The sequence below is a fragment of the Diceros bicornis genome, chromosome 38, assembly GCF_020826845.1.
Source record: "Diceros bicornis minor isolate mBicDic1 chromosome 38, mDicBic1.mat.cur, whole genome shotgun sequence".
In the NCBI taxonomy this organism is placed as follows: Eukaryota; Metazoa; Chordata; class Mammalia; order Perissodactyla; family Rhinocerotidae; genus Diceros; species Diceros bicornis.
Window position 1 is genome coordinate 25521630 of NC_080777.1, and position 239294 is coordinate 25760923.

General features: G+C 36.8%; 3 protein-coding genes and 1 pseudogene across 4 annotated transcripts; 3 read left to right on the forward strand and 1 right to left on the reverse strand.

Annotated features, from left to right (window-relative positions):
* The first annotated feature begins 569 nt into the window (after nucleotides 1-569).
* On the forward strand, nucleotides 570-86527 carry CFH (complement factor H). Of its 2 annotated transcripts, XM_058533728.1 has the most exons (22): nucleotides 570-669; nucleotides 17519-17704; nucleotides 18046-18151; nucleotides 21784-21860; nucleotides 23424-23615; nucleotides 25596-25766; nucleotides 31508-31681; nucleotides 43200-43394; nucleotides 43835-44011; nucleotides 54546-54728; nucleotides 56349-56525; nucleotides 61814-61990; nucleotides 62790-62972; nucleotides 63080-63259; nucleotides 65699-65869; nucleotides 78538-78714; nucleotides 79191-79400; nucleotides 80124-80297; nucleotides 80986-81162; nucleotides 82195-82368; nucleotides 85476-85658; nucleotides 86114-86527. In XM_058533728.1, exons 1-22 carry the CDS (start codon nucleotides 612-614, stop codon nucleotides 86308-86310), a joined length of 3699 nt encoding a protein of 1232 aa, XP_058389711.1. In that variant the 5' UTR covers nucleotides 570-611; the 3' UTR covers nucleotides 86311-86527. The 2 variants fall into 2 exon arrangements, with proteins under 2 accessions (XP_058389711.1, XP_058389712.1); XM_058533729.1 differs by lacking the exon at nucleotides 56349-56525.
* An 18416-nt stretch (nucleotides 86528-104943) lies between these two features.
* On the forward strand, nucleotides 104944-184930 carry LOC131399559 (complement factor H-like). The gene is made up of 20 exons (XM_058533899.1): nucleotides 104944-105091; nucleotides 131165-131220; nucleotides 131855-132047; nucleotides 140214-140314; nucleotides 140904-141096; nucleotides 144413-144607; nucleotides 145087-145263; nucleotides 157621-157818; nucleotides 159273-159449; nucleotides 164359-164535; nucleotides 165330-165512; nucleotides 165620-165799; nucleotides 168236-168406; nucleotides 177129-177305; nucleotides 177780-177989; nucleotides 178701-178874; nucleotides 179579-179755; nucleotides 180793-180966; nucleotides 184076-184258; nucleotides 184715-184930. The coding sequence occupies exons 1-20, from the start codon at nucleotides 104944-104946 to the stop codon at nucleotides 184909-184911; spliced, it is 3441 nt and encodes a 1146-aa protein (XP_058389882.1). The 3' UTR covers nucleotides 184912-184930.
* Nucleotides 184931-204246: 19316 nt separating this feature from the next.
* Nucleotides 204247-237471, forward strand: F13B (coagulation factor XIII B chain). Its single transcript, XM_058533730.1, has 12 exons — nucleotides 204247-204310; nucleotides 213100-213300; nucleotides 215218-215403; nucleotides 216135-216311; nucleotides 216668-216844; nucleotides 219703-219882; nucleotides 219971-220156; nucleotides 221208-221390; nucleotides 224676-224876; nucleotides 225621-225803; nucleotides 236041-236254; nucleotides 237438-237471. The coding sequence occupies exons 1-12, from the start codon at nucleotides 204247-204249 to the stop codon at nucleotides 237469-237471; spliced, it is 1986 nt and encodes a 661-aa protein (XP_058389713.1).
* On the reverse strand, nucleotides 209198-211099 carry LOC131399527 (ataxin-1-like; annotated as a pseudogene).
* Nucleotides 237472-239294: the final 1823 nt, after the last annotated feature.

The following is a 239294-nucleotide window of genomic DNA, read 5'->3' on the forward strand; positions in this document are numbered from 1 at the left end:
TTGCTTTACAGACGTATCTAACAAGTCCTTAGAAGATGAATTTCATGAATTGTGGGAAAAGCAGGCCCCCAAAATCAGCCAGTACTGCGTTCTTGGCAAAGTTTACTCACGTTGTCTGGGTCATGATTGTGAAAGCATTGCCTAAGCTCGAGTTCTGTTAATGATTTTTAAAAGAGTCCTATTACTTTTCTTCTGAGGTTGACACACAAGACCTGAAAGGAGTTTCAAGAACTGGAGGATTTATGAAATCCAGAGGATATCACCAGCTACTGCTTCGCACATTCCAAGAATCTGAACATGTCCCAACGGAGAACATGCCTGGGTTTATAAAAACAAATCCAGAGTGGGTCCAGCATTAACATTCCGTAGGAATGCAGTGAGAATCCGGTTCAAACTCTGACACTGCTGGGGCTTGCGGTTGATTTTTTTCTTTTACTTTGAAAAGTTTCTGATGGGCGGAGCATCTAGTAATCCTTTTAATTCTCAAGCTGCATTTCAACTTCCTTTTGGAGCAAGTAATTTCCTGCCCTAATCGCAGTTCTTAGCAGAGGAGAACCTGACATAGTGTGAGCAGTGTCAGCTGTTAAATGTACCCCTAAAAGACCCCAAAAATGAGATTTCCGGCAAACATTGTGTGGCTTATGTTATGGACTATTTGTGTAGCACAAGGTAAGAGTAAAAGGGGAAGACTTTGTCCTATAGCTATATTATCAAACATTTGCTAATATGCTTTTTACAGTGGTAATAAAAATTTGATCTAGAAAATGTGAATTACTGTTCTGTAGTTTAGTCTATGCACGGCTTTTGACTGTGTTAAGTTTAAAAAATATAAATAGCTTACTTGGATGACATATCTGATTATTCATCATAATTTTATTTAGTGAAAATTTTTAGAAAATGTTTGAATAAATATTTTTGAAAACTATAATGTCATAATCATTTCCTTTGTAATTTTCATAAAATATAATTTTTTTGCTTAGAATTTTCACCAAAATGCTTTATGTGAAAGTATTAAGAAGTATGTGAACATACATAGAACCAGAACATAAATTAGACATTAAAAGCCTTTAAATCATATGATTGGATTTATTTCAGATATAGCTGTTAACTCTTTCTAAATTTCATTTATCGTCTATGACTGATATTGCCATGGCCTTAAAAGTCTGGTAGACAAGCATTACTTGTATCGTTCGAATGATGATATTATATAAATTTGAAAAAAATTAAATATGCAATCTTTGTCACATCTAAGTTGTTCAGTAGGGTTTTTTCCTGCAGTTGTATATAAGATATATTCTAGAAGACTAGCCTTTAGGAGTAGTTAATATGAGTGTAGGAGTTTTCTTCTGATATCAGTAAGAAAATTTCTGAATTCATAATTAAATTTAATTCTAGCACTGTTTCTCCATTTATTAAAAAGTTTCTTCTTGGAGGAAATTTTCTTTCCTAGTTCATGATGGGTAACTAACTATGTGATAGATATTTGATTGATATTTTCAAACCAAGTGAATTAGATATCATTCATAAATTCCCAGAACTTTTCACTAAGTCAACAACTTTTGATTGAACACTTACATCATGTCAGCTTCTAAGCATTGAGAAATATTACCAAATAACACAAAACCTCTGTGCTTGCGGGTGTTTCAACCTAGAAAATAAAGGCAGATATCTTTTTTTAGTTATATCCTTTAGTAATTTTTTTAAGTTTATTCAAATGTGTTTAATATTTTTGGAAAGATAGAGTCTTTTTGCAATTATACATTCTAATATGCTATTGCTTGATTTTTAGCTTGTAAGCTTTATATCCAGCCGCTTTTTAAAACTAGGTATACAATCATTTCCCTGTACATATAAATATTACAATTAGTATTTAAAAGTAAAATATTGTTGTATTGGCAAAGACTTCTGGAACAATGTTAATGTTACCAATCTTAGCAAACATATTTTTCTTTACATAAGTATTTCTGTCTTTTCTTTTAGTAGGAATACTTCTAGCGTTTCACTGTTTACATATTGTTTGCTGAGGTTTTATGTAGAAATTTGTCATGCAAGGAAGATTTGTTTTATTTCTAGCTCATGTTTAAAACTTAGTAAGTATTGATGCCAAGTTTAATTAAACTGTTGAAGTGATTAAAAAGTGTAATTTGAAACATTATTAAAATTGGGTGCTACAAAGTATAAATGATAAAAATTAAACAATAGTGATTTAAACCCCTCGCTTATGTAATTGATTCCTGCTGACTTATTTCACTTGTATTTTATATTTCAACAATGTATGTTTAAATGAGATATCAGTTTCTATTAGTGAGCTGAGCATTAGCACTGTACATATTATAGTGAAAATGACTATAAATCTGGATGTTTCCTAACAGATAAAGTACAACTTTAGTATTTAAAGCAACACTTAGGTTAGCCTCATGATTTTCACAAAAACACATCTAATTCATAAGCTAGTAGAGAAAAATTACATGAATTTTCAGTGGATATAGAACTGCTATTTTATTCCTTGTTTGCCAAATAGTTCTGAAACGAAATTAGTTTGAAATGTCAATCAACTGCATCAGTTACCATACCTAACGGATATTTTACTCAACAGAGCAGCCTTGATCGTTAAAAATGTCCACATATACTTCAACATTTGCCTCTGTTTCTATTTCATATGTAGAAATAAATATGGAATACTAAATTGAGATATTGAGAGATACCAAACTGAATACTGAATGCTAAATGGAGAAATTGAAAAAAGACAGTTTTGAACACTATCACAATCTGCCTTCTTCAACTAGACAAAACATTTTAGCATTTTCGTAAATAGCCTCTGCCCTGTTAAGAGCGAACATTCCACCAAAAATATTATTCACTACTAAAGAGGAATAATTGCCAACAGGAAGAATTTGAAAATCCAACTTTCTATTTTTTTTTTCCTTTTTTTATATATTGAAGACCAAGTACTACCTTTTTCATGCAATAGGTTGTCTGCACTCACGTTCCTAGTGGTACAGGAACATTGGTTGCTTTCTTGTGGTAAAAAATCATGGCTGGGGGAGTCGCAACAGACTATTAAGAATCTGGTCAGGTTCACAGGACAAAGTTTAGAATAACAGTTCCTCAATCATACCACATAGTTTCTGCTTTCTGGAATATATGACAACCAAACTTTTCAAGTAGACCTTTTAGATTTAGCGTCTAAAAAGTGTATACTCTTTGCAATTAGCCATAGCCCAGAAATACTAGGCTGATTAAAGTGAGTAAATTAAAACTCTAATGAAACATGTCCAAGTACACACTGGCTGTGGTGTTTGGAGAGAGATGTTTTTTAATTCTGGAGGTTTAAAGGGAAAAAAAGTTCTTTCAGGACATGAAATACATTACAGATCAAAGAGAGAGAGATTCTATTCCATCAGAAGAGGAGAACTTATTTTTTTTATATATTATATTGTTTCAAGTACAAGATGGCTTCAAATTTAAATTAATCCTAATATGGAAAAACAGAATTGATATTATGAATATCATAAGAATTAATTATAAATTAATAAAAATTACTCTTTTATAAGGATATATGTGAATATTATGTATAGCTATAATCCATAAAACTTGTGATAGTGGTTTATAATCCTAAATTCTATGTTTCAATTCCAGTATGATAAATAAGAATCCCCCCTCCCCCCTCAAACCCCCACATTTTCAGAAATATTAGTGTGGGTATTTACCTATAGGGTTTAATTAAAATTGTGCAATGGCCCAATGGTTTTCAATATCTTCTCTCCTTCTAACATGTCCTACACATTGATATTACCTTAAGTTCAACCAATCCAAAGTTTATGTGGAATGAAAAATACTCTGAATAAATACTTTGGGATAATTAAATTTAGTATGATTCACCACAATTTACTGTGAATTATTGTAAGTTGCTCACCTTTCTGCAACAATTTTGGTGGGGAAAGGTAGAATTGGATGATGAGGAGGGTAAGAACAGGACCCAGCAATTCTGGGTGAGGAATTATTCCCAGGTAGGTTAGATCTGATGGATGAAATGCTACGGCAAGCGCTGTGGGAAGGGGTAGAGAAAATGCGCATAGGAATGTTAAGAGAGGGAGAGGTGTGCCAAAGCCAGCCTTGCTTATTCTAAGTGTAGGCATAGCCTGGGAATGCGTATTCTACTCTTTTGCCTGCATATAATGTTAAACTAGAATGGAATTATTTAAATATTCCTAAAATTATTCTTAGCTAGGAGTAAGATCCCAAATATAAGTTAAAGCACAAGTTAGCAAAGATTCTTCATTTTTGGCCTTTGATTTTGAGGGCTTGAGCCAAAGTCTAAGTTGCCCCATTTTTATTTGCTCAATTCCTGATTATTCTACAGCCTTTGCCACTTTTTCTTCTTTCCAGCTATGCCTCGTCCTCCTTACCCCACACAACATCCCCCACCTGCCCGGCCTGTGAGATTCTGCCAACCAATCTGTCCTGTGCTCGCTTAACTAATAAGCACTTTACCCATTTCTTAACAACTTTAACCAGCCCCAGAACACAGTGCATAAAAAGGACATGATGTAACTGAAAAAGAAAGTGTTACATTTTAGTTTAACACTATAACGAAACATTATAAAAATGGCTCAGAGAAAGCAAAGTAATGGGACAGGAAAAAAATCACAAAAATAATAAAAGGAAAGGGGGAAAAAAGATTTGACAGAACACTTTTGTTTGTTTTGACATTTTAACTGAAAGAGCCAAGTTTCTCATAAACCTTGTTAACCAGAAATGTAATAAATAGAAAAGTATTATAGAAATGTTCCTTCAAAGGTTCCCAAAAGTTTTTCTGAGCTAAATTAAAAGGATTTCTGACTTCAAAAAGTATAACATAGATTCAAACTTAGGACGTGTGGACAGACGTGTGGACAAGATGTGCAATGGAATTACAGATGTTAGAGTTTCTTGGGTTCATGCAGCAGAGCTTTAAGTGCACTAAACATTTGTTCCCTTGTTTTCTCTTATCCTTTACATTTGCTACCATCTACTGTGCCCTTTCCACATGTTGCCCATGATCTACAGATGTAACGGAAAAGCTTTGAAATAGTTTCATATTCATTCATTCATTCTTTCATTCATTCACTTGTTCATTCACTTATCATGTTTTGAGTGACTGCTAAGTACCAGGCACTATACTAGCACTTCCCAAAAGGAGGTCACTTAGTGGGGAAAATGAAAAGAATGATTATTGTGTTTTATTAACACATATTTTATGACATAATGTATTGTGATGGAGATTAACAAAAGAGACTATAGGATCATTTAGGGAAGGCAGGAAACCCACATTGGAATGAGAAGATGGAGTGGGATAGGGTTGAGGAGCTAGTTTTTAAGAGCTGCAATGAAGAGAGAGAAATATGTCAGGATTGCGATGGCATCTTGAGTGGGTTTTGATGGTTGAATAGGAGTTCACCAGATGATGATGACAAGGAGGACACTCAAGACTGAGGAGACAACGCGTGTGTATACAAAGGACTAACAACAATAATTTTGCAAAACTGGAGGACTGAAATCATCTTTCGTATTTCTAATTCTTCCATCAACTGAACTACCACAAGTACAAGTAGAATTGGGTATAGTGTGTGTTTTTTCTTCCCTTTCTCTTTTAAAACTTATCCCCAAGATTGGCATGATAAGTATTCAGATGCTAAATTGTTCCGGCAACAGGATTTTCAGGGTCCTCATTTTAGTGGCACCCTGTGACTGAGCTCCTTTCTACAGTCACCAGTTAGGCCTTATGACAACTTATTCTCTATATACTAACAATTTATTTTAAGAAACTAACATTTTGAGTTGACCAATAAATGGCATTAGCTGTTAGCTATTCAAATACTACACAGTTCAAGAAACTTGATTTCAGTGGCATTTTCAACCTGTATCCTGACAGTGACTTGTTTCGTCCTAATTGTGATGTGCTTGTTACTCTCCTGGTTTCTTACTGCTACCACCCATTTTCCCGTTTGCTTTTCATGATCCTGGAGTTATCTTTATGCTCTTTTTTTACTGTTAAAATTTTAAAAATAAATTGTATAACCATCTTTTTAAATTTTAAAGATATAATTTTATTTCTTCAAATGATTATGAAATGAAACATAATCTCTATCTGCTTTTTCTAGAGTTTATTTAAAAAAAAAAACTTCATTACAACTGATATTTTCTTTACACAGGTATTTATATACTACTTACTAAATTGCCTTTAAGTATTCTTATGTTATTTGTAAAATAATCTGAATATGTCTTATTTTTAAAAGCTAATTGGACCATATCATATATATACAAGTATAAATAATATGAATATATACCAATGAGAAGATGGGAAATAAATTTAACATAAAATAGTTATTTTTGCTATTTCCCTTTTGTCCCTTTGCTTTATTTTTTTTCTAAATTGACTTTTAGTTTTGCTTTATAATATATTCTCATATCTACTAAGTTTAGAATTAGGCAATTTAAAAAGTAATGTCTTCTGTTCCTTTTTTCCCAAAATAATTTTAGAAAGCTAGAGTAATTGAACAGAGATGAACTTTAGTCTACCAAAGCAATACAGTACAAAGTTGATTATGGTTTTCTCAAATATTTAATTTTATCATGATTTATTTCATGTGATTAAGAAGATTTTTCAAAGACCAGTTTGTAAATATACTGACATTGAAAGCAGGTAATTAGCTCTGAGTCTGTAATTCAATACAACTACCTTAAATTTTAAAAGTGAAAAAATTAGGTAAATGATGATTATTAAAATGTCAGGTATATTTGTTTCTAACTTTGACCAAAATTTTATAACTATGCCCCTCAAATTAAAGCAAAATGAATCCTATTCCTGTCCAATAGCCAAATCCATTCATAGTCCTTATTTATGGACTGAATAATTTTAAATTGACAAATCAGACCAAGTAAGTAGTGTTTTACAAAAAAAAAAATTAATTGGCGTTTAAATAACTATGCAAACACATAAGATAAAATATTCATTATTTAAATCCAAATAAATACTTAGACATAAGAAAGTTTAGTTGACTCATTAACTTAGAACTTGAGAAATGAAATGGCTATTCAAAAAAAAGTTTTAAGATACATTGTACCTTAAGAAATGTTTCTGTGCTTTTGAAAATATTTTTGTGCTACCTGTTTAATAAACCCCCTGCTCTATTTCTTCAAGAACTGCCAATCTAATTATAGCAAAAGTGGTTCTTGTACATACACGTCAATTTTTTGATTACTTAGGCTAAAATAATTCTTTTCTTCTAATTAGAAATCTTTGAAGATGTGGCTTAACTTAGCTTGAACAGTTAGTTATCTGTCAGTTTAGGCAAATAGAAGTCATGTTGTGAGATACGCTTAATTATTGTTGCAAGACAATAGAGTGAATCATTTCTTTATTTTGTTATGACATGAGTTGATAATACTCAATACAATGAAGTTTAGAACAAAAGTAGACAAGAGGTATATTTGAAGTTAGAGGATCTGGATATTAATGAAAATCTCTCTGTTAGAGAAAAGAGGACACAGATGGTCCTTATTTTCAGGGAGCTTATATTTTGATGGGAGGATAGATGAAATCCTAGTAAACATACAAATAATTACAAATTGCGAACTGCGTTGCGGAGGTGGTAAAGTAGAGGTTGAGGAAAAATAACCGAGATGGGGTAGTGAGGTTTGGAGACTTGAGCTGGGCTGGGCTTGGAGACTAGAGGTAAGTGGATCACTTTGAGGAAATAATATTTGAATAGAGCCTGAAAGATGAGACAAAGCCAACCATCAAAATTCTGTGTGAAGGGCCAGCCCTGTGGTGTAGTGGTTAAGTTTGTGCAGGCGGCCCCACAAAGAAGCCTATGTTTGTGGGTTCAGATCCCAGGTGCAGACCTACACACTGCTCATCAAGCCATGCTGTGATGGCAACCCACATACAAAAAACAGAGAAAGACTGGCACAGATGTTAGCTCAGCGACAATCTTCCTCAAGCACAAAGAGAAAGACTGGCAAACAGTTAGCTCAGGGCCAATCTTCCTCACCAAGAAAAAAAGTCTGTGGGAAGCGTGCTTGAGGAAGGGAAAACAACATGTGCAAAAGACCGTGTGCAAAAGACCTAAGAAAACAAAATACATTTGAGATGCTCCACAAAATATAAACAAACCAGCCACGGTGGCTTTGGCACAGTGAGTAAATGGTAAAGGTGGCAAGATGAGCTCAGAGAATGGCAAGAACCAGACAAGGGGTCCACGGCTGAGGTAAGGGGTTTTGAATGTCTTACAAGTGAAAGGAAAAGTCATAGAAGGCTTTTAATCACAGGAGTGACATGACCAGCTTTGCAAAAATCACTTGTAGCTCCGTGGAGAATGGAAGAGTAGAGACTTGGAGACTAGTCAGCAGGTTGTTTCAAGGTCAAGGTGACAGATGATGATAATCAGAACTAAAGTTTTGGAGATGGCAGTGTAAAGACGGAAAAATGGAGTAGGAGTGATATCTTTTTATTACAGAGTCAAAAGATGCCATTTAAAGTTCATGGGAAGAGCACAGAGTTCTAAGTATTATATGCAGTGAAAAGGGTGATCAGTATGAGAACTGGATATATAGTAAACAGATATACGCAGAGTAAATATTGTGAGAAGCTGATAGAAAGATTATGTGAAAAGAGACATACCCTTGTCTGGTTGGTAAAAGCAATTACCTAAATTTGAAAAATCAAGAATTAGAAGTATAAACGTATTATCTGGAAATATAACAATAACCAAAAGGAAAAATCATTTGCCTCTGGCTAGCCAACGGTCTGAATTTTTTTGTGGATGGATTACTTTGAATGTGTTCTGGATGGATTATTCTTTTGGTAGGTTAATTACTTTAATAACAAGAATTTGAATCGATTAAACTAATTCATAAGAAAAATTTTATTTCTCTTTCCTTGCACTAGCGTGATGACAGGATAGGAACTAAGTTTATCAAAATGTTAATATATTAGTGGAAAATAGTTCTCTACTCACAATGTTGCATCTACATTTGAAATTTAACCCATTTATTTTTCCAATAACCTGAACGCCATGAGGAGGATCTGAAATTCGAAAGTGAAAAACACACATATTACTCCGTAATTAAAGAGAAAAACCTGTAAAAGCACGAACATTAAATTAAAACAAAACAAAACAAAACAAAACAAAACAAAAAACAAAACACAGGCTTTTTTCAGAGGGCGGGGTAAGAGTGGGACAAGCGGTATGTGTTGCTTTTTGATAGGGCATGCGCACCCTCTAGTGGCCTAAAAGTATGTTTACTTAAATTATAAAAATCAAGACTGTAGTGTGGAATCATTTATTACAAAGTTCCTTGACATAAATGTGCTAAAAATTTGCAAAAACTCCGAAAGGAAACTAGAGCATATGAAAGCCCACGCAAGTATTATTTCTTACGCAGAAATATTGTTTCACGTGGAGCTTCCTGGTCCATGAAATGTTGTAAAACGTTTTCATAATGGCTGTGTTCTCTCATGGGATTCGGCTCAGCTGATTATTTTTTTCCCCTTGCCTTTTGAAAAGAAATTCTAGAACAGAATGTTAAACAATCATTATAAAACCAACTAAGAAAAGAGTTTAGCAATGAAAATAATATCAGTAAATATGTATGGTGCTAATTACCTGAATTTGCTTTTTTAAAAGTAGTGTACTGGGGGTTTACTAATGTAATCATTCTAACATCAAGAGTAGTTATATTAAACAGCAGGCAATATTAAAAATATTAGCAATTATAATCAGAGGCATGATTTTTTGTTATTAATTTCCTGTGTTCTCCTCTTCATATGTCATGTAGTCAATTTTTTGAAAAATAAAAATCATACTGTATATGTAGATTATATTACTTTAATATCTTTATTGTGAGATATGAGCGAGTAAATATGAATGTACTCAATTACGAATCATTATAATCACCCAGGTCAAGAAGCAGAACGTTCCCAGCCTCCCAGAAAATTCCCCCGGTTTCTTCTAGATTAATACTCCTATCTTTCTTCTAGAAGAAAACGTCACCTTACTATTTATAGTAATTACATTTTTACTCTAATAGTAATTACTACTATTTATAGTAATTACATTTTTAGTCACAGCCTATGTACACATCCCTAATATATATGTCTGTTCTTGAATTTTATATAGATGAAATAATACTGTAATATTATATTACATAAATTATATACTATATTATATATTGATATAGGTAGATATAAATAGATATATTTATATAGAATTCATATAGATGAAATATCCTGTAATGGACCTTTGTGCCTTTTTATTCATGTGATCAGTATTTTTTCTTTTCATGTCATTTTGTGGCATTGGTGTATTATTGCATTGCATGGATATACCATGCATTTTTATCTATTCAACTGTTGATGAACATTACAGATATTTCCATTTTTGACTATTACAAAATCATATAGCTATCAATATTCCCATACATGAAATTCTCCAGGATATATTCCTAGGAAGAAACTTGCTGAGTGCTGAACAATACATGTCTTCAACTTCACTATGAGTTGCTAGACTCTTCTCTGTTGTGGTGGTTTCAGCTTTCCTTCCCGCCAACAGTTCCCGATGCGTCACATTCTTTCCAAGTTGTGGGATTTTTAGGCTTTTTTTATTTTTGCCAATGTTGTGTTATTTTATTCATGGTATATTATGGTTTTAATTTACATTTTCAGTTTGAGTAATTTTTCATAAGTTTATTGATCACTTAGATTTTCTCTTTGGTGAAATACCTGTTCAAGTCCTCTATCCATTATCTTTTTTTTTTTTTTAAACAGCCTTGTCAAGTTTTAAGAACAAAGTTATTTCTCCTTGTATGTTTTGTAAAAGTAGCTGGTGAAGCCAACTTATTCTACAAAGTGAGGCTGGAGTTTTCTTTGTTTATTTTGGTAATAGGACTCTTGAGGTTTAAAAAAATCTCGAGTTGGTTTTGTTGTCGTGTTTTTTTCCTAGGAATTTGTCAGTTTTATCAATATTTTCAAATGTATTGGCAAATCGCTTTTTAAAGTATTTGGTTAAAATCTTTTTGTTGTTTGCAAGATTTCTAGTGGTATCCCTTCTTCATTCCTGATCATGGTTATTTGTGCCTTCTCTCTTACAGCTTCATCAGTTTTGCCAGAATTTTATTATCCTGTCAAAAAACCATTGACTTTGAACTGGAGCATTTAATCCATTTCTGTGTAATAAAATTACTGATATGTTTAAGTTAAAATCTAACACTCAACTCGATCCCCTTTTTTGTCTTTCTTCCTCTCTCTGATCTTGCCATCTTTTGGTTTGGTTGATTTTTATTATTTACTCTTTTCCTGTCACGTAGGCTGGAAATTTTTATCTCAATTCTACTTCTATAATTTTGGCAGTTAACCTAGAAATTAAAACATGCTTTCTTCACTTATCAAAGTTCAATGCTAGTTTACCAGTAAGGGTTCAACCAGAGAAATATTATCAGTAGAAGTTTATCTATCTACCTACCTACCTACCTACCTACCTATCTAAAGAGAGATCTGTTATGAGACAAGAAATTGCCTAATGCAATTGTGGGCACTGGATAAAAGTTCCAACTCCATAGAGCCGGAAGTCAGAAAAGGAAGAACATAGGCTGGAACTCACAGGCAATGTAGCTGCTGTCCGCAGAGGAGCAGCGCCAGCCCTGCTTTTAAAACCATTCAAGAGATTTAATCAGTCTCACACAGATTATCCAGAATAATCACATTAATTAATTGATTAGGATTATATCTGGCACCATACCTTCCCAAGAATACCTAGATTAATGTTTGATTAAATAATGGGACGGTTGCCTAGACAAGTTGATTCATCATAAAAGCCCTCACAGGGGCCAGCCTGGTGGGGTAGTGGTTAACTTGGGCAGTGTCTGCTTCAGCAGCCCGGGTTCACAGGTTTAGATCCCAGGAACAGACCTATGTAGCTCATCAGCCATGCTGTGGCAGCGTCCCACATACAAAAATAGAGGAAGATTGGCACAGACGTTAGCTCAGGGCCAGTCTTCCTCAAGAAAAAAAAAAATGCCAGCACAGCTAGTTAATTCCTTTCTATTCTTCTAGACATTGTGAGTCTTAAAGTTATAAAACTTGAGTTTTATTTTTCCTGCTCTCACTTAACACACTGTTGTCATTTGCTTCATGTGTATGTATATGTGTGTGTATATGTATGTATTTAAAACTACATAAGACTATATTTTTACTGTTTTGTAGTCAGCCATCATTTAGATTTATTTGTATAGGTACTGTTTTCTTTGATCTTCATTTCTTTCATCGCAAACCTTGTATCTAGGATCATTTTCCTTTTTTTGAAGTGCGTCTTTTATTTTCCCTTAATGTGAATCTGTAATGGCAAATTCTCTCAAATTTTGTTAATGAAAATTTTCATTCTTGAAGAATTATTTTTTTGTATAGAATTCCAGGTAGATAGTTATTGCCTTATACAAATTGAAGTGATTGACTAACATCTTCTGGTTTCTGTTATTGCTACTGAAAGTCAGCTGTAAACCTAATCCTTCTGATCCCTGATCTAACATAACTTCATTAGAAACAGAAAGTCTGTGCTACCTTCCCCCCTTACTCTTATGTTATTAATATTTACCTACATTATTAAATATTCCACAAAACACAATTTTTAAAAGCCAGATAATATTTCCTCAGGTGACTGTATCACAATTTAACAATATCCATATTTTTTTAGCATTCTAATTGTTTCTTATTTTATCTACTACACAAAATGTTGGAATAAGTGTCCTATACCTAAATATCTCACCAAATCTTTGATTATTGCTTTAGGATACTTCTTTTAGATTGAAATTATTTGTTAATTTATATGAGCACTTTTAAGATCTTTATCTATATCACCAAATTGTTTTCTATTAATATTATAGTCATTTGTAATTCTAATTTTATTTAATAATAATATTTATATCACTTCTTTTCCTACTAAATTGACTGTCGTTTCCTTTACATTTTTGTCATTGAAATTCACCAAAAAAGTCATTTATATTTAATTTTCATGTCTTTGATTTTTAATAATGGCTATGTTATTGGCCATTCTTAAGAAAATGATCTGTCATACTCTGATATTTTTCCTTTGGTAGTGTTAGTGCTTTTGTTATTGCAAGAAGTGCTTTTGTGTTGAAAATAATTTTGCAGTTAATTTTCCTTTAAATTTTGCATGGATTATATTTTCATAAATAGAATTTTTAATGTTAAAATATTTTAATGTGTGTATACTCTTTTTACAATTTACTTTACTCACTAAACTTTATGTTTTTGTTATTTGCTCATAGTTTTCTGAAAAGATTAATAAATATGATTTTAGATAGATGGCACAAAACAATAATGGAGGGTTACAAAAATGACATAGCATCTGATATAGCAGGCGATTAAAGAAATTATGAGAGAAAGAAGTAGATACGTGTGTTTTTTTCAATTTTATAAGCCTAACTCTGTAATTTACCTGGAATTTGTGTGCACGTGTCTGTGTGTGTTTGGAAATAAAGTAAGGATTCAACTTTATTCCGTTTCATCCCCAGTGGTTTATAATTGCAAGACTGCCAGAGTGGATTTCAAGTTGAGATTGTCCATCCAATTCACATAATACAGTTGACCTAGCCAGTGCCAAGGTTACTTAGCTTCAAGAAGTGATACAGAAGAGGGAGTACATCAGAAAGTACAAGAACTTGATGACGATTTCAGACCCTCAGACACTGCTTCTGATGTCTCAACCACCCCATGAGAAAGGATGAGAATTGATGCAAATACAGGTCATACTCATACAGAGCAACTGCAAGCTTAGGGATCTTCAGCTTAAATACTTTAATTGTCACTTAGAATCGAGAGAGTGATGTGTGGTCTCATCATTAACCATTTGCTGCTTTCTACTCTCCTTAGGTTTAATTTAATTTTTTTTGAGCTTCTTGAGTTAGAAGCTTGGATAACTGATTCTCAACTGTTCTTTCTTTCTTTCTTTTTTTCTTTTAAGGAAGATTGGCCCTGAGCGAACACCTGTTGCCAGTCTTCCTCTTTTTCTTTTTTCTCCCCAAAGCCCCAGTACATAGTTTATATCCTAGTTGTAGGTCCTTCTAGTTCTTCTATGTGGGACACCATCTCAGCATGGCTTGATGAGTGGTGAGTAGATCATGCTCAGGATCCAAACTGGCAAAACCCAGGCCACCAAAGCGGAACTCGCAAACTTAACTGCTACGCCACTGGGCCGGCCCCTGTTCTTTATTTCTAATGCAATAAAGCTATAATTGTCCTTCTAATCACCGCTTCAGTATCATCCCACAAATTTTGATGTGTATCATATTTCCATTAGTGGCAGTTCAAATTATTTTCTAATTTGTACTATGATTTCTTCTTTAACACATGAGTTATTTGGAAGTGTTGCTAAACTTAAAAACTTTTGAGAATTTCCCGGTTATTTTCTGTTAGCAATGTCTAGTGGTCAGGGAGTATACTTAGAGTGATTTCAATCTTTTGAAATGTGTTGAGACTTCCTTATGGTCTGTTGTGAATATTCCATGTGTACTCAGAATGAATATGTATCTTGTAGTTGTTGAAGTTTGTGTTCTATAAATACAAAGAAGCCAATTTGGTTAATATTGTTGTTTACATCTTCTATAACCTTATTTTTCTATTTGCTTGCCTATTGGATGTTGGGAAAAGTGTGTTTAAATCTCAACCTATCATGGTGGATTTGTTTACTTCTCCTTTTACTTCTGTTATATCTTGAAGGTATATTAATAAGTTTATGCATAGTGGCATGCTGGCAAATGTGTAACAACAAACTATTCATAAAAAAAAAAAAGGAAAGAAAAAAGCCTTGATTTGTAGAGTTTGCTGATATCCATGGTGTAAATAGGCACAATATGGTCCATTTCAAGTTACCAGCATGACATCGCTGAATAACTGTACTGGGAAGAGACATGTATAATGAGCTCCTGTGGGTCAGTAAGAGCCAGCACCACCAATCACTGTTCATACACATTTAGGATTATTACATCTTTCTGTTAAAGTAGCCCTTTTCTTTGTATGAAATGACCCTCTTTTATCTATTAATACTGTCTACCTTCAGTTATTATTTGCCTGATGTTAATGTATTAACACCATCTTTTTTTGGTTAATATTTTCATGGTGTATCAGTTTTCATCATTCACTTTCAACTTATCTGTCCCATTTTATTAAAAGTAATCAGCATATACTTGAGCTTTATTTTCTGTTTTTCTTCCCTCCAACAATCTTTGTATTTTAATTGGAGTGGTGAATCCACTTACATTTAATGTAATTACTGATACAGTTAAGTTCAAGTCTAACATATTGCTATTTATTTTTTGTGTCCTCTCTTTCTTTTGTCTTCCATTCCTCCTTTCCTGCCTTTTTTTGTATTAATCAAATATTCTTTACTATCTCTCTATATCATTTCTGTTAGTTATTTTATAGATCTCTTAATATCATTGTTTTAGTGATTACCCTACCAATTACAGCAAGCATACTTAAGTTATTATGGTCCACCCTAAATCAATACTTTCACAACATTCTAAACTATGCAAAAACATTAAAACAGTTTCATTTCATTTGCCATCTCTTGATATTTTTGTGATTATTGATTTGTATTTTACTCCTGAATTTGTTAGAAGGACTGCAAAGCATTGTTATTGATTTAAACAGTCAATAGTCTTTTTTTATTTTGGTAAAATATACATAGCATATTATTTATCATTTTTCAAGAATCTTTTTATTAACCCATCTAGTTATTTTCTTCAGTTCTGCTCATTCATTCTTAGACTTTTGCTTACATATCGGGAATCATTTTCCTTCAGCCAAGTGAATTTTAGTGTTTTTTTTTTTTTTTTTTTTTTTTGTGGTGTGAGTCTGCTATTGTTGAATTCTCTCTGCTTTGTTTGTTCAAGAATGTGTATTTATTCTTCATTTTAAAGTATGTTTTAACTAGGCATAGAGTTCTCTGCTGCCATTTATTTTCAGCACTTTAGAAATGTCAAGACTCTATTTTCAGGCTTCGGTAGTTACTGTTACAGACATAACTGTTATTTTTACTGTTCTCCTGAAAGAAATGTGTTTTCTTTTGTCTGTCTGCTTTTAAGATTTTGCTTTTATCTTTAGTTTTCAGCAAATCCTCAGTATAGTTTTTCTTTGTATCTACCCTTTTGGGGGTTTGCTGAACTTTCAAATCTTAGAGTTGACATCTTTCACCAATTTTGGAAACCATTGAGCTGTTATTTCTTCAAATATTTCTTCTGTCCATTCTCTCCTCTACTTTTGGAACTCCAATTAGATATCTGCTACATCACTTGACTCTGCTCCACACATTTCTTATTCTCTGTTTTGTTTGTTGTTGTTGTTGTCTACACTTTTGTCTTTCTATACTTCAGTTTGGGTACTTCTACATCAATCTTCTTCAAGTTTACTAAGATTGTATTCTGCTGTATCTATTTGACTCTTCAGACTATCCGATGCATCCTTTTTTCTGATATTTATTTTGTAATTTTATTTTGTAATTTTAGTATAATGTATGATTTTTTACAACATCAATTTTCTTTTGAATATCTTTTTACTCATTTTATCTATCGTTTTCCTATAGTTCCTTTAACATATTTAAAATAGCTATTTTAAAGGCCTTGATGCTAATTCCAACATCTGGATCTGAGCATTTGCTTCTACTAGCCATTTACTTTTGCTACATTTTTGGTTATATGTTTTTCTGCTGCTTTGTGTCTCTTTTAATTTTTATCCAAAGCCATACATTTTATATGAAATAAATGTAATGATAAAGTTTATATTATTTACCCCCACTGACAAGAGTGCTGCTCTCTCTTGATTCAGTCAGGCACTGCACTCAGATGGGCTTGAGATACACTTTTACTTTGAGTCACTCCAGTTCTGTATTCAAAAGTCTCAAGGTAGAGACCTTCTTGAGTTTTTATCAAAAACTTGATTGGTCTCTTCTTCCTCCATCCCAAAAGACTATGACAGATCGATCTTGCTTCCCTGATGTTTTGACCTCTGCTCTTCAATCTCACCCTGAGTGACTTCTACATATGGCAAATGTCTTGATGAGGACACCAGTTGTGTATCTGAAGCAGGCCCCTTTTATTGTTGGGACTTTTTCCACGAGACTATAGGAAATTTCAGTCCATTCTATGTCTCTTTTATACATTGGCTTTTTCTTCAGAACTTAGAATAGTGCTCAATAAACATTTTCCAAATTAAATGAATAAATAGTAGAATTCAGTATAGGAGTTAAGAATAATCCAGTAAAGTATAACTATTTCTCTGGAAAATTATTCTTACAAATTTATGTAGATTCAATTTATGTAAGTTAAAATGCATATTTTATTTATGTTAAGACATACATTTGGTTGGACTTGTAACCACATAAGTATTTTTTAAAGCAAAAATAACCTAAACATAGGATATATTTAAATAGTTACTTTAAGCACTTATTTTTATTGTTTGTAGATTGTAACGAACCTCCTCCAAGAAAACAAACAGAAATTCTATCAGGTTCCTGGACTGAACTAACATATACGGAGGGCACGCAAGCTATATATAAATGCCGCCCTGGATATAGAACTCTTGGAACTATTATAATGGAATGCAGGAAGGGAGAATGGGTGGCTCTTTATCCATTAAGGATATGTCGGAGTAAGTAATTCATACATTTGTGAAATTTACGAAAACTTTAGTTGTGAAAATACTGAATGTTTGATATTGTAGCAATACTGACTGAATTATATCATTATTGTCATTTAAATACAAAACAATACACCATCATTATTCTTAAAAAGGGGTTTTAATCTTCCAAAATTCAAAAAACAAGCATACAGGTAAGTTCAATTATAAAATAACTTTGCCATTTTTCACTTGTCCATATCTTCAATTCTGTCCTCTAATATAATATCAAATATCTTTGTCCCTGAGCTCCTACATAAGATGTGTTTCTCTTTGTTACATACTGCTATTACACCCTTTTTTTTTAATTTTAGAAAAGCCCTGTGGACATCCTGGGGATACTCCATTTGGTTCTTTCCATCTTGCGGTAGGAGATGAGTTTGCATATGGAGCAAAGGTTGTTTATACATGTGATGAGGGGTAAGTCCTCAATATAAAAAGAGGTTTATAATTGAGATCATTTGTAATTGATATAGTAAATAGGAACTGTATTAATTTATATTTTTTAAGCTTAGTATATTTTTCTATGAGCATTTTTATAAGTAGCACACAATTAACCTGAAAAATTAAACTTTAATGGAAATGATTATATTCGGATACCATATTATCTCCTCAACACTGAAAAATTAAAATGATTTATAATTACTTTGGTAGAGTGTATTTATAGAATGATGGGAAAATAGTATGCAGGTAAATAAGTGTTCGCTCTAACAAGTCCTCACTACACTCTGTTATGTGCATAGTATTATGGGAATTCAATGTGTCAGGGACGGTGGGAATGATAACAAAATTAGATTACATGGTGCCTATTTTGATAAAATCTTATAAAATTTTGGAGAAAAAAGACTTTTACACTGAAATAATAACTACCATTCTTTAAGGTTCCACGGTCTGCAAATTATTCTTATCATATGGACCAAAAATGCTACTATGTTCATAATTGATGACTCTGTGTTTTCTAACCACTCACTGGGTTTTCATGTTACTCCCCCAGTGTTCTTTCTTCCCTGTTATTCCCAGCCAGGTCAAAAAATTATTTTGAAGAAAGTTTCATACGTGGGAAAGCCAGTATCATTACAATTTTATATTACATAATTATAAACGGGATCGAGAAATTACAAACGGAATCTTATTATTCTCTCCTCATTTATTTATTGATTTGAGGCAATAAACTATAATATTTTAAAGTTTAGGCTTTGTAGTAAGCCTGTGTTCCAAAATTCCACCACTCAATAACTGTATGTATTTTTAAAAATATCTCTTCACTCCTACTTCCTCACTTGTAAAAGCAGAAACATATTGAGGCCAGCCTAGTGATGTAGCAGTTGAGTTTGCATGCTCTGCCTCGGTGACCCGGGGTTCGCAGGTTCAAATCCCAGGCACGGACATGCTCACCGCTGGTTGAGCCACGCTGTGGCAGACATGCCACATATAAGGTAGAGGAAGATGGGCATGGAGGTTAGCCCAGGGCCAATCTTCCTCAGCAAGGAGAGGAGGATTGGCAACAGATGTTAGCTCAGGGCTGATCTTCCTCACAAAAAAAAATAAAAAAAGAAGCAGTAGAAACATATCGGGTCCATCATAGAATCGGCAGGAGAAATAAATAAGACACACACTTGAAACCCTTAGAAGAGTTCTTGGGATATTGTAGACACTCAATAAGTATTAGTTCTTATGATTTAGTCTCCCTTTGGTCACGACTTGAGGGAGATTTTTCAGACATTTTTAGCCCAATCGTCAGTCATTACTGCTGACCTATTACACGTGACCAAATAGATTAAGACCATCTGGGTGTGAATTTGCCAATTTGCTCCACTCTTGACCTCTGAAATATCTCTTTCAATCCAGGCTAGTCTGGACTTTTTATATTTCACCCTTGACCTAGCAAAAGGGATCAAATTCATAGACTTCTTCCACTAGATTCCCTAAATCTCAGTTATAAGTAATATTTATAATTTGGTGAAGAAATTAGGGACATACTTGCCTCTGACTCTGACTCGGCTTAACTCATCTTTGCCTCCTGCATCTTTTATAAATTATGGGTAAACTCTGTTATAGACTCGCTATATTGGAGTAACTGTCTCCACCACTCAGCTTGGGCCTCCAACGGGTCTAGACATTTGTCAGCGAAATGAAAGTCCTTGGCCCATGCTAGGTCAGGAAGCAGAAGTATTTTACACTATTTTAAAATTTTATTGAGGGAGTGTGTTACCTATCAGAGGGGATGTGAATCTTTTGACTCAGTTGTGGAATCTAATGGTAAAGTGGGTTTACTAAACCCATGTTTTTCTGCCAATCAACCCATCTTCTTTGATCCTTTGTCCCCATCCATCCTCTTTCTGCTGAATACCTACTTAGCTGAATACTAGCTACTTATCAGGATATCCAATATGGGTAGCCAATTTTATTATCCTACAGGTAGGTAGTTTTAAGGAGGCACTCTGCAAAAAGTTTTTCTGGTATTTTGCGTGGCTAGGGTTGCAGAAACCTGAGCCATTACTTTTCCGCAGCCACCAACATTTGGACAATCTCTCTCTCTTACCTCTTCCCCTCAGGTATATGGGCCGTAGGAGGTTTTGTGTAGAATTTTGCAGAACTGCTGAAAGAGCTTTGGGGGAATGGATGGGTCTCTGGTGTAGATGGAAAATGTTAGCCAGGAAATCTGCTTTCTCTGTTGGAAGGGGGTACCAGTAGAGGACCCAGATAACCTTTAATAACAAATTATTTTGTTCCTTTATATGATAGAAGTGTAGAGTAAATGTTTGACTTTAAGTTCTGTGGCTCTGATTTAATCTATTGAAAAGTTTTCTTCCCTTAGAGAATTAGGAGCAAATCAATAACCATCAAAGACTGGCAAAGTAGGGGCCGGCCCGGTGGTGCAAGCAGTTAAGTGCGTGTGCTCCACTTTGGAGGCCCGGGGTTCGCCGGTTCGGATCCCAGGTGCACACAGACGCACCGCTTGTCAAGCCATGCTGTGGCGGTGTCCCATATAAAGTGGGGGAAGAAGAGCATGGATGTTAGCTCAGGGCCAATCTTCCTCAGCAAAAAAAGAGGAGGATTGGGATCGGATGTTAGCTCAGGGCTGACCTTCCTCACAAAAAAAAAGAGAAAGAAAGACAAGGTATTTTTTGAAGGAGAAAAGTTGTGTTTTGTTTGTATAATGGATAGAACAGTCCTTGTTTGCAGATGAAGGAAACATTTGTCCATGTAGAATTATTTAAATGTTTGTGAGAGATGCTTTTTCAAAATTATGTCTCTTTATAATTATCAAATTATAGGTTATCAAAATGGCTTCCCATTATTTATTTTTTTGAGAACAAGCTTTTTGCCTCCAGCTGTCCACTGTAATATCGAGAAGGGTGCTTTGCCTTAATCTAAAGCCTCTGACAATGACTGCACGTTTTGCACCTGCCCCACGAAACTTTCATTAAAGTGGAACATTTTAGATTTTAAGGACAAGCTTGATGAGTTACTATAATTAGATAAATTCCACACAGAATGGGTTGTATAAGCAGACTTGACTCCATGACCACACTCTGGAAAGAATCTCTAGGATGGAAGTGGGGAGATCGAAGTGCTGAAAATGAACCACGCCTAAGGAAATTTTGCTAGCCCTATCCTTGATTATGTAGAAACCCCAAAGTGTCCACAAAATGTCACAATTGTGGAGGGTGGGAGTACAGAATAAGACTGGAGGAGGGGTAACGTAAGATTAGCTGTTGGTTACTATCATACTTTTGGCTTTTGTTTTTGGTAGTAGCTCATGGAACTTATTACATTGTTAAGTGTAACTAGTTAACTGACTCAATGAAAAAATATAAATGTACTGTCATGAAACAATTATGGGTTTGTGTCATGAACCAAGAATGATGATTATTCCAAGTCCATGCACCTGAGAGCCTGCGGGTCTTTCTTAAGAAAGAAAGAAAAGGAAGAAAATGCCTATGTTGTTAATTTTTCTGAAATGGAGTTTCTGGACATTCAGAATGGTATCGAACTTAAAACCGCATATAGACACATTAGCTCACCATTCTGTTATTTTTGGTTTTCAGGTATCAGCTTCTAGGTACGATTAATTACCGTGAATGTGATGCAGATGGATGGACCAATGATATTCCTTTATGTGAAGGTAGATGTAAAATTGATTGATGAGAATAATATACTTAAAATATCTAAGATTTTAAAAATGTCTTAGATTAAAATATCCTTGAAGTCTATCATTAAATATTTCATACTCAAATTATTTTTGTGTCTTCTGATATAGTACAGAGTGGATATCTGATCTTTCTATTGCTATGTTATTTTGTGTGTGAATAATCAAATATAAATATACCTCATCTGAGGTAATATTCAAAGTATTAGAGATTAGGGAATCTAAAATTCATTTTTCTTTCTTTTTGGACTCTAGCCACTAGAAATGACACAAGTATCACTATATAAATGAAGATCTGAATTTCAGCTTTATTAATGAAGAGGCCCTCACCTAATAACCACCCAAATGTAGGGTTCTCTGGTAACAGCTGAAGTGGAGAATATGATTTAGACACTTCTCCTCTTTTGCCTGACAAGAGAGGTTTCCTGTTGTCTTGGTCTTACTGAAAAGCTGCAGGAAATAAGAGAGAGCTCTGCCTTTTCCTGTTGACCAATATAGCAAACCGTTAGAAGGAGGAAATGTAGATCCTGTTTCCAAATTTTGGGTTAGTAATCTCAATCTCTAGTCATCATGGAAATACAAGAGATCAATCAGAATAGTCTTTCCCCATTCCATGGTGAAAGGAGTAAGCAGAGAGGGAGAGATTGAGGTGTCGGGAGGAAGAGAGAGAGGCAGAAAGGAAAGCAAGGAAAGAGGGAGGGAGGGAGAGAGAGAAAGAAAGAAACAAGGAAGAGGAAGAGGTGGAGAGGTAGAGGAGAAATGTGATCACTCAAAAATCCTGTTGCCTAAACAAGAGAATGGAAGATCTGTTGTCTATGGAAATGAGAGGAAGGAGATCAATGTTCTAGGGGACATCTACATTGGAATTACCTGGATCATTTGTTAAAAACTGAAATTTTGGTTATTAAAGACTTACTGAATCAGTATCTGCAGTGATAGGGCAGGGAGATAGCCATAGAATTTCCATTTTAACAAGCTTCTTCGGTCATCCTACTATAAAATAAAGTTTGAATACCATAACGTAAGGGATGTTGGATAATATTAAGTAGAATCAAAAGAAGTACTCAGATTACTTTGAACACTGATGTAGAAGAGGAAAGAAAATTAAAGACTATTTCTCTGTTGAAGTAAATATAATCAGAAAGTTTGCTTTTACACCTTGTAGGAATACAGTGTTATATTACAGTGGGACTTAAATGGAAATTTTGTATTTAATGATCCCAAGCTTTATATTTCTCAATTATTCAAGAAACAGTTGTTTGTTACTACAAAAATATAAACTGTCATTCAAAGTCATAATTTTCTTTGTCCACTTTCATAGAAAAGAATCAGAGTTAAACTTACTATTGTTTTTTACTTAGCAGAATTTATCTCTGGCAAACAGGTATATCAAATGCTTCTTTAAAACAAAACATGTAAGTAATTTCCTCCAATCTTATTTTGCTGATGACTTTATAGATAAAATATATGTATATATGCATATTTTTCATGATAAAGTTTTCAAGTTCTATTAGAAAAAGTTATATTTATTTTTTTCAGTTGTTAAGTGTTTACCAGTGACAGAACCAGAGAATGGGCGAGTTATCAGTAGTGCGTTGGAACTGGACCAGGAATATACTTTTGGACAAGTGGTACAGTTTGAGTGTAATTCAGGCTTCATGCTTGACGGACCTAAAGAAATACATTGCTCAACAAATGGTATTTGGAGTGGAGAAAAACCGAGATGTGTGGGTAAGAAACATTCACTGTTCATTTGATTATTTGAATGATTTAGTTTTTCTCATGAAAATATGCATTTCAAAACATTGTGTGTCCTAAAGAATCTGAATAATACTAATAATCACTACCATTTATTGAGTACTTACTATTGCCTGGTCATTGATCTAAGTTCTTCACATGTATCATCTCATTTTACCTTCAAAATGACTGTATGATTTCTGCACTGTTTTCACCTCTATTTTATAACTGAGGAAACTGGTGCAAACAAGTAAAATCACATGTCCAATATTATCACGGCATGTATAGTTGAGTTAAGATTTAAACCTAGATTATCTGACACGAAAGTCTATGCTTATAACCATAATTAATTGCCCTGGGCTTTTATGGCTAAAATAAGATGCGAAGAATTTTTGCTACAAATTTTAATATTGGCCTCCAGAATAAGCTTTTTTTTTTAATTTGAAAAGCCAAATATTCATTATTTATTTCCACTGATGCATCACAATGACATTCTTTTTTTAAATAATATCTCTAGGAAGTGCCTCTGTTTTGTATTTGCACAGTGGGTTTAGTATAAATATTGCTGTGAATCCACTAAACAATCATTGGCTTTTAAAAAGTTCGATAGTAAAGTGTAAGTCAAGATTTCTTTCATTGTAATACTGCTGACTTGTGCATCATGACCAATCTGACGATTTGGGGTTTTGTAAAGAAATGTTATGGACAATACATTTAAAACAACATACTTTGTTTTACCAACGGTTGTTTTGCAGAAATTTCTGCCATATTTGTTAACATTTTCTAAAACCTCCAAAATTTTTATATTTTCTTAGTGTAATCTATCCTATGAAGAGATGCAGAGAAAAGCATTCTTCTTAAGAACTGTTTCTGACAAAACTAGTTCTTCGAGTCAATCATGATAAACATGTTTATATTCAGTGTAGTAAATACTGTATACTCTAGAAATTCAAGGATGGGGTTTACTTCTTACAACTAAATTTCTGTGGTTAGTGAATCCTTGCTGGAATGACTATTGCGTAATATAAGTCTTAAAGGAAGAATGAGAATTTTTGGATGAAGTTGAGGAGGGGAAAAGCACACCAGTAACAGGAAGCTAATGGAGAGGAAGGTGCAAATGCTGTGAGACTTCATTGAGCATCTAGTTGCCCTGTTCTCATTGTTTTCAGTGGGGCCCTGGTGTAGGACACAGGCGGGGGATCAGACAGTGATGGATGAAGATAGGCTGCTACAAGGTTCTGAGGTGCTCCATACACCGTGTGAAGAATTTGGCTTGTATTCAAACTGAATTGGGAATCAATGAAGGATTTTAAGTGGATCAATGAAGTATCAAGAAAAAAAGTCATTAAGTTACAAACAGGAAAACAGATTGGAAAGGTGGGAGAATAGGATCTGAGAAATACGTTATTGCTGCTTGAATCCCAGGAAAACTGTTTGAGATATGATGGTGTCAAAGATAATGGCCAATTTTCTTTGACAGAAAACTTGGATGGATGGTGAAAGCACAAAGCAGAAGGCCAGTTACTTTTTGGAGGTGTAATAACAATGAGTTAAAATAATCTCTTTAACAAAATGTTTTGTCTATAATTACTTTTTGATCAATAACTAGAAAATGTGTAATTTTTGCAGGTCACTCAGTGAAAATACTTATCACAAACCGCCCATATCTATATTCAATTTTATATAGACAGTTGATGAGTGTTACTGGCCACTATTTATTTCAAGAGGAGTAATTTATCCTCAAATCAAATAAGATTAGCAACATAAGTTTAATAAGCGTTTTAACTTCCTTCAAAAATGAATGTTAAGAACAACAGATAAATTATTTATTAAGCATTCAAATCAAAATAGAACTTTTGTTTGGTTGCTTAATTTACCTAATGAAAATAAAATTTTGATCTTTATATAACTATGTCTTGGACACAGTCCTTTAATATATACCAAACATTTTGGAATTTAATCCCTTCTATTTAGAAATTTCCTGCAAAGTACCATCAGTTTTAAATGGATATTCTATATCTCAGAAGACAATTTATAAACAAAATGAACGATTTCAATATAAATGCAATACGGGTTTTGAATACAGTGAAAGAGGAGATGCTGCGTGCACTAAATTTGGGTGGAGTCCGGTTCCTTCATGTAAAGGTAATGTTATATTTCTTTTCTATATCTTTTCTTGTATATTTTATCAGTTATTTACTCCTTATAGTTAAGAAGTTTATTGTTTTCTCATAATGGACTATCAGTGTTTATAGGCATCAACTACTGTAAAGACAATACATCTTGAAAATTTTTTTAGTGCTAGGGCCATTTTGAGATTAATTGGTATGAAACTCTCACTCTGGAGATAGGCATAAACAGGAGCTGAAAATTTCAAAGCTCATTAAGTAGTTAGTCTATGGTCGAAAAACAAGTCTAGATCAGAGCCAGGACGGTAACAGCCTTCCTAATTCCCAGGTATATACACTTCTGAAACAACTAGATTGGTTTTCTAAAGCCCAGCATTTAGCTTTAAGAAGTAAACTATATTAATATCATATGAGAGAAACCTGAATTGACAATGGAATTAAGTGGAAGAAAATGGAGATATCATTAACCACAGGCCTAATATGAATCAACAGTGATGATGGTGCTGAAAGAAACCATTAACTCTTCTGGGCTTCACAATGAAGGATGTTCCTCAGAGCCAAAGAGTTCATCTCAACTATGTTTTTTACCCACCAAAAATTATGTCTATAATATTGTGTTCTGCTTAATATACCTCATTTTAAAGGGATGGTGTCACACTATCATGCCCTAGAAGAGAGAATGTAGATAGTTGAGGAGTATAAGAAATCATATCATAAGAAGAATTGCAAGAAGATACAGCTATAGCGTGGTAAGAACTGTGTTGAGATATTTGCAAACACTTATGAAAACAAGTGAGTTTGCTTTTGATGAGGGCTGCTGCAGTGAGTGAAACAAGTGACCGTGTATCATACGAACGAGGTCACAGGACCTTCCTAAAGGGTGACTTTACAAATTCTGCTATACCCTGGGGGGAAGAAGAGCTGACCTCTTGAGAGACCTCTGAACTTTAAATCATGGTATTCCTAATTCCATGTATAAACCTTGTTTTAGTGATCCTCTTTTACAAAAACTAGAATTACTTTTGAGTTGATTCTATTCTTTTATTAAAAAATTTGATTGAGCCCACAAGCAGCTCCTAGGAAAATATATCCTCCTACACAATTGAGTGACCTCCACTTTCAGGCATTGTTAAGAAAATATTTTAGAAAGAGGTTAATAAACATAAGACAGTGGTAACCCACATTAGGTCTGTGTTAGGCTGATGGTGTGTGGAGGCCGGCTGTTTGTCTTCATGGCATCCGTGGTTCCTAAGCCAAGAATGTGGGTGCCCGAGTCCTCTGGCATTAACCTCTGCCTTGTGTTTTACTTCCAGAGCATCTCCTAAATAATTAGTTAATTTATCCATCCAATCATCAAAACTTATAAACCACTTATTTTATGTCAGGCTGCTTGTCCTGTATTGAGAATAAACGATAGAATAAACCATCCTTCCAGGGTCAATGAATTCAAAGCAAGAGTTTGAGGATTCAGTTTTACTTGGACATAGGACTCGTGACAGCATGATTGCTTCATAGAGGTCGTCTAATTATTTATTTTCTTGGTCACTTAGCCACCTACTTAAAACTCTTGCTTAGCACATATTTGTTTTAACAATGCGAAATCTCTGTTTTTCATATATGTGTTACTGCAATTCCTAGGCTTACTTCTCGAAATGTGACTCATTTACACACACACACGTACCCAGGCGCGCACACACACACACACACACACACACACACACCTCCCAAAGATCCCACATTTATAAAATATTTTCCTTTTAGAATTTCTTTTTCATTTTCTTTGTCAGAAGTCATGACTTAAAGATTTAAGACCGTATGCTTCAGGGTCCTGCTTTCTTTAGGGACACAGATGCCAGAATTGGGATGCACTGGGATTGGGCACTTTCTTTCACAAGAGAGTTTACCAAAGATCAATGTAAACAAAGAGAGGTTCGCCCCAAATTAGAGAAGCATGCACTCTCTCTTACAACATGCTTCATACTATTGAAATGCATTTTACTTTGACTAGATGTAGGGGAGTCTCTTATTAAAAGGAACTCCACTCTCTGTACCTCCGCTAATGTATCACAAATTCTTATTTTCCTGGTACAATGGAAGGATCTACCTGCTGATATATGATGCATTCCAAATCTCTGTATCTTGTTTTCTCCAAATCTATCAGAAATTTAGAATTAAAGAATAAAAGGAAATTTACAGAAAATAATCCTGGATAAAAAACTTAAATTTTCTTTCATTTGGTCTATGATTTGTATGTGTCAGGGGTTTTATTTGAGGGTGATTTGTCAAAACTTTGGTCTCTGTATCCCATAAGGGACAGTGTCTGACAATGTCATTTACAGGAATAATTAAAAGTACCTAGACCTGCTAATTAAAAGCCACATTTGATCCAAATGCATCTGTTCCCTGTGCAGACTGAATTTTCTACTGATTCACACCATAGAGTGCTAACCTTGAATTATTATTCTTATTTCAAATGCTTTATGGTTGTTTCTAACAGTAGAAAAAATGTAGCCCCACATATTTGGACAGTCTCCAAGATTGTTATTTTGAATAGAGGCACCTGTCCTGGCAATATTTTAATATCATCATTTATTTTAATGGAGATTATGACAGTAGAGAATTAAAACTTATCATTGGATTAAGGTCCACTGCCTGAAAATAATCACCATAAGTTCTTCTACTCTTAATTAATTTAACAAAATTCTCCCAATCTTATTTTGCTGGTCTGTTAGCAAAACTCACATGTTTATGTCTTTTAGCATTTGACTTTAAACATTGGTAGTAAGCTCAGTTATAATACGAAGTCAAAACTCAGATATGTAAACTGCAGGGGGTATATGACAATATGATATATATAGCAGAATGAAGTGAGAGAGAAAATATAAAATGAAATAAATGAACACATTTAAGGTTCATCTGAGGTTTGTGTCAATAAACAGTAAGCACTGAAGACATCTTATTACAACTTGGGTTTAGGCGGTCACGTATTATTTTTATTATTTCTATTAATTCATTGCTAATATAAGTGTATTATCGTGTTACCAATACAGATCTATTAAATCTGGGTCTGGCGGAATGGAAAATAAATTTAAGATCAATTAAGAGACTATTGCAATACCTCTAGGAGCTAAACATACACAGTGGAAGTATAGTATGAAGAGGTGGAGACATATAAACAATAATTACAACTTTTTAGAATTTGATGTTTGATTGAATATTAGAGAGATGAGGAGGAAGGAGCGTGGAGTAGATTTCCAGGCTTCTGTTGTGAGGTTCTTGTGTCAGAAATTAAAATGTTGAACCCAGGAGGAAAAGCATCTATGGAGAGAAGGATGATGATTTAGTTTGACATATAAAAAGTTGGATACACCTCTGAATTATATGCCTGGACCCACACTGTGAAGCTGCAGTTAGATAGATGGATTTCGATGTCACTAAAGAGGTGATTAGCATGACGGTGGTAGCTTTTTATCATGGAAATGTCTTGAATCACACAAAAAATGGGAAGAGGAAAACAGTAGAATCCAGGGAAAAACTCATGTGGAACCAAATATAAAGGCCAGCTATCCACTCATACAATACCTGCTGGGTCTCCAGGGAAGAAGTTTCCGAGGTGGTGATAAGAATCAATAGGAAGATCCAGAGTAGAATCATTCAGAAATAAAGAATAGGTAGTGCAGAGGATAGGAATGAGCTTGGTCTGTGTGAAGACAGGACAGAAGGCTATAGTGTTGGTAGTACAGAGAGTGAGCAGGAAAGTGGTAGGAGATGAGACCTGAAAAGCTGGCAGGGCCTAAAACTTAAGTAGAGTAGAGGAAGAGGAGCAGTTAGAAGTGAAATCAGTAAAATAAAATACTGCTGTTCAGACAAAGATAAGGAGAATATGAGTGTGAGGCATTGGAGAACTTCAAGAAGTCAGTGATCAACAGTGTCAAATATCACAGAAGGTTTCCGTGTCTTCAGTTCAACAAACAATTAAGGAGCCCATGATACATACCAGCCACTGTGACATGGGGACTACAGAGAGTTCTGGATTTGGAAATTGGAGGACATTGGTGACATTTGTCAGAGCAGTGCCGGCACAATTCAGATGTCAGAGGCCAGATAGCAGTGGGTTGAGGAATAAATGGGAGGTGGGAAAGGAGACAACAAGTGTAAGATGGTATTTTAAGGATGTGGGCTGTGAAAGGGGGGGGGAAATGTAGTAGGTTAGCTGAACCTGGACCCAGGGTTGAGAGAAGGAGTTGAACATTGGAGGAGCTTGCATATCAGCTTAAGAGAGAGTGGTTGACACAGTGAGAGAGGGAAGGAGTCAACAATGGTTCATGATTCACGGCAAGTGACAGGCTAGAGAAGCTAGAATGAATATGACAAAAAAAAAAAAAAAAAGTACCTTATCATCAAGGGTTAAGGGAGAAGCTTAAGTCCAGATCAAATACAGCTCGAGTTGAAGGAATTCTGGAGAGAAATCTAGGGCGTGTTTACTCTCAACTGTTTTCTGTGAATGTGGGGACTTATTACCTGTTGATGAAGAAGCAGCTGTGTTAGGTGGCTTAAGGAAAATGAGGAGACTAGGGGTCACTTTCTTTGGGAAGTGGAATTGGAAGTAAATTAGGGACATATAAATGGATTTCAGGCAATGCTGAACGTCCATCACAGGTTTTTAGTCTAAAATACAACATGGCACCACTATAAATGGTTATGTTACATGTCTACAATAGTTAAAAGAAATGGTATTTTATTAGAAAAGAAATGTTGCTAATTGATCCATGGCTGAGATAGAGCAAAGTTGATGGAAAGGACTGAGAAGGAGCTTTATACATTAGGATAGACTAGGTCAAGGGATAGCACACTAGAGCCCAGAGGTCAAAAGCAGCCTGTTCTTTTTTTTGGTTGTTTTTTTTGTAAACAATGTTTTATTGGAACACAGCCACACCCATTTGTTTATGCATTGCTTATGACTACTTTTGTGCTCCAACTGCAGAGTTGAATAGTTGTGACGGAGACCTTTTATCTGGTCCTTTACGTAAAAGCTTTTCCACACCCTGGACTAGGTTATCTTATTACAGTAAGAAAAATGTATTCCAAAATCTCAGTATGAATAGGAAATAAACTTTAGTTTATTGTTCATGCTCCCTTCCAAAGTAGGTGTGAATGGACTCTGCTCATTATATCCATTGTAAGAATCAGGGGAGAGAGTCATCATCTTTCCATGCCCTTCCTTAATCACTGCAGCTGTGGGGAAGAGAACATAAAATTTCACACAATGGCTTTTAAAACTTCCTCCCTAAAGGGAAACATATTACCTCCACATTAATTTCCTTGTCCTGTGCAAGTCATATGGCCATGTCTACTTCAAAGGGGCACGGATCTGTAATCCTACCAAGTTTCTGGAAGAAGAGACTCAGAATATTTGTAAGCAGTCCTTATGAAAACTACAGAAGCCAAGGAAGTTGAAGGAAGTGAAAAGAATAGTCGAAGTGATCTATTATGGATTCATTGCCACATACGGAACATCATGAAGTATGTGATGGCTTTGGAGAAACAGGATTCAAGAGTCCAGGAGGCAGAAATACATCAGATGAGAGATACAACAAGGGAAATGAGTGATAGAGGGGAAGGATACGAGGCTGTGCTCATTTCAATGCCATTCTGTGCTGTGGTAAAGACAAAAAAAATAACTACTTTCTTTATTTTCATGTACTTTATTTTAATGTGTAGTGATTTCTACATTATTCACATATCCTTTTTTTTCAGAGGTAACATGTGATCCTCCTTATATTCCAAATGGTGTCTACACACCTGAAAGGATTAAACACAGAACTGAAGATGAAATCAGATACGAGTGTAAAAATGGCTTTTATCCTGCCACCCGAGGAAATACGGCCAAATGCACCAGTTCAGGCTGGGTACCTTCTCCAAGGTGTAGCTGTAAGTTCCATGCATATCTTGACTTACCTTTTAACTCTGAACTTGCTTTCTCTTAAACACAAAAACATAGGAACACAATAAATCCAAACATTTGCCTTACTGTGTATGGAAAATAGAGGCTTTAGAAACATTCTTTGCATTTCAAATTAGCCAGTTCTAAGTAGGATCACAAATACATCTTTGTATATAAAAAAATCTTTTTTTTTTGTTATTCAACATTAAATATATGTGTGCGTGTGTTTGTATGAATATATATATTTCTCCAACTAATGTAATTTTAAAATCTGAACTAAAATATTGGGTAAGACTAGTGTTTTTGAACACCTCGTTTATTACTTGTTTCTGTGTGAAAAATTTTCCCCAAAACATACTGGCTTAAAGCAACAAAACTGTATTTTCTCAGAGTTTCTATGGGTCAGGAATTTGGGAGTGGCTTAGCTGGGCAGTTCTGAGTCAGACTCCTGTGCTGCAGTCAGGATGCTGGTGTAGGCTGCAGTTCCTGGGTGTCTAGGCTGGGCTGGAGAACCTGCTTCCAGGACAGCTCACTCACATGGCTTTTCGCAGAAACCTCAGTTCTGTACCACATGGGTCTCTCCACACGTTGCTTGAATGGCAGCTAAATTTCTCCAGAGCTGGGGATTAGAAAGAGAGTAGAGGAAACCTCCATCCAGTAATTTATGACTTAATTACACACTGTCACTTCAGCCATGCCTATTCTGTAAAAGTGAGTCACTAAGCCCAGCACACTCAAGGGGAGAGGAATTAGCCTTCACTTTTTGGAGGGAGTTGTGTTGAAGACATTGTGGAATTTTCTAAAGCCATCACAGGAACAAAGTGCTGCTCAATTCGACAGAGTATTTTATTTCTGGGGGTGTTTCCTTTGCCCTTTTCCCAGTGTTTTCTTTCTCTACAATCATATTCCCTGTCTTTATATATCACAATCCCTTGTAAAAATGAACCCACTTAAATTGGATACTCCATGAATGAAAAATGTAGTGATACAAATAATAGGTCAAGGGCCTCAATGTTAATTCTAGGCATAAGTCCAAAATGAACTTTCAAAGCATGAGACCCTTGAAGAGGACTCTATTATCAGTATGAAACAGACTTCAGTGTTCCTTGGATCTAAGGAAAATATTTATTTATTTACTTAGATATAGTTGACATATAATAGTACATAAGTTTCAGATATAAAGCGTAATGATTTGATACTTGGATATATTGCTAAATGGTCACAACAAGTCTAGTTAATATCTATCACCACACATAATTACAAATTTTTTTCCCCTTGTGATGAGAACTTTTAAGATCTACTCACTTAGCAACTTTCACATATATGATATAGTAATGAAACTGTAATCACTATGTCATACATTACATGACATTGGCTTAATTATTTTATAACTGGAAGTCTGTACCTCTTGACCACCTTCACCATGTTGTCCACTCCACCCACACCCCGCCTCCTGCAACCACCAATCACTCTCTGTATCTATGAGTTTTTTTTTTTTTTTAGATTCCACGGGTAAGCAGAGATCATGCGGTACTTGTCTTTCTCTGTCTGCCTTATTTCACTTAGGATAATGCCCTTGGTCCATCTGTGCTGTCACAAATGGCAAGATTTCCTCATTTTTTATGGCTGAGTAATATTCCGTTGTATATATACAGCACGTTTTCTTCATTAATTCATCCGTCGATGGACGCTTAGGTTGCTTCCATGGTTGCTTCCGTGTCTGGCATATTGTAAACAATGTTGCAATGATCATAAGGTTACAGACATCTTTTGGAGATAGTGATTTCATTTACTTCAGATAAATACCCAGAAGTTAAATTCCTGGGTCATATGCTAGGTCTCTTTTTAAGTTTTCAAGGAACTTCCACACTGTTTTCTATAGTAGCTACACCAATTTACATTTCCACCAACAGTTCACAAGGATTCTCTCTTCCCACAGTCTCCTCAGTATTTGTTATCTCTTGTTTGATGATAGCATTCTAACAGGTGTGAGGTGACATCTCATTGTGGTTTTGATTTGCATTTCCCTGATGATTAGTGATCTTGAGCATCTTTTCATGTACGTGTCGGCCATCGGGATGGCTTCTTAGGAGAAATGTCTGTTCAGATCCTCTGGCTATTTTTTAAATAGATGGGTTGTTTTTTTGCTATTGAGTTATGAGTACTTTACATATTTCGGATATTAATCCCTAATTAGGTATATGATTTGCAGACGTTTTCCCCCATTTGGCAGGGAGAACCTCGTTTGTTGATGGTTTCCTTTGATGCGCAGGAGCTTATTAGTTTAACGTAGTCCCACTTGTTTATTTTCATTTTTGTTGCCTTTGCTTTTGATGTCAAATGAAAAATCATCTCGACGACTGACGTGAAGGACCATACCCTCTGTTTTCTTCTTGGAGTTTTATGGTTTCAGGTCTTAGTTCGAATCTTTAATCCATTTTGAGTTAGTTTTGCTTTGTCCAGATTCGTTCTTTTGCATGTGGCTGTCCAGTTTTCCCAGAGTTGTTCATTGAAGAGGCTGTCCTTTCCCTGCTATATATTCTTGGCTCCTTTCTCATGAATTACTTGGCCATATACGTGTGAGTTTATTTCTGGGCTCTATGTGTCTGTTTTCATGCCAATATCATACTGTTTTGATTACTATAGCTTTGAAATATAGTTTGAAATCAGGAAGCAGGAATTCTCCAGCTTTGTTCTTCTTTCTTAGGATTGCCTTGACTTTTTGGACTCTTGTGGTTCTAAACAATTTCGAGATTGTTTGCTGTATTTCTGTGCAAAATGCCATTGGAATTTTGAAAGGTTTTGCTATGAATCTGTACATTGCTTGGGTAGTATGGACATTTGAACAATATCAATTCTTCCAATCCATGACCATGGAATATCTTTCTGTTTGTGTTTTCTTCAATTTCTTTTATCATTTTCTTATAGTTTTCAGTATATAGGTCTTTCATGTCTTTGGATGGAGGTATTTTATTCTTTTGATGCAATTGTAAATGAGATTGTTTTCTTAATTTCTCTTTCTGATAATTCATTATTAGCCTATAGAAACGCAACAGATTTTTATATACTGATTTTGTATCATGTAACTTTACCAAATTTGTTTTTTAGTTCAAACAGATTTTTGGTGAATTCTTTAGTGTTTTCTGTAATATAACACCATGTCATCTGCAAACAATGATGGTTTTACTTCCTTTCCAATCTGGATGCTTTTGTTTCTTTTTCTTGCCTAATTGCTCTAGCTTGCTCTAGCTAGGACTTCCTATACTATGTTGAATAAAACTGGCAAGAGTGACCATTCTTGTCTGATTCCTGATCTTAGAGGAAAAGTTTTCAGCTTTTCACCATTGTGTGCGATGTTGGCACTTGCCTTATCATATATGGCCTTTATTATGTTGAGGTACTTTCCCTCTATACCCACTGTGTTGAGAGTAAAGTAAATCCGAATTTTGTTAAATTCATTTTCTGTATCTATTGAGGTGCTCATATAATTTTAATCTTCATTTGGTTAATGTAATGTATTACATTGATTACTTTGGGTATGTTGAACCATCCTTGTATCCCTGCAATAAATCCCACTTGATCATGGTGTATGATCCTTTTGATGTATTGTTAAATTTGGTTTGCTAATATTTTGTTGAGGATTTTTGTGTCCATGTTCATCAGGGATTGTGGCTGGTAATTTTCTTCTCTTGTGGTGTGCATGCTTGGTTTTGGAATCAGGGTAATGTTGGCCTTGTTTGAGACCATGAGTGTGGAAGTGTTTCCTCGTCTTCTATTTTTTTGAAGAGCTGGCATTAATTCTTCTTTAAATACTTGGTAGAATTCACCAGTGAAGTCATCTTGTCCTGGACTCTTGTTTTGGGGAGGTTTTTGGTTACTAATTCATTCTCCTGACTACTAATCACTCTGTACAGATTTTCTACTTCTTGAGTCAGTCCTGGTCGGTTGTATGTTTCTGGAAATTTATCCATTTCTTGTAGGTTGTCCAATTTCATAGTATAATTGTGCAAGTTGTCTCTTATTATCCTTTGTATTTCTGTGGTATTTGTGAGAATGTCTTCTCTTTCATTTCTGATTTTATTTATTTCAGTCCTCTCTCTTTTTATCTTGGTGAGTCCATTAAAGGTTTGTCAATTTTGTTTATCTTTTCAAAACACCAGCTCTCAGTTTTCTTGATCTCTTCTATTGCCTTTTTGTCTCTATTTCCACTCAGATTTTTATGTCCTTCCTTATACTAACTTTGGGCTTTGTTTGTTCTTCTTTTTCTAGTTCCTAGAAGTATAAAGTTGGTTTGTTTATTTCATATTTTTTGTTTCTCAATGTAGGCATTTATCGCCATGAATTTCCCTCATAGAACTCCTTTTGCTGCATGTCATAACTTTGGTATGTTGTATGTCTATTTTCATCTGTCTCAAGGTATTTTTTGATTTCTCTTTCGATTTTTTTCTTTGACCCATTGGTTATTCAGTAGCATGCTGTTTAATCTCTACATAATTGTGGTTTTACTTTCCAGTTTTCTTCTTGTTGTTCATTTCAAGTTTCATACCATTTGGTGGGAAAAGATGCTTGATATAATTTCAGTTTTCTTAAATGTATTAAGACTTGTTTTGTGCTTAACTTGTTTTGTGGTTTATCCTGGAGACAGTTGCATGTGCATTTGAGAAGAATGTGTATTCTGTCACTTTGGGATGCAATTTTCTGCGTATGTCTGTTAAGTCCAACTGGTCTAATGTGGCATTTAATATTGATGTTTTCTCATTGATTTTCTGTCTGCAGTATCTATCCATTGATGTAAGTGCTGTATTAAAGTGCCCTACTATTATTGTATCACTGTATGTTACTCCCTGTATATCTGTTAGTAGTCACTTTATATATTTAAATGCTCCTATTTTGGGGGCACAGATATTTACAAATACTATATCCTTTTGTTATTTTGACCCTTTTATCATTATGTAATGACCTTCTTTGTCTCTCATTACAGTCTTTGTTTTAAAGTCTATTTTGTCTGATATAAGTATAGCTACTCCACCTTTCTTTTGGTTTCCATTTGGAGGGAACATCTTTTTCTATCCTTTCACTTTCAGTCTGTGTGTGTCCTTATGTCTAAATTGAGTTTCTTGTAAGCTGCATGTAAATGGGTCTTGTTTTTCAATCCATTTAGACACTTTATGTCTTTTGATTGAAGAATTTAGTCCATTTACATCTAAAGTAGTTATTGATAAGTATGTATTTATTGCAATTTGCCAGCTTGTTAACTGTTGTGCTGTTGTTTTGTAATTCCCTGTTCTTTTATCCTTCTCTTGCTCTCTTCCTTTGTGATTGGATGACTTTCTGTTGTAGTATGCTTAGATTCCTTTCTTTTTCATTTTTGTTTATCTAATACAGCTTTTGCTTTGTGGTTACCTTGTGGTTTACATAAAATAATTTATATTTCTAAGAGTCTATTTTAACTTTATAACAAGTTAAGTTTGATTGCATTATAAAGCTCTAAATTTTTACCCATTTTTGATGTCACAATTTGAATCTTATCTTGTGTATCTCTTAACAAATTATTGTAGTTATATTTTTACTACTGTTATCTCTTAGTCTTTGTACTAACTTTATAAGTGATTAACCCACCACCTTTAGACCAGTAGATTATTCTGAATTTGCTCTATATTTACCTTTACCAGTGAAATTTATTCTTTCATATGTTTTCCTGTTACTAATTAGCACTGTTTCACGTCAGCTTAACAAAGTCCCTTTAACATTTTTTGGAAATCCCATCTAGTGTTGCTGAACTCCTTTAACATTTGCTTGTCTGGAAAATTCTTTATTTCTCCTTCAAGTCTGAAAGACAGCTTTGCTAACTAGAGTATTATTGGTTGGCAGCTTTTTTGTTTCAATGGTTTGAAGACACTGTGCTATTCCTTTCTGACCTGCAAAGTTTGTGCTGAAAAATCTGCTTATAGTCTAATGGAGGTTCTCTTGTACATTACAAGTTCTTTTTCTCTTGTTACTTTTAAGGTTCTCTCCTTGTCTTTAACTTTTGACATTTTAACTATAATGTGTGTTGGTGTGGTTCTCTTTGAGTTCAACTTATTTGGAACTCCCTGTGTTTCTTGAATCTGAATACTGTTTCCTTCCCCAGGGTAGGGAAGTTTTTGACCATTATTTCTTCCAATAAGTTTTCTGCCCCTTTCTCTTTCTCTTCTCCTTCTGGGACTCCTATAATGTGAATGAGGTCTGGTTTATGTTGTCCCATAAGTCCCATCAGCTATTTTCACTCATTCTCATTCTTTTTTTCCTGCTGTAATCGGGTGAATTCCACTACCCTGTCTTTGACTTCCCTGATTCTTTCTTCTGATATGAAACCCTTCTATTGTATTTTTCAGTTTAGTTATTGTATTTCTCAGCTCTGTGACTTCTATTTGCTACTTTCTTATCTTTACTATCTCTTTGTGGAAATTCTTAGTGTGCTCATTCTTTCTTCTCTTGAACTCAGTGAGCTTCTTTATGACCATTGTTTTGAAGTCCTTTTCAGGTAAACCACTGATATTCATTTCATTAAGATCTTTTTCTGAAGTTTGATCTTGCTCTTTCATTTGGAATATATTCCTTTGGTTCTTCTATTTTTCCTTTACTCTCTCTCTTGATTTCTATGCATTAGATAAAACAGCCAGCTCTCGCAGTCTTGAAAGAGTGACTTCTCATAGGAGATGAACCTTATTGTTCAACTGTGTCTTAGCTCTTGATTGTCTCACCAGTCTTTGTGATTTACTTTTAGTGGCTCTCAGTGGTTGAGGGTGTGCCAAGACCTGTCATTGTCACAAAGGGAGGATCTCAGTCAGCACCTTGACTCAGGCTGACTGGAAGTCAAGCCCACAGGCAGCAGCTTTTTTTTTATATATTTTTTGGTGAGGAAGCTTCACCCTGAGGTAACATCTGTGCCAATCTTCCTCTATCTTGTGTGTAGCTTGCTGCCTCAGCATGGCTGATGAGTGGTGTAGGTTCACGCCGGGGATCCAAACCTGCAAACCTGGGCTGCCAAAGAGGAGCTCACCAACAGAACCACTATGCCACAGGCCCCACCTTGTTAGGCAGCATCTTTTAAAGTGTGCAAATATACCTGTTTCTGGGTAAGACTGGGATATGAGCACTTCTGCCTGCTCCGTCTGAGCTGAGCTGTGGGTATTGCCCTGTGAAGACCTGTTTCTTTCTTTGCTTCTGTTTTGTTGAACTCGTGAACACAAACCCCACTGGCCAGAGGGGCCAGGCAATCAAGTGGTGATCCCTGGGCAGTAGCCACAAAAACTGGGGCACCAGATGTAAAAGCCAGGACACCAGCATCCTTCCAGGAGCTCCTAGCACTCTTGAGCTTGCTAAATGGAGAGCATGAAGACAGCACCTGCACTTCATGGTCTCTAGAGAGAGGAATACAGTCAGCCTTTAGTTGTGTGTTTAATTAGAAGTCTTCCCCTCAGTCCTCAGCTATGAAGATAGGCTCATACTCTTTCACAGTAAGACTGGACTCCTCAGTCTTTTGCCTCTACTGTGCCCTGGGTTTGGCAGACAGTTAAAAATGCCTTTTCCATCTGTTACAGTCCTGTGGGACTGTGAGCATAAGCCCCATGGGCCACCAGAGCCCAGTGATCCAGAGGTATCCCCTGGGCTGCGGCCATAGAAATCGTGGTACCAGATGAGGGGACTGATACTGGTGAGCTGAAGCAAGGCAGAAGGGCAGCACACAGTGGTGTCCCCTGACCTCAGTCCCTGGAGAGCATGTAGTAGGCCCCTAGATATGTCCCCAACCAGAAGCCTGCCCCTCAGGCCAAAGCTCCAGGACAAGCTAATAAGCCTCTTTCACAGACGGACGAGGTTGCACTTCAAACTGCATCTGCACTGTGCCATGTGGGTGGTAGCAGGCCATAAATTGTCTGTCCATTTGCTATAGTCCTGTGAGACCCATGGCCACAAGCCCCCCTGGCCACTAAAGCTAGGTGATCAAGTAAAATCTCCTGGGTGGCAGCCACTAAATCTCGTGCACCAGACATAAAAACTGGGAACCAGACACTTGTAGCAGCTTCCATCTGGGAGTTAAGGGTGCTCTGGAGCATGGCAGAGGGAGAGTGTGAAGATAGCACCGCCTTCCAAGGTGTCTGGTGAAGATTAAGACAGTCCTTAGATGTGCCTTTAATTAGAAATCTGACCATCAGTCCATAGCAATGAAGGTGAATCTAATCGGCCTCCTCCACAGAAAGAACCTGTTAAAAACTCTTTCTCCATTTGTTACAGTCCTTTGGAACCTGCAAGTGTAAGCCTTCCTGGCCAGCAGAGCCAAGCAATCTAGAAGCATCCCCTGGGTGCCAGCCACAAAAATCAGAGCGTCAAAGAAGGGTACAAGCTCCTTTCTGGGAGATGCTGGTGATCTGGCATGAGGCAGAGGAAGAGCACAAAGATGGCCTCCACTGGCCTCCATCTTTGGAGAGTATTTAAGTAGGCTCCTAGATGTGAGTTAATTTAAATTCCTGCTCCTCAGGCCCATGCTTTATGATAGGCAAATAAGCCTCTTCCACAGAAGGTCTGAGCCCTTTTCAGTTGGCTCCCTCTGCACTGAGAACCGCAGTGGGTGAGTCCACTCATGTGGGCCTTTTAAAATCATTTCTCAGTTCACGTTTCTCAGTTCATTGTTCTGTGGGCCTTCAGGACACAAGCCGAGCAGGCTTTCAAAGCTAGATATTTGGGGGCTCATATCTCGGGTGCAGGGCTGAATGTTGATGTGCTAGATGTGGAGTTCAAACCCTTCACTCCTCAGGGAAAATCTTTGTGTTTTGAGTTGCCTCCTCATTGTGTGTCGCCATGCTAAGGTTGAGGTTTATGGCGAGATGTCTCCTGTCTCACCTACCGACTTTGATGTGTGTTTTTCTGCTTTTCTCTGATGTGTGGGAGTCACTCAGCTAGCTTTTGGTTTTTTTTCAGAAGAAATTTGTGCTGTATGTAGCTGTGAATTTGATATGTCTGTGGGTGGAGGTGAGTTCCGGGTCCTCCTATATTGCCATCTTTAATCAGTTACCTAAGGAAAATATTTAACCACGTTGGTTTTTCAAACCATTTCAACCATTTTAACCATTTCAAATGGCTGCTTTTTGAAAATGATAGATCAGTCCAACTGTATCTGGATCTCAGCAAGCTTATTCTACAAGGGACCTTCTGAAGTTCTTGTGGACAAGATAGGGAAATAGATGGGTTAGATGGTTTATCAGATAGTTTATTTCATTAAATAAGCTTATGTGATTCTCAGATGCAGGACTTTGTTCTTAGGCCTGCTCCATTACTCACTTGTGTCATCAAACAGTTTCAAGATCTAGAGGAAATGCAGTACAAATTCACAGCGGGACTGACAGAGGGCATAATGTACTGAATCTCATTAGCACAGATTCATTATTCAAAAGGAATCCTCTATGCTAGATTGAATCTAATAACATGACATTTAGTGGTGATAACTATAAGATCCTGGGCTTGAGTCAAAGGAATTAGCTGCAGAAATATAGGCACTTTGAAATATTTTTAAAAATTAGTGTTATTTCAGTCAATTTTGAGATCAGTTTGAGTCAAAACTGTGAGGCAAGCACCATAACTGCTAATGAGACCACAACCCTCACCGGTAGAAGTGCAAGCGTTAGAATGAGGCTGTTCTAAGTCTTGCCGACGTCAATGCTGATCAGACCATATGTGAAATATTATATTGGCTTCAGAAATGATCTTGTTGGATGGTAAAGACAGATTTAAGTGTTCCCAAATCAAAGGGAAAAATAGCAAGGGGCTCAGTCCTGTGACGATAATAACATCTACTTTTTATTATGCCCCTTTTGTGTACCTTTTGACGAGTAATATCACTAGACTATTTTATTTATTTCAGATTCTTTGAAGCACCATAATGAGGTGGATAACCATGTTTATTCTGAAATCAGACAACCAGAGTTCAATTTTATCCTCTATAATTTAATGAAAAAATTAATTAAATTCCTTAAGACTTTCTTGAAAATCCAAAGAGTCAAGCTTGCTCGAGGTATTATTGTTAAATGACACACATCTAGACATATCATGATGAAATTCATCCAAGGGTGAAGACAAAATACTCTCAAGCCCCCAAAACTGGTGCGTGAAAAACTAGAATGTTGCTTAAAAAGAATGAGCCTAAATGAGCATTTTAATCTCAATATTGGAAGCTTCAAAAAAGTGGTGAAAACATTTATCAGTGATAAGAGTTATGGACTTAAGCCAAGAATCTATGCCTATAGAAGGTATCATTCACAAATCTTTGTTAAAGAAAGACATTAGTATCTGCAAGTATTCAAAGTTCATAATCCACTTAATGAGTCTGTAGAAACAACTGGAAAAATGTCTCTAATCAAAGAAAAAAGAAAATTCAGCAGTGATCTTAAGGAAGATGAAGATGATAATGAATACTTGGTGCATGTATATCTGTGTAAGTGTGTGTGTGTTGGAACTTTTTTTAACATGATGCATAAAGTTTATTGTAATAGAATCCCATTTCATGGAAAAAACTTGTACTACTCTGGTATTAAAAGTGTTAGATTATCGCTAAATCTTCCAATGAAAAGGGCAAATTTTTCTGAAATGTGTTATATATAAACGTGTGATAAACAACATAGCACTTAAACATATATGTTAAAATTATTTAATATATTAGATTAACTCAACAAATTGCTAGTATATTATACCTCATTTAAAAATATTTATAAAACGTATTTAAATACATCTCATTCTCCAGGTAAAATTAGAAATAAACAATCCGTTGTTAACCATAATCTTAACTATTTGAATATTAAGAAATATTGCTACTTCATTTCTCTAGAGAGATAAAGAAAGGAAAACTTGGCTCTGTGACTAATTTGAGGCATGAATAAGAATTTGTTTTTCTGTGTGATGTGATCAATGGAAAATTTTTGTTCTTCACTCTATTTCTCACATTGTTTGCAGTAAATAGAAAACAAACTAACGAATGTTAATCCACAAAACAAAAACAAAAACAAAAAACTCGTTGTCTTCCTACATTGAGTTGGTGTGAGAAGAAAAGACAGGACTCTGATTTCTGATGAGAATAGAAAAGAAAGGAAAAGAAGACAGATGAGCTGAGTGATAAGATCAGTACTTTCATCTCTCAATCAAGATGCTCATTTAATCAACCAGGGCTGGATGACATGTACTCAAGGAGACTTTATTAAATAGATCTGTGCAGTTTTTTTTCTGGAGAGTTTTCATACAAGTTTCGATATCATATGATCCACAAGACATAATTTTGTCTTCATTACCAAGGACTTCCTCACATACCTTAGTCGTCCGAATTTTATAACTTTTCTTCTCCAAGAAACTCTAATGCAATGAGTATCATTATGAAGAGAAGAGAATGTAATTCATCAATGAAACATTCATGTCTAATTTGATTTTTATTGAGGTAAAACATTATTTATACCGGTTTTGTTATGTTTTTTTTATTGCTAGTGAAGCCTTGTGATTTTCCAGAAATAAAACATGGACGTCTACATTATGAAGATTATTATAAACCATACTTTCCAGTACCTATAGGACAACATTATTACTATTACTGTGATCAAAATTTTGTGACTCCTTCAAGAAGTAGAGGGGGTTATCTTCATTGCAGACAAGAAGGATGGTCGCCAGCAGTACCCTGCCAAAGTAAGTAAACCTCTTTATAATTGTATATATACAAATATTTCAAAGAGTGGAGAGAGTTAAACACTTAAGTGAATACAATTGAGTCTTATATGAAAAAATTAAGGCCAAAAGATGAGTTCTATGAGCAAAATGACCAATATACATCTTTCTTTTCACGAGGACCTCTTCATGAAAATCACATGAGAGATAAAAAGAGAGGCTTTATAAGAATATCTATATTATGTATATATATTTTAATTTAAAAATAAAGGTAAATAATATTCAGTATTAATTTTTTATTTTTAAAAAATGGTAGTAACTTTGGTTTTCTTAAGTTATATCTTATTTTTGGAAGGTTATTTATTCCAATTTAAATATTGTAAGGATAGTTGTTAGTTTACTATTTTTGCCAAATTTATGGGTTTTTAAAATTTTTCATTTATCATTTTTATGATCCTTAGGACAATGTGTTTTCAATTACTTGGAACACGGAAATTATCCATATTGGGGAAAAAATTATTTACAGGGTCAATCTGTAAAAGTTGAATGCCATTCTGGCTACAGTCTTCCAGATGAGCAGACATTAATGACATGTACGGAGAATGGCTGGTCCCCACCTCCCAGATGCATCCGTGTCCGTAAGTGTACTGGTCTATGATCCCAACATATTTATGATTTGCTAAGACTCATCTATATTACCTGTGACAAAATGTTTATATCAACTGCTTGTTTTGCCAATGGACCTGTTTGATTTTAATTTTTTCCAAGTGTGTATGAATGGATATAAAAATTTCTTGATACATATAGCAAAATAAAGCAGCCTACTGATAGACATTATTCAAGAAAATGGTAAAAGTGCCACAAAGAAGAAACATGTAATAACATAGTGATATCAGCGAGATGACAGAAAAGAAGTTTCCATTTTCTTCCCCACAAACAACACTGACTTTGACAATGACCCATGGACAAGAGCACCTTTTTTGGAGTTGAGGAATCCAGCAGAGACATTTCAGCTCACCATTGGAGCAAAAATATCCCAGATTGGATGTATTGAAGAGGGTGAGAGGTACAGTTTCACTTACCTGTGTCATCCCTCCCCTACATTGGCACAGCTCAGTGCCAAGAGAGATCCACTCGGCCCAAGATTTTCTCACTGGGGGAAAGAAAGAGACTGTTAGTGAGTGTTTGACTTCCTCAGCTGTGGGCATCACTGACAAAAGGGCCCATTTCTACCCCAACACATCCAGAATACTGGGGCGATCTGCATGATTGGCTGGTTTGGGAAGAGCTTGGAGCACAACATACAGGCTCAGAATGTCTCAAGGGACACAAATCCTACTAAGCACTTTGCAGACTTCATCAGGAACCCTGCCCACTAGCCACTGAAGATGCTTTGCCTGCAGGTCCTGCTCACCCACATGCACCCCAACACATCTCACCCACACACTCCCCATCCCATGATCAGCTTCCTGTGTATACTCCCAAAAGTAGCAAATACTAGCCTTTGAACATAGCTAGTGTGCAAACTCAGAAAGCCAATCTCACTCCACAGGAATGGGGGAAGCATAAACTTAATCCTTCAGCATTTCTTCAGGGAAAGCAAACAGGAAGCTGTTAGCACCCAGACTGGCTTTGCAGGGCTGAGGGAAGACGTACACTGTAAGAATTCCCTCCCAGGAGTTTCCAATAAGTGTAGAGCCAGTATATCCACAGAAAAGGTCTGAAAAAGCATCAGAATCCCTAGCAGGGGTGACGGAAGTTATTTCTTTACCAAATTCAGTCAGTAAACACTAGAAGAATTGACTGCTTCTTTAAATGCAAAGACAGCAATGCAACACTTCAAGAACCATGAAAAATCAAGGAAACGTGATACCACAAAATGCACACAATATTTTTCCAGCAACTGAACCCAAATGATGAAGATCTATGATTAGCCTATTAAATAATTCAAAATTCTTGTTTTAAGGAAGCTCAGTGAGCTACAAGAAAACACAAAAAGACAGTTCAAACAAATCAGGAAAACAATGAGAAACAAATCATAAAAAGAAATAAAGAGAAATTCTGGAACTCAAGAACTCAAGGAATGAAATGAAAAATACAATGAGAGCATCAACTACAGACTTTACCAAACAGAAGAAAGAATATGTGAAGTAGAAGACAGGATATTTGAAAGTTTCTAGTCAGAGGAAAACAAAGGAAAAATAATTATAGAATGAAGAGAGCCTACGTGAATTGTGGTAGTTTATGAAGTGAAACATTGTAGGCATTAAGAGAGTCCCAGAATGAGATGAGTTAGAGACAGGGGCTGACAGTTTATTTAAAGAAATAATTTCTAAGACCTTACCAAATCTGGGAAGAGATATGGACTATCAAAATGAAGAAGCTCACGAGACCCCAAACATATTCAAGACATAAAATCTTTTACAATACACATTATAATAAAAATGACTGAAACCAAAGACAGAGAGAACTTTGAAAGAAGCAAGAGCAAAAAATACCTCACATTCACGGGAACCCCCAAAGGATATCAGGAGATTTATCAATAGAAACCTTGATGGAGGGGAGAGTGGGATGATGTATTCAAAGTGATGAAATAAAGAAAAAACTTTCAAACAAGAATACTTTACTCAGCAAAGCCACCTTACAGAAATGAAGGAGCAGTAAAGACTTTACCAGACAAATCAAGGCTGAGGGAATTCCTGAACACTAGACCTACCTTACAAGAAATGCTAAAAGCAATTCTTCAAGTTGAAATGTAAGGATATTAATTTCTAACATGAGAACATATAAATGTACACAACATACTGGAAAGGTAAATATATTGTTAAATTTAGAATACTCGAATTCTTTAATATGTTGGTGTAAAAGTCACTTAATTCCTATATAAAGATCAAAGGACAGAAGTTTTAAAAATAGTTATAGATACAATAATTTGTTAATGGATACTCCATAGAAACATATGTAAATTGTGACACAGTACCATAAAATGTGTGGAGGGGAGTCAGAGGGTATAGTTCGTGTGTGCAAACAAAGTGAATTTGTTATCAGCTTAAACTAGATTGTTATATCTATGATATTGTATGTAAGTTGCATGGTAACCATAAAGCAAAACCTATAGTAGGTTCAGAAAAGAGAAAGAGAAAGAAATCAAGGTATAGCACTATGGAAAATCATCAATTCTCAAACGAAGGCAGCAAGAGGAGGAGAAAGGAACAATGGAACTATGAAGCACTTAGAAAACAATTAATTAAATTGCATTGCTAAGTCCTTACCTATCAATGATTACTCTGAATGTAAATGAATTGAATTATCCAATCAAAAGACACAGAAGGCTGACTGGATAGAAAAATAAAAGACTCAACTATGCAAGACTCGCTGTAGCTTTTAGGACACACATAGGCTGAAAGTAAAGGGATGGAATAAGATACTCTATGGAAATGGAAACTGAAAGAACCCAGGTGTAGCTAAACTTTTATTGGACAAATAAACTTTAAGTCAAACAGTAACAAGAGACAAAGAAGTCATTATACAGTGATGGAGGGGCCAAATCATCAAGAGGCCATAACAGTTGTAAATATATGTGCATTCGACATTGGAGCACCTAAATGTATTGAACAAGTACTAACATATCTGAAAGGAGAAAGAGATATATGATAGATATAGAAATAGAATATGATAGAAATAGAAATATGATAATAGTAGGAGACGTCAATACAGCACTTTTAACAATGGATGGATCATCCACCGAGAAATTCAATAAGGAAATGTTGAACTTGAAATGTACTTTTGACCAAATGGACCTAACAAACATATATAGAACTTACCATCCAACAGCAGCAGAATATATATTTTCTGAAGTGCACACGGTACATTCTCCAGGATAGATAATATAGTAGGTCACAAAAGAATTCTTAAAATTTTTAAGAAGTTTAAAATCATACCGAATATCTTCTCTGACTACAGTGGTATGAAAGCAAATATCAACAACAGAAGGAAAACTGGTAAATTCACAAATAAGTGGAAATTAAACAACTCACTCCTGATAAAAGAATGAGTCAAAGAAGACAGAATATATCTTAAAAGATATAACAAGAAACCACAACATACCAAAGACCTGTGAAAGTAGTTCTGTGAGAGGTGTTTATAGTGATAAATACCTACATTAAGAGAAAAGAATGATCTCAAAAAAAAAAAATCCAACTTTATACCTCAAAAACAAGTAAAAGAACTAAGTAAGCCTAAAGTCAACAGAAGGAAGAAAATAAGCAATATCAGAGTAGAAATACATGAAATAGAGACCAGAAAATAATGTATATAAAAAATCAACAAAACTAAGACTTACTTTTTTTAAAAAAGATAATCAAAATTGATGAACCTAAGGTTGATTAGAGGAAAAAAGAGACATTCAAATAAATAAAATCAGAAATAAAATTAAAGACATTACAACTGGTGCGACAGAAATACAAAAGATTATAGACACAATTCTACAATTATACACGAACAAATTGGATAACCTGGAAGAAATGGATAAGTTCAGAGAAACATAGAACTTACCAAGACTGAATCATAAAGAAATAGAAAACCTGAACGGAACAATGATAAGGAATATGAGATTTAACAGTGATCAAAAACATTCCTCCAGAGAAAAGCCCAGGACCAGAGGTTTTCAGTGGTGAATTCTACCAAACATTTAAAGAAGAATTAATGCCAATCTTTCTCAAACCATTCTAAATAATTGAGGATAGGAGAGAACACTTCCAAAATCATTTTATGAGGTCAGCATTACCTTAATACCAAAGCCAGACATGAACACTACTAGAAAAGAAAATTATAAGCCAATATCACTGATCAACATAGATGCAAAATTGCTCAACAAAATATTGTCAAACTGAATTCAACAGCACATTAAGAGAACACACCATGATGAAGTTGGTTTTATCCATGGGATTCAAGCATGGTTCAGCAGAAGCAAATCAGTAAAATTGACACACCACATTAACAATATGAAGGGTAAAAATCATATGATAATCTCAACGGATGCCAAAAATGCATTTGACAAAAATCAACATCCGTTATGATTAAAAATAAATACCATTGGGGCTGGTCCCATGGAGTAGTGGTTAATTTTGGCAGGTTCTGCTTCAGCCTATGGGTTCATGGGGATGGATCCCAGGCTCAGACCTAACCACTTGTCAGCCATGCTATGGCAGCGACCCAATACAAAATAGAGGAAGATTGGCACATATGTTACCTCATGGCTAATCTTCCTCAAGCAGAAAACAAGGAAGATTGGCACAAATGTTAGTTCAGGGTGAATATTCCTCGGCAAAAAAAAAAAAAAAAAATTACTCTCAACAAATTATTCACTGCAGGAACTTACCTCAACATAATAAATATCAGGCATGAGAAGCCCACAACTAACATCATACTCAACAATGAAATGGTGAAAGCTTTTTCTCAAGGATCAGGAAAAAACTAGGGTGTCCACTCTCACCATTTCTCTTCAGTATAGTACAGGACGTCCCAGCCAAAACAATTAGGCAACGAAAGGACATAAAATGCATCCAATCAGGAAAGAAAGAGGTAAAATGTTCTCTGTTTGCAGGTGACATGATGTTATACATAGAAAACCCTAAAGACTCCACCAAAAAACTCTTAGACTTAATAAAAGAATTCATTAAAGCCACAGGACACAAAATCAACATATGAAAATCATTTTCATTTATACATGAACAATGACCTATCAGAAAGAGAAATTAAAAAAACAACGATTGACAATAGCATCAAAAATGAGAAAATATCTAGGAATCAATTTAACCAAGGAGGTGAAACACTTGTAACCTGAAAACTATACCACATAGTTGAAATAAATTGAAGAAGACATGAATAAATGGAAAGATATCCCATGTTCATGGACTGAAAGCATTAATATTGTTAATTACATACTACTGTTAATTACATACTGTCCATACTACCCAAAGTGACCTACAGATATAAAGCAATCCATAAAATCCCACTGACATTTTTCACAGAAAGATAAAAAATAATCCTAAAATTCTTGTGGAACCACAAAGGAACCCCGAATAGCCAAAGCAATCCTGAGAGAGAAGAATAAAGCTAGAGACACCACACTTCCTGATTTCATACTATATTACAAAGTGATAATATTGAAAACTATATGGTACAGACACACAGATCAATAGAACGGAATCAGGAGCCCATAAATAAACCCATGCATATAGAGTTAACTAATATTTGAGAAGGGAGCTAAGAATAAACAATGGGGAAAGGAATGTCTTCAGTAAACGGTGTTTGAAAGACTGGATATCCACAACCAAAGGAATGAAATGAGACCCCTGTATTAAATCACTGAGGAAAATTACTCTAAATGGATTAAAGACTTAAATCTAAGACTTGAAACCATAAAATTCCTAGAAGAAAACATAACAAAATATCCTCTTGACATTAGTCTAGGCAACGATTTTTTTTTTCATATGACACCAAAAGCACAGGCAATAAAAGCTAAAATAAATAAATAGGACTACATCAAACTAAAATGCTTCTGCTCAGCAAATCAACAAAATGAAAAAGCAACCTGTGGAATTGGAGCAAATATTTGCGAACCATATATCAGATAAGGGGTTAATAAAAAAATATTATAGGGAACTTATACAACTCCATAGCAAAATAAACAACCAATCCAATTAAAAAATGGGCAAAGGATCTGAACAGATGTTTTTCTGAAGAATGCATGTAAATAGCAAACCAGTACATGAAAAATTACTCAAAATCACTCATCATCATGTATATGCAAATCAAAATCTCAAGAAGCTAGCTCTGTATATTTGTTAGAATGGCTTTTATCCAAAAGACAAGGGATAACACGTGCTGGTGAAGATGTGGAGGAAAGGGAATACTTGTACATTTTTGGTGGGAAGGTAATTTGTTACAGCTATGTGGAAAACAGCATGGAATTTCCTCAGAAAGTTAACTGTCATATGATCCCTCTTTGGGCTATGTTTCTGAAGGAAATGAAATCAGTATCTGGAAGAGATATCTTCACCCCCATATTCACTGCAGCATTATTCACAATAGCCAAACTATTGAAATATCCAAGTGTCCATGGATGGATGAATGGATAAGGAAGATGTGGTATGTATATGTACAATGGAATATTACCCAACCATCAGAAAGAAGGAAATCCTGCCATTTACAACAACATGGATAAACATAGAGGATGTTATATTAAGTGTAATAAGCCAGAGAAAGACAAATAATGCTTGATAAATCTGATATGCAGAACCAAAAAAGAAGCAAGAAGAAGAAAAAGTCAGGTTCATAGACACAGAGAGTAGAATGGTAGTTACCAGAGGCTGGGGAGTGGGGAAAATTGGGAGACGCTGATCCAAGGGTGTAAGACTTCAGTTATTAGATGAATAATTCTGGAGATCTAATGCACAGCTTGATGACTATAATTAGTTATAATGTATTATATACTTGAATTTTGGTAACACTATAGATCTTAAGCATTCCAACAACAACAAAATGATACCTATATGAGGCGATATATGTGTTAATTAACTTGATTTTTAGAATCATTTCACAACGTATATGTGTACCAAATCATCTCATTGTACACTTTACATATATACAATTTTGTCAATTATTTTTCCAAAAAGCTAGGGAGGCAAACTGTAATAGACATACAAAAGATAAGGAGAAAAGTGTCAAAGCAAATAACTACAAAACATAATCAAATAACAAAGGAGGACATCAAAAGGGGAAGAGATTGAAAAAACTATTGCAAAACAGAAAACAAGTATCAAAATGTCAAAAGTAAATCTTCACCTATCAATAATTACTTTGAATGTAAATAGATTAAGCTCAAGTATTAAAAGGAATAGAGTACCTGAATGATTAAAAAAACAGAAAACAAATGATATATTATCTATAAAAGACTCACTTTAGACTTAAAGAGACAAGTAGAATAAAAGTGAAGGTATGGAAAATAATATTTCACGTAAATTGCAACTAAAAGAATGCAGGGGTGGCTATCGTTATATCAAAAATTTTAACTTTATGTCCCAAACTGTCTCTAGAGACAAAAGTCATTATATGATAATAAAAAAGTCAATTCAACAGGAAGGTGTAACAATTTTAAACATATGTGCACCTCACATTTGAACACCTAATCATATAAAGCAAAGATTGACAGGTTTGAAGAGGAGAAATTGACAGCAATACAGTAATTTTGAGTTGATTTTTGTATATGGTATAAGATAAGGGCCCAATTTTATTCTTCTGTATCTGGGTATCCAGTTTTCTTAACACTATTTGTTGAAGGAACCATCCTTTCCCCAGGGTGTGTTCTTGGCACGCTTGATGAAGATCAGTTGACCATATATGTGTGGATTTATTTCTGGATTCTCTGTCCTTTTCCATTGGTCTATTTGTCTGTTTTTATGCGAGTAACATACTGTTTTGACTAGTGTAGCTTTGTAATATATTTTGAAATCAGGAAGTGTGATATCCTCAGCTTTGTTCTTGCTCAAGATTGCTTTGGCCATTCGGGATCTTTTGTAGTTACCTATTAATTTTAGGATTGTTTTTCCCATTTCCGTAAAGAACGCCATGGGGATTTTGAGTAGGATTGCGTTGAATCTGTAGGTCACTTAGGGTAGTATGGACATTTAACAATGTTGAAGACTCCAATCCATGAACACTGAATGTCTTTCTGTTTATCTGTCTTCTCTAATTTCCTTCATTCATGTATTATAATTTTCAGCCTACAAGTTGTTCACTTATTTGGTTAAGTTTATTCCTAAGCATTACATTCTTTCTGTTGTTAATGTAAATGTGATTGTTTTGTTAATTTCCTTTTCAGATAGTTTGTTGTTAGTGTGTAGAAATGTTTCTAATTTTTCTATGCTGATTTTTTGTCCTGTAACTTGTTGAAGTTGTTTACTAGTTCTAACAGCTTTATTCAATCTGTAGCATTTTCTATGTATAAGATCATGTCATCTACATAGAGAGATAATTTTATTTCTTCCTTCCTAATTCGGATGGCTTTTATTTCTTTTTAAAATTTTTAATTTTGTTAATGTTTAAATTTCTTATTGAGGTAAGATTGGTTTATTACATGGTATACATTTCAGAGGTATATTATTATATTTTAACTTCTGTATAGACTACCTCGTGTTCACCATCAAAAGTCTAGTTGCCATTTGTCACTGTAGATTTGTGTCCATTTACCCCTTTCACCTCTATTTGTTGGCTAATTGCTCTGGCTAGGACCTCCAGTACATATTGAACAAAAATGGTGCTAGTGGGCACACTTGTCTTCCTCCTGATTGTAGAAGAATCTATCATCATTGGCCCAGACAGAGATTCTGGGTGCTTCTCAAAACTCTTTGCTCATCCAACCTGTCGTCTTTGTGTTTAGCATTCCCCAGGAGTCTAGAGTAAGCCAAGTCTCATCAGTGTCCTGAGATAGGCAAGATAGAAGCCAGGCCCTCAAGGAGCAGCCAGAAAATTTGAGGTTCTAGATGTGTGGTCCAGTTCATTCTCTACTCAGGGTGAGGCTGGGAGCTGGAGTTTCTCATTCCACTCACTCTGCACTGAGGTGGGGAGAGGAGTTGTGGCAATGCATGCACACTCCTTCAAACCGCATGCTCTGTCAAGCCATTATTTTGGCCTCTGGAGCCCCTAGGCATCTAGCCAATTGTGGTCTTCGTCAGCTCTCAGAGACAGGTTAATTAGAAGACAGTTCTTCAGGCAGCAGCTGGAAAAGACGAGGGTCTAGATGTGTGATCTAACTCCTTCCATGGAGAACTGGGAGCTGGGCTTTATGATCTGCTCACTCTGCTCTTGGCCGGGGCCTGAACTGTGAGAAGTGCTCGCACACCCACTCATAACTGACACTTGGTCCTCTGTAGTCCCCAGGAGACTAGCATATGCTGGGCCCTTTACCTTCCAGTCAGGTGACTTAGAAGCCAGATCCTGGAGTAGCAGTTGGAAACTTGGGACACAAGATGTAGGGTTCCAACCATTTGTTCCTCAAGGAGAAGCTGTGAGTTGGGCATTCCTTCCCAGCTGGATGGTGCTGTGCCAGGGGTGGGATTTATGATGAGACTGTATTGCAGTTTCTCCCACCACTTACCATTTTCTCACTTGCCTTGTCTGCAGGAATCTGTCAACCAGATTTGTATTTCTAATAAAGGGAATTGATACACCTGTAGCTGTTAATTCGGTTTGTGTGTGGGGAGAAGGAGAGGTCGAGGCATCCTATTCTACCATCTTACTAACTTTTCCATATTTTTTTCAAATTTATACTTATATTGGGTTTTGTTTGCTTTTCTTTTGTAATTTCTTAAGGTGGAAACAATTCTTGATTTTCAGTCTTAATTCTTTTCTAATATAGCTATTTAATGGTAAAATTTCCCTCTCAGGACTACCCTTAGGGTCAATTCAAAAAATTTTATTTAACATCTTTTTATTATCATTCAGTTAAAAGTACTTAATGTTTTCTCTTTTGCTGTCTTCTTTATCCATGGGTTATTGAATAAATGAAGCTGAGTCCTGTGCAGAGACGTAGTAAAGGACAAAAGTCTACTTTTACTCTTTCAAGTGAACTAGTACATAACTTGAGGAATCATCATTTTGGCCTAAGAAGATCAATAAATGTGTTGATCTTTGTCATCTTCATTGAACTCCTTGCATCCATATAGTTTTAAGCACCCAATTATGATGATCAACATTTCAAAATCTCAGGGCCAAAGGCTGTGGTTGCTGTGGTGGAAGATTCTCTGAGATCATCATCTGATCTGAGATACCCCAACTGGTTAACGGAGTTCTGGGGTTCCTTAAGACATCCAAATTAGGCAATATTGAACACAAGTCCCAGGAAAGGACCCATTACTAGAAGAGCTCTGGTATACTGTAGGCTCTAGATTCATTAGACCAACAGATTTCTAATAATTTTTCAGAAGAGATTCTGAGTATTTTAAATCTTGTTTTGTTCCCCCCAAATATGAATAAATTATCTTGATTTAATATCTTTGGAAACTCATAGTCTATTTTCTTTGCACAAGAAGTTGGATGATTAGGATTTTTTCAGGTTATCATTTACAAATGACATATACTTGTCTTTTCCTTATGCTTTCTCCCTTTTAGAAACATGTTCAAAATCAGATATAGAAATTGAGAATGGATTTATTTCTGAATCTGACTTTACATATCCCTTAAATAAACGAGCACGATACAAGTGTAAACCAGGATATGTAACAGCAGATGGTAGAGCATCAGGATCAATTACATGTCTGAAAAAAGGATGGTCAGCTCAGCCCGCATGCATTAGTAAGTAATGGACTGTTATTATTCTTCATCCTGATGATCGTTGTACAAAAGTTTACTTTAATTCTTTTTTGGGGGTCTGAGATGGTTCCACTTGAAAAGACAAATAAAAAACCTTTGAGGAGAATATATGTTATTTTGCCTTTTAAGATTAATTAGTGGTGGGGTATAATATGAGTGCATCTTTCAGTTCAAGTGTTCCCTCTTTAAGACCTCCTGTGATTTCAAAACTACTTAGGAAGCCTTATGTGTAATCTGGTGTAAACTCATTTATTATTAGGTGAGACCTTTGTACCTGTTGTACCTGCTTTAAGGTGATCAGACTTTCATGTCTCAGTCCTTGCTGCTGGACAGGAGAGTTATTTTTTTAAGCGAAGACATAGGTTCATAATGTATAATCTTAGACTATTTATAATTTATTTGTTTTATACTGTAGGATAGGACCACTTCTGAAAAATCCTCTCCCTTAGAAAATCTTCCTAAACATCTAATTATTGGAGACTGAGAAACACTTCTAGAAGGTACCAAATTTTTCTGTGTTGAAAGATTTCCCTGTCCCATTACCTAGATGTTTATGAAGATTTTCTAAGAACAATTTGCTCAGTTTATCTTATTATCCTAAATCCACACAATAACATTTTTTGAAATGATATAACATATTTACTTTAAGTGAAAAGGATATTTAAAATATCCATTTTTGCTGTTTTCATTTCATCTTTATTAAATCTCTTTGCTTACTATGGGCACTAGGCAAAGAGAAAATGAAAAGTTGCCTCCATATCAAACTCAATTTATAGTAAATTGTGATAAGCTATCCATTATAACACTCTTATTATGGAAGAGAAAATGTCTCTATTAAATAAATTTTTACTAGTATGTTTTTAGTTTTGCTCTTTTTTTAAATCTTAAGCTAGCTGGTTTCATAACACATTATAAAATTTGAGATAAATTATTTAAACCTTTATTAACAGCACTCTAGTATAATGTTAGTGATAACTGAGACTATTTTTTAACAATTTACTTTCTTATAACTTATTATAAGCAATAGAACTGTCTCTACATTCAATCTTGATAAGTATAAAAGAACACAAAGCATTTAGGAAAATATTTGGGAAAGCAATATCAGCACGTGTGCTTTAAAAATTAGAATGTTTTAAGGCAGAGTTTTATAGAAATTTAAAAAATTTACTTGCATTGTTGAAAATTAATCTTTTATTTCAACTAATCCATTTTCTCTGGCACATATGTCATGACTGCTAATAAGTTGGGCATCTTAATTCACAAAATGCTATTCTGCTTTTCTAAAAAAATGTACTGGCCTTTTTTCTTACTAATATGGGATAAAAACATGAGTATAATTGAATTGAGAAAAATATTCTTAAAATAAATTTTTCAGAGAGTATAAGTGATGAGAAAAATGCTACGTATAAACTCTTTTTAGAGTAAGAATTTCAGGACAAAGATTTATCACTGGCATTCTCGGATTATTTCCATATGATATTTAATTTATCAGCACATACTAATTGATAGAGTCTTTTATTTCCCATTGGTATGGGACATACCCATTCAGATTGTTCATTTAATAATATTAGAAATCAAATCTTCCATTCTGTTACGCATTAGAATCTTGTGATATGCCACTATTTGAGAAGGCCAAAGCCAAAAGTGATAGAACATGGTTTAAGCTCAATGACAGATTGGACTACGTGTGCCATGATGGTTATGAGAGCAGAGATGGACACACCACAGCTTCCATAGTTTGTGGTAACGATGGCTGGTCTGATACACCCACATGTTATGGTAAGAATTGTTTTTTCAGGTATGCTTTTGTTCAAGACGAACAAAATTAACATTAATTTGTGAAAATTTTGAATTATCAAGATTCGTTTTGAAGGAATAATAATTAAATTCAAGGTGTCACCTTCTGATTTATTAAAAACTTGGAGCAGAGGTTATTTTGAAGCCCAGAGATAATAATCTACCTTTAACACCGTGCATTAAAGTACTGTTTCCCATGGGCCATATGTATCATAGATTTGTGATTAAAGTATAATTGTTTTTGTTATTCCAAATGCAAACTTTCATATTATTTAAAACACGGCACTCATTACCAAAATTACAGTTACATAGAAGTTACTCAGGTATTTTGCTTCTGGTTCAGTCTTACCCATCCCACCTTGAGTGTTAATTTCTGCAGGTGCTGAAAAGAACTTTTATTTTCTGACTTTGAAAAGTCCCGTGAACTGTTACAAGAATCTCTTTTATGTTTGCCAATCAGCTGTCTGTTTTCCGGGGATGGAAATAGGGTTTGAATCTGTAGTAAACCGAGTGGAAGTAGAGTGTTCCAAGCCAAAGGAACAGTATGTGCAAAGCATTGAAAACAAAACAATATTTGGAAAATATCAGGGTGAGTTGACTCTACTCAAGATGTGGGAGAATTTTATGAGCTGAGGCTGGAGAAGAGACAAAGGAAAGATTGTCCAGGTTATTTCAGGGCATGTTAGCATCTGTATTAATTTTATGATTGATGAAAAGCCATGAAGGAGTTTTAAGGAAAGGAACAATATAAATTTCTTTGGACTTTTGAAGGTTTTCTTTTTCTTTATGCTGTGCTTGTGATGAACAAGAGAAGATTCAGGAGTCCATGTGGGTGAGAAAGGGTGGGGATTGGGATAGGGTGATGGCTGAGAGATGCCGAGCAGAGGAAAGATTTGGGATATGTTTTGGTGGTAGAAACATAGGTAATGTGTTGAAATGTTGGGTATGAAAAAGATTAAGAGGTCAAGGAACTCACATGTTTATTTGACTTTATGTTTTTGAGCAGGCAGGTAAATGGCAACGTCTTTTGGTGAAGTGCTTCTGGAAGGAGAGAGAGCACTTTGGAAGGAACATCCCAACTTTTGCCTTGGACACATTATGGTTGAGCTGCCCATGGACAATCAAAATCAGATATGTAAACCACAGAGTTAGATGTGTAGGTCTAGGCAAGAGATATAAATGTGGGATTATCACCATGCAAATGATGATATCACATTGGAAAAGAATAAAGAATGAAAGGAAAAGAGAGCTCAGGACTCAGTCCTGCAGCTTCCCAACATTTAGGTGTCACAGGGAAGAGGAAGAGAAGGCAAAGTAGATAGAAAAAAGGAGGACCCAGAGACTCAGAAGAAAACCTGTACTAGTGAACGCTGTCACAGACATGAGGAGAAGAAATGACTGAAGGCAGAGGAAACAGATGGAGTGGTTAGTAGTGAAGCGGGTGGAGTCAGGCTGGCCGGGTTCTACTTCCCGCTCCACCACTCGCTAAGCATGTATCTTAGGTCAGCAACCACGCCTATTTGAACATCTCTTCGCTCTTCCTTATCTGAAAAGTGTTTTAATATTTACAATTGTCATAATATTTCAAAGGATTGTTTTGATTAATAGACTAAATTATCCTTATAAAGCTCTTGCCACAGTATCTGTCAAAAAATAAACCTAATGAATTATAATCTACTTACATTATTATGATAAATTGAGTGGTGAATATTTCTAATTGAGTAGATATGTCCAGTTAGGAGACTGTAAAAATGTGTTGTATTTGGCTACATCAAGGCCAATAATAAGTGTAGCAAAAACAATTTTGGATTGAGTACATGTGGCAGAACCTAAATAGAATTTACTGAATAAAAATGATTAGTAAGAAATTTCATAAAGCATGTGAGCATAATTCTTTCAAGAAGGTTGACTGTGCCACAGAATAGGAAATTCAGAATATTGCTAGAGGAAATTATACACTCAAGGGAGTATTGTTGTTTCTTCTCTTTTTGATGAGGAAGATTGACCTTGAGCTAACATTCGTGCCAATTTTCCTCTACTTTGTATGTGGGACACCACCACAGCATGGTTTGATGAGCGGTGTGTAGGTCTGCGACCGGGTTCCGAACCTGTGAATCCTGGGCTGCTGAAGCAGAGTGCACAAACTTAACCACTACCCCTCTGGGCCAGCCCAAGGGGGTATTTTGTTTTAAAGATGGGAGACATGAGAGTGGACTGAATGCTGATGAGGATGCAGGAGAGAGGGAAGCAGGGAGACACGGAATACATGAAGCAGATAGTTCCCTGTGAAGGTGGGAGAGAAAGGGAACCAGAGCTCCTGTGGAAGTAATAGGGTTAGGCAGTGATGGGGCTACTTCCAACTTTTCACAGGAGGAAGGAAGGAAAATAGATGTGTAAATGTAACGCTGGGGAGAAGCAGGAGCTGATGGTTTCTATTTTCCTTTGAACTACGAGACAAAGTCATCTGAGATTGAGTGGTGCATGGGGAAAGGAGGAGAGGGCACACTAGGTAGAGTAGCAAAGGTTTCAAATAGAGACTTGTGAGAGACACACAGTGAGCTCATTATAGAGCTGAGGTAGACTTGCTTAGCAGTGTCTTGATCCCAGTGAATTGGATTCACGCTGATAGCAAACACCTATCATGGGCTAGAAATAGGCTAGGAGAAAATGGTGAAAAACGCAAACATGGGTCTGCCTTTTGAGACCTTTCATTCCAGCATGAAAAAACCAATGAATTAAGGCAAATAATGAACAAATGATAAAAATGTTTTAAATATATTTGATATATGACTATGTTCAAAGAAACAAAAGAATGCAAGAACTTTGAAAATAGGAGAGGATGGATGGATCTACTTTATATAGGAAGGCATCTAAGCAAAGAAAGGGTGACAACCATTCAGGATAGAGATAGGGGTCTGTCCACAGCTGAGGCAGCAAAGAACTTGAGCTATTTAAACAATTCAAAGATCGTAAAGCCTGGAGTCTGGATTGAGAGGGGGAGAGAGATATAAGATGCCATTGGAAGTGCAGGCAAGGGATGGATTGTAAAGAGTTTGGATTTTATTCTAAGTGAAGTGGAAAGCTTTCAAGATGATCATGAATTTCTTTTCTGGGATTAGAGGCAGATCCAGGTTTTATGAAGCCAGAAGCTTTTACATTTTGAGGGGCCTTCTTTAAAAAAGAATGCAAAATCATGACTATATAATTCCCATGGTCTTTGCAACGTCACCACATGACAGGAAACATGAAGGAGAAGAAGTTGGAGTCACAGAGACAGCAGTGGAAACTGATGTGGCCAACATGGCTTTCTATTGCAAATTTTATAAAAACGTATGACCTTGTGAACACATTGCTCGGAATTTGCCAGCACAGTGTAGGCCTCCAAATATCAAATGAACAAATCACAGTTTACTAGTCTTTTCAAATCACTTCCCTCAAACATGTAGCAGAAAAGTGCACACAGATTGGCTGATATCTGAGTTTATTTCCAATATCCTGGGTGTTCTCTCCTTTGTGGAGGGATTTCCAAATAATTGTTGCTGTCATAAGCCACTTAAGCCCAACAATGTTTACAGCAATCTTAAATAAATGTACACTTCAGAGCAAAAAATTCATGCTCACGTTTGCAAGCATCAGTGCTAGAATTTAGGATTTTGAATTTCGATAAAGACAAATATCTCTAATTCAGAGTATGCCCATTCAAAGTCTTTAAATCACATTTCTTACGTCATTTTCTTTATATAAATATAACAGTTATAAAATAGTCAACAGCCAAACTCTGTTGTTGTTGTTGTTGTTAAGGCAGCGCTTTTCATAATGTGATGAGATGGATAATTTATGTCAAAGGAGCAGAAAATATACAAACAAAGACACATACAAATAAAAGAATTGCTATGTAGAAGATTGGAATAGAATTTTAGGAGAGGAATCCAAGTGGTTTTTGTTGTGTTACCTTCTGAACTCAACTTGAAGACTCAACATTAAAACAAAAACAAAAGCAAATTTATTGAGTTCTTTTTGTGGCATTAGTTTTAAAAATGTTAACACGTCTAATTTTATAAGTTTTAGTTAGTAAAAAATTTCTTTTTAGTATGACTCTAATTTTTAAGTTAATTTTTAATTTTATTAATTAATTTGCAAGATGGAAAATTTCTAAATAAGAAAAATGCATTTTTCGTAATAGCAATGTCACAAATTTCACAAGTTTTAAGGGATATTTTACACATTTCTTATTTGAATCAGAATAATTAACATTGTATTAGTAGCTAGTATAAATAATAGGTTTAATAAGAATAGATATTTGTATATTATAGAAATATTCATAATACATAGACTACACCTAGCTATATGGCCTCGAACGTGTTTTTTCATTTTGTTTCAAGTTTCAATTTGATTTCTGAATATTAATTAAGATATTAATTAGGAATATTAATTAAGCAGTTTTTAATGTTCCTATAATTAAAATGCATTAGCAATGCCTCTTTTGTGTGTTCTGGTTCTCAAATTACTTTAAACAAAATTACCAGTTGCTTTTAGGTGTGCGATTTAAGAATTGTAGCATTAGTTTTTTTTTTTTTAATGTTTTTCTCTCTTTATCTCCAATATAAACTTTTTTTTTTTTTCCCCCGAGGAAGATCAGCCCTGAGCTAACATCCATGCCAATCCTCCTTTTTTAGCTGCGGAAAACTGGCTCTGAGCTAACATCTATTGCCAGTCCTCCTCCTCTTTTTTTTTTTCCCCCAAAGCCCCAGTAGATAGTTGTATGTCATAGCTGCATATCCTTCCAGCCGCTGCATGTGGGACTAGGCCTCAGCATGGCCGGAGAAGCGGTGTGTCGGTGCTGGCCCGGGATCCGAACCTGGGCCGCCAGCAGCGGAGCACGCACATTTAACCGCTAATCCACTGGGCTGGACCAGTGATAGTTTTTTTAATGTGGGAGAGTACTTTTATGTTTTGAGAGTACAGAAAATGTAACATTAAATTTTATAAATGTCAGTGATAAAATCAGATCTAGTATAAGCAAGTTGACTTTACAAATAAATTTTCTGGGTACAAATATTGCTGTTCAATACCTTAATATTGCTCAAAGAGTCTTATATGGATTTAGAGGGTGTATAAAACCTAACATGTAGCATTTCTCAAGGAAGAGGATTTTGTCTGCTGCCCCTCTGTATATGCAGTTCCTAGCTCCTCATTTTCACATGACATACATAAAATTTACTTTGGCAAAGATTATATATTCTGATTAAATTATTTGACCTTCTTTATAGAAAGAGAATGCAGTATTCCCCAAATAGACGGCTTATTAAATGTTGACCCCAGGAAAAGCACTTACAAAGTTGGAGATGTACTGAAATTCTCCTGCAGACCAAGACGTACAAGAGTTGGAGCAGATTCAATTCAGTGCTACCACTTCGGATGGTCCCCTGATTTTCCAATATGTAAAGGTGAATATGTATCTCGCAATTGCTGAAACAAGAATTGGAATTTTGGATATCAACTTTTTCTCCTCTCTTAATTTTCTGTTTGTTTCCAGTGTGTCTATAATCTCATGCATTAAGCCAGGTTATACCTGTGAAGGACATGTGTTCCATAGAAGATACTTCAGATTTCCTTCTTTGGGAAATTAATCTCCAGTTGTTTCTTGTGATATGTAGTGGAAGTCTCCATAGATACATACATGGTGTCTGACACTGGAGGGATTTCTTTTGTTACTTCTCCTTTTGCCTACAATTCCACCATTAATATTGGACATTTTAGATAGCATGACCCTGACAACAAGTTTCATTGACTATGTCCAAAGAATATTCAAGGAGCTTCTAGTCAATTCAATCTCATGTGTGGCTTAATCAAAACTGAAATATGTTGATCAAATGCTTGCCCCCAATGGTGGTATTTTTTCAGAAAGTTTTCGTAAAATGTTTCTGTGGAATATGGATATTGTTATAATTTACACAACCATATTTATTAACTGGTTTGCATACACTTTTACAACATCTAGACTATTGAACCTATTTTCTGGTTTTAAATATACTTCCAATATGCTAGTTCAATAGTATAAGTAATAGACCTGGGAAACAAGAATCTGGTGTAAACTCCATTGTTTGGTCATTGTTTAAGGATGCTTTAATAAATTATATAAGAAATAATAAATAAATTAGGGAAAAACATCTTTCCGTTTTACTGGAATTTTAAGTTGAAAAAATAGACAATTTAAGCATTAATTACACAGTATTTCTACTCTAGAGCATGTACGGGTGTGTGGTCCACCCCCTCCACTCCCCAATGGAGAAGTTAAAGAAACACAGAAAGAGGAATATGGACACAGCGAAGAGGTGGAATATGTTTGCAATCCTAGATTTCTGTTGAAGGGTTCTAACAAAATTCAGTGTGTTGATGGAAAATGGACAACCTTGCCTGTGTGTATTGGTAATGTATAAAAAATATTAATGTTTAAACTTAAATCAACTTTTTGTTTTCATATACACACATAAATTATATCTTCAAGATAAACACATTTTTGTGAAAATTCACAGAGGAGGACAGTACCTGTGGAGATGTACCTGAGCTTGATCACGGCGATGTCCAGCCTTCTGCCCCTCCCTATCACCATGGAGATTCAGTAGAGTTCAACTGCAGAGAAGCATTTACAATGATTGGACACAGATCGGTTATGTGTCTTCGTGGAACCTGGACCCAACTTCCTCAGTGCATTGGTGAGAATACACTTCTCAATTGACATTTAATAGAGGTTAATATTTTTGTTGTAAAAACAGTATTCACAACCATGTTTTTGAAATTGAGAGATATTCTTGAAAATGTCAGGTCTTAAATTACAATGAATCCAAATGTTTGTTGTTGATAATTCATTGTGCGTACAGAGGACAAATATAAATTAGCAATAGAATTTCATGAATCTTTTTGTCTCTGATATTAACATTGTGTATCTTTATTAGTGTGAAGCTACATTTTGCTTAAAGATATTTATATGATTAAAATACAAGTACTAATTACCAGGAAAATATAACTATACTTGCACAAATACCATTTTTGTTTTTCTGTGGCACTTTCTTTTAGACCCTGGAAAACAAGGAAAAAGAGTTGAGAAAATACCCACTTGCTATACTCCTATAGGAATCTTGCCTATCCCAGAGCTTCTAACAATGATAATTTCTCATTCTGTTTCAAAAGCAGCAAAAAGAGGTTAATGTGCTGGAGGGTGGGTGGGCCACAAGCCCTCTAAGTCGTAGGAGGCAGTAGGAGTTGGGCCAGGAAACAAATCTGATTGATGCCCTGCACTCTGTAAGTGAATCATCCCGACCTTTGGATGACCAAGGCTTTCATAACTGGGAGAATCCCGCTGTCCTCTTTCATTTTTCCTTTGGAATGAGTTCTTTCCTGGAGTTTTCTTGGGTCCGACATTCAAAGGGATCCCTGGATGTCCAGTCTTACTTATTCATCAGATTTCTAGTCACTGATTATTCCAAGTAGAAGGTAGAGCTGAACCTCTGCTCCATTAGAGCAGGAATTCATAGCTATTTTGATCACTGACGTATTCTCAACACCCAAAAGACTGGCTGACATATAGGAGATATTCATTAGGATTTTGTTAAAAGAATCAATAAATTTGGTCACTTCTGAATCCTTACATCTTTCTAAACACATTCCTGTCACAGGTATTGCCAGTCCTTCAAGACCAAACCTCATCTCTGTCCTCTTCTATCTCCACAAATGATCTCACCTTATTTCCCGTGGGGAAAAAGCCATGGTAATGTTAGGCATGAAAACTCTCAACTTTCCACTCTAACGTACTCCAAACATCTGCTCCAATTAACATTCTCTTCTAATCTCAGAGTTTTCCTTTCTAAGGTGAATTCTTTACCTATATGCGCCTTCACATAATCCCCTTCAAGCTGTCATAGTCTTTACTGCAATTTTCTCCTTTCAGTGTCTATTTTGCACCTCCCTCTAGTCTAGCCGTTCAGTCCACTCAATTGTTTATTTTCTCTTAATAAACAAAGTAATCCTTTCAGAAACCAAGCAATCACAGGACATAGTGACAACCACCACCACCACTCTTTTGGCCACAGATCTTCCTTCAGTTTCCATCTCTGGAAGAATATCTAGTGTTGTCTTCCTCAACAATCTGGACCAGTCCTAAAAATAGAACTATTCCTCAAGACTCTGGTGTGTCTTGAATTAGTCTCCTTTACTTAACTGTTTTTTCAAGGTTGCAGTACAAAATCATAACTTTTCATTGGCCAGTTACTTGGGTTTTCTTTATTCTGTTCATCCTTACCTGACTCTGATCATTAATAAACCGTTAACAAATACTACCAAAATCCTACACTGATATTTTATCAGAATTCAAAAGGACTCTCGCCTGTATTGAATTTTTGAAATATGTAACTATATAAAACTTTTCTATAGTCAGTATTTAACTCATAGTCAAACCAGCAAAAATGTACTATCATGGCATTATATTATTGAAATATAGGGTGTTCTGGTGTATAAGCTAGCTTCTTAAAAATTCTAAGAATATATATAGAAAATAGGCTGTGACTTGAAGCACCCAATTTCTTATTCCAATTATCTTTCTCTTTTTAAATATCTGCTTAAATACTCACATTTTATACAATACATCTGAAATGTAGTTTTCTTATGATATTACATTACCTTTCTTGAAAAAATATATTTAAACTAATAACTTCATATATTCTAGTTCCACAGATAATTGTTGTTATTTTAATGTTTTAAGATTGTGGAATAAAAATGATGTAGAGATGCTTGAGATTAAGAAACGAATGAATGTGAGCATTTGCACAGATTTCAACTATGGGACAAAATTCAGTCATGGTGTGACTGTTGGCTGTATAGATCATCCAAAAAGTGATCCTCTTATGCTCTTCCCATCCCCAAAGTGCACAATGTCTGAATAATGGATATTTTCTCTGAAATTTCAAAGACTGTGCACAGGACTTATGGTCACACAAAATAGCCCATCTTATGCAATATGATGGGGAATAACTTTGTTGGTGGAATTTGTAGGTGTGCATTCTAATTTCATTATACCATTGACTCTATGGCTATCTTCTTGCACTATTTGCTTTGATTCTTATAATTGGTCTTTTCAAGGAAACATTTTCACTTTATAGCAACAGATGAACTTGAGAATTGTAAGTTACCAAAGATATTGCTGCGTGAGATAAACCCATCAGATAAAAATGAATTTAATCATGGCGACAACATAACTTACAAATGCAAAGGAAAATCCAAGCACTCAGTCTGTATAAATGGAAAATGGGATCCTGAAGCAAACTGCGCAGGTAAACTCTTATTTATAATATCTTCAAAATTTTATTCTATTTCTTCTTAACTTGTGAAAGTAGTATCTTTCTGTCTTTTAAAAATTTTACCTAATTATTGTTACAAGTAAGTTTCAAGCTGGAAGGTAATTTAGATATTAACCAAAACACTTTCTATGTAGTGATTTGTATCATGTGCACTAGTCAGCTATGTAACAAACCACGGAGAAACTTGGTGGTTTTAGACTAACATCTGGTGCTCATTACTATTAGAACACCATTGCTTCTAATTCCTTATATTACACCTACATCTGCCTATGCCTGTCTATGACTGTTATGTATCAATCAACCATCTATCTGTCTATCTGTCTGTCTGTCTGTCTATCTGTCTATCTTGGTATGTATCTGTCTATCTAGTCATCTATTTATCATTTGTTTATCTATATTAATCTTGAAAACTTTTGAGTCATGGTGACACCACTAATTTTGATTGAATAGAATAGAGTTCATTCCAGTTTTCCACTTTTCATATCTGTATTTCTGTTCTCTAAGTGTAGGGCACCTTGACTCACTCACCTCAATATTTTTACCAATTTCCTCAAGCCTAGAATGTACAGAAAGTAGTTTCATACCAATATAAAAACAAATCTACTATCTTCAGTTTAACATATTTTTAGTTCTTTAAAAAAAAGAAGTGATATTTATAGGCAGTACAGTACACATGTTCTACATTTTCTTCTAGAAGCTGTACAGTTTTAGCATTTATATATGGGTATATTATCAATCGTACATTAATTTTTGAAGATGGTGTAAAATAGGGGTTGGTGTTCTTTATTATATATGGATAACTAGTTGTTCTAGCAATACATATGGAAAAAATGTTGAAATGAAAATCAATTGGGCCGGCCCCGTGGCTTAGTGGTTAAGAGCGCGCACTCCGCTGCTGGCAGCCCGGGTTCGGATCCCGGGAGCGCACCGACACACCGCTTCTCCGGCCATGCTGAGGCCGCGTCCCACATACAGCAACTAGAAGGATGTGCAACTATGACATACAACTATCTACTGGGGCTCTGGTGGGAAATAAATAAAATCTTTAAAAAAAAAAAAAAAGAAAATCAATTGACTATGGAAATGTTTATTTATTTCTGGACTTTCTTCTCAGACCATTTTTCCATCTATCTCTTCTTAGCCCTGCCATATTGACTTGATATCTACAGCTTTAAAATAAGTCTTGAATTCTGATATATATATATTCTCCAATTATTGTTTTCCTTTTCAAGATTGTTTTAGTTATTCTGGTCTTTTCATTACTATAGAAATTTCAGGGAATACTAATCAAGTTGTATAAAATATCTGGTTGTATAATGAAAGAGATGGCTTGTATAATGAAAGATAAATTAGGGAGAACTGACATCTTAACCATATTGAGTGTTCAATCTGTAAATATAATGTATCTATACAATTATTTATTTCTGCTGCTATTTTCACCAGTAACGTTTTGTGTTCTAAAAAATTCTAAAAAAAGTTCTAAAAAATTTATTTCTATTTTGCATGTTTAATATTACAAATGCAATTTTTCAAACTTACATTTTCCATTTTTTTTGCTGTAAGTGTAAAGAAATGCACTTGATTTTTGTATATTTACTTTATCCTCTGAAACCATACTAAGTTGCCTTATTCATTGTAGATATTATTTTGTAAGCAACTGTATCATAGAAAATGCAAGATTTTATTTCTACTGGTCCATTTTAATTTTGATTTTTTGTTTATTTTCTTATCCTCTTGCACTGAGTAAGATCTCCAGTAAACTGTTGACGGGAAGAGATGAGAACCAACATCTTTGTCTTATTTCTGACCACTGGGAGACGATAGTCAATATTTTACCACAATTATAATGTCACTTTAGAATTTTTGTAGTTGCCCTTTATCAGATTCAGGGAATTTCCTTCTATTCCTACTTAGCTGAGTGAGAAGTTGTACCATCAACTAATGTTGAACGCTTTTAAATGCTTTTTATGCATATGATGATATGACTTTCTGAATTCTGTTAATATGGGAAATTAGAGATGTAAATTTTTGAATGTTGAACAAGTCTCTCATTCCTAGAGTCAACTCTACTTGGTGGTGATATATTATTCTCTCTATATTTTTGTTTACTTGATTTGCTGGTATATTTTTAAGGGTTCTTGCCTCTATGTTCACGGGGGATACGAATCTATCGTTACTTTTTCTTGTAATGTCTCTGCCAGGTTGCTCTTAGGGATGTTGTGACATCATAAAACAGATTGAGAAGTGTTCTCTGCTCCGCTGGTTTCTGAAAGTGCTGGTGTAAGATTATTATTGTATTATTTTTTCCCTTAAACGATTGATAGAATTCACCTGGGACGTCATCTGATGCCTAGTTTGCTTTTATGGAAGACTTGCTTGATGAAGAATTCAATTTCTTTACTAGGTAGTTGGCTATTCAGATTTTCTATGTTATCTCTGTCAAAATGTAAGGAGGTTGTATTTTTTAAGAATCATCTTGATTTTATCTAGTTTATCAAATTGATGGGTATAGTTACCATCAATAGAAATAGTTGCAGTTGTTTCTAATAGTTACTTAATATTCTATTTTCCTTTCACTTCTTTCAAATCTGTGGTGATGTCACTTCTTTCATTCTTGATATTGACATTTGTTCCTCTCTTTCATCTTGATCATCCTTCCTAGGGTTTTCTTTTTTTTGTTTGTTTTAAATTTTTGTTTATTGCAGTAACATTGGTTTATAACATTGTATAAATTTCAGGTGTACATCATTATACTTCTATTTCTGCATAGATTACATCATGTTTACCACCCAAAAACTAATTACATCATGCATCTCAACAACAAAAAAACTACCAACCCAATTAAAAAATGGGCAAAAGACCTGAACAGACATTTCTCCAAAGAAGATACACAGATGGCCAACAGACACATGAAAAAATGTTCAAAATCGTTAACTATCAGGGAAATGCAAATCAAAACTGCAATGAGATATCACCTCACGCCCGTCAGAATAGCTATAATTAACAAGACAGGAAACAACATATGTTGGAGAGGATGTGGAGAGAAGGGAACTCTCATACACTGTTGGTGGGAGTGCAAACTGGTGCTGCCACTATGGAAAACAGTATGGAGATTCTTCAAAAAATCAAGGATAGCGTTTTCTAATTAATGTTTTCAAATAACTAATTTTAACACTCTTAATTTTCCCTCTTTTTTATTTTTTAGCTTTATTAATGTTCACTGTTTTTCGCTTTGTTAATTTTCTCTTTTCTATTTGTCTTTCTCAATTTTCTCTATTTTCTGTCTTCCATGGAATTATTGTTTCCTTCCTTCTTTTGTTTATGTTTTTTTTGGTTTATTGTGGTAACATTGGTTTATAACTGTATAAATTTCAGGTGTACATCATTATACTTCTATTTCTGCATGGATTACATCACGTTCTCATGTTCACCACCCAAATACTAATTACAATCCATCACCACATACATGTGCCTAATTATACCTTTCACCCTCCTCCCTCTCCCCTTCCCCTCTGGCAACCACCAATCCAATCTCTGTCTCTATATGTCTGTTGTTATTATCTACTACTTAATGAGTGAGATCATATGGTATTTGACCTTCTCCTTCTGACTTATTTCATTTGAATAATACCCTCAATGTCCATCCATGTTGTCACAAATGGCTGGATTTCATCATTTCTTATGGTGAGTAGTATTCTGTTGTGTATAAATACCACATCTTCTTTATCCATTCTTCCTTTGACGGGCACTTAGGTTGCTTCCAGGTCTTGGATATTGTGAACAACTCTGCAATGAACAGAGGGGTGTATGTATCTTTAAGCATTGGTGTTTTCACGTTCCTTGGAATAAATATCCAGCAGTGGAATAGCTGGATCATATGGTAGTTCTATCCTTAATTTTTTGAGGAATCTCCATACTGGTTTCCATAGTGGCTGCACCAGTTTACACTCCCACCAGCAGTGTATGAAACTTCCCTTCTCTCCACATCCTCTCCAACACTTGTTGTTTCCTGTCTTGTCAATTATAGCTGTTCTGATGGGTGTGAGATGATAGTTTGGATTTGCACTTCCCTGATAATTAATTATGCTGAACATCTTTTCATGCGCCTGTTGGCCATCTGTATATCTTCTCTGGAGAAATGTCTGTTCAGGTCTTTTGTCCATTTTTTAATTGAGATGTTAGTTTTTTTCTTGTTGAGATGCATGCGTTCTTTATATATTTTTGAGATTAACCCCTTATCAGATGTATGGTTTGCAAATATCTTCTCCCAATTGTTAGGCTGTCTTTTTGTTTTGTTGATGGTTTCCTTTGCTGTGCAGAAACTTTTTAGTTTGATGTAGTCCCATTTGTTTATTTTTTCTATCGTTTCTCTTGCCCGGTCAGACATGGTGCTTGAAAATATGTTGCTAAGACCTATGTCGAAGAGCATACTGCCTACGTTTTCTTCTAGAAGTTTCACAGTTTCAGGTCTTACCTTCAAGTCTTTAATCCATTTTGAGTTAATTTTTGTGTGTGGTGTAAGGTAAGGGTCTATTTTCATTTTTTTGCGTGTAGCTGTCCAGTTTTCCCAACATCATTTGTGGAAGAGACTTTCATTTCTCCATTGTACGTTCTTGGCTCCTTTGTCGAAGATTAGCTGTCCATAGATGTGTGGGTTTATTTCTGGGCTTTCGATTCTATTCCATTGATCTGTGTGTCTGTTTTTGTGCCAGTACCATGCTGTTTTGGTCACTATAGCTTTGTATATTTTGAAATCAGGGAGTGTGATACCTCCAGCTTTGTTCTTTTTTTCTCAGGATTCCTTTAGCTATTCAGGGTCTTTTCTTGTTCCATATAAATTTTAGGATTCTTTGTTCTATTTCTTTGAAAAATGTTGGAACTTTGATAAGGATTGCATTGAATCTATAGATTCAATGGACATTTAGGAAGTATGGACATCTTAACTATGTTAATTCTTCCAATCCAATAGCACAGAATGTCTTTCCATTTCTTTGTGTCTTCTTCAGTTTCTTTTAGCAATGTTTTATAGTTTTCAGTCTACAGATCTTTCACCTCTTTGGTTAGGATTATTCCTAGGAATTTTATTCTTTTTGTTACAATTGTAAATGAGATTATATTCTTAATTTCTCTTTCTGCTACTTTGTTGTTAGTTTATAGAAATGCAAATGATTTTTGTATGTTGATTTTGCATCCTGTAACTTTACTGTATTCATTTATTAATTCTAAAAGTTTTTTGGTGGATTCTTTAGGGTTTTCTATATATAAAATCATGTCATCTCCAAATAGTGACAATTTCACTTCTTCCTTTCCAATTTGGATCCCTTTTATTTCTTTTTCTTGCCTGATTGCTCTGGCTAGGACTTCCAATAATATGTTAAATAGGAATGGTGAGAGTGGGCATCCTCGTCTGGTTCCTGTTAGAGGGATAGCTTTCAGTTTTTCACCATTGAGGATGATATTAGCTGTGAGTTTGTCATACATGGCCTTTATTATGTTGAGGTACTTTCTTTCTATACCCATTTTATTCAGAGTTTCTATCATAAATGGGTGCTGTATCTTGTCAAATGCTTTCTCTGCATCTATTGAGATGATCATGTGATTTTTATTCTTCATTTTATTAATGTGGTGTATCACGTTCATTGATTTGCAAATGTGGAACCATCCCTGCATCCCTGGAATAAATCCCACCTGACCATGGTGCATAGTCTTTTTAATATATTGTTGTATGCGATTTGCTTGTATTTTGTTGAGGATTTTTGCATTGATGTTCATCAGTGATATTGGCCTGTAATTTTCTTTTTTGTGTGTTGTCCTTGTCTGGTTTTGGTATCAGGGTAATATCAGCTTCGTAGAATGAGTTAGGAAGCTTCCCCCCTCCTCAATTTTTTGGAAGAGTTTGAGAAGCATAGGTATTAAGTCTTCTTTGAATGTTTGGTAGAATTCACCAGGGAGGCCGTCTGGTCCTGGACTTTTATTTTTGGGGAGGTATTTGATTACTGTTTCGATCTCCTTACTGGTGATTGGTCTACTCAAATTCTCTATTTCTTCTTGATCCAGTTTTGGCAGGTTGTATGATTCTAAGAATTTATGTATTTCTTCCAGATTGTCAAGTTGTTTGGCATATAGCTTTTCATAATATTCTCTTCTAATCTTTTGTATTTCTGAGGTGTCCGTTGTAATTTCTCCTCCTTCATTTCTGATTTACTTATTTGAGCCTTCTCGCTTTTTTTCTTGGTGAGTCTAGCTAAAAGTTTATCAATTTTGTTTATCTTTTCAAACAAACAGCTCTTGGTTTTATTAATTTTTTAATTGTTTTTTAGTCTCTATTTCATTTATTTCTGCTCTGATTTTTATTATTTCCCTTCTTCTACTGATTTTGGGCTTTCTTTGTTCTTCTTTTTGCGGTTCCTTTAGGAGCATTGTTAGATTGTTTATTTGAGATTTTTCTTGTTTGTTGAGATAGGCCTGTATTGCTATAAACTTCCCTCTTAGAACCACTTTTGCTGTATCCCATGAATTCTGGCATGTCCTATTTTCATTTGTCTCCAGGTATTTTTTGATTTCTGCTTTGATTTCTTCATTGATCCAATCATTGCTCAGTAGCATTTTTTGTTTAATCTCCATGTATTTGTGGCTTTTATGATATTCTTCCTATACTTGATTTCTAGTTTCATACTGTTGTGGTCAGAAAAGATGCTTGGTATTATTTCAATCTTCTTAAATTTATGGACACTTGTTTTGTGGCCTAATATGTGATCAATCCTGGAGAATGTTCCATGTGAATTTGAAAAGAACGTGTATTCTTCAGTTTTTGGATGGAATGTTCTGTATATGTCTACTAGGTCCATCTGTTCTAGTGTGTCATTTAAGGCCAATGTTTCCTTATCGATCTTCTGTTTGGATGATCTATCCGTTGGTGTAAGTGGAGTGTTAAAGTCCCCTACTATTATTGTGTTACTGTCTATTTCTGTTTTTATGTTTGTTAATAATTGCTTTATATATTTAAGTGCTCCTGTGTTTGGTGCATAGATATTTACAAGTCCTATGTCCTCTTGTTGGATTGTTCCCTTGATCATTCTGTAGTGCCCTTCATTGTGTCTTTTTACACTTTTTATTTTAAAGACTATTTTGTCCGATATGAGTATTGCTACCCCAGCTTTCTTTTTATTGCCATTTGCATAGAGTATCTTTTTCCATCCCTTCACTTTCAGTTTGTGAGTGTCTTTAGGTCTGAAGTGTGTCTCTTGTATGCAGAATATATATGGGTCTTGTTTTTTTATCCACTCAGCCACCTTATGCCTTTTAATTGGAGGATTTAGTCCATTAACATTTAAAGTAGCTATTGGTAAGTATGTACTTACTGCCATTATTTAACTTTTTTTTCTTGGTGTTTTAGTAGTTCTTCTCTGTTCCTTTCTTCTTCTTTTGCTCTCTTCCCTTGTGGTTTGATGGCTTTCTTTAGTATTATGTTTGGGTTCCTTTCTCTTAGTTTTCTGTGTCTTTATTATAGGTTTCTGGAAATGCTACGTCCCTTTAGCATTTCTTGCTGTACTGGTTTCTTGATGACAAACGTTTTTAATTTTTGCTTGTCTGGGAAACTTTTTATCTCTCCTTCCATTTTGAATGATACCCTTGCTGGGTAGAGTATTCTTGGCTGTAGGTTTTTTCCTTTTAGCACTTTAAACATATCATGCCACTTTCTTCTAGCCTGTAAGGTTTCTGCTGAGAAGTCAGCTGATAGCCTTATGGGGTTACCTTTGTATGTAACTTGCCTTTCTCTTGCGGCTTTTAGGATTCTCTCCGTCTTTAATTCTGGACATTTTAATTATGATGTGTCTTGGTGTTGGCCTCTTTGGGTTTATCTTGTTTGGTACTTTCTGTGCTTCCTGTACCTGGATGTCTGTTCCCTTCCTTAGGTTAGGGAAGTTTTCAGCTATTATTTCTTCAAATCGATTCTCTGCCCCTTTGTCTTGCTCTTCTCCTTCTGGGACACCTATAACATGGATATTAGTGTGCTTGATGTTGTCCCAGAGGTCCCTTAGACTGTCTTCACTCTTTTTAATTCTTTTTTCTTTTATCCGTTTAGCTTGGGTGATTTCTTCTAGTCTTTCGTCCAGCTTGCTGATCCGTTCTTCTGTATCCTCTACTCTGCTTTTGAGTCCTTCTAGTGAATTTTTCATTTACAGTATTGTAGTCTTCATTTTTGATTGTTTTTTGTTTTTTTTACATCTTTCATTTGTTGACTTTATCACTGAGTTCATCCATTTTTCTCCCAAGATCAGTGAGCATCCTTAACACTCTTTGTTTGAACTCTCTTTCGGGTAAGTTGCTCATTTCTGTTTCACTTTGTTCCTTTTCTGGGGTTGTATCCTGTTCTCTTACTTGGAACATATTCCTTTGCCTCCTCATTTTGCCTCTTTCCCTGTGCTTGTGTCTATATATTAGGTAGGTCGGCTACATCTCCTGCTCTCGGAGAGGTGACCTTATATAAGTGAAGCCTTAGGAGGCCTGGCAGTGTGCTTCCCTCTCCTCTCCAGTTGCAAATGTTCCAGAAGTGACCCCTGTGTGGACTACGTGTGTCCTTCTGTTGTGGTGGGGTTGTTCTTCCCGTAGGTGCCCAAGGAGGCTGAGCTATCCCCCTTGCCCACTGTTGTAATGCTCAGCTGCTTGTAGTTGTTGTGGGCCCTTCAGTCTCTTTATCAGGTCTAGAGTGTCCCAGCACAGTTGGCTGCAAGGTCTAATAGCACACCCCATTGCCGTATTTCTATTAAGTGAGCAGTCCGCCAGTGTAGCAGGTTGTTAGGCTCAGGGGCTTACAATATAAACCTCTAGTCTTTAGGTCCCTTGTCAACTCTCTGAGGATTGTAGCCAGGTGTGGCTGGCCTCAGGCATGGGAGCACCCAATTGTTTCAGGCTTCGGAAGGTGGGGCAAACTCCCTCTGTCACTCTTTGAGAAGCACAAGTCCTCTGCAACTGACAAGCCTCACTGCCCACAGGTCCACACACACAGTCAACACAGTCCTGCCCTGTGCATGGGCCCCGACCTCCTAAGTGGACCCAGTCTCTCCAAGGTGGGAGCCCCACACACTCCACCACCGCCCCACACTCTCCACCCGCTCCTTGCACACAGCCTGCCCTACAGAGGTGGACCCAGTCACAAGGTTGTGGAGAATCCAGGCAGCTCTCCTAGCAGCCCCACAAGTTCCCGGAGGGCTTGTTGTTGGGTGGGGCCAGTCCCTAGGGTGGGCTGCCTGCCCTGGCTGACCTGGATTAAATCCGTGCTCTAGTGGGTGGAGCAGACCCTGGACTAGCAGGCCCCAGGGAGAACTCCAATGGCGTCTGTGTCAGCACGCCCACACCAGGCCACAACAATGGCCACCGCCAATGTCCCAGTCCCTGGAGAGGTCTCACCTATCACTGCAATGCACTCAGGGCATATCAGGTGGGTCTCTTTTCCCCAAAGGGCTGTGCACGTTTCTTTCTGGTGATTTTAGGTTGATGTGTGAAATGGATGAGTTTGCGTGTGGGCCCTTTAAGAGCCAGTTTTAATTTCTTTGTGAACCAGCTTTTCTGGGGGTGCTCCCCAATGTTTTAGTAGCAGGCAAAGTCAGATATTATGCAACTCGTCTCGATTGTGCTGGGTCCACAAAGTGCCCACAGCAGGGGCGCTCCCAGCTCAGGGCCCCGCGCCTCCAGGGATGGCTGTGGACCTCTGGGCTGCTCCTCGTCGCCGTGGAGCTGGCGGCTTGTGAAGGCAGCGTTCTTCCTCTCCAGAAGGGAGTCTCTGCCTCTTCCACCTCAGTTAGGATTGTCCTTTGTTGCAGGAGTTCCTCTTATCCAGTTTTCAGTTCTCTCTCGGGGGTAATTTTTCCAAGAGTAGTTGTAAATTGGCTGTGTCCACGGGAGGAGGTGAGTTCAGAGTCTGCGTACACCGCCATCTTGAGTTCTGTCCTATTTCCTTCCTTCTTATTAGCTTGGTTTTAATTTTACTCTTTTTCGCATTTCTTAAGTAGAAAATGAAAGTATAAATTTAAACCATCCTACTTTTTAAATATAAACCTTTAAAACTACATTTTTGTTTCTAAATACTGCTTTAGCTATGTCTCAAAAAAAATTTACATTCATTGTATTTTCGTTTAATTCTATGTGAAACATTTTCTACAATTCTTTTTTATTTCTTCTCTGAACTGTCAGTTATTTAAAAGTTTGTCATTTAATATCCAAATATTTATGCTTTTCTGAATACCAGCTTTGTAGTGGTATGATTGTTGTGTAAAGAACTGCACATATTTGATGTGTACAATTTAGTGAGTATCATGGATGTTTGCATAGATAATTTATTCTTATTGATTACTAATTTAATTTTGTTGTCACAGAATATGCTGTGTAAAATTTTGATATTTTGATATTTATTCATGCTTTTTTTTATTGCACAGTTCATGTTCTACCTTTGTGATGGTTTTATTTTCTTATAAAAGCATAGGCATACTCTAGTTGTTGGATCAGGTTAAAGTAGTTCATGGTGTTCTTCAAATTTGTCATGTCTGCTTAAAATTTTTTGTCTCCTTATTCTATCAGTCAGAGTAAGTACAGTATCAGTATTGCTGCACAATCAGGATTGTGAATTTGTCTATTTCTTCCTTTGGTTTTGTCCATCTTTGCTTCCTGTATTTAGTGCGTTTTTAGATACATACACATTTATCATAAATTTGTCCTTGTGAATTATCATTTTTATAATGATAAAATATTTCTTGATTATATGTGTAGTACTCGTGTCTTGAAGTATATATTGGCCTAATTTAATGTAGTCAATTAATTTAAAACAATTGATCATTTCCATGTGATAAAGGAATTCCCAATAGATTTCAAGTAATCAGTGTCCTCAAACCATTCTTTCTAAATTAAAAGCAAAAATAAAATAATAAGAGAAATAGCTACACACCTTATTCACCCATCTCACAAATCTGGGGGAAAAAAAGCTTATTGTGATTAACTAACAGAGAATACTTTAAATGAAATGACAATGGTAGCAGTACACGTTGAAATATATGGGATACAGCAAAGGTAAAGATATTTATAGCTTTAAAACATGCATTATAAAACAAAGAGTTAAATAAAGTAATAAGTATTACAATCCTGAATCTAGGAAAGAACATACACCCAAAGAACATAGAAGGAAAGAATAATTAAAGCATCAATTACTATTATAAAAAGCTGATTTTCAGAATAATAATTCAGCTTTTAGGGAAATTTAGTATATAAACCAACCTCTGGCAAGACTTACCAAGAGGAAGTTCAGATTAAGATTCTTAGGACAAAGGTGGTTAAAGATCAGACACAGAAGAAAACAAATTTGAGAATACATAGAAAAATAATGCCAAGATATTTAAAACAGAAACATGAAAAAATATTTTTGATGGAATATAAAATACTCCTATTGATTTAGATAGAAACAGAAAATCTGGACAATATTAATAAGCATAAATGAAGTGTATTCAGTGAAATATTTCCCTGAATGGAATAGAAAATGTTGGACAATTGAAAAGATTTACAAGACTTCCCAGTGTATATTCACATAATGAAAAAAGATGCAGTATGAAATTTTGTTTTTATTTCATCAGTATTTCACTCTTCAATTTTTTCACCATGTTCAAACTGATTCTCTTTAATGAACTAAAGGCACAGTATAACAAGAGAAAGTAAAAGCAAGCAATCACAGAAAGGCTCTAAAGCTTCCAGGGATGGTCTTCCAGAGTCTCCCCTCAGTGGAACAGGACATGCTTTGTCTGCAGATTATGAACTGACAAGATATATCTGAAGTATCTCAGTTTTGTGGGGGCTCAGACACAACTTTACAGAGGGATCTTTTATACACTGCTGGTTATGTAACTAAGGCGAGGCTGTCTAATCTGTTCATCGGGGAGCATTTCATCCATCTATATCCCTTAACAGTGTAGGCAAGCTGGTAAACAGAGCCTCCAGGGGAGTTTTGAACTTTTAATAACACACTATAAACTGCTAGTGAACATATCTGATTCTTACTTTGGCCAAGAAGCTTTATAAAATTAATTGATCGTTAATTAAATATAATTCTTCGTCTGACTAATCAACTTCCATTTGAATATCTTGTGAGGGTTTTAATCCAATCTCAATACATTTGATCATGGATATCTGTAGAAAAGTTCTCGGTGATGTAGTCTACACAGAAATTGAAATACTATGATGTACGCCTGAAATTTATATAATGTTATAAACCAATGTTACTTTGAATAAAAAAAATGAAAAAGAAAACAAAAGATCCTGATGTCAGTCTTTATTTAGTGCCTGGTATTGATTGAGTTATTCAGCTAGAACATCCTAATGGTTAGAAATAATCAAAATAAGTTTTACCTAAATTATGAAAGTTTGATCACAGAAAGAATAAAAGGAAGAAAGTCTAAGGAACACCATGAGGATATAAACCCAACATAGTAGATTAAAAGGGTATACAAGCTGAAAAGTATAACATATTGAAACATAGAACATAACGTTAGAATTTTATTTATGGTACATTATTATTAAGTTTTCTATTTACTGAATTACCCTTGTAATATTTTTAACTTATGATTTTTCATCAAGAAATCTAATTTTAATATTTTTAGAAGTACAATCATGCCCACCTCCACCTCAGATTCCCAATGCTCAAGATATGACAACAACAGTGAATTATCGAGATGGAGAAAAAATATCTGTTCTCTGTCAAGAAAAATATCTAATTCAGGGAGAGGAAGAAATTGTGTGCAAAGATGGAAGATGGGAGTCAATACCACGCTGTGTGGGTCAGTAGTTCATAACTTGCTTTGTGACATTCTTCCAAATAAGCTAATACTGTCCTGTGCTTTGTGAAGATGAATAAGATGAAGGCCTTGCTCTATATCTATTCCAGTTTATCTTGAAACAGCAAATTAAAATCTATGTATACAAATCAGTCAGCATCCTTTCACTTCTACTGTGAAATGAGTACAGACAAAAACTTTGAGTTAGTTACTCTGTAAATACCAGATCAAATTCTGTTCAGGCCTATTTTACTCCTCATGAGAAAGAGGACAAGAATGAAGGGGCATACGGAACAAGTGGATAGTTGTATAGAGTTTATGAATACATATTCTTTCAAGTTTCAAATGGTTTTCAGTTTTTAAATAATTTAATTTGTTCAAATTTTCCTTATTTTAAAATGCCAAAGAGTATTTGATTTTACTTTTCAATTTAAACATTATATTTGGGCTTAACTCCTTGATCTCTTTTCTTCCTATAGAAAAAATTCCATGTTCTCAACCACCTCATATAGAACATGGAACCATTCAATCACTTAACTCTTCGGAAGAAAGGAAAGAGGTATTTGAACCCAAGCGTTATCCACATAACACCAGATTAAGTTATATTTGTGATGATGGTTTCAGGATATCTGAAGAAGATAGGATAACATGCCACATGGGAAAATGGAGTTCTCCACCTCAGTGTGTAGGTAAGGAGAGTACACAAACTAAAATCCTATTTTCAGTACAGTTCATTAGAAGTAATCAGTTGTCATCAAAGTCATGAGACAGAATCCTTTAGATTTCTAAATAAATAAAGTCATTTATCTGTTTTTCTAGCATCTATATATTTACATATTTTACTAAACAATTTTTGCATAATCAAATCAAGCTTATTTTTGGTAAGGTCATTGGTTCCTTGTAAAATCGCTTTTAATTCTGGCTTTTTTTGTGTTAAAAGTGGATGTATAGTGAAATTAAACCTCCTTATTTATGGCTATACCTATTCATATTCCTACCTATTACTGTAAGGCGTAGTGTTTGCCATGCCACTCGAGTTTTAAAAAAATTTCCTGTTTTTCCAACAACGTCCCTTCTGATTTCTTACAATATGTAGTACTTTTCTGAAGATGATTAGTTCTCAATGTTTTCTTATATTATTCATGATTGGTTAGAGAAGCATCGAAAGTCTTTCATAAATATATTGACATTTTTAGTGTCAAGTTCTTGCTCAAGTTGACAGCTGGACACACACCAGAATGGTGGTTTTAGGAAGCGTTTGTGCATCTTCTCTGTAATGTGATGGTAACTCCTGTGTGATCATGTCTTGTAAATTAAAACAACCAAATATGATAACTGGTACATAAAATTAAATTTCCGAGTTAGTGTAACATGGAGTCATTCTCTCATTTCCTTTTTTTTTTTTTTTAAAGGAATTCCTTGCGAACAGCCACCTCTGATCCCACACGGTGTTCAGTCTCACAAATTACGCTGTTACCAATACGGAGAAGAAGTTATGTACAGCTGTACCGAAGGTTTCGGGATTGATGGACCTGCATCTATAAAGTGTTTAGGAGGAAAATGGTCCGATCCTCCAGAATGCATAAGTATAGTGTATTTCATTTTGTTCTAAGGCTGATAAATATCTTTAATTTGTAGCATAAATGGTACAAATATGAAACTAAGCAGTAATTCTAGAATTTAACAAGGTGTCTCTGGGAAGTTCTGGATTCTGGAAGGGAATTAATAGCCCTGGTAATAAGAAAAGTGTGACAACATGAGCCGAATGATTTCATTCTCCTGTCATCTTGTGTGCTCTTGCGACATCCTCTGATATACATTCTGAGACCTTTCATCTCTGTTCCAGTGTCACAGCTGGCCCCTGCTCATCAATCTCATTGTTATGTAATTTACTGTTTGTCAGTTATCTCCTTTAAATATAGAATTTTCTAAGATATTTGACGTAATAAACAGTAACAGATTTTGACAAAAGCACAAAGTAGAAATACATCCAAAATGCAGGCGGGCCAATAAGAATTCGAATGTAAGAAGTATGGTCTCAAGCATTACACGCATCCATATCTCTTCAGGGTTTCAAAATCACTATTCCCATGTTATATTTTGATAAATGTAGAAGCATTCAATGTAATTAAGTCACGACTGCTAACACATTTTTTCAGGGTATAAGAAAATTATTGCACAGTATTCATATGTAGCTGTTATTCTAGAATATATATTTATTGGCATTATGTATTTTTAACCATTTACTGAACAAGTACATTTTTTTTCTTTCAGAAACGGATTGTTTTAGCTTACCCAGCTTTAATGATACCATACTCATAAGCCAGAAGAAAGAATCGTATAGGTCAGGAGAACAAGTGTCTTTTAAATGTCGAAAAGATTACCAATTGGATGGATCCAGTATTGTCCATTGTATTAACGGCAAGTGGATAGGAAGGCCCACCTGCAGAGGTACTTCGATGAAATTTTAAAATTTATTTATGCAAGTGTCTTAAGTAATATAATATAGAATTGCCTCTAGCATCATCATAAAATGGACATAGATTATTTTTTCAGGCCAGGATTTTAGGCACTGAAGATTTATGCCTTAACGTAATGGAATGCAATTGTCTACTCAATGGTTAGTCTTGTAACCTGATAGTTCTTCAAGTTTGGTCCCTGGAGTAGCAGCATCAGCATCTTCTGGGAAATTGCTAGAAATGGAAATGCAAATTCACAGGCTTAGTCAGACCTGTTGAATCAAAGACTCTGGGGTCAAGGGATTCGATGGACACTTTGGTTTAGGAACCATAGCTATAGCCAATTATACTTTATATCCACCTGAATCTCACTGATGAGTTACACATGACTCATTGTAGTATCCTAGGCATTTGCCACCCAAAAGTCATTTGAGTGTTTTTATAAATTATACAGTTATTTTTCTGTTATTTTTCTACACCTCCTGTTTGGATCCTTTGAATAGTCATGTTCTTCCTTCAACTATGTTATTTTTCAATGTGTTCATGATTGATTTATTCTCTGAGGAAGTATCTTATTTGTATTTATTTTTCTAGGGACTTAAAATTACAATTCACAAACAGGATGATTGCAAACCAAATCCTACTATCAAATAATCTCTTTATTATGATTTTCTTGTGGTTTATACATTCATTTTTAATTTATATAAAAGGAACTCAAAGAGAAATGTCCAGATAAACTCCCATTTTCACTGGCCTCCACACACACACACACACAATGTCTATCAACATTCTAGTGAAGGATGGGAGAGAGATTTAAGGTGTAGAAGCTTAAATCTTACCAAAGAAATATTTCTTTCTCTCCTTTTCCTCACTCTTACATGTAAATTTATTAAGACGAGCAGTCTTTTATGACAAATTAATGACTGATTTTAAACCCCTCTTGAAATATATTTGCAATCTCATTTGTTGATTTGCTACTCAAAATAATCATTATGTTGGGGGTACTTTTTTACTTTCTATTCAGATGTTTCCTGTGGGAAACCACCCAACGTGGAAAATGCTGTTATACCAAATGGGATGTCTAGGTATCCACCTGGGGAGAGAGTACGTTATGAATGCAACAAACCTTTTGATCTGTTTGGGGAAATAGAAGTGACATGTTTGAATGGAACCTGGACAGACCCACCTCAGTGCAAAGGTAGAGTATCTTATTTCCCCCCAAATTTTAGAGTATATATTAGGGACAAAATACGTTGATGTAAATAGAGAATGAAGTAGTTCTTATGGAATAAATTTTTTAAACACAAATAAAACGTTGATGCTTAAAATCCAATTCTTTTTGTGGATGGAATAAGTAATAAGGTATATCTATTTTATGAAAGATTTGATCAGATTAGAAGAAGAGTTGGAATCGTGGATTATTCCCTCTCTGAAGCATTAAGAGATTCAGTTTCTTCCCGAGGAATAAATGTATTGCAGATACCTTAAGTACCTTTGGCAGCCCTGTGAAGTTTTACTTTATGACATGGAATAGGCAGTGGGACAGGGGTGGGAATCATAGCATGTGATGTAAATTTGCACTTCTTTAGCATATGGATTATATTTAAAGGTATGTCACTAGCTGAGCTCATCCAGGGAATTCGTGTATAAATAAAAAAAAGTAGTCTGAGAACTTGGTCATGGGACACTCCGGTATTTAGAGGTCAAGAAATAAGAGGAGCCAACAAAGGAGATGTTATATTAGCCACTTCTAGTTTTTCAAATTGTTTTGAAATTGAAATTGGTATACATTTTTCCCAATCTTTTGCTTTGAGCCTACCTATGTTTTCGTGTTTGAAGTGAGTTTCCTGTAGGAAGCATATAGCTGGGTCTTGTTTCTGTGTCCACCCTGCATTTTCAGTCTTTTAACTGGTGCATTTAGAACATTTAGCTTTTAAAGTAACTATTGCCATGTTAGGGGCTATGTCAGCCATTTTATTATTTGTGTGTGTGTGTGTTTCCTTTGTTTTTCATTCCTGTTTCCTTTTCTTGCCTTCCCTGTAGCTTGTTTGAACATTTAAAATCACTTTATTTTAAAATATCTGTATTCTTGTCGAGTTGTCTCTTTGTACAGTTATTAGGGGTTGCTCTAGGTGTGAAGATATACATATGCAGCTTATCACTCCCTAATGGTATTGTCATTTTACCTAAAATTGACATTTTACCACTTCAAACAAAGTGTGGAAACTTTCCATCCATTTAGGTCTGTTTACTCTCCCCATATTTTAAACATAGATGTCTTAGGTATTTCCTCTATGTACATAGAGGATCTTATCAAATAATGTAATTTTGCACACAAATTTAACAAACTCATTAGGAAAAAGTCTATTACATTTGCCCTTATTTTTATCACTTCTCTTGTTTTATCTTCCTTTCTGAAGTGTCATTCATCCTTCTGTTATCTTTTCCTTTTGATTTGAATAATGTCTGTAGCAATTCTTTAAGCACAGGTCTGCTGGAGACCAATTCTCCATTTTCCTTTGTCTGAGAATGTCTTCATTTCTCCCTTTATTCCTAAAGGATAATGTCACCGGATATGGAATTGGAGTTGACAGTTCTTTTCTTCCAGCACCTGAAAAATGTTGTCACTTTCTGGCTCCTTGGTCACAGATGAGAACCACACTGACGTTCGAATCCTTTTTTCCCTATAGCCTTGCATAATTTCTATCTAGCTGCTTTTGAGATTTTTTTCTTTTTCTTTAGTGTTGAGCAGTTTGATTATTATGTATCTTGGCATGAATTTCTTGGGTTTATCCTGTTTGGTATTCACTCACTTTTTTAAATATGTAGACATATGCCTTATGCCCAATTTGGGAAATTTTAAACCATTATTTTGTGAGCTTTTTTCCTCATCTCCTACCCCCTTCTTTAGTCTTCCTTAGTCTCCAGTCTTTTGCTATCTTCCCATAGGTCCCTGAAGATCTGTCTATTTTTTTGTTGTCAGTCTATTTTCAAAGTGAGTGATTTGTATTGCTCTGTCTTCAAGTTGATTTGTCCTTCTGTCATCTGCAATCTGTTATTGAGCCCCTCCAGTGAGATTATTTTATTCTGTTATGTTTTTTAGTTCTGTGATTCCCATTGGCTTTTTAAAACCATTGTCAAATAACTCCAACCTCTGTATCATCTCAATGTTGTCTTCTGTTGATCGTCTTTTCTCTTTTGAGATTTTCCCAGTCCTCGCTATGATGAGTGATTTTCAGTTGTATTCTGGACCTTTTGTGTATTATGTTTTGAGACTCTGGATTTTATTGGAATCATTTATTTATCAGGCCTCCATTACTGCCAGTCAGTGTGCAAGTCCAGGCTTCCCATTCTGCCTCCACTGACACCACAGAAAAAGGGTGGGGTGTCTTGATCCCTCAGAGTGTGGGTAGAAGTCCAGGCCTCACTTGGCCTCTCTTGATTGAGGTGGGGGGAAGATTGGTAGTAGACTTCTTCTATGATGTTTTTCTAGAGTAAGTTGGCTATTGTAGAAAATGTTTCTGTCTTGCGAGGCTGCTCCTTTCCTGGGCTTTTGTCTAAAGAGAGGAAGGTCTTCTTGGGACTTTTTCTTCTTTTCTGCCTAATCTTGATATCATTTCTGGGTTACAATCTTCTTCAATGCTCAGTCCAAGATACTTAGAAGACAAAATGAAAACCACGACAACTCATTGCACCTTAATTCCTTGAATCCCAAAGTCCCTAACCAGATGGACTTCTTCTCCACATCTTTCACAATCTCTTCTGTTGCTTTTTATAATATGTTCAGGATTTTTAGTTATACTTAACAGAAAGAATAAACAAAAAGGTTTCTACCTCATCTTGTCCAGAACAGGAAGCCAGCAATTCCCTTTCACAATATGTACATTTGTAATTCTTGAATTCTACTAAAGGAGTGATGTTTCTTTTACAGTAAAAATGTAAAGCAATAAAAATTGACTAGAGATCCAACAGACACTGCAGTATGTTGTATATAAGAACAGGAACATTTTTGTTTGTCTTAGCTAGCCCAAAGTCTAGTATATATTCATTAAGAAAAACACTTTTTATTACTGAGGTACTGCGAAACAGACGTATTTGTTCATACTTTATGTGTAATTTCATGCGGGGTGAAAGTAAAGGGTTAAAAATGTGACTCTCAGCTCACATGTTTAAAATTTCTTCAACAAATAATTTCTGTCATCAGAAATCACAAGTCTTGATATTACGTATTGTGCTATACTTTTATTTGCTTTATTTTAACCTGTGTTTTTCTTGGTCTTTCAATAATCAAATCATATTTTTTAGACTCTAAAGGAAAATGTGGGCCCCCTCCACCCATTGACAATGGAGACATTACCTCATTCCCATTACCAGCGTATGCTCCAGGATCCTCAGTTGAGTACCAATGCCAGTCCTTCCATGTGCTTCAGGGAAACAGGAATATAATATGTAGGAATGGACAGTGGTCAGAACCACCAAGATGTTTAGGTAAATATTTTAATATTGTGACGCATCCTGGGAAAATCAGTGTAATGAGTATGATGTTTTGCTGTTTATAATAGAATTTTCATGGATTAAATGAATTCATCTTTTGAATGCTTGCTACCAAATATTAATGTGTGGGGAAATAAAGTTTGAAAGATTCTTGTTGAATCAACAACAGCAACAAAACATTCTTTTATGAAAGCTCTTCATATGATAATTGATATTGTGAATCTTAGATTATAACCTTTAGTTATCATCCATTAAACATAGTACTTCATTTTTACATCATTAATTTTATAAAATGGTTTAAATCCACATACTGGATTTTCCTTGAATTGGTTTGTAAAAAGTTTTAAGAATGAAGTCCTAACAGCATAGAAGATTCTACTTGAGTCTGAATTTTTGTGGACAATATTTGTATACTCCTTAATATGTTATGATCATTTTTTTGACTTCAGATGCATGTGTAATATCAGAAGAAATGATGGAAAAACATAAGATAGAACTACGATGGTCATATGACAAAAAATTGTATTCTGAAACAGGGGATACCGTTGAATTTAGGTGCAAACGTGGATATCGTAAAAAGACACCACCTGAAACATTTCGAACAACCTGTCGTGAAGGGAAAGTGGCGTATCCCACCTGTGGATAGAACCATGGTTAAAATGCAGTCATAAAATTCACATATGTACATTTATTCAGAATTTTTCATTATTAATCCAATCCTTCTCAGTTTATTTCTTCAAGTATTGTTTAACTCATTTTTACTCATACATTAGAATTTGTGTTAAATATTATGTGGACAATGTGATTATAATCTGAGAGACCAATGAATCAATTCTAAAAGAACCTCATTAAAACTTGGCAAATGAAAACGCTCTGTGTCCTGTTCATCAAGTATCTATGGCCAGAATCTAGATGCCATCACCTCAGTGCCTGCTTCCATCCTTCCTTCTCCCAACTTTCCCAAAGCTTCTCCATAACTTCTGAGGTTTTCTGAGACTCTCTATTTCAGAGGAAATGGAAAAAAAGGGCTTGTCTCCATCTTGAAAATAATATCACTTCGCAAACACGTAAAAACCAAACTGTCATACCCATGTTAGAAGTAACATGTAAGTAGTTATGACTTACATTGCTTATCAATAGATAAATATATGAAAAAGTGGTGAAATGCATGATCTTCTACAAGATGTCTATCTAGCTCACGTCATAATTCAAATGAAACATAAAGAGGAATTAGAATCTAATTGGGTGCATAGCTACCATAATCTTGACATGAAACGTGATAAAAATTCCAATATCAAGTATAAACACACACACACACTATGCTTTGAGCCCCAAACAAATGTTTATAGAACAAAGATTGGCAGGAAGTATAATAAAATATTTCCCATAACTAGAGTTGACTTTAGAGATAATTGGGGTAAGAGTTGGTGGTTAACTCTTTATACTTTGCTGTATTTTCCTGTTTTTCTATCTTTAACATATATCACCTTTGAACCACAAGAATATATTGTTTAGAAATAAAGATATATATAAAGTAAGACATTACACGCTGAGAAGTATAGAGACCTCTTTGGTAATGATCTTTAGACCTAATAAATTTTTCATGATTTTGCTGGTATAGACGGTTTTGGAAACATTCAACCCCAAGAGTCTGAAATATGATTTGTTTGTTGGTACATTTGAAACAACATAGTTAGTTAAAGTTGGTTGAGTATAGACGTTTTTAACTTCTACAAAAACATGCAAACTGTAATATGATAATAAAGGTATAAACCATTAATCATAAAAAATTATTTTATGATGATAACTTGTAACTTTGTATTGCATCAAATCAAGTTTCCTTCTTAGACCAGAGACCTGGCTGTCACCAGTGGAGCCAATTTATATAAATCTGAATCACTGGTGACAGCCAGTTTTCTCACATTTAAAGGAACATTGTCACAATCGGCTAGTCAGCTTCGCTGTTAATCTTCCCTTTGTGTACGTGCTATTTCTCCAAAAATTTTCACATAATGGTTGTGGAATCTATTTATGACACTTTCCTATAATCAATTATTTTATTTTTGCCTGCAAAATAGTGATTTTTAAGATCAATTGTATCATTTTTCTGCATTTCTTAACTGTCATTCTTGCATAAAGATGAGTGTTAATCTACCAATTCTGTTTAAATTAAACATTCACCTAAAAGATTTGGTAAATCTCTATTTTGGCCCTCTGATTTCCAATTTTTGCAGTGAGGAATTGATGTAATAGTGACCTTCCATGATGCCTTTAAAGATGTTTTCCTTTCTTTTTTAAAAATGTTGTGTGCATCGGCACTGGTTTATGAATTTTTATTTATTCAATTTGTCACAATCAATTATAGTCATTATTCTATTTGAAGCTCAAATTATCCCAAATTTGGCAAGTGGGTACCGCTTGAAACTGGCTCCTGATTGTTGTGTCCCATTAGTCTTTGTCGTAGACTTTTTCTTGTATCCCATTAGTCTTCTTTGTTGTAGACTTTTGTTGTGTCCCATTAGTCTTCTTTGTTGTAGACTTCTGTTGTGTCCCATTAGTCTTTGTTGTAGACTTTTGTTGTGTCCCATTAGTCTTTGTTGTAGACTTTTGTTGTGTCCCATTAGTCTTTGTTGTAGACTTTTGTTGTGTCCCATTAGTCTTTGTTGTAGACTTTTGTTGTGTCCCATTAGTCTTTGAGCATTGCTCTTCTTTTTAGCACAACATGATGTTCCAGGCTCACTGGGTACTTCCCCTGCCCAACACCCATAATCATGATTTTCCAAGATCTGATTTTTTTTTATTGGCAAAAGTGTTTAGAACCCAAGAACTGTGCTATTGGTGCTAGATGGGAGTGTTCAATAGTGTTGAAATGTCTTCACTTGCACAGTATTTTGGTTCTCAGACCTTTGACATAGAAATGAAATTTACAATTCGTCAGTTCCTATTGGATTTTACAATTCAAGGTTAATAATACAGAGTTAAAAACCTTTTTAGTACATTTTCTCTCTTTTACATTTTTATTTTTCCGTATTCATGAACATAATATCAAAAGTATAACGCATACATTATAATTAGCATTTAAACTAGTGAATGAAGGTTCAAATGTCTTTGCATTTACTTTGTCCTAGGAAGTTGAACTCTGAGTGTAAGTATCCTCTTCAAAAAAGACTTGAAATAATTCTTATCATTTGTGGCTAACTTACCAAATAATTACAGTTTCATATTTATTTCCATTAGCATTTTTTTCGATTTAAAAGTTTTCTTCTGCTTTCTCTTTTAATCTAAACTTTTTTTTTGAATGTAAGATACACCTACATGTTTTAAACATCAAAGCGATACGAGAAGGGTCTATGCAGAGTAGTCTTACTTCCATCACACCTGTTCCCTCATTGAACGAAGTTATAATTTTATTAGTTTCTGACATCTCTCCTGTGTTCATTAATCTCCTTTTGTTATTGAGAAGGGAGGTTACTTTACGCATTGTCTGTACCTTGCAGTTTTCATTTTAGAATGTATCTCACTCAGACCATTCTGATATTTTGTTATTACAGATAACGAATGACAAGATGAATACACTGTGTAGACCTACTGTCAGGATATAATGCTGGGAGTGAAATGAATGGATCATCAGGCAAATGTATTTGTAAATGTCTTAGATATTTCAAATTCTTTTCCATAGGAATGTTGTACGTTATTCTGTAGTGTTCTTGAGAGCCTCTTTTCCTTGGCCTTGCCAACTGAGGATGTTGCCCCTTTTGGATATTTTCCTGATTGGTAGATAGTAAACAGTACTCCTGTGTATTTTATTATTATGAATGTGCTTATTTTTGTTTAAGATATGCAAGGGCCATTTGTTTTGCTTTGTTTTTCTCTTAATTTTCTTATTAAGACGCTAGCCCCTTTTTCCATTTATTATTCTTTTCTGTGGAAATAATGAGATTAACACTTTTCGTTTCCCATTTCTGTGATATGAGTTAGACATATTTTTCAATTTGTTATTGGCGTTTGAGTTCATGTTGATTTTTCTAGGCAGGAATTTTTGAATTTTATGCACTTATCATTATCAGTCTTATTTTTTATTTCCTCAAATGCTGAGTCATAGATTTACATATCCTATTCTTAACAAATGCACTGATTGTTTTTGTATTGAAGAATGGGTTTTGTTTTCTTACTTGGAGATATCTAAAATTAAAAATGACGTGGAAGTATGGATATATTTTATTCTTTAAAGGATTCTCCAGTAGTCTCAACTGTATTTATTAAAATCATTGTCCTTTTCCTAGTCATTTGAGATGTCACTTTACTCATATAAGAATTTCTTTGGGCATGTGTTTCTTTTTATACCTTCTATTATAGTCGGGTTTCTATCTGTCCATTCTCTACCAGCACCAACTGTATAATTGTAAAGACTTCTGAGATGTGATAAGCAGTGGGACCAGCCATCATGTAATTCTTTCTTTGTTTTTAGAGCTTTCATGGCTATTGTTACCTATCCCTAGAAACTTTAGAATGAACTTGTCTGACTCCAAAGTGAAAGCTGTAGGTATTTGCATTGCCCACTCTGCTTGAAGGTCAGTGATGGTCTTCAGTTCAGAGGTTCATTCTAACAGGAAACTAGTAGGCTGTTCTGGCAAAAGTTATCTCAGCTTTGCTGAAAGATTAAGGACAGGAAAGACAGCACGTCATGAAGGACAGCACCAGGAGTCCCTGCAGCCATCCAGGTCTGTGCTGCATCTCCCCAGGTGACACCTGAGTAACAAGGAAATGAAACCTGTGTGTCAGTGAGGGTGTCGTCTAGACTTGGACACTTCATCCCCGCAGGAGTCCATATCTCTCAAAGGAGAACTTGAGCAGAGCCCAGGACCTGCAAGGGGGACACTGATTTACAAATCACAAGACTCAAAAACCCCGAAACCATGCCTGACCCCAAGTATTATCAATCTAAGCCTGGATCCTGCTATCACAGATGACATTTCGTATTTCCCAGTTTCCAAGGAAACAGTGTTAGAAGAATGTAAATTCTGGGTTATTTTCCAATGAAAGAAGAAGAAAGAGATTTGTGAAAACTTTCTCAGAATAAATTTGTGGGTTGTAAAAGTGTGTATATGAACTTAAGAACTATTGACACAATGCTGCTGAGTCCTCTTATTCAGGATTTTATATTTTTCTTTCTGTGCAAGTGTACATTTACATTCCTCAGGAGGAATATTACATTGTCTTCCTCAGATATGCTTTGTACATTTCTAAGCAACCGAATGAATCAAAACATTGGCTCCCTGACCAGTGGAATGAGGGCTATTATGTAGGGAAAGGACAAGTGAAAGCCAGTAGAACTGCCTCTACCTAGAGAAATGGTAAAGCAAAAGCCATATTGCATTCCTGGAGGGACTGCAGGGATGAGGGCCACCACCAAGGATTTGAAAGATGCAGGGGTGGCAGTTCGTACCACCTCCACATCAGCTTGCCGATTTGACTGGTGCAGATAAGAGATGGATCTTTGAGAATGACTGTGGGTTATTGTAAGCTCAACCAGATGGTGACTCCAATCGTAGCTGGTTTACTAGATGTTGCTTCATTGCTTGAGCAAATTAGCACATCCCCTGTAATATCTGAGAACGTGCTAGTGTGCCCCCATTCATCTGGAAAATGCTTTTGTCTTCATCCTTGTTGGTAAACCGTGGCAAAGCAGTTTTGTTTCTCCTGGCAAGGTCATGACTACACGTTCACTGTCCTACATCAGGAGTCTATCAACTCTGCAGCTCTATGTCATAACCTAGTTTGCAGGGAAATTGATCATCTTTCCCTTCCACAAGGAGTCATACTGGTCCATGCATTGATGATATCATGCTGATTGGACCTAGTGAGCAAGAAGTAGCAACTAGTCTAGACCTACTGGTAAGACATTTGCATGTCAGATGATAGGGATAAATCCAACAAATATTCAGAGACCTTCCACCTCAGGGAAATTTATAGAGGTTGAGGGTGAGGGGCATGTTGAGATATCCCTTTTAAGGTGAAACATAAGTTTCTCTCCCCCTCCAGTTCCCCACATCCCCAAAATAAGTGCAGCACCTAATGGGCATTTTTAGATTTGGGAAGCTATATATTCCTCATTTGAGGGTGTCACTCTAGCCCATTTATTGATGGTCCCAAAATCTTGCTAGTTTTAACTGAGGCATAGAACATGAGAAGACTCTGGCAAAAGATCCCTGGTGACACTCAAGTTGCTCTGTCACTTGGGCGTTATGATCAGCATATCCAATGGTGCTTGGAATGTCAGTGCTAGATACGGGTGCTGTTTGGAGTCTTTCACAGGCCCCTACAGGTGTGTCACAGGGCAGACCATTAGGATTTTGGAGCAAAGCCTTGGCATCATCTGTGCATTAACTGCATAAGTCCAAAGTGAATTTTCAAGGCATGACATCCTTGAACAGGAAGTTATTATCAGCATGATACAGACTTCAGTGTGCATTATATATAAAGAAAATATTCATTTAGATTTAATTGACATATTAGTTTCAGATGTACAACATCGTGATTTGATATTTGTATATATTGCTAAATGATCACAAGTCTAGTTAGCAACTATTACCACACATTGTTACAATATTTTTTCCCCTTGTGATGAGAACTTTTAAGATCTCCTCTCTTAGCAATTTTCAAATATAGAATACAGTAATAAAACCATAGTCACCATGCTGTGCATTACATCTCCATGACTTAAATATTGTATTACTGGAAGTTTGTACTTTGTGACCATGATCATCCCTTTTGCCCTGCCTCCACTTCCCCTTGCCTCTGGCAACCACCAATTTGTCCTATGTATCTGTGATTTTGTTTTTGTTGTTAGATTCCTCATATAAGTGAGCTCATACAGTACTTGTCATTCTCTGTTTGCCTTATCTCACTTAGCATAATGCCCTCATGGTCCATCCATGTTGTCTCAAGTGGCGAGAGTTCCTTCTTTTTTTATGGCTGAATAATATCCCATTGTATATATATACATAACACATTTTTTTATCCTTTTATCCATTAATGGACACAGGTTGCTTCCATGTCTTGGCTATTGTAAATAATGTTGCAATGAACATGGGGTTAGAGATCTCCTTTGGAGATAGTGATTTCATTTCCTGCTGATAAATACTCAGAAGTAAAATTGCTGGATCATATGATAGTTCTATGAGGAAGCTCCTTACTGATTTCCATAGTGGCTACACCAATTTACACTTTCACCAATAGGGTACAAGGGTTCCCTTTCTCCACATCTCCCAACAGTTCTTTTTTTTTTTTTTAATAATTTTTATTTATTTATTTATTTTCTCCCAAAGCCCCAGTAGATAGTTGTATGTCATAGCTGCACATCCTTCTAGTTGCTGTATGTGGGACGCGGCCTCAGCATGGCCGGAGAAGCGACGCCTCTGTGCGTGCCCAGGATCCGAACCCGGACGCCAGCAGCCAGCAGCGGGGTGCGCGCACTTAACCGCTAAGCCACTGGGCTGGCCCTCCGAACAGTTCTTATCTCTTATCTTTTTCATGACATTCTCACTGGTTTGAGGCGCTGTCTCATGGGGTTTTAAGTTGCATTTCCTTAATGATGAGTGATGTTGCGCATCCAGGGGCTGCCGCTCAGTGATTGGCCCTGTGAGGAGGGGGGCGGGCCCCAACGCGCGCAACGGTGGAGGCTGGAAGTTTAACCCCATGGGAGGACCACAGGTGTTTTCTTCCTCTTTTGAGTCTGCGAGCTTGTGCGCATTGCTTCCTTTGGGCTACGCTGTCCGCCAGCGGAGAGGAAAAGGGGGATTCGCTCCCAGGACCTGCACGGCCGCCCCTGGGGGAAGCGGTTCCCCGTCCCCGCTCCGGAGCAGCCTGGCGGGAGCCGGGCGGAGTCCCGGGGTCTCGGCGCTGCCGTGGCGACCCGGCGCGCGGGGCGAAGGTGCTGGCGGGCGAGCCCCGGAGCCGAGGCTGCCCCGCCGGTGCTGTCCCTCAGCCGCGGCCGCAGGTCGCCTTTCCTCTGCTTCGGGGCCGTCCGCCTGGGCGCCTCGCGGACGCTGCCTCTGGCCCTGGACAACGCGGACGAGGAGGTGGCCGAGGCGCAGGTGGCGCGCTTCCCCGCCGCCGACCGCGGCGTCAGCGTCTCGCCGCGCTCCTGGGTGCTGCAGGTGGGTCGTGGGCCCCCCGGGCGCCCCTCCTAGGACGGCGCGGCCGGAGAGAAGGGACCAGACGGGAGACCCTTGAGGGTCAAGTCGGCTCCGTCTCGCTGATCTGGTGGGTCCTGTCCGTATATACAGAAGGCTGGTAGGCGGCCACTGGGGCGGCGACAGCACATCAGCGCCTCTGCCCTTGGCAGCATGGTGAGAAGCGTTTGGATAGACCTCTCCATTCAATCCAGAAGCGATTTTTAGTAGACTTCAGGGGTTTCCACAGGCTTGCGGTTCTAAAGTAACAGGCGGCACCTTTAAAATTAACCTCTTGTAGAGAATTGTATGCTGGTTACCAGGGGCAAGGGGTTTGGGGGTGGGCAGAAGGGGTGAAGGGAAGCATTTATATGGTGACTGACAAACCATAATGTACAACCAAAATTTCACGATGTTGTAAACTATTAAGACATCAAAAAAAAAAAAAAAAAAAAACCTCTTATTTACCTCTCTCTCTCTGGCCAGGCCTGCTAGTCTAGTGGTGAAAAATCTTTGCTCTCACCGCCCTGAACCTGGTCTCTGTTTTGATCAAGGAACCACACCACCCATCTGTCCTTTGTCAACCTCTGGTGGCTGCGTGTGGCTGTGATGCCGAAAGCTCTGCCACTGGGATTTCCAATACCAGCAGAGTTCCAGTGGTGGACAGGTTTCAGCAGAGCTTTCAGGCTAAGACAGACTAGGGAGAACCACCTGGCCACCCTCTTAAAAAAATTGGCTGTGAAAACGCTATGAATAGCAGTGGAGCATTGTCTGATACAGCCAGAGAAGGAGAGAGTCTGAATCCACTCCAGAGCACTAACAACTATTTTTAAGATTGCCAGGAGTACTTTGGTTAGAGTAGTTTCTTTCTTTTCTTTTTTCTTTTTTTGAGTTGCTTCCTATGAGTCATTGTGCTACGCATTTTAGTTTCAATCTGTATCCAGGAAACTGACTTCGTGTAGAGTCAGGGTAACTACTTATTCTGCTGGAATAGTGAGCTTAGCTTTAGCTAAATGTGTACAGCAAAAAAAAAGCAAAAACCCCTTTTCAAGGCTGTTTTCAACAAGCGTGTGTGGCGTGTATGCACACTTTAGAATTTTGATCGTTTTTTTTTCTCTCCGTTGTAGTATAGTTTTAATGGTGAATCTCATTTTATGAAATTTGTTTTAAGAACTTCCCCCGTAGCTTTTCTGCCTTGCATTGTCCAGAGTAATGTTCTCATCCATGTCACCAAAAACCAGAGAATTTTGTTCTTATTTTGACTGCTGTGGCTTTTCCACTGAGGAGAACCTCTGAAAGTGTGAAAATACACCATTAGCTGAGGGAGTCTGACCAGTTGTCTAAATAACGGCGTCATGATGCAGTGAGAAGAGCCTGCAATCTCAGGTCCATTGACTTGCGTGTCAGCAGTGGTTCAGCTGCACTAAGAACCTGCCCCTCCCCTCTAGTCTAGGAATGCTTGCTTTTCTTTCTATGGAAAGAGAGGGTGTTTTTCTATTTACATTATTCTTTTTGTTATGTGGACCTAAAGTGGTGTTTTTGTTTTTGTTTTGTGAGGAAGATTAGGCCTGAGCTAATATCCATTGCCAATCCTCCTCTTTTTGCAGAGGAAGATTAGCCCTGGGCTAACATCCACGCCCATTTTCCTCTACATGTGGGACGCCTGCCACAGCATGGCTTGTCAACCCTGCGTTGGTCCGAACTCAGTGTCCGAAACTGCGAACCACAGGCTTCAGAAGTGGAGCACTGAACTTAACCTCTCTGCCACCAGGCCAGCCCCTGTCTGTTGTGTTTTTGAATCTACTATTTTATAGAGTATCAGTTCACTTTTTTTATTTTTTAAGACCAGCTGTTTATGATGTTTTATGGTTTAAAATGTTTATATGACTTATATAGTTATTATATGACTTTAAAAGAAAACTTGTCTTTTTTCCCCCTGAAAAACAAAAGACACAGAGTTTGCTTTGTCATGGAGGGTTTCTGCATTTGGCAAATTCCTGCCAGGCTGTGGGGAGCAGATGTTAATGTCTGAGCTCTGGTGTCAGACAGCCTGGGTTCTAATTAGTAGTGTTAGGACTTGGGCAAAATATTTACAGCTTTCTGGACCTTGGTGAGTTAATCTATAGAATCCAGTACCTGCTTCCTAGGGATGTGAGGATTACACTAGTCATAAAAGACCCCTGAAACTCTGCCTGGAACATAAGAAGCATTTAACAAACATCAGTAATGGTGACGATGTGGACTTTGGAGGAGTTTGTGGGGAACTGTGTGAGAGTACTACTTACTCCACATCTTCGCCAACACATATCATTGTCATGGTTTTAACTAGCATTTCCCTAATCGCTGATGATGTCTATATTTTCAAGTGATTAATTTCCTTCTGAATATCTTCTTTGGCGAAGTGTCCATTGAAATCTTTTGCCTATTTTTATAATTGAGTTGCTTATCTTACTGAGTTTTGAGAGTTCTGTCTATATTCTGGATATAGTCTGAATAACATTCCATTGTGTGAATGTACCACGGTTTTTTTATCCATTCACCTACTGAAGGAGATCTTGGTTGCTTCTAATTTTAGCAATTAGGAATGAAGGTGCTGTAAACCTCCGTGAGCAGGTTTTTCCGTGTACGTAAGTTTTCCAATTCTTTGGATAGGTACCTAAGAGTGGGATTGCTTAATCATGTGATAAAACTATGTTTAGTTTGTAAGAAACTGCCTAGCTATCTTCCACGGTGGCTGTAGCGTTTTGCATTCCCACCAGAAATGGATGAGAGCTCCTGCTGCTCCGCTTCCTGGCTGGTATTTGGTGTTGTCAGTGTTGTAGATTTTAACCATTCTGATAGATGTTTCAATTTGCAATCCTCTAATACCCTATGATGTCGACCATCTTTTCATTTGCTTATTTAGCATCTGTATATCTTCTTAGGTGAAGTGTATAGGTCTTTTGCCCATTTTGCAAATTCTTATTGCTCATGTTTTGATTTCTTAGTGTTGAGTTTTAAGAGTTCGTTGTATAGTTGGATACAAATCTTTTATCAGATATGTTTTCTGCAAATATTTTCTCCTAGCCTGTAACTTATCCTTTTGTTCTCTTAACAGAGTCTTTCAGAGAGCAGAATTTTAATGAAATCCAACATCAATTTTTTTCTTTCATGGATTGTACTTTTGTGTTATATCTAAAAAGCCTTTGCCAAATGCAAAGTTACTTAGATATTCTACTGTTGTCTCCTAGAAGTTTTATAGTTTTATGTTTTATGTTTGGATCGATGATCCATTTTAGTTAATTTTTGTGAAAGGTAAAGAGTCAGGGTTTAGATTCATTTTTTTGTTTCATATGGATGTCCTGTTGTTCCAGCACCGTTAGTTGAAAAATCTATCTTTTGTCCATTCACTTGTGTTATCCCTTTGTCAAGGATCAGTTGACTGTGTTGCAGGGATATATTTCTGGGCTGTCTATTCTGTTCCATTGATCTATTTGTCCATTTAATTGCGCCAATACCACACTGTCTTGACTACTGTAACTTCATAGTAAGCCTTGAATGTTAGTCCTCCAACTTGGTTCTTCTTCAGCATTGTTTTTGCTACTCTGATCTTTGTCTCTCCATATCAACTTTAGAATCAATTTGCTGATATCCACAAATCAAGTAGGTGAGATTTTGATTGAGATTGCATTGCATATCTAGATGATGTTGGGAAGAACTGACATCTTAACAAAATTGAATCTTCCTATCTGTGAACTTGAAATCTCTCTTCATTTATTTCTCTTCTTTGATTTCTTTCATGAGAGATTTCTAGTTTTCCTCATACAGATCTTGTACATATTTTGTTAGATACGTTTCTAAGCATTTCTCTTTTTTGCTCCTAATGTTAATGGTGCTGTATGTGACAAATTTGCTATAATTAAATTTGCAATTAAAGCTAAGATTGGCCAATAGAATAACTCACAAATACTATGCTACCATAATTTCATTGCTAAGCCCTTTATTTTTGAATTTCCTAGAGGAAGTTTGTGACTGAGAGATGAAAAAGTATTTTAGCATTTGAATAGACCTAGGCATCTTTGATCAATGACTGATGCTTCAGCATATACAGAGGAATATTATATATGTATTTTCATTTAGAAAAATTGATTTTATTATTCGTTAGAACCTGACTTGAGATTTTAGTTACAAAGTATGGGATCACTTCATATAAATTTACTGAAAATATTTTCTCTGTCGAAATAGATGTAGGTATAAGTTCAAAACATCGTGGGTTGTAGCCTTAAAATTGCTATATTTTGTCTCTTTCATGCATTATAAAGAGGATATTCTTGGAGGAAGAAAATTCAAAAATTAAAGCTATATGACTAAGTCTTCAGCTTGTGAATAGGGAGATTCGAGAAGAAAACAAATTCTACAGAAGATCTACCCTTGCCCTTTATTATCTTTTGACCTGTCTGCTGTTCTTGAGGCTTTAAAGCACCTAGGTTAGTTTGTTTTAAAAATACCTTGTATATTGTTAGACATGCATTTTTACCTTTGGGAGTACAAATAATATTATAATACAGCAATATTAGCTGAAACTTCATTTTGTTGCTGTGAATTCAGCTCTTTTTTTCTCTTTCAAGGTAGTTACTAGATTGTCTCTTCTTTGTTGTGAGAACATGGCCCAGGGTGGAGCGATTTCTAAAGTATGTGTTATGATCTGAGGTTGCAATTGTAGTGTTCTTTGTATGGAAGTCATCAGCTATGCTGTGCAAGTCCTGCTTAACGTCGCTAAGGTAGTTTTCCGTTTTAATAATGAAATGTTCATTGCTCAAGAAATCTGACCCAGCAAATTAAGTTTATGCTTGCTCGTCACTGGAACTTAGATCTCCAAGTGAAAATTCATTTATGTGCAAGAGTCTTGGGGGAAAAATGTTTAATCTGTTAACATCACTGTGCATAGAAACACTAATTTTTTACCATTTTATTTCTTCTGTCTTTATATATTAATAGGAATGATGACTAACATTTATTGAGTACTTTATATGTGCTACGGTTTTCATTTGTCATTTAATTTAGTCCTTACACTAACACTCATAGGTGGTTCCTATTATTATCCCCATGTTATAGAGAAGGAATAATAATCCTCATGGAAAAGAAGTTCCTTGCCTAAGGGCTCGAGTGTGATAAGTGGCAGAGCTGAGTATGGATCATTTCTGCCTACCTCCGGAGCTGAGTTTCTTTCTCATCCACTGTGTTGTATCAGAACAGTATAACCTCTTAGAATCACGTCTGGGACAACATGATACAGATGTTGCTTTAACTTGGTTACCCTGTAGGACTCTCTGTGTTGGGATTTAAGTCATTTGGCTTTGGATTGGCAACAGATACCTGTACTAAACTGCAATGCATGTGATCCAAGGTATTGAGAAGACAGGTTGATCTGCCCCACCCAACCCCTCAGCCACAACTTAAAGCAGTTTACCTGGCATCTTCCTATTGAGAAGTAGTGGTTAAGAACACAGACTCTGATGCCCAACTGCCTGGGTTTGAACCCCAGCTCTGTAGCTAACTCTAGGTTACTTAGCCTCTCTGTGCTTCCCTTTCTTTATAGTATGGGTGTACTAACAGTACCTACCTCATAATGTTGTTGTGAGGACTAAATGATTCAACACAAATAATGTGCTTGATACATAGAAGTGCCAGGTAAGTGTTAATTGTGAATATTGTTGTTTTCTTCTTTTTACCTTAGTATCATTAGTATTATTTGTTACCATGCAAATTTCCATAGAAATCTAATGATGCAATTAGATAACTGAGGCATGAAACATTTATCCTAGACTTATTAGAATCAAATTTATTTTATTTTAAGACAAGCTTCCCTTCTTCTCAGGAAGCATGTATTAGGGTAACTAATTAAATATTGCCTTTATCATCTTCTCCTATGATCAACTATCACGAATAAGTTATCTTTTTCCTGAGAGGTTCTCACTAAAATGGCCTTGTCGTTAAGCTTGTTTCTATTTACTTCAAGGTGTTCATTTTCAGAATTTTAGACCTGATTCATTTTTGGGGGAACTTTAAAGTAGGTTGGGAAGAAAACAATTAAAATGCAGATTTGCATAGAAAGTGGATACAGAAATAAAAGTAAAATCAAAAAGTCATTTCATGACGTCCTTTGTACCTCCTGCGGATGCTCCCAAAATTTATCTCTAAGCTTTCTTTTCAGTTGGGCTGTTTTAAGAGCACATGTGTGCATTATAACTTTTAATTTCGTTCTGTTCTCCTCAAGTAAGAAACAACCACTTCTGCAGTTCCCGATGTAGAAAATTGTGTAGATACACTATTGCAGCTTTTGCCAGGTACCGAGAAAAGCCTGGTGACAAAGTGTCGGACAAGGTGGAAGCATTTTCACAAAACTGTTGTTTGTTAGCTGTTTTATTGAAGACAACAAATCGAGGCTCTGTAAGTATTAATCAGTTACTTTCTTTGAGGTTATTTTTACCAGTTCTTAGGTCTAAGTCTTTTATACTTTTCCTTTAGTAACTGTCACATCTTAATTAGGGTTTTGTATGTGTTCAAACCTGCTTTTTGTGCTGATATATGAGTTGTTGTTTTTCTTTTTTTGTATGTGAGGAAGATCAGCCCTGAGCTAGCATTCGATGCCAATCCTTCTCTTTTTGCTGAGGAAGACCGGCCCTGGGCTAACATCCGTGCCCATCTTCCTCTACTTTATATGGGCTGCTTCCACAGCATGGCTTGACAAGCAGTGTGTTGGGATGTGCCCAGGATTCGAACCTGTGAATCCCAGGGCACTGCAGCGGAGCACCCGCCCTCAACCGCTACGCCACCAGGCCAGCCCAAGTTGTTTCTTATGTATTAAAGAAACTGAATGATAAAAATAGACTCTATTACAGCCATATGAGTAACCATTTCCCGTTTACCTGAGGGAAGTAACAAGTTATCTAGCAAGGTAGAAACCAGGTGTGTGTGACTCCTCCTCCTCCTGCTGTGACCATAAGCAGATTTCCAGCTTTCCTGTGGTGAGACCTCTGCGCTATTCCCTCTCGGTGTCACAGTCAACGCAGGGTGGTCACAGGCTGTGATAGGATGTGGCCTTTATCCTGAGAACAATAGGAAACCACTCAAGGATTTTAAGCATGGGAATATCTTCCAGTCTAACTTTTAATATCAGTCTGGGTGGTGATTGAAGGATGGATTGGGGAGAGCATGTGTGGATGTAGAGAGACCTTTAAGGAGGAGGCAGGTGTAGATCTTCCGTGGTCCAGGCAGGAGATGGTACTTGACCTGGGGTTGTATCAGTGAGAGGGAAGTGGATAACTGTGGAATCTTTAAAGGGAAGCAATTCACAGGACTTGGTAACTGGATGTAATAGGTATATTGACTGTCATATTTGCCTTTTAATTCATAGGGAGTTAAGTGTACAATTTTTGAATATTTGCCTTCTTTATACTTGTCTTACAAATTAGTTCATAATTTAAACCAATCTAACTGCTGAAGTTGGAGAGCTTGGCTTTTGATGGTTAAAAGCTCCTAAGTTTACTACATCGTGTTTATTTAGATTGCTTTTGCTATCATAGAAGAGATACAAAATTTAATTCTTTGGGGGCTGGGCCCATGGAATGGTGGTCAAGTTCGCTTCAACGGCCCGGGATTCACAGGTTCAGATCCCAAGCGCAGTGTCATGCACCACTCATCAAGCCATGTTGTGGAGGCATCCCATATACAAAATAGAGGAAGATGGGCACAGATGTTAGCTCAGGCCAGATCTTCTTCACACACACACAGAAAAATTAATTTCTATTAATTTTAACAAAAGTACATTTTCTTTTTTAGGATGTTTGAAGTAGGTCCAAAATTGTTGACCGTATTTATAGTCTCTACAAACTTACAGCTTGTAAACATAAAATGATTACTGAAAGAATACTTTATAAACAAATGACAAATTCTTCTATCAGCATTCCCTTTATTCCAGAAACAACCGTAAGAGCCAGAATAGTTTCAAGGTAAGTAGTAAATGTATTCTATTTTATGTCACCACTCATTTTGTGTCACCACTCATTCATTTAGCAAACATTTATTAAGTACCTAAGATAAGCAAGATATTGTGCTTGACAATGGAGAAACAACCTATGAACAAGAATGGAATCTTTGATAAATCTGAGGGAGATAATCTCAACAAATAATGAAGTAATAACCCTATAGCTTTGGGTGTTTTGTAGTTATTCAATAAATTCCTTGTATTAAAGAGTTAAGTGCTAAGGCTAATAATTAGCTTTTTATAAGCTTTGCTCTACCAATTTTCCTTCTTTCCTGCATGTAGGACAAGCTACGCTGTTTGAGAGCTGCCCAAAATCCCCCTTGGCGAAAATATCAACCTCTAACTCCTCCTGGGATCACCCTGATACTTGAAATATCTGCTTCTAGAGAAGTTCTCTGAGACCTTGTGTGAGTTTCCTAGAGCTGCTGTAACAAATTACTACAAACATAGGGGCCTTAAACGACAGTAATTTATTCCTGCACAGTTCTTGGAAGCAGAAGTTCAATGTCAAGGAGACAGAGGGGCCCTCTCTTTCTCTGAAGACTCCAGGCTGGAATCCATCCCTGACTATTCCAGCTTCTGGTGACTTGAGGTGTCCCTGGCTTGCTGCTGTCCAGCTCCCTTCTCTGCCTCTGTCTACACATGGGCTTCTCCTCCTCCTTCTTCTGTGTCTCTTGTGGGACATCTGTTGGTGGACGTAGGGCCAGTCTGTACAGTACAGGATGATCTTATCTCCTGGTGCACAAGACCATCCAAATAGTATTCTTGTCATAAAATCAAACCTGAAGCACCTGAAGCCTTTCTGCAGAGCTCCAGGCATGACCCGCAGACCAGTGCAGACGGCAAGCTCTGTCACTGCTCTGTGTGGATAAAAGTTCAGAAGTTTAGAGTCAGCACTTAGAAACTTACATAGTAATTTAACCTTGCTATTCCATAGTTTTTATGTCAAATTTATTGAGATATAATTTACACACAGTCACATTCATCCTTTTATCAGTGTAATATTCAATGCATTTTCTTGTGACAAAAGTTGGCCTTCTATTGTAGAGAAATCCAGGAACATTCTTCTGTTAGATGATATAAATTAGAATTATAACACTGATTTAAGACACTAACTTGTGGACCAGTCTCAGTGGCCTAGTGTTTGAGTTCAGTGCACTTGCTTCGGCAGCCTGGGTTTGGTTCCCAAGCATGGACCTACACCACTCATCTGTCAATCACCAATCTGTGGTGGTGGCTCACATGCACAAAGAGGAAGATTGGCAGTGGATGTTAGGTCAGGGTGAATCTCCCTCAGCAAAAAAGAAAAAAAGAAGAGAGAAATTTGTTTTTAATCATGAATTCAATTATGGTCCAAAATTTATAACATTAGGACTTCAGCTGTCACTGACTAGGTGCCTCGAGAAAGTCAAAGGTGGGTTTGGAAGCTATTAACTGTTTTTCCAAGTTGTTTCTTCCCCTTTTGTATGTTAGGGAGGTGTGACCACCAACCATCCTGAGACTGACCACGCCTCACCACAAGAGCTATGCCCATGACCTTTACCTTGTTTTGAATGAAAAGCTCTCTCAAAGAGGAGCATAGGCCTCATTATGTGGAAACGTTTTCCAACTGAGCCTGTACAAGCGAATACCCACCTCTCCCTTTTGAATATTCATTCGCCAACCCAAATAAAAGTTCCTGCTTCCCTTTGTTCAGGGACGCCATGACCTTGGAAATGATTCCTCATGGCCTCCTATTTACTAGAAATACACTTTACTTTGTGAGACAACTTCCAGTGGCGTAGAGTCTTATTTAACTCACCAGGAGGCAAGCCCACTTGGTTCAGCAATACAGCTATGACTTTACATTTTGCGCAGGCGGTAAAATTTTATTCAAATAGTTAATTTAACATTTTCTGATTTTTACCTTATTAACAAAAGGTTTTAATTGATTTTGATAAATTAACTCATGATGTTTAATTTCCTTACTTCCTCCTTCCCTCCCTTTCTTCTTTCTCTCTGGCTATCTCTCTCTCCTCCCTCCCTCTCTCCCTCCCTCCCTCCTTCCTTTCTATGACTCAGCAATTCTCTACTAGGTATAAATTCCACAGTGTTGACAATACACTATTTCTTGATCTGGGTTACATAGCAGTTTGCTTTATAATTACTCATAATTATAAATTCTATAATAGTTGTAAATTGGCTTTATGCATGCATATTTCACAGTATAACATAAAATAATCTAATTGCTTGATATTTATTAACAGGGACTAATTCTGCATGTGATTTTTATTTATGACTTGTACATTTTGACATTAATTATGTTTTAAAAGCTAATATTAAAAGCATATGAATGAATAGATTCTTTTTTTTCTTTTGATAAAGTCAGGTTTTTGAGGTAAAATTAACCAACAGTGTAAATGCGCCCTTGTGTAGGTATGTAGTTCAATGAGTTTCAACCAGTTTACACAGGTGTGAAACCACTATCACTCAGATGAGCTATTTCTATCACACCAGAGTTCCCTTTGCCCCTTTGCAGTCAGTTCTCTCCATTTAACCCCTAGACTCTGGCAACTGTTGGTCTGATTTTAGTACTTTTAGTTTTGCCTCTTCTACATTGTCACATAAATAGAATCACATGGTATGTAGCTTTTTGTGACTGGATTCTTTTATGTAACTTAAGGCTTTTAAGGTTCATCCATGTTGATGCAGGGATTAGAATTTCATTCTCCTTTATCACAGAGTATGATTCCATTGTATGGCTATACCACACTTTGTTTGACCACTGACCAGTGGATAGATATTTGGATTTTTAAGAGGGAAGAAAAGAATGAGAAGATGGGAATGCATATAGTAGAAAGGATTTGTGTGAGAAAGATGTATGAGCTTCGCTCTCATGAACTGAGGTAGGAGCTCATAAACATTAGTTTAGAAGCAGATCAGGGAGGGTGTGGAGGGGACATTTGAAAAGAAGAAAAGAATAACATAGTCACCTTGGGGAAGGAGAAAGGAAGCATGTTAGGCAATGTCAAGTGCCCATTTTGATTTGCAATTATGGGCATAAAATCAGTCAGTCTGGTTCTGTGACTTTTCTTTCGCAATGTCCAGCTGTACAGGAATGAAGAAGGCAGATATTTGGATTCAACTTGGAGTCCAAATAGAACTTTCAATAGGAAGGAGAAACAGTAGCGTTAATGGCATTTGCAAAGGGGATTCTATTGATGGACCTAAGCCAGCCAAGGATGAAAGTGAGAAAAGCACTCCGATGGGTCATGGGCATGTGTTGAGGTCGAGTGAATGGAGATCTCAGTGAGGTGGAAGCATATGTGCAGTGGACGTATTAAGTCAAATGACGAGGATGAATCAGAAGTGGTGGTTGGGAAATGGAAGTCTCCAGTTGAGACGTCAGGGGAGGGCACTTTGTGGTGACCAAGTCTATTATGTGATCATGTGAGAAGGGATTGGCTGGGGTGGGACAGAAGGAAAGGGAGGCAGAAACTGACAGATGAGGTTGTTGGCTTTTTGGCCACAGAGATGTTGAAGTTCTGAGAATGGTGACGGGCGTTGAGAGAAGACCAGGAACCAAGTTTACAAAGAAGAAAACACTGAGAGTTTGGGAGATGAGCCAAAGGCAGTGGTGGAGCTAAATAGCCTAAACTTCAAAGGAGCTGGGATTTTCTTTCAGGAACGATGGAGAGAAATAGTCTAAAACTAGTATTAGCAATAATATGCAGCCCTCCATCCTGTTGGAGAGGGTTATAAGGGAAGCGATGTGTTCAGGAGTAGCCACATTTTAGTTAAGACAAAAAGGTGAAGGTAACTCTTTTAAGAGAACTTTCTTAATGCAAGATTTTTGTTCTTTTCACAAACTTAAACCATGTTGAGTTTTGAGAAGAGATAACATGGAAGAAATCACAAATTCCCTGCAAGCTATTCAAATGGTGATGGATGTGCTTGGCCTTCCTTATAAGTAAATGTAAACATTTTATCAGTATATCCAGTCAAATGAAACAGTAAAGCTTATCATGAATATGCAAGATGATTTTGGATTTCTTTGTATAACATCAAAAATCTGACTTTGTATTAAATTTTTAAAAATTTATATAATAAATTGTTTTTATATTTATTTTTATTTATTATTTAATAGCTTTATGTATGTAACAACGTGACGTCATAAAATGATTATAACACTGTTATTCATGTCTGTTATCTTAAATTATTATATTAGTTTGAATAGCTTATAGCTCCTGTTTTATACAGAAATTGAGGCATTTTTCTAAAACAAATGTTGGAAGTCACAAAACTGTCCATGAACAGTAGAATGAATAGATAATTTGTGACATATTAACAGAACGGAATACTATACAGAGAAGCAACCCTCTACTACAGCCCCAGATCTGAGTGGATGTCATGAGCAACATAAAAGAAGCCAGAGGGACAAAACAGTACTGGATGATTCCAATATGTAGTATAGAACCAAGCAAAACCAAGCTGTTAGAGGTCAAGATAGTATTTCACACTGAAGGTGAGCATAGGCAATGACTTGGAAGGAAATTCTGAGGTGCTTGTAAATTCTGTTCCTTGTTCTGGGTGCTGGTTTCACGAATGTGATCAGTTTGTGAGAATCCATTGATCTGTGCAGCTATGCTACGCTCACTTTTCTCTTAATATGTTGTATTTTCATAAAAAGTTACAAAATTCAGACTAATAGTCCCTAGGTCACAGTATTATTTTATACTTTAAAACCCATTAGAATGTAGACTAATTCTGCATTCTAGAAGGCAGTAAATTTAGTCTATTTTTTCACTGCTGTGTACCCAACACCAGAACATGAACTAGTACTTGGTGAAAACTTACAACATTTCGCATAAATGAGTGATAACACAGCACAGCGCCCATCTCATCGCCTACCACAGAATAGACTCTTAAAAAATTACACATGACTATCAATAATATTATTCTATCATTGCATGAGACAGTCAAGGTCATTTTTCGATTTAAGCATTTTTCGATCTGGACAACACCCCATTTTAACATCAAGTATTCATGACCTCGTGATCCTAAGTTCATCTCTTCATTTGATCAATGGTGGTAAAGAAATCGATGGCCACAAGTGAACTTTACTCTATGGACTTACAATTGGGAATTAATGTTGAAAATTTATACTGATTTCTATGCAGTCTCAGTTAATTATTTATGCTCCTGCTATTGTGGCTCTTACTGGTTGTCGTGTTCTTACTGGACTCTGGCATGAAAAGTATTGTAACGTAGTTGTGTTATTTTAGCATTATTCAAAAATATTTTAAATGAAATATGTCTTGCTACAAAGGGACTTAGATGTCGTAAATAATTAACTTTTTCTTCAAGAGAAGTGCTGTGTACTTAATGAGAAGTCCCTACTGGCTTAGAATTGTTAAAGTCTTTATTAAGCACCCATTGAAGAAGAGGTCCAAAAACTTGGTGTTTAACATCTTATTAATCATCTCAGGAGAACTCTATGCAGAAAGTAAAGTTAATTCTTGATATTATTTATTGTTTAAAAACTATAAATGGAAATTCTAACATTCATTTAGCTTGAGTTTTTAATATGTTCTTTCATTGTGGCATATGAATTTTATATAAAACATACTTGTAAATATGATTTGTTATAATATTTAGACTGATTTTTCCCTTTGGTTAAACCTAGTAAACTAATCTTATAGTAACATAACTCAGAAAAACAAAACAAGTTAAAAAACCCTTTGTATCAATAGGTTTGGGGGGATAAGAGACCAGGATCAAAACACTTTTAAGGGTTTTCAGGGTAATGGTACCGCCATTTCAAAGTGGTTTGTGAACCTTAATTCTAATTTCATCCTAGAATCCATTCCTAACACTGGAAAATCTTGTACACTTTTAATTCTCTGTTCATATAGTGAGCGTAATGTGGGAAATTGGAAAAAGAAATAATTATAAATCATAAGCAAGATTTTCGACTCTCAACACTTTGATTTTTGTCCTAGAGATTTATTCATGGGTTGAAGTCATTAAATAGGGATTGGTAGGAGGACCATGTAATTGATTATGCAAACAAGGACACTTTTGAGAGTGAAGGGGGCTCTAGTAATAATGATGTGAGACAACAGATGTAAATCAGGACTGTCCAGACAAACCAACACCTGTGGACTCCCTGACTATTAGAAATCCTAGTAGAGAGACTACCTGGGGGTGAGATTAGAGTGAGAGTGAGGGGGCAGTGCACAGGTGTGGGTTATTTAGGAACAGTTATCAGTGTTATTAGGCTGTAGGGATAGGAAACCAGGCAGGACATTACAGGTCAGCAAGAGTGAATCTGCAAAGTAAGAAATCACAGCAATAAGGCTTTTCTAAAATAAACACCTGAGGGGATTTGTGGAAATAAAACATCCTATGGATTATCATTGACTTTTAGTTGAATAGTTTACCACAAATTTTCTACCAAAAGAGAATTGATTAAATTCTTTAATCAATTAAAATAAATTAAAATTGATTTTAATAGATTAAAATTATGAAAGTGAAATAAATAGAATTTATCTTCTTTGACACATTTAATTCTACAATAAGATGATTTTTGTATGAATAGATTCCTTTGTTTTTATTTTTCTGTAAATAGGGAAAAACCAGCTGATATAATTGTCTATCATGTATGCCGTGAAGACATTGCAGTAGTCTAGCTAATTTTCTAATTATTATATGATTATAATCATATTTCACATAAACAAAAAATGTAAGCTGCCTGAAGACAGAGACCACGATCTCATATCCTCATGCTTTCCCCAGCCCACATCGGGAACCTTAGGAGCAAGGATTGAGTTGATTACACTTCTCATTTCATAGCATGTGATCATCATTGGCCTATGAAAGGTGTCACTGTAGCTTTATTTATACATGCCCCCCTTTTATCTCTTACTCTGGATTCCATTTCCCTACCACCAGACTGGGACCCACTATAAAGTGTCTGGTATATTCTTAAATATGTATCTTTGTAAACTGTCTTGTTTTGTGTATGTGCTTTTCTTTCCCGTAAATGAAGGCTTATCATAGATTTTATCTCATAGTTTTATTTTACTTGCTACTGTGTAAATATATTTCCATGTTGCTGAATCTATTTTGTTGCTTTTAACTGCTGCATAGGGTTTCATATATGTCACATAGCCACCCTCCTAAAGGTGGACACAGAGTTGCCTCTAATTTGCTCCTAAGCACAGATAACTCTGAAATGAATCCTGTCACATAATCCCCTATTTCTCTGAGAATTTCTTTGGCCTGTATGTACTCACACATGTGATGATTGGGTCAATTCTTATCCTTGCTTTCCTGATTTATATCTGATTAGCATTTTCCTTTGCTTTATACCTTTTTATAGCTGATTTGTGGGAGCTCTTTGTAGAGTATACATTTTAACTTCTTGTTGATTTTCGATGTTGCAAATGCCTTCCTCCAAAACGTTCTGCATGTTGTTTTGTCAACAATGCTTTTCACTGAAAGAAATCCTTAATTGTGATGTAATCAAATTCGTCCACTTTTGCCTTGTAGTTTCTGCTTCCCACTTCCAACCCCCAAACCACACAATGTGAAAGGTGCCTTTGTAATTGTACAACATGGAGGCCCTAAGGTCATAAAGTTGAAATTTCTAAATTTTATATTCTAGTGTACCAATGAGATTTCCCTACAACCATTCTATTTTCCACATTTAATGGGTCATTTAAATCAGGTAATATATTTCCATTCTCAGTATTTGTAATTGTTTCTTCTTTAGAGCCATTTACCCCTGCTCTATATTCCCAGTATCTTCCCATATCTATTTAAAGATATTCATCATGCAAATTTTAATTTCTCAGTTGATCTGTTCCACTAATTGTCCTCCACGTGGTTTTCATTGTCTAGTTTGATGCCCCTCTTTCATTGTGGTTGAAATTCATTGTGGTCCTTCTATTTCCTATATTTTTTTCTCATGAATTCGTGTTCCCTAAGACATATCAGCTACCTTGACTACTACTGTGCGTCCCCTGGTGAAGGAGGGACGTGTCCCAGGACAGAGAGTCCTTGACGCCACAACCTAGGATTGACCACTCCTTTGCTGACCCTGCCTGAAGAGCAACCATGCCTCTCAGGGAGGCTCCTTGTGTGTTCACCACAGCACTGCTGTTTTTGCAGAGTCTTGTCATTGTAAACCCCTGGTGGTATGGGGAAGGAAAACGGTGAGAATGCTCCATATCACTTTTGAAACCAGTCTATAGCTGTTCCTAAAGGAAGTTGTACAAGTACATATCCGGGAATGAATTCCAGAAGGGATTGTGAAAGCACTAACAGGAATTGAGAGATTTTGCAAAGCTCTTTGAACTTTGATATTTACCAAGGGACCTCAATTAACTTGCTTCATGGCAGTGCACTTAAATTCAGAGTCACAACTGACAACTGCTAACAAAGCAGTTTTAAAACCCCAAACAGCACAACTGGAATATTTGTGTTAATATGCCATTGGGAACATCTAACGTGCTGTTACTAATCAGTGTCATTCTCCCCTTCTGGGTTTCCTGTGCTCATGGAGAAGGTAAGTCGGAAACAGGTCAGAACTCTCAGCTTCCCTCTTAAATGTAACTTCATGTCGTATCTACGTTCATGTGTCTTTTCTTTTTATTGAATCAGCTAGTGGGAATGGTCTGTATTGTGATATCCTCATAGCGAATAACTTAGTAGAAAAATTATCTCATATTCTCCTAAGAGGAAAATAAATTATATTTTCTCTGTTTCTTGAGTTCCACAGAGAAAGAACTCGCAATATTCATGGAGATATGTGACTATGCTCACACTACTGTAGGAAATACAGTACTCGTCACAAGGCGAGCTGGAATCTGACTTTAAAATATGTTGAGGTTTCTTGTTTTTAATACAAAGAAACCTTTGGGAGTGTTGGATATCTTCATAATCTTGCATATGGTGATGGTTTTATGGATTCATAAAGGAAAACTCATTAATTCAGTCATTTCACATATATGCAGCTTACTATATCTCAATTATACCTTAGCTGTTAAAAGTCATTAACATCACAATCAATTTAATATTTCAAAAATATTAACAGCAGATAAAAAGGAATATCTCTTTGAAAAACAAGTTGAATATTTTCTTTTTTGTTTTCATTTAACATTTAAAAAAATTAATTTATTATGGTTATATTGGCTAATAACCTTGTGTAAATTTCAAGTGTAGGTTATTATATATCAGTTTCTGTATAGACTACGTCATGTTTAGCACCAATAGTCTAGTTTATATCTGCATATCAGCATACATATGTGCCCCTTTACCCCTTTTGCCCCTCTCCCACTCCTTTCCCCTCTGGTAACCACTAATCTGTTCTCTTTATCCATGTGTTTTTTATCTTCTACATATGTGTGAAATCGTAGGGTGTTTGTCTTTCTCTGTCAGGTTTATTTCGATTAGCCTAATACCTTAAGGTCCATGCATGTGTGGCAAATGACAGGATTTTGTCTTTTTTATGGCTGAGTAGTATTCTGTTGTATGTATATGTATAAATATATCTATATCTATATCTATGTCCATATCTAGATATACATCTACATCTACATCTATATCTATATCTATATAGATATACCACATTTTCTTTCCATTTATCCCTTGAGGGACGCTTGAGTTGCTTCCACGTCTTGGCTATAGTGAATAATGCTGCGATGAACATAAGGGTGCACATATCTTTATGCATTGTGTTTTCCTGTTTTTTGGATAAATACCTAGTAGTGGGATAGCCCAATCACATGGTATTTCTATTTTTAATTTTTTGAGGGTTCGCCATACTGTTTTCTGTAGTGGCTTCTCCAGTTTGCACTCCCACCAGCAGTGTATGAGAGTTCCCTTTTCTCCATATCCTCTCCCACACTTGTTATTTCTTGTCTTGTTAATTATAGCCATTCTGACAGGAGTAAGGTGATATCTCATTGTAGTTTTGATTTGCATTTCCCTAAAATTCGGCGACCTTGAACGTGTTTTTATGTGCCTGTTGGCCATCTGTATATCTTCTTTGGAAAAATGTCTGTTCATATCCTCTGCCCATTTTTGATCAGATTGTTTGTTTTTTTGTTGTTGAATTCTTTGAGTGTTTCATATATTTTGGAAATTAACCCCTTGTCAGATAGATGATTTACACATATTTTCTCCCAGTGACTGAGTTGTCTTTTCATTTTGTTCATGGGTTCCTTTGCTTGCAGAACCTATTTAGTCTGATGTCCCATTTTTTTTTTCCCTTGTTTCCCTTGCCTGAGTAGACATGGTATTTGAAAATATATCGCAAGACCGATGTCAGAGTGTACTGTCTATATTTTCTTCCAGGAGATTTATGGTTTCAGGTTTTATATTCAAGTCTTTAATGCATTTTGAATTAATTTTTGTCTGGTGTAAGATAATGGTCTACTTTCATTCTTTTGCACGTGGCTCTCCAGTTTTCCCAACACCGTTTATTGAAGAGACTTTCCTTTCTCCATTGTATGTTCTTTGCTCCTTTGTCAAAGGTTAGCTGTCCCCAAATGTGTGGCTTTGTTTTTGGGTTTCAGTTCTGTTCCATTGACCTGCGTGTCTGTTTTTCTGCCAGTACCATGTTGTTTTGATTACTGTAGCTGTGTAGTATATTTTGAAGTCCAGGATTGTGGTGCCTCCACATTTGTTCTTTTTTCTCAGGATTGCTTTGGCTATTCGGGATCCTTTGTTGTTCGATATACATTTTAGGATTCCTTGTTCTGTTTCTACTTTGTTGACTTTCTCTCTGGATAATCTATCTACTGACATAAATGGAGTGTTAAGGTGCCCTACTATTATTGTGTTCTTCCTATTTTTCGCATCAGATCTGTTAATAATTGCTTTATATACTTTGGTGCTCTTGTGTTAGGTGCATATATATTAATAAGTGTAATGTCTTCCTGGTGGAATGTCCCTTTTATCATTATATAATGCCCATCTTTGTCTCTCATTATCTTTTTTATCTTAAAGTCTGCTTTGTCTGATATTGGTGTTGCTATACCTGGCTTATTTTGCTTGCCATTTGCTTGGAGTGGCATCTTCCATCCCCTAACTTTGAGGCTATGTTTGTCTTTAGAGCTGAGATGTGTTTCCTGGAGGCAGCATACTGTTGGGTCTTATTTTTTAATCCATCCAGCCACTCTGTGTCTTGATTGGTGATTTTAATCCATTTACATTTAGAGTGATTATTGAAGTATGAGGGCTTAAGACTGCCGTTTTATGTCTTGTTTTCTGGTTGTTCTGTGTTTCCATTGTTTCTTTTGCCTTTTCTTTCTGACTTCCATTTCAGTTTGGTGGTTTTCTCTGATGGTTTCCTCTTTAATTATGATTTGTGGATCTGCTCTGAGTTTTTGTTTTTTGGTTACTGTGATGTGTGTATAAAAGATCTCATAAACAAGATAGTCCATTTTCTGATATCCTCTTATCTTCATTAGCCTAAGCTGGTTCCATCCCTTTCCTCTTCCTCTTCTATGTTTTTGTTGTCACAAATTATTCCTTTTTGTGTTGTGAGTTTGTGACTAAACTGGTGTTTATAGTTATTTTTAATGCTTTATTTCCCTTTATCTTTTATGTTGTAATTAAGTGTTTGCTAACTTATTCTGATAGAGAGCTGCAATTTTCTGAGTTTCGTCTGTGTATTTATCTCTTTACTCAATGCTTTGTAAAACTTTGGGTTTTTGTTTCTGGTTGGAGGGCTGCCTTGATCATTTCTTGTAAGGCAAGTCAAGTGGTGATGAACTCCCTCAGCTTATGTTTATCTCGGAAAACTTTTATTTCTCTGTCATATCTGATGGAAAATTTCACTGGATAGAGTATTCTTGGCTGACAGAGTTTGTCTTTCATTATTTTGAGTATATCACTTCAGTCTCTCCTAGCCTGTAAAGTCTCTGCTGAGAAATCTGCTGAAAGCCTGATGGGGGTTGCTTTGTAGGTTATTTCCTTCTCTCTTGCTGCCCTTAGTATTTTTTCTTTGTCATTGACTTTTGAAAGTTTTAATATCATATGCCTCAGAAAAAAGGTTTTGGCATTGACGTAATTAGGAGTTCTATTGGCATCATGTACTCGTGTGTCCAGTTCCTTCGCCAGGTTCGGGAAGTTCTCAACTATTATTTCTTTGAACAAGCTCTCTGCTCCTTTGTCCTTCTCTTCCTTCTGGAATACCTGTAATCCTTATGTTACTTTTCCAAATTGACTCCGGTAGTTCTTGAACAATGTCTTTATTTTTTTTTAATCTTAGTTCTCTCTCCTCCTCCACCTGAAGCATTTGTAGATTTCTATCTTTGAGGTCACTAATTCTCTCCTCCATAAGGTTTTCTCTCTTCTTAATGCTTTCTACCTAATTTTTTCTCTCATTAATTGTTTTCTTCATATCCAGAATTTCTCTTTGGGATTTTTTTAGGGCTTCAATCTCATTGGTGAAGTATTCATTCTGTTCATTAATTTTATTCCTGAGCTCATTGAACTGTCTTCCTGAGGTTTCCTGTATCTCATTGAGTTTCTTTATGACAGATATTTTGAATTCTCTGTCATTTAGGTTGTAATCTTCTGTGACTTCAGATTTGGTTTCTGGAGATCTGTCGTTTTCCTTCTATTCTGCAGTGTTTCTGTAGTTCTTCACCATGTTTGATGAATTGATCCTCTGCTGGCACATTTGCAGTTGTAATCAGCTTTTGTTATTTGTGTACAGCTTTCATTACTTTGGTTCTGGTCACTGGGTCTCTACGGGCTCAGATGCTGCTGTACCGTGGATCACCTGCACTGCTGTTTCCAGGTTGTCTTGGGGTACTGGTTGAGCCACTGTCATAGGTGTTGGGTTCACAGTTGTCACTGTTGCTGGCAGGGGTCTTGGGACCCAGGGATTTGTATATAGCCTCTGCTCTTGTGGGGGCTGGTGTGTGGGTTGCTGCTACTGGGGGCTGGGTCACCAGTTCTGCTGTAGTGCCTGTTGCTTCTCGTCACAGATTCACCTGCCACTGCTGGGCGTGGGGCAGGAGCTGTTTTTTCTGCTGCTGCCCCGTCTGCTCATAGTTGTGCCAGTTGGGCTGCTCTGCATTCACAAGGGCCAGCTGCAGGTGACCCTCATAGCAGCTTCTCATGGGACGGGCTGCCTCTTGGTGTGTTGTGTTCATCAGGCAGGTCATGCTTTCATGGGCTGGACTGCTGCTCGGCAGGGCATCTTTGCATGGGGCCGCCACAGCACTGTGGTGCTCCTGTGAGCCAGGCTACTGCTCCACAAGCGTTCACCTATGGGATGGCTTCGCCCACCTCTACTCAGTCTCACTGGCAGCTGTGTGAGGATCCACAATCTGGAACACGGCTGCCAGGGAGGGGGAAGGAGCAGCTCCCCTAGTTCCACGGCTTCCCTGGCATCCAGTCCACCACCTTCAGATGTACAGCTGCATGGATCTCTCAGGCATCCTGCTGTGCTGTGTAAGGAACCTTCTCTTGGTTAATAGATGTCCGTTTAGTTGTAACTTACAGGATCATTGTCGTTACAATGATCCTGACATCACTCTCTATGTATCCTTAATTTCCAGTGGAATGACAATAAATTACACTTTTCATTTCAGGGATCACCAAAAAATGTCGACTAAATAAATAAATAAGTGAATCAATAATTTTCAGAGCATTAATTCTAGCACATTGTTCACTGATTTGTTTTCTTTCCCTGCAATTATATTCCCTTTCTTTACTTGTAATACTGCCGACCTGTGCATCATGACCCATCTGATGACTTGTGCTTTTGTAATGAAACATTCTGGACAATTTATTTAAAAGCACCATACTTTGTTTTACCAACACTTGTTGGGCAGAAAGTTGTGCCATACATTTTAACATTATCTAAAATGTCCAACTTATTTATAATTTCTTAGTCGAGTCTATCCTACAATAAGATATAAAGGAAAGCATTCTTCTTCTTAAGAACTCTTTCTAACAAAACTAGTTCTTTGAGTCAATAATGATAAACATATTTATATTAAGCATAGCAAATACTGTATACTCTAGAATTCATGGATGGGGCTTACTTCTTACAGCTAAATTTCTGTGGTTAGTGAATCCTTGCTGGAATGACTAATGCATAAGATAAGTCTGAAAGGAAGAATGAGAATTTTTTAGATAAATTGTGGAGAGGAAAAGCATACCAGTCAAAGGAAGCTCATGGAGAGGAATGCAAATGCACTGAGGCTTCATTGAGCATCTGGCTCCCCTATGGCCACTGTTTTGAGGGGCTGTAGTGTAGGACGCAAGTGTGGGATAAGTCAATGATGGATGAAGATAGGCTGTTACAAGTTTCTTAGGTGCTCCATACACCATGGTGAAGAATTTGTCTTGTATTCAAACTGAATTGGGAATCAATGAAGGATTTTGAGTGGATCAATGAACTGACAAGAAAAAAGGTCATTAAGATTCAAACAGGAAAACAGATTAGAAAGGTGGGAGAATAGGACTTGGGAAATTTGTTATTGTTGCTTTAATCCCAGGGAAATATGTTTGAGAGATGATGGCATCAGAGATGATGGCATCAAAGATGATGGCCAGACTCTTTTTGGCAGAAAACTTGGATGGATATTGAAAACACAAATGCAGAATGTCAGTTACTTCTAGGAGGTGTGATAAAACTGAGTTAGATTAATTTATTTGACAAAGTGTTTTTTCTATAATTACTCTATTATCAAAAACTAAAAAAATATGTAATTTTCGCTGATCACTCAGTGAAAATACTTATCAATATCCAATATGTATATCCAATTCTACATACCAGTGGATGAGTGTTACTGGCCACTATTTATTTCAAGAGGACTGTTTATCTTCAGACCAGATAAAAAGAGCAACATAATGTTAATCTGAATTTTAACTTCCTTCAAAAATGAATATTGATAAAAACAGATAAAATATTCATCAAGCATTCAAGTCAGAACAGAACTTTTGTTTGCTTGCCTGATTTACCCAATGGAAACAAAGTGAGTCTTTATATAACTAATTGGTCTTGGACACAGTCCTTTAATATATAGCAAACATTTTGGAATTTAATCCCTTCTATTTAGAAATTTCCTGCAAAGTATTGGAAACTTTAAATGCATATTCTGTATCTAGGAAGATAACTTATAAAGAAAATGAATAATTTCCATATAAATATAATAAACGTTTTGAATACAGTGAAAGAGGAGATGCGTGCACTAAATTTGGAAGGAGTGCAGCTCCTTCATGTAATGTTCTATTTCTTTTCTATATCTTTTGTTGTATATTTTATCAATTATTTTAATTCACGTACTCCTTACAGTTGAGAAGTTTATTTGTTCTCATAGTGGAGTACTAGTGTTTATAGAAATCAACTATTATATGTGTATAGATCTTAAAATTTTATGTGTGCAAGGGCCATTTTGAGATCAATTCGTATGAATCTCTCACTCTGAAGATAGACATAAACAGGAACGGTAAGTTCAATACCTAATTAAGTAGACGGTGCGGGTCAAACAGCAAGTCTAGATCAGAGCCAGGACTGTACCAGACTTCTCAATTCCCAGGTAGATACACTTCTCAAACAGTTAGATTGGTCTTCTAACTGCCAGCATTTAGCTTTAAAGAAGTAAACTTTATTAATATTATATGAGAAAACCCTGAATTGACAATGGAATTAAGTGGAAGAAAATGGAGATTTCATTAACCACAGGCTTACCATGAATCAACAGTGACGATGGCACTGAAAGAAACCACTAACTCTTTTAGGCTCAAAATGGAAAGATGTTCTACAGAGACAAAGAGATCATTTCAGCTGTGTTCTTCACTCACCAAAAATTATGTCTGGAATATTGTGTTCTGCTTAACTTACTTCATTTTAACAGGGAAAGTGTCATCCTATAATCACTTAGAAGATAGAAGGTAGATAGTTGAGGAGTTTAAGAAATCATATCATAAGAAGAATTGCAAGAAGATACAGCTATGGCGTGGTAAGAACTGTGCTGAGATATTTGCAGACATTTATGAAAACCGGTGAGTTATATTTTGATGAGAGCTGTTGTAGTGAGTGAAACAAGTGACCATGTATCATACACACAATCAGAGGTCACCGGACATTGTAAAAGGATGACTTTACAGATTATTCCTTACTGTACGGGGAGAAAACAGCTGATCTCTTAAGAGCACTCTGAACTTTAAATCCTAATTCCAGGTATAAACCTTGTTTTACTGATCCTTTTTTTTTTTTTTAAACTACAGTTTTTGTGTTGATTCTATTCTTTTCTTTAACAAATAAATTGAGCCCACAAACAGCACCTTGAAAAATACATCCTCCTAGACAACTGAAGGACCTCCACTTTCAGGCATCGTTAAGAAAATATTTTAGAAAGAAGTTAATAAACAAAAGACAGCAATAACCCACATTAGATCCGAGTTAGGCTAATGGTGTGTGGCGTCCAGCTGTTTGTCTTCATGGCATCCATGCTTCCTAAGCCAGGAGAGTGGGCGCACACGTCCCCTGGCATTAAACGCTGCCGTGTGTTTTACTTCCAGAGGCTCTTCTAAATAATTAGTTAATTTATCCATCCAATCATCAAAATATAACTTATAAACCACTTATTTTATGTCAGACCCCTTGTCCTGTATTGAGGATACACGTTAGAATAAACCATCATTCCAGGGTCAGTGAATTCATAGTAAGATTTTGAGGATTCAATTTTACTTGGACATAGGACTCAGGTCAGCAGCACTGCTTCATAGAAGTCATCTAATTATTTATTTTCTTGGTCACTTAGCCACTTTCTTAAAAGTCTTGCTCAACACCTGATAGTTTTAACAATGTGCAATCTCTGTTTTTCTTATATGAGTTACTATAACTCCTAGGCTTCTTCAAACTTGACTCGTTTACACACACAAAAACACACACACACACACACACACACACCCAAAGATTCTCCATTTTTAAAACATTTTCCTTTTAGAATTTCTTTCTCATTTTCTCAGTCACAAGTCATAATAAAAATTCAAGACTGTATGCTTTCAGATCCTGCTTTCTTTCGGGAGAGAGATACCAGAATTGGGATGCACTGGATTGGGCACTTTCTTTCACAAGAGAGTTTACCAAACATCAATATAAATAAAGAGAAGTTCTCCCCAAATTAGATAAGCATGCACTCTCTCTTACTACATGCGTCATCCTATTGAAATGCGTTTTACGTTAACTAGAAGTAGAGAAGTTTCTTATTAAAAGGAACTCCACTCTCTGTACCTCAGCTAATATATCACAAATACTTCTTATTTTCCTGGTACAATGGAAAGATCTACTTGCTGATAGATGATGAATTCCAAATTTCTGTATCTTATTTTCCCCAAATCTATCAGAAATTTGGAACTAAAGAATAAGAGGAAATTTACAGATAATAATCCTGGATAAAACACTTAAATTTTCGTTCATCTGGTCTATGATTTGTATGTGTAAGGGCTTTTATTTGAGGGTGATTCATGAAAACTTTGGTCTCTGTATCCCATAAGGGACAGCCTCTGACTATGTCGTTTCCAGGAATAATTAAAAGTACCTAGACCTGCCAACTAGAAGCCACATTTGATCCAAATCCATCTGTTCCTTGAGCAGACAGAATTTTCTAGTGATCCACAACATAGAGTGCTAACCTTGAATTATTATTCTGATTTTAAATGCTTTAAGGTTGTTTCTAACAGTAGGAAAAACATGGCCCCACACAGTTGGACAGTCTCAAAGATTGTTATTCTGAATAGAGGCACCTGTCCTGGCAATATTTTAATATCATCATTTTATAATGAAGATTATGACAGTAGAGGATTAAAATTCATTAAGGGAGTAATGTCCACTGCTTGAAAATAATCACCTTATCTTTTTCAACTCTTAAATAATTTAACAAAATTCTCCCAATATTATTTGGCTAGTGTCTTAGCAAAACACATATTTTCTATACCTCGTAGCTATGTCTTTAAACATTGGTATTAAGCTCAGTTATAATATGAACTAAAAACTGAGATATGTAAACTGGACTGCAGGGGTATGTGAAACCATGATAGATATAGCAGAGTGAAGTGAGAGAGAAAAAACAAAACAAAATAAAGGAACACATTTCAGGCTCTTTTGAGGTTTGTGTCAATAAACAGCAAGCATTGAAGACATATTTTAATTAAACCTTGTATTTAGGTGGTCACATATTATTTTTATTAATGCTAATATAATCATTGATAATATAAGTATATTATCAAGTTAGCAATAGAGATCTATCAAACTTGGTCTTGCACAATGGAGAATAAATTTAAGACCAATCAAGAGACTTTTGCAATACCTCTAGAAGCTAAACATACACAGGGCAGGAGGAGGAGATATATAAGCAATAATGACAACTTTCTAGAATATGGTGTTTAACTGAATATCAGGGTGATGAGTAGGAAGGAGTGTGGGGTAAATTTCCAGTCTTCTCTTGTGGGATTCTTGTGTCACAAATTAAAATGTTGAACACAGGAGGAAAAACATCTATGGAGAGAAGTATAATGCTTTAGTTTGACATAAAACGTTAGATATGCCTCTGAATTATATGCATGGACCAACAGTGTGAAGCTGCAGTTGGATAGATGGATGTGGATCCCACTGAAGAGGTGATTAGCGTAACGGTGGTAGCTTTTTATCATGAAAGTGTCTTGAGTCACACAGAGAATGTGAAGAGGAAAACAACAGAATCTACTCAAAAACTCATATGGAACCAACTTTAAAGGCTAGATATCCATTCACACAATACCTGCAGGGTCTCCAGGAAAGAAGTTTCCGAGGTGGCGATAAGAATCAATAGGAAGATCCAGAGTAGAATCATTCAAAAATAAAGAATAGGTAGTGCAGAGGATAGGAATGAGCTTGGTCTGTGTGAAGACAGGACAGAAGGCTATCGTGTTAGTAGTACAGAGAGTGAGTGGGAAAGTGGTAGGAGATGAGACCTGAAAAGCTGGCAGGGCCTAACAATTTAAGTAGAGTAGAGGAAGAGGAGCAGCTAGAAGTGAAATAAGTAAAATAAAATACTGCTGTTCAGACAAAGGTAAGGAGAACATAAGAATGTGAGGCATTGGAGATCTTCAAGAAGTCAGTGACCAACAGTGTCAAATATCACAGAAGGTTTCCGTGTCTTCAGTTCAACAAACAATTAAGGAGCCCATGATATATACCAGCCACTGTGACATGGGGACTACAGAGACTTCTGGATTTGGAAATTGGAGGACATTGGTGACATTTGTCAGAGCAGTGCCGGCACAATTTAGATGTCAGAAGCCAGATAGCAGTGGGTTGAGGAATAAATGGGAGGTGGGAAAGGAGACAGCAAGTGTAAGATGGTATTTTAAGGATTTGGGCTGTGAAGGGGAGGAGAAATATTGTACGTTCGCTGAACCTGGACCCAGGGTTGAGAGAAGGAGTTTAACATTGGAGGAGCTTGCATATCAGCTTAAGAGAGAGTGGTTGACACAGTGAGAGAGGGAAGGAGTCAACAATGGTTCATGATTCACAGCAAGTGACAAACGAGAGAAGCTAGAATGAATACGACAAAAAAAAAAAAAAAAAAAAAGCACCTTATCATCAAAGGTTAAGGGAGAGGCTTAAGTCCAGATCAAATATAGCTGGAGTTGAAGGAATACTGGAGAGAAATCTAGGGCGCCCCCAGCGTTTACTCTCAACTGTTTTCTGTGAATGCAGGGACTTATTACCTGTTGATGAAGGAGCAATTGTGTTAGGTGGCTTGAGGAAAATGAGGAAACTGGGGGTCACTTTCTTTGGGAAATGGAATTGGAAGTAAATTAGGGGCATATAAATGGATTTCAGGCAATGCTGAACGTCCATCACACGATTTTAGTCTAAAATACAACATGGCACCACCATAAATGCTTATGTTACATGTCTACAGTTGTTAAAAGAAATGGTATTTTATTAGAAAATGAATGTTGCTAATTGATCCATTGCTGAGATAGAGCAAAGTTGATGGAAAGGACTGAGAAGGAGCTTTATACATTAGGATAGACTAGGTCAGAGGATAGCACACAAGAGCCCACAGGTCAAAAGCATCCTATTTTTTTTTTTGTTTTTTTTTTTTTTTTTGGTAAACAATGTTTTATTGGAACACAGCCACTTCCATTTGTTTATGCATTGCTTTTGACTACTTTTGTGCTCCAACTGCAGAGTTGAATAGTTGTGACAGAGACCTGTTATCTGATTTCTTTACATAAAAAGTTTTCCACGCCCTGGACTAGGTTATTTTATTACAGTAAGAAAAATGTATTCCAAAATCTCAGTATGAATAGGAAATAAACTTTAGTTTATTCATGCTAACTTCCAATGTAATTCTGAATGGATTCTGCTCATTATATCCATTGTAAGAATCAGGAGAGAGAGACATCATCTTTCCATGCCCTTCCTTAATCACTGCAGCTGTGGGGAAGAGAACATAAAATTTCACACAACGGCTTTTACAACTTCCTCCCTAAAGGGAAACATATTACTTACACATTCATTTCCTTGAGCTGTGCAAGTCATATAGCCATGTCTACTTCAAAGGGGCACGGATCTGTAATCCTACCAAGTTTCTGGAAGAAGAGACTCAGAATATTTGTAAGCAGTCCTTATGAAAACTACAGAAGCCAAGGAAGTTGAAGGAAGTGAAAAGAGTAGTTGAAGTGATCTATTATGGATTCATTGCCGCATACGGAACATCATGAAGTATGTGATGGCTTTGGAGAAACAGGATTCAAGAGTCCAGGAGGCAGAAATACATAAGATGAGAGATACAGTGAGGGAAATGAGTGATAGAGGGGAAGGATATGAGGCTGTGCTCATTTTAATGCCATTCATTTAATGCCAAGGAAATACAGGAAAATGCACCAGTTCAGGCTGGGCACCTTCTCCCAGATGTAGCTGTAAGTTCCATTCATATCTTGACCTACTTCTTAATTCTGAAATTACTTTCTCTTAAACACAAAATCATAGGGATACAATAAATCTAAACATTTGCCTCACTGTTTATGTAAAATAGAGGCTTTAGAAACATTCTTTGCTTTTCAAAGTAGCCAATTCTGAGGATCAAAAACACATCTTTGTAAAAAACTCTTTTTTTTGCTATTCAACATTAAATATACGTGTGCATGTGTGTGTATGAATATATATTTCTCTAACTAATGTCATTTTAGTATCTGAGCTAAAATATTGGGTAAGCCTGGTGTCTTTGAATACCTAGTTTATTAGTTGTTTCTGTGTAAAAAATTTCCCCCAAAACATATTGGCTTAAAGCAACAAAACTGCCTTATCTCAGAGATTCTAGGGGTCAGGAATTTGGGAGTGGCTTAGCTGGGCAGTTCTGAGTCAGACTCCTGTGCTGCAGTCAGGATGCTGGTGTAGGCTGCAGTTCCTGGGTGGCTAGGCTGGGCTGTAGGACCTGCTTCCAGGACAGCTCACTCACGTGGCTCTTGGCAGAAACCTCAGTTCCATACTACACATGCATCTCCACAGCTTGCTTGAATGGCAGCTCACTTTCTCCAGAGCTAGTGATTGGAGACAGAGGGGAGGAAGCTTCCATGCCATTTATGACCCAGTCACACACTGTCGCTTCAGCCATGCCTATTCTTTACAAGTGAGTCACTAAGTCCAGCACAGTCAAGGGGAGACAAGTTAGGCTTCAGTTTTTGGAAGGAGCTGTGTTGAAGACATTGTGGAATTTTCTAAAACCATCACAGGAACAAAAGGCCGCTCAATTCAACAGAGTCTTTTATTTCTTTTATTTCCATGTTTCCTTTGCCCTTTTCCAAGTGTTTTCTTTCTCTACAATAATATTCCCCTTCTTTATATTTCACAGTTCCTTTTAAAAGTGAACCCACTTAAATTGGGTACTCCATGAATGAAAAATGTAGTGATACAAATAATAGGTCAAGGGCCTCAATGTTAATTCTAGGCATAAGTCCAAAATGAATTTCCAAAGCATGAGACCCTTGAAGAGGAAGCTATTATCAGTATGAAACAGACTTCAGTGTTCCTTGGATATAAGGAAAATATTTATTTACTTAGATATAGTTAACATATAACATTATATAAGATTCAGATGTAAAACGTAATCATTTGATATTTGCATGTATTGCTAAATGGTCATAACCAGAAGTCTAGTTAATATCTATTACCACACATAATTACAAATGTTTTTCCCCTTCATATGAGAACTTTTAAGATCTACTCACTTAGCAACTTGAAAATATACGATACAGTAATGAAACTGTAATCACCATGTCATACATTACATGACCGTGACAATTATGTTATAATCCTCTTGACCATCTTCACCATGTTGTCCACCCCACCCACAACCCGCCTCCGGCAACCACCAATCAGTTCTCTGTATCTATGAGTTCATTGTTATCGTTTATTTTTTTTTAAGATTCCACGTATAAGTGAGAACATATGGTACTTGTCTTTCTCTGTCTGCCTTATTTCACTTGGAATAATGCCCTTGGGTCCATCCGTACTGTCAGAAATGGCAAGATTTCCTTGTTTTTTATGGCTGAGTAATATTCCGTTGTATATATACAGCACATTTTCTTCATTAATTCATCCATCGATGGACACTTAGGTTGCTTCCATGGTTGCTTCCATGTCTGGCATATTGTAAACAATGTTGCAACAAACATAAGGTTACAAATATCTTTTGGAGATAGTGATTTCATTTCCTTCAGATAAATACCCAGAAGTTAAATACCTGGATCATATCCTAGGTCTCTTTTTAAGTTTTCAAGGAACTTCCATACTGTTTTATAGTGGCTACATCAATTTACATTTCATCCAGCCGTTCACAAGGGTTCTCTCTTCCCACAGTCTCCTCAGTACTTGTTATCTCTTGTTTGATCATAGCGTTCTAACAGGTGTGAGGGGACATCTCATTGTGGTTTTGATTTGCATTTCCCTGATGATTAGTGATGTTGAGCATCTTTTCATGTACGTGTCGGCCATCGGGATGGCTTCTTAGGAGAAATGTCTGTTCAGATCCTCTGGCTATTTTTTAAATAGATGGGTTGTTTTTTTGCTATTGAGTTATGAGTACTTTACATAATTCGGATATTAATCCCTAATTAGATATATGATTTGCAGACATTTTCCCCCATTTGTCAGGGAGAACCTCTTTTGTTGATGGTTTCCTTTGATGCACAGGAGCTTATTAGTTTAATATAGTCCCACTTGTTTATTTTCATTTTTGTGGCCTTTGCTTTTGATGTCAAATTGAAAAATCATCTCCACGACTGATGTGAAGGACGTTACCCTCTGTTTTCTTCTTGAAGTTTTATGGTTTCAGGTCTTAAATCTTTAATCCATTTTGAGTTAGTTTCGTTTTCTCCAGATTCGTTCTTTTGCCCGTGGCTGTCCAGTTTTCCCAATGCTGTTCATTGAAGACACTGTCCTTTCCCTGCTATATATTCTTGGCTCCCTTCTCATGAATTAATCGATCATATATGTGTGAGTTTATTTCTGGGCTCTGTGTGTCTGTTTTCATGCCAATATCATACTGTTTTGATTACTATAGCTTTGAATTACAGTTTGAAATCAGGAAGCAGGAATCCTCCAGCTTTGTTCTTCTTCCTTAGGATTGCTTTGACTTTTTGGACTCTTGTGGTTCCAAACAATTTCATGATTGTTTGCTCTATTTCTGTGCAAAATGCCATTGGAATTTTGAAAGGTTTTGCTATGAATCTGTAGATTGCTTGGGTAGTATGGACATTTTAACAATATTAATTCTTCCAATCCATGACCATGGAATATCTTTCTGTTGGTGTTTTCTTCAATTTCTTTTATCATTTTCTTATAGTTTTCAGTATATAGGTCTTTCACTTCTTTGGATGGAGTTATTCCTAGGTATTTTATTCTTTTGATGCAATTGTTAATGAGGTTGTTTTCTTAATTTCTCCTTCTGATATTTCATTATTAGCTTATAGAAATGCAACAGATTTTTATATATTGATTTCGTATCCTGTAACTTTACCAAATTTGTTTATTAGTTCAAACAGGTTTTTGGTGAATTCTTTGGGGTTTTCTATAATATAACACCATGTCATCTGCAAATAATGACAGTTTTACTTCTTCCTTTCCAAACTGGATGCTTTTGTTTCTTTTTCTTGCCTAATTGCTCTAGCTAGGACTTTCAATACTATGTTGAATAAAACTGGCAAGAGTGGCCATTTCTGTCTTGTTCCTGATCTTAGAGGAGAAGCTTTCAACTTTTCACCATTGTGTGTAGTGGTGTTATGAGAGGTTCGGGGATTTGATCGGAGATGTAAAAGACACTTTCCACTCCAAACAAATGGACTGAAGGTATATTTTATTATATAGAGGATAGTAAAGGCGATAGTCTGCAAACAGATCTGAATAGGTCAAATATTAAGAAGGAAAAAACATCAGCCCGACTGGAAAGGGAAAACATCCACATCGGCTGAAGAGAAATGACACAAATCAACCGGAAAGAGAAACACCAGGTTGACTGAAAAGAGAACACATCAAATCAATTACTTCATATCAAATCAATTACTTCACATCAAATCAGTTACTCACAATATCCACGCCCCACTGCCGGGAGAGTCCTGTCAATCGACGCAGCTGGGCAAGGATCACACGTCCTGGGCAAGGTGTCCCTTCCACAGGTGGAACTCTCACCGGGTCTCAGTCTCCAGCAGTTTATATAAGCAGTTACAGAGTTTACAGAGCAAGCATCCAGTGTTTCCATGCACAAATGGTTATCAGTGGCGTATGTGCACTGAGCCCCTTGGCTAACGTCCCAGCCCAGCAGTTGTGTACGTGCATTGTTTTCTTTGGTTATCGTCTTAGCCCGGCACAGATGGCCAGTCCATCCCGTGCTACAACGCTCCAAGAGCCTTGAAATGTTACAACTGGCAACTCCCTCCGGGGGAGAAAGGCCAGTTCCCGGGAAAAGGCCAGTTTCCACCACACAGAAAGCAGCTTTTTATTTCTTTGTGTGCTGGTGGCTATAGGTCAATGGAGCGGCCAAACGTGGCTGTACTCATGTCAAGACAAGTGGTGGCTCTGGGCTTATCATATATGGCCTTTATTATGTTGAGGTACATTTCCTCTCTACCCACTGTGTTGAGAGTAAAGTAAACTGTGAATTTTTTCAAATGCGTTTTCTGTATCTATTAAGGTGATCATATAATTTTTATCATCATTTTGTTAATGTAGTACATTGCATTGATTGATTTGGGAATTTTGACCCATCCTTGCATCCCTGGAATAACTCCCACTTGATCATGGTGTCTGAGCATTTCGATGTATTGTTGAATTTGGTTTGCTAATATTTTGTTGAGGATTTTTGTGTCAATGTTCACCAGGAATTGTGGATGGTAATTTTCTTCTCTTGTGGTGTCCATGTTTGGTTTTGGAATTAGGGTAATGCTAGCCATGTTGAGACCATGAGTTTGGGAGTATTCCCTCCTCTTCTATTTTTTTGAAGAGCTGGCATTAATTCTTCTTTAAATATTTAGTGGAATTCACCAGTGAAGTCACCTTTTCCTGGACTCTTGTTTTGGGGAGGGTTTTGATTACTAACTGAGTCTCCTTACTACAAATTAATCTGTTCCGATTTTCTATTTCTTCTTGATTTAGTCTTCATAGGTTGTATGTTTCTAGAAATTTATCCATTTATTGTGGGTTGTCAATTTGGTGGTATAATTGTGAAAGTTGTCTCTTATTAGCCTTTGTATTTCTGTGGTATTAGTGAGAATGTCTCCTCTTTCATTTCTGATTTTATTTATTTGAGTCCTTTCTCTTTTTATCTTGGTGAGTCCATTAAAGGTTTGTCAATTTTGTTTATCTTTCCAAAACACCAGCTCTTACTTTTCTTGATTTCTTCTACGGCCCCTTTGTCTCCATTTCATTTATTTCTCTCAGATTTTTGTTATGTCCTTCCTTCTACTAACTTTGGGCTTGTTTGTTCTTTTCCTAGCTCCTAGAGGTATAAAGTTGGTTTGTTTATTTCAGATGTTTTGTTCCTCAATGTAGGCATTTATCACCATGAATTTCCCTCATAGAGCTGCTTTTGCTGCATCCCATCACTTTGGTGTGTTGTATTTCTATTTTCATCTGTCTCAAGGTATTTTTTGATTTCTCTTTTGATTTTTGTCTTTGACCCATTGGTTACTCAGTAGCATGTTGTTTAATCTCTACATAATTGTGGATTGATTTTCCAATTTTCTTCTTGTCATTGAATTCCAGTTTCATACCATTGTGGTTCGAAAAGATGCTTGATATGATTTCAATTTTATTAAATGTAGTAAGATTTGTTTTGTACTTAACTTGTTTTGTGGTTTATCCTGGAGACTGTTCTGTGTGCACTTGAGAAGAATGTGTATTCTGTCTCTTTCTGATGCAATTTTCTGCATATGTCTGTTAAGTCCATCTGGTCTAATTTGGCATTTAATATTGATTTTTTTTATTGATTTTCTCTCTGCAGCATCTATGCATTGATGAAAGTGGAATATTAAAGTGCCCTACTATTATTGTATTGCTGTCTGTTTCTCCCTTTAGGTCTGTTAGTATTTGCTTTGTATATTTAAATGCTCCTATGTTGGGTGCATTGCTATTTAGCAATCTTATGTCCTTTTGTTGTATTGACCCTTTTATTATTATGTAATGACATTCTTTGGGTCTTGTTACAATCTTTGTTTTAATGTCTATTTTGTCTGATATACATACAGCTACCCCACCTTTCTTTTGGTTTCCATTTGGAGTGAACATCTTTTTCCATCCCTTCACTTTTAGTCTGTGTGTGTCCTTATGTCTAAATTGTGTCTCTTGCAGGCTACATGTAGATGGGTCTTCTTTTTTCACCTATTTAGACACTCTATCTCTTTTGATTGGAGAATTTAGTCTATTTACATCTAAAGTAATTAGTGATAAGTATGTACTTATTGTATTTGCGATTTTGTTAATTGTTTTCCTGCTGTTTTATAATTCCTCTGTTCTGTTCTTCTCTTCCTTTGTGATTTGATGACTTTCTGTTGTAGTATGCTTAGATTCCTTTCTTTTTAATTTCTGTTTATCTAATACAAGTTTTGCTTTGACGTTACCATGTGGCTTGCCTAAAATAACTCCTAGTTATGAGGCTATTTTAACTTGATAACAACTTAAATCTGATTGCATTCTAATGTTCTACATTTTTACTCATTTTTGAAGTCAGAATACAAATCTTATCTTGTGTATCTCTTAACAAATTATTGTAGTTATATTTTTACTACTTTTGTCTCAATCTTTCTACTACCTTTATAAGTGACTAACCAACCTTTAGAACAGTAGATTATTCTGAATTTACTGTATATTTACCTTTACCAGTGATATTTATTCTTTCATATGTTTTCCTGTTACTAATTAGCACTGTTTCATGTCAGCTTAACAAAGTCCCTTTAACATTTCTTGGAAATCCCATCTAGTGTTGCTGGACTCCTTTAGCCTTTGCTTGTCTGGAAAATTCTTTATTTCTCCTTCAAGTCTAAAAGACAGCTTTGCTAAGTAGAGTATTATTGGTTGGCAGCTTTTTTCTTTCAATGGTTTGAAGATACTGTGCTACTCCTTCCTGACCTGAAAAGTTTGTGCTGAAAAATCTGCTTATAGTCTAATGGAGGTTCCCTTGTACATTACAAGTTCTTTTTTTTTCTCTTCTTACTTTTAAGGTTCTATCCTCGTCTTTATCTTTTGACATTTTAACTATAATGTGTGTTGGTGTGGTTCTCTTTGGGTTCAACTTATTTGGAACTCTCTGTGTTTCCTGAATCTGAATACTATTTCCTTGCCCAGAGTAGGGAAGTTTTTGACCATCATTTCTTCTGTGTTTTCTGCCCCTTTCTCTTTCTCTTCTCCTTCAGGGACTCCTATAATGTGAAAGATGGTCTGCTTTACGTTCTCCCATAAGTGCCATCAGCTATTTTCACTCATTCTCATTCTTTTTTATTCTGCTCTAATTGGGGGTGAATTCCACTCCCCTGTCTTTGACTTCACTGATTCTTTCTTCTGATATGGAACCCTTCTATTGTAATTTTCAGTTGAGTTCTTGTATTTCTCAGCTCTGTGACTTCTATTTGCTACTTTCTTATCTTTACTATCTCTTTGTGGAAATTCTTACTGTGCTCATTCTTTCTTCTCTTGAACTCAGTGAGCTTCTTTATGACCATTGTTTTGAAGTCCTTTTCAGGCAAACCACTTATATTCATTTCATTAAGATCTTTGTCTGAAGTTTTATCTTGTTCTTTCATTTGGCACATATTCCTTTGTTTCTTCAATTTTTCCTTACTCTCTCTCTTGATTTCTATTCATTAGATAAAACAGCCACCTCTCGCGGTGTTGAAAGAGTGACTTCGCATAGGAGATGAACCTTATTGTTCAACTGTGTCTTAGCTCTTGATTGTCTCACCAGTCTTTGTGATTTATTTTTAGCGGCTCTCAGTGGTTGAGGGTGTGCCAAGACCTGTCATTGTCACAAAGGGAGGATCTCAGTCAGCACCTTGACTCAGGCCGACTGGAAGCAAAGACCACAGGCAGCAGTTTTTCTTTTATATATTTTTTAACGAGGAAGATTCACCCTGAGGTAACATCTGTGCCAATCTTCCTCTATTTTGTGTGTGGCTTGCTGCCTCAGCATGGCTGATGAGTGGTGTAGGTCCATGCCGGGGATCCAAACCTGCAAACCTGGGCTGCCAAAGAGGAGCTCACCAACATAACCACTATGCCACAGGCCCAGCCTTGTCAGGCAGCATCTTCTAAAGTATGCAAATATACCTCTTTCAGGGTAAGACTGGGATGGGGGCACTTCTGCCTGCTCCATCTGAGCTGAGCTGTGGGTATTGCCCAGTGAAGACCTGTTTCTTTCTTTGCTTCTGTCTTGTTGAACTCATGAACACAAACCCCACTGGCCAGAGGGGCCAGGCAATCAAGTGGTGATCCCTGGGCAGTAGCCACAAAAACTGGGGCACCAGATGTAAAAGCCAGGACACCAGCATCCTCCCAGGAGCTCCTAGCATTCTTGAGCTTGGTAAATGGAGAACATGAAGACAGCACTTGCCCTCCATGGTCTCTGGAAAGAGGAATACAGTCAGCCTTTAGTTTTGTGTTTAATTAGAAGTCTTCCCCTCAGTCCTCAGCTATGAAGATAGGCTCATACTCTTTCACAGTAAGACCAGACTCCTCAGTCTTTTGCCTCTACTGTGCCCTGGGTTTGGTAGACAGTTAAAAATGCTTTTTCCATCTGTTACAGTCCTGTGGGACTGTGAGCATAAGCCCCATGGGCCACCAGAGTGCAGTGATCCAGAGGTATCCCCTGGGCTGGAGCCATAGAAATCGTAGTACCAGATGAGGGGACTGATACTGGTGAGCTGGAGCAAGGCGGAAGGGCAGCACACAGTGGTGTCCCCCGACCTCAGTCCCTGGAGAGCACTTAGTAGGCCCATAGATATGTCCCCAACCAGAAGCCTGCCCCTCAGGCCAAAGCTGCAGGAAAGGCTAATAACCCTCCTTCACAGACAAACGAGGTTGTACTTCAGTCTGCATCTGCACTGTGCCATGTGGGTGGTAGATGGCCATAAATTGTCTCTCCATTTGCTATGGTCCTGTGAGACCAATGACCACAAGTCCCACTGGCCACTAAAGCTAGGTGATCAAGGAACATCCTCTGCATGGCAGCCACTAAATCTGGTGCACCAGACATAAAAACTGGGAACCAGACACTTGTACTAGCTCCCATTTGGGAGTTAAGGGTGTTCTGGAGCATGGCAGAGGGAGAGTGTGAAGATGGCACTGCCTTCCAAGGTGTCTGGAGAGGATTAAGACAGTCCTTAGATGTGCTTTAATTAGAAATCTGACCATCAGTCCACAGCAATGAAGGTGAATCTAATTGGCCTCCTCCACAGAAAGAGCCTGTTAGAAACTCTTTCTCCATTTGTTACAGTCCTTTGGAACCTGCAAGTGTAAGCCTTGCTGGCCAGCAGAGCCAAGCAATCTAGAAGCATCTCCTGAGTGCCAGCCACAAAAACCAGAGTGTCAAAGAAGGGTACAAGCTCCTTTCTGGGAGATGCTGGTGATCTGGTGTGAGGCAGAGGGAGAGCACAAAGATGGCATCCACTGTCCTCCATCTTTGGAGAGTATTTAAGTAGGCTCCTAGATGGGAGTTAATTTAAATTCCTGCTCCTCAGGCCCATGCTTTATGATAGGCAAATAAGCCTCTTGAACGAAAGGTCTGGGCACTTTTCAGTTGGCTCCAGCTGCACTGGGTCCCGCCGTGGGTGAGTCCACTCATGTGGGACTTTTAAAATCATTTTTCAGTTCACGTTTCTCAGTTCATTACTCTGTGGGCCTTCGGGACACAAGCCCCGTTGGCTTTCAAAGCTAGATGTTTGGGGTCTCATATCTCAGGTGCAGGGCTGAAAGTTGACGTGCTAGATGTGGAGTTGAAACCCGTTTCTCCTCGGGGAAAATCTTTGTGTTTTGAGTTGCCTCCTGATTGTGGGTCTCCATGCTAAGGTTGAGGTTTATGGCGAGATGTGTCCTGTCTTACCTACCAACTTTGATGTGTGTTTTTCTGCTTTTCTCTGATGTGTGAGAATCACTCAGCTAGCTTTTGGTTTTTTTTCAGAAGAAATTTGTGCTGTATGTAGCTGTGAATTTGATGTCTGTGGGTGGATATGAGTTCCAGGTCCTCCTACATTGCCATCCTCAATCAGTTACCTAAGGAAAATATTTAACCACGTTTATGGCTGGTTTTTGAAAATGATAGATCAGCCCAACTGTATCTGGATGTCAGCAAGGTTATTCTACAAGGGACCTTCTGAAGTTCTTGTGAACAAGATGGGGAAATAGATGGGTTAGATGATTCATCAGATAGTTAATTTCATTAAATGACCTTATGTGATTCTCAGATGTAGGACTTTGTTCTTAGGCCTGCTCCATTACTCACTCGTGTCATCAGTTTCAAGATTTAGAGGAAATGCAGTACAAATTCACAGCGGGACTGACAGAGGGCGTAATGTACTGAATCTCATTAGCACAGATTCATTATTCAAAAGGAATCCTCTATGCTAGATTGAATCTAATAACACGACATTTAGTGGTGATAACTATAAGATCCTGGGCTTGAGTCAAAGGAATTAGCTGCAGAAATATAGGCACTTTGAAATATTTTTAAAAATTAGTGTTATTTCAGTCAATTTTGAGATCAGTTTGAGTCAAAACTGTGAGGCAAGCACCATAACTGCTAATGAGACCACAACCCTCACCGGTAGAAGTGCAAGCGTTAGAATGAGGCTGTTCTAAGTCTTGCCGACGTCAATGCTGATCAGACCATATGTGAAATATTATATTGGCTTCAGAAATGAGCTTGTTGGATGGTAAAGACAGATTTAAGTGTTCCCAAATCAAAGGGAAAAATAGCAAGGGGCTCAGTCCTGTGACAATAATAACATCTACTTTTTATTATGCCCCTTTTGTGTACCTTTTGACGAGTAATATCACTAGACTATTTTATTTATTTCAGATTCTTTGAAGCACTATAATGAGGTGGATAACCATGTTTATTCTGAAATCAGACAACCAGAGTTCAATTTTATCCTCTATAATTTAATGAAAAAATTAATTAAATTCCTTAAGACTTTCTTGAAAATCCAAAGAGTCAAGCTTGCTCGAGGTATTATTGTTAAATGACACACATCTAGACATATCATGATGAAATTCATCCAAGGCTGAAGACAAAATACTCTCAATCCCTCAAAAATCGTGGGTAAAAACTAGAACTTTGCTTAAAAAGAATGAGACTAAATGAGCATTTTAATCTCAATATTGGAAGCTTCAAAAAAGTGGTGAAAACATTTATCAGTGATAAGAGTTATGGACTTAGGCCAAGAATCTATGCCTAGAGAAGGTATCATTCACAAATCTTTGTTAAAGAAAGATATTAGTATCTGCAAGGATTCAAAGTTCATAATCCACTGAATGAGTCTGTAGAAACAACTGGAAAAATGTCTCTAATCAAAGAGAAAAGAAAATTCAGCAGTGAACTTAAGGAAGATGAAGATGATAATGAATACTTGGTGCATGTATATCTGTGTAAGTGTGTGTGTGTTGGAACTTTTTTTAACACGATGCATAAAGTTTATTGTAATAGAATCTCATTCCACGGAAAAAACTTGTACTAGTCTGGTATTAAAAGTGTTAGATTATCGCTAAATCTTCCAACGAAAAGGGCAAACATTTCTGAAAAATATTATATACAAATGTGTGATAAACAACATAGCACTTAAACATATATGTTAAAATTATTTAATATGTTAGATTAACTCAACAAATTGTTAGTATATTATACCTCATTTAAAAATCTTTATAAAACGTATTTAACTGCATCTCATTCTCCATATAAAATTAGAAATAAACAATCCGTTGTTTACCATAATCTTAACTATTTGAATATTAAGAAATACTGCTACTTCATTTCTCTAGAGAGATAAAGAAAGGAAAACTTGGCTCTGTGACTAATTTGAGGCATGACTAAGAATTTGTTTTTCTGTGTGATGTGATCAATGGAAAATTTTTGTTCTTCACTCTATTTCTCACATTGTTTGCAGTAAATAGAAAACAAAATAACGAATGTTAATCCAAAAAACAAAAACAAAAACAAAAAACTTGTTGTCTTCCTACATTGAGTTGGTCAGGCAAGAAAAGACAGGACTCTGATTTCTGATGAGAAAAGAAAAGAAAGGAAAAGAAGACAGATGAGCTGAGTGATAAGATCAGTACTTTCATCTCACAGTCAAGATGCTCATTTAATCAACTAGGGCTAGGTTACATGTACTCAAGGAGACTTCATTAAATAGATCTGTGCAGTTTTCTTTCTGGAGAGTTTTCATACAACTTTCTATATCATATGATCCACAAGGCATAATTTTGTCTTCATTACCAAGGACTTCCTCACATCCCTTAGTCATCCGAATTTATCACTTTTCTTGTCCTAGAAACTCTAATGCAATGAGTATCATTATGAAGAGAAGAGAATCTAATTCATCAATGAAACATTCATGTCTAATTTGATTTTTATTGAGGTAAAACATTATTTATACCGGTTTTGTTATGTTTTTTTTTATTCCTAGTGAAGCCTTGTGATTTTTCCAGAAATAAAACATGGACGTCTACATTATGAAGATTATTATAAACCATACTTTCCAGTACCTATAGGACAACATTATTACTATTACTGTGATCAAAATTTTGTGACTCCTTCAAGAAGTAGAGGGGGTTATCTTCAGTGCAGACAAGAAGGATGGTCAAAAACACATCTTTGTAAAAAACTCTTTTTTTTGCTATTCAACATTAAATATACGTGTGCATGTGTGTGTATGAATATATATTTCTCTAACTAATGTAATTTTAAAATCTAAACTAAAATATTGGGTAAGACTAGTGTCTTTGAATACCTAGTTTATTAGTTGTTTCTGTGTAAAAAATTTCCCCCAAAACATATTGGCTTAAAGCAACAAAACTGCATTATCTCAGAGTTTGTTTGGGTCAGGAAATTGGGAGTGGCTTAGCTGGCTAATTCTGAGTCAGACTCCTGTGTTGCAGTCAGGATGCTGGTGTAGGCTGCAGTTCCTGGGTGGCTAGGCTGGGCTGGAGGACCTGCTTCCAGGACAGCTCACTCATGTGGCTTTTGGCAGAAACCTCAGTTCCATACCACACATGCATCTCCACAGGTTGCTTGATTGGCAGCTCACTTTCTCCAGAGCTGGGGATTGGTAAGAGAGGGGAGGAAGCCTCCATGCCATTTACGACCCAGTCACACACTGTCACTTCAGCCATGCCTATTCTTTAGAAGTGAGTCACTAAGTCCAGCACACTCAAGGGGAGACAAGTTAGGCTTCAGTTTTTGGAAGGAGTTGTGTTGAAGACATTGTGGAAATTTTTAAAACCATCACAAGAACAAAATACCACTCAATTCAACAGAGTGTTTTATTTCTGGGGACGTTTCCTTTGCCCTTTTCCAAGTGTTTTCTTTCTCTACAATTATGTTCGCTTTCTTTATATATCACAGTTCCTTGTAAAAGTGAACCCACTTAAATTGGATACTCCATGAATGAAAAATGTAGTGATACACATAGTAGGTCAATGGCTTCAATGTTAATTCTAGGCATAAGTCCAAAATGAATTTCCAAAGCATGAGACTGTTGAAGAGGAAACAGATTTCAGTGTTCCTTGGATATAAGGAAAATATTTATTTATTGACTTAGATATATTTGAAATATAACATTATATAAGTTTCAGATGTAAAACCTGATGATTTGATATTTGCATGTATTGCTAAATGATCACAAAAAATCTAGTTAACATCTATTACCACACATAATTACAAATTTTTTCCCCCTGTGATGAGAACTTTTAAGATCTACTCACTTAGCAACTTGCAAATATACGATACAGTGATAAAACTCTAGTCACCATGTTATACATTACATGACCATGAGTTAATTATTTTATAACTGAAAGTCTGTACCTCTTGACAACCTTAACCATTTTGTCCACCCCATCCATGCTCTGCCTCCTGCAACCACCAATCGTTCTCTGTATCCATGAGGGTTTTTTTTTGTTTTTTTTTTTTAGATTCCACATATAAGTAGAGATCATACAGTACTTGTCTTTCTCTGTCTGCCTTATTTCACTTAGGATAATGCCCTCCGGGTCCATCCGTGCTGTCACAAATGGCAAGATTTCCTTGATCTTTATGGCTGAGTAATATTCCATTGTATATATACACGTTTTCTTCATTAATTCATCCATCAGTGGACGCTTAGGTTGCTTCCATGTCTTGGCTATTGCCAACAATGTTGCAATGATCATAAGGTTACAGATATCTTTTGGAGATAGTGATTTCTTTTGCTTCAGATAAATACCCAGAAGTTAAATTGCTGGATCATATGGTAGTTCTATTTTTATTTTCTGAGGAACTTCCATTCTGTTTCCCATAGTGGCTACACCAATTTACATTTCCGCCAACAGTTCACAAGGGTTCCCTTTTCCAACCCAACACTTGTTATCTCTTTTGTTTGATGATACCGTTCTAACAGGTGTGAGGTGATATCTCATTGTGGTTTTGATTTGCATTTCCCTGATGATTAGTGATGTTGAGCATCCTTTCATGTACCTGTTGGCCATCTGGATGGCTTCTTTGGGAAAATGGCTGTTCAGATCCTCCGGCTAGTTTTTAAGTAGATTGGTTTTTGTTTTTGCTATAGAATTATGAGTTCTTTTTGTATATTGGATATTAATCCCTAATTAGATATACGATTTGCAAATATTTTCTCCCATTTGGCAGGGAGAACCTCATTTGTTGATGGTTTCCTTTGATGTGCAGAAGCTTTTTAGTTTAATATAGTCCCACTTGTTTATTTTCATTTTTTGTTGCCTTTGTTTTTGATGTCAAATGAAAAGTCATCTCCACGACTGATGTGAAGGACCTTACCCTCTATGTTTTCTTCTTGGAGTTTTATGGTTTCAGGTCTTAGTTCAAATCTTCAATCCAGTTTTGAGTTAGTTTTGTTTTGTCCAGATTCATTTTTTTGCACGTGGCTGTCCAGTTTTCCCAATTGAAGAGACTGTCCTTTCTCTGCTGTATATTCTTGGCTCCTTTCTCTCGACTTGTTGACCATCTATGTGTGAGTTTATTTCTGGGCTCTATGTGTCTGTTTTTATGTCAATATCACACCGCTTTGATTGCTATAGCTTTGCAATATAGTTTGAAATCAGGAAGCAGGAATCCTCCAGCTTTGTTCTTCTTTCTTAGGATTGCTTTGACTTTTTGGACTCTTTTGTGGTTCTAAACAATTTCAGGATTGTTTGCTCTATTTCTGTGCAAAATGACACTGGAATTTTGATAGGTTTTGCTATGAATCTGTAGATTGCTTGGGTAGTATGGACATTTGAACAATATCAATTCTTCCAATCCATGAGCATGGACTATCTTTCTGTTTGTGTTTTCTTCAATTTCATTTATCATTTTCTTATAGTTTTCAGTATATAGGTCTTTCAACTCATTGGATACTGTTATTCCTAGGTATTTTATTCTTTTGATGCAATTGTAAGTGAGATTGTTCTCTTATTTTCTTTTTCTGATAGTTCATTATTAGCTTATTGAAATGCAACATGTTTTTATATACTGATTTCGTATCCTGTAACTTGACCAAATTTGTTTATCAGTTGGAACAGATTTTTGGTGAATTCTTCTGGGTTTTCTATAGTATAACACCATGTCATCTGCAAACAATGATGGTTTTACTTCTTCCTTTCCAATCTGGATGCTTTTGTTTCTTTTTCTTGCCTAATTGCCCTAGCTTGCTCTAGTTGGACTTCCAATACTATGTTGAATAAAACTGGCAAGAGTGACCATTCTTGTCTTGTTCCTGACCTTAGAGGAAAAGCTTTCAGCTTTTCACCATTGTGTGTGGTGTTGGCTCTGGGCTTATCATATATGGCCTTTATTATGTTGAGGTACTTTCCCTCTATACCCACTGTGTTGAGAGTAAAGTAAATTCTGAATGTTGTCAAATACTTTGTCTGTATCTGTTGAGGTGATCATATGATTTCAATCTTCATTTGGTTAATTGCACTGATTGATTTGGGAATGTTGAACCATCCTTGCATCCCTGGAATAAATCCCACTTGATCATGGTGTATGATCATTTCGATGTATTGTTGAATTTGGTTTGCTAATATTTTGTTGAGGATTTTTGTGTCCATGTTCATCAGGAATTGTGGCTGGTAAGTTTATTCTCTTGTGGTGTCCATGTTTGGTTTTGGAATCAGGGTAATTCTTGCCTTGTTGGAGACCATGAGTTTGGAAGCATTCTCTTGTCTTCTATTTTTTTGAAGAGCTGGCATTTATTCTTCTTTAAATATTGGGTAGAATTCAGTAGTGAAGTCGTCTTGTCTTGGACTCTTCTTTAGGGGAAGTTTTTGGTTACTAATTCATTCTCCTTACTACTAATAAGTCTGTTCAGATTTTCTATTTCTTCTTGATTCAGTCTTGGTAGGTTGTATGTTTCTAGAAATTCATCCATTTCTTGTAGGTTGTCCAATTTCGTGATATAATTGTGCAAGTTATCTCTTATTATCCTTTGTATTTCTGTGGTATTTGTGAGAATGTCTCCTCTTTCATTTCTGATTTTATTTATTTCAGTCCTCTCTCATTTTATCTTGGTGAGTCCATTAAAGGTTTGTCAATTTTGTTTATCTTTTCAAAACACCAGCTCTCAGTTTTCTTGATCTCTTCTATTGCCTCTTTGTCTCTATTTCCAGTCAGATTTTTGTTATTTTTCTTCCTTCTACTAACTTTGGACTTTATTTTTTCTTCTTTTTCTAGTTCTTTTTTCTCAGGATTCCTTTGGATATTTGGGGTCTTTTGTTGTTCCACATAAATTTTATGATTCTTTGTTCTATTTCTGTGAAAAAGGTTGTCGGAACTTTGGTGGGGATTGCAACGAATCTATAGATTGCTTTAGGAAGTATGGACATCTTAACTATGTTAATTCTTCCAATCCAAGGGCATGGAATATCTTTGCATTTCTTGATGTCTTCTTCAGTTTCTTTCAGCAATGTTTTATAATTTTCAGTGTAAAAATTTTTCACCTCTTTGGTTAAGTTTATTCCTAGGTATTTTATTCTTTTTTGCAATTGTAAGTGAGATTGTATTCTTAATTTCTCTTTTTGCTTCTTCGTTGTTAGTGTATAGAAATGCAACTGATTTTGTATATTGATTTTGTATCCCAGGCAGTGGCTTGTAAAGTACGCAAATATACCTCTTTCAGGGGAAGACTGGGATATGGGAACTTCTGCCTGCTCCTTCTGAGCTGAGCTGTGGGTATTGGCCAGTGAAGACCTCTTTGTTTCTCTGCTTCTGTCCCGTTGAACTCATGAACACAAGCCCCAGTGGCCACCAGAGCCAGACAATCAAGTGGTGATCCCTGGGCAGCAGCCACAAAAACTGGGGCACCATATGTAAAATCCAGGACACCAGCTCCCTTCCAGGAACTCCTAGCACTCTTGAGCTTGGTAAATGGAGAGCATGAAGAAAGCACTTGCTCCCCACGGTCTCTGGAGAGAGGAATACAGTCAGCCTTTAGTTGTGTGTTTAATTAGAAGTCTTCCTCTCAGTCCTCAGCTATGAAGATAGGCTCATAGGCCTCTTTCACAGTAAGACCAGACTCCTCAGTATCTTGTCTCTACTGTGCCCTGGGTTGGTAGACAGTTAAAAATGCTTTTTCCATCTGTTACAGTCCTGTGGGACCGTGAACATAAGCCCCATGGGCCGCCAGAGCCCAGTGATCCAGAGGTATCCCCTGGGCTGCAGCAACAGAAATTGAGGCACCAAATGAGGGTACTGATACTGGCGAGCTGGAGCAAGGCAGAGGGAGAGCACACAGTGCTGTCCCCCGGCCTCAGTCCCTGGAGAGCACTTAGTGGGCCCCTAGATATGTCCCCAACCAGAAGCCTGCCCCTCAGGCCAAAGCTGCAGGACAAGCTAATGAGCCTCTTTCACAGACAAACGAGCTTGTACTTCAGTCTGCATCTGCACTGTGCCATGTGGGTGGTAGATGGCCATAAATTTTCTCTCCATTTGCTATAGTCCTGTGAGACCCATGACCGCAAGCCCCACTGGCCACTAAAGCTAGGTGATCAAGGAACATCCCCTTAGCGGCAGCCAATAATCTGGTGCACCAGACATAAAAACTGGAGAACCAGACACTTGGCCCAGCCCCATCTGGGAATTAAGGGTGCTCTGGAGCATGGCAGAGGGAGAGTGTGAAGATAGCACCGCTTTCCAAGGTGTCTGGAGAGGATTAAAACAATCCTTAGATATGACTTTAATTAGAAATCTGACCATCAGTCCACAGCAATGAAGGTGAATCTAATCGGCCTCCTCCACAGAAAGAGCCTGTTAGAAACTCTTTCTCCATTTGTTACAGTCCTTTGGAACCTGCAAGTGTAAGCCTTCCTGGCCAGCAGAGCCAAGCAATCTAGACGCATCTCCTGGGTGCCAGCCACAAAAACCAGAGAGTCAAAGAAGGGTACAAGCTCCTTTCTGGGAGACGCTGGTGATCTGGCGTGAGACTGAAGAAGAGCACAAAGATGGCATCCACAGGCCTCCATCTTTGGAGAGTATTTAAGTAGGCTCCTAGATGTGAGTTAATTTACATTCCTGCTCCTCAGGCCCATGCTTTATGATAGGCAAATAAGCCTCTTCCACAGAAGGTCTGGGCCCTTTTCAGTTGCCTTCCTCTGTACTGGGTCCTGCGGTGGGTGAGTCCACTCATGTGGGTCCTTTAAAATCATTTCTCAGTTCACTATTTTTCTGTAGGTCTTGTGGACACAAGCCCTGTTGGCTTTCAAACCTAGATGTTTTGGGGACTCGTCTCTCAGGTCTGAAAGTTAGGGTGCTAGATGTGAGGTTCAAACCCTTCACTCCTCAGGGAAAAGCTTGGGGTGTTGAGTTGCCTCCTGATTGCGGGTCACCACACTGAGGGTGAAGTTTATGGTGAGATATGTCCTGTCTCACCTACCCACTTCGATGTACCTTTTTCCACTTTTGCCTGATGTATAGGAGTCACTCAGCTAGCTTTTGTTTTTTTGTCAGAAGAAATTTGTTCTGTATGTAGCTGTAAGTTTGATGTGTCTGTGGGTGCTCCTACAATGCGGGTCCTCCTACATTGCCATTTTGAACCAGTTACATAAGCAAAATATTTAATCATGTTTATGATTGGTTTTTGAAAATGATAGATCAGTCCAACTGTATCTGGATCTCAGCAAGGTTATTCTACAAGGGACTTTCTGAAGTTCTTGTGGACAAGATTTGGAAATAGATGAGTTAGATGGTTTCTAACTCATTAAATAGTTAATTTGTATTGTAGTTTGTAATTTCATTAAATAACCTATGTGATTCTCAGATGCAGGACTTTGTTCTCAAGCATACTCCATTACTCATTTGTGTTATCAAACAGTTTAATGATTTAGAGGAAATGCAGTGCAAATTCACAACTGGAATGATAGAGCGTGTAATGTAGTGAATCTCATTAGCACAGATTCATCATTCAAAAAGAATCCTTTATGCTAGGTTGAATCTGATAACATGACATTTAACTATAAGATCCTGGGCTTGGGTCAAAGGAATTAGCTGCAGAAATATAGACAGATTGAAACAATTTTAAAAATTAGTCTTATTTCGATCAATTTTGAGATCAGTTTGAGTCAAAAATATTAGGGAACCACCATAACTGCTAATGAGGCCACATCCTGCACTGGTAGAAGTGTAAGAGGTAGAAGGAGGCTGTTCTAAGTCCTGCCAGCATCAGTGCTGATCAGACCATATGTGGAAGGTTATATTTGCTTCAGAAATGATCTTGTTGGATGGTAAAGACAGATTTAAGTGTTCCCGAATGAAAGAGAAAAAGAGCAACGGGGCTCAGTCTTGTGACAATAATAACACCTACTTTTAATTTGACCTCCTGTGATTACCTTTTGGAAAGAAATCTCACTGAAGTATTTCATTTATTTCATATCCTTTGAAGCATCACAATGAAGTAGATAACCATACCTGTTCTGAAATAAGACAACCAGCATTCTATTTTCTCCTCTATAATTTAATGGCAAATTTAATTCAGTTCCTTAAGACTAAGTTCTTGCGAATCTAAAGAGTTAAGCTTGCTCAAAATATAATTATTGTTAAATGACACACATCTTTACATATCATGATGAAAATCAACCAAGAGTGAAGACAAAATACTCTGAATCTCCAAAAAGTGGTGGAGGAAAAAGCTAGAATTGCTTAAAATGAATGAGACTAAATAGGCATTTTAATCTCAATATAAGAACCTTCAAAAAAGTGGAGAGGGGCCGACCCCATGGCTTGGCGGTTAAGTGCGCGTGCTCCGCCACTGGTGGCCTGGGTTTGGATCCCGGGGGCGCACGGACGCACCGCCACTTCTCCGGCCATGCTGAGGCCCTGTCCCACATACAGCAACTGGAAGGATGTGCAACTATGGTGTACAAATATCTACTGGGGGTCTTTGGGGGAAAAGAAGGAGGAGGATTAGGCAATGGATGTTAGCTCAGAGCCAGTCTTCCTCAGCAAAAAGAGGAAGATTAACACGGATGTTAGCTCAGGGCTGATCTTCCTCACAAAAAAAAAAAAAAGTAGAGAAAACATCTATCAATGAAGAGAGTTATGGACTTTAAGGCAATAATATATCCTTAGAGAATATATGATTCACAATTCTTTGATAAAGAAAGATGTTAGTATATGCAAGGATTCAAAGCTTATAATCCACATAACAAGTCTGTAGAAACAACTTGAAAATTTCTCTAACCAAATGAAGAATAAAAGAGATCAGTGAACTTAAGGAAGATGAAGATGATAATGAATATTTGGTGTGTGTATATCTGTGTGAGTGTGTCTGTGTGTGTTGGAACGTTTTTTAAGATGTTGCATAAGGTTTATTATAATAGAATCATATTTCATGGAAAAAACTTGTACAAGTCTGGTATTAAAAGTTCCAAATTATCTCAAAGTCATCCAGTGTAAGGGGCAGAATTTTATATAAAATATTATATATAAACGTGTTATAAACAACATAGCACTTAAACGTATGTGTTGAAATTATTTGCTATATTAGATTAACTCAACAAATTGTAATCCTATTATACCTCATTTAAAAATATTTATCAGACATATTTAAAAACATGTCATTCTCCAATTAAAATTAGAAATAAACAATCATATGTTACTATAATCCTAACTATTTGGTTATTGAGAAATATTCCTATTTCATTTCTGTGGTTAAATAAAGAAAGTAAAACTTGCCTCAATGAGTGTTTTGAGGCATGAATAAGAATGCTATTTTTCTGTATGATGTTATCAATGGAAAATTTTTGTGCTTCTCTCTATTTCTTACATTGTTTGCAATAAATAGAAAACAAACTAATCAATGTTAATCCAAAAAAATAACAAAAACAAAAACCCCAGTATCTTCCTACATTGAGTTGGTTTGAGAAGAAAAGACAAGGCTCTGATTTCTGATGAGACTGGAAAGAAAGGAAAAGAAGACAGATGAGCTGAGTGATAAAATCAGTACTTTCATCTCTCAACCAAGATGCTCATTTAATCAACCAGGGCTAGGTTACATGTTCTCAAGGAGACTTCATTAAACAGATCTGTGCAGTTTTCTTCCTGCAGAGTCTTCATACAATTTCTATATCATATGACCCACAGACATAATTTTATCTTCATTACCAAGGACTTCCTCACACACCTCAGTCACCTGAATTTTATAACTTTTCTTGTCCTAGAAACTCTAATGCAATGAGTGTCATTATGCTGATAAGAGAATCTAATTCAACAATGAAACATTCATCTCGAATTTGATTTTTATTGAGGTAAAACATTATTTATACCAGTTTTATTATGTTTTTTTATTGCCAGTTAAGCCTTGTGATTTTCCAGAAATAAAGCATGGAAGTCTACATTATGAAGAGTATTATAAACCACACTTTCCAGTACCTATAGGAAAGCAGTATTACTATTACTGTGATCAAAATTTTGTGACTCCTTCAGGACGTAGAGGGGGTTATCTTGATTGCAGACAAGAAGGATGGTCGCCAGCAGTACCCTGCCAAAGTAAGTAAATATTTTTATAATTGTATACATACAAATATTTCAAAGAGTGGAGAGAGTAAACACGTAAGTGAATACAATTGAGTCTTATATAAAAAAAATAAGGCCAAAAGATGAGTTCTATGAGCAAAAAGATCAATATAGATCTTTCCTTTCACAAGGAGCTCTTCACGAAAATCACGAGAGACAAATATAGAAATTTTGCAAGAATATCTATATCATTTATACGTATTTAAATTTAAAACTAAAGGTAAATAATATTCAGTATTTTTATTTTTAAAAAATGTTTGGTAGTAGCTTTAGTTTTTCTTAAGTTATATATTATTTTTGGATGCTGATTCATTCCAATTTAAATATTGTAAAGATAAATTACTATTGGATGTAAAGATAAATTACTATTTAACATTACTATGTTAAATTACTATTTTTGCCAAATTTATGGGTGTTTAAGACTATTCATTTATCATTTTTATGATCCTTAGGACAATGTATTTTCAATTACTTGGAGCATGGATATTATCCATATGAGGGAAAAAATTATTTACAGGGGCAATCTGTAAAAGTTGATTGCTATTCTGGCTACAGTCTTCCAGATGAGCAGACATTAATGACATGTACGGAGAATGGCTGGTCCCCTCCTCCCAAATGTATCCGTGTCAGTAAGTACACTGGTCTGAAATCCCAATTTGTTTATGATTTGCTAAGACTCATCTATATTACCTGTGACAAAATGTTTATATCAACTTCTTGTTTTGCCAATGGACCTATTTGATTTTAATTTTTTCCAAGTGTGTATGAATGGATATAAAAATTTCTTGATACATATATAGCAAAATAAATGAGCCAGCTGATAGACATTATTCCAGAAAATGGTAAAAGCGCCACAAAGAAGAAAGCTGTAATAAGAGAGTGATATCAGTGAGATGACAGAAAGGGAGTTTCTATTTTCTTCCCCACAAAGAACACTGACTTTGACAATGACCCATGGACAAGAGCATCTTTTTGGGAGTTAAGGAATCTAGCAGAGACATTTCAGCACACCATTGGAGCAAAAGTATCCCAGATTGGGTGCACTGAAGAGGGTGAGAGGTACAGTTTCATTTACCTTAATCACCCCTCCCCTACAGTGGCACAGCTCAGTGCCAAGAGAGATCCACTCGGCCCATGATTTTTTCACTGGGGGAAAGAAAGAGCCTATGAGTGAGTGTTTGACCTCCTCAGCTGTGTGCATCACTGACAAAATGGCCCATTTCTACCCCAACACATCCAGAATACTGAGATGATCTGCATGACTGGCGGATTTGGGAAGAGCTTGTAGCACAAGATATAGGCTCAGAATTCCTCAAGGGATGCAGATCCTACTAAACACTTTACAGACTCCATCAAGAAGACTTCCATCTAGTCAGTGGGGACACCTTAATTGCAAACTCTGCTCAGGCACACACACCCCTAACACACTGCATATCTCACCCACACACTCCTCTCCCCGTCCCATGGCCAGTACCCTGTGTACACTCCCAATATTAGTGAATGAGAGCCTTTGTAGGTGGAAGTGCACACTCAGAAAGCCAATCTGACTCCACAGGGGTGGGGCAAAACAAACTTGACCATGTTGCATTGCCCCAGGGAAAGCAAACAGGAAGTTTTCAGCACCCAGACTGGCTTTGCAGGGTTGAGAGAAGGCATAGAAGGTAATAAATCCCTCCCAAGTGGCAAGAAGATATGTGGAGCAGGTATGTTCATAAAAAAGGTCTGAAAAAGCCTCAGAATCCCTAGTAGGGTTGACAGAAGTTATTTCTTTTCCAAAATCAATCAGTAAAGACTAGAGAAAGTGACTGCTTTTTCAAATGCAGAGACAGCAATGCAACAGTTCAAGAAACATGTCAAATCAAGTAAACATGACTCCACAAGAGGAACAGAATAATTTTCCAGTAACTGACCCCAAATAATGAAGATCTATGATTTGCCTAATACGGAATTCAAAATAGTTACCTTAAGAAACCTTGTTTAGCTACAGGATAACTAAGGACAATTGAAAGGACAATTCAAAGAAATCAGGAATTTAATGAGACAGAAATCATATAAAGGACCAAAGTGAGTCTGGAACTACAGACTACAGTGAATGAAATGAAAAATACAAGGAAGAGCATCAACAGCAGACTTCATCACACAGAAGAAATAATACGTGAAGAGAGAAATCAAGATGGTGGTGTAAGCAGACTCTGAACTCACCTCCTCCCACGGACACAGCCAATTTACAGCTACTAGTGGAAAAATTACCCATGAGACAGAACTGAAAACTGGATAAGACGAACTCCTGCAACAAAGGACAATCCTAATTGAGGTGGAAGAGGCAGAAACTCCCTTCTGGAGAGAAAAAGCATTGCCTTCACAAGCCGTCAGCTTCACAGCCGCCCGGAAGCAGCCCAAAGGTACGCAGCCCTCCCTGGAGGATCAGGGCCCTGAGCCGGGGAGCGCCCCTGCTGTGGGCATTTTGTGGACCCAACACAATTGAGATGAGTGGCATGATATCTGACTTTGCCTGCTACTAAAACATTGGGGAATACCCCCAGAAAAGCTGGTTCATAAAGAAATTAAAACCGGCTCTTAAAGGGCCTGCGCGCAAACCCACCCATTTCAGAAAGCAACGGAAAATCAGCAGAAAGAAAGGTGCACAGTGCTTTGGTGAAAAGGGACTCACCTGATAGGATCTCAGTGCATTGCAGTGAGAGGTGAGACCTCTCCAGGGACTGGGACATTGGCAGTGGCCATTGTTGTGGCCTGGTGTGGGCCTGCTGACACAGACACCATTGGAGTTCTCTCTGGGGCCTGCTAGCCCAGGTCTGCCCCACCCACTAGAGCACTGATTTAATCCAGCTCTGCCAGGGCAGACAGCCCACCCTAGAGACTGGCCCCACCCGACAACAAGCCCTCAGGCAACTTGTGGGCCTGCATAGATTGGTGACTGGATTCTCTGCAGACTGGCAACTGAGCCAACTTCAGTGGGGAAGGGCGTGCAAAAGGAGCGGGTGGAGAGTGTGAGGTGGTAGTGGAGTGTGTGAGGCTCCCACCGTGGAGAGACTGGGTCCACTTCAGGGGGTCCGGGTGCACACATGGACCAAGACTGTGTTGACTGTGTGTGTGGACCTGTGGGCAGCAGGGCTTGTCAGATGCAGAAGACTTGTGCTTCTCAAAGAACCACATAGTGGGGTTGCCCCACCTTCCAAAGCCTGAAACAATTGGGTGCTCCCGTGCCTGAGGCCAGCCCCACCCAGCTGCAATCCTCAGAGAGCTGACAAGAGACCTAAAGGCTGGAGGCTTATAGCAATTGTAAGCCCCTGAGTCTAACAACCTGCCACGCTGGGGCCCTACTTACTTAAAAGAAATACTGCAGGGCCGGCCCGGTGGCTTAGCGGTTGAATGCTCGCGCTCCGCTGCTGGCGGCCTGGGTTCGGATCCCAGGTGCGCACCGACGGACCGCTTCTCCGGTCATGCTGAGGCCATGTCCCATGTACACCAACTAGAAGGATGTGCAGCTATGACATACAACTATCTACCAGGGCTTTGGGGGGAAAAAATAAATAAATAAAAATCTTAAAAAAAAAAAAAGAAAGAAATACTGCAACACAAATGAGGTATTAGAACTTGCAGCCAACTGTGCTGGGGCTCCCCACACCTGATAAAGAGACTGAAGGGCCCACAACAACTATAAGCAGCTGGGCATTACAACAGCTGGCAAGGATCATAACTCAGACACCCTGGGCGCCTACAGGGAGAGCAAACAGGCCACAACAGAAGGACACACGTAGTCCACATAAGGGTCAACCCTGGAACATTGAGAACTGAGGGAAGCACACTGCAGGCCTCCTAAGGCATCACTTATATAGGGTCACCTATCCAAGAGCAGGAGCCGTAGCTGACCTACCTAACACATAAACACAAGCACAGGGAAAGAGGCAAAATGAGGAGGCAAAGGAATACATTCCAAGAAAGAGAACAGGACAAAACCCCAGAAAAGGAACTAAGTGAAACAGAAATGAGCAACCTACATGACAGAGAGTTCAAACAAAGAGTGTTAAGGATACTCACTGATCTGGGGAGAAGAATAGATGAACTCAGTGAGAATGTCAACAAAGTAATGGAAGATATGAAAAAGAACCAATCAGAAATGAAGAATACAATACTAGAAATGAAAAATTCACTAGAGGGACTCAAAACCAGAGTAGAGGATACAGAAGAACGGATCTGTGAGCTGGACAAAAGACTACAAGAAATTACCCAAGCTGAACAAGTAAAAGAGAAAAGAACTAAAAAGAGTGAGGACAGTCTAAGGGACCTCTGGGACAACAGCAAGCGCACTAACATCCGTGTTATAGGTGTCCCAGAAGGAGAAGAGAGAGACAAAGTGGCGAGAATCTATTTCAAGAAATAATAGATGAGGGGCCAGCCCTGTGGCTTAGCGGTTAAGGGCACGCGCTCTGCTACTGGCGGCCCGGGATCAGATCCCGGGCGCACAATGACGCACTGCTTCTCCGGCCATGTTGAGGCCGCGTCCCACATACAGCAACTAGAAGGATGTGCAACTATGACATACAACTATCTACTGGGGCTTTCAGGAAAAAAAAAGGAGGAGGATTGGCAATAGATGTTAGCTCAGAGCTGGTCTTCCTCAGCAAAAAGAGGAGGATTGGCGTGGATGTTAGCTCAGGGTTGATCTTCCTCACCAAAAAAAAAAAAAAAAGAGAAAGAAATAATAGATAAAAACTCCCCTAACCTAAGGAAGGAAACAGACATCCAGGTACAGGAAGCACAGAGAGCCACAAACAAGATAAACCCAAAGAGGCCCACACCAAGACACATCATAATCAAAATGTCCAGAATTAAAGATAAAGAGAGAATCCTAAAAACCGCAAGAGAAAGGCAAGTTACATACAAAGGAAACCCCATAAGGCTATCAGCTGACTTCTCAGCAGAAACCTTACAGGCTAGAAGAGAGTGGCACGATATATTTAAAGTGCTAAAAGGAAAAAACTTACAGCCAAGAATACTCTACCCAGCAAGGTTATCATTCAAAATGGAAGGAGAGATCAAAAATTTCCCAGACAAGCAAAAATTAAAGGAGTTTGTCACCAAGAAACCAGTGCTACAAGAAAAGTTAAAGAGACTGATGTAAGGGGAAAAAAGAAGACCACAAATAGGAAAAATTATCTATTTCCATGATAAGAAGGTAACGGATACAAATGCACAAAAAAGAGGTTAAATATGATATCAAACACATAAAAGGAGAGAGGAGGGGAGTTTAAGAGTAGAGCTTTCAGACAGAGGTCAAACTAAAGAGACCATCAATTCTGTATAGAAGGAGAAAGGAACAGAGAAGGACCACTAAAACACTGAGAAAAAAAAAGTTTAAAAATGGCAGTAAGTACATACTTATCAATAGCTACTTTAAACGTCAATGGACTAAATGCTCCAATTAAAAGGCATAGGGTGGCTGATTGGATAAAAAAACAAGACCCATATATATGCTGCATACAAGAGACACATTTCAGACCTAAAGACACTCACAAACTGAAAGTGAAGGGATGGAAAAAGATACTCCAGGCAAATGGCAATGAAAAGAAAGCTGGGGTAGCAGTACTCATTTCAAACAAAATAGACTTTAAACAAAAACTGTAAAAAGAGACAAAGAAGGGCATTACATAATGATCAAGGAAACAATCCAACAAGAGAATATAACACTTGTAAATATCTACGCACCCAGTGTAGGTGCACCTAAATATATAAAGCAATTATTAACAGACATAAAAACAGAAATAGACAGTAACACAATAATAGTAGGGGACTTTAACACTCCACTTACACCAATGGATAGATCATCCAAACAGAAGATCAATAAGGCAACATTGGCCTTAAATGACACACTAGAACAAATGGACCTAGTAGATATATACAGAACATTCTATCCAAAAACTGAGGAATACACATTGTTTTCAAATGCACATGGAACATTCTCCAGGATTGATCACATATTAAGCTACAAAACAAGTCTCTATAAATTTAAGAAGATTGAAATAATACCAAGCTTCTTTTCTGACCACCATGGTATGAAACTAGAAATCAACTATAGGAAGAAAATCAGAAAAGCCACAAATGCGTGGAGATTAAACAAAATGCTACTGAACAATGACTAGATCACTGAAGAAATCAAAGAAGAAATCAAAACATACCTGGAGACAAAACGAAACAGTAATAAGAAACCTCCCCAAAAATAAAAGTCCTGGACCAGACGGCTTCCCTGGTGAATTCTACCAAACATTCAAAGAAGACTTAATACCTATCCTTCTCAAACTCTTCCAACAAATTGAGGAGGGGGGGAAGCTCCCTAACTCATTCTACAAAGCTGACATTACCCTGATACCAAAACCAGACAAGGACAACACACAAAAAAAGAAAATTACAGGGCAATATCACTGATGAACATCGATGCAAAAATCCTCAACAAAATACTAGCAAATGGCATAAAACAATACGTTAAAAAGATTATTCACCATGATCAAGTGGGATTTATTCCAAGTATGCAGGGATGGTTCAACATTCACAAATCAATCAACGTAATACACCACATTAATAAAATGAAGAATAAAAATCACATGATGATCTCAATAGATGCAGAGAAAGCATTTCACAAGATAAAACATCCATTTATGATAAAAATTCTGAATAAAATGGGTATAGAAGGAAACTACCTCAACATAATAAAGGTCATATATGACAAACCCACAGCTAACATCATCCCCAATGGTGAAAGACTGAAAACTAGTCCTCTAAGAACAGGAACCAGACAAGGATGCCCACTCTCACCACTCATATTTAACATAGTACTGGAAGTCCTAGCCAGAGCAATCAGGCAAGAGAAAGAAATAAAAGGGATCCAAATTGGAAAGGAAGCAGTGAAACTCTCACTATTTGCAGATGACATGGTTTTATATATGGAAAACCCTAAAGAATCCACTGAAAAACTTTTAGAAGTAATAAACGAATACGGTAAAGTTGCAGGATACAAAATCAACATACAGAAATCAGTTGCATTTCTATACACTAACAATGAAGTAGCAGAAAGAGAAACTAAGAATACAATCCCATTTACAATTGCAACAAAAGAACAAAATATCTAGGAATAAACTTAACCAAAGAGGTGAAAGATCTGTACACCGTAAACTATAAAACATTTCTGAAAGAAATTGAAGAAGATACAAAGAAATGGAAAGATATTCCTTGCTCTTGGATTGGAAGAATTAACGTAGTTAAGATGTCCATAATTCCTAAAGCCATCTATAGATTCAATGCAATCCCTATCAAAGTTCCAACAACATTTTTCACAGAAATAGAACAAAGAATCCTAAAATTTATATGGAACAAGAAAAGACCCCGAATAGCTAAAGGAATCCTGAGAAAAAAGAACAAAGCTGGAGGTATCACACTCCCTGATTTCAAAATATACTACAAAGCTATAGTAACCAAAACAGCTTGGTACTGGCGCAAAAACAGATACAGAGATCAATGGAATAGAATCGAAAGCCCAGAAATAAACCCACACATCTATGCACAGCTAATCTTTGACAAGGAGCCAAGAACACACAATGGAGAAAAGAAAGTCTCTTCAACAAATGGTGTTGGGAAAACTGGATAGTTACATGCAAAAAAATGAAAATAGACCCTTACCTAACACCATACACAAAAATTGATTCAAAATGGATTAAAGACTTGAATGTAAGACCTGAAACTATGAAACTTCTAGAAGAAAACATAGGCAGTACGCTCTTCCACATCGGTCTTAGCAACATCTTTTCAAACACCACATCTGACCGGGCAAGAGAAACAATAGAAAAAATAAACAAATGGGACTACATCAAACTAAAAAGCTTCTGCACAGCAAAGGAAACCATGAACAAAATGAAAAGTCAACCTAACAATTGGGAGAAGATATTTGCAAACCATACATCTGATAAGGGCTTAATCTCCAAAATATATAAAGAACTCATGTATCTCAACAACAAAAAAACTAACAACTCAATTTAAAAATGGGCAAAAGACCTGAACAGACATTTCTCCAAAGAAGATATACAGATGGTCAACAGACACATGAAAAGATGTTCAAAATCACTAACTATCAGGGAAATGCAAATCAAAACTACAAGGAGATATCCCCTCACACCCGTCAGAACGGCTATAATTAACAAGACAGGAAACAACATGTGTTGCAGAGGATGTGGAGAGAAGCGAACTCTCACATACTGCTGGTGGGAGTGTAAAGTGGTGGAAAACAGTATGGAGATTCCTCAAAAAATTAAGGATAGAACTACCATATGATCCAGCTATTCCACTGCTCGCTAATTATACAAAGAACTTTAAAACACCAATGTGTAAAGATACATGCACCCGTGTGTTCATTTCAGCGTTATTCACAATAGCCAAGGCTTGGAAGCAACCTAAGTGCCCATCAAGGGACGAATGGATAAAGAAGATATGGTATATATACACAATGGAATACTACTCAGCCATAAGAAACGATGAAATCCAGCCATTTGTGACAACATGGATGAACACTGAGGGTATTATGGAAAATGAAATAAGTCTGAGGGAGAAGATCAAATACCGTGTGATCTCACTCATTAAGTAGTAGATAATAACAACAACAAACAACAAACAAACACATAGAGACAGAGATTGGAATGGTGGTTACCAGAGGAGAAGGGGGGAGGGAGGAGGGCGAAAGGGATAATTCGGCACGTGTGTGGTGATGGGTTATAGTTAGTATTTGGGTGGTGAACATGATGTAATCCATGCAGAAATAGAAGTATAATGATGTACACCTGAAATTTATACAATGTTATACACCAATGTTACTGCAATAAACAGCAACAACAAAAGACAAAGAGTACCTGAATGACTAAAAAAACAAGAATAGATGATATACTATCAATGAAAGACTCATTTCAGATTTAAAGACAAATAGAAGTGAAGGCATGGAAAAGGATATTTCATGCAAATGACAACCAAAAGAAGTAGGAGTCGCTATACTTAAATACAAAAAAATTGACTTCATGTCTAAAACTGTCTCTAGAGACAAAGAATGTCATTAGATAATAATAAAAGAGTCAATTCATCAGGAAGATATAACAGTTGTAAACATATGTGCACTCCACATCAGAGCTCCTAAACATGTACAGCAAATATTGACAGGTTTGAAGAGAAGAAATTGACAACAATATAATAAGTTTGAGTAGATTTTTGTATATGGTGTAAGATAAGGACCCAGTTTTATTCTTCTGTACATGGATATCTAGTTCTCACAACACTATTTGTTGAAGAAACTGTCCTTTCCCCATGGTGTGTTTTGGCACCCTTCCTGAAGATCAGGTGACCATTTATGTGTGGATTTATTTCTGGGTTCTCTACCTTTTTCCACTGATCTATTTGTCTGTTTTTATGCCAGTACCATACTGTTTTGATTAGTGTAGCTTTGTAATATTTTTCGAACTCAGGAAGTGTGATATCCTCAGCTTTGTTCTTGCTCAAGATTGCTTTGGCTATTCAGGTCTTTTGTAGTTACCTATTAATTTTAGGGTTGTTTTTTCTGTGTCTGGAAAGAATGCCATTGGGATTTTGATTAGGATTGCATTGAATCTGTAGGTCACTTAGGGTAGTATGGACATTTAACAATATTGAAGACTCCAATTGATGAACACTGGATGTCTTTCTGTTTATGTCTTCCTTAATTTTCTTCATTCATATTTTATAATTTTCAGTATACAAGTTGTTCACTAATTTGGTTAAGTTTATTCCTAAGCATTACATTCTTTCTGTCGTTAATGTAAATGTGATTGCTTTATTAATTCCCTTTTTAGATAGTTTGTTGTTAGTGTGTAGAAATGTTACTAATTTTTGTATGTTTATTTTGTTTCCTGTAACTTGTTGAAGTTGTTTATTAGTTCTAACAGCTTTGGTCAATCTGTAGGATTTTGTACACATAATATCGTGTCTTCTGTATAGAGAGATAATTTTATTTCTTCCTTCCTAATTTGGATGCCTTTTATTTCTTTTTTATATTTTTAATTTTGTTAATGTTTAAATTTCTTATTGAGGTAAGATTGGTTTATTACACGATATAAATTTCAGATGTATATTATTATATTTTAACTTCTGGATAGATTACCTCGTGTTGACCACCAAAAGTCTAGTTGCCATCCGTCACCGTAGATTTGTGCCCCTTTACCACTTTCACCACTTTTTGTAGATTAATTGCTTGGCTAGGACCTCCGGTACATATTGAATAAAAGTGGTGCGAGTGGGCACACTTGTCTTCCTCCTGATTGTAGAAGAATCTATCATCATTGGCCCAGACAGAGATTCTGGGTGCTTCTCAAAACTCTTTGCTCATCCAACCTGTGGTCTTTGTGTTTAGCATTCCCCAGGAGTCTAGAGTAAGCCAAGTCTATCAATGTCCTGAGATAGGCAAGATAGAAGCCAGGCCCTCAAGAAACAGCCAGAAAATTTGAGGTACTAGATGTGTGGTCCAGTTCCTTCTCTACTCAGGGTGAGGCTGGGAGCTGGAGTTTCTCATTCCACTCACTCTGCACTGAGGTGGGGAGAGGAGTTGTGGCAATGCATGCACATTCCTTCAAACCGCATGCTCTGTCAAGCCATTATTTTGCTCTCTGGAACCCCTAGGCATCTAGCTAATTGTGATCTTTGGCAGCACCCAGAGACAGGTTAATTAGAAGCCAGTTCCTGAGGCAGCAGCTGGAAAAGTTGAGGGTCTAGAGGTGTGATCTATCTTTTTCCATGGGGAACTGGGAGCTGGGCTTTATGATCTGCTCGCTCTACACTCGGCTGGGAGTTGAACTGTGAGAAGTGCTCGCACACTCATTCATAACTGACACTTGGTCCTCTGTAGTCCCCAGGAGACTAGCATATGCTGGGCCCTTTAGCTCCCAGTCAGGCGACTTAGAAGCCAGACCCTGGAGTAGCAGTTGGAAACTTGGGACACAAGATGTAGGGTTCCAACCATTTGTTCCTCAAGGAGAAGCTGTGAGTTGGGCATTCCCTCCCAGCTGGATGGTGCTGTGCCAGGGGTGGGATTTATGATGAGACTGTATTGCAGTTTCTCCTACCACTTACCATTTTCTCACTTGCCTTGTCTGCAAGAATCTCTCCACCAGATTTGTATTTCTAATAAAGGGAATGGATACACCTGTAGCTGTTAATTCGGTTTGTGTGTGGGGAGGAGAGGTTGAGGCATCCTATTCCACCATCTTACTAACTTTTCTATATTTTTTTCAAATTTATACTTATATTGGGTTTTGTTTAGTTTTCTTTTTTAATTCCTTAAAGTGGAAACAATTCTTGATTTTCAGTCTTTTTTCTTTTCTAATATAGCTGTTTAATGGTAAAATTTCCCTCTCAGCACTACCTTAGTATCAATTCACAAAATTTTATTTAACATCTTTTTATTATCATTCAGTTAAAAGTACTTAATGTTTTCTCTTTTGCTGTCTTCTTTATCCATGGGTTATTGAATAAATGAAGCTGAGTCCTGTGCAGAGATGTAGTAAAGGACAAAAGTCTACTTTTACTGTTTCAAGTGAACTTGTACGTAACTTAAGGAATCATCATTTTGGCCTTCCAAGATCAATGAATGTGTTGATCTTTGTCATCTTCTTTGAACTCCTTATATCCATATAGTTTTAAGCACCCAGTTATGATGATCAACATTTCAAAATCTCAGAGCCAAAGGCTGTGGTTGCTACGGTGGATGATTTCTGAGATCATCACCTGATCTGAGATACCTCAAGTGGTTAACTGAGTTCTGGGGTTGCTTAAGAGGTCCAAATTAGGCAATATTGAACACAAGTTCCAGGAAAGGACCCATTACTAGGAGAGCTCTGGCACACTGTAGGATCTAGATCTGTAGGGGTGGGATTTATGATGAGACTGTATTGCAGTTTCTCCTACCACTTACCATTTTCTCACTTGCCTTGTCTGCAGGAATCTCTCAACCAGATTTGTATTTCTAATAAAGGGAATGGATACACCTGTAGCTGTTAATTCGGTTTGTGTGTGGGGAGGAGAGGTCGAGGCATCCTATTCCACCATCTTACTAACTTTTCTATATTTTTTTCAAATTTATACTTATATTGGGTTTTGTTTGCTTTTCTTTTTTAATTTCTTAAAGTGGAAACAATTCTTGATTTTCAGTCTTTATTCTTTTCTAATATAGCTATTTAATGGTAAAATTTCCCTCTCAGCACTACCTTAGTGTCAATTCACAAAATTTTATTTAACATGTTTTTATTATTATTCGTTTAAAAATACTTAATATTTTCTCTTTTGCTGTCTTCTTTATCTATGGGTTATTTAATAAATGAAGCTGAGTCCTGGGCGGAGATGCAGTAAAGGACAAAAGTCTACTTTTACTGTTTCAAGTGAACTTGTATGTAACTTGAAGAACCATCATTTTGGCCTTCCAAAATCAATGAATGCGTTGATCTTTGTCATCTTCATTGAACTCCTTGTATCCATATAGTTTTAAGCACCCAATTATGATGATCAACATTTGAAAATCTCAGGGCCAAAGGCTGTGGTTGCTATGGTGGAAGATCCTCTGAGATCATCATCTGATATGAGATACCCCAGCTGGTTAACTGAGTTCTGGGTTTGCTTAAGAGATCCAAATTAGGCAATATTGAACACAAGTTCCAGGAAAGGACCCATTACTAGGAGAGCTCCGGCACACTGTAGGATCTAGATCCATTAGACCAACAGATTTCTCATAATTTCTTAGAAGAGATTCTGAGTATTTTAAATCTTGTTTTGTTCCCCCCAAATTTGAATAAATTATCTTGATTTAATATCTTTGGAAACTCATAGCCTATTTTCTTTGCACAAGAACTTGGATGATTAGGAATTTTCCAGGTTATCATTTACAAATGACATATACTTGTCTTTTCCTTAAGCTTTCTCCATTTTAGAAACATGTTCAAAATCAGATATAGAAATTGAGAATGGATTTATTTCTGAATCTGACTTTACATATCCCTTAAATAAACGAGCACGATATAAGTGTAAACCGGGATATGTAACAGCAGACGGTAGAGCATCAGGATCAATTACATGTCTGCAAAGTGGATGGTCAGCTCAGCCCACATGCATTAGTAAGTAATTGATTACGTTATTATTCTTCATCCTGATGATCGTTGTACAAAAGTTTACTTTAATTATTTTTGGGAGGTCTGAGGTGGTTCCACTTGAAAAGACAAATAAAAAAACTTTGAGGAGAATATATGATATTTTGCCTTTTAAGATTAATTACTGGTGGGGTATAATATGAGTGCATCTTTCAGTTCAAGTGTTCCCTTTTTAAGACCCCCGGTGATTTCAAATCTACTTAGGAAGACTTATGTGTATTCTGGTGTAAACTCATTTATTATTAGCTGAGACCTTTGTGCCTGTTGTACCTGCTTCAAGGTGATCAGACTTTCATGTCTCAGTCTTTGCTGCTAGACATGAGAGTTATTTTTTTAAGCGAAGAGATGGGTTCATAATGCATAATCTTAGACTATTTATAATTTACTTGTTTTATACTGCAGGATAGGTCCACTTCTGAAAAATCCTCTCCCTTAGGAAATCTTCCTAGACATCTTATTAGTGGAGACTGAGAAACACTTCTAGATGGTACCAAATTTTTCTGTGTTGAAAGATTTCCCTGTCCCATTACCTAGACGTTTATGAAGATTTTCTAAGAACAATTTGCTCAGTTGATCTGTTTATCCTAAATCCACACAATAACATTTTTTGAGATGATATTTAACATATTTACTTTAAGTTAAAGGGATATTTAAAATATCCATTTTTGCTGTTTTCATTTCATTTTTTTCAGTCTCTTTGCTTACTATGGGCACTAGCCAAAGAAAAAATGAGAAAAGTTGCCTCCATATGAAATTCATTTTATACTGAATTGTGATCAGCTGTCCATTACAACACGCTTATTGTGGAAGAGAAAACGTCTCGGTTAAATAAATTTTTATTAGTATGTTTTTAGTTTTGCTTTCTTTTTCTAAATCTTAAGCTAGCTGGCTTCATAACACATTATATAATTTGAGATAAATTATTTAAACCTTTATTAACATCAGTCTAGTATAATGTTAGTGAAAACTGAATGTATTGTTATTTTTTTTTGTGTGAGGAGGACCAATCCTGAGCTAACATCCAATGCCAATCCTCCTCTTTTTTGCTGAGAAAGATTGGCCATGGGCTAACATTCGTGCCCATCTTCCTCTACTTTATATGGAACGTGGCCACAGCATGGCCTAACAAGCAGTGCGTCGGTGCGCGCTGAGTATAATTGAATTGAGAAAAATATTCTTAAAATGAATTTTTCAGAGAGTTTAAGTGATGCGAAAAATGTTATGTAGAAACTCTTTTTTGAGTTAGATTTTCAGGACAATGATTTATCACTGACATTCTCAGATTATTTCTATATGATATTTAATTTATTAGCATATACTAATTGATAGAGTCTTTACTTCCCATTCGTATGGGACATACTCATTCAGATTGTTCATTTAATAATACTAGAAAGGAAATCTTCCATTCTATTATGCATTAGAATCCTGTGATATGCCACTATTTGAGAAGGCCAGAGCCAAAAGTGATAGAACATGGTTTAAGCTCAATGACAGATTGGACTACGTGTGCCGTGATGGCTATGAGAGCAGAGATGGACACACCACAGGTTCCATAGTTTGTGGTAACGATGGCTGGTCTGATACACCCACATGTTATGGTAAGTAATGTTTTGTCAGTTGTTCTTTTTTTCAAGAGGAACAAAATTAACATTAATTTGTGAAAAGTTTGAATTATCAAGATTCATATTGAAGGAACAATGATTAAAATCAAGGTGTCACCTTCTGATTTATTAAAAACTCGGAGCAGAGGTTGTTTTGAAGCCCAGAGACAATAATCTACCTTTAACACTGGGCTTTAATGTTTCCCATGGGCCATATGTATCATAGATTTGTGATTAAAGTATAATTGTTTTTGTTATTCCAAATGCAAACTTTCGTATTATTTAAAACAGGGCACTCATTACCAAAATTACAGTTACATAGAACTTACTCAGGTATATTGCTTCCGGTTCAGTCTTACCTCTCCCACCATGAGTGTTAATTTCTGCAGGTGCTGAAAAGAACTTTTATTTTCTGACTTTGAAAAGTCCCGTGAACTGTTACAGGAATTTCTTTTATATTTGCCAATCAGCGGTCTGTTTTCCATGGATGGAGATAGGGTTTGAATCTGTAGAAAACTGAGTGGATGTAGAGTGTCCAAGCCAAAGGAACAGTATGCGCAAAGCATTGAAAACAAAACAATATTTGGGAAATACCAGGGTCACTTGATTCTACTCAAGGTGTGGGAGAATTTTATGAGCTGAGGCTGGAGAGGTGACAAAGGAAAGACTGTCCAGGTTATTTCAGGGCATGTTAGCATCTGTATTAATTTTGGGATTGATGAAAAGCCATGAAGGAGTTTTAAGGAAAGGAACAATATAAATTTCTGTGGACTTTTGAAGGTTTTCTTTCGCTTTATGCTGTGCTTGTGATGAACGAGAGAAGATTCAGGAGTCTATGTGGGTGAGAAAGGGTGGGGATTGGGATAGGGTGATGGCTGAGGGATGCAGAGCAGAGGAAAGATTTGGGATATGTTTTGGTGGTAGAAACATAGGTAATGTTTCGAATGTTGGGTATGAAAAAGATTAAGAGGTTAAGGGACTCACATGTTTATTTGACTTTATTTTTTTAAGCAGGCAGGTAAATGGCAACGTCTTTTGGTGAAGTGGTTCTGGAGGAGAGAGAGCACTTTGGAAGGAACATCCCAACTTTTGCCTTGAACACATTATGGTTGAGCTGCCCATGGACAATCAAAATCAGATATGTAAACCACAGAGTTAGATGTGTAGGTCTAGGCAAGAGATATACCTGTGGGATTATCACCATGCAAATGATGATATCACATTGGAAAAGAATAAAGAATGAAAGGAAAGGAGAGCTCAGGATTCAGCCCTGCAGCTTCCCAACATTTAGGTGTCACAGGGAAGAGGAAGAGAAGGCAAAGTAGATAGAAAAAAGGAGGACCCAGAAATCAGAATAAAAACTGTACTAGTGAATGTTGTTACAGACATGAGGAGAAGAAATGACTGAAGGCAGAGGAAACAGACGGAGTGGTTAGTAGTGAAGCGCGTGGAGTCAGGCTGGCCGGGTTCTACTTCCCGCTCCACCACTCGCTAAGCATGTATTTTAGGTCAGCAACCACGCCTATTTGAACCTCTCTTCACTCTTCCTTATCTGAAAAGTGTTTTAATATTTACAATTGTCATAATATTTCAAAGGATTGTTTTGACTAATAGACTAAATTATCCTTATAAACCTCTTGCCACAGTATCTGTCAAAAATAAACTTAATGAATTATAAGCTAATTACATTATTATCACAAATTGAGTGGTGAATATTTCTAATTGAGTAGATATGTCCAGTTAGGAGACTGTAAAAATGTGGTGGATTTGGCTACATCAAGGCCAATAATAAGGGTAGCAAAAACAATTTTGGATGGAATACATGAGGCAGAACCTAAATAGAATTTACTGAAGAAAAATGATTAGTAAGAAATTTCATACAACATGTGGGCGAAATTCGTTCAAGGTTGACTGTGCCACAGAATAGGAAATTCAGCATATTGCTAGAGGAAATTATACACTCAAGGAAGTATTGTTGTTTCTTTTTTTGATGAGGAAGATTGACCTTGAGCTAACATTTGTGCCAATGTTCCTCATCTTTGTATATGGGACACCACCACAGCATGGTTTGATGAGCGGTGTGTAGGTCTGCAACCTGCGAATCCTGGGCTGCTGAAGCAGAGTGCACAAACTTAACCACTACCCCACCGGGCCAGCCCAAGGGAGTATTTTTTTTTTTAAAGATGGGAGACATGAGAGTGGACTGAATGCTGATGAGGATGCAGGAGAGAGGGAAGCAGGGAGACATGGAATACATGAGGCGGATAGTTCCCTGTGAAGGTGGGAGAGAAAGGGAACCAGAGCTCCTGTGGAAGTAATAGGGTTTGGCGGTGACGAGGCTACTTCCAACTTTTCACAGGGGGAAGGAAGGAAAATGGATGTGTAAATGTAATGCTGGGGAGAAGCAGGAGCTGATGGTTTCTATTTTCCTTTGAAATACGAGACAAAGTCATCTGAGATTGAGTGGTGCATGGGGAAAGGAGGAGAGGGCACACTAGGTAGAGCAGAAAAGGTTTCAAATAGAGACTTGTGAGAGACACACAGTGAGCTCATTATAGAGCTGAGGTAGACTTGCTTAGCAGTGTCTTGGTCCCAGTGAATTGGATTCACGCTGACAGCAAACACCTATCATGGGCTAGAAATAGGCTAGGAGAAAATGGTGAAAAATGCAATCATGGGTCTGCATTTTGAGACCTTTCATTCCAGTATGAAAAAACCAATGAATTAAGGCAAATAATGAACAAATGATAAAAATATTTTAAATATATTTGATATATGACTGTGTTCAGAGGAACAAAAGAATGCAAGAACTTTGAAAATAGGAGAGGATGGATGGATCTACTTTATATAGGAAGGCATCTATGCAAAGAAAGGGTGACAACCATTCAGGATAGAGATAGGGGTCTGTCCACAGCTGAGGCAGCAAAGAACTTGAGCTATTTAAACAATTCAAAGATCGTAAAGCCTGGAGTCTGGATTGACAGGGGGAGAGAGCTATAAGATGGCATTGGAAGTGTAGGCAAAGGATGGATCGGAAAGAGTTTGGATTTTATTCTAAGTGAAGTGGAAAGCTTTCAAGATGATCATGAATTTCTTTTCTGGGATTAGAGGCAGATCCAAGTTTTATGAAGCCAGAAGCTTTTACATTTTGAGGGGCCTTCTTTAAAAAAGAATGCAAAATCATGACTATATAATTCTCCTGGTGTTTCCCACGTCACCACATGACAGGAAACATGAAGGAGAAGAAGTTGGAGTGACAGAGACAGCAGTGGAAACTGATGTGGCCAACATGGCTTTCTATTGCAAATTTTATAAAAACTTATGACCTTGTGAACACATTGCTAGGAATTCTCCAGCACGATCTAGGCCTCCAAATATCAAATGAACAAATCACAGTTTACTAGTCTTTTCAAATCACTTCCCTCAAACATGTAGCAGAAAAGTGCACACAGATTGGCTGATATCTGAGTTTATTTCCAATATCCTGGGTGTTCTGTCCTTCGGGGAGAGATTTCCAAACAATCGTTGCTGTCATAAGCCACTTAAGCCCAACAATGTTTACAGCAATCTGAAATAAATGTACACTTCAGAGTAAAAAATTCATACTCATGTTTCCAATCATCAGTGCTAGGATTTAGGATTTTGACTTTTAGGGGTAAAGCCAAATATCTCTAATTCATAGTATGCCCATTCAAAATCTTTAAATCACATTTCTTAAGTCATTATCTTTATATAAATATAACACTGATAAAATAGTCAACAGCCAAGCTCTGTTGTTGTTGTTGTTGTTGTTAAGGCAGTGTCTTTCGTAATGTGATGAGATGGATAATTTATGTAAAATGACCACAAAATATATAAACAGAGAGACATACAAATAAAAGAACTGCTATGTAGATGATTGGAATCGAATTTTAGGGGAGTAATCCAAGTGGTTCTCGTTAAGTGTTATCTTCTCAACTAAACTTCAAGAATCAACATTAAAACAAAAACAAGAGCAAATTTATTGAGTTATTATTTTTGTGACATTAGTTTTAAAAATAGTTAACACACCTAATTTTATGAGTGTTTTAATACATGACTTTTAGTTAGTAAAAAGTTTCTTTTTAGTATGACTCTAATTTTTAAGTTAATTTTAATTTTATAAATTAATTTGCAAGATGGAAAAATTCTAAATAAAATAATGCATTTTTCATAATATTTAGCAATGTCACAAATTTGACAAGTATTAAGGGATATTTTACACATTACTTATTTGAATGAGAATAGTTAATTTATTAGTAGCTAGTATAAATTACATTTATAATAAGAATAGACATTTGTATATTATAGAAATATTCAGAATGCCTAGAATACACCTAGCCATACGATACGGCCTCAAACGTGTTTCTTCATTTTATTTCAAGTTTCAGTTTGATTTCTGAACATGCAGAATATTAATTAGGCAGTTTTTAATGTTCCTCTAACTAAAATGCATTAGAAATGTCTCTTTTGTGTGTTCTGGTTCTCAAATTACTTTAAATAAAATTACCAAGTATTTATAGGTGTGCAATTTAAGAATTGTAGCATTAGTTTTTTTTAATGTGGGAGAATTCTTTTATGTTTTGAGAGTACGGAAAATGTAACATTAAATTTTATAAATGTCAGTGATAACATCAGATCTAGTATAAGAAAGTTGACTTTACAAATAAATTTTCTGGGTACAAATATCGCTGTTCAATACCTTAATATAGCTCAAAGAGTCTCATATGGATTTAGAGAGTGTATAAAACCTAACATGTAGCATTTTTCAAGGAAGAAGATTTCGTCTAGTGTCCCTCTGTATATGCAGTTCCTAGCACCTCATTTTTACATGACATATATAAAAATGATTATATATTCTGATTAAATTATTTGATCTTGTTTATAGAAAGAGAATGCAGTATTCCCCAAATAGACAGCTTATTAAATGTTGAGCCCAAGAAACGCACTTACAAAGTTGGAGATGTACTGAAATTCTCCTGCAGACAAAGACGTACAAGAGTTGGAGCAGATTCAATTCAGTGCTACCACTTCGGATGGTCCCCTGATTTTCCAATATGTAAAGGTGAATATGTATCTCGCAATTGCTGAAACCAGAATTGGAATTTTGGATATCAACTTTTTCTCCTCTCTTAATTTTCTGTTTGTTTCCAGTGTGTCTATAATCTCATGCATTAAGCCAGGGTATACCTGTGAAGGACATGTGTTCCATAGAAGATATTTCAGATTTCCTTCTTTGGGAAATTAATCTCCAGCTGTTTCTTGTCATATGCAGTGGAAGTCTCCATAGATACACACAGGATGTCTGCCAATGGAGGGATTTCTTTTGTTACTTTTCCTTTTGCATACAATTCCACCATTAATATTGGACAATTTAGATAGCATGGCCCTGACAAGTTCCATTGACTATGTCCAAAGAATATTCAAGGAGCTTCTAGTCAATTCAATCTCATGTATGGCTTAATCAAAGCTGAAATATGTTGATCAAATGCTTGCCCCCAATGGTGGTATTTTTTCAGAAAGTTTTCATAAAATGTTTCTGTGGAATATGGATATTGTTATCACCAACACAACCCTATTTATTAAGTGGTTTTCATACATCTTTACAACATCTAGATTATTGAACCTATTTTCTGGTTTTAAATATACTTCCAATATGCTAGTTCATAGTATAAGTAATAGACCTGGGAAACAAGAATCTGGTGTAAACTCCATTGTTTGGTCATTGTTTAAGGATGCTCTCATAAATTATATAAGAAATAATAAATAAATTAAGGAAAAAACCTTTCCGTTTTACTGGAATTTTAAGTTGAAAAAATAGACAATTTAAGCATTAATTACACAGTATTTCTACTCTAGAGCATGTACGGGCATGTGGTCCACCCCCTCCACTCTCCAATGGAGAAGTTAAAGAAACACAGAAAGAGGAATATGGACACAGCGAAGAGGTGGAATATGTTTGCAATCCTAGATTTCTGTTGAAGGGTTCTAACAAAATTCAGTGTGTTGATGGAAAATGGACAACGTTGCCTGTGTGTATTGGTAATGTATAAAAAATATTAATGTTTAAACTTAAATCAACTTTTTGTTTTCATATACACACATAAATTATATCTTCAAGATAAGCACATTTTTGTGAAAATTCACAGAGGAGGAGAGTACCTGTGGAGATATACCTGAGCTTGATCACGGCGATGTCCAGCCTTCTGCCCCTCCCTATCACCATGGAAATTCAGTAGAGTTCAACTGCAGAGAAGCATTTACAATGATTGGACACAGATCGGTTATGTGTCTTCGTGGAACCTGGACCCAACTTCCTCAGTGCATTGGTGAGAATACACTTCTCAATTGACATTTAATAGAGGTTAATATTTTTGTTGTAAAAACAGTATTCAGAACCATATTTTTGAAATTGAGAGATATTCTTGAAAATGTCAGGTCTTAAATTACAACGAATCCAAATGTTTGTTGTTGATAATTCATTGTGTGTACAGAGGACAAATATAAATTAGCAATAGAATTTCATGAATCTTTTTGTCTCTGATATTAACATTGTGTATCTTTATTAGTGTGAAGCTAAATTTTACTTACATATATTTATATGATTAAAATACAAGTAGTAATTACCAGGAAAATATAACTATACTTGCACAAATACCATTTTTGTTTTTCTGTGGCACTTTCTTTTAGACCCTGGAAAACAAGGAAAAAGAGTTGAGAAAATACCCACCTGCTGTACTCCTATAGGATTTTTGCCTATCCCAGAGCTTCTAACAATGATAATTTCTCAGTCTGTTTCAAATGCAACAAAAAGAGGTTAATGTGCTGGAGGGTGGGTGGGCCACAAGCCCTCTAAGTCGTAGGAGGCAGTAGGATTTGGGCCAGGAAACAAATCTGATTGATGCCCTGCACTCTGTAAGTGAATCATCCCGACCTTTGGATGACCAAGGCTTTGATAACTGGGAGAATCCCGCTGTCCTCTTTCATTTTTCCTTTGGAATAAGTTCTTTCCTGGAGTTTTCCTGGGTCCTACATTCAAAGGGATCCCTGGATGTCCAGTCTTTCTTATTCATCAGATTTCTAGTCACTGATTATTCCAAGAAGAAGGTAGAGCTGAGCCTCTGCTCCATTAGAGCAGGAATCGATAGCTATTTTGTTCATTGATGTGTTTTCAACAGCCAAAAGACTGGCTGACATATAGGAGATATTCATTAGGAGTTTGTTAAAGGAATCAATAAATTTGGTCACTTCTTAATCCTTACATTTTTCTAAACACATTCCTGTCACAGGTATTGCCAGTTCTTCAGGACCAAACCTCATCTCTGTCCTCTTCTATCTCTACAAATGATCCCACCTTATTTCACATGGGGAAAAACCCAAGGTAATGTTGGGCATGAAATCTCTCAACTTTCCATTCTAACTTACTCCAAACATCGGCTTCAATTAATACTCTCTTCTGATCTCAGAGTTTTCCTGTCTAAGGTGAATTCTCTACCTATATTCACCTTCACATAATCCCGTTCAAGCTGTCATATGCCTTACTGCAGTTTTATCCTCTCAATGTCTATTTGCACCTCCCTCTAGTCTAGCCATTCACTCCTCTCAATTGTTTATTTTCTCTTAATAAACAAAGAAATCCTTTCAGAAACCAAGCAATTACAGGACGTAGTGACAACCACCACCACCACTCTTTTGACCACAGATCTTCCTTCAGTTACCGTCTCTTGAAGAATATCTAGTGTTGTCTCCCCCAACAATCTGGACCAGTCCTAAAAATAGAACTATCCCTCAAGACTCTGGTGTGTCTTGAATTAGTCTCCTTTACTTAACTGTTTGTCAAGGTTGCAGTACAAAATCATTACTTTACATCGGTCAGTCACTAGGGTTTTCTTTATTCTGTTCATCCTTACCTGACTCTGATCATTAATAAACCGTTAACAAATACTACCAAAATCCTACACTAATATTTTATCAGAATTCAGAAGGACTCTTACCTGCATTGAATTTTTGAAATATGTAACTATATAAAAGGTTTCTATAGTCAGTATTTAACTCACAGTCAAACCAGCAAAAATTTACTATTATGGTATTATAATATTATTGAATTATATGGTGTTCTGGTGTATAAGTTAGCTTCTTAAGAATTCTAAGAATATATATAGAAAATGGGTCATGACTTTAAGCACCCAGTTTCTTATTCCAGTTATCTGTCTCTTTTTAAAATCTGCTTAAATATTCACATTCTATACGAGACATCTTAGATCTACTTTTCCTATTATGTTACGTTACCTTTCTTGAAAAAATGTATTTAAACTAACAACTTCATATATTCTAGTTCCACAGATAATTGTTGTTATTTTAATGTTTTAAGACTGTGGAATAAAAATGATGTAGAGATGCTTGAGATTAAGAAATGAATGAATGTGAGTGTTTGTGCAGATTTCAACTATGGGACCAAATTCAGTCATGGAATGACTGTTCACTATGTCGATCATCCAAAAAGTGATCTTGTGCTCTTCCAATCTCCAAAGTGAAAAATGTCTGAATAATGGATATTTTCTCTGAAATTTCAAAGAGTGGATATGGGACTTATGTTCATACATAATGGCCCATCTTATGCAATATGATGAGGAATAACTTTGTTGGTGGAATTTATAGGTGTGCATTCTAATTTCGTTATACCATTGACGCTATGTCTGTTTTATTGCAGTAGTTGCTTTGATTCTTATAATTGGTATTTTCAAGGAAACTTTTTCGTTTTATAGCAACAGATGAACTTGAGAAGTGTACGTTTCCAAAGTTAATTCTACGTGAGACAAACCCATCAGATGAGAATGAATTTAATCATGGCCACAACATAAATTACAAATGTAAAGGAAAATCCAAGCGCTCAGTCTGCATAAATGGAAAATGGGATCCTGAAGTTACCTGCACAGGTAAACTCTTATTTATAATATTTTCAAAATTTTATTCTATTTCTTCTTAACTTGTGAAAGTAGTATCTTTCTGTCTTTTAAAAATTTTATGTGTTTATTATAACAAATAAGTTTCAAGCTGGAAGCTAATTTAGATACTAACCAAAACACTGTTTCTACATTTTCTTTTTTTTTTTTTTTTTTTTTTTTGTGAGGAGATCAGCCCTGAGCTAACATCCGCCAATCCTCCTCTTTTTTTTGCTGAGGAAGACGGCCCTGGGCTAACATCGGTGCCTATCTTCCTCCACTTTATATGGGACGCCGCCACAGCATGGCTTACCAAGCAGTGCGTCGGTGCGCGCCCGGGATCCGAACCAGCGAACCCCGGGCCGCCGCAGCGGAGCGCGCGCACTTAACCGCTTGCGCCACCGGGCCAGCCCCCTGTTTCTACATTTTAATTGTATCATGTGCACTAGTCAGCTATGTAACAAACCGCCCAGAAACTTGGTGGTTTTCAATTAACATCTGGTGCTCATTACTATTAGAACACCATTGCTTCGAATTTCTTATATTACACCCGCATCTGCCTATGCCTATGTCTATGACTGTTATGTATCAATCAACTATCTATCTATCATCTATCTATCTATCTATCTATCTATCTATCTATCTATCTATCTATCTATATCATCTATCTATGTATCTGTTTAGTCGTTTATCATTTATCTATACTAATCTTGAAATCTCTGAGTCATATTGACAGCACCAATTTCGATTTAATAGCACAGCGTTCATTCCAGTTTTCCACTTTTCATATCTGTATTTCTCTTCTCTAAGTGTAGGGCACCTGGACTCACTCTCCTTAATATTTTTACCGATTTCCTCAAGCCTAGAAAATACAGAAAGTAGTTTCATACAAATATAAAAACAAATCTACTGTCTACGGTTTAACATATTTTTAGTTCTTTAAAAAAAGAAATGATATGACCAATGTCAAATAGTGTGTTGCCTATATTTTCTTCTATAAGTTTTATAGTTTCAGGTCTCACCTTCAGGTCTTTGACCCATTTTGATTTAAGTTTTGTGAATGGCGATAGCAGATGGTCCAATTTCATTCTTTTGCATGTGGCTGTCCAGTTTTCCCAACACCATTTATTGAAGAGACTTTCCTGTCTCCATTGTATGTTCTTAGCTCCTTTGTCGAAAATTAGCTGTCCGTATATGTGTGGTTTTATTTCTGGGCTTTCAATTCTGTTCCATTGATCTGTGTGTCTGTTTTTGTACTAGTACCACACTGTTTGATTACTGTTGCTTTGTAGTAAGTTTTGAAGTCAGGGATTGTGATGCCTCCTGCTTTGTCCTTTTTTCTTAGGATTGCTTTAGCTAGTCAGGGTCTTTTGTTGCTCCATATAAATTTTAGTATTCTTTTTTCTATTTCCGTGAAGAATGTCATTGGGATTCTGTTTGGGATTGCATTGAATCTGTAGATTGCTTTAGGTAATATAGACATTTTAACTATGTTTATTCTTCCAATTCACGTGCATGGGATGTCTTTCCATTTCTTTATGTCATCATCGATTTCTTTCAATAATGTCTTGTAGTTCTCATTGTATAGATCATTCACGTCCTTGGTAAGATTTATTGCTCAGTATTTTATTCTGTTTGATGCAATTGTAAATGGTGTTATCTTTTTGAGCTCTCTTTCTGTTAGTTCGTTATTAGCATACAGAAATGCAACTGATTTTTGTAGATTGATTTTGTACCTTGCGACTTTGCTCTAGTTGTTGATTATTTCTAATAGTTTTCCAACGGATTCTTTAGGGTTTTCTGTATATAAAATCATGTCATCTGCAAATAGTGAGAGTTTCACTTCTTCATTAACTATTTGGATTCCTTTTATTCCTTTTTCTTGCCTAATTGATGTTGGCCTCATAGAATGATTTAGAAAGTGTTCCGTCTTCCTCTATTTTTTGGAAATAGTTTGAGCTGGATGGGTATTAAACCTTCTTTGAATGTTTGGTAAAATTCACTGGAGAAGCCATCTGGTCCTGGACTTTTATGTTTTGGGAGGTTTTTGATTACTATTTCAATCTCTTTACTTGTGATTGGTCTATTCAGATTCTCCATTTCTTCTTGGTTCAGTTTTGGGAGGTTGTATGAGTCTAAGAATTTATCCACTTCTTCTAGATTGTCCAATTTGTTGGCATATAATTTCTCATAATATTCTTTTATAATCCTCTGTATTTCCATGGTATCCATTGTAATTTCTCCTCTTTCATTTCTAATTTTATTTACAGGAGCCTTTTCTCTTTTTTTCTGAGTAAGCCTGGCTAAGGGTTTGTAGATTTTGTTTCTCTTCTCAAAGAACCAACTCTTTGTATCATTAATCCTTTCTACTGTGATTTTGGTCTCAATTTCATTTATTTCTGCTCTGCTTTTTATTATTTCTCTCCTTCTACTGACTTTGGGCTTTGTTTGTTCTTCTTTTTCTAGTTCTGTTAGGTGTAATTTAAGGTTGCTTATTTGGGCTTTTTCTTGTTTGTTAAGGTGGGCTTGTATCACTATGAGTTTCCCTCTCAGGACCACTTGTGCTGCATCCCATATGGTTTAGTGTGGCATATTTTCATTTTTGTTTGTTTCCAGATAGTTTTTGATTTATCCTTTAGTTTCATCAATGATCCATTGGTTGTTCAGTAGCATGTTGTTTAATCTCCACATTTTTGTCACTTTCCCCGTTTTTTTTTTCATGGTTCATTTCCAGTTTCATAGCATTATGGTCTGAAAAGATGCTTGTTATGATTTCAATCTTCTTAAACTTATTGAGGCTTGCTTTGTTTCCCAACATATGGTCTATCCTTGAGAATGTTCCATGCGTGCTTGAGAAGAATGTGTAGTCAGTTGTTTTTGGATGAAGTGCTCTGTATATGTCTACTAGGTCCATCTCGTCCAGTTTTTCATTTAAGTCTACTATTTCTTTATTGATGTTTTGACTGGATGATCTATCCATTGATGTAAGTGGGGTATTAAGATCCCCTACTATTATCGTGGTCATAAAGGAATCTTTTCGGATGACATGCCTACCCAGACTAGGGAAACTAAAGAAAAAATAAACAAGTGGGACTTTATCAGATTAAAGAGCTTCTACAAGACAAACGAAACCAGAATCAAGATGAACAGACAACCCACCAGCTGGGAGAGAATATTTGCAAAACATACATCTACAAGGGGTTGATCTCCATAATATATAAAGAACTCACACAACTGAACAACAAAAAACAAACAACCCGATCAAAAAATGGGCAGAGGAAATGAACAGACACTTCTCCAAAGAAGATATACATATGGCTAATAGGCACATGAAAAGATGTTCAACATCATTAATCATCAGGGAAATAAAAATCAAAACAACACTAAGATATCACCTCACGCCCATTACAATGGCTATAATCACCAAGACAAAAAAATGTTGGAGAGGATGTGGAGAAACAGGAACCCTCATACACAGCTGTTGGGAATGCAAACTGGTGCACCCTCTATGGAAAATGGTATGGAGATTCCTCAAAGAATTAAAAATGGAAATACCCTATGATCCAGCCATCCCACTACTGGGAATCTATCCAACGAACCTGAAATCAACAATCCAAAGAGGCTTATGCACCCCTATGTTTATTGCAGCATTATTCACCATAGCGACGAAGTGGAAGCAACCTAAGGGTCCCTCAACTGACGATTGGAACAAGAAAATGTGGTATATATATACAATGGAATACTACTCAGCCACAAAAAAGACAAAATCATCCCATTTGCAACAACATGTATGGGCCTGGAGGGTATTATGTTAAGTGAAGTAAGCCACAAGGAGAAAGACAAACACTGTATGATCTCACTCATATGTGGAATATAAACCAACACATGGACAGAGAAAACTATATTGTGCTTATCAGGGGCAATGGGGGTGGGGGGTGGGCACAAGGGGTGAAGGGAGTCATATATATGGTGATGGGCAAACAAAAATGTAAAACCCAAAATTTCACAATGTTAAAAACTATTAAAACACCAATTAAAAAAAAAAGAAATGATATTTACAGGCAGTACAGTACACATGGTCTACATTTTCTTCTAGAAGCTGTACAGTTTTAGTATTTATATATGGGCATATTATCCATCTTACATTAATGTTTGAAGATGGTATAAAACAGGGGTTGGTGTTTTTTATTATATATGGATAGCCAGTTGTTCTAGCAATACGTATGGAAAAAATTTTGAAATGAAAATCAATTGACTGTGGAAGTGTTGATTTATTTCTGGACTTTCTTTTCAGACCATTTATCCATTTATCTCTCCTTAGCCCTGTCACAGTGCCTTGACAACTACAGCTTTATAGTAAGCCTTGAAGTCTGATATATACAGTCTCCAATTATTTTCTTCCTTTTCAAGATTGTTTTAGTTATTCTGGTCTTTTCATTAACATAGAAATTTCAGGGGCTACTAACCAAGTTCTATGAAATATCTGCTTGTATAATGAAAGGGATGGCTTGTATAATGAAAGATAAATTAGAGAGAATTGACATCTTAACCAAATTGAGTGTTCAATCTATAAATATGATATGTCTCTGCAATTATTTATTTCTGCTTCTATTATCCTAGTAATGTTGTAAGTGTAGAAGATTTACAGTCTAAAAAATTTATACCTATTTTGTGTTTTAGTATTACAAATGCTATTTTTCAAACTCACATTTTCCTTTTTTTTTTGCTGCAAGTGTAAAGAAATGCACTTGATTTTTGTATATTTATTTTATCCTCTGAAACTGTACTAAGTTGCCTTATTCATTCTAGGTATTATTTTGTAAGCAACTATGTCATAGCGAATGCAAGACTGTATTTCAGCTGGTCCATTTTAATTTTAATTTTTTGTTTATTTTCTTATCCTTTTGCACTGAGTGAGACCTCCAGTAAACTGTTGAAGGGAAGAGATGAGAGCAAACATCTTTGTCTTATTCCTGACCACTGCGAGAGGATAGTCAACATTTTACCACAATTATAATGTCACTTTAGGATTTTTGTAGTTGCTCTTTATCAGATTAGGGGACTTTGCTTCTATTCCTACTTAGCTGAGTGAGAAGTTGTACCATCAACCAACGTTGAATGTTTTTAAATACTTTTTATGCATATGATGATATGACTTTCTGAATTCTGTTAATATGGGAAATTAGAGAGGTAAATTTTTGAATGTTGAACAAGTCTCTCATTCCTAGAGTCAACTCTACTTGGTGGTGATATATTATTCTCTCTATATTTTTGTTTACTTGATTTGCTGGTATATTTGTAAGGGTTCTTGCCTCTATGTTCATGGGGGATACTAATCTGTCGTTACTTTTTCTTGTATTGTCTCTGCCGGGTTGCTCTTGGGGATGTTGTGGCATCATAAAACAAATTGAGAGGTGCTCTCTGCTCCTCTGTTTTCTGAAAGTGCGGGTGTAAGATTATTGTTGTAGTATTTTTTCCCTTAAATGATTGATAGAATTCACCTGGGAAGTCATCTGATGCTTGGTTTGCTTTTATGGAAGACTTTCTTGATGAAGAATTCAATTTCTTTAGTAGGTAGTGGGCTATTCAGATTTTCTATGTTATCTCTGTCAAAATGTAAGGAAGTTGTATTTTTTAAGAATCATCTTGATTTTATCCAATTTATCAAATTGATGGGTATACAGTTGTTTCTATTAGTCACTTAATGTTCTGTTTTCCTTTCACTTCTATAGCATGGTGTCACTTCTTTCATTCTTGATATTGACATTTGTTTCTCTCTTTCGTCTTGATCATCCTTCCTCGGGTTTGCTAATTATGTTTTCAAATAACTAATTTTAACACTCTTAATTTTCCCTCTTCTTAATTTTTTAGCTTTATTAACATTCATTGTTTTGCGCTTTGTTAATTTTCTCTTTTCTCTTTGTCTTTCTCAATTTTCTCTATTTTCTGTCTTCCATGGAATTATTGTTTCGTTCCTTCTTAGTAGTTTGGTTTTAATTTTACTCTTTTTCGCATTTCTTAAGCAGAAAATGAAAGTTTAAATTTAAACCATCGTACTTTTTAAATATAAACCTTTAAAACTACATTTTTGTTTCTAAATACTGCTTTAGCTGTGTCTCAAAAAAATTTTATATTTATTTTATTTTCATTTAATTCTATGTGAAATATTTTCTACAATTCTTTGTGATTTCTTCTTTGACCTGTCAGTTATTTAAAAGTTTGTCATTTTATTTCCAAATATTCATGCTTTTCTAAATAATTTATTCTCTTTTGAGAGCTTTATGTTGTATGATTGTTGTGTAAAGAACTGCACATATTTGATGTATATAATTTAGTGAGTATAGTGGATGTTTGCATAGATAATTTATTCTTATTGATTTCTAATCCAGTTTTGTTGTCACAGAACATACTGTGTAAAATTTCAATATTTTGAGATTTGGTCATTCTTTTTTTATTGCACAGCTCGTTTTCTATCTTCGTGATGGTTTTATTTTCATAAAAAAGCATAGGCGTACTCTAGTTGTTGGATCAGGTTAAAGCAGTTCATGGTGTTCTTCAAGTTTCTCTATGCCTGCTTAAAATTTTTTATCTCCTTATTCTACGAGTCAGAGTAAGTAGGGTATCAGTATTGCTAACTAGGATTGTGGATTTGTCTATTTCTTCCTTTGGTTTTGTCCATCTTTGCTTCATGTATTTCATGCATTTTTAGATACCTACACATTTATGATAAATTTGTCCTTGTGAATTATCATTTTTATAATGATAAAGTATTTCTTGATTATATTTGTAATACTCATGTCTTGAAGTCTATATTGGCTTAATTTATCATAGTCAATTAATTTAAAACAATTGATCATTTCCATGTAAGAAAGGAATTCCCAACCGATTTCAAGTAATCAATGTCCTCAAACCATTCTCTCTAAATTGAAAGCAAATATAAATTGATAAGAGAACTACCGACACACCTATTCACCCATCTTACTAATCTGGGGGGAAAAAACCCTTATTAGTGATTAACTAACAGAAAATACTTGAATAAAATGACAATGGTAGCAGTACACATTGAAATCTATGGGATGCAGCAAAGGCAAAGATATTTATAGCTTTAAAACATGCATTATAAAACAAAGAGCAAAATAAAAGCAATTGGTAATACAATCCTGAAGCTAGGAAAGATAATACACCCGAAGAACATAGAAGGAAAGAATAATTAAAGCAGCAATTGCTATTAAAAGAAGCTTAAAAATGCATAAACAGCTGATTTGCAGAATAATAATTCAGCTTTTAGGGAAATTTAATATATAAACCAACCTCTAGCAAGACTTACCAAGAAGAAGTTCAGATTAAGATTCTTAGGACAAAGGTGGTTAAAGATCAGACACAGAAGAAAATAAATTGGAGAATACGTAGAAAAATATGCCAAGATATTTAAAACAGAAAAATGAAAAAATGTTTTTGATGGAATATAAAATATTATAGAGTTAGATAGAAACTGAAAATCTGAACAATATTAATAAGCATGAATGAAGTGTATTCAGTGAAATATTTGCCTGAATTGAATAGAAAATGTTGGACAATTGAAAAGATTTACAAGACTTCCCCGTATATATTCACATAATGAAAAAAGATGCAGTATGAAATAAAGATACAGTATGAAATTTTGCTATTATTTCATCAATATTTCACTCTTTGTTCAATTTTTTCATCACGTTCAAATTGATTCTCTTTAATGCAATAAAGACACAGTATGAAAAGAGAAAATAAAAGCAAGAAATCATAGAGAGGTTCTAAATCTTCCAAGGGTGGTCATCCAGAATCTTCCCTCAGTGGAACAGGACATGCTTTGTCTTCAGATTATGAACTGACGAGATATATCTGAAGTATCTCAGTTTTATGGGGGCTCAGACACAACTTTACAGAGGGATCTTTTATACACTACTGGTCATGTAACTAAGGTGAGGCTGTCTAATCTGTTCATCGGGGAGCATTTCATCCATCTGTATCCCTTAACAGTGTAGGCAAGCTGGTAAACAGAGCCTCCAGGGGAGTTTTGAACTTTTAATAACACACTATAAACTGCTAGTGAACATATCTGATTCTTACTTTGGCCAAGAAGCTCTAGCAAATTAATTGATCATTAACTAAATATAATTCTTCGTCTGACTAATCAGCTTCCATTGGTAGAATATCTTGTGAGGGTTTTAATCCAATCCCAATACATTGGATCATGGATATCAGTAGAAAAGTTCTCGATGATGTAGTCTACACAGAAATTGAAATATAATGATGTACGCCTGAAGTTTATATAATGTTATGAAGCAACGTTACCTCAATTAAAAAAATGAAAAAGAAAAAAAGGATCCTGATGTCAGTCTTTATTTAGTGCCCGGTATTGAATGAGTTATTCAGCTAGAACATCCTAATGGTTGGAAATAATCAAAATAGGTTTTACATAAATTACGCAAAGAATAATCACAGAAAGAGCACAGAAAGAATAAAAAGAAGAAAGTCCAAGCAAGACCATGAGGATATATACCCAACGTGATAGATTAAAAGGGTATACAAGCTGAAAAGCGTTAACATATTGAAACAGAACATAACGTTAGATTTTATGTATGGTACATTATTATTATTAAGTTTTCTATTTACTGAATTACCCTTGTAATATTTTTAACTTATGATTTTTAATCAAGAAATCTAATTTTAATATTTTTAGAAGTACAATCATGCCCACCTCCACCTCAGATTCCCAATGCTCAAGATATGACAACAACAGTGAATTATCGAGATGGAGAAAAAATATCTGTTCTCTGTCAAGAAAAATATCTAATTCAGGGAGAGGAAGAAATTGTGTGCAAAGATGGAAGATGGGAGTCAATACCACGCTGTGTGGGTCAGTAGTTCATAACTTGCTTTGTGACATTCTTTCAAATAAGCTAATACTGTCCTGTGCTTTGTGAAGATGAATAAGATGAAGGCCTTGCTCTATGTCTATTCCAGTTTATCTTGAAACAGCAAATTAAAATCTATGTATACAAATCAGTCAGCATCCTTTCACTTCTACTGTGAAATGAATATAGACAAAAACTTTGGGATACTGTGTAAATACCAGATAAAATTTCCGCTCAGGCCTATTTTACTCCTCATGATGAACCCGACAAGAATGAAGGGGCATATGGAACAAGTGGATAGTCGTATAGAATTTATGAAGACATATTCTTTCAAGTTTCAAATGGTTTTCAGTTTTTAAAATAACTTAATTTGTTCAAATTATCCTTATTTTAAAATCCCAAAGAGTATTTGATTTTATTTTTCAATTTAAACATTATATTTGTGCTTAATTCCTTGATCTCTTTTCTTCGTATAGAAAAAATTCCATGTTCTCAACCACCTCATATAGAACATGGAACCATTGAATCACCTAACTCTCCAGAAGAAAAGAAAGAGAGATTTGAACCCAAGCTTTATCCACATAGCACCAGATTAAGTTATATTTGTGATGATGGTTTCAGGATATCTGAAGAAGATAGGATAACATGCCACATGGGAAAATGGAGTTCTCCACCTCAGTGTGTAGGTAAGGAGAGTACACAAACTAAAATCCTATTTTCAGTACAGTTCATTAAAAATAATCAGTTGTCATCAAAGTTATGAGACAGAATCCATTAGATTTCTAAATAAATAAAGTCATTTATACGTTTTTCTACCATTTACATATTTTACCAAATAATTTTTGCATAATCAAATCAAGCTTATTTTTGTTAAGGTCATTGGTTCCTTGTAAAATCACTTTTAATCCTGGCTTTTTTTGTGTTAAAAGTGGATGTATAGTGAAATTAAACCTCCTTATTTGTAGCTATACCTATTCATATTCCTAACTCTTCATATAAGGTATAGTGTTTGCTTCGACACCAAGTTTTTAAAAAAATTTCCTATGTTCTGCCAACAACGTCCCTTCTGATTTCTCACAATATATAGTACTTTTCTGAAGATGATTAACTCTCGATGTTTTCTTATATTATTCATGCTTGGTTAGAGAAGCATTGATAGTCTTTCATAAATATATTGACATTTTTAGTGTCAACTTTTTGCTCAAGTTGACAGCTTTACACACACCAGAATGGTGGTTTTAGGAAGTGTTTGTGTATCTTCTCTGTAATGTGATGGTAGCTCCTGTGTGATCACGTCTTGTAAATTAAAACAACCAAATATGATAACTGGTACATAAAATTAAATTGCAGAGTTAGTGTAACATGGAGTCCTTCTTTCATTTCTTTTGTTTTTAAAGGAATTCCTTGCGAACAGCCACCTCCGATCCCACACAGTGTTCAGTCTCACAAGTTACGCAGTTACCAATATGGAGAAGAAGTTATGTACAGCTGTACCGAAGGTTTCAGGATTGATGGACCTGCATCTATAAAGTGTTTAGGAGGAAAATGGTCCGATCCTCCAGAATGCATAAGTATAGTGTATTTCATTTTGTTCTAAGGCTGATAAATATCTTTAATTCGTAGCATAAATGGTACAAATATGAAACTAAGCAGTGATTCTAGAATTTAACAAGGTGTCTCTGGGAAGTTCTGGATTCTGGAAGGGAATTAATAGCCCTGGTAATAAGAAAAGTGTGACAACATGAGCCGAATGATTTCATTCTCCCGTCATCTTGTGTGCTCTTGCGACATCCTCTGATATACATTCTCAGACCTTTCATCTCTGTTCCAGTGTCACAGCTGGCCCCTGCTCATCAATCTCATTATTATGCAATTTACTGTTAGTTTGTCAGTTATCTCCTTTAAATATAGAATTTTCTAAGATATTTGACATAATTAACGGTAACAGATTTTGACAGAAGCACAAAGTGGAAATACATCCAAATTGCAGGCGAGCCAATAAGAATTCGAATGTAAGAAGTATGGTCTCAAGCATTACACGCATCAATATCTCTTCAGGGTTTTAAAATCATTATTCCCATGTTATATTTTGATAAATGTAGAAGCATTCAATGTAATTAAGTCAAGACTGCTAACACATTTTTTCAAGGTATAAGAAAATTATTGCACAGTATTCATTTTTTTTTATATGTAGCTGTTATTCTAGAATATATATTTATTGGCCATTGTGTATTTTTAACCATTTACTGAACGAGTCCTTTTTTTTTTCTTTCAGAAACGGATTGTTTTAGCTTACCCAGCTTTGATGATGCTATACTCATAGGCCAGAAGAAGGAGTCATATAGGTCAGGAGAACAAGTGGCTTATAAATGTCCCAAATATTACCAATTGGATGGATCCAGTATTGTCCAGTGTATTAGCGGCAAATGGATAGGAAGGCCAACATGCAGAGGTAATTCGATGAAATTTTAAATTTATTTATGCAAGTGTCTTAAGTAATATAATATAGAATTGCCTCTAGCATCATCATAAAATGGACATAGATTATTTTTTCAGGCCAGGTTTTTAGACACTGAAGATTTATGCCTTAACATAACAGGATGGAATTGTGTACTCAATGGTTAGTCTTGTAGCCCGATAGTTCTTCAAGTTTGGTCGCTAGAGTAGCAGCATCAGCATCTCCTGGGAAATTGCTAGAAATGGAAATGCAAATTCACAGGCCTAGTCAGACCTGTTGAATCAAAGACTCTGGGGTCAAGGGATTCGATGCATACTTTGGTTTAGGAACCATAGCTATAGCCAATTATACTTTATATCCACCTGAATCTCACTGATGAGTTACACATAACTCATTGTAGTATCCTTAAGCATTTGCCACCCAAAAGTCATTAAAGAGTGTTTTTGTAAATTATACAGTTATTTTTCTACACCTCCTGTTTGGATCCTTTGAATAGTCATGTTCTTCCTTCAACTATGGTATTCTTCAAAGTGTGTTCATGATTGATTTATTCTCTAAGGAAGTATCTATTTGTATTTATTTTTCTAGGGGCTTAAAATTACAATTCACAAACAGGATGATTGCAAACCAAATCCTGCTATCAAGTAATCTCTTACTATGATATTCTTTTGGTTTATAAATTCATTTTTAATTTATGTAAAAGGAACTCAAAGGGAAATGTCCAGACAAACTCTCATTTTCACTGGCCTCCACACACACACACACACACACACACACACACGAATGTCTATCAACATTCTAGTGAAGAATGGGAGAGAGATTTAAGGTGTAGAAGCTTAAATCTTACCAAAAAAATATTACTTTCTCTCCTATTCCTCAATCTTATATGTAAATTTTTTAAAACTAGCAGTCTTTTATGACAGATTAATGACTGATTTTAAACCCCTCTGAAATATATTTGCAATCTCATTTGTTGATTTGCTACTCAAAATGATCAGTACGTTGGAGATACTTTTTTTCTTTCTACTCAGATGTTTCCTGTGGGAAACCACCCAAAGTGGAAAATGCTGTTATACCAAATGAGATGCCTAGGTATCCACCTGGAGAGAGAGTACGTTATGAATGCAACAAACCTTTTGATCTGTTTGGGGAAATAGAAGTGACATGTTTGAATGGAACCTGGACAGACCCACCTCAGTGCAAAGGTAGAGTATCTTATTTCCCCCCAAATTTTAAAGTATACGTTAAGGACAAAATACATTAATATAAATAGAGAATGAAGTAGTTCTTATGGAATAAATTTTTTAAACACAAATAAAACGTTGATGCTTAAAATCCAATTCTTTTTGTGGATGGAATAAGTAATAAGGTATATCTATTTTATGAAAGATTTGATCAGATTAGAAGAAGAGTTGGAATCGTGGATTATTCCCTATCTGAAGCATTAAGAGATTCAGTTTCTTCCCGAGGAATAAATGTATTGCAGATACCTTAAGTACCTTTGGCAGCCCCGCGAAGTTTTACTTTATGACATGGAATAGGCAGTGGGACAGGGGTGGGAATCATAGCATGTGATGTAAATTTGCACTTCTTTAGCATATGGATTATATTTAAAGGTATGTCACTAGCTGAGCTCATCCAGGGAATTCGTGTATAAATAAAAAAAAAGTAGTCTGAGAACTTGGTCATGGGCACTCCGGTATTTAGAGGTCAAGAAATAAGAGGAGCCAACAAAGGAGATGTTATATTAGCCACTTCTAGTTTTTCAAATTGTTTTGAAATTGAAATTGGTATACATTTTTCCCAATCTTTTGCTTTGAGCCTACCTATGTTTTCGTGTTTGAAGTGAGTTTCTTGTAGGAAGCATATAGCTGGGTCTTGTTTCTGTGTCCACCCTGCCATTTTCAGTCTTTTAACTGGTGCATTTAGAACATTTAGCTTTTACAGTAACTATTGCCATGTTAGGGGTTATGTCAGCCATTTTATTATGTGTGTGTGTGTGTGTTTCCTTTGTTTTTCATTCCTGTTTCCTTTTCTTGCCTTCCCTGTAGCTTGTTTGAACATTTAAAATCACTTTATTTTAAAATATCTGTATTCTTGTCGAGTTGTCTCTTTGTACGAGTTATTAGGGGTTGCTCTGTGTGTGAAGATATACATATGCAGCTTGTCACTCCCTAATGGTATTGACATATTACCTAAAATTGACATTTTACCACTTCAAACAAAGTGTGGAAACTTTATTCCATTTAGGTCTGTTTAATCTCCCCACATTTTAAACATAAATGTCTTAGGTATTTCCTCTATGTACATAGAGCATCTTATCAAATAATATAATTTTGCACCCAAATTTAACAAACTCATTAGGAAAAAGTCTATTACATTTGCCCCTATTTTTATCACTTCCCTTGTTTTATCTTCCTTTCTGAAGTGTCAGTCATCCTTCTGTTATCTTTTCCTTTTGATTTGAAAAATGTCTGTAGCAATTCTTTAAGCACAGGTCTGCTGGAGACCAGTTCTCCGTTTTCCTTTGTCTGGCAATGTCTTCATTTCTCCCTTTATTCCTAAAGGATAATGTCACTGGATATGGAATTGGAGTTGACAGTTCTTTTCTTCCAGCACCTGAAAAATTTTGTCACTTTCTGGCTCCTTGGTCACAGATGAGAACCACACTGACGTTCGAATCCTTTTTTCCCTATAGCCTTGCATAATTTCTATCTAGCTACTTTTGAGATTTTTTTCTTTTTCTTTAGTGTTGAGCAGTTTGATTATTATGTATCTTGACATGAATTTCTTGGGTTAATCCTGGTACTCACTCATTTTTTTAAATATGTAGATATATGCCTTATGCCCAATTTGGGAAATTTTCAGCCATTATTTTGTGAGTTTTTTTCCTCATCTCCAACCCCCTTCTTTTGTCTTCCTGAGTCTCCAGTCTTTTGCTATCTTCCCACAGGTCCCTGAAGATCTGTCTATTTTTTTGTTGTCAGTCTATTTTCAAAGCGAGTGATTTCTATTGTTCTATCTTCAAGGTGATTTATCCTTCTGTCATCTGCAATCTGTTATTGAGCCCCTCCAGTGAGATTATTTTATTCTGTTATGTTTTTTAGTTCTATGATTCCCATTGGATTTTTAAAACCATTGTCAAATAATTCCAACCTCTGTATCATCTCAATGTTGTCTTCTGTTGATCGTCTTTTCTCTTTTGAGATTTTCCCAGTCCTTGGTATGATGAGTGATTTTCAGTTGTATTCTGGACCTTTTGCGTATTATGTTTTGAAACTCTGGATTTTATTGGAATTTTTTATTTATTAGGCCTCCCTTACTGCCAGGCAGTGTGCAAGTCCAGGCTTCCCATTCTGCCTCCACTGACACCACAGACAAGGGGAGGGGTGTCTTGATCCCTCAGAGTGTGGGTAGAAGTCCAGGCCTCACTTGGCCTCTCTTGATTGAGGTGGGGGGAAGATTGGTAGTAGACTTCTTCTATGATGTTTTTCCAGAGTAAGTTGGCTATTGTAGAAAATGTTTCTGTCTTGCGAGGCTGCTCCTTTCCTGGGCTTTTGTCTAAAGAGAGCAGGGTCTTCTTGGGACTTTTTCTTCTTTTCTGCCTAATCTTGATATCATTTCTGGGTTACAATCTTCTTCAGTGCCCAGTCCAGGATACTTAGAAGACAAAATGAAAACCATGACAACTCATTGCACTTTAATTCCTTGAATCCCAAAATCTCTAACCAGATGGTTAGAGACCATTCTCCACATCTTTCACAATCTCTTCTGTTGCTTTTTATAATACGTTCAGAATTTTTAGTTATACTTAACAGAAGGAATAAGCAGAAATGTTTCTACCTCATCTTGTCCAGAACAGGAAGCCAGCAATTCCTTTTCACATTATGTAAATTTGTAACTCTTGACTTCTATTAAAGGAGTGATGTTTCTTTTACAGTAAGAATATAATCAATAAAAACTGACTAGAGATCCAACAGACACGGCAGTATGTTGTATATAAGAACAAGGAACTTTTTTGTTTGTCTTAGCTAGCCCAATGTCCCGTATATATTCACAAAGAAAAACATTTTTTATTACTGGGGTACTGCGAAACAGACGTATTTGTTGATGTTTTATGTGTAGTTTCATGCGGGGTGAAAGTAAGGGCTTAAAAATGTGACTCTCACTTTAAATGATTAAAATTTCTTCAACAAATAATTTCTGTCATCAGAAATCACAAGTCTTGATATTATGTATTGTGCTATACTTTTATTTGCTTTATTTTAACCTATGTTTTTCTTGGTCTTTCAATAATCAAATCATATTTTTTAGACTCTAAAGGAAAATGTGGGCCCCCTCCACCCATTGACAATGGAGACATTACCTCATTCCCATTACCAGTGTATGCTCCAGGATCCTCAGTTGAGTACCAATGCCAGTCCTTCCATTTGCTTCAGGGAAACAGGAATATAATATGTAGGAATGGACAGTGGTCAGAACCACCAAGATGTTTAGGTAAATATTTTAATATTCTCACGCATCCTGGGAAAATCAGTGTAATGAGTATGATGTTTTGCTGTTTATAATAGAATTTTCATGGATTAAATGAATTCATCTTTTGAATGCTTGCTACCAAATATTAATGTGTGGGGAAATAAAGTTTGAAAGATTCTTGTTGAATCAACAACAACAGCAAAACATTCTTTTATGAAAGCTCTTCATATGATAATTGATATTATGAATCTTAGATTTATGACCTTTAGTTGTCATACATTAAACATAGTACTTCATTTTTACATCATTAATTTTATAAAATGGTTTAAATCCACATACTGGATTTTCAATGAATTGGTTTGTAAAAAGTTTTAAGAATGAAGTCCTAACAGCATAGAAGATTCTACTTGAGTCTGAATTTTTGTGGACAATATTTGTATACTCCTTAATGTGTTATGTTTATTTTTTTGACTTCAGATGCATGTGTACTATCAGAAGAAATGATGGAAAAACATAAGATAGAACTACGATGGTCATATGACAAAAAATTGTATTCTGAAACAGGGGATACCGTTGAATTTAGGTGCAAACGTGGATATCGTAAAAAGACACCACCTGCAACATTTCGAACAACCTGTCGTGAAGGGAAAGTGGCGTATCCCACCTGTGGATAGAACCATGGTTAAAATGCAGTCATAAAATTGACATATGTACATTTATTCAGAATTTTTCATTATTAATCCAATCCTTCTCATTGTATTTCTTCAAGTATTGTTTAACTTATTTTTACTCATACGTTAGAATTTGTGTTAAATATTATGTGGACAATGTGATTATAATCTGAGAGACCAATGAATCAATTCTAAAAGAACCTCATTAAAACTTGGCAAATGAAAACGCTCTGTGTCCTGTTCAGGAAGTATCTATGGCCAGAATCTAGATGCCATCACCTCAGTGCCTGCTTCCATCCATTCTTCTCCCAACTTTCCCAAAGCTTCTCCATAACCTCTGAGGTTTTCTGAGACTCTCTATTTCAGAGGAAATGGAAAAAAAGGGCTTGTCTCCATCTTGAAAATAATATCACTTCACAAACACGTAAAAACCAAACTGTCATACCCATGTTAGAAGTAAGATGTAAGTAGTTATTACTTACATTGCTTACTTATCAATAGATAAATATATGAAAAAGTGGTGAAATGCATGATCTTCTACAAGATGTCTATCTAGCTCACATCATAATTCAAATGACACATAAAGAGGAATTAGAATCTAATTGGGTGCATAGCTAGCATAATCTTGACATGAAACGTGATAAAAATTCCAATATCAAGTATAAACACACACACACTATGCTTTGAGCCCCAAACAAATGTTTATAAAACAAAGATTGGCAAGAAGTATAATAAAATATTTCCCATAACTAGAGTTGACTTTAGAGATAATTGGGGTAAGAGTTGGGTAAGACCATTCTGATATTTTGTTATTACAGATAACGAATGACAGGATGAATACACCGTGTGGACCTACTGTCAGGATATAATGCTGGGAGTGAAATGAATGGATCATCAGGCAAATGTGTTTGTAAATGTCTTAGATATTTCAAATTCTTTTCCATGGGAGTGGTGTACGTTATTCTGCAGTGTTCTAGAGAGCCTCTTTTCCTTGGCCTTGCCAGCTGAGGATGTTGCCAACCGTTTGGATATTTTCCTGTTTGGTAGATAGTAAACGGTACTCCTGTGTATTTTATTATTATGAATGTGCTTATTTTTGTTTAAGATATGCAAGGGCCATTTGTTTTGTTTTGTTTTTCTCTTAATTTTCTGATTAAGACACTAGCCCCTTTTTCCTTTTATTATTCTTTTCTATGGAAATAATGAGATTATCTTTTTTCGTTTCCCATTTCTGTGATATGAATTAGACATATTTTTCAATTTGTTATTGGTGTTTGAGTTCATGTTGATTTTTCTAGGCAGGAATTTTTGAATTTTATGCACTTATCATTATCAGTCTTATTTTTTATTTCCTCAAATTCTGAGTCATAGATTTACATATCCTATTCTTAACAAATGCACTGATTGTCTTTGTATTGAAGAATGGGTTTTGTTTTCTTACTTGGAGATATCTAAAATTAAAAATGACGTGGAAGTATGGATATATTTTATTTTTTAAATGGCTCTCCAGTAGTCTCAACCGTATTTATTAAAATCATTGTCCTTTTCCTAGTCATTTGAGATGTGACTTTATTCATATAAGAATTTCTTTGGGCATGTGTCTCTTTTTATACCTTCTATTATAATCGGGTTTCTATATGTCCATTCTCTACCAGCACCAACTGTATAATTGTAAAGTCTTCTGAGATGTGATAAGCAGTGGGACCAGCCATCATGTAATTCTTTCTTTGTTTTTAGAGCTTTCATGGCTATTGTTACCTATCCCTAGAAACTTTAGAATGAACTTGGCTGACTCCAAAGTGAAAGCTGTAGGTATTTGCATTGCCCACTCTGCTTGAAGGTCAGCGATGGTCTTCACTTCAGAGGTTCATTCTAACAGGAAACTAGTAGGCTGTTCTGGCAAAAGTTATCTCAGCTTTGCTGAAAGATTAAGGGCAGGAAAGACAGCACGTCATGAAGGACAGCACCAGGAGTCCCTGCAGCCATCCAGGTCTGTGCTGCATCTCCCCAGGTGACACCTGAGTAACAAGGAAATGAAACCTGTGTGTCAGTGAGGGTGTCGTCTAGACTTGAACCCTTCATCTCCACAGGGGTCCATATCTTTCAAAGGAGAACTTGAGCAGAGCCCAGGATCTGCAAGGGGAACACTGATATACAAATCACAAGACTCAAAAACCCTGAAACCATGCCTGTTCCCCAAGTATTATCAACCTAAGCCTGGGTCCTGCTATCACAGATGACATTTCCTATTTCCCAGATTTCCAAGGAAACAGTGTTAGAAGAAGGCAAATACTAGGTTATTTTCTAACAAAAAACAGAGAAAGGGATTTGTGAAAACTTTCTCAGAATAAATTTGTAGCTTGTAAAAGTGTGTGTATGAACTTAAGAACTATTGACACAATGCTGCTGAGTCCTCTTATTCAGGATTTTATATTTTTCTTTCTGTGCAAGTGTACATTTACATTCCTCAGGAGGAATATTACATTGTCTTCCTCAGATATGCTTTGTACATTTCTAAGAAACCAAAAGAATCAAAACATTGGCTCCCTGACCAGTGGAATGAGGGCTATTATGTAGGGAAAGGCCAAGAGAAAGCCAGTAGAACTGCCTCTACCTAGAGAAATGGCAAAGCAAAAGCCATATTGCATTCCTGGAGGGACTGCAGGGATGAGGGCCACCACCAAGGATTTGAAAGATGCAGGAGTGGCAGTTCACACCACATCCCCATCAACCTGCCTATTTGACTAGTGCCGATAACAGATGGATCTTTGAGAATGACGGTGGGTTATTGCAAGCTCAACCAGATGGTGACTCCAATCGTAGCTGGTTTACTAGATGTTGCTCCATTGCTTGAGCAAATTAGCACATCCCCTATAATATCTGAGAATGTGCTAGTGTGCCCCCATTCATCTGGAAAATGCTTTTTTCTCCATCCTTGTTGGTAAACCGTGGCAGAAGCAGTTTTGTTTCTCCTGGCAAGGTCATGACTACACGTTCACCGTCCTACGTCAGGAGTCTATCAACTCTGCAGCTCTATGTCTTAACCTAGTTTGCAGGGAACTTGATCATCTTTCCCTTCCACAAGGAGTCACACTGGTCCATACATTGATGATATCATGCTGATTGGTCCTAGTGAGCAAGAAGTAGCAACTAGTCTAGACTTACTGGTAAGACATTTGCATGTCAGATGATAGGAATAAACCCAACAAATATTCAGGGGCCTTCTACCTCAGGGAAATGTCTAGAGGTTGAGGGTGAGGGGCATGTTGAGATATCCCTTTTAAGGTGAAACATAAGTTACTGCATCTCTCCCCCTCCAGTTCCCCACATCCCCAAAATAAGTGCAGCAGCTAGTGGGCATTTTTAGATTCGGGAAGTTATATATTCCCCATTTGAGGGTGTCACTCTGCCCCATTTATTGATGGTCCCCAAAATTTGCTAGTTTAAACTGAGGCATAGAACATGAGAAGGCTCTGGAAAAGATCCCTGGTGACACTCAAGTTGCTCTGTCACTTGGGCCTTATGATCCAGCATATCCAATGGTGCTTGGAATGTCAGTGGTAGATACAGGTGCTGTTTGGAGTCTTGCACAGGCCCCTACAGGTGAGTCACAGGGCAGAACTTTAGGGTTTTGGAGCAAAGCCTTGGCATCATCTGTGCATTATCTGCATAAGTCCAAAGTGAATTTTCAAACATGAGAACCTTGAAGAGGAAGCTGTTATCAGTAAGAAACAGACTTCAGTCTGCGTTAGATATAAGGAAAATATTTATTTATTTATTCATTTAGATTTAATTCACGTATGACAATATAATAGTTTCAGATGTACAACATATCAATTTGATATTTGTGTGTATTGCTAAACGATCACAACAAAAAGTCTCAGCATCTATCACCATACATAGTTACAATTTTTTTTCCCCTGGTGATGAGAACTTTTAAGATCTACAATCTTACCAACTTTCAAATATACAGTACAGTAATATAACTGTAGTCACCATGCTGTGCATTACATCTCCATGACTTTATTTTATTACCAAATGTTTGTGCTTTTTGACCACTATAACGCATTTTGCCCACGCCCCACTTCCCCCTGCCTCTGGCAACCACCAATCTGTTCTCTGTACCTATGAGTTCATTTTGTTTTTGTTTTTATTTTTAGATTCCACATATAAGTGAGATCACACAGTACTTGTCTTTCTTTGCCTGCCTTATCTCGCTTAGCATAATGCCCTCTGTCTCATCCATGCTGTCGCAAATGGCAAGATTTTCTTCTTTTTTTATGGCTGAATAATATCCCAGCGTGTATGTATACCACATTTTCTTTATTCTTTCATCCATCGATGGTTGCTTCCATGTCTCGGCTATTGTAAATAATGCTGCAATGAAAATGGAGTTAGACACATCTTTTCAAGGGAGTGATTTCATTTCCCTTGGATAAATATTTAGAAGCAAAATTGCTGGATCATATGGCAGTTGCATTTTTAATTTTTTGAGGAACCTCCATACCGTTTTCCATCGTGGCTACAGCAATTTACATTGCTACTAACAGTGCACAGGTGTTCCTTTTTCTCCGCATCTCGCCAACAGCTGTTATCCCTTGTCTTTTTCATGATAGCCATTCTAACAGGTTTGAGGCGCTATCCCATGGGCTTTTGAGTTGCATTTCCCCGATGATGAGTGATGTTGCGCATCCAGGGGCTGCTGCTCGGTGATTGGCCCTGTGAGGAGGGGGGCGGGCCCCACTCTCCCAACGGTGGAGGCTCGAAGTCTTAACTAGAGGCGGAGGACCGCAGGTGTTGTGCTCCTCTCTTGAGTCTGAGAGCTGTGGGCGTCGCTTTCTTTTTCCGACCCTGTTGGTGTTGGCGACTGAAAAAGAAAGGGGGGATTCGCTCCCGCGACCTGCACAGCCGCCCAGGGCGGAAGCGGTCCAAGTGCCTCTGAGACCCCGCTCCGGAGCAGCCTGGCGGGAGCCGGGCGGAGTCCCGGGGCGTCGGCGCTGCCATGGCGACCCGGCGCGCGGGGCGAAGGTGCTGGCGGGCGAGCCCCCCGGAGCCGAGGCCGCCGGCGGGGCTGCGGGACCCCGCGGCCCAGGAGGCGGCGGCTGCCCCGCGCTGCTGTCGCTCAGCCACGTCCGGTCATGGGGGCGGCGGCTGCACGGCAGCGCGCGTGCACGTAGCATCACGAGATGCATTTGGATAGACCTCTCTATTCAATCCAGGAGCGTTTTTAATAGGCTTCAGGGGTTGGGACAGACTCGTGATTCGGAAGTAATGGGCGGCGCTTTTAAAGTAATCCTCTTATTCACCGGTGTCTCTGGCCAGCCCAGATTGGTTAGTGGTTAAGGTTCTTTCCTCTCATCTCCACAGCATGGTTCCTTTCCCAGTCCAAGAACCACACCACCTATCTGTTCTTTGTCAACCTCTGGTGGCTGCGTGTGGCTGTGATGCTGAAAGCTCTGTCACCGGGATTTCAAATACCAGCAGAGTCACCCTGGTGGACAGGTTTCAGTGGGGGTTCCAGACTAAGACAGACCAGGAAGAAAGACTTGGCCACCGGCTTCCAAAAAAATTGTCCAGGAAAACCCTATGGAGCATTGTCTGATAGAGCCCTGGAAGGGGGGACAGAATCCATTACAGGAACTAAAAACTATTTTTAAGATTGCCAGGAGTACTTTGGTGAGAGTAGCTTTTTTCTTTTAATTGTTTTTTTTAATGCATCCTATGAGTCATCTTACTACACATTTTAGTTTCAATATGTACCCGGGATACTGACTCGATGTAGAGTCAGGGTAGCTACTTATCCCGCTGGAATAGTGAGCTTAGTTTTGGCTAAATATCTACAGCAAAAAAAGCAAAAACGTCTCCTCAGGGCTGTTTTCAGCAAGCATGTGTGTTGTGTATGCACACTTTAGTATTTTAATCCTTTTTTTTTCCCTTGGCTGTAGTGTAGTTTCAGTGGTGAAACTCATTTCATAAATATTGTTTCAAGAACTTCTTGGGTATCTTTTTTGCCTTGCATTGTGCAGAGTAATGTTCCCATCCATGTCACCAAAAACCAGAGTATTTATGTTCTTATTTTGACTGCTGTGGCTTTTCCATTGAGGAGAACCTCTGAAGGTGTGAAAATACACCATTAGCTGAGGGAGTCTGACTAGTTGTGTCAATAACGGGGTCATAACACAGTGAGAAGAGGCTCCAATCTCAGGTCCATTGACTTGCGTGTCAGCAGTGGTTCAGCTGCACATAAGAACCTGCCCCTCCCGTCTAGTCTAGGAATGCTTGCTTTTCTTTCTATGGAAAGAGAGGTTTTTTTTTTTCTTTTTTTTTTTCCTGATTTACATTATTCCTTTTTATTATGTGGACTACAGTTTTGTTGTATTTGGGAATTTACTGTTTTATAGAGTAAAAGTTCAAGTTTTTATTTTTTAAAACCGGCTTGTTTATGGTGTTTTATGGTTTAAAATGTTTATATGGTTTATGTGTTTTTTGCTTGTGGTATGACTCCGGCAAAATACTTGAAGCTCTGAACGTTGATGAGTTCATCTGTAAAATCACAGTAACTGCCTCCTAGGGATGTGAGGATTACACTAGTTATATAAGACCCCTGAAACTCTGCCTGGAACATAAGAAGCATTTAACAAACATCAGTAATGGTGACAATGTGGACTTTGGAGGAGTTTGTGGGGAGCTGTGTGAGAGTTCTACTTACTCCACATCTTCGCCAACACATATGGTCTTGGTTTTATTTTGCATTTCCCTGATGGCTGATGATGTCTGTATATTCAAGTGTTTTATTTCCTCCAGAGTATCTTCCTTGGCAAAGTGTATGTTGAAATCTTTTGCCCATTTTTATAATTTTATTGCTTATCTTACTGAGTTTTGAGAGTTCTTTCTCTATTCTGGATATAGTCTGAATACCATTCCATTGCAAGGGTGTACCACATTTTCTTTTTAACCATTTACCTATTGAAGGATATCTTGGTTGCTTCTAATTTTTAGCAATTAGGAATAATGGTACTATAAATATCTGTGTGAAGGTTTTTCTGTGGACATAATTTTCCACTTCTTTGTGTAGGTACCTAGGAATGGGATTGCTTGATCATATGTTAAAACTATGTTTAGTTTGTAAGAAACTGCCTAGCTGTCTTCCACGGTGGCTGTAGCATTTTGCATTCCCACCAGAAATAGATGAGAGCTCCTGCTGCTCCGCTTCCTGGCTGGTGTTTGGTAGTGTCAGTGTTTTAGATTTTAACCATTCTGATAGATGTGTATTGGCATCACATGCTTGTTTCAATTTGCAATCCTCTAATGGCACGTGATGTTGACCATTTTTTCCTGTGCTTGTTTACCAACTGTATATCTTTGGTGTGGTGTTCAGATCTTTGTAATTGTCTTACAAATTAGTTTGTAATTTAAACCAATCTAACTGCTGAACTTGGAGAGCTTGGCTTTTGTTAAAAGCTCGTAAGTTTACTGCATAGTGTTTATCCATTATGATTAATTTTCTGAGCATATAAGGGATACCAAATTTAATTCTTGTTAGTTTTAAAAATGTACATTGTCTTTTTTAGGGTGTGCGAAGTAGGTCCAAAATTGTTGACCATTTTTATAGTCTCTACAAACTCATAAGCTCATTACAGCTCATAAATGTAAAATGAACACTAAACGAATACTTTATAAACAAAAGACAAACGGTTCTATCAGCACTCCCTTTATTCCAGAAACACGTGTAAGAACCAGAATAGTTTCAAGGTAAGCAGTAAGTGTACTCTGTCGTTTTGTGTCACAATTCATTCATTCGTTTAGCAAACATTTATTAAGTACCTACTATAAGCAAGATATTGTGCTTGACAATGGAGAAACAACCTACAAACAAGAATAGAATCTTTGGTAAATTTAAAGGAGATGATGTCAATAAATAACAAAGTAATAACACTATAGCTTTGAGAATTTAGTAGTTATTCAATTTGTACTTGTATTCCTTGTATTAAATATTTGGGAGCTAAGGCTAATAGTTAAGTTTTATAAGCTTTGCTATACCATTTTTTTTTTCCTGCATGTGAGATAAGCTACACTGTTTGAGAGCTGCCCAAAATCCCTCTTGGCCAAAATATCAACCTCTAACTCCTCCCATAATCACCCCGACACTTGAAATTTCTCCTTCTAGAGAAGTTTTCTATCAGACCTCATGTTAGAGTTCTGTAGCTGATGTAACAAGTTATCACAAATCAAGGGGCCTTAACCGACAGTAACTTATTCTTGCACAGCTCTTGAAAGCAGAAGTTCAATGTCAAGGACACAGAAGGGCCCTCTCTTTCTCTGAAGGCTCCAGGGTGGAGTCCCTCCCTGACTCTTCCAGCTTCTGGTGACTTGAGGTGTCCCTGGCTTGCTGCTGTCCAGCTCCCTTCTCTGCCTCTGTCTACACATAGGCTTCTCCTCCTTCTCCCTCCCTGTGTTTCCTGTAAGGACACTTGTTGGTGGATGTAGGGCCAGTCTGTACAATACAGGATGATCTTATCTCCTGGTGCACAAGACCATCTAAATAGGATTCTTGTCGCAAAATCAAACCTGAAACACTTCAAGCCTTTTTGCAGTCCTCCAGGCATGACCCACAGACCAGTGCCAGACGGAAAACTCTATTATTGCTCTGTGTGGATAAAAGTTCACAAGTTTAGAGTCAGCACTTAGAAACTTACATAGTAATTTAACCTTGCTATTCCATAGTTTTTAAAGTCAAGTTTATTGAGATATAATTTATATACAGTAAAATTCATCCTTTTATAAGTGTAAGAGTTGATGAATTTTCTTATGACAGAAATTGGTCTTCTAATGCAGAGAACTCTAGCCACATCCTTCAGTTAGATGATAGAAATTAGAATTTTAATACTGATTTAAGGTACAAATTTGTTATTAATCCTGAATTCATTTATGGCCCCAAATTGATAACATTAGAACTTCAGCTATGACTTTACAGTTTGCTCAGGGAGTAAAATTTTATTTAAATGATAAATTTATCATTTTCTGATTTTACCTTATTAACAAAAATATTTAATTGATGAACTAAATTAGTTCATGATGTTTAATTTTCTTCCTTCCCCCCTCCCATTCTCCCCTTCCTCCCTCTCGCTGTCCCTTTCTCTCTCTCCTCCCTGCCTCTCTCTCTTCTTCCTTTCTATGCCTCAGCAATTCTCTACTAGGTATAAATCCCACAGTGTTGGCAATGCACTATCCTTGATTTAGATTACATAGCACAGCTTTATAATTACTCATAATTATAAACTGTATAATAGTTGTACCTTGGTTTTATGCATGCATATTTCACAGTATAACATAAAAATCATGCATATTTCACAGTATAACATAAAAATAGTCTAATTGCTTGAAATTTATTAATGGGCACTATTTCTGCATATGATTTGTATTTAAGGACTGGTAAATTTTAATATTAATTATGTTTTTAAAACTATTATTAAAAGCATATGAATGAGTAGATCTTTTATTTTCTTTTGATATACCTGGGTTTTTTGAGGTAAAATTTACCAGCAGTGTAAATGCGCCCTTGTGTAGGTATGTAGTTCAATGAGTTTTGACCAATGTACACAGGTGTGAAACGACTACCACTGAGATAAAATATTTGTATCACACCAGAGTTCTTTTGTGCCCCTTTGCAGTCAGTTCTCTCCCTTTAACCGGTAGTCTCTGGCAACTACTGATCTGATTTCAGTACTTTTAGTTTTGCCTTTTCTACATTGTCACATAAATAGAATCACATGGTATGTAGCTTTTTGTGACTGGATTCTTTATTTAACTTAAGACTTTTGAGGTTCATCCATGTTGGTGCAGGGATTAGAATTTCATTCTCCTTTATCACAGAGTACGATTCCATTGTATGGCTATACCACACTTTGTTTGACCACTGACCAGTGAATAGATATTTGGATTTTTAGCAGGAAAGAATAAGAAGGTGGGAATGCATATAGTAGTGGGAATTTATGTGGGAAAGATGTTTGAGCTTCCCTCTGATGGAATGAAGCATGAGGTTATAGACATTAGGTCAGAATCAGATCAGGGAGGGTGTGGAGGAGACATTTGAAAAGAAGAAAGGAATAAAATAGTCACCTTGGGGAAAGAGAAAGAAATTATATTAGGCAATTCCAAGTGCCCATTTCAATTTGCAATTATGGGCATAAAATCAGTCAGCCTGGTTCTGTAATTTTTCTTTCACAATGTCCAGCTGTACAGGAATGGAGAAAGCAGATATTTGGATTCAATTTGGAATCCAGATAGAACTTTCCAATTGAAATCAATAGGGAAGAGAAACAATAGAGTTAATGGTATTTGCAAAGGGGATTCTATTGATGGACCTACGCTAGCCAAGGAGGAAAGTGAGAAAAGCATTCCGGTGGGTCATGGGCACGTGTTGAGGTCGAGTGAATGGAGATCTCAGTGAGGTGGAGGCATATGTGCAGTGGACGTATTAAGTCAAATGACGTGGATGGATCAGAAGTGGTGGTTGGGGAACAGAAATCTCCAACTGAGACGTCGGGGGGGCACTTTGTGGTGACCAAGTCTATTATGTGATCATGTGAGAAGGGATTGGCTGGGATGGGACAGAAGGAAAGGGAGCCAGAAACTGACAGATGAGGTTATTGGCTTTGTGGCCACAGGATTGTTGTAGTTACTGAGAATGGTGACAGGCGCTGAGAGAAGAAGTTTACAAAGAACAAAACACTGGGAGTTTGGAAGATGCCCAAAAGGCAGTGGTGGAGCTAAATAGCATAAGCATCAAAGGAGCTGGGATCATTTTTCAGGAAAGATGGAGAAATAGTCTGAAAGTAGTAAAGGGCAAGAATATGAAGCCCTCCATCCTGCTTGAGAGGGTTGTAAGGAAAGTAATGTGTTCAGGAGTAGCCACATTTTAGGTAAGACAAAAAGGTGAAGGTAACTCTTTTTTTATTATTATTATTTTTTATTTTTTTTTATTTTTTGTTTATTTCAGTAACATTGGTTTATAACATTGTATAAATTTCAGGTGTACATCATTATACTTCTATTTCTGCATAGATTACATCATGTTCACCACCCAAATACTAATTACTACTCATCACCACACACATGTGCCAAATTATCCCTTTCACCCTCCTCCCTCCCCGCTTGCCCTCTGGTAACCACCAATCCAATCTCTGTCTCTATGTGTTTGTTTATTGTTGTTATTATCTACTACTTAATGAAGGAAATCATACCGTATTTGACCTTCTCCCTCTGACTTATTTCACTTTGCATAATACCCTCAATGTCCATCCATGCTGTCACAAATGGCTGGATTTCATCGTTTCTTATGGCTGAGTAGTATTCCATTGTGTATATATACGACAGCTTCTTTATCCATTCGTCCCCCGATGGGCACTTCGGTTGCCTCCAGGTCTTGGCTATTGTGAATAACGCTGCAATGAACACAGGGGTGCATGTATCTTTACGCATTGGTGTTTTCAAGTTCTTTGGATAAATACCCAGCAGTGGACTAGCTGGATCATATGGTAGTTCTATCCTAGATTTTTTGAGGAATCTCCATACTGTTTTCCATAGTGGCTGCACCAGTTTGGACTCCCACCAGCAGTGTATGAGAGTTCCCTTCTCTCCACAACCTCTCCAACACATGTTGTTTCCTGTCTTGTTAATTATAGCCATTCTGACGGGCGTGAGGTGATATCTCATTGTAGTTTTGATTTGCATTTCCCTGATAGTTAATGATTTTGAACATCTTTTCATGTGTCCATTGGCCATCTGTATATCCTCTTTGGAGAAATGTCAAAGGGTTGGTAGTTTTTCTGTTGTTGAGATGCATGAGTTCTTTATATATTTTGGAGATTAAGCCCCTATCAGATGTATGGCTTGCAAACATCTTCTCCCAATTGTTAGATTGTCTTTTAGTTTTGTTGGTGGTTTCCTTTGCTGTGCAGAAGCTTTTCAGTTTGATGTAGTCCCACCTGTTCATCTTTTCTATTGTTTCTCTTGCCTAGTCACACATGGTGCTTGAAAATATGTTGCTAAGACCGATGTCGAAGAGCGAACTGCCTATGTTTTCTTCTAGAAGTTTCACAGTTTCAGGTCTTACATTCAAGTCTTTAATCCATCTGGAGCCGATTTTTGTGTATGGTGTAAGGTAAGGGTCTACTTTCATTTTTTTGCATGTGGCTATCCAGTTTTCCCTACACCATTTGTTGAAGAGACTTTCTTTTCTCCATTGTATGTTCTTGGCTCCTTTGTCAAAGATTAGCTGTCCATAGATGTGTGGGTTTATTTCTGGGCTTTCGATTCTATTCCATTGATCTGTGTGTCTGTTTTTGTGCCAGCACCATGCTGTTTTGGTCACTGTAGCTTTGTAGTATACTTTGAAATCAGGGAGTGTGATACCTCCAGCTTTGTTCTCTTCTCTCAAAACTCCTTTAGCTATTCGGGGTCTTTTCTTGTTCCATATAAATTTTAGGATTCTTTGTTCTATTTCTGTGAAAAATGTTGTTGGAACTTTGATAGGGATTGCATTGAATCTGTAGATTGCTTTAGGAAGTATGGACATCTTAACTATGTTAATTCTTCCAATCCAAGAGCATGGAATATCTTTCCATTTCTTTGTGTCTTCTTCAATTTCTTTCAGCAATGTTTTATAGTTTTCCGTGTACAGCTCTTTCACCTCTTTGGTTAAGTTTATTCCCAGGTATTTTATTCATTTTGTTGCAATTGTAAATGGGATGGTATTCTGAATTTCTCTTTCTGCTACTTCGTTGTTAGTGTATAGAAATGCAACTGAATTTTGTATGTTGATTTTGTATCCTGCAACTTTACCATATTTGTTTATTACTTCTAAAAGTTTTCTGGTGGATTCTTTAGTGTTTCTATATATAAAATCATGTCATCTGCAAATAGTGAGAGTTTCACTTCTTCCTTTCCAATTTGGATCCCCTTTATTTCCTTCTCTTGCCTGATTGCTCTGGCTAGGACTTCCAGTACTATGTTAAATAGGAGTGGTGACAGTGGGCATCCTTGTCTGGTTCCCGTTCTCAGAGGGATAGCTTTCAGTTTTTCACCATTGAGGATGATATTAGCTGTGGGTTTCTCATATATGGCCTTTATTATGTTGAAGTACTTTCCTTCTATACCCATTTTATTCAGAGTTTTTATCATAAATGGATGCTGTATCTTGTCAAATGCTTTCTCTGCATCTATTGAGATGATCATGTGATTTTTATTCTTCATTTTATTAATGTGGTGTATTACGTTGATTGATTTGCGAATGTTAAACCATCCCTGCATACCTGGAATAAATCCCACTTGATCATGGTGTATAATCTTTCTAACGTATTGTTGTATGTGATTTACTAGTATTTTGTTGAGGATTTTCGCATCGGTGTTCATCAGTGATATTGGCTTGCAATTTCTTCTTTCTGTGTTGTCTTTGTCTGGTTTTTGTATCAGGGCAATGTCGGCTTTGTAGAATGAGTTAGGGAGCTTCCCCCCCCCCTCAATTTTTTGGAAGAGTTTGAGAAGGATAGGTATTAAGTCTTCTTTGAATGTTTGGTAGAATTCACCAGGGAAGCCATCTGGTGCTGGACTTTTATTTTTGGGGAGGTTTTTGATTACTGTTTCAATCTCCTTTCTGGTGATTGGTCTATTCAAATTCTCTACCTCTTCTTGATCCAGTTTTGGAAGGTTGTATGATTCGAAGAATTTATCCATTTCTTCCAGATTGTCGAATTGGTTGGCATATAGCTTTTCATAATATTCTCTTATAATCTTTTGCATTTCTGAGGTGTCTGTCATAATTTCTCCTCTTTCATTTCTGATTTTACTTATTTGTGCCTTCTCTCTTTTCTTCTTGGTGAGTCTAGCCAAAGGTTTGTCAATTTTGTTTATCTTTTCAAAGAACCAGCTCTTGGTTTTATTAATTTTTTCGATTTTTTTTTGGTCTCTATTTCATTTATTTCTGCTCTGATTTTTATTATTTCCCTTCTTCTACTGATTTGGGGCTTGGTTTTTTCTTCTTTTTCCAGATCCTTTAGGTGCATTGTTAGATTGTTTATTTAAGATTTTTCTGGTTTGTTGAGATAGGCCTGTATTGCTATAAACTTCCCTCTTAGAACCGCTTTTGCTGTATCCCATAAATTCTGGCATGTCATATTTTCATTTTCATTTGTCTCCAGGTATTTTTTGATTTCTTCCTTGACCTCTTCATTGACCCAGTCGTTGTTCAGTAGCATTTTGTTTAATCTCCACATATTTGTGGCTTTTCTGATTTTCTTCCTATAGTTGATTTCCAGTTTCATACCGCTGTGGTCAGAAAAGATGCCTGGTATTATTTCAGTCTTCTTAAATTTATGGAGACTTGTTTTGTGGCCTAACGTGTGAGCAATCCTGGAGAATGTTCCATGTGCATTTGAAAAGAACGTGTATTCTTTGGTTTTTGGTTGGAATGCTCTGTGTATATCCACTAGGTCCATCTGTTCTAGTGTGTCATTTAAGGCCAATGTTTCCCTATTGATCTTCTGCTTGGTAGATCCATCCGTTGATGTAAGTGGAGTGCTAAAGTCCCCCACTATTACTGTGTTACTGTCTATTTCTGTTTTTATGTCTGTTAATAATTGCTTTATATATTTATGTGCACCTGCATTGGGTGCATAGACACCTACAAGTGTTATATCCTCCCGTTGGACTGTTCCCCCAATCATCATGTAATGCCCCTCTTTGTCTCTTTCCACAGTTTCTGTTCCAAAGTCTATTTTGTGTGATATGAGTACTGCTACCCCAGCTTTCTTTTCATTGCCATTTGCGTGGAGTATCTTTTTCTATCCCTTCACTTTCAGCCTGTCAGTGTCCTTAGGTCTGATATGTGTTTCTTGTATGTAGCATATACATGGGTTTTGTTTTTTTATCCAATCAGCCACCTTATGCCTTTTAATTAGAGCATTTAGTCCATTGACCTTTAAAGTAGCTATTGATATGTATGTACTTACTGCCATTTTTCAACTTTTTTTTCTCAGTGTTTTAGTAGTCCTTCTCTGTTCCTTTCTTCTTCTATACAGAAGTGATAGTCTCTTTAGTTTGACCTCTGTCTGAAAGCTCTACTCTTTAACTCCCCTCCTCCCTCATTTTATGTTTTTGATATCATATCTAACCTCTTTTTCATGCATTTATATCCAATTGCCCTCTAATCATGGAAATCAATAATTTTTCCTATTTGTGGTCTTCTCTTTTCTCCTTAAGTCAGTCCCTTTAACATTTCTTGTAGAACTGGTTTCTTGGTGACAAACTCCTTTAATTTTTGCTTGTCTGGGAAATTTTTGATCTCTCCTTCCATTTTGAATGATAACTTTGCTAGGTAGAGTATTCTTGGCTGTAAGTTTTTTCTCTTTAGCACTTTAAATATATCGTGCCACTCTCTTCTAGCCTGTAATGTTTCTGCTGAGAAGTCAGCTGCTAGCCTTATGGGATTTCCTTTGTAAGTAACTTGACGTTCTCTTGTGGCTTTTAGGATTCTCTCTTTATCTTTAATTTTGGACATTTTGATTATGATGTGTCTTGTTGTGGGCCTCTTTGGGTTTATCTTGTTTGGGGCTCTCTGTGCTTCCTGTACTTGGATGTCTGTTTCCTTTCTTATGTTAGGGAAGTTTTCATCTATTATTTCTTGAAATAGATTCTCTGCCCCTTTGTCTCGCTCTTCTCCTTCCGGGACACCTATAACACGGATGTTAGTGTGCTTAATGTTGTCCCAGAGGTCCCTTAGACTGTCCTCACTCTTTTTAATTCTTTTCTCTTGTACCTGTTCAGCTTGGGTAATTTCTTCTAGTCTTTCGTCCAGCTCACTGATCTGTTCTTCTGTATCCTCTACTCTGCTTTTGAGTCCCTCTAGTGAATTTTTCATTTTCAGTATCTTATTCTTCATTTCTGATTGGTTCTTTTTTATATCTTCCATTTCTTTGTTGACATTCTCACTGAGTTCATCTATTCTTCTCCCCAGATCAGTAAGCATCCTTAACATACTTAGTTTGAACTCTCTGTTGGGTAGGTTGCTCATTTCTGTTTCACTTAGTTCCTTTTCTGGGGTTTTGTCCTGTTCCCTTACTTGGAATGTATTCCTTTCCCTCCTCATTTTGCCTCTTTCCCTGTGCTTGTGTCTACGTATTAGGTAGGTCAGCTACGTCTCCTGCTCTTGGATAGGTGACCTTATGTAAGTGATGCCTTAGGAGACCTGCAGTGTGCTTCCCTAAGTTCTCAATGTTCCATGGGTGACCCCTATGTGGGCTACATGTGTCCTTCTGTTGTGGCCTGTTTGCTCTCTCTGTAGGTGCCCAGGGAGGCCGAGTTATGCTCCTGGCCAGCTGTTGTAATGCTCAGCTGCTTGTAGTTGTTGTGGGCCCTTCAGTCTCTTTATCAGGTGTGGGGAGCCCCAGCACAGTTGGCTGCAAGTTCTAATACCACATTTGTGTTGCAGAATTTCTTTTAAGTGAGTAGGCCCCCAGCGTGGCAGGTTGTTAGGCTCAGGGCCTTACAATTGCTGTAAGCCTCCAGCTTTGAGGTCTCTTATCAGCTGTCTGAGGATTGCAGCTGGGTGGAGCTGGCCTCAGGCATGGGAGCACCCAATTGTTTCAAGTTTTGGAAGGTGGGGCAAACCCCCTATGTGGGTCTTTGAGAAGCACAAGTCTTCTACAGCTGACAAGCCCTGCCGCCCACAGGTCCACACACACAGTCAACACAGTCCTGCCCCATGTGTGTGCCCCGAACTCCCAAAGGGGACCCAGTCTCTCCACGGCGGGAGCCCCACACACTCCACCACTGCCTCACACTTCCACCCGCTCCTTGTGCACGCCCTGCCCCACTGAAGTCGGCTTAGTTGCCAGGCTGCAGAGAATCCAGTCACCAATCTATGCAGGCCCACAAGTTGCCTGAGGGCTTGTTGTTGTGTGGGGCCAGTCTCTAGGGTGGGCTGCCTGCCCTGGATGAGCTGGATTAAATTGGTGCTCTAGCGGGTGGAGCAGACCCTGGGCTAGCTGGCCTCAGGGAGAACTCCAATGGCGTCTGTGTCAGCATGCCAACACCAGGCCACAACAATGGCCGCCACCAATGTCCCAGTCCCCCTGGAGAGGTCTCACCCCTCACCGAGATGCACTCTGGGCCTATCAGGTGAGTCTCTTTTCACCACAGCACTGTGCACCTTTCTTTCTGGTGATTTTAGGATGCTTTCTGAGACGGGTGAGTTTGCACGTGGACCCTTTAAGAGCCAGTTTTAATGTCTTTGTGAGCCAGCTTTCCTGGGGCTACTCCCCAATGTTTTAGTAGCAGGCAAAGTCAGATATTATGCCACTCATCTCGATTGTGCTGGGTCCACAAAATGCCCACAGCGGAGTGCTCCCCGGGTCCGGGCCCGGCGCCTCCAGGGAGGCTGTGTACCTGTGGGCTGCTCCCGGCGGCCGTCATGCTGGCGGCTTGTGAAGGCGGCATTTCTCCTCTCCAGGAGGGAGTTTCTGCCTCTTCCACCTCAGTTAGGATTGTCCGTTGTTGCAGAAATTCCTCATATCCAGTTTTCAGTTCTGTCTCAGGGGTAATTTTTCCACGAGTTGTTGTAAATTGACTGTGTCCGTGGGAGGAGGTGAGTTCAGAGTCTGCCTACACCGCCATCTTGACCTGCCTCCTGAAGGTAACTCTTTTAAGTGAAGAACTTTATTAACACAAGATTTTTGTTCTTTTCTGGACTTAAACCAGATTGGGTTTTGAGAAGATTATCATGGAAGAAATTACACATTCCCTGCAAGCCATTCAAATGGTGGTGGATATGCTTGGCCTTCCTTATAAGTAAATGTAAACATTTTATCAGTATGTACAGTAAAAAGAAATAGTAAAACAATCACATATATGTCAGGTGTTTTTGGATTTCTTTGTATAACTTCAAAAATCTGACTTTGTATTAAATTTTAAAATATATATGTAATAAATAAACTGTTTATATTCGTTGTTTCTTTTATTATTTAATACCTCATGCATGTAACAAACTAATATGTCATAAAATTATTATAACACTGTTATTCATGTCTGTTACCTTAAAATATTATATTAGATTGAATATAGTCATATTCCTAAAGGGAAAAGAATAGCTTATTGCTCCTGTTTTATAGATAAATTGAGGCATTTTTCTAAAACAAATCTTGCAAGTCACTGAAATGTCCAGAAATGTAGAAAGAATAGATAATTTGTGGCATATTAATAGAATGGAATGCCTATACAGAGAAGGAACTATCTTTTGCAGCCCAAGATATGGATGGATAACACAAGCAACATGTTAAACAAAAGAAGCCAGACATAAAAAAAAAATACTGTATGAGTCCATTATGTAGTATAAAATCAAGCTGTTAGAAGTGAAGATAGTGTTTAACATTGGGGTGGGCAAAAGCAGTGCCGTGGAAGGAAGTTCTGGGGTGCTGGTACATTCTGTTCCTTGTTTTGGGTGCTGGGTTCATGAATGTGCTCAGTTTGTGAGAATCCATTGATCTGTGCACTTATGGTGTGTGTACTTTTCTCTTAATATGTTGTATTTTAATAAAAAGTTACAACATTGAAATAGTAATAGCTCCTATGTCACAGTATTATTTTATAGTCTAAATTAAAACCCATTAGAAGGTGAACTCCATGAGGGCAGTAATTTTAATCTATTTTTTCACCGCTATGTACTAAAGACCAGAACCTGACCTGGTACTTGGTGAACACTCACAACATTTCTTATAAATGAGTGGTAACACAGCACAGCGCCCATCTCATCACTTGCCACAGAATACACTCTTTAAACGTTACACAAGACTATCAATAATATTATCCTATCATAGCTTGAGACAGTTAAGGCCATTTTTCGATTTAAGCAGTATGATTTAGACAACACCCTATTTTAACAGCAGATGTTTGTTGTCTCATGTTCCTAAGTTCATCTCTTCACTTGATCAACGGTGGTGAAGAAATCAATGGCCACATGTGAACTTTACTCTATGGACTTACAATTGGGAATTAATGTTGAAAATTTACCCTGATTTTTATGCAGTCTGAGTTAATTATTTATGCTGCTGCTATTGTGGCTCTTACTGGTTATCACATTCTTACTGGACTCTGGCATGAAAAGTAACATAGTTGTGTTATTTTAGTATTATTCAAAAATATTTTAAATGAAATATAAGGCTTGCTACAAAGGGACTTAGATGTTGTAAATAATTAACTTTTTCTTCAAGAGAAGTGCTGTGCACTTAATGAGGAGTCCCTACTGCTTTAGAATTCTTAAAATTTTTATTAAGCACATCATTGAAGATGAGGTCGAAAGACTTGGTGTTTATCATCTTATTGATCATCTCAGGAGAACTCTATGCAGAAGGTAAAATTAATTCTTAATATTTAGTCTCTAAAAAATATAAAATGAAATTCTAACATTCATTTCACTTGAGTTTTTAATATGCTCTTTCATTTTAGCATGTCAATTTTATATAAAACATACTTATAAATATAATCTGTTATAATATTTAGTCAGACTTTTCCCTTTGGTTAAAACTAGTAAACTGTTCTTATAGTAACATAACTTAGAAAAACAGACAAGATAAAAAACTCTTTGTATCGATAGGTTTGGGGAGATAAGAGACCAGAATCTAAATACCTTAAAGAGTTTTCAGGCTAACAGTACTGCCATTTAGAAGTAGTATGTTAACCTTAATTCTAATTTCATGCTAGAATCCATTCCTAACACTGGCAAAGCTTGTACAATTTTAAGTCTCTGTTCAGAGAATGAGCTTAAATATGGGAAATTTGAAAAAGAAATAACCATAAATCAGCAGCAAGATTTTCGACTCTCAACACTTTGATTTTTGTCCTAGTGATTTATTCATTGGTTGAAGTCATTAAGTGGGGATTGGTAGGAGGGCTATATAATTAATTATGTAAACAAGGACACTTTTGAGAGTGAACGGGGTTCTATGAATAATTATGTGAGACAAAGATATAAATCAGGACTGTCCAGACAAACCAACACCTATGGACTCGCTGACTATTACAAATCTTAGCAGGCAGACTGCCTAGGGGTGAGTGAGTGTGAGAGCGAGGAGGCAGTGCACAGGTGTGGGTTATTTAGGAACAGTTATCAGTGTTATTAGGCTGTAGGGATAGGAAACCAGGCAGGTCATTACAGGTCAGCAAGAGTGAATATGCAAAGTGAGAAATCACAGCCATTAGGCTTTTCTAGAATAAACACCTTAGGGGATTTGTGGAAATAAGACATCCTGTGGATTATCGTTGACTTTTAGTTGAATAGTTTACTACAAATTTGCTACCAAAAAAGGGTCTGCAGGTGGGCCCTGTGGCTTAGTGGTTAAGTGCTCGGGCTCCGCTGCTGGCGGCCCGGGTTTCGAATCCCGGGCGCGCACCGACGCACCGCTTCTCCGGCCATGATGAGGCCGCATCCCACATACAGCAACTAGAAGGATGTGCAGCTATGACATACAACTATCTACTGTGGCTTTGGGGGAAAAATAAATAAATAAAAAATCTTTAAAAAAAAAGGGTCTGCAATTCAAATTATGGAAGTGAAATAGAGTTCATCTTCTTGGACACATTTAATTCTACAAGAAGATAATTTTTGTATCAATAGTTTATTTTGGTTATACTTTTCTGTTTAAATAGGGGAAAACCAGCCAATATTATTGTCTTTTTTCTATCTCGTGGAGACATGGCAATATTCCAGCTAATTTTCTAATTATTATATGGTTATAATCTTACTTCACATAAACAAAAAAACGTAAGTTGCTGGAAGACAGGAACCAAGAGCTCATATCCCCATGCTTTCCTCTACCCCCATCAGGAACCTTAGGGACAAGGATTGAGTTAATTACACTGCCCATTTCATAGCATGGGATCATCTTTGGGCTATGAAAGGTGTCACTTTTGCTTTATTTGTACATTTTCCCCCTTATCTCTGACCCTGGATTCCATTTCCCTACCACCAAACAGGGACCCACTATAATGTGTTTGATGTGTTCTTAAATATGTAAATATCTTTGTAAACTGTCTTCTTTTGTGTTCATGAGTGTGTTTTACATTCATGTAAATGATAGTTTACTGTAGATTTTATTTCATTGTTTTATTTTACTTGCTACTGTTGAAATGTATTTCCATGTTGCTGAATCTATTTTGTTGCTTTTAACTGTTGCATAGAGTTTCATATATTTCACTTACCCACCCACCTAAAGGTGGACACAGAGTTACTTCTACTTTCCTCCTAACTACAAATAACTCTGAAATGAATGCTATCACATAATCACCTTATTTCTCTAAGAATTTCTTTGGCATGTATGTACTCACATGTGAGATTATTGGGGCTATTTTTTCCTTGAGTTCCTGATTTATATCTGACTAACATTTTCCTTTGCTTTATGCCTTTTTATAGCTGATTTGTGGGAGCTCTTTGTAGACTATACATTTTAACTTCTTGCCAATTTTTGACATTGCTATTTCCTTCTTCTGAAATGTTATGGTTTGTTTTGTCAACAATGCTTTTCACTGAAAGAAATCCTTCATTTTGATGTAATCAAATTTATCAACTTTTGCCTTTTGGCTTCTGATTCTTCCTCCCACCTCTCAAATCACACGATGTAAATGGTGCCTCTGTAACTGTACAATGTGGAGGCCCTAATCTCATAAAGTTGGAATTTTTAAATTTTATATCTAGTATACCAATTAGCTTTTCACTACAACCATTCTGCCATTTTCCACATTTAATGGTTTATTTACATCAAGTAGTATATTTCCATACTCTGTATTTGTACTTGTTTCTTCGTTATAGCCATTTATTCCTGCTCTATATTCCCAGTGTCTTCCCATATCTATTTAAGGATATTCATCATGCAAATTTGAAGTTGTCAATCCATCTGCTTCACTAATTGTGCTTCATGTGGTATTGATTGTCCAATTCGTTGATTTTCTTTTATTGTGTTTGAGTTCCTCACATTTCTCATTACTTGTTTCTCATCAATTCACATTCCCCAAGACATATCAGCTACCTTGACAGGTAATGTGCCTCTCTTGGTGAAGGAGGGACATGGCCCAGGACAGAGTTTTTGAAGCCACAAGGTAGCGTTCACCATCCGTTTGCTCCTCTCAGCAGCAACCTCTTTGTGTATTCACCACAGCACTGCTATTTTTTTGAAGTCTTTCCGTTGCAAATCCCTGGTGGTACGTGACTGGAAAACGATGAAAATTCTCAGAGAATGGGCACTCTCCTGCACATGCTTTTATCTGCTCCTCCCCTCCAACAGACTCTGGAAAGTTTACATTACCCATCATTCCTTGCCCACTTCCTTTTGCCCTGGGCTGGCACTGCTGTCCTTTTAAGTGTCATGGTAACAATAGGGCAGACTGTGATCACCTAAGGCATTGAAGGCAGAGTCATCCCACTGGCCCTGGTCTCCTCCCAGCCATGCCTGATACTTCCTCCCAGCACAGCCCTGAGGAGTTGCTCAAGAGCTTTTAAGCATTTTCATAATTTTAAGGTCTCCAACATAAGGACAGATTTTTTAAAAATAAATGTTTTACTTGGAGTATAATATTTATAGGAAAACACAAAAATCATAAGATATCCTTCTATAAATGTGTACAAAATTCTATGGCATGCAGGTCAGGATACAGAACATTAACAGCACCTCAGCAGCCTCCTCAACGTCCCTTCTGGGGCACTAAACTCCAAGTAGCCATCCTGACCTCTGTTACCATGGATTACTGGCACCAGGGTGATGACCCCCAGTCCTGTGGAAGTGGCTTCCAAAGGGTTCTCTCAGGAATCAGCTAACAAGGCTTCTCAGAACGGGACCCAGGCACTGCCAAGCCACAGCGCCCCAGAGTGCAGGAGGAGCCTGAGCCCATATCCCCTGAGCTGGATACAATCTCTGAAAGACAGGCAAGAACTCCATGGAAGCTGTGGGACTAGCCTGGGCCATGGGCTTCCCCTGTGGTATCCTCCTCTTCATCTTCATCAAGTGGCACGGAGACAAGGACCATTTGAAGCAGAGGAAGGCTGGGCAGAACATGCAGGCATCCAACACAGGTGAGTATGAGAGCCAGAGATTCAGAGCCTCCTCCCAACATGCCTGTCTCCTGAAGCTGGGTCTGGGGTCCGGGCCTGAGGAACACTGCAACCCTCCCCTGGACTGTATTGACTGTGGCCTCCAGACTGTGAAGTCCTTTGGGTTTGACTGCAATTCTGGTCGTTGCCTTTGAGATCCACCAGAGAACGTGTGAAGTCCAGGCTGCTGCCAGCCCCTGGCCCCCCTCCCCTCCCCAGAAGCCAACCAAAGGCAAATGAAGTTATTGAGTGTTTGACTGGAAAGGAAAAAGAGAAGGAGAAGGAGAAGAAGAGGAAGAGGAAGGAGGAGGAGAAGGCGGAGAAGAGATTCAGTACAATTTCAAACAGGGTCTGGCATGCTAAGTAGGAGGAGGAGGTCAGCTAACTTTCCAGAAGCCCTGCCTGAAGGCTGGTCAGCCTGGCCATTGGGTTTTTGTCCCCAAATCCCCCGATTGGGTCCCCACCAAGGCAGGACTTCACTCTAAACCCTGGAGGGGTTTCTCTCTCTCCTGGTGCCGGAAACCTTGCCGGAGGAATGGTGGGGAGAGATGTGAAAGGGCTGAAGGAGAGGATCAAGCAGAGCCCTGTGATGAGCGCTCCACCCCCACAAACCCAGCTATAGACATCTGGAACAGAACTACCCTTTCAAGTGCACAGCTCCCCAAAGAAGAGTTCTGGATATGAAGGCTCTTATTTCCAACCATGGGGCCTCCTGCCCACCCATCACAAAAAAAGAAAGGAAAGAAAATTTCAGACAGTTGAACTGCTACTATAAGCTGTGGATCATCATTTGGGCTCTTTCTTTGCTCCTTCCTTCTACCACCTGCTCCCAAAGTCTGACCTTCCCCTTGCAGGAGCGAGGGATGGGGAAGAAGGAACAGGGAGAAACTGGTGTTTGGATTGTGTCTTGTCCTCCATACATCCCCTTCCTTCATAGCCCCAGGCCTGCTGCTTCCCATCACAGCGCCCTCTGGGGCTGTCCTGAAAGGATGCCATGGGTTAGTGAGCAACATTGGGAAGCTGGCTTCATGACTCCTCTTTCCCCCAAATCTCACTGCTAAGAGGGCCATTCCTTGTTAGACATGTGCAAATCCGCTGCCTGCTCGAGGTGAAGCCCAGCTCTGGGGTAAAGCCCCAGTCCTGGTCTGGGAAACAGGTTCATTTTCCTGTATTGGAACGCCCTTCCATGGACAGCTTTACCTCTCATGTGATGAAGGAGGGCAGAGCAGTGCAGCCCACGCTCCCTCCCTTGCATGCTGTGTCTTTGGAAGCTCGGGTCTAGCCAGCAGGCCTGAGCATCAGGCTCTGGCTGAGAAGGCTGTACCATTCAGCAGCCCTCACCTGATGGCTGGCTCTTCCCCTCCCTGTCACATTGTTCTCTGGGTCCCAAGACCATCCTCTCAGGCCTTTCTTGGGGTGGAGGGTCAACTGGCCTGGGGGAGTGCAGCTGCCTGAGAAACTGAGTTACTGTTCAAGCCCTGTAAAGTGATAGAAATGCAGACATCTCTCCCCTGTAGCCAATGGAAGGGCAAAGAGAAGAACTGTGCAGTCTGCCCAGGGCTGCAGAAGGACCAGCCCTGGCCATATATAAGGAAGGGGCGCTCGGGAGGCACTCTGCTCTGCTGCTCACCAACTACAAAATGCAGCATGACATATCCAGGCCACTGGCTCTCTGAATGTCTGCTCACTTCAGCCCCCTACTCACTTCAGCACTGTGCACAAAATCCCGGGTCTGGAGGTCCTCCACCCACTTCAGCTCCCCAGTAGCCAGCTGGATGATGGCACCTTTCATGAGATCGGAGGGCGAATGAGAGGAGGTAATGAGGGGTTGGCGTTGGCTCCATGTTTGGGAAGGTGGCTCTGGCCTGCATGTATAAACTTGGTGCCATCAGGATCTCTGAGCCCATGGGCAGCAGACCTGGGTCAGTTCCAGTGGGCACCAGGTTGCCATTGGCTACAACCATTGCTTTGGATAAAGGTCTCTGTTTCACCGGTTCCTGATGAGATTGAGGGTAGAACTCCTGGGCCTTATTTTCTTGGCCATCTCTGCTGGGTTCCTGGCTGGCCCTTGCCCCTCACCGTGATGGTCAGGAGTATGATGGGACAAATTGAGGGGGCTAGGCTCCTCCTTCCTCTGAGCTGCCACCACACGATACTTCTGAGAAGCTAAAGCGCCAACCACCCTCTAAACCGTGAGGTCAGTGTCTGGGGTCCCTCGGTGTGCCAGCACCACCTCCACCCATGCAGTCTGAGAACCTGAGAACAACTGTCCATCCACCACACATTCTACCACTGGCACCAGTGCCTGGCCTTTGCCCTTGCTGTTGGGGGAGTCGAGGCACAGTGTGGAAGGTGAGAGGTGGCAATATTGGCAGAAGGAAAAAGGAGGGGACTTGGTAGGAAATTAGGGGCCACAGCATAGGGAAGCTATAAGGAGACCTGATAAACCACAGTGAGGTGGACGGGAGCTGAGCATAGTGGATTGGGGGATAGTGGGTTCCTGGATGTTGAATCGGCGAAGATGCTACACTAAATGTAGGGGGCAAAAGGCTCATGTTCACTACGATGGGAGGCCAATTGAGGAGAAGGTGGCAGGTGGCACAGCCACCTTATATAGCATGCCATACTTGTCCACCATCAGATCAGTGATGGCCTCAGCTCCCTTACCCTCCAGGCTGACTCTGCTGGAGTCACAACCGCTTGGGACCATTCAGAGGCATCACTAGAGGATGTGTGTTAGTTGAGCAGCTGGTAGTTCTCCCCATATCCTCGTTGGGCAAAGGGAGATCTCATTTCTTTGGTGGAAGACATTCCTCTCGTGAATGTGGTATTCCTGGAGCCTGGAAGGGGTCAGCTTGCTCCTTGGGGCATCAGAAGGGGACTCTTTGTGGCTCTCTTGCACCCCTCTCTGCTGCTGGCTGGGGTGCCCACATCTGAGCTTCCAGTGATGGTTCTGAACAGCTGTAGTAAGATACAGCATCCTCCGTGCTGACTTGGGAACCGGCCCAACTCACGGTGCTCCTCAGGCTCCTCCCTGGAACCATGGCCAATGCCAGCCATGGCCCCAAGAGCAGCCCCACACCCAGCACCCCCTCAAGCTGGGCACTTGGAGATGGGAGTTGGGGGGTGGGCAATATGAGTGAAGGTGGTCAAAAGATACAATCTTCCAGTTATAAAAAAAGGAAGTACTGGGGCCGGCCCCGTGGTGTAGCGGTTAAGTGCACGCTCTCTATGGCTGGCGACCGGGGTTCAGGTCCCGGGGGCGCACCGAGGCACCGTTTGTCAGGCCATGCTGTGGCGGCGTCCCATATAAAGTGGAGGAAGATAGGCACAGATGTTAGCCCAGGGCCAGTCTTCCTCAGCAAAAAGAGGAGGATTGGCGTAGATGTTAGCTCAGGGCTGATCTTCCTCACAAAAATAAAAAAAAAGTAAGTACTGGGGATGTACAGCATGGTGAGTACAGTTGACAACACTGTATTGTATATTTGAAAATTGTTAATAGTGCAGAGCTTAAAAGTTCTCAACACAAGAAAAAAAGTTTGTAACTGTTGCAGTGATAGATGTTAACTAGACTTAATGTGGTGCTCATTTCACAGTATACAAATATTGGATCATTATCTTATACATCTGAAACTACTATAATGTTATATGTCAATTATATCTCAATAAAAAATTATGCAAGTGCATACAATATTTACTCATGTGTGACTGGCTTCTTTCAATCAATAATATGTTTGTGAAATTCACCATTCAGCACTCAGCATTTGTATTGCTGTATAATATTCCATTGTATGTGGAGTCTAAAATGTGTTTATCTTCTGCCTTTCCTGGACATTCAGATTGTTTCCAGTATGCGACTATATGAATAGTACTGCTATGAACATTCTACAACATGTCCTTGGCTGCACATATGTATATTTTTTTAATATATGTGCATATTCTACTTTAATAAATACTGCCAAACTATTTTCTCATGAGAGGTTGTACCAATTTATTCTCTCACTTGCAGTAGTACAAGAATTTCATTTTCTCCACATCTTCACCAATCATTGATATAGTCTGTCTTCTCCATTTCAGTCACTCCAGGGGCTGTTCCAGTGGGTATGTAGTACCATCTCATGGTGGTTTAATTAGCATTTCCCTGAAGACTAATAAAGCTGAGTACTTTTTACTAGGTCTCTGACCATTTAAATATCCTGTTTTGTAAAGTTATTGCTCAAGTCTTTTATTTATTTTTTTTAAATTGGTTGTATGTCTTTTTCTTAAAAAAAGGTCATGTATTTCAAAATCTTTTAGGTTTGTATATCTTAAGGAGAATGTCATCTAGAATGTCTTCTAGAACTCTGCTGTCCAATATGGTGGCCACTAGCCACATATGGTTATTCAAATGTGGCCAGTCCCAATTGGGGATGTTCTGTAAATGTAAATATATACTGGATTTCAGATTTATTAAAAAAAAATGTAAAATTGTTTTAATATATTGGGTCAAATAAAACCTATTATTAAAATTAACTTTGTCCATGGGGCCAACCTGGTGGTGTAAGGGTTAAGTTTGCACACTCTGCTTTGGTGGCCCGGTGTTCACAGGTTCGGATACCTATGGACCTAATTAGTGCTCATCAAGCCATGCTGCGGCAGCATCCCATATACAAAATAGAGGAAGATGGGCACAGATGTTAGCTCAGCGCCAATCTTCCTCACTGCTTCCCCCAAAAAATTAACTTTGTCCTTGTATTAATGTGGCTATTAGAAATTTTAAAATTACGTATGTGGCTTGCATTATATTTCTATTAGAAAGTGCTGTTTCAGTTACAGAAAGCTTCCCTGAGGAAGTGGCCTGCCCAGTTTGATTCTGACTCTTGGGTATTGGGATTGCTAACAGATTAATTCTGATTGCAAAGGATTGTCACAAAAATACCTTAAAAGTTTAGGTAATAAAAATAAGTACCAGTTACGGTGTCTGCAAACACTTTCAATTTAAAAATATTTTGTCACTAGATCACAAATTTAATGGTTTAGATATGTTTTTCAGTTTTCAGCTTGATATTTACTCGTTTCAGAGAAATCCTGTGGTCTTCCTAGTGTGGAAAATGGAAGGATTGCCCAATATTACTATACTTTTAAAAATTATTACTTTCCAATGAGCATAGACAAAAAATTGTCATTCTACTGCTTGGCTGGTTATACAACTAAAAATGGAAAACAAGAGGAACAAAGCACGTGCACTTCAGAAGGCTGGTCACCAGGACCACGGTGCTTCAGTAAGTCAGTGGGATGTGTCAACATGATGTTTATGATATTCCAGTAGATTTGCTCGTAAACTAGAGTCCGATAAAATATGGCAGGTGGTAAAACCTTCTGGTAGATAAGAACAAAATTACTGGCCCTCTGTCGTTTTTACAAAGTGAAGGCATATCCTAAATATTATGTTTCTCATTAAAATGTTATTTTCTTTACTTGTTTTCAATAATACCCTGTGAAGACAATAAGGATAATTATTGAAATTGCTATTATCATATTGCAAGGAACACAGACACAACTGAGTTATTTTAAGGAATGAGGAACTGACACAGATACTTGTGCATAGGAAGCCAGAAAAATATGTGACACTGGCCTTAGGAAGAATAAGATTGTCACTCTAGAGTTTTATCATTTGAAAGACTCATCCCTCCTTTGTGTGCCAACTTCTTCTCTCATAATATCCATTGAAAAATGTGTTTTTCTGAATTTTGTGTTCAAATTTGTGAAAAGGAAGTCTGATTGTTTCATCTCATTATTTCATGTTGGGCTACATCATAGTCAAACTATCAATTGGCTTCCATTGGGTCAGATGACCTCTCTTGAGCAAAGAATTCCCTAAACTGTGTTTTGCAGAGTAAGGGGCTTTGGTTGAGTCAGTTGCATTTAGAAGAGGAAGTGGGTATGGTGGTTATGGTGGTTGACATACCTAGTAAACATATCCATTTGGGATAATTATCCCTTCCATTACTTGAGAATAGACCACAAATTTAAACATTGCACTTTGAGTATTAACACAGACCATAGACTAACTCTAATAAATAAGTCTCATTCATAACTAGATTAAATTCATAACTAGAGCATACGAATAAATTAACATCTTAGTGAACATCTTAGGTTTATTAACTCTTTTAGATTAGAGGTAAGGGCATTGAAATAGGAGCCAGAAGAGGGAACTCCGGTTTAGCACTGTAGTATCATGGTGCAGAGATAGTGGTACAGGTTTAGCAGTGTAGTGTCATGGTTAAGATACAACCTCTGCAGTCAGCCTGCCTGCGTGGGAATGCTGCTCCACCACTGGGAAGTGACTTCGAGATTCTAAGCCTAAGTTTCTCATCTATAAATTGGGGTAATGCTGCTTCAATGAGATAATCCTTATAAAGTGCTTGCCACACAGCAAGCACTAAATATACTTAAACTAATATTAAACTTGGACAAGTCTCTTAACCTTTCTGAATTGGTTTGTTACAAGGGTCTAGTAATAGAGCCTAAAAACTGATTGAACTCCATAAAATGCTAAGGTACATTTCTTATCTAACACATCACTGTTGCAAGTATCTACTAAAAAATAACTCTGTAAACTCAAAGGTTTTGAGTAATATGTCTGTGATTCAGTCACAGTCTACATGGACCGACTATGGAGTCTTACTGTGCACGTAGATCATTTGCTGAAAAAAATGAATGAACAAAGTTTTCACATTAGGATGTCTGCAGAATTATTTAAGGATCCAGAAAGTAGGTATGTGCTTTTGTCACATGATGTTAAAAATTATCAAACACAGTGGACTTAAAAATATTAGGAGGTAAATCCAAAAGAAATTCCTTCTATTTGCCACTAATGACAATTTGTTAGTAGAAAAGCTGTGGATGTATTTTCTAAAAGTAGATGTGGTAGGGGTAGGAACGACTATAAGAACCGAGATTAATAAATACAAAAAATGTCAATGTCAAGTTGAATCAACTTTTAAAGAAATTTGATGCAGAACATGCAAGATATTTCCAAAATTAAATTAATTCGAGAAATTGTGAAGTGAACACTTTTTCTCTCTCTCCTTAAAATTCCCAGAATAATATTAAACTTTTGCCTTAGTTTTACAACATTTAGTAAAAGACAAGCTTAATTTCATCAAGTTAAGCAAAGAAATACTTTTCTTCCATAGAAAAATGCACTAGGCCCGACCTGCGAAATGGTTACATCTCTGATGTAAAATTATCATACAAAATTCAAGAAAGCATGAGGTATGGATGTACTTCAGGATACAAAACCACTGGAGGGAAGGAGGAAGAAGTGGTTCAGTGTCTCACTGATGGATGGTCTTCTCAACCAACCTGTAGGAAGGAACATGGTATGTGTTTAAGAATCATTTCCTAGATCTGAAGATGTGCAAGAAGTTATATTGCTTGCCTCCAATGCTAGGCATTTCCTTAATCCAAGCGTTCTCAACTTCCACAACTCATCTACTCGAGCAGTTCCTACTTTCTACTAATAAAAAAAAAAATTGGAGTGGAATAAAAGGAAAGAAACTTACCAAATCTATTTCTCACAACATATATAAATTACTATTTCCTTTACAAGAGAAGAATTTGGGATAATGTGCATTATTTTATATTGTAAACCACATTACAGATTGTTTTATATTGTAAATATAATTTATATATAATAAATAATTACCAGATTATTTTATATTGTATATCAGATAGACTTAAAAATAATCCAATAATTTGAATAGTATACATATTTTTTGAGTGTTTTGTTACTTGTTTAAATTACACAAATCCACAAATGGCATATAATCAAAGAATTTTTACTGCACAAGCCTTCAGTTGAGTTGTGGCCTTTGGTCAAATACACTGGACTATAATTTTAAGAAGAGAAGACTTATGGAGTTGGGACACAAGGTGTATGAAAAAAGGGAATAAAGAGGCAAGGGCAAACTGGCTATTTTTCAATTTTGCCCAGGGTTGATTGTGCCATGTATTCTTAAGATTCAGTGAAAATACATTTTGAGATTTCTTTTTAATATTCTAGGCTTAGTGATGAAGTTCATAAAATAAATAACTTTATTATTCTTTTTAGAAACATGTTTGGCTCCTGAATTATATCATGGAAACTATTCCACAGCACAGAAAACATTCAAAGTGCAGGACAAAGTGCAATACGAATGTGCTCCTGGCTACTACACCGCAGGAGGACAGAAGACGGAGGAGGCAGAATGTCACACATACGGATGGTCTCTCACGCCAAAATGTGCCAGTAGGTTCTCATTTTGAAGACAATCTACTTTCCCTCTGAAAACCTCTTCTCATACAGACGTGTATATAAATTGTCATGCTAATTATGTTCCATTTTTCATACTTCTGCTTCTGGTTTTAATTTTGTTAATAATAGGCTTTGATCATTCATAGCTCTCATAAAGGAAAAGTTCCCTTAAGCTGGGGTAATTAAATTAAAATAAGCCTGACGATATTTAATAAATATCAAGCTTTTATTATGTATATCAAAATATGACAAATTTACCAATTTATATTCCAGATACGGCATATAAGTAGTAGGGCAATTTTGTGCTAGAAGGAAAAATAACACTTTTTTGTTTGTTCTTTCATCTTTAGAATTAAAGTGCTCTTCTTTAAGATTAATAGAAAATGGTTATTTTCATCCTATAAAGCAAACCTATGAAGAAGGAGATGTAGTTCAGTTTTTCTGTCATGAAAACTATCATCTAAGTGGATCTGATTTAATTCAGTGCTATAACTTTGGTTGGTACCCAGAATCTCCTGTATGTGAAGGTAATTTTTGAAATTTCACATTCGTGTAAATAAAATATCATGTCTTAATCAGCTCTGATTCCTATGAAAAGATGATATCTAATTCTTGTCCTGAGTGCTACTTTTTAACATAAAAGTTGTCTTTTAAATCAGTGCTAACTATTTTAAGCAATCTTTAATACATTGAATCTGAAGAAATCTTGTTTTGTATTAGATTGTAGAGAGGATATATCTTTTAAACTTTTTTTTAAATCTCTTATAAATTTTAAATCTGTTATTATAATGAGTAACTTTTCTTATTGGGAATTACTAGATCCAATTATCCCAAGCTGGCAGCTTTAGGAGAGTACTTTCTTATTTGGCCACACATTTCCTGCTGTGAAAATATAGTCTTCAAAATGGTGAGTTAAAGAGCAGAAAAACAACAGAATATTACCCAGAGTGAAAATGAAAAATGAGGTCATCTAGCTAGAGCTATGATCGTTTACATCACTGGATGTGTTCAAGCAGGTGGTATGATTACCTGTTAGAAGACATCGATTCAATAGTCATCTAATCTCACCTATGACGTGATATGAAGGAGGTCCTAGTCTAGCAGAGCAAACCGATATGAAAAAGTAACTGATACAATGTGGCAAACGGTATAACAAAGTCAGGTGTACAAACTGAACACCTGAATTTGAACAAACATGAAAGATTTTGATTGTTGTGGTGTGGGATAGCATTTGTGGAGGTGATTGGTAATATTTGAACTGAGCCTTAAAAGATAAATCGGAGTTTGAGGATTGGGAGGGACAGGGAAATGTAAAGGGCTTGGTAGCCTCTATTTTCTCTGTAATGTAGAAAATAATGTCATTATTGACAGGCAGGAGAAAGGAAAGCAGAACTTGGAAGAGACTGGTGAAGATTTGAAATAGGAGCTAGGAGGAACGAAGGAGGGAGCTGACCCGGGGTGTGCAATGGGATTGCCCAGACCTATCATAATTCTTTATAAATTGAACAATGACTTTGATGCTTTTTTTTTTTTTTTTAATTTTCCAGTTGTGCCTAACAGTCTCGGTCTAACAGTAGAGAGGAACATTGTTAGCAAATTGTCTCTAGCATGTTATTTCACAAATAAATGGCAGACCTAGTTACTGCCTTTTCCGCACTTCCCCAGTCCAAATTAATCAGCATGCCAAGTTGCCTGTTGTTTTTCTTTAGTATTTTCATTAGATGTGTGATAGGCAGTGCAGTAGGCTGAATAATGCCTACCTCCCCACCCCCAAAAGATATCCAAATCCTAATCCCTGGAACCAGTGAATGCTGGACCTTACATGGCAAAAGCGACTTTGCAGATGTAAGTTAAGGATCTTGAGCTTATCCACGTGGGACCTAATTATAATCACAGGCATCCTTATAAGAGGGAGGCAGAGGGAGATTTGACTACAGAAGAGAAAGTAGGAGATGTGACAATGGAAGCAAGGGGTTGGAGTGATATAAGGAAGGGGTCATGAGCTAAGGCGGCCTCCATAAACTTGAAAGGCAAAGAAGCTGATTCTCTCCTAAACCCTCTAGAAAGAATGCAGCTCTCCTGACACCTTGATTTTAGCCCACTGAAACTGATTCTGGCTTTTTGGCCTCCAGAATGGTAAGAGAATAAATTTATGCTATTTTAAGCCAGTAAATTGTGGTAATATGTCACAGCAGGAATAGGAAATTAGCACGGTATTTTAGAGTAGTTAAGAACAGGAGATTTTAATTCAGATAGGCACAGGTTCAATAATGGATCTGTCACTTATTAATAATTTGCTTTGGGGCCGGCCCCATGGCTTAGAGGTTAAGTGCGCACGCTCCGCTACTGGCAGCCCAGGTTTGGATCCCGGGCGCGCACTGATGCACCTCTTGTCTGGCCATGCTGAGGCGGCATCCCACATACAGCAACTAGAAGGATGTGCAACTATGACTCACAACTATCTACTGGGGCTTTGGGGAAAAAAAAAGGAGGAGGATTGGCAATAGATGTTAGCTCAGGGCCGGTCTTCCTCAGCAAAAAGAGGAGGATTAGCATGGATGTTAGCTCAGGGCTGATCTTCCTCATAAAAAAAAAAAAAATTAATTTACTTTGTAAGTTTTAGTTTCTTTATCTATAATATCTATAAATGGGACCCCACTTAATAGTTATTTTAGGATTAAAGGAGATAATGAATGTAAAATGCTTGCTGTTTTAGTTTTCTGTTGGTTCATAACAAAGTTATCAGGAATTTAGCAGCTTAAAACAGCACACATATTATTTCACAGTTTCTGTGAGTCGGGATTCTGAGCATAGCTTGACTGGCTCCTCTGCATTCATGTCTAACAAAGCTGCAATCAAGGTGTCAGATGGGACTGCAATCTCGTTTGCGGCTTGACTGGGGAAGAACCTGCTTCCAGACTCACTGTGGTTGCTGGCAGCATTCAGTGCTTTGTAGGCTGCTGAACTGAGGCCTCAGTTTCTTCCTGGCTGCCAGCTGGAGGCAGCCCTCTGCCCTTTGCCTCCTGGCCCTCCCCATTTAGAAGCTCACAATGTGGCAGCTTGCTTTTTTCAAAATCAGCCAGGAGAGAAACTGTCTCGGCAAGAATGGCCTCACAATGTTATGTTGCATAATCTTGTATATATAATCACATACATCCCATCATCTTTGCTGTAGTCTATTGGTTAGAAGCAAGTCACAGTTCCTGCTCATGGGAAGGAGAATGACACGAGGAAGTGAACTCAGGAGGTGAGGATCAGGGGGTGACCCTAGAGTCTGTCTGCCATACTTCTTATGGTACTTGGCACAATAAATGTGCTTCTTAAATGTTAACAATTATTTTTTGTAGTTTATGACTGGCTAAATATGCTGATATTTTTCTATAAGGAAGAAGAAATCGATGTCCTCCTCCACCTCTGCCTCTAAACTCCAAAATTCAAACATATTCAACAACTTATCGTCACGGAGATACAGTTCATATAGAATGTGAACTTAATTTTGAGATACAGGGATCAGAAGAAATACGTTGTGAAAATGGAAAGTGGACACAACCTCCAAAATGCGTTGGTTAGCAACACCTCAAATAAGATTTCCCTAAAATGAAATCTGCATAAGCAGCTAAATGATCTCTTCTCTTTAAATTATCCCTTTCCAGAAGAAAAAGAGAAGATAGCTTGTGAGGAACCACCCATCGTTGAGAATGGTGCAGCAAATCTATCCTCTAAGATTTATTATAATGGAGATAAAGTGACCTACGGATGTGAAAGTGGCTACCATCTCCGTGGACCAAAAGAAATAACCTGTAAACGTGGAAAATGGACACTTGCCCCTGAGTGTGTTGGTGTGTGTGCTACATTTAACATCAATAGCTAAGCCTATTGTGTAAAATTTTCCATTCTCCTTATTTAATCCATGTACCTATAGCAAGAGACTATTGCTTAGAAGTTAGAAACACAATGATACTGCACATACGCTGCTATTTTTTGTGAGTGTATGGAGCCATCTGTAGAAGTTAAGCCAATATAAAGAATTGGGAAACTAAAACAATTGTTTTAGTGTATGTTAGTGCTAGGCACTGTCACCTTACCTGACTGGTGCTATGACTAATGAGCTGTAAATGAGAGCACATAAGTGACAATGTGCTCATTAGAGAAAACAAATAAGGGCATGTTGGGTTGAGTGACTGGCTATAATCATGATCCCCTTCTTCTCCATTTACGTCCTGCTGATAGTACTTTTGCATCTGACCATTCTGAGCCCTACATGCCTCTGAGACATGTCCTCGGTCTTTCGTTTTACTGAAGGACACAGGCAAGCTATGTTACCACGCCTGGGTGTTACCCTTCCTGTCCTCTTTCTCATTTCTTGATCAGATCCTGGAGAGATCTCCGCAAATGCATTTACCAAGAATATCTACTGCATAAGACAAAAGCTATTACGCATGCTAGAGAAATTAGCAGAGAAAGACTCTAAAGAGGGAGAGAAAAATGGAAATTTTCAGCCACGGATTGATTGAGATCTGAGATAAAGAGGAATGAGAAGGGAAAAAATAAAAGTGGATAATGACAAAGAACAGTTTTAGAGTTGACCATAATCTTTTGGTTAAAGAGCGTTCACCTTTCTACATATCACGGTTCCTTCACAAAAAAAAAAAAAAAAAAGTGAAAAATTTGCATCCTTGTTCTTAGGCAAAATATTTGCTGTTTATTTTTGCTTAGTAAATTTTAAAAATATTTGAGCTGAATAACATTTCTCCCATTTCTGGTGAATTTAGAAATCAACTGTCCTAAACTATATAGTACAAATACTGAGGTACTATTCTATGGGTAACTATACTATATCATTATGTTGTTAGAAGTTCATATTAATTTTAAAATATCCTCTCTTCTTAGCAAATAAAGAGAACTGTAAGCCTCCACCTGCTGTAATAAATGGGGCTGTTGTTGATGGGGTGTTGGAAAACTACACAACGGGATCCTCGGTGGAATATAGGTGCAATGAATATTATTTACTGAAGGGAGAAAAAATATCTCACTGTGAACAAGGAAAATGGTCACCTCCACCTGTTTGCTTAGGTAAGATGGAGAATACATTGAATTAAAAAAAAAATTTTCCCCAGCTTTATTGAGATATAATTGACATATAACACTGTGTAAGTTTAAGGTACACAATACGATGATGTGATGCACATTTACATTGTGAAATGATTACTACACTAAGGTTAGTTAATATATCCTTCATCTCACATAATTACCGTTTTTTGGTTGTTGTTTTTATGATGAAGGCATTTAAGATCTATTCTCTTGGCAACTTTCAAGTATACAAAACAATATTAACTATAGTCACCATGCTGTACATTAGATCCTCGGAACTTATTCCTCTTGTAACAGAACACATTGAATTTCTTTTACTCTTATGTTTGTATTTTATGTGATTTTCATATAATGTTTTATAGCATGAAAATAATGATTTTGTATAAATCTTTTTTTTTAAGTATTTCCCTTATCATTTCTATAAGCAGAAAATCCCTAATATCTTAGGGTCTAGGACTATATTAGGTCTTACCCCACTGCTTTTTAAAAAAATTGTATTAAAATATGAACAATGAAACTACCATTTTAACCGCATTTCTGTAGCATTAAGTTTATTCACATTTTTGTGACTGATTACTTCTGGCGTTGTCTTTCTCCTGACTAAATTTCCCCTTATAATAGTCTTCAATATCTCTGCATGTATTGTCCTCAGAATGTCATTTGAAGAGAAGAATAATCAATCCAATTCTTTCCTTAGGAGAGCATATTTTTAATAACTTTCTTTGCCACCGCTTCTTCACTTGAAGGGTCACTTTTTGTTATATCTTGAACAAATAAAAACGTGTTTGTAGTTACTCTAAATATATTTTGGATTACAAAGTGGTATAATTAACATTAATGTTTCAAGTAGAGAATTGAGGCAGCTATCTAAATAATTATCTAAATTGAGATAACTTTGAGAAAATAATATTCACCTCTCATTTCAACTTTGAGAAAATAATATTCACCTCTCATTTCAAGCCTATAGATTTGCCTCATTTTTTAACTTTGCTAGTCACAGTTACATTTAAAAGTAATGTAACTGGTCACTACTGTTGCAATGAACTTGTTATGTTATGTTGTTGTTATTACAAATAGGTAATGCCATGACAAACTTCCTATAAGTTAAAATAAAATACTCTCAAAAATATTAGTCTTTTAAACTACTAAAGCAGATTATTATTTTTTACCAAAAAGGAATAAACATATAGAAGCTACTAGAAGAAAACAGAAAATATCAGCAAAGTTGCCTGAAACAAATGCTGTTAACGACTTAAACAATGATCTTCTAAATCTTTTTCTACACACACACACACACACACACACACACACACATTCACAAAAATATATGCTATCATGAAGAGGTTATGTATCTTGTTTTTTTTCCACATAAATTATATTATGAACATGGTTTGATATACTTATGGAATATATATTTTAATGGCTGTCTAGTATTCCATAATACAGATATGCCATAATTTAATTAATCACTTTCTCATGGATGTTTCCTATGTTTTCAACATTTATTTTTTAATTTTTAAAATTAATTATATTTATTTCACATTTTATTTCATTTATTTTTTTTCAGGTTTTCTGAAGAGGAATTTCTGGATCAAAGAGATCTGGAATTTTAATTATTTTTCTGTTAATTGCCAAATTGTCTTCATAAAGTTTATTCTGATTTATGACCCTACCATCAGTGACTTAAAGTAGCAGTTTTCTTAACCTTCGTCAACTTGAATATTTTAATCTTTACATTTTGTTAATTCAGCAATTAAAATTATTTTAATTTGATTTATTTATGTATTAATCAATTGGGCATTTTTCAATTTTCTAGTGGCCACAAGGTTTTTTTTCAAAGAACTGATTGTTCGTAGTTCAACCATTTTTCCATACTCAGAGTTTTAGCTACATAAATTGCATGATCCATTTGACAATCATATATATTGCAACCATTTTTTATTTTCCTTTTCCTTTTATTTGTAGTGTTTTTAATATACATAAGTTTAAGTTTTAAGTCTTAATCTCTTTCAATATCTCCTTTGTGGTTTCTCTCTTTCAAACCATTCTTAGGTTGCTGTCCCCATTCAAATTCAGATATATCTTCACTTGTAGTTTTTCTTTTGCTATCATATTTACATAAATGTTTTTGATGACGTGATTGATATTGCATTGAATGGAAGTACAGTCATCTCTGAAGATAGAGACTGGATTGAAATAGTAGTGGAAAAACTAGCAATGGAACAACCTCATAAGGAATAAGAAGGTTTAAAGAAATCTATGATTCTATCTCAGGAACAATTGCCTCAGGATAGTCAGGCTTGGTGCTAATAGCCCAAAGCAAATACTGAGTGAAGATCATTCATTGTCATCAGGGCAAGAGGAAAGAGCTTTTCACATCTTATTTATCCTTTGGAATTAAAGTACTCTCACTACAAATGGGAAAAACAATGTGATAAGGAGCAGAATTTTCCATCTGTGAATTATCATTCCAGATATTATGAACCACTCAGACTTGTCCCTACTGGTCTTCCCTGCACTCATTCTACTCCAGCCACTAGGGTCTCTTCGCTCTTCCTCAAACAAGCCAAGCATGCTCTCATCTCAGGGTTATTCCCTCTGCTTGGAACGCCTTTCCCTCCTAAAACGACATGGTTCACTCCTTAACCTTCTTCAAGTCTCTGCCAATATTACTTCTTATTTAGGCCTTTCCCAACCACCTCATTTAAAAGTATAACCTCCCTTACCCGAGCCTTCTGATAGCTCCTCTCCTTCGCTACTCATTTTCCCATCTAATTTATCATATGTAGTTTAAAGATGGCCACAAATGATAAATCCATATATTTACTGTTTATAGTGTGTGTGTTTCTCCCAGTTAGAAGCGAAGCTCTGTGAGGACAGGGGTCTTTGTTTTAATTCATTGATATATATCGAGTAGTAAGTGTCCCATGAATATAACACGGTAAATATTTCCTGTTTCAAGATTTTTATTTTATAGGAAGGAAATTATGATTAACCTAAATGGTTGATGGTCTTAACTATTTTTAATGTTTCAAGTTAAGTGGTTGTAATTTATGATAGAATGAGGATAATAAGAAATGTATAAATTCATTTGATAGTAATAAAGTGTATACTTTATTATGAAAGTGTGTGAGGAGCTTTAATAATGATAAATGTTAAATATAAAATATTGTTTTTGATGCCTGTCATAATATTTATTTAAAAAATATATCACTTTATTATTTGTCAGATGAATAAAGAATTTACAAGAGCATTTCTGTCTTGCAGAGCCATGTACTGTTAATGTGGATTACATGAACAGAAATAACATAGAGATGAAGTGGAAATATGAAGGAAAGGTTCTACATGGAGATTTAATAGATTTTGTATGTAAACAAGGATATGACTTATCTCCATCAACCCCAGTGTCTGAATTATCTGTGCAGTGCAATAGAGGAGAAGTAAAATATCCTTTATGTTTTAGAAAAGGTAAAATAATAGTGCTTTCTGACAGTTTCTCAGGTGATCAATATCACCAATGGGTTCAAAGTATAAGATCCTAAGCAATTCACCACTATCATCTTCTAATCTATAAAATTTGGAATGATCTGATCAATTTTCAGTCAAGACATATACTCACATAGGATGTCTATGCTGACATCTTTTAATTCCAATAACTCCCTTCATTTTATAAAGGGAGAAAACAAGAGGTTTTATAAATATCACCAGATTATGAGAGGATTGATCACCCTCATGAGCAATCAACAACTCTGTAAAACATTGCTCTTCTTACGGTTTGCTAAAGGGCTTGATGTAGAGTGAGAGATTTTCTCTACTCCTTGGAGGGACTATTTTAATAAGAAAAAAAAAAGAAGAGAATACACACAGAAAGCATGGCTTCAAGAGGGCTCTCATACACTTTCACTTTTGGCTGAAAGGGAGAAATAAAATAGAAAGGGAAAAATAAAATCATGATTGTTGATGCTCTGCTAGTTTTAAATGTGTATTTAAATATTATCATATGAGATTCTAATTGCAATAATAAATTTTATAGTATGAAGTTATTGCAGAAATGATCTATTTAAAAATTATTTGAGAGCTGTCTTAAAAATGTTTTACCTGAAATATCTCATTTTATTTCTATAACAGTTATATGTTATATATATTATATATAATAAGCCCTGGATGTTTATTATAGCCATTCATTGTATACTTTAAAAATTATTTTTGCAGAACACAAAGGAATGTGTGCATCTCCTCCACTTATTAAAAATGGAGTCACTGTTAGTTCAACAGGAGGCACCTATGAAAATGGTTCCTCAGTAGAGTACAAATGTTTTGATCACCATTTCCTGCAAGGGTCTAGGGAGTCCTATTGTTTAGAGGGAGTGTGGACTACACCGCCATTGTGTTTAGGTATGTACTGCTAAATTTGTCTCTATTTAACAAAATAAAACCATATTTTTTTTCATTTTCTATTCTTTTTGAGTAGATATAACACTAATATAATGCTTAATTTGCTATATTTGTATTATTTTATTAGTGTGTCAATTTTTTTTTAATTTTTGTTTATTGCAGTAACATTGATTTACAACATTGTAAAAATTTCAGGTGTACATCACTACACCTCCACTTCTGCACAGATTACATCATGTTCACCACCAAAACACCAACTAAAACCCATCACCACACACATGTACCGAACCATCCCCTTCACCCCCCTCCCTCCGCCCTCCCCCCCGACAACCACCAATCCAATCTCTGTCCCTATGTGTTTGTTTATTGTTGTTATTATCTACTACTTAATGAAGGAAATCATAATGGTATTTGACCTTGTCCCTCTGACTTATTTCACTTTGCATTATACCCTCAATGTCCATCCATGTTGTCACAAACGGCTGGATTTCATCGTTTCTTATGGCTGAGTAGTATTCCATTGTGTATATACTACAGCTTCTTTATCCATTCGTCCCTTGATGGGCACTTAGGTTGTTTCCAAGTCTTGGCTATTGTGAATAACGCTGCAATGAACACAGGGGTGCATGTACCTTTACAAATTGGTGTTTTCAAGTTCTTGTGATAAATACCCAACAGTGGAATATCTGGATCATATGGTAGTTCTAACCTTGATTTTTTGAGGAATCTCCATACAGTTCTCCATAGTGGCTGCACCAGTTTGCACTCCCACCAGCAGTGTATGAGAGTACCCTTCTCTCCACATCCTCTCCAACACATGTTGTTTCCTGTCTTGTTAATTATAGCCATTCTGACGGGCGTGAGGTGATATCTCACTGTAGTTTTGATTCACATTTCCCTGATAGTTAGTGATTTTGAACATCTTTTCATGTGTCTGTTGGCCATCAGTATATCTTTGGAGAAATGTCTGTTCAGGTCTTTTGCCCATTTTTTAATTGGGTTGTTAGTTTTTTTGTTGTTGACACGCATGAGTTCTTTATATATTTTGGAGATTAAGCCCCTATCAGATGTATGGTTTGCAAATATCTTCTCCCAATTGTTAGGTTGTCTTTTCATTTTGTTGATGGTTTCCTTTGCTGTGCAGAAGCTTTTTAGTTTGGTGTAGTCCCATTTGTTTATTTTTTCTATTGTTTCTCTTACCCGGTCAGACATAGTGTTTGAAAAGATGTTGCTAAGACTGATGTCGAAGAGCGTACTGCCTATGTTTTCTTCTAGATGTTTCACAGTTTCAGGTCTTACATTCAAGTGTTTAATCCATTTGGAGTTAATTTTTGTGTATGGTGTAAGGTAAGGGTCTACTTTCATTTCTTTGCATGTGGCTATCCAGTTTTCCCAACACCATTTGTTGAAGAGACTTTCTTTTCCCCATTGCATATTCTTGGATCATTTGTCAAAGATTAGCTGTCCATAGATGTGTGGGTTTATTTCTGGGCTTTCGATTCTATTCCATTGATCTGTGTGTCTGTTTTTGTGCCAGTACCATGCTGTTTTGGTCACTATAGCTTTGTAGTATATTTTGAAATCAGGGAGTGTGATACCTCCAGCTTTGTTCTTTTTTCTCAGGATTCCTTTAGCTATTCGGGGCCTTTGATGTTCCATATAAATTTTAGGATTCTTTGTTCTATTTCTGTGAAAAATGTTGTTGGAACTTTGATAGGGATTGCATTGACTCTATAGATGGCTTTAGGAAGTATGGACATCTTAACTATGTTAATTCTTCCAATCCAAGAGCACGGAATATCTTTCCATTTCTTTGTGTCTTCTTCAATTTCTTTCAGCAATGTTTTATAGTTTGCGGTGTACAGATCTTTCACCTCTTTGGTTAAGTTTATTCCTAGGTATTTTATTCTTTTTGTTGCAATTGTAAATGGGATGGTCTTCTTAATTTTTCTTTCTGCTACTTCGTTGTTAGTGTACAGAAATGCAACAGATTTTTGTATGTTGATTTTGTATCCTGCAACTTTGCCATATTCGTTTATTACTTCTAAAAGTTTTCTGGTGGATTCTTTAGGGTTTTCTATATATAAAATCATGTCATCTGCAAATAGTGACAGTTTCACTTCTTCCTTTCCAATTTGGATCCCTTTTATTTCTTTCTCTTGCCTGATTGCTCTGGCTAGGACTTCCAGTACTATGTTAAATAGGAGTGGTGACAGAGGGCATCCTTGTCTGGTTCTTGTTCTTAGAGGGATAGCTTTCAGTTGTTCACCATTGAGGATGATATTAGCCGTGGGTTTCTCATATATGGTCTTTATTATGTTGAGGCACTTTCCTTCGATACCCATTTTATTTAGAGTGTTTATCATAAATGGATGCTGTATCTTGTCAAATGCTTTCTCTGCATCTATTGAGATGATCATGTGATTTTTATTCTTCATTTTATTAATGTGGTGTATTACGTTGATTGTTTTGTGAATGTTAAACCATCCCTGCATACCTGGAATAAATCCCACTTGATCATGGTGTATAATCTTTTTAACGTATTGTTGTATGCGATTTGTTAGTATTTTGTTGAGGATTTTCGCATCGATGTTCATCAGTGATATTGGCCTGTAATTTTCTTTTTTTGTGTTGTCCTTGTCTGGTTTTGGTATCAGGGTAATGTCAGCTTCATAGAATGAGTTAGGGAGCTTCCCCCCCCTCAATTTTTTGGAAGAGTTTGAGAAGGATAGGTATTAAGTCTTCTTTGAATGTTTGGTAGAATTCACCAGGGAAGCCGTCTGGTCCTGGACTTTTATTTGGGGGGAGGTTTTTGATTACTGTTTCAATCTCCTTACTGGTGATTGGTGTATTAAAATTCTCTACTTCTTCTTGATCCAGTTTTGGAAGGTTGTATGATTCTAAGAATTTATCCGTTTCTTCCAGATGGTCGAATTGGTTGGCATATAGCTTTTCATAGTATTCTCTTATAATCTTTTGTATTTCTGAGGTGTCTGTTGTAACCTCTCCTCTTTCATTTCTGATTTTACTTATTTGTGCCTTCTTCTCTTTTTTTCTTGGTGAGTCTAGCTAAAGGTTTGTCAATTTTGTTGATCTTTTCAAAGAACCAGCTCTTGGTTTTATTACTTTTTTCTATTGTTTTTTTGGTCTCTATTTCATTTATTTCTGCTCTGATTTTTATTATTTCCCTTCTTCTACTGATTTTGGGCTTTGTTTGTTCTTCTTTTTCCAGTTCCTTTAGGTGCATTGTTAGATTGTTTATTTAGGATTTTTCTTGCTTGTTGAGATAGGCCTGTATTGCTATAAACGTCCCTCTTAGAACTGCTTTTGCTGTATCCCATAAATTCTGGCATGTGGTATTTTCATTTTCATTTGTCTCCAGGTATTTTTTGATTTCTTCTTTGATTTCATCGTTAACCCAGTTGTTGTTCAGTAGCATTTTGTTTAATCTCCACGTATTTGTGGTTTTTCTGATTTTCTTCCTATAGCTGATATCTAGTTTCATACCTTTGTGATCAGAAAAGATGCCTGGTATTATTTCAGTCTTCTTAAATTTATGGAGACTTGTTTTGTGGCCTAACATGTGATCAATCCTGGAGAATGTTCCATGTGCATTTGAAAAGAACGTGTATTCTTTGGTTTTTGGTTGGAATGCTCTGTGTATATCTACTAGGTCCATCTGTTCTAGTGTGTCGTTTAAGGCCAATGTTTCCTTATTGATCTTCTGTTTGGATGATCTATCCGTTGGTGTAAGTGGAGCGTTAAAGTCCCCTACTATTATTGTGTTACTGTCTATTTCTCTTTTTATGTCTGTTAATAATTGCTTTATATAGTTAGGTGCACCTACATTGGGTGCGTAGATATTTACAAGTGTTATATTCTCTTGTTGGATTGTTCCCTTGATCATTATGTAATGCCCTTCTTTGTCTCTTTTTACAGTTTTTGTTTTAAAGTCTATTTTGTCTGATATGAGTACTGCTACCCCAGCTTTCTTTTCACTGCCATTTGCGTGGAGTATCTTTTTCCATCCCTTCACTTTCAGTTTGTGAGTGTCTTTAGGTCTGAAGTGTGTCTCTTGTATGCAGCATATATATGGGTCTTGTTTTTTTATCCAGTCAGCCACCCTATGCCTTTTAATTGGAGCATTTAGTCCATTGACGTTTAAAGTAGCTATTGATAAGTACGTACTTACTGCCATTTTTTAACTTTTTTTTTTTCTCAGTGTTTTAGTAATCCTTCTCTGTACCTTTCTTCTTCTATACAGAATTGATGGTCACTTTAGTTTGACCTCTGTCTGAAAGCTGTACTCTTTAACTCCCCTCCTCCCTCCTTTTATCTTTTTGATATCATATCTAACCTCTTTCTTGTGCTTTTGTATCCATTACCTTCTTATCATGGAAATAGATAATTTTTCCTATTTGTGGTCTTCTCTTTTCCCCTTAAATAAGTCCCTTTAACATTTCTTGTAGCACTGGTTTCTTGGTGACAAACTCCTTTAATTTTTGCTTGTCTGGGAAATTTTTGATCTCTCCTTCCATTTTGAATGATAACCTTGCTGGGTAGAGTATGCTTGGCTGTAAGTTTTTTCCTTTTAGCACTTTAAATATATTGTGCCATTCTCTTCTAGCCTGTAAGGTTTCTGCTGAGAAGTCAGCTGATAGCCTTATGGGGTTTGCTTTGTACGTAACTTGACATTCTCTTGCGGCTTTTAGGATTCTCTCTTTATCTTTAATTCTGGACATTTTGATTATGATGTGTCTTGGTGTGGGCCTCTTTGGGTTTATCTTGTTTGGGGCTCTCTGTGATTCCTGTACCTGGATGTCTGTTTCCTTCCTTAGGTTAGGGAAGTTTTCATTTATTATTTCTTGAAATAGATTCTCTGCCCCTTTGTCTCGCTCTTCTCCTTCCGGGACACCTATAACATGCATGTTAGCACGCTTGATGTTGTCCCAGAGGTCCCTTAGACTGTCCTCACTCTTTTTAATTCTTTTCTCTTTTACCTGTTCACCTTGGGTAATTTCTTCTAGTCTTTCGTCCAGCTCACAGATCCGTTCTTCTGTATCCTCTACTCTGCTTTTGAGTCCCTCTAATGAATTTTTCATTTCCAGTATTGTATTCTTCATTTCTGATTAGTTCTTTTTTATATCCTCCATTTTTTTGTTGACATTCTCACTGAGTTCATCTATTCTTCTCCCCAGATCAGTGAGCATCCTTAACACTCTTAGTTTGAACTCTCTGTCGGGTAGGTTGCTCATTTCTGTTTCACTTAGTTCCTTTTCTGGGGTTTTGTCCTGTTCCCTTACTTGGAATGTATTCCTTTGCCTCCTCATTTTGCCTCTTTCCCTGTGCTTGTGTCTACGTATTAGGTAGGCCAGCTACGTCTCCTGTTCTTGGATAGGTGACCTTATGTAAGCGATGCCTTAGGAGGCTTCCAGTGTGCTTCCCTCAGTTCTCAATGTTCCAGGGGTGACCTCTATGTGGGCTACATGTGTCCTTCTGTTGTGGCCTGTTTGCTCTCCCTGTAGGCACTCAGGGAGGCCGAGTTATGCTCCTGGCCAGCTGTTGTAATGCTCAGCTGCTTGTAGTTGTTGTGGGCCCTTCAGTCTCTTTTTCAGGTATGGGGAGCCCCAGCACAGTTGGCTGCAAGTTCTAATACCACATTTGTGTTGCAGAATTTCTTTTAAGTGAGTAGGCCCCCAGTGTGGCAGGTTGTTAGGTTCAGGGCCTTACAATTGCTGTAAGCCTGTAGCCTATTAGGTCTCTTGTCAGCTCTCTGAGGATTGCAGCTGGGTGGGGCTGGCCTCAGGCACAGGAGCATCCAATTGTTTCAGGCTTTGGAAGGTGGGGCAAACCCCCTATGTGGGTCTTTGAGAAGCACAAGCCTTCTGCAGCTGACAAGCCCTGCCACCCACAGGTCCACACACAGTCAACACAGTCCTGCCCTGTGTGCACGCCCTGACCTCCCCAAGCGGACCCAGTCTCTCCATGGCGGGAGCCCCACACACTCCACCACCACCCCACACTCTCCACTCGCTCCTTGTGGACACCCTGCCCTGCTCAAGTCTGCTCAGTTGCCAGGCTGCAGAGAATCCAGTCACCAATCTATGCAGGCCCACACGTTGCCTGAGGGCTTGTTGTTGGGTGGGGCCAGTCTCTAGGGTGGGCTGCCTGCCCTGGCTGAGCTGGATTAAATCGGTGCTCTAGTGGGTGGGGCAGACCCTGGGGTAGCAGGCCTCAGGGAGAACTCCAATGGCTTCTGTGTCAGCATGCCCACACCAAGCCACAACAATTGCCGCCGCCAATGTCCCAGTCCCTGGAGAGGTCTCACCCCTCACCAAGATGCACTCAGGGCCTATTAGGTGAGTCTCTTTTCACCACAGCACTGTGCACCTTTCTTTCTGGTGATTTTAGGTTGCTTTCTGAAATGGGTGAGTTTGCGCATGGGCCCTTTAAGAGCCGGTTTTAGTTTCTTTGTGAACCGGGTTTTTTGGGGGTGCTCCCCAATGTTTTAGTAGCAGGCAGAGTCAGATATTATGCCACTCGTCTCGATTGTGCTGGGTCCACAAAATGCCTACAGTGGGGGCGCTCCCTGGCTCAAGGCCCCATGCCTCCAGGGATGCTGCGTACCTGTGGGCTGCTCCCGGCGGCCGTGAAGCTGGCGACTTGTGAAGTTGGCGTTCTTCCTCTCCAGAAGGGAGTCTCTGCCTCTTCTACCTCAGTGAGGATTGTCCGTTTTTGCAGGAGTTCCTCTTATCCAGTTTTCAGTTCTGTCTCTGGGGTAATTTTTCCACGAGTAGTTGTAAATTGGCTGTGTCCACGGGAGGAGGTGAGTTCGGAATCTGCTTACGCCGCCATCTTGACTTCTCCCGTGTGTGCTGTTTTAAGCTATTAAGTTTGTGATAATTTCATAAAAGCAGATAGTCTTTTTTGCTTCCAGCTCCTGTCCTATTTGGGGGATAATCAGGAGGGGACACAGCTGAAACTCTGGCCATCTGTGTGGGGAGATGTGTGCAGTTATGTCTACTGCAGCTCTGCTCGCACTGGCGCTGCGCACGAGATGCGGCCGCCACCGCCCGATCGTGCCCGGCGGGCCTGGCCCTGCTGCTGCTGCGGCTGCGGCTCCTCTGCGCGACCGCCCCTCACCCACCTTGCCCCGCGCCCCGCCGCCGCCTCTGCCGCCGCTGCACTCTAGTGTGCCTATTTAATCACTGATTTCTATTCCTTCCTCTAGATCATAAATAACCATAGTCCAGCTTGCTCTAACAGCTACTTATTAAGTACAAACCATACAAAGGTACTGATTTGGTATGGGGCTATAAGATGAATAAGCCATTGTGGTGTGGGTACACATGTTAATAATTATCATTCAGTGTGATTGGTGATGTAATAGAAAACATGAGTACAATGGGGAAACAGATAGGAATGACCATCTCAATCTAGAAAGATGAAGCAAGTTAATACCTTATTAGCAAGGCATTATAGAAGTATATAGAAGTGACGATATCTACCAAGATTCTCAGGAGGCACAAAATAGCATATCTTTAAATAAAAATAATATATTTCTTTGTCTCCGTATCTGACTTTTCTTTATTTTCTTCTCTGATTTCACTGTCTTAGACTTCAGTATAACGCTGAGTAGAAGAGGTAGTGGGTATCTTTGTTTCCCAGTCTCATATGTAAAGCTTTTAATAACTTTTAATAACTCATCTTTAAGTACAGTGTTATAAATACTTTTAAAAAATCAAGTTAAAGATATAGAAACCTTCTATTTCTATTTTGCTAGGGATTTCATATTCAATCAACTGTTAACAGAAATAGCAAGAAATGAGGTTAGAAAATATAAATAGACCTACAGGTGATCCAGATAGTGGAGTTTTCAGACAAAGACTGAAAGATAAGTGTCATTAATGTGGTCAAGAAATAGATGTTAAGATGAAGTCTTTCATCAGACACCAATCCACACACACACACACAAAATGAAATGGAAACTCCGGAAATGCAAAGGTAGTAGTTGAAAGTGAGAACTCAAGAGATGAGTTTAAATCGTATTGGACACATCTAAAGAAAGGACTAATGAACTGGAAGACATATCTGGAAGAAAATTACCAAACTGAAACAAAGAGAAAACGAACCTCCAAAACCTGTGGAAAACATCAAGCCACACATTCAAGAAGTGCTACCAACTTGAAGAATAAAATGCTCAAAGAAACCCACATCTAGGCCCACCATAAATGACCTACTGAAAATAAAGGCAAAGAGAATCTCAAAACCAGTAAAGTACAAACAGAAGCTTAGTTTCAAAGAAGTAACCATTACGAATGACATTTGACTATTTAACACAAACTATAAAAAACAGAAAAGGATGAAATGACATCTTTTAAAGCATTGAGAGAAAATAGGGCTAAGCTAGAATTCTATATCAGGTAAAGTTATTCTTCAAAAGTGAAGGAAAATTTTAGGAGCTTGGAATGATGATGTCATTTTATTACAGAGAATACTCATCCCATCCTCTGGCTGATAGTTAGAGTAGGGGTGTTTAGTCTCAGTCCAATTAGAGACAAAGTTTTCTCTAAGCTTATTTTCAGACCTTTGTTTGCTCCTATTCATAGACTATACCCCTACTAGGTTCTTCACTGAGAGTTTGGTGTATATACCAAGGTTCCTCCTTCTTGACTGGCTCTAATATTATTTCACTCATTTTCTGCTTGGCTCCTTATTCTCTCTCTCTGCGCAAGTCAAGAATAGGCAAATTCCTCAAGGTAAAAGCCATTGCAGAGTATCAAGCTTATTCTCTGCACCTCCCATCCCTCTGGGTCCTTGGCCCCTCAAGTCCTGGCTGTCCTGGCCAACCCAAACTTCCATTTTTCTATTCTCAACCCCATGTGATTTCCAAAAGCTCTGTTGGCTCTATGTTTGTTGTTGGCCTTCTCTATCCAGTCTCTTGGCTCATGCTGAGAATAAACAAATAACCCAAGAGGAAAATGCCACACAGAATGTTGAACTCATGTAAATGAGCTTCTACCAGAACCTTAACATCTTGAGGACTGATTGCTTTGGAAATTCTCTGATTCCTTGAAATACTTGCTTTGTGTCTGTTTTCATATTTTCTAGTTCATAGTAGAAGTGCTGGTCTGATATACGCTACTCTGTCATAGCTGAGAACAGAAGATCCATGAACTAATTTTTAACTTGTTTTAGAAAATTTCACTTTTCATATAACAATGATATTCTAAATTATAGGACAATTTGACCCAATTTTCAGAGCTAGTTTGCAGTGACTATAAAGATGCTATAGAGTGTTTCTAATAATTCCAGCCCATTTTTATTTTGTCTATAGCATTTCTACTATAACATCTGACATTCAAGAAATACTTGTTTAAAGTATTTGAATAAAGAAGTTTGTTAATGTATTATAGTTATATGATTCATATGCTCTATTAGCAACTCTGGACCTTTATATTCATCTCGGAAGCTATTGCTTAGTGCTAGGTCATCCAGGATGCAAATAAAGACACAAAAACCTCATTTTCTGAAATAATTTGCTATTTGATATTTTGAAAATATCAGTCTTTTTATCATGGAAAAAAAACAAAGAAGTTTGTTGAGTATCCTAATACTTATCTCAAGGTGTTGTTTTGTTTTGTTTTAATGCGTAAGAGGAAAGGACACAATAATACTTTCAATGCTTAGAATTGAAACATCTTAATCCAATCTTGATATTCTTTAATAACTGGAAATTCAAAAGATAGGAAACTGTCAACCACTTTGGATGCTATCAGGTCATAAAATTTGAGTTAGTGTTGAGAATCCAGCTTGTTCCTACATTTCCATAAAATATTATCTGTCCAGTAATCAAACAAGTAGTTTGCCTCATGAGCGTTTCATTTGAACTTCCTGAAGAAGAAAAAGAAAAAGAACATTATTTCAATAATCATTAGTAACTGCCAATGCTTTAAAAAATACACCTTTTTTGGTTTGCTGTCTTTCGAAAAACTTAATGGTTTAAAGCTAAGTGACTGGCAGGACATACCTTTTTTCCAAATCCAGGACCACAGCAATAAGTGGCAGACTGTTTTCCTTGAGCTCTGAACATATTTTCTGACTCCAATATTAATTCTAACTAACGTACTTGCCACTCTACTGCCTGGGAATTTTAAGGTCATCACGAGTACGCAACACAATGCTTCCTGTTAGTACCAAGATGTACCAAGATAATTTTCTTCTTTTTATTTTTTAGAGCCTTGCACATTATCTTTTGTTGAAATGGAAAAGAATAATTTACTGCTGAAATGGAATTTTGACAATAGACCGTATATTCTTCATGGCGAGTATATTGATTTTCTTTGTAGGAGAGATACATATATAGTTGAGTTACCTATTATTAGATCTGAATCTAGAGTGCAATGTGACAGAGGGCAGTTAAACTATCCAAGATGTTTTCAAAGAGAAAGGTAAGAAGAGGCTTGTACCTACAACTAATTTTTTTGGTTAGATTGTTATTCAAGAGATTCATTATGTTATAAATTTCAGAAACATTAGATTCTACAACACTCTACTTTATGGTCATTATAAAGGAAGAAATCACTTTCTTTCTTTTTTGTTTTTTTTAAACCAAGCAAACTTGTAGAGCTATTACTTAATTCAACAAGATTTCTGAGTTGTTTAAAGTCAAAGCATTGTTTGCTATTTGATATTTGTGACACGCTGGCAATTTGGTAAATAAATCAATTTATGTGTGGAATATTTAAATGTGCAAAAATTAACCCATGCATTTTGAGATATAAAATCACATTTTCTCCCACTCCAGAGTATAAGTTCATATGTAAATAATAAATATTGGAAACACAGTTGTACAAATCTTTCTACTGTTAGAAGAGCATGTTAATAAGGATTAAAATTACGGTATTTATTTTCAGGAGCACATTTCTATATAAGAATTTAGAATCACTTACTGAAGTGATTCCTATATGACAATTTAATAAATATATTTTCTACTTCTTGATGAATGGAAAATAATTGTAATTTTTAGAAAAATATTACAATAATATGATAAACTGATGTAATTATTTTATAGTATCAGGATTTTGACCCTTTTGAAGATACAGCATAAAGTGGAAATTTTACTTTATGTTAAACTAAAAATATTAAAACAACAACTTATGGCAAAGTGCATGTGGTACTGTTCCAATAATTGTAAATAGTGAACTACATAAGGACAGCTTTTTAGATACTTTGAACACTCTAGAAAAAAACGTTCATAAAACACACGTGGGTGGAAAACTTTTTTCATTTTTTATTTTAACTGTGGTAAAGTCAGGTAGAAAAATTTTATTATGCTATTTAAATGTTTTGGTGTATCTTGGATTTCTCATTTCCAAGAGAAAAAGAAGCAAATAACTTAGAAAAAATTGTAAAAAAATGGGGTTAGTGCAGTAAATGACATTGAGTTTTTAAAAAGGAATTGGTGGTATAATTTATCAAGAATGGTTACTTGTTTTTCTCAGTACCAGTTAAAACAATGACTAATTACATGAAATGTTGAAGGGCTAAGACTGTAATAAATACTTGACCAGAAACGATGCTTATTTCAAGTCTCTCTCTGTCTCTCTCTCTCCCTCTCTCTTTCTTAACAAGCATACTGTCTTATCAAGAACGCTTAAGGACATAAAAATTTATGGCAGAAAGAAGAACAGTATTTCGACACATCATAAAATCATTTATAGAACAAAATTTTTAGAAGAAAAATGTTGAATTAAGAACCTCTATGCTTTTACTTGCTTGAATATTTGAATCTAAATTGTTTATGCTGAACATTTTCTTATTTATAAATAAAAGCCAGAACATGTTTCTTCATTTCTAGTTTGAAAGATTTAACATGTAACCTAATCTTTATTGCATGTCTTCCATCTGTTAAAAAATTGATCTACACATGAATATATTTCTGTTTCCTAATGTCCATTCACTGGACTATATTGTTGTCTTCAATATATGTGCAAAACATTACGTTTGTCTTTATCATCTTCATTAATATTAGGGTTTTTCATTACTTTTAATTGATTCTTTATGTCAATATTAAAGGACCAAACACAGTAAAGATAAGAAACTATACATTATATTAGAGGATTTACTTTATTAAATGCAAACGAGACTACCCTTCAGACTTTCTAAATGTAAAGAACTTTTAAAATTAACTTTAATATTAGCTACAAGGTTAATAATCAAATTGTTTGTGAGGTAGTGAACTATGCACATGTTAAAATGTTGTCCAAGAAACACGGTTAAAAAAAAAGAATAACCCTTGCCATTTTTATATTTTATACTTTCAAGTAATTTTTTTAAGTTAGGTAATTATTGGAATCATGCAAATTGTAAAATCTAAAATCATGGGTCCTAAAAGCACCAAAAAAAATGGCAGTGTCAATATTATTAATATCTATTAGAGACTTCAAATAGCCACATTGTCACTTTTCAGTTTGAAGTAACAGTTATACTTCTAGTGGTTATTACAGTTCATTCATAAGCACATGCAACAGCACCACTGGGTAGTGGGACCCCTATTACCGCTGGTTGTTGCTACTAGAACGTCATATTTTCCTCTCCAGAAGCTATTCAGTTCATCTTACTCAAAATTTTATTTTCTCAGTATGACAATATTCTTCAAACCCCCAAGTTATAGTTTTCTACTGTTGAGCTATAAGATAGCTTCTTCTGGAAATGAAGCCACAGCTGGTCCTAACTCTGGGGACTAAATATTAATTCATTCAATGTTAGACATGTATGTTTTAGAACTGTCCTTGAGTTCATCTTCATTATTTTAGTGAATCTCCTACAGTAGATTTCCACAGTGGATCCCATAAAATTGAATTTTGATTGAAATTCAATATCAATAGGAAAATGTTAATATTTTTCAATTAATTGATCAATCAATCTATTAATAAACAATATCGAGCACCTGCCATATCACATGAAACATGCTAGGTAATGCAGGATTCAGAGATGAATAAAATTCAGCTCATTATTTCAAGGAACTTACAAAGCAAGGAACTACTCAGTTTAGTAGAAGAGTTAAAGTTGTACTAGTGGTTGTAAAGTCAAATGGCCAGGAGGCCAGACATAAACGTGGGTGATGAGTGTGGCAGGTCTAGTGATATTTCTGGTGGACTGATGATAGCATGTTCCGTTTAACCTGAGTAGCTTCCTAGCTTCCTAGTTTACTTTCTAGCAGTTAGTATTTAAATGTGGATTTCTGCATTTTAAAAGTAATTTAGCAATGGTCCATAAAGTTTTGTAAGTAGAAAAAAAAGTATTAATAGTTTCCAATTAATTCATCAAACAATCCATTGATAAACAATCCTGGGCACCTGCTATACCCCAGGAAGCAGAAGCTTTGCTCAAGGTCAGTAACTGTCATGTGGGAATATGTATCCAGTATTGCCATATCTTCTAATTTGTTTATTGTGAAATCTACTGACTTTTATATGTGGAGGGGAG

What these genes read in the sequence shown, in the direction of transcription:
- CFH (XM_058533728.1), top strand. Translation starts at nt 612, where the DNA reads ATGAGATTTCCGGCAAACATTGTGTGGCTTATGTTATGGACTATTTGT. An exon ending in GACTATTTGTGTAGCACAAG is followed by an intron (nt 670 to 17,518) that starts GTAAGAGTAAAA and finishes TATTGTTTGTAG; the next exon opens with ATTGTAACGAACCTCCTCCA. An exon ending in AACCTTGCCTGTGTGTATTG is followed by an intron (nt 62,973 to 63,079) that starts GTAATGTATAAA and finishes GAAAATTCACAG; the next exon opens with AGGAGGACAGTACCTGTGGA.
- LOC131399559 (XM_058533899.1), top strand. Translation starts at nt 104,944, where the DNA reads ATGTCCAGCTGTACAGGAATGAAGAAGGCAGATATTTGGATTCAACTT. An exon ending in TAAGCCAGCCAAGGATGAAA is followed by an intron (nt 105,092 to 131,164) that starts GTGAGAAAAGCA and finishes CATCTGTTACAG; the next exon opens with TCCTGTGGGACTGTGAGCAT. An exon ending in AGACCCACCTCAGTGCAAAG is followed by an intron (nt 180,967 to 184,075) that starts GTAGAGTATCTT and finishes CATATTTTTTAG; the next exon opens with ACTCTAAAGGAAAATGTGGG.
- F13B (XM_058533730.1), top strand. Translation starts at nt 204,247, where the DNA reads ATGAGGTCGAAAGACTTGGTGTTTATCATCTTATTGATCATCTCAGGA. An exon ending in AGGAGAACTCTATGCAGAAG is followed by an intron (nt 204,311 to 213,099) that starts GTAAAATTAATT and finishes TACTCGTTTCAG; the next exon opens with AGAAATCCTGTGGTCTTCCT. An exon ending in AGAATCTCCTGTATGTGAAG is followed by an intron (nt 216,845 to 219,702) that starts GTAATTTTTGAA and finishes TTTTTCTATAAG; the next exon opens with GAAGAAGAAATCGATGTCCT.